Here is a 288,358-nt window from a genome sequence, read left to right as displayed (position 1 = left end):
GAGTGGAGATGACAGAGGATAGAATCAGTGAACTCTATATAATTGATCTAACCTGAACAAAAAAAGAAACTAGACTGAAAAAAAAGAAAATAAAGCTACAAAGACAATAATAACAAATAATCTGACCTTTGTGTCATCAGAGTAGATAGAGAGGGGCTGAAAGAGTTTTCAAAAACTAATGGCTGAAAACTTCCCAAGTTTGATGAAGGATATAAATTCACACGTGCAAAAAACTGACAGGTGGAAAATCACAAGAAATCTACATATTAAATAAATAAAACTATAATTAATGAGTGAGTTCAGCAAGGTCACATGATATAGATCAAGACATATAAATCAATAGCAATGAGCATGTAGAAAATCAAAATTAGAAATGTAATATCATTTATTGTTAACATCAAAAAAAAAAAAAAAGAAAGACTTAGGTAATCTTTAACAGGCCTTAGTTCTAAGCAGAATAATTTCTCCTACTTTATTCATAACCCTAACAAACATGTACAGGATCTATATGCTGAGTTACAAAATTCTGCTGAAAGAAATCAAAGATGTAAACAAATGGAAAGATTCACTGTTTTCATCATGTATTGGAAGATTAAACATAAAAAACAATTCTCTCCAAATTGGTTTATAGGTTTAATGTAATTTCTATTGAGTTAAAGAAAAAAGAAAAAGAAAAATTTGTGCAAATATAGATAAGCTTATTCTAAAGTTCATATTGCAAAAAAAATTAATAAACAGAAACTTTCAACTAAATAGGATTAGGAGATTAGAAGAAGAGGCTCTCATTCCCTGTGACAACAGCAAGTCTTACTGGAGGGAAATTCTCCTCCTTCTTTCTGGAGGAAGAAGGACTCATCCAATGAAAAGCCATAGACTCTTTATTTACTGAGGCTTCCCAGGTGGCGCAGTGGTAAAGAATCCGCCTGCCAATTCAGGAGACACAGGAGATGCTGGTTCAATCCCTGGGTCAGGAAGGTCCCCTGGAAAAGGAAATAGCAACCCTTTCTAGTATTCCTGCCTGGAAAATCCATTGGACAGAGGAGCCTGGCAGGCTACAGTCCACAGGGCTGCAAAGAGTCAGAAATGACTGAGTGACTGAACACATTGTGTTTACTACAGCCCTCCCAACTTCCCTTTCCCTCTGAAAAGCATTCTCCTTCCCTTGCCATGCAGACACTGGCCATAGACGCAGACCCAAACTACAATTCTCTGCTAATCTCAAATAAACTCATCTTTGCTGGAGAAATATCTGTTGAACTGTTTATTTCAGGTCTACAAAATATAAACATACAACTAGCCCTAGAACAGCTAAAATAATCATGAAAAAGAACAAAGAGGTAGGAATCCTCATACTGAACATTAAGGCCTAAAGAGAGCTACAATAATGAGGGCCACATGCTATTGGTGGAGGTCTAGTCCCGTAGATCAGTGGAATAGAATACAGAGTTCAAAAGTAGATTCACACAGATTTGTTGAACTGATATTTTACAAATGTGTAAAAATAATTCATTGGAGAAAGAACTTTCTCAATAAATGGTGCTGGAGCAGTTGGAAATCCACAGGCAAAAATATAAACCTCAACCTAAATCTCATACTTCACATAAAAAAATTTACGCAAAATGCATCAGATATTGAAATATAAAACTTAAAACTATTAAAATTGTATTAAAGAATAGGTGAAAAGTCTTCAGATCTAGGACTAGGCAAATAACTCTTACACTTGGCAATAATAATCCAATCCATGGAAGGAAAAATTGATAAAATGGACTTCATCAAAACTAAACATTTTTGCTCTGCAAAAGACCCTGTGAAAAGACAGACTGGGAGAAAAAATGTGCTGATTAGAAACCCCAAAATAGACAACTATCTAGAATATATAAAGAATTCCCAAAACTTAATAGTGAAAGAGAAACTGTTGTCCTACAGTTTTACATCAAGTTAAAATATGCTTAAAAATAAACATGGCAGTAGGCTATTTTAAGGTAAAAGAAAATGAAATTTTTCCCTTAATTCTCTTATACTTATGAATGATCAAGCAAAGATTATAGCCCTAATTGGATTTATAACACATAAAGATATACTACATGTGCCAAATAGAGCACAGAGATGGGAACAGACTAAATAGACCCAAATGTGTTCAATGTTTGTACATTAATATGAAATAGTATAATGCTAACTCTATTAGAATGAAAAGTTAAGGACATGAACCGTAAACCAGAAAAACCACTAAAAATTATGTAAATAATTAGAGCTAAACATCCATTAGATTAATTAAAAGCCAGACATTTGCAGTATGGATTAAGGGGAAAAAAATGCTACATACAGGCATTGCACTTTAAAATAAAGGTATAGAAATACTTGAATTAATGGATGGAAAAATATATGAAGGAAACACCATAACAAAGCTGAAATGGCAATATCAGTATTGGGTATGAGAGTCTTCAAGAAAAAATATGGTTGAACGCAAATAAGGACACCATAATAATATAATAACCACTTTATTTTGAATAAAGATAAATATAAATATACTTCATATCACACTCAAGCAAAGGTAATGCTCAAAATTCTCCAAGCCAGGCTTCAACAGTATGTGAACTGTGAACTTCCAGATGTTCAAGCTGGATTTAGAAAAGGCAGAGGAACCAGAGATCAAATTGCCAACACCTGTTGGATCATCAAAAAAGCAAGAGTTCAGAAAAACATCTGTTTCTGCTTCACTGACTACACTAAAGCCTTTGACTATGCAGATCACAACAAACTGGAAAATTCTTAAAGAGATGGGAATACCAGACCACCTGACATGCCTCCTGAGAAATCTGTATGCAGGTCAAGAAGCAACAGTTAGAACTGGACATGGAACAACAGACTGATTCCAAGTTGGGAAAGGAGTATAACAAGGCTGTATATTGTCACCTTGCTTATTTAACTTACATGCAGAGTACATCATGCAAAATGCTGGGCTGGATGAACACAAGCTGGAATCAAGATTGCAGGGAAAAATATCAATAAAATAACCTCAGATATGCAAATGACAGTACCCTTATGGCAGAAAGTGAAGAGGAACTAAAGAGCCTCTTGATGAGGATGAAAGAGGAGAGTGAAAAAGCTGGCTTAATACTCAACATTCAAAAAACTAAGATCATGGCATCAGTCCCATCACTTTATGGCAAATAGTTGGGATAACAGTGGAAACAGTGAGAAACTTTATTCTTTTGGTGATTTTGACCAAAATCACTGCAGATGGTGACTGCAACCATGAAATTAAAAGATGCTTGCTCCTTGGAAGAAAAACTATGACCAACTTGGATGGCATAATGAAAAGCAGAGACATTACTTTACTGACAAAGGTCCATCTAGTTAAAGTTATGGTTTTTCCAGTAGTCATGTATGGATGTAAGATTTGAATCATAAAAAAACGCTGAGTGCCAAAGAATTGAGGCTTTTGAACTGTGGTATTGGAGAAGACTCTTGAGAGTCCCTTGGACTGCAAGGAGATCCAACCACTCAATCCTAAAAGAAATCAGTCCTGAATATTCATTGGATGGACTGATTCTGAAGCTGAAACTCCAATATTTTGGCCACCTGATGTGAAGAACTGACTCATAGAAAAGACCCTGATGCTGGGAAAGATTGAAGGCAGGAGGAGAAGGGGACAACAGAGGATGAGATGGTTAGATGGCATCACCAACTCGATGGATATGAGTTTGAATAAGCTCTGGGAGTTGGTGATGGACATTGAGGCCTGGCTTGCTGCAGTCCATGGAGTCACAATGAGGTAGACACGACTGAGTGACTGAACTGAAATGATAAATATACAAAAGCTGTAACAATCTTCAATACTCCAAAACACATAGCTTCAAAATTTACGAAGTAAAAGAAGAGCTTGACAGAATTCCCTAGTGGCACAAGGAAGAATCCACCTGCCAATGCAAGGACATAGTTTTAATGTCTGGTCTGGGAAAATTTCACATGCTGTGGAGCAACTGGTCCTGTGTGCCACAACTACTGAGCCCACGCTCTCGAGCCCACAAGCCATAACTACTGAAGTCCGCACACTTAGAGCCTGTGCTCTGCAAAAAGAGAAATCACCACAACGTGAAGCCCTTGCACTGCAACAAGAGAAAGCCTGTGCAAAGCAATGAACCCAGTGCAGCCAAACAAACAAACAAAAATTTTTAAGAAATAAATAATTTTAAAAAGAAATGGGAAATTCCCCAATAATAACTGAAAGTTATAAAACCTCTCTCTCAGCAGTTGATAGAACAATGAGAATAATACATACATACAAAGGAGCTTCCCAGGTCGTGCAGTGGTAACGAATCCATCTGCCAATACAGGAGACACAAGAGAGGTGCGTTCAATCCCTAGGTTGGGAAGATCCTCTGGAATAGGAAATGGCAACCTACTCCAGTGTTCTTATCTGGAAAATTCTGTGGACAGAGGAGACTGGATTGCAGTCCGTGGGGTCACGAAGATTTGAACACAAAGAGTCAGACATGACTGAGCACACACGCATGCACAGACATACATAATGAAGACTTAAAAGATGAATAACACTATTAAACAACTTAGCCTAATTGTTATTCATATTTAACCACACAGGAGAGCTACAGAATACATGTTCTTTCCAATTTTACTTGGTACAAGATAAACAATATACCATAAAACAATCCTCAATAAATTTGGAAGAACTGATATCATATAGAGTTACCCTCTGAGCATCATATGATTAAATCATAATGAAATATTTTTAAACTGACATATATGTGAAAATTAAACAATACATTTTGAATAATGTATAGAAGAAATATTGGTCAAAAGGAAAATAGTGAATGACAATAAAAACACAATATATCAAAATTTGTGTGATGCATTAGTTCTTATAGGAAGTTTTATACCTTAAATTATTTATAGTAGAAAATTACTTAAAGTGAAGCATTTAAGATTTCATCTAAGGAAGTTCGGAGAAGGCAATGGCAACCCACTCCAGTACTCTTGCCTGGAAAATCCCATGGATGGAGGGGCCTGATAGGCTGCAGTCCATGAGGTCGCTAAGAGTCGGACACAACTAAGCAACTTCACTTTCACTTTTCACTTTCATGCATTGGAGAAGGAAATGGCAACCCACTGCAGTGTTCTTGCCTGGAGAATCCCAGGGACGGGGGAGCTGGTGGGCTGCCATCTATGCAGTCGCACAGAGTCGGACACGACTGAAGCGACTTAGCAGCAGCAGCAGCAGCAGCAAGGAAGTTAAAAAAATTACTCAAATCTACATAAAGAAAAATATCAATATAAGACCAGAACTTGGTGAAGTATAAATGTCAATGGAAAACATCATAAATTAATAAACCTAGTTAAACTTACCAAAAAGAAAAGGAAAGGAAAAATAAATTATGATGATCAGGAATGGCAATAAGTAAGAAAAGTTGACAAATATCTTGGAAATACTACTTATCAAAACTGATACAAGCTACAGCAGAAGATATATATAGTCCTGTATCTAATACAAAAATTGAATTTGTTATCAAAATCGTTTCCACAAACAAATTTCTGCGTTCCCTGATGAATTCTATAAAACATATGAGAAAGAAATAACACATATATTTCAGAAACTATGAGAGAATATAGGGGGAAGACAGTCTTTACAACTGGTTTTATGAAGCCAACATAACTCTTAAAATGAAATCTGACAAAAATATTACCAAAAAATAACACTCTATACCAGAATTTCTCATAAAACACAAAAGATTTTTAACAAGGTATTGGCAAAGTTGATCCAGCAATATGTATGATTTGAGTGACTGAGTGAAAGTCACTTAGTTGTGTCCAACCCTTTGTGACCCCATGGACTATAGAGTCCATGGAATTCTCCAGGTCAGAATACTGGAGTTGGTAGCTGTTCCCTTCTCCAGAGGATCTTCCCAATCCAGGGATCAAACCCAGGTCTCACTCATTGCAGATGGATTCTTTACCAGCTGAGCTACTAGAATAATAAATCTTGATAAAGTGAGTTTACCTTAAGTATGCAAGACTGGTTTAAAATGCATAAGTCATCAATGTAATTCACTGTATTGACAGAATAAAAGAAACCCAATATAATAATTTCAAATAGATTCAGTTCAGTCACTCAGTCACGTCTGACTCTTTGCGACTCCATGGACTGCAGTGCACCAGGCTTCCCTATCACCAAATCCCAGAGCCTACTCAAACTCATGTCCATCGAGTCAGTGATGCCATCCAAAATCTCATCCTCTGTCCTCCCCTTCTCTTCCTGACATCAATCTTTCCCAGCATCAGGGCTTTTCCAATGAGTCAGTCCTTCGCATCAGGTGGCCAAAATATTGGGGTTTCAGCTTCAGTATCAGTCCTTCCAATGAACATTCAGGACTGATTTCCTTTAGGATTCACTGGTTGGATCTCCTTGCAGTCCAAGGGACTCTAAAGAGTCTTCTCCAACACCACAGTTCAGAAGTATCAATGCTTTGGCACTCAGCTTTCTTTATAGTCCAACTCTCATATCCATGCATGACTACTGGTAAAACCATAGCTTTGAATAGATGAAGAAATCCTAGGGCTGATCTCCTTCAGAATGGACTGGTTAGATCTCCTTGCAGTCCAAGGGACTCTCAAGAGTCTTCTCCAATACCAAATTTCAAAAGCATCAATTCTTCGGCGCTCAGCTTTCTTCACAGTCCAACTCTCACATCCATACATGACCACAGGAAAAACCATAGCCTTGACTAGACAGACATTTGTTGGCAAAGTAATGTCTCTGCTTTTTAATATGGTGTCTAGGTTGGTCATAACTTTTCTTCCAAGGAGCAAGCATCTTTTAATTTCATGGCTGAAGTCACCATCTGCAGTGATTTTGGAGCCCAGAAAAATAAAGTCTGTCGCTGTTTCCATTGTTTCCCATCTATTTCCCATGAGGTGATGGGACCAGACGCCATGATCTTAGTTTTCTGAATGTTGAGTATTAAGCCAGCTTTTTCACTCTCCTCTATCACTTTTATCAAGAAGCTTTTTAGTTCCTTTTCACTTTCTGCCATAAGTATGGTGTCATCTGCATATCTGAGGTTATTGATATTTCTCCCAGCAATCTTGATTTAAGTATGTGCTTCATCCAGCCCGGTATTTTGCATGATGTACTCTGCATATAAGTTATATAAGCATGGTGACAATATACAGCCTTGACTTACTCCATGCCTGATTTAGAACTAGTCTGTTGTTCCATGTACTGTTCTAACTGTTGCTTATTGCATATAGATTTCTCAGGAGTCAGGTCAGGTGGTCTGGTATTCCCATCTCTTGAAGAATTTTCCACAGTTTGGTCTGATCCACACAGTCAAAGGCTTTGGCATAGTCAATAAAGCAGAAATAGATGTTTTTCTGGAACTCTTATGCTTTTCTGATGACCCAGTGGATGTTGGCAATTTGATATCCGGTTCCTCTGCCTTTTCTAAATCCAACTTGAACATCCGGAATTTAATGATTCACATACTGTTGAAGCCTGGCTTGGAGAATTTTGAGCATTACTTTGCTAGTGTGTGAGATGTGTGCAATTGTGCTGTAGTTTGAGCATTCTTTGGCATTGCCTTTCTTTGGGATTGGAATGAAAACTGACCTTTTCCAGTCCTGTGGCCACTGCTGAGTTTTCCAAATTTGCTGGCATACTGAGTGCAACACTTTCACAGCATAATCTTTTAGGATTTGATTTAGCTCAACTGGAGTTCCATCACCTCCACTAGCTTTGTTCGTAGTCATGCTTCCTAAGGCCCACTTGACTTCACATTCCAGAATGTCTGTCTCTAGGTGAGTTATCACACCATCATGATTGTCTGGGTCATGAAGATCTTTTTGTATAGTTCTTCTGTGTATTCCTGCCACCTCTTCTTAATATCTTCAGCTTCTGTTAGGTCCATAGTATTTCTGTCCTTTATGGTGCCCATCTTTGCATGAAATGTTTCCTTGGTATCTCTAATTTTCTTGAAGAGATCTCTAGTCTTTTCCATTGTGTCGTTTTCCTCTATTTCTTTGCGTTGATCACTGAGGAAGTCTTTCTTATCTCTACTTGTTATTCTTCAGAACTCTGCATTCAAATGGGTATATCTTTCCTTTTCTCCTTGCCTTTTGCTTGTCTTCTTTTCTCAGCTATGTAAGGCCTCCTCAGACAACCATTTTGCCTTTTTTGCATTTCTTTTTCTTGAGGATGGTCTTGATCCCTGCCTCCTGTACAATGTCACAAACCTCCGTCCATAGTTCTTCAGACACTTTGTCTATCAGATCTAATCCCTTGAATCTATTTGTCACTTCCACGGTATAATCGTAAATGATATGATTTAAGTCATACCTGAATGGTCTAGTGGTTTTCCCTACTTTCTTCAATTTAAGTCTGGAATTGGCAATAGGAGTTCATGGTCTGAGCCACAGTCAACTCCCGGTCTTGTTTTTGCTGACTGTATAGAGGTTCTCCATCTTTGTTGCAAAGAATATAATCAATCTGATTTTAGTATTGACCATCCGGTGATGTCCATGTGTAGAGTCTTCTCTTGTGTTGTTGGAAGAGGGTGTTTACAAACAAGCATTTGACAAAAGTCATCAATCATCTGTGATAACTCTCAATATACAAGGAATAGTAAGAACTTTCTTAGCCTGATAAAGGGCATATGAAAAAGCTATTTAATGCTAGAATATTGAGTGCTTTGCCCCTAGGAGCTAAAAAAACAAAGGCAAGATGTCCAATCATACCATTTCTATTGAATCTTGTATTGGAGCTATAAGCTCTTTGCTGTAAAGAAATGATAATACTTAAAAGGCCTAAAGTTCAAAAATAAACAAAACTTAACAAAATCGTTAAGGCATCAGTTCACTCCGCATTGATCTATAGATTTAGGGCAGTCCCAAACACAAACCCAGCAGACACTTCTATAGAAATTGATTCTAATATTTATATGGAAGCACAAATGACCTACAATATCCAAAGCAACCTTGGAAAAGAACAAGATTGGAGGATGTACATTAGCTAATCTCCCCAGGGACGGGGGAGCCTGGTGGCTGCTGTCTATGGGGTCACACAGAGTCGGACATGACTGAAGTGACTTAGCAGCAGCAGTAGCAGACTTACTAGGAAGCTACAGTGATAAATGTGGTACTAGTCTACAACTGATAAACAGATTAAAGAGGAGAAAGTCCAGAAATACAATCACATGTTGATGGTAAGTCAAGTTTTGACAAAGGTGCTCCTGAAGTCCAAAAGGGATCCAAAGAGATAGGAATATCTTCAATATCTGAAACAGATATCCAATATCCAAAAGTCATAGGAATGTTTTCAGTAAATGATCCAGAGAAAGTGGATAGCCATATGGAAATAATTAACTTCAAACACTATCTAGTACCATACACAAAACTTAACTCAAGCTATATCATGAACTAAAACATGTTAACTGAATCTATAAAACTCTAAAAATAATAAGCATGGTGTAATACCCTTGTAATGTGGATTTAGCAAAAGTTTTATGGACAAAACTAAGAAAGCAATAACCATAGAAGAAAAAAATATATCAGACTTTGTGTAAAGTAAAATTTCGGCCATCAAAAGATATTTTAAAAATTAATAGGTAATCCAGAGACAGGGAAGAAACTTTTACAAACATGTATCTGATGAAAGACTGCTATATACAATAGTTTTAAAAACTCTTATAACTCAGCAATTAACAGACAAAAGAAAATTATTAAATATGAGCAAAATATTTCAACAGCCATTTGACAAAAGGAGAGATACTAATGACCAACAAGCACATGAAAACTGCTCAGTATTGCTTGTTAGGAAAATGTCTATTAAAATTGCACAAAGATATCTACACACCTGATCAGAATAATTCAAATGAAAAAGAATGACCTAACTAAATTTGGGGGTGAATATTAAGCACTTGTAACTCTCGTGCATTTTTATTTGGTGTGTAATACTGTACAACCACATTGGAAAAATTCTGGCAATCTTTTATGAAACTAAGCACATATTTGTATTTTGACACAGTATTTCAATCCTGTGTTTATCCAAGAGAAGTGAAACACATATTCACAAAAACATTTGTATAAAAATATTTTTAGCAGCTTTATTTATAATAGCCAAAGCCTGGAAATAGCTCATGATTCCATCAGTGACAATGGCTGAGGAAGGTGGGATCCAGATGGTGGAATTGAATGACACTGAGCTCATCTTCCCTCACAAACACATCAAAGCTAGAACTACATAGAGAACAACTCTCAGAAATTGGCCTGAAGACTAGCAGAACATCTGTTCTACAACTAAGCTATAAAGAAAGATCCACACAGAGTCTGATAGGAAGAAAAGAGAAGTGATCTAGTCTGGAATCACATTGTTAGCTGGGAACCCAGGAGAGAGGGAGATATCACAGCCTTGGGGATGCTCTCATGGTAGTGAGGTGTTCAATTCCTATTCACATAATAGGAATGCTAGCCTTGCAGTCTGACAGCCTCCGTAAGCTAGTTTGAAAATCAGTGAGGTTTACCAGAGAAATTGAGACTCTGCTCTTCAAGAGTGCATACACAGACTTTGCTTAATCCCATTCACAACATGGAGACAGCCAAATGAAAACTGCCCAATGATCTGGCTTGCTTGCCAGTACCACCGACAGCATGTCACGCAGCTCTCACTGGGCTCCTGCTCCAGTCCCTCTTGCTCTGGTGCTGCTCCCAATTAAGACAGAGGCAGCCATTTCAAATGAGAGTGTGCAAACTAAAGAGGGAACAGAGCTGGGTTGGGCCCTGGCCCTGCCTTTGACCAGGGCAGAGGCAACCATTGCAGGTATGTGCATTTGTGCACACACTTAGGAGTGCATAAAACCAGCTCCAGGGAGAATAACATTTCTGGCACACACATCCATATTTACACTTGGGAGAGAATGAAACCAACTCAGTGGTGTAGCCCCAACCAAGTCTAAAACCAAGGCATACACACTGGTGGGAAATGTGAAACCAGCACAGAAGTGCAGTCCCCAAGTCCTTGGGCCTTGGCCACAATGCCAACCAAGATGGAGACTGCCATCAATCATCCCCACACCCCCATCAACTCCCTCACAGCTCCTGCTCCACCACTTCAGGTCCACTCCTACCCCTAACAACATGGTGACTGCTGTTGAGCATAGGTGAAGCCTGACTCACACCTGGCTCTAGCTCTAGATGCTCCCGCTTAAGCCCTACAACTCACCAATGCATTGACAGTCACTGTACCCCTTTAGAAGACACAGCCTCTGCTCATTTAAGATTCAGCTCTCCCACCAGAGCCAATGGGCTCACAGAAACTGCATAAGGATGCTCCCTCACATGCCTTTAATACTGTGATAAGTAACTGTTTCATCAAATCTACAAAGACAGAGAAAGTTAAAATGAAAACACAGATATGTTTAAAAAAAAAAAAAAAAACCAAGAAAAAAATCTCTAAAAATAAAAACCCTAATTAAACAGGGACAAATAATCTTTTTGATAAAGAGTTCAGAGCAATAGTAGTAAGAATGCTACATTAACTTAGGAAAAGAATAGATGACTACAGTGAGAATTTCACAAAGAATAATATGAAATATGAAAAACCAATCAGAGTTTAAAAAAACACTTATAATAACAGAAATGAAATGTCTATTGGAAAGAATTAGTGGATTAGGTGATACATAAGAACTCATAAGCAGGACTTCCTTGTAGGCCAGTGGTTAAGACTCCATGCTTCCACTATTAAGGTGCACAGGTCTGATCCCTGGTCAGGGAACTAAGATCCCACATGCTGCGGTATGGCCAAAAAATGTCTAAAATGAACTCATAAGCAATCTGAAAGACAGAATAAGGGAAACTACCCAATCAGAATGGCAAAAAGGAAAACAAAATTTAAAACATGAGGATAGTTTAGTGCACAAAAAATAGAAAGGATCAATGAAACTAAGAGCTGTTTTTTAAAAAGATAAATAAAATTGATAAGCCTTTAGCTACACTAATTTAAAAAATAAGACAACAGGCCCAAATAAACAAAATAAATGAAAAACAAGAAATCACAATTGATATAACAGAAATAAAAACAGTAATAAGAAAATAATATGCCAACAAATTGGACAACCTGAAAGAAATTGATATATTTCTAGATACATACAATCTTCCAAGACTGAATCAAGAAGAATTAGAATTAAACAAAGTATTAGAATTATAGGGTATTAGAATTATAATTGAATCAGCATTTATAAAATGCCCCAAAAGCAAAAACTTAGGATCAGACCACTTCAAAGGGAAATTCTACCAAACATACAGAAAAGTAAATACTTATCCTTCTCAAACTATTCCAAAAACTGAAGAGGAGGGAACACTCAAAAACTCATTATATGAGGTCACCATTACCCTGATAGCAAAGCCAGACAAAGACACTATGAAAAAAGAAAATTACTGGCCAATATCCCTAATAAATACAGTTTCAAAATCTTCAACAAAATACTAGCAAACAGAATTCAACTATGTTTAAAAAGTATCATATACCATAATCAAGTGGAATTTATTCCAGGGAAGTAAGAATGGTTCAGTATTCACAAATCAATCAATGTGATATACCACATTGACAAAAGCTGGATAAAAGACACACGATCATCTCAGTAGATCCAGAAAAACCATTTGACAAAATTCAACATCCATTCATAGTAGAAATTAATCAAAGTGGACAGAAAGGGAACGTATCTCGACATAACAAAGGCCATTTATGACAAACCCACTACTAACCCTATACTGGTGAAAACTGAAAGCTTTTCTTCTAAAATCAGGAGCAAACAAGGATGCCTACTCTTACCATTTCTATTTAAAATGTTATTGTAAGTCTACTCACAACAATAAGAAAAAGAAATAAAAGTCATCCAGGTTGGGAGTGGGAAGTAAACTTTCACTATTTTCAAATGCTGCTGCTGCTGCTGCTAAGTCGCTTCAGTTGTGTCCAACTCTGTGCGACCCCATAGATGGCAGCCCACCGGGCTCCTCCATCCACAGGATTCTCCAGGCAAGAATATTGGAGTGGGTTGCCATTGCCTTCTTCAATTTTCAGATGACATAACACTGTATATTAAAAACCCTAAAGCCTACACACACACACACACACACACACACACACAACTATTAGGACTAATAAGTGAATTCAGTAAAGTTGCAGGATATAAGACATATACAGAAGTCTGTCACTTTCCTTTACACTAATAATGAACTACCAAAAAGAGAAAGCAAAAAACAATCCCATTTAAAATCCCATCAAGGAACTTCCCTGGTGGTGCAGTGGATAAGAGTCCACCTGCCAGTGCAGGGGACAGGGATTCAATCCCTGGTCCAGGAAGATTTCACATTGTCTCAGAGCAACTAAGCCCATGTGCCACAACTACTGAGCCTGAGCTTTGGAGCCTGTGAGTCACAACTATCAAGCCCATGTGCTACTGGACTACTGTAGCCTGTGTGCATGTTCTAGGGCCTGTGAGCTGCAATTACTGAGCCTGTGTGCCATAACTACTAAAGCCCGAGCACCTAGAGCATGTGCTCTATAACAAGAGAAGCCACCACAATGAGAAGCCCGGGCACCAAAACAAAGAGTAGCCTTCACTTGTGGCAACTAGAGAAAGCCTGTGGAAAAAGCAACAAAGACCTAGTGCAGCCAAAATAAATAAATATTGCATCAGAGAGAATAAAATATCTAGGAATAAACTTAACTAAGAAGGTGAAAGACTTATCCTCTAAAAACTATTAAACACTGATGAAGCAAGCTGAAGATGTTAAAAAGAAATGGAAACATGTTCCATTTGGATTGGAAGGCTTAATATTATGAAAATGGCCATACTTCCCAAAGCAATCAACAGATTTAATGCAACCCCTATCAAAATACCCATGACATTATTCACAGAGCTAGAAAAAAAATAATCCTAACATTTTTATGTGATCACAACTCTGAATAGCCAAAGCAATCTCTAGAGGGGGAAAAAAAAAAAAGCCAGAGATATCAAGCTTCCTGACATCTAGCTCAGATCAGTTGCTCAGTCGTGTCCAACTCTTTGTGACCCCATGGACTGCAGCATGCCAGTCATACCTGTCCATCACCAACTACCAGATCTTGTGCAAACTCATGTCCATCAAGTCGGTGATGCCATCCAACCATCTTATCCTCTGTCATCCCCTTCTCCTCTTGCCTTCAATCTTTCCCAGCATCAGGGTCTTTTCCAATGCATCAGGTGGCCAAAGTATTGGAGTTTCAGCTTCAGTATCAGTCCCTCCAATGAACATTAAGGACTAACTTCCTTTAGGATTGACTGGTTTGATCTCCTTGCAGTCCAAGGGATGCTCAAGAGTCTTCTCCAACACCACAGTTCAAAAGCATCAATTCTGCGGTTCTCAGCTTCCTTTAGAGTCCAACTCTCACATCCATACATGACTACTGGAAAAACCATAGCTTTGACTAGACAGACCTTTGTTGGCAATGTAATGTCTCTGCTTTTTAATATGCTGTCTAGATTTGTCATAGTTTTCTTCCAAGGAGCAAGCATCTTTTAAATTCTAGCTGCAGTAACCATCTGCAGTGATTTTGGAGCCCCAGAAAATAGTCTCTCACTGTTTCCATTGTTTCCCATCTATTTGTCATGAAGTGAAGGGACCAGATGCCATGATCTTAGATTTCTGAATGTTGAATATTAAGCCAACTTTTTCATGCTCTTCTTCCACTTTCATCAAAAGGCTTTTTAGTTCTTATCTGAGGTTATTGATATTTCTCCTGGCATTCTTGATTCCAGCTTGTGCTTCACCGGCCTGGAATTTTGCGTGATACTCTGCATATAAGTTAAATAAGCAAGGTGACAATATACAGCCTTGACGTACTCCTTTCCCTATTTGGAATCAGTTTATTGTTCCATGTCCAGTTCTAACTGTTGCTTCCTGACCTGCATATAGGTTTCTCAAGAGGCAGGTCAGGTGGTCTGGTATTCCTACCTCTTTCAGAATTTTCCACAGTTTATTGTGATCCACACAGTCAAAAGCTTTGGCATAGTCAATAAAGCAGAAATAGATGTTTTTCTGGAACTCTCTTGCTTTTTCCATGATCCAGCGGATGTTGGCAATTTGATCTCTGGTTCCTCTGCCTTTTTAAAACCAGCTTGAACATCTGGAAGTTCACAGTTCATGTATTGCTGAAGCCTGGCTTGGAGAATTTTGAGCATTATTTTACTAGCGTGTGAGATCAGTGCAATTGTGCAGTAGTTTGAGAATTCTTTGGCATTGCCTTTCTTTGGGATTGGAATGAATCCCAAGTCCTGTGGCCACTGCTGAGTTTTCCAAATTTGCTGACATAGGGTTTTAAATAGCTCAACTGGAATTCCATCACCTCCACTAGCTTTGTTTTTAGTGATGCTTCCTAAGGCCCACTTGACTTCACATTCCAAAATGTCTGGCTCTAGGTGAGTGATCATCCCATCATGGTTATCTGGGTCATAAATATCTTTTTCATACAGTTCTTCTGTGTATTCTTGCCACCTCTTCTTAATATCTTCTGCTTCTGTAGGTCCATAACATTTCTGTCCTTTATTGTGCCCATCTTTGCACGAAATCTTCCCTTGGTATCTCTAATTTTCCTGAAGATAGCTCTAGTCTTTCCCATTCTATTGTTTTCCTCTACTTCTTTGCATTAATCACTGAGGAAGGCTTTCTTATCTCTCCTTGTTATTCTTCAGAACTCTGCATTCAAATGGGTATATTTTTCCTTTTCTCCTTTACCTTTAGATTCTCTTCTTTTCTCAGCTGTTTGTAAGGCCTTCTCAGACAACCATTTTGCCTTTTTGGATTTCTTTTTCTCGAGGATGGTCTTGAGAATGTTGTATCCCATCAAAAAACGATACCCCACATCCAAAGGCAAAGGAGAACCCCTGGCAAGACAGTAGGAGGGACAAAATCACGTTTAGAATCAAATCTCATACCCACCAGAGATACTTGGAGGGCTCAAACAAAACCTTGAGTACACCAGGAGTCCCCACAGAGACTGAGCCAGACCTGCCTTTGAGTGTTTGAGTGTCTCCTATGGAGGTACAGCAGTGGCCTGCCACAGGGGCAGGGGCTCTGGATGCAGCAGACCTGGGTGTGGTATAAGCCCTCTTGGAGGAGGTCACCATTATCCCCACCATAGAGCCACCAGAACTTACACAGGACTGGTGAAACAGACTCTTGGAGGGCACAAACAAAACCTTGTGTGCACCAGGACCCAGGAGGAAGGAGCAGTGACCCCACAAAAGACTGACCCAGACTTGCCTGTGAGTCCAGGAGTTTCCAGTGGAGGCATGTGTCAGCAGTGGCCTGCTGCAGGGTTGGGGGTACTGAGTGTGGCAGGCATCCATGGGACCTTTTGAAGGAGGTTGCCATTATCTTCATTACCTCCACCATAGTTTGGTCTCAGGTCAAACAACAGGAGGAAACACAGCCCTGCCCATCAACAGAAAATTGGATTAAAAATTTACTGAGCATGGCCCCACCCATCAGAACAAGATCCAGTTTCCAGCACAGTCAGTGTCTCCCATCAGGAAGCTTCCATAAGCCTCTTATCCTTATCCCTCAGAGGACAGACAGAATGAAAACCACAATCACAGAAAACTAATCAAACTGATCACATGAACCATAGCCTAACTCAATGAAACTATGAGCCATGCTATGTAGAGCCACCCAAGACAGATGGGTCATGGTGCAGAGTTCTCACAAAATGTGGTCCACTGGAGAAGGGAATGGCAAACCATGTCAGTATTCTTGCCTTGAGAACCCCATGCACAGTATGAACAGTATCCTGACTTCTAACTATGCTGAAAAGTGATAGTAATTAAAACAGCATGTTTCTGGCAGAAAAGCAGACATATGAATAAACAGAAAAGAACACAGAGCACAGAGATAAACCTAAGCTCATATGGCCAGTTAATATATGACAAAGGAGGCAAAAATATTCAATGATGAAAAGACAGTCTCTTCAATAAGCAGTGTTAGGACGACTGGACAATTACATGTAAAAAAATGAAATTAGAAAATTTTCTTACAATACATACAAACATAAACTCAAAATGGGTTAAAGACGTAAGTGTGAGATCAAAAATCATAAAACTCAAAGAAGAAAACATGGGCAGTACTCTATGACAGAAACTATAGCTGCGCTTTTTTTTTTTTTTTTTTTGATCTATATCCTCAGGCAAGGAAATAAAAAGCAAAAATTAACAAATGGGACCCAATCTAATTTAAAAGCTTTTGTACATCAAAAGAAACCATCAACAAAATGAAAAGACAACCTGCTGGATGGGAGGAAATATTTGCAAATGATATGTTTGATAGGGGGTTAATATTCAAAATCTATAAAAAGCTCATACCACACAATATCAAAAGCAAACAAACAATCTGATTGAAACTGAACAGAAGGACCTAACAGACATTTTTCCAAAAATACAGATAGCAAACAGGTACATTAAAAGCTTATCAGCATCATTAATCATCAGAAGAATGTAAGTCAAAACCACAGTGAGAAATCACCTCACACCTGTCAGTGGCTATCATCAAAATTCTACAAATACTATGTATTGGCAAGGATGTGGAGAAAAGGTAGCCTTGTGCCTTACTGGTGGGAATGTAAATTGGTAAAGTCATTATGAAAAACAGTATCGAGATTCCTGAAAAAATTAAAAATATAACTACCATATCATCCACCAATCTCATTCTTGGATGTTAGCATTATTTACAATGGCCAAGATATGGAAGCAATCTAAGTGTCCATCAATAGAGAAATGGATAAAGAAGATGTAGTGTGTGTGTGTGTATATATATATATATATATATATATATATATATATATATATATATAATATTACTCAGTCATGAAAGGAATGAAGTTTTGCTATTTGCAACAACATAGATACATCTGGAAGGTTTTATGCTTAGTGAAGTAAGTCAGACAGAGAAAGACAAATACTGTATTTAACTTGTACATTGAACCTAAAAAAATTAATGAAAATAACAAAACGGAAACTCACAGTTACAGAGAACAAACTGTTTAATCAAGGAAAGAATTCCTAGAAGATTTTATTTCTCTTATGATTTCTATTTTTTTATTTTTTACTGGAGTATTGTTGTGTTAGTTTTAGGTGCAAAGCAAAGTGATTCAGTTGTACATATATGTGTATTAATATCTATCCTTTTTTTCAAATTCTTTTCCCATTTGGTTATTACAGAGTATTGAGTAGGGTTCCCTGTGCTATACAGTAGGTCCTTGTTGGTTGTTTTAAATATAGCAGTGTACACATGTCAATCCCAAACTCCGAGTCTGTCCCTCCCAGTCACCCTTTCCTCCCAACCCCAGTACTCATAAGTTCCTTCTCTAAGTCTGTGAGTCTGTTTCTGTTTTGTAAACTGTTCATTTGTATCATTTATTTTTGTAGATTTCTCATGTAAGTGCTATGATAGTAATGAAGCACTTATGCGTTCATTTTGGGGATTCATTAAGTTTTGAGTTTAGGGAAGTTACACATAACTCACCTGAAAAGTGTATAATTGTGATTGACACATATAACAGTTCAAGTCACTGAATATAGACCAACTTTAGCAATTCATTTTATTTCATTTTACCAAATTTCATCAAAATTTTCCTAAATACTGATGCTCTAAAGATAAGGCAATATTCCACTACTTAAGTAGCCTAGTAGAGGAGAACCACATTTAAACCTTTACAACCAGGTGATAAGGGCAATTAAAGAGGTTTATATAGGGTACCATAGGAACACACTCGGAGAAGGCAATGGCACCCCACTCCAGTACTCTTGCCTGGAAAATCCCATGGACTGAGGAGCCTGGTAGGCTCCAGTCCATGGGGTCACTAAGAGTTGGGCACGACTGAGCGACTTCACTTTTACTTTTCACTTTCATGCATTGGAGAAGGAAATGGCAACCCACTCCAGTGTTCTTGCCTGGAGAATCCCAGGGACAGAGGAGCCTGGTGGGCTGCTATCTATGGGGTCACACAGAGTCGGACATGACTAAAGCGACTTAGCAGCAGCAGCAGCAGCAGCAGGAACACACTGAGAGATAAGTGTGTAGGAGACAAAGTCTTGTTGTTGTTCAGTCACTCAGTCATGTCCAACTATGCAATTCCATTGACTGAAACATGCCAGTCATCCCTGCCCTTAATTTCCTGGAGCTTGCTCAAACTCATGTCCATTGAGTTGGTGATGTCATCCAACATTCTCATCCTCTGTTGTCCCCTTCTTCTCCAGCCTTCTATCTTTCCCAGCATCAGGGTCTTTCCTAATGAATCAGCTCTATGCATCAGGTGGCCACAGTATTGAAGTTTCAGCTTCAGTTATCAGTCCTTCCAATGAATATTCAGGACTGATTTCCTTTAGGATTTAGTGGTTTGATCTCCTTGCAGTCCAAGGGACTCTCAAGAGTCTTCTCCAACACCACAGTTCAAAAGCATCAATTCTTCGGTGCTCAGCCTTCTTTATGGTCCAATTCTCACATCCGTACATGACTACTAAAAACCATAGCTTTGACTAGACAGACTTTTGTCAGCAAAGTAATGTCTCTGCTTTTTTAATGCACTGTCTAGGTTTGTCATAACTTTTCTTCTAAGGAGCAAGTGTCTTTTAATTTCACAGCTGCAGTCACCATCTGCAGTGATTTTCAAGTCTATAGACAGTTTTATAATTTCTTTCTCTCTCTCCCTTCCCCTCAGCTACTGTATTTTAAAAATAACTGCTGAGAAGAGTCAAATATTCCTTCAAGAAGCTAGAGGAAGCCACGTTTGTCCCAAGTCCTGTGGTTTGCCAAGAGGGTTGCTCAAGGCAAAAGAAGGGCATTGTAGGTAACTGTAGAGAGAATCATCAAGGTATCTTCCTCTGGAGGACTTCAGAAGCATCAGCACGGTTAGCCAGCACTTTATCAACAAGTGAGCACATTTAGAGTAAATGAGTACTGTTCTCATAAGAGAGGAAACTGATATCTGAAAGGTGAAGCTGTTTTCCCAGTAATGTAAAGAAATGGCTCAGTTTCAAAGATGTTCAGAAACAGTTTCGCTAAATAGTCCAGGCCTTTTCACACTCATTACAAACATGAAGACGGCGTAAACAGCTGTCCAGATTTTTTCTAGAAGCAGGACCAGCAACATAATGCTGAACCCTGGACAAACTAAAGATGCTGACCCCCTTGCTAAAAAATGAAAAATTTTAAGAGGGCATTGAACTACATGTGGGGTTCCATGCAACTGACTGAGGCCCTTGAGGCCAGCCCTGGCAGCGGGCAGTATCACTTTACATATTGAAGCAAGCAAGCTAAATAGTTTCCATTTCTGTCCAGTACTAGAAATCACTGGTTTACAAGGTAGCAAATGCAGATCTGAGTCCTACACTCTGTCACACATCACCTATTGGATTGGGGGCAAGTTATATTTGGTTTCCTTTCTGAAATGTAGTCATGCAAATTAAACTTCCATGGCAAGTTCCAGCATCGCATGTGAATTGCACACATAGATTTCAGTCCAGTGAATGTACAAATAACTGAGTGGATTATAAATACTATGAGAATCTGTGACTTTAAAATCTTGCTATTAGTGTTAGAACAAGAACTATATTAATTAAACAATCTTTTGTTTTTCTCCCCTGCAACTTTTGGGGTTCTTCATCCCAATTATGAGCTACCAATCATAAGTACAGATTATTTTAAAATCAGAAAAGCTTATTAAAAGCAAAGTTATATGTTTAGAATTAAGAACATAATACCAGGACTTTGGCACAATGGATAGGAATCCACCTGCCAATGCAGGAGACAGGGTTCTGATCCCTGGTCCAGAAAGATTCCATGTGCTGTGGAGCCACAAAGCACCACAACTACTGAACTTATACTCTAGGGCCTGCAAGTCACAACTACTGAGCCCACGTGCTGCAACTACTGAAGCCTGCATGCCTAGAGCCTGTGCTCTGCAACAAGAAGAGACACCACAATGAGAAGCCTACATACTGCAACAAAGAGTAGCCCCCATGCACTGCAATTAGAGAAAGCCCGGGCAAAACAATGATGATCCACCGCAGCCAAAGCTAAAAAAAATATATATATATATATATATGCTATAAAAAAGAGGACTAGACAGTTAAGATGTAAAAAAGAACATAATATCATGTGTACTATATATTCCATTCAATACATATAGTATTCTTCATTGTACTCTGTTCCCATTACTTTTTAGTATTTGTAAGTAGATTAATTTACATAGTGTTTAACAATTCTAAAAATCTGTTTACTTACATTTTACCTTTTACTCATGTACTGAAAAACAGGAGTGCCAGTTCTTGACTGTGGACCTCTCTCTGTGGGCAACCTGGCAACTTCCTTCATGGTCTGCGCGTGCTAAAGAGCTGGCTTTTTTTTTTTTTTTTTTAAATTGGAGGCTAATTACTTTACAATATTGTATTGGTTCTGCCACACATCAACATGAACCACCACGGGCGTACACGTCTTCCCCATCCTGAAGCCCCCTCCCACTTCCTTCCTCGTTCCATCCCTCCAGGTCATCCCAGTGCATCCGCCCCAAGGATCCTGTATCAAACCTGGACTGGTGATTCGTTTCTTATATGATATTATACATGTTTCCATGACATTCCCCCAAACCATCCCACCCTCTCCCTCTCCCACAGAGTCCAAGATTGTTCTATACATCTGTGTCTCTTTTGCTGTCTTGCATATAGGGTTATCGTTACCATCTTTCTAAATTCCATATATATGCGTTAGTATACTGTATTGGTGTTTTTATTTCTGGCTTACTTCACTACGTATAATGGGCTCCAGTTTCATCCACCTCATTAGAACTGATTCAAATGTATTCTTTTTAATGGCTGAGTAATACTCCATTGTGTACATGTACCACTGCTTTCTTATCCATTCATCTGGTGATGGACACCTAGGTTGCTTCTATGTCCTGGCTATTATAAACAGTGCTGCGATGAACATTGGGGTAGATGTGTCTCTTTCAATTCTGGTTTCCTTGGTGTGTATACCCAGCAGAGGGATTGCTGGATCATAAGGCAGTTCTATTTCCAGTTTTTTAAGGAATCTCCACACTGTTCTCCATAGTGGCTGTACTAGTTGCATTCCCATCAACAATGTAAGAGGGTTCCCTTTTCTCCACACCCTCTCCAGCATTTATTGTTTGTAGACTTTTGGATAGCAGACATTCTGACTGGCGTGAAATGGTACCTCATTGTGGTTTTGATTTGCATCTCTGATATGAGTGATGTTGAGCATCTTTCCATGTATTTATTAGCCATCTGTATGTCTTCTTTGGAGAAATGTCTGTTTAGTTCTTTGGCCCATTTTTTGATTGGATCATTTATTTTTCTGGAATTGAGCTGCAGGAGTGGACAACTTGGAAGAGATGGACAAATTCTTAGGAAAGTACAACTGTCCGAAACTGAACCAGGAAGAAACAGAAAATCTTAACAGACCCATCACAAGCACGAAAAATTGAAACTGTAATCAGAAATTTTCCAGCAAACAAAAGCTCAGGTCCAGATGGCTTCACAGCTGAAATCTACCAAAAATTTGGAGAAGAGCTAACACCTATCCTACTCAAGCTCTTCCAGAAAATTGCAGAGGAAGGTAAACTTCCAAACTCATTCTATGAGGCCACCATCACCCTAATACCAAAACCAGACAAAGATGCCACAAAAAAAGAAAACTACAGGCCAATATCACTGATGAACATAGATACAAAAATCCTTAACAAAATTCTAGCAAACAGAATCCAACAACACATTAAAATGATCATACACCATGACCAAGTGGGCTTTATCCCAGGGATGCAAGGATTATTCAATATCTGCAAATCAATCAATGTAATACACCACATTAACAAATTGAAAAACAAAAGTCATATGATTATCTCAATAGATGCAGAGAAAGCCTTTGATAAAATTCAACATCCATTTATGATAAAAACTCTCCAGAAAGCAGGAATAGAAGGAACATACCTCAACATAATAAAAGCTGTATATGACAAACCCACAGCAAACATTATCCTCAAGGGTGAAAAATTGAAAGCATTTCTTCTAAAGTCAGGAACAAGACAAGGGTGCCCACTTTCACCATTACTATTCAATATAGTTTTGGAAGTTTGGGCCACAGCAATCAGAGCAGAAAAAGGAATAAAAGGAATCCAGATTGGAAAAGAAGAAGTAAAACTCTCACTGTTTGCAGATGACATGATCCTCTACATAGAGAACCCTAAAGACTCCACCAGAAAATTACTAGAGCTAATCAATGAATATAGTAAAGTTGCAGGATATAAAATCAACACACAGAAATCCCTTGCATTCATATACACTAATAATGAGAAAACGGAAAGAGAAATTAAGGAAACAATTCCATTCACCATTGCAATGGAAAGAATAAAATACTTAGGAATATATCTACCTAAAGAAACTAAAGACCTATATATAGAAAACTATAAAACATTGGTGAAAGAAATCAAAGAGGACACTAATAGATGGAGAAATACACCATGTTTATGGATCAGAAGAATCAATATAGTGAAAATGAGTATACTACCCAAAGCAATCTATAGATTCAATGCAACCCCTATCAAGCTACCAATGGTATTTTTCACAGAGTTAGAACAAATAATTTCACAATTTGTATGGACATACAAAAAGCCTCGAATAGCCAAAGCAACCTTGAGAAAGAAGAATGGAACTGGAGGAATCAACCTGCCTGACTTCAGGCTCTACTACAAAGCCACAATCATCAAGACAGGATGGTACGGGAAAAAGACAGAAATATAGATCAATGGAACAAAATAGAAAGCCCAGAGATAAATCCACGCACCTATGGACATTTTATCTTTGACAAAGGAGGCAAGAATATACCATGGAGAAAAGACAATCTCTTTAACAAGTGGTGCTGGGAAAACTGGTCAACGACTTGTAAAAGAATGAAACTAGACCACTTCTAACACCATACACAAAAATAAACTCAAAATGGATTAAAGATCTAAACGTAAGACCAGAAACTATAAAACTCTTAGAGGAGAACATAGGCAAAACATTCTCTGACATAAATCACAGCAGGATCCTCTATGACCCACCTCCCAGAATATTGGAAATAAAAGCAAAAATAAACAAATGGGACCTAATTAAACTTAAAAGCTTTTGCTCAAGAAAGGAAAATATAAGCCAGGTGAAAAGACAGCCTTCAGAATGGGAGAAAATAATGGCAAATTAAGCAACTGACAAAGAATTAATCTCAAAAATATACAAGCAATTCCTGCAGCTCAATTCCAGACAGCTAGCTTTTTCCAGTACATCATTAAAAACCTGGCACCAAAGTTCAAAGTATCTATTTCCCAGAGGCAGATCACTGTTATGCACTCTCCATTAAAAAGAGAAAACAGCAGGAGGCAAAGCACCTCTGCCAGCACCCAGCCCTCTGTCCCAAAAACATCTCTCCAGGAAATTGTAAATGCAGGGACTCATGGTTCTGCTGGCACCCCACTCCAGTACTCTTGCCTGGAAAACCCAATGGACGGAGGAGCCTGGTAGGCTGTAGTCCATGGGGTCGCTAAGAGTCGGACACGACTGAGCACCTTCACTTTCATTTTTCACTTTCATGCATTGGAGGAGGAAATGGCAACACACTTCAGTGTTCTTGCCTGGAGAATCCCAGGGACGGTGGGGCCTGGTGGACTGCCATCTATGGGGTCGCACAGAGTTGGACACAACTGAAGCGACTTAGCAGCAGCAGCAGCATGGTCCTGCTGACACTGGCCTGTGAGTTCCTGCCTGCATTATGTGATGCTTGTTGCTGTGTGCCCTAAACCTTTGGAAGATAACTTTTAAGTCATCATGGTACAAATAGGGGCAGGACAAATATTCATCTATTTTACCAGTGAGAAACGAAAAGTCATATGGATAAAGTGAAATGTTCAAGGTCACATTTAAAATAATTTTATTTATTTATTTTATTTTTGGCTGTGCTGGGTCTACATTACTGTGCAGGCTTTTTCTGGTTGAGAGAGTGGGGGCTACACTCTCATTGTGGTGTGTGGGCTTCTAATTGTGGTGGCTTCTCTTGCTGTGGAGAAAGAGAAGTTCTAGGGAACAACAACTTCAGTAATTGTTGCACACGGGCTCAGTAGTTGTGGCTCCTGGGCCCTGGAGCACAGGCTCAGTAGTTGTGGTGCACAGGCTTAGTTGCTCTGCAGCATGTGGGGTCTTCCCAGATCCGGGATTAAATCTGTGTCTTCTGCTTTGGCAGGTGGAATCTTTTACCACTGAGTCATCAGGGAAGCCCAAAGTTATATATCTTAATTGATGGGGCACTTGACCTTCCTTTTCCAGGATAAATCATCAGTGATGTGGGCTTCTTAATATTTATAGCTAATGTATCACTTACTCTATGCTGGATCCTCTCACAAGCACTTTATATTTATTGACACATTTAATCCTACAACAAACCTCTAGGGCAGGGACCAATATTACCCCATTTGTACAGAGGGAGAAATGGAGGCAATGGTGTTTTCCTCAAGGTCTCACTAATAGTTAGTTGCAAAGCTGGAGTTCAAATCTAGACAGTCTGGCTCCAGACTCCACCCTTTGATCCTCCAGCTATACTTAAACATACCTGCTGGCTCTGTAGCTCTTTCCCAGTGTTGAAGCTGTCCAACAATAGCTCTTTCTGAGCCTCATAACCAGCTTATTCTGAGGAAAAGAAAAAGAAAGATCTCCCTGTCAAAGGTTAGCTCTGTGTTCAGGGTGGCCCCAGAAGGACAAGGCAGGATTTGTGGACCACATCCCTGGTTAGGGCAGAGTGTAAGGGCAAAGGCAGCAGACATGTAGAGGGCTGTTGGGATAAGTTGTTGTTGTTTAGTCACTGAGCCATGTCCAACTCCTTTGTGACCCCACAGACTTTAGCCTGCCAGGCTCCTCTGTCCATGAGATTTTCCAGGCAAGAATACTGAAGTGGGTTGCCATTTCCTTCTCCAGGGGATCTCCCCAACTCAGGGATTAAACCCAAGACTCCTGAATTGGCAGGCAGGTTCTTTACCACTGAGCCACCAGGGAAGCTGTGGGATGAGTCAGTAGTCCTCAATATATCAAACTCATTAAACACTTGATGACACCTATTTTGTCATGTCCCCCATTAGGCATTCAAAGTCATGTAGGACACCAACAAATACTCTTTGTGCAGAGCTGCCCTGTGCAATGTAGGAAGTCCAATCTCTCTGGTCCCTGTCCGTTCAGTGCCAGTAATGTTCTTATCAAAGTGACAGCCATAAGTGCCGCTTTACATGCTCCCCATTCCCAGTATGAGCGCTGAGATGGTTCATTCTGTGCTGAGCATCACCAGTACACAAAGCCTTCAGGTATGATCCAGACACAGGAGCCACAGGCAACTCATCTGCACTTCCCTGGAGTATACCTCATATCTTTATGCACCTGGCCTAGAAGCAATTCCCAATTCCTGGGGGCATGCCCTAAGTTTCTCCTAAACAAGATGTCTATGTTTCCTTCGCTGCTTGGTTTCACAAGACATCAATTCAATATATCAAGAGATTCTGGGCTCATCCATGTTGTTATAGCTTCATTGAAGGCTGAGTCCCAAGAAACATAAATTGGAAGCAAAATGTTTTCATGACCCTCTTACAGGAAATAGTTAACTGCCTGGAGTGTTGAGGTGGGCTATAACTGTGCATAGATTTTTAAAGAACAGCTAAGGCAGAAGCACCCCAAGAGGTAACCAAAATAAGAGAGCTGATGAGTAATTCTACACCAAAGTTCTTGAAGACTGTCAGAAATTAGAGACAAAATACAAATGCCAAATCTCCAGGATAGAAGCAAACACTAAATGAAAAAAAGGATCAAAAGTCAGGAAACAGATGGAGATGGAATTTAAGAGTTAGCAGGCCAGGAACATAAGAGTAGAGATGATCTGGGATGACAGCCAGACTGTTGTATGTTTTGGGTTCATTATTATTGCTTGGTGGTGATGTTGCACAACTCTCTGAATATACAAAACACTGATAAGTACATTTTGAAAGGGTAAATTGCTGGGGACCAGCCCCAGCTGATCCAGGGTATTCGAAGGAGAGACGGCCTAGGCGACTATTTATATGCTAATTAGAGAAATAAAGAATGATAGAATGAGGATAGCTCAGTAGGAAAATTCAGTGAAGAAAAGAGGCTGAATAGCTTGGTTTACGCGGGAGACCAATAAAACTTCAAGACAAGAAGTTTGCACCACTTACGTAGGCCACAGGCGCCCTCTCGAATAGCGGAAGGTGCCTCACCCTAGACACCTTCTCGAGTGGGTCTTAGAAGCCCAGGCATAATTAGTAAGCGTGGTGGGTTCCGCGCTCCAGATGGAGACTCAGCTGGAAGTTAAAGGGAAGAATGACATGGGGAGACCAAGCGTGGGTGAACAAGGCCCATAGCTTTATTTTTAACAGGGGCTTTTATACCCTAAGTTACACATAGAGGATAATAGGGGATGCAAAGTCAGCAGTCTTTGATTCTTATCAAAAACCAGGGTTTCTTTCCTGCAAATTTATCGTATACAAATGGTTTAGGTGATTTACATCATCTTCTGGCCAGAAGGCCTACTAACATTTTATGACTCTTGACAAGGACTTATCAACAAAGGCTTATTTTCTCTAAGAGTAATTATTTTAAGGTTTGGCGCCATCTTCCGAAGATAAAATTGCATTCCTATAGGGCGGATGTGTAATGGGTTTACAACAAAGGAAAGAATTTATTACCTTAAGGGTCTAAAGTTACTAACACCAAGGCCACTACTTATTTTTTCTATATACCAACTATTAATTAATACATATTCAAGGATACAATTTAGGGGATGTGAAAACTTGGCAACAAACATTGGTTCATCAATGAAATCCTTTACTAGTTTATTCTGACAGTTTCTAACTCTCTGAGAGGCTCTAAGCTATTTGAATATCTTAAGCTTCCCCTGCCTCTCGAGGCTGGGAGACTGTAAACAATCATATGCATAGCTGCAGGAGTCCGGGTAAACTTGTCAGGCGAGTTAGAGAGCCATCTGAGGGGTTTGGATTTAAACACTCCTAATTGCCCAGGAACTTTATTAATTGGAGCTGTAAGTTAACTCTTTGACAGAGAGAGCGAGATGGTGGTGGGGGACAGCCCCCAGTAAAGTCAGAGGTGAGAGAACAAAGCAATAAAGTAGGCAGACTCTGGTTTTTTGGGGGGAAAATGCTCGAGAATATCCGGGCGGACTCCTGAGGCTCGATCCCGCCTTTGCGTATGCCGAGCCTCCTTCCTCATGACCTTTGTCACGAGTGGAATGCCTCACCGGCTCCCGGCAGTAAATGTTATGGTATGTGAACTATATATAAATAAATGTTTTTTTAATATATGATTAAAATATATAAAAATTCAAGAAGAAGCTCCCCAGGGGCTCAGTGGTAAAGAATCCGCCTACCGATGAAGGAGACATGGGTTCGATCCCTGGGTTGGGAAGATCCCCTGGAGAAAGAAATGTCAACCCACTCCAGTACTATCTCCTGGGAAATCTCATGGACAGATGACACTGGTAGGCTATAGTCCATGGGGTCCCAAAAGAGTCGGACATGACTGGGCGACTCAGCACACACACAAGAACAAAGCATGTCGCAAAGAATGTGTACCTAGTAATCCTAAGGTCCTTAGATGTTAACACAAAATGTGTATACGTGGAACTGAAGGTGAAATGGCATCTCCAGCCAGGGCTTCTAGCAGTCACAGGTCATGACATCACAGATCTAACAGAGCAGCAGAGGATAATGTACACTAATTTTCTTTATCTGGAAAGTGTGTGTTACTCTCAGATCTTCCCAACACAGGGATCCGAACCAGGTGTCCTGCATTGCAGCCAGATTCTTTACAATCTGAACCACCGGGGAATCTCTTCATCTGAAAAGCAGAATGTTATCACCCTCTGGTGTGAAAGTAAGAGTTCATTTTCTCCTGTGTGGTATTCAGAGTTATTGAATAATTAAATTATTCAATTTAATTATTGAATTATTATTTTTAAATAATTATACACATATGTGTTGTAGTTGATGAGTGTCTCCATTGATTTTTATTTTTTGTTACCAATATGAAGCTGAGCCATGTCACAAGGTACTGAAGCCAATAATTTCAGATTTGGTTTAGGTCTAGCAGAGTACAAACAAATATTAAAATAAACATATAATGGGTTTTATTAGATCACAGTTAGCTTATGGCTAATTTTGTGGTAGATGTATCTATCATTATTTGTTCCTGTGTCCAAGAGCATTCAAAGTTTGTTGAAACATCTGCAGAGTAAAGGAATGAGAATGTGTAAACATGATTAAATAAAGCGGTGATTCTAACCTCTTCTTTGGATGTGTACCAAAGAACTGGAGAAAAAATTACAACACCAATTGACATTGAAACATTTAACAAACATGTTTGCAGTGTACTGTTAATTAGTTTTCAATGTGCATTTTCAAATGTTCTTGAAGTCTTAATGTAATTAAAATGAGGTGAGAATCAGAAAAGTAGAATAAACAATATGTCCTTGGCACAATGTTTGTGCTCTTTTCCATTTAGCTGGCACTCAGTAAGTGATTATTCAAGAATTCTAGTAAAAGATATAATGCATTTGTCCATTAAAAGTATGTATTGGGACCTCCCTGGTGGTCCGGTGGTTAAGTCTTTGCCTTCCAGTGCAGAGGATGCAGGTTCAATACCTGGCTGGGGAGCTAAGATCCCTCATGGCTTGCAGCCAAAAAACCAAAACATAAAACAAATGCAGTAGTGTAACAGATTCAATAGAGACTTTTTTTTTTTCAAGTATGTATTGAATCCAATCATATGCAACCACTGTGGTAAGAACTGGGGTTATACAGGTGCCAACTTGTACACACTCCTTGCCCCCACTGGGCTGTGAATCTGTTGGAAGACAGTATGTAAACCTACAAAGCTAATTGTAACATACTGTATGAGGATGATGACAGAAAGAGGCACTGAAAAATCTATAGAAAGAAAACTTAACACGATGGGTGAAGAAAGAATAGCAAGAAAACTTAGAAAGACTTTGGGAGTAAGACCTGAGCCAAGAACGACGTAGAAGCTGTGGGCTTCCCTGGTGGCTTATACAGTTCAGAATCTGCCTGCAATGGAGGAGACCCAGGTTCATCTCAGGTTGGGCAGATTTCCTAGAGAAGGGAATGGCTACCCACTCCAATATTCTTGCCTGGAGAATCCCATGGACAGAGGAGCTTGGCATGGGGTTGCAAAAGACTCAGACATGATTTACCAACTAAGCAACAACAAGCCAGGTAAAAGGCAGATATGGCAGCTGGAAGCAGGAAAAAATTCCAAAACAAAGGAATGAAATTAAACAAGGAGTAGAAAAAACAAATAGCAGAGTGAAAGGGAGTTTGCTAGCAACTGGATTACGATGAACATATTGTTAGAAAGTGACTGGAGCGAGGGTGACAGAGGCAGAGGAGCCATGTGTGCATTCGAAGAGGCTGGCCTTTAGTATTTTAACAGATTATACATCATTAAAAGCTGTTATAATGGTTATAATTTTCTGTGCCATACAACATATCTTTGTTGCTTATCTATTTTATACATAGTAGTGTATCTCTTAATCTCATTAGTTCAGTTCAGTCACTCAGCCACTCTTTGTGACCCCATGAACCCCAGCATGCCAGGCCACCCTGTCCATCACCAACTCCCGGAGTTCACTCAAACTCATGTCCATCGAGTCAGTGATGCCATCCAGCAACCTCATCCTCTGTTGCCCCCTTCTCCTCCTAACCCCCAATCCCTTCCAGCATCAGAGTCTGGAATTTCCAATGAGTCAACTCTTCACATGAGGTGGCCAAAGTATTGGAGTTTCAGCATCAGTCCTTCCAATGAACACTCAAGACTGATCTCCATTAGAATGGACTGGTAGTATCTCCTTGCAGTCCAAGGGACTCTGAAGAGTCTTCTCCAACACCACAGTTCAAAAGCATCAATTCTTCAGCACTCAGCCTTCTTCACAGTCCAACTCTCACAGCCATACATGATCACTGGAAAAACCATAGCCTTGACTAGATGGACCTTTGTTGGCAAAGTAATGTCTCTGCTTTGAATATGCTATCTAGGTTGCTCATAACTTTCCTTCCAAGGAGTAAGCGTCTTTTAATTTCATGGCGGCAGTCACCATCTGCAGTGATTTTGGAGCCCCAAAAAATAAAGTCTGACACTGCTTCTACTGATTCCCCATCTAACCCTAACCCATGAAGTGATGGGACCAGATGCCGTGATCTTCGTCTTCTGAATGTTGAGCTTTAAGCCAACTTTTTCACTCTCCACTTTCACTTTCATCAAGAGGCTTTTTAGTTCCTCTTCACTTTCTGCTATAAGGGTGGTGTCATCTGCATATCTGAGGTTATTGATATTTCTCCCGGCAATCTTGATTCCAGCTTGTGTTTCTTCCAGCCCAGCATTTCTCATGATGTACTCTGCATAGAAGTTAAATAAGCAGGGTGACAACATACAGCCTTGACGTACTCCTTTTCCTATTTGGAACCAGTCTGTTGTTCCATGTCCAGTTCTAACTGTTGCTTCCTGACCTGCATACAGATTTCTCAAGAGGCAGGTCAGGTGGTTTGGTATTCCCATCTCTTTCAGAATTTTCCACAGTTTATTGTGATCCACACAGTCCAAGGCTTTGGCATAGTCAATAAAGCAGAAATAGATGTTTTTCTGGAACTCTCTTGCTTTTTCGATGATCCAGCGGATGTTGGCAATTTGATCTCTGGTTCCTCTGCCTTTTCTAAAACCAGCTTGAACATCTGGAAGTTCACAGTTCACCTACTGTTGAAGACTGGCTTGAAGAATTTTGAGCATTATTTTACTAGCATGTGAGATGAGTGCAATTGTGCAGTAGTTTGAGCTTTCTTTGGCATTGCCTTTCTTTGGGATTGCAATGAAAACTGACCTTTTCCAGTCCTGTGACCACTGCTGAGTTTTCCAAATTTGCTGGCATACTGAGTGCAGTACTTTTACAGCATCATCTTTCAGGATTTGAAATAGCTCCACTGGAATTCCATCACCTCCACTAGCTTTGTTCATAGTGATGCTTTCTAAAGCCCAGTTGACTTCGTATTCCAGGATGTCTGGCTCTAGGTGAGTGATCATACCATCATGATTATCTTGGTCATGAAGCTCTTTTTTGTACAGTTCTTCGGCGTATTCTTGCCACCTCTTCTTAATATTTTCTGCTTCTGTTAGGTCCATACCATTTCTGTCCTTTATCAAGCCCATCTTTGCATGAAATGTTCCCTTGGTATCTCTAATTTTCTTGACGAGATCTCTAGTCTTTTCCATTCTGTTATTTTCCTCTATTTCTTTGCATTGATCGCTGAGGAAGGCTTTCTTATCTCTCCTTGTTATTCTTTGGAACTCTGCATTCAGATGCTTATATCTTTCCTTTTCTCCTTTGTATTTTGCTTCTCTTCTTTTCACAGCTATTTGTAAGGCCTCCCCAGACAGCCATTTTGCTTTTTTGCATTTCTTTTCCATGGGGATGGTCTTGATCCCTGTCTCCTGGACAATGTCACGAACCTCCGTCCATAGTTCATCAGGCACTATATCTATCAGATCTAGTCCCTTAAATCTATTTCTCACTTCCACTGTAATAATCATAAGGGATTTGATTTAGGTCATACCTGAATAGTCCAGTGGTTTCCCTACTTTCTTCAGTTTAAGCCTGAATTTGGCAATAAGGAGTTCATGATCTGAGCCACAGTCAGCTCCCGGTCTTGTTTTTTCTGACTGTATAGAGCTTCATCTTTGGCTGCAAAGAATATAATCAATCTGATTTCGGTGTTGACCATCTGGTGATGTCCATTATAGAGTCTTCTCTTGTGTTGTTGGAAGAGGGTGTTTGCTATGACCAGTGTGTTCTCTTAGCAAAACTCTATTAGCCTTTGCCCTGCTTCATTCCATATTCCAAGGCCAAATTTGCCTGTTACTCCAGGTGTTTCTTGACTTCCTACTTTTGCACTCCAGTCCCCTATAATGAAAAGGACATCTTTTTTGGGTGTTAGTTCTAAAAGGTCTTGTAGGTCTTCATAGAACCATTCAACTTCAGCTTCTTCAGCGTTACCGGTCAGGGCATAGGCTTTGATTACTGTGATATCGAATGGTTTGCCTTGGAGACGAACAGAGATCATTCTGTTGTTTTTGAGATTGCATCCAAGTACTGCATTTTGGACTCTTTTGTTGACCATGATGGTTACTCCATTTCTTGTAAGGGATTCCTGCCCACAATAGTAGATATTACGGTCATCTGAGTTACATTCACCCACTCCAGTCCATTTTAGTTTGCTGATTCCTAGAATGTTGATGTTCACTCTTGCCATCTCCTGTTTGACCACTTCCAATTTACCTTGATTCATGGACCTAACATTCCAGGTTCCTATGCAATATTGCTCTTTACAGCATCGGACCTTGCTTCTATCACCAGTCACATCCACAAGTGGGTATTATTTTTGCTTTGGCTCCATCCCTTCATTCTTTTCTGGAGTTATTTCTCCACTGATCTCCAGTAGCATTTTGGGCACCTACTGACCTGGGGAGTTCCTCTTTCAGTATACTATCATTTTGCCTTTTAATACTGTTCATGGGGTTCTCAAGGCAAGAATACTGAAGTGGTTTGCCATTCCCTTCCCCAGTGGACCACATTCTGTCAGACCTCTCCACCATGACCCGCCCATCTTGGGTGGCCCCACACAGCATGGCTTAGTTTCATTGAGTTAGACAAGGCTGTAGTCTGTGTGATCAGATTGACCAGTTTTCTTTGATTATGGTTTCAGTGTGTCTGCCCTCTTATGCCCTCTTGCAACACCTACCGTCTTACTTGGGTTTATGTTAACTTGGAAACTTGGGGTATATCTTCATGGCTGTTCCAGCAAAGTGCAGTCGCTGCTCCTTACCTTGGATGAGGGGTATCATACCTAAATCTCATTTCCCTTTCCCCATTCCCTCTCCCTACTGGTAACCACAAGTTTGTTTTCTATATTGATGACTCTGTTTGTGTTTTTCTATACGTATTCCTTGTATTATTTTTCAAGTTCCACATGTAAGTGTTATCATAGAGTATCTATCATTCTCTGTCTGACATTTCATTAAACATAATATTCTCTAGGTCTGTCCACATTGCTGCAAGTGGCAGAATTTCATTCTTTTTATGTCTGAGTAATATTCTATTTTATACACACACACACACACACACACACACGGGCTTCCCTGGTGGCTCAGTGGTAAAGAATCTGCCTGCCAATTCAGCAGATGCAGGAGATGCAGGTTCAATCCCTCCATTGGGAAGATCCCCTGAAGAAGGAAATGGCAACCCACTCCAGTATTCTTGCCTGGGAAATCCCATGGACAAAGGAGCCTGGCAGTCTACAGTCCATGGGGTTGCAAAAAGTCAGACACAAGTGAGTGCACACATCACAACAACCATGTACTTATACACCACATCTTAATTCATTTGTCTGTGGATGGACACTTGGGTTGCTTCCATATCTCAGTTATTATAAATAGTGCTATGATGAACAGTGGGATGCATGAATCCTTTGAATTAGTGTTTTTGCATTTTTTTTCTGGTTATATTGCAAGGAGTGGAATTGTTGGATCATATGGTAGTTCTATTTTTGTTTTTTTGAGAAACCTCCATACTGTTTTCCATATTGACTGTAGCAATTTACATTTCCACCAGCAGTATACAAGGGTTCCCTTTTCTCCACGATCGCGCCAACATTTGTTATTTGTAGACTTTTTGATGATAGCCATTCTGACAGGTGTGAGATGGTATCTCATTGTTTTGACTTCATTTCTCTAATAATTACTGATGTTGAGCATTTCTTCATGTGCCTGTTAATCATTTGTATGTCTTTTTTGGAAATATGTCTATTCAGACCTTTTGCCCATTTTATGATTGGGTTGTTTTTTCACACTGAGTTGTCTGTTCATGTATTTTCGATATTATTCCCTTGTTGGTCATATCATTTGCAAATAACTTTCCCATTCTGGAAGCTGTCATTTTGCCATTCATTTTGTCATTGCTTTCCTTTATGATACAAAATCATTTAAGTTTCATTAGGTCCCATTTATTTATTTTTGCTTTTATTTATTTTGCCTTAGGAGACAGATTCAAAAAATGTTGCTATAATTTATGTCAGTGAGTGTTTTGCTTGTGTCTCTTTTAGGATTTTTATGGTTTCAGGTTTTACATTTTAGTCTTTAATCCGTTTGAAGTTTATGTTTGTATATGGTGTGCGAAAATGTTCTAATCTTATTGTTTTATGTATAGCTGTCCAGTTTTGCCAATGCCACTTGTTAGACTGTCTTTTCTCCATTGTTTATTCTTGCCTCATTTGTTGTTGCTTTATTGTCCAGAGGGTGCATGGGTTTATTTCTGGACTGTCTGTCCTGTTCCATTGATCTATATATCTGTTTTTGTGCCAGCACCATGCCATTTGTTATTCAATCTGCAACCCTATGTCTTTTTATTGAAGCATTTAATCATTGACATTTAAAGTAACTATAGAAAGGTATGTTATTAATGCCATTTTATTACTTGCTTTCCAGTTGTTTTTGTAGTTCTTCATTTATTCTTTCTGTTTCTTCCCTTGTGGGGATGTTTTTTAGTAATATGATTGTACTCCTTCTTTTTTAGTTCTTGTAGATCTGTTGTAGGTTTTTGATTTGTGTGTATCTTGGGATTCATAAATGATGGCCTATATTTACTTATTTTAAGCTGGTAGTCATTTAAGTTCAAACAGTCCTGAATGATCTCCATTTCTTTCCTCTTCTCTCTGACATTCTGTGTTTTTGATGTCATATTTTGTATCTTTATGTTTATCCCTTAACTGTTTATTTTAGTTACAACTATTTTTACTTTTTTTGTTGTCTTTCAATCTTCATACTGGCATATTTAAGTGGTTGATCCTATCATGTCTATATATTTGCCTTTCCTAGTGGGATTTTCCCTTTCCTATAGATTCTTCCTTCTTTTCCATTTAGAAAAGACCTTTTAACATTTCCTATAGGGTACGTTTATTATTGATGAATCCTTGTTTTTCTTTGACTGAGAAGTTCTGTATGTCCCCTATTCTGAATGATAATCTTGCTGAGTAGAGTATCCTAGGTTGCATGTTTTTCTCTTTCAGCACTCTGAATATATCACGCTATTCCCTTCTTGTCTGCCAAGTTTCTGCAGAGAAATCAGCTAATAGCTTTTGGGGATTCCCTTGTATACAACTCTTTTTTTTTTTTTTTTGGTCTTACTGTGTCTAGAATTCTTTAACTTCTGCTATTTTTGTTATGATAAGTCTTAATTGCCGGGGTCCAGCCCCGGCTGATCCAGGGTATTCGAAGGAGAGACGGCTTAGGCGACCTATTCAAATGTTAATTAGAGATATAAAGAGTAATAGAATGAGGATAGCTCAGTAGGAAAATTCAGTGGAGAAAAGAGGCTGAGTAGCTTGGTTTATGCGGAAAATCAATATAACCTGTGACACCAGGTTAGCTCTGACCTTGGAGGCCGCAGGCACCCCCTCGAATAGCTGAAGGTGCCCCACCTTAGACACCTTCTCGAGTGGGTCTTAGAAGCCCAGGCAAATAAATGGTCACAGAGGATATCCGCGCTCCAGATGGAGACTCAGCTGGAAGTTAAGGAGTAAAATGACATGAGGAGACCAAGCGTTGGTGAGCAAGGCCAGTAGCTTTATTTTCAACAGGGGTTTATAGAGGATAATAGGGGGTGCAAAGTCAGCAGTCTTTGATTCTTATCAAAAACCAGGGTTTCTTTCCTGCAAATTTATCGTATACAAATGGTTTAGGTGATTTACATCATCTTCTGTCCAGAAAGCCTATTAACATTTTATGGCTCTTGACAAAGACTTATCAACAGTAAGACTTATTTTCTTTAAGAGTAATTATTTTAAGGTTTGGCGCCATCTTCCAAAGATAAAATTGCATTCCTTTAGGGTGGATGTGTAATGGGTTTACAACAAAGGAAAGAATTTATTACCTTAAGGGTCCAAAGTTACTAACACCAAGGCCACTACTTATTTTTTCTACATACCAACTATTAATTAATACATATTCAAGGATACAGTTCAGGGGATGTGAAAACTTGGCAACAAACATTGGTTCATCAATGAAATCCTTTACTAGTTTATTCTGACAGTTTCTAACTCTCTGAGAGGCTCTAAGCTATTTGAATATCTTAAGCTTCCCCTGCCTCTCGAGGCTGGGAGACTGTAAACAATAGTATGCATAGCTGCAGGAGTCCGGGTAAACTTGTCAGGCGAGTTAGAGAGCCATCTGAGGGGTTTGGATTTAAACACTCCTAATAGCCCAGGAACTTTATTAATTGGAACTGTAAGTTAACTCTTTGACAGAGAGAGCGAGATGGTGGTAGGGGACAGCCCCCAGTAAAGTCAGAGGTGAGAGCACAAAGCAATAAAGCAGGCAGACTCTGGTTTTTGGGGGGTAGATGCTCGAGAATATCTGGGGGGACTCCCGAGGCTCGATCCCGCCTTTGCGTATGCCGAGCCTCCTTCCTCATGACCTTTGTCACGAGTGGAATGTCTCTCGCCGGCTCCCGGCACTTAAAGTAGGTCTGTCTGGGTTCATCTTATTTGGGACCTTCTGTGCTGGCAGCTATCACCTTGCTGGGATGTGGAGCTGGAGATGAAGAGGCTAGAGCTGTTACGCAGTGTGAGGCACATCACACTGCTCAGAGGCCGTCACTACCTTATTAGGGGCGGGGTCTGATTCCAAGTTGCTACAGCAGAAGCCCTGTGGGTTGGGCCCAAGCTTGCTCTGTTCCCTTTAAAGGTGTATTTTTCCTTCTTCTCATACAAGAACCCTTGTCCTAGAGATGGGGAGTGCTGAAGCAAGTGGGGCCCATGTGCAGACAGAGTATGGAACCACAGCTCTGCTGTGGAGCTGTGCAGGAGTGTGCAGGAACCCATGCAGCTCTGGATGTAAGTTCCCTTTGTCCCTCACAGACTGTGATGCTCCAACCTCTGCCATCCCTGCCCTGTTGTGGAACTGCTCCACAGGGCAGGTGAGGCCTGTGTGGATTCCCTGCATGTATACGAGGTGAGTTATTGTGGAGCAGCCCCATCACAGATCTGGGCTGCTTCTGAGGCACTCCTTGAGTAAACACAAGCAATAGTCACCCCTACCCAAAACAGTCTGTCTTGGGACTTGGTCACCTCTGCATCCCATGGTTATGTCTTTTACTGGGTTGTCATCATCCTGGATCCAGTGCCATAACATGACATGAGTGAGTAGGGCCTCAGCATTCACCCGGCCTGGGCTGGAGGACGTGTAGCATAGTTGTGGAAAACGCGGTGGCCACTAAAACAGACCTCTCTCTGTCCAGCCTTGGGGGCCAGCCAGCATGTGCAGACTCCTCATGAATGGAATCCAAGCTTCCTACAGCCCTTTTCTTTGTCTCGGTGTCTTCCAACCAGCCAAGGAGGCTTGTCTCCCTTGTGGAAGTTCCTAGGACTAGAGGCCTCCCAGGGGCAAAAGTCCCAACTCAATCACTTTGCTCCCCTTTCTACTCAAATATATGTGTATATTTGTCGTACAGAAGTCCTACCAGTTTTCAATAACAATTATTCATTATGTACACGTATCTTTGAAGTGTTCATGGGGGAGTTGAGTTCCATGTCCTCTTACTCTACCATCTTGATCTGAACCTGAAAGATAGATAAATTTTGAGAAAAACTTCTGGTTTCTAACTAAGTGGATTATGGTGCTACCAGCTAAGACAGGGAACCTACAAGAAGGTGCCTAAGGTAAAATCAGTTTTGTTTTAAATTTGTTGAATTTGGGATACCACTGTCATACCCAAATGGAAACATCCAATAGCTAACCAAGTTTGTGAATCTGTAGCTGAGGTCAGAGAACTCTGTAGAAACTAGAGTTTGGGGAATTTTGTATATGTGGGTAATCATTGAAAATATTTTCAAAGATGAGATTATCCATCTCATTTTAACAAATAATTTGCTACTATGGAACATGGGCATTTAAGTGTTGTGTGAGAAATGTAAAAGAGACAGACAACTGCAAAAGTGTAAGAACCAGAATGATGTGATGTCAGGGAACAGAGAGCCAAAGAGGATCAGCAAAGAAAGACAATCATTTTCAGTGAATTTGGAAATACAGAGGTCATTGGTAAACTATGAATCATTTCCATAGAGAGTTGGCAAAGCAAGGTGAATTGCAAGTAATTGAGAAATAAATGGAAAATAAGATAGCAGAAGTGCTTTTTAGTTAAGACATGAGAAGACACTCTATGGTGGATACAGGGAAAAGTAGTGACAACATATTATTTTTGGATGGGAGGGATAAGCCTAAATTTTGGCTAAGGGAAAGAAAGGAAGGAAGGGAGGAAGAAATTGAAGACATAGGAGGCAGACATTTCAAAGGGATGGGCGTAGAAAATTTAGATGAATTGCCAGGACTGAAGAAAAGGAGACAGGAGGAAGACAGATGGTTCCTGATACATGTTATCAATCCAGAAAGGTACAGAGGTTGGCATAGTGTACTGACACAGGTTGGTCAGTTAAGATGGATTTGGCTAGACAGTCTGCAACACCTAAATTTCACATATTCCCAGTCTGGAATTGTTTGCTTTGCATTTAGTAAGTACAATCTTGAAATTAAGAATGAATTTAACTTTCTCTTCTATCCTGCACTTATGTGGGGGTGTGTGTGTATGTTTGAGTATATGTTTCTTCTCTTCTGTATTGGTTAAATCTTCATAATACATATGGATCATTTTCACAACCAGAAAAATATTAAGAATGTTGCTATTAATATTGTGAACATAACAAGAATCAATGGGTTAGAGAAGTTGAACAGAAATATCTGACTAAATTCAAAGGGAGGGCAATGGACAGAGTTTCTTTCTTGTTGCATTAACTCAGAAGGCACTAGACCCACAGGTAACATACTTAATCAGAAAAAATATATACAAACATTGAAAGCAAAGTAATTCTATATATTCACTAGAAATTACTAGACTTATTTTAAAAATATTTTTTTACTATTTGCTTTTAGAACCTATAAATAAATCCATTTCTGGTAGTCTGTGTCCCTAAGATTTAAAAGTCACCACAGTATAATTATGGTAGGAGTCAATATACTATGAGGATTAAACAAGAATAGAAATAGATTAGCAAAACTTCTAATAATTGTAATATGTTTGTATGTGTGTGCTTAGTCACTCAGTCGTGTCCGACTCTTTGCAACCCTTTGGACTGTAACCCACCAGACCCCTGTGTCCATGGGATTTTTCAGGCAAGAAATACTGGAATGGGTTGTCATTTTCTTCTACAAATATGTTTGTGAGTATTTATAGTTGAGTTGCTGACAAATCAGATTTGAAAGCTAATGGACATAGTTGGCAAAATCATTTTTCATATTGAGTATTGGAAAACATATTCAATGGCTCTATTACTGTGAATTATACACTGATTTACATTTCCAGTATTTTCCTTGTCTATTCATGAACATTTGTGTTTTCCTCTGTATATTAAAAGATCATTTTAGCCAGTTCTTTAAAAGTTGGAAATTGTTGTGCATTGTTAACATATCAATTTTAATGAGTTGATATTTTAAAAATATTGATTCTTCTCATCCAAAATCATTGCTTATATTTCCTATATTTAACATTAATTAAAATTTCAGTCTTTTTCATAAAGGTTCTATCAATATTTTTGTTAAATATATTCCTAAATTCCAAAATTGTCCCCATTGTGCATAGTACTTTTTGTAACTCTTGCCTTTTCAAGGACTGATGGAGATGACATTGCTTGAGAGAGGCAGAAAACAAATGTAATAAATGCATTCATAGATATAAAAATTTTAAATAAGTATATTACGTAGTACTTGAAAAAGACAGAGGTACAGCAGTTACAAAGAACCTAGGATAGGAGTGTGACTCTGATATTCAAGAATCAGATTGATGCCACTGACTGCTGTAAAGAGTGAGAGAGCAATGGGAGGTGACATTCAAGTTGCCAGATCATGTAGTTCACTGGCTTTGACTGTGCGAAGACTGATGAGGTACCTGGAGAAAAACTCTTGATGTCTCAGTGTACTACTAATCCTCTCTGCACAGAGCAGGAAAGATCTGTTCAGTTTCTTCTTGGCTTTTCTATGTGAACTCTGGCTTCCAGGAATTAATCCAGTCTGAGAGTTAATGGTTCTGCATCAGTTGTCCACACCATGGCCAACATGAAACACACTGACCTCACCTACACACAGACACCTGCAGGCATCAGCATCTATTTGACTCAGGGGAAACAGACACATGGGAGTTGATGGTGGAGGATAGCGAGCTATCTTCCTGTCATCACCTTCACAGAATTCTTGCTCCACAAGCTAAAACTAAAATTTTCTTGTCCAAATTCCACAGTATCTCTTCATTCTCACTTTCCTACATCACAAAGAAAATGATAAAATTAAGAAATTAAAATGAAGATAGATAGCATTTATTACAAGAATTAATATGATATTTTACAATTAATTTTGTGTAACTGATGATATTTTTCAAAGAACAATACTTTATTATAGACAACTGACAAACCAACAATCCGAAAAAGCTGTATAACACAAAGCTGTCATTGGATTCTTCACAGAGCTATCCAAGACTATGGAAACATACTTTCCTGAAACGAGTATGAATATAATCAAAACAACTAATATCTTTTCAGCACTTATTATTTACTGTATATTATGTTAAATACTTCAAACAACTTTGGATGGTAAGCTTTATTAATATTTCGTTACTCCAGAGGAAGATATAAATAGGAGCACACATACATCAAGTAGCAGAGCTGGTCTTGTCTGATGGCAAGTCCAGGGAACCTAACATCTACTCGCTGTTTATAAAACCACCCAAAAAGGTGGAAGTACCCACATCTAAATGATACAGAACACTTGCAAAGATATAAAGCTGTCTTACAAAACTCAATTCCATATGACCTGTTAAGACAGCAAAAGGAGAGTGGTTCAAAACTTGTTTGGACTTCTCTGGAGGTCCAGTGGCTAAGACTCCACACTCCCAATGCAGGGGGCCTAATATCTATCCCTGGTCAGGGAACTAGCTCCCATATGCCGCAACTAAAAGATTCTGCATGCCTCAGCGAAAACAGAAGATTCTGTGCGTTTCAACTAAGACCCAGTGCAGCTGAAAAAAAAAAAGTCTTGTTTCCAAGGACAGGAGCTTCTGTGAGGTAAGTACTCTAACACTTGAAGATATGAGGGGCACACTTTTATCTTTCATTCAGCCATCAATACAAAATGAAAGAAATTTTTCTGTTTGGAATATTTGTCACAAAACAAAGATCAAGATTATCAGATGGAACAATTAATACGCTGTGTTTTTAAAGTTCATTAAAAAATAATAATTTTCATATACCAAAAAATTGTGGCATTCTTTTTCAAATTTTAAGTGATTTCATTTGGCATTTATTTTGCTTTAATGTTCCCTTCTTCTAAATGTTTTCTATATCTGGTATCTACATCAAACAGAGATCATTTTTACCTGTTACTAAAATAAACCTGTCATGATATATTGGTTCATAATAAAAACAGACTATAAAAACACATTTTTTACTGAAAACAGCTGAAAATTTTAACATCATACTACCACAGAAAATTATTCACTATTATTATGGCCACATTATTTGAAAGCATGTAAATCAGTGTTATGAAAATGTGGAATAATTTTGATTTCAAGAATTTCTGAGAATTCCTGGAAATTCCAGTCTGTCAGTCCTGAATGATAAATGTTAATATCAGCTGGGGATTTGGAAACATTATTCTGGATCATCAGCTTTCACAGCTTTTAAAGCAGCAGATCCCTTTTATAAAACAAAATCTACCTTGGAAACTGAAGCAAAGATAAAAATGAGGCTCTGGCTATAGGAGACAGCAGAAAAAAGAGATGTGATTTTGATATGAACTTTGTGGCCAAATTGCTGAGTGACTTGAGGGTCATTGCTTTTATTCCTCTAAGTCTTGGTTTCCTCATTTACTAATGAAGAAATGTAGTTCACTAACTACAGTTGATATAGCTTTTCTAGACCCTAGGCATGTTGTGGGAGACAGTTGAGATATTGTGGCAGGAGAGCTTGGCAAACCTGGGATGCTGTTAGGTGCAAAGCAGATAGAGGACTTCTATACTTCTGATACAACTCTTATAACATGGAACTGATAGGAAAAGCAATGACTAGTGCCCCAGACTCCACACCATCCTGGCTGCTTTCCAAGGCTTCTCCCTCTCTCTGCTTGTGCCTTTTGCTTTTAAGGGCTGAGGGTGTGGAGAGAAGGGAACCCTTACATTGCTGGTGGGAATGTAAATTGGCACAATCACTAAGGAGAACAGTTCAGAGCTTCCTTAAAAACTAAATGAGAGCTACCATATGACCCTGCAATCCCACTCCTGAGCATATATCTGGAGAAAAACATAATATGAAAGAATACATGCACCCTAATGTTCATTGCAGCATTGTTTATGATAGGCAAGACCAGGAAGTAATATAATTTTCCATTAACAGAAGAATGGATAAGGAAGATGTGGTACATATATACAATGGAATATTACTCAACCATTAGCAAGAATGAAATAATGCCATTAGCAATAATGAAATAATGCAGCCACATAGATGGACCTAGAAATTGTCATACTGAGTGAAGTAAGTCTGACAGAGAAGGAGAAATGTCATATGAAATACTTATATGTGGAATCTAAAAAGAAATGATACAAATGAACTTAAAAAACAGAAAATGAACTTACGGTTGCTGGAGTGAAGAGATAGTTAGGGCATCTAGAATGGACATGTACACACTGCTATATTTAAAATGATAACTAACAAGTTCCTACTATATAGCAAAGGGAACTCAGTGTTATATGGCAGCCTGTATGGGAGGGGAGTTTGGGGTAGAATGGATACATGTATATGTATGGCTGACTCCCTTCCCTGTTCACCTGAAACTATCATAACTTGTTAATCAGCTCTACCCCAGTACAAAATGAGAAGCTTAAAAAAATAAAATGGAGTCATTCTATAATTAGTTCAGGTCAGGCAGTAAACCAGAAAATTATACCCCTCACCACCTAAAAGTTATAGATTATAAAATAAGGAGTGTTATTTATGAGGGATTCCACAGTTCACTGAAATGGGGGCCAGAAGGTTGTATTTCAGTCTGGAACTGCCATGAGATCCAGAGGAATGTGCCAGTTCCCCTCTTGACTTTGAAGGTCAGGAGGGCTTGGATGACTCCACTTTTCCACTCAGAGGATTCATGGCACTAGCTGAACTCACACAGAAAAAGGAATCAGTGGTGTTCATCTGTGTCTGCAGTGCTCTTGCTAAGTGGAGCTCTGACATTGCTCAGGTCAGGGAGCTCTTTTTGCAAATAATAACTGTTTACTAAAAAGTAATTGTCATGTTTACTTTCCATAACCTTGATACCAGCTTTTTAAAAAATATTACTATGTGTAAAAGCAAAAAATGCTTGTTAAAATAACTTTAACAAAAGTATATAAAGATGAAGTTTCTTACACCCTCCTATCCTATCCCCCAGTATTTAATCATATACTTCCAAACTTTTCTCTATGTATATTCAAATATACGTGTGTGTGTGTGTGTGTGTGATTTAGCAGGTTTTTTTGTTTGTTTTCTTAGGGAGAAGGGGTGCTTGTTTATTTGCTTCTTATTTTTTCATGAGGCCATTCTGTAATTTGTTTTTTCTTAAATATATATTTATAGTAGGCAGTTTCTAAGTCAGTACATTTTTATAATGACTGTCTTATTTTGTGGATATACCAAAATTTGTTTCTACATTTCTGTACTGATGAATACTTGGATCTTTATACTGCTTTGCTATTAAAAATGATACTGCAAGGACAAAACAACTCAATTTCAGTGAGCACCATACAGCTTTCAACAGACAGATTTGCTCAGGAAAGGCTGTCTGCTCTAACCTCTGCCAGGATACTGTAGGCCAAGAATTAAATTTTTAGCTCCAGGGTACTCTCTCTCTTAAAGATGTCGTTTCTAAGTTGAGGGCAGTAACTAAGCCTCAGCTTTCCTGTTTGTCTCCTGAATGCCAAAGGATATTACTTTGAAGAGTGATAAAGAACAAGAGGATGACTGTAGTGCACTCAACTTTTCAAATGTGAAAACACATGATTGGTATAATTTACTGTCATCACATAAACATTAACACTATCATCATCTTATCAGTATTTGTAGGCAAACTCTTTCCATGGTCAAAGTTTTGGATCTAATATAAAGTCTTGCACTAAGAGATGAGTCTGTCTATTCTCGTCTCAAGTTAAACTGCTTGGGGCTGGATGCAGGTCTGGAATCTTCTGTACAATGTATTTGACAGGTGCTCTTTGAAGCTTCTGGAATGTAGTAAGAATTAGAAGGTGACTGAAAATATGTCATCCTCCCCTGAAAATTCTAGTCCTTATTTTCAGCTCTAACACACTGAGATGCAAAATTACTTCTACATAGTTCAAATACTCTAAGATAACTGGGTATCTTTTCCTTATTCCCAAATCTAATCTTTTTTCTGGACTAAACGTCCTCTGCTTTTCAAACAAAGTCATATATGCAGACAAACTCTAAGATGACTCTTTAAAATACTTTAAGTTCCACAAACCTATTTGAGATGAGGTCCCAGGAACTAAGTGATACTTCAAACACATTCTGAGCACTGCAGATTATAGTAAAACTAGGTGCTCTTCCTTGATTGGACACTGGATATCTCCTAGTGGAGATTGAGTTTACATCAAGACACATGAGATGGCTAAATCATACTGAGGATGGAGTCTTCTCAACCATTTAGATTTTTATTTATTTTGCATAAATGCTAGAAGCTTACCAATTAGGGTTTTATTTTTAATAGATATCAATTGATATAATAAAAAGGGAAGTGGACTTAAAATCAAAATATCTGGATTAAATCCCTTCAAAAATATTCATAAAGTCATTCAACAACATAGAGCAAACTTATAAATGTATTATTTAAGTCTCTCAGTTTAAGTTTTCTCGTGTTTAATTTGGGCTTGATAAAGGATAAAGACAAAGTGTTTCAAAAGCAATTTATAAAGAACTGTGTGATCATTAAGTATTGTTTTTAAAAAAAACTTAAATGAGAACATTCATTAATTCTTTTTAATTCCATCATGTGAGTTTTGCCCAGCTATTTCTTTACTAAGAAACATTTGATAAGAGATAGAGTTAGCAATTATATTAAATATGCCTGTGTGTGTGTGGCTAAGTTGCTTCTGCTGTGTCCAACTCTTCACGACCCAATGGACTGTAGCTTGCCAGGCTCTTCTGTCATAGGATTCTCCAGCCATGAATACTGGAGTCAGTTGCCATGCCCTCCTCCAGGGGATCTTCCCAACCCAGGGATTGAAACCGCATCTCTGACATCTCCTGTATTGGCAGGCAGGCTCTTTACCACTAGCAACACCTGGGAAGCCATTTAAATATATGTAAACCAAAATTCCCCTTCACGGATCACAGCCTTGTGGCAAAGGGGCTTGCATAACCCAATGAAGCTATGAGCCATGACATGCAGAGCCATCCAAAATGTATAGGTCATAGTGAAGAGTTCTGACAAAATATAGTCCACTGGAGGAGGGAATGGCAAACCACTCCAGTATTCTCGCCATGAGAACCCCATGAACAGTCAAAAAGATATGTCTCCAGAATATGAGTCCTCCAGGTAGGAAGGTGTCCAAAATGCTACTGGGGAAGAGTGGAGGACAATTACTAATAGCTCCAGATGAAGCAGACAGGCCAAAGTGGAAATGCTTAGTTGTGGATGTGTCTGGTGGTGAAAGTAAAGTCTGATGCTGTAAAGAACAATATTGCATAGGAACCTGAAATGTTAGGTTCATGAATCAAGATAAATTGAAAGTGGTCAAGCAGGAGATGGCAAGAGTGAACATCAACATCTTAGGGATTAGTGAGTTAAAATGAGCAGGACTGGGCGAATTTAAGTCAGATGACCATTATATCTACTACTGTGGGCAGGAATCCCTTAGAAGAAATGGAGTAGGCCTCATAGTCAATAAGAGTCCAAAATTGAGTACTTGGGTATAATCTTAAAAACGACAGAATGATCATGGTTTGTTTCCAAGGCAAGCCATTCAATATCACAGTAATCCAAGTATATGTGCCAACCACAAATGCCAAAGAAGCTGAAGTCAAATGGTTCTGTGAAGACCTAAAAGACCTTCTAGAACTAATACCAAAAGAAGATGTCCTTTTCATATAGGGGATTGGAATGAAGAAGTAGGAAGTCAAGAGATAACTGGAGTAACAGGCAAGTTTGGCCATGGAGTACAAAATGAAGCAGGGCAAAGCCTAACAGAATTTTGTCAAAAGAACACACCGGTCATAACAAACACCCTTTTCTAACAACACAAGAGATGATTCTACACATGCACATGACCAGATGGACAACACCAAAATCAAATTGATTATATTCTTTGTAACCAAAGATGGAAAAGCTTTATACAGTCAGCAGAAACAAGACCAGGAGCTGACTGTAGCTCAGATCATGAGCTCCTTCTTACAAAATTCAAGCTTAAATTGAAGAAAGCAGGGAAAACCAGTAGGCCATTCAGCTATGACATAAATCAAATCCCTTATGATTATACAATGAAAGTGATGAATAGATTCAAGGGCTTAGATCTGGTAGACAGAGTGCCTAAAGAACTATGGAGGCAGGTTTGTAATATTGTATACAGACAGTAACCAAAACCATTCCAAAGAAAAAGAAATGCAAGTAGGCAACCTCAGTGGTTTTCTGAGGAGGTTTAACAAATAGCTGAGGAAAGAACAGAAGCAAAAGTCAGGGGGAAAAGGGAAAGATATACTGAATACAAGAATGTAAGGAATACTAAGGGAAATTCCCCAGCTTGAAGGGAAGTAAAAACAGACAAAACTTATCTATAAGAAAAAAATGAAGAGCACATTATTACATATTTGTGAATAAATGTGAAAACTATTTTTCACCTGTTAATAATTATAAATGACAACTGACTGCCTTAGGAAAACATAACATTAAATTCCATAGTTTATAATTTGTGTGCATGTAAAACACTATAGCAATGACATACAGGACTGAGGCACTGAAAAGTGCTTTGCAAATTGCTTAATTTTGTGTAAATTTTAAGTCTAAGCAGACTGTGGTAATGTAATAAAAAAAACAGTAAAAAGAATAATACAAAGAGATGTAGCTAAGGAGCACTGAAAGTAGGATTTAGGACTACACTAAAGCCTTTGACTGTGTGAATCACAATAAACTGTGAAAAAGTCTTAAAGAGATGGGAATACCAGACCACTTTACCTCCCTCCTGAGAAATCTGTATGCAGGTCAAGAAGCAACAGTTAGAACCAGACATGGAACAATGGACTGGTTCCAAATTGGGAAAGGAGTATGGCAAGGCTGTATATGGTCACCTTGCTTATTTAATTCATATGCAGTGTACATGATGTGAAATGCCAGGCTGGATGAAACACAAGCTGGAATCAAGATTGCCAGGAAAAATATCTATAACCTCAGATATGCAGATGACACCACCCTATGGTTGAAAGTGAAGAGGAACCAAAGAGCCTCTTGATGAGGGTTAAAGAGGAGAATGAAAAAGCTGGCTTAAAACTCAACATTCAAAAAACTAAGATCATGGCATCCAGTCCCATCACTTCATGGCAAACAGATGCAGAAATAATGGAAACAGTGAGAGACTTTATTTTCTTGGGCTCCAAAATCACTGCAGATGGTGATTGCAGCCATGAAATGAAAAGATTCTTGCTCCTTGGAAGAAAAACTATGATCAACCTGGACAGCATATTAAAAAGCGGATACCTTACTTTACTGACAAAGGTGCATCTAGTCAAAACTATGGATTTTCCAGTAGTCATGTATGGATGTGAGAGTTGGACCATAAAGAAAGCTGAGCATAGAATTATTGATGCTTTTGAACTGTGGTGTTAGAAAAGATTCTTGAGAGTCCTTTGGACTGCAGAGATCAAACCAGTCAATCCTGAAGGAAATCAGTCCTGTATATTCTTTGGAAGGACTGATGCTGAAGCTAAAGCTTCAATACTTTGGCCACCTGGTGTGAATAACTGACTTATTTGAAAAGACCCTGATACTGGGAAAGATCTGAAGGCAGGAGGAGAAGGGGACAACAAAAGATGAGATAGATGGTTGGATGGCATCACCGACTTGATGGACGTGAGGCTGAGCAAGCTCTGGGGGTTAGTAATGGACAGCAAAGCCTGGTGTGCTGCAGTTCATGGGGTTACAAGGAATAGAAAACGACCGAGCGACTGAACTGAAAGTACGATTACTACAAAAAAATAAGAGAATTTTTCATCCCCTGAAGGATTTGAGTTGGATCAGCACTAGATCAGGAATTTCAGAAAGACATAGGTTTCATCATTACTTTTCCTCTCAAAACTTGGGATTTGGGGCATATGCCTTACTTTCAATTGTTTCTTTATTCCTCCCCAAAGCAGTATGTTCCATGAGACACATTTCACTCTTTAATTACTGGGGCTCGTTCATGTGACCACCATGGATGTTTGCATTAATAAACTCCATTTCTGAATCACTCTCATGAATTCAAAACAAAACTAACAGGTAGTATTAAATTTAGCTGTAGTTTTTGGCACCACTCTGTTTCATGCTTTCAATCTAACATTATTTCAGTATGTGGCTAATGTCCCATGTAATTACTACTGAGAGATACAATATGAATTTAAAAAATCTATTTCACACGCATGATTGCAACTAGCATACATAAAAGAAAAATGGAAAATTCCAGTACTCCACTCCCATATGCTTTCCCCTAACTAAACTTCTCCCATAGTGGGGGCACTGCCAAGCTCTCTTTAGAATTTAATCTAACTTACTTTTGTCCAGTTCTGTTTCTTTACAGTGTTAGGGACCCCCAGTTCCTGTCAGTGGGTTGTTTTCCTCCCCGTGGACCACAGATCTGAACCACTGTAGTTTGAAAACAATATTTGTGCCTAACAACAGTTAGAACTGGACATGGAACAACAGACGGGTTCCAAATAGGAAAAGGAGTACGTCAAGGCTGTATATTGTCAGCCTGCTTATTATTATATACAGAGTACATCATGAGAAACGCTGAGCTGGAAGAAGCACAAGCTGGAATCAAGATTGCCGGGGGAAATATCAATACCCTCAGATATGCAGATGACACCACCCTTATGTCAGAAAGTGAAGAGGAACTAAAAGCCTCTTGATGAAAGTGAAAGAGGAGAGTGAAAAAGTTGGCTTAAAGCTCAACATTCAGAAAACGAAGATCATGGCATCTGGTCCCCTCACTTCATGGGAAATAGATGGGGAAACGGTGGAAACAGTGTCAGACTTTATTTTGGGGGGCTCCAAAATCACTGCAGATGGTGACTGCAGCCATGAAATTAAAGACGCTTACTCCTTGGAAGGAAAGTTATGACCAACCTAGACAGCATACTGAAAATCAGAGACATTACTTTGCAAACAAAGGTCCGTCTAGTCAAGGCTATGGTTTTTCCTGTGGTCATGTATGCATGTGAGAGTTGGACTGTGAAGAAAGCTGAGCGCCGAAGAATTGATGCTTTTGAACTGTGGTGTTGGAGAAGACTCTTGAGAGTCCCTTGGACTTCAGGAAGATCCAACCAGTCCATTCTGAAGGAGATCAGCCCTGGAATTTCTTTGGAGGGAATGATGCTGAAGCTGAAACTCTAGTACTTTGGCCACCTCATGCGAAGAGTTGACTCATTGGAAAAGACTCTGATGCTGGGAGGGATTGGGGGCAGGAGGAGAAGGGGACGAGAGAGGATGAGATGGCTGGATGGCGTCACTGACTCGATGAACGTGAGTCTGAGTGAACTCCGGGAGTTGGTGATGGACAGGGAGGCCTGGCGTGCTGCGATTCGTGGGGTCGCAAAGAGTCGGACACGACTGAGCCACTGAACTGAACTGAACTGAACAACAGTAATTAACAAATGCCATTTTTCTCTCAGAAAACATAGGCAACTCAGCTCCTCCATCTCTCTGTCCTGGCACCTCTTGCTTCCTCCCTCCAACATCAAACTGGCCTCCTCCAACCCTGTGGAAAGGAAAACAAATGCTTGGGCCCCGCGCCCCAGTGTTTCCAGCCAGCACTGCATCGCCAAAGCCAAGTCTCCAAGCCAAAGGGCTGGGGGGTGGGACAGATGCAAATTAACAGGGTTCTTACGAAAGACTGTTTTTTTTTTTTTTTTTCTTTCCTGGACTCCGAAATCTCTGTCTGGAAGCCCTGCCTCACAGGTTCAAGAAAGTGCCTCTCGGATTACAGGCCGCCGTCGACTTGCTCTTATCTCTATCCTCACCTCACAGGAGAACGGAGACAACTAATTCTTCCTCATTTTCTGCGCCTGGTCTTTTTACTTGCTAACAGGCTCCAAGCCGTGGCCGCGCCTCTAGGGACCGCTGGCCCCGGCTGCGGAGCTCCCGGCGCAGGGGCGGGGCGGGGCGGGCCCTGCGGGAGGGTCCCTTCCCGGCACCCCGCCCCCGGCCCGCGCCCCTCCCCGACGGGACTCTGGGTTTTCGTTTCAAAATCCTTCTCTTCCATTTCCCTTTTCCGACCCGCCCCTTTGTCTTCCTCCGCGGATAAAATCAGACCCTGGTCCCGGCGTCCCGGATGCAGAGCGAACGGCTGGCCGGGCGGTGAGTGGGGCCGGGCGGACGGAGAGCGGGGTCGCGGGCGCCCAGAGCAGAGGTTCGAGGCCAGCGGACTCGACGGCGCGTGGCGTCCTGGGCTCCATACGCCCCGCGGCGCATCCTCAGCCGGTTTCCGAAGTTTTGGGCCGTCGGGAGGGAGCCGTCTCCGGCGCTGGCTGGGGGTCGCTGTCCCTCCCCCCCGGGTCTGAAGTCGGCGGCCGTGGCCTTGGGACAGAGGCTTTGTTGGGGAGACCTTCCCTCCTGCGCAGAAGTTGCCCCGCCTCACTGCGCCCCTTTCCTGCGTCTCCTGCGCGGGACTGGGCTCCGCTGGGGTCTCGGCCTGCCTTCCCCCCTGCTCCTCACAGCGCTGGGAACCCAGGTCAGGTCGACTCGCAGGTAAAAGGGTTTGTAGTCACTTCTGGACGTGCTTTTCTGGCAGAGGGACGGGAGAACCCATCACTTTTACATTCAGGTAAACCGGGGGAGAAAGAAACGGCAACCCACTCCACTATTCTTGCCTGGAGGATCCCAGGGACAGAGGGGCCTGGTGGGTTGCCGTCTATGGGGTCGCACAGAGTCGGACACGACTGAACCGACTTAGCAGCAGCAAACTGGCAGGCTACAGTTCGCGGGGTCACAAAGAGTCAGACAGCTGAGCAACTTCACTTCAAACTGCTGGGGGAGGGGGCTTGCAGGGTCTCGGGGAGCAGTTGCTTTGTTTCTATAGAATAAAACGTTTGTATTTCAAGACTTAGAGTTTTCTTTCGTTTGTTTTTCTGATCTTATCTTCTTTTAGGATCTACAATTTAGTTTTTACTCTTTTGTTGCATGTTTAGTAGGTATCCACTCAAACTAGTACAAGGATGAAGATACTATGTAGTAAGGTTTTCCCACCTTCTTAAAAGGGTAAAGCTTTAGTATTTTTTCTTGGGTGTGACTACGTTAGGAGTAGAAGGATAACCTCCATCTGTCTATCTCGATAAACCTATCGTGGGAAAACTTGGAACACTAGCATCATTTCCAGGAAATTTGGAAAAGCAAAGAATGGTCATGATCATATCCTGTGACGTTGTTGTGTAGGCCAGTGAGGGTAGGCAGGAGGACACATTAACATTCTGATTAGAAAAGAAGACACAAAATTAGCCCTTTTTACACATAATGTGTACCTTGAAAGCAACCTAAAATGTCATAAAAAAATTTAATGAAGTGTCTAATTGCATCTAACTGCAATTTTAAATTTTCAATAGATATTATATATCTAAATTAGAATATAGATTAAAACAAAATAAGCCATTTAATTTGGCATGAAATAACTTGGAAAATGTATTTTTAAAGAGGCATAAAGCCCTAGAGACATAGATGAAAATATGCTATGTGAGAATGTATAGGTGAAAATATAGTAAAACACATTGTTCTAAAGATATAATTTCTCTGAAAGAACATATAAATTAAACAGCATCATAACCAAATTTGAGGGGGGGGGATTGATTTCAAAACAACTGTTCAGCTCAAGTGGAAAAACAACTACATGCCAGGAAGATTTCAATTCCAAGGAAAGTGTACATATGTAAATGCGGATTTTTACTATAAAATAAAGGGTATTATAAAGCTATAATGATTTAAAGGCCATAGAATAGGTAATAGATCTACCAAACAAGAAAACTGAAGAGACATATAAGAGTAAAAGGAAAGCTTACATTTGATAAGCATACTTCGTAAAGTCAGGGAATGGAGAAGAAACAACATTTAATTGATCATGTAGGACAATTAGGTATTTATTTGGGTAACCTAATAATAAAACTTGAACTTTCCCTCACTTTTAACATAGCAATGAAATGTAGATGATTTAAACAATTTAAGTCTTAAATATATGAAACCTAGAAAAGCTGAATGAGTATTTGTGAGTGTGGCATGTGGGAAAGCATTTTTGAGATTGATAGAAAAACCTAAAGTCCATGTAGGGACATGATACTTAACATTTGCAAGAAAAAAAAAAACATACAAATGGCAATTGTTAATAGAAAAAGAGCTAATTTTCTAATATGCCTTGAACTCTCATTAAGGACTGAGGATTCAACAATCCAATTTGAGAACCAAAAGTGTTAACTTGCTCAGTGGTGTCCGACTCTTTGCGACCCCATGGACTGTAGCCTGCCAGTCTCCTTTCTCCATGGAATTCTCCAGGCAAGAATACTGGAGTGGGTTGCTATGCCCTTCTCCAGAGGATCTTCTGGACCCAGGGATGGAACACAGGTTTCCCGCATTGCAGGCGGATTCTTTACCGTCTGGGAATAAAGAATGTCAATTCAAAGTAAGAGAAACACAAATGACAAGTGGTAGAAAGACCCTCAGCCACGTTCACTATCAGGAAAATGCAAAGTAAGATAGTGTTTGCCTGTTTTGCAGATTTTGAAAGTGTGATAATTCTCTGATAATGTGATGAGAGAAATATACTCTTAGTGGAAATGTATTGATAAAACTTTTTTATGGTGATAACAAAATTTTCAAATATTCATTCACTTACTGAAATTCATCATGCTCCTTCCTAAGTGTGCAAATAAATATATGTGTCAAAGGTGGTCACAGTAGGATTGTTGTTAGTAGAAAATTTGGGCATAGTTTTGTAACCATTGATTGGAATTTGGTTATATAATTTATTGTACATCTACAATGGGTAATAATAGTTTAAAACATCTGTTAGTTCTAAGTGTTCTAAAGTGAAAATATGTCCACAGTATATTATAAATTGAAATGCAAACAGAAACAAACAAGTTGAAACACAGTATGTGTAAATATTTGTATGTCTGTATGTTTATTATATACATGTATGCTTTATCATGGTCTGAAATTGAACCTGCGATAGCTCTGAGGATGAATATATTATATGTATATTCATGTTCTGTTACATAGTTCTGTAATATATACATGTTTATAAATGAAAAGTAATATTATAATAGGAAAAATAATAGTAAGGATCCTGAGGGTATAAATGGTAATTTATGTATATAATTCCTTTATGGATATGTTAGTTGTCATTCAGTGTAGAAGAAATATATTTTCTATCACAAAGCTTTTCATTTTCTTTGCTCTATTTGCTTTCTCTTTGAATGTTCTCTTTCAGGTTCTTTCTTTGAAAATCCCTTCCTTTATCTGGTTCCTTAGTATATTGATTTCTATGATTTCCTATAGGCACACAACGGAAAAATTGAAAAGTTTTGCCTGAGAGATTTCACAGCCTGTTAACATTTTTATAAACAGAAAACATAGTAATTTTCACACCCTTTTATATTAAAGTAGCATTGTCCTAAAATCACTTTTATAGTACTCGTTCTTCAGGAAGAGAGAGACACTGTCCTTTAAAAAGGAAAGTATTTAAAATTAGACTTCATTTTTGTAGTAGTCTAATTCTTTTTGACTTTTTAGTCAAAAAAAATCTATGGCAAAAATGTAGTAAAAATTAATAACAAAGTTGAGAAAATATTCTTAAAGTTTTAATATTATTCAGATAAATAACATGAAAATAATTTAAAAAAAACTAGCGAACAGTAAAATGGGCACATGACAAACAGGCAGTTCACAGAAATGTAACTGAAAGTGAGTTTTCAGCATATAATAAAAACTGCTCGAGATATGGAAAATAAACCTGAAATATTTCACCTTTCAGTTTGCAGTGACAAAACTTTTGATAAAACATAGTGTTAGGAATGTAACACACTTTTGTCTGGTTTGTGAGCTGATTCAGATTCATGGAGAAGAGTTTTACAGTAATATCAAAAATGCTCAAAACTTTAGACAGGCAATTCTGCTTCCAAGGATTTAACACACAAATACACAGAGAAGTATATATAAATTTATTTCAGCATTGTTTGTAATGGCATACAATTGGGAACAGTTTAAATTTTCATCAAATAGCCTGTTGAACTGTGGTGTAGTCATTTTAAAAAAAATAAGGTTATATGAACTGAAGTGTAATCAACATCAAGATATTTTAATAAATGAAAAAGCAAAATAAGAAACAGTATATAGGAAACTGCCATTTGTATTAGAAGGTATCGGATAGTAGAAAATCTGCCTGCAATGCAGGAGACTCAGGTTCTATCCTTGGGTCAGGAAGATCCCCTGGACAAGGGAATGGCAACCTACTCCAGTATTCATGCCTGAAGAATTCCATGGACAGAGGAGCCTGGTGGGTTGCAGGCCATGGAGTCCCAAAGAGCTGGACATAATTGAGCGACTAATGCACACACACACACACATATTTGTGTTTGCTTAGAAAACCTCTTGGAAGACACAAAATGAAATGAGAAATGGGGTATAGGTAGGAGGGATCCTTTTTGTGATATAAGTATATGTACTTTTGCTGATAATATTTTAAAATGGCTATTTTTGTACATGTAAGATTTCTTAGTATGATTTTATCGTAGGTCCTATGACATCCTGTCTTGTTACAGTTTTTGACACTAGAAGACTAACCAAAAAATGACACAATAATATATTTTCTGGTAATCTTTCAGATATCATGATTGGCATGGTCATGTTTCCTAAAACATCATGATTATGTTACTCTTCTGCTGTTTCTTATACTCCAAGTAACAGAAACATGCCTCCTCTGAAAATTAAAATAAAGAAGCTTGATATTCTCTTTTAGAAAGTTAAACTAATATGTTTGGTAAAAGTTATATATCAACTGTGACTATCAGTTTGCTCCTGTTTAATCAAATTCTTTTGTTTTAAAATAAAGCCACATAACCAACTTCTTCCTAAAATAAAGGAAATATCCTGTCATAGACTTTTTGTTTGGAAGGAACCATGATGAGACTAAAATAAGAAAAATATATAAAATATAAAAGCTTAATATACATTGATTAGATTTTGCCAACATTTTCATTTATTCATAATGAAAATAAATAACTTTACTATTGTATGACTGATTTCATGCACATATATAATTAAATATTTATTCCATGTTCTAGATTCCATGTATCTCTGGACACTTAAATTGTGTATTTTATTCTAAAATCACAGACCTAAGTTTATCTTGTTGGTGCAGGCGGGACACTTAAATTGTGTATTTTATTCCAAAATAACAGACCTAAGTTTATCTTGTTAGTGCAGGCCTCTATAATTGCTTTTTGAGTAAGATTGTTTCTTCATTCCAGTGCATGTAACAGCAACCTATTAAGTTGCCCAAGTATGGAATAGGAATGACCGAATTCTTCACAATTACCAGACTTTATTCATACTGTACCCACTCAACTATCCAGTCCCCTTGTAATCAAGAAACACATAAAACTAATCATCGCAGTACTCCACAGGAGCCAAGACTTTGGTTTCAAATCTATAGAGTATTGTGCTTGAAAGTGTGCTTAAGCTTTTCATCTTTGGTGAACCTGAGTTTTTAGTTAAAATCATTTTAAGAGAGTAGATTGTCAGTTCTGTTTTTCTTTATTTTTTTTCATTTCAGATTATAAATTCTGTTACACGTTTCTTATAGAAAAAAATTTTAAAGGAAATATGATTTGTATTTTTGCATGTCTGTAGATCTTAAATACTTTTTTAAGACAAAACTATCCATGTTATAATTATATGCAGATTATTATAAGCATTTTGATTATTTTGCAAATTATTTCTGACCATATTTTTTAAAGAAATGTGACTTTATAATGTTTCACTATAATGTGTCTTCTTAACTATTGTGCTGGATATTTATGTACTTTTCAGTTACTACTGTTTCACTCTGTACTACTTTTGTGAGAATGAGAATGTATCACTTAAAATCCTACAACAATATTTTGGATTTCTCTTTACCTTTAGAGGAAATTTACTTGGGTTTACAAATGAGGTTTGAGGGGAAAAAAACAGGTATTGTATTAGTAAACTGAAGGTTTAATTGAATTTATTAAGATGATTCTTTTAGAAGTGTGCTATTTTTGAGTGAGGGATAGACACATATAGATCCAAATTTGAGGGGGTGTGTGTCAGCGGGAGAGGGGGCAGTGAAGGATATGTCAAAACCACTTGGAAAATGGTTTCAAACCTCATAAACTTTTTGAAAAAGTCTTCTAAAATTAGTGATTCTCAGAGTGAACCAGCAGCATCAGCTCATCCTAAGTCATATTTGGAATAGTTCCAAATTTCTTTTATATAATTATCCACCTCCTCCTTGAAAATCATCATATTTGATTGCTGAGGTGCAGGACTTTGTGCAAGAAGAAACTTAGGAAATCAATTTGTTCAAACTTTTATACAGGTATACCTTCATTCTTGTCTGGGTATGTTCTGTATGTCACAAGTTCTATGAAATACTTGTATAGTTTTTCTTCAGTTTCAACATGATGAATATTTTGTAATTTTACACTGATGAATACAAACTTATATTATTTGGGTAATATATGTAGCAAATTTGACTTTCTTAAATATTCTTGATAAGAGTGGAGTGTTTAAGACAAAGATATATCTACATTCATTTTGAAAGTAGTAACATCAAATGAGTTAATATTTGGAAAATCCTTGTAGAAGCATTGCATATCCTCTTAATGCTTTTGAAAGTTTCTGCTAAGTACCCTTGAATAGTATTGTAACAAAAAAATTTAAAAAGACACTTGATTTAATGTCATAATCTAAAAATATTTATTTAAAAATATCTTTAACAACTTCATCCAATTTAAAAATCTACACAGAATATCCTCTTTAGGTTTGTCTACAGAAGGTGTTAATTTCCATTTCAAATGTAACGTCTCATTTGTTTTTGAGTTATTTTAATGTTGGAAGTTTATGTACTTATAAAGGTGTTGAAAGAAGTTTTCCCAGTGGAAAAGAAGTAAAACATCTGCACATTTGATCATGTCCCTGTTTCAGGGTATCATTTTCTTAGTTGTTTATAATAGGTACATAAATATATGTTTCTGTACTTGATTAATTAAATATGCACAGTAGAAATGATATTTAATTCCTTTACTTAAAAATTATATTTTCACCCCCAACATGAGGGAATAGAGAAAATGAGAAAATGTTGGGGAATTCTGTAACTCTTACTGAGCTGTAGGGATTCCTCTTTCCTTCTGCTTTAGCCAGGATGGCAGGACTTCCCTGGACTCTGTCCACTTGGCAACTGCTACTGTGTGTCAGGCTGCGTTGAAATAGTATTACGTCAGGAATACCAGAGAAAAATTAGGAAACTGATTCTGGTTGGAGAGTGTTTCCCGTTATGCTTGTCCTCTCCCAGGCTTGAATGTCCAATCATTCTGTCTAAATTAACTACATACACCAGTATGTTTACTGAATCTGACCCAGATCTGGAACATGTGACCTCTGAAGAATTTTTTTCCTCTGGGTTCATGAATCATTTCTCTCCTAATTATACACATATTTCAAAAACCTTACAAAAGGGAAGTTGAAAGGGAGCTCAGTAGAGGAGCCTGTTTTCATTTTAGAGGGAGGGTACAGTAATCAGTGAGTTGCAGAAAGTAATTTTCAGTCCATTTAGAATATTAACCTGGCCTCTGATGATGGTTTTGAACAACCCTTTACCCAGTTTATAGAACTGTGACCTTAATTGGATTATTTAAACTCAAGAACTTCTGTTTCCTTACCTATGTAATGAAAATTACAATCCATCTCAAGCAATGTATGCAAAGTTCCTAAAATCTAATAGATAATTAGTAGTTGTTATCTAAAATTGAAACCCAATGACACTATTTTATGTATATTGTATTAGTTCATTTGGGGGATTAATTAGCTCTTAATAGCGTACTACTGCTTTAAAAATGCTTTAAATACTCTCTAAAAAATATTAAGATTTTTCACTTAAAAATCGAATTTTCTATTTGGCCTCATTCAAGATATTCTTGCTTCCCTGCTGGCTCGGTCGGTAAAGACTCCATCTGCAATGCAGGAGACCTGGGTTCAATCCCTGGGTTGGGAAGATCCCCTGGAGAAGGGAGTGGCTACCCACCCCAATAATCTTGCCTGGAGAATCCCCCTGGACAACGGAGCCCGGCAGGTTACAGTCCATGGGGTCGCAAAGAGTCAGACATGACTGAGCGACTTAAGCACACATACAAGATATGTTTAAATTGAAGTGTAAAAACAGTTATTTGCTTGAGAATTTAGAAACATGACTTGTTTACCTAGGCTTCCCTGAGTACATATTTACATATATAAATATGTGTATAACAGGTAAACAGTTTATATGTCATGTGTTTGGTATATAAAATACATATTTAGTATATATAAATAATTTAACATAGTTATCACTACATATAAGGTTGTAGAAATAGTATGTGGTCAAGAGAATTACATTTGTAATTTATATGATGAGCACAAAAATATAATACTATAGACAATACAAAAGTGACAAAAATGTAAAAATTTAGGGGAGCTGAAAGTGAAAGTGGAGAGTGAAAAAGTTGGCTTAAAGCTCAACATTCAGAAAACGAAGATCATGGCATACGGTCCCACCACTTCATGGGAAATAGATGGGGAAACAGTGGAAACAGTGTCAGACTTTATTTTTCTGGGCTCCAAAATCACTACAGATGGTGACTGCAGCCATGAAATTAAAAGACGCTTACTCCTTGGAAGGAAAGTTATGACCAACCTAGACAGCATATTCAAAAGCAGAGACATTACTTTGCAAACAAAGGTTCATCTAGTCAAGGCTATGGTTTTTCCTGTGGTCATGTATGGATGTGAGAGTTTGACTGTGAAGAAGGCTGAGCGCCGAAGAATTGATGCTTTTGAACTTGGTGTTGGAGAAGGCTCTTGAGAGTCCCATGGACTGCAAGGAGATCAGCCCTGGGATTTCTTTGGAAGGAATGATGCTAAAGCTGAAACTCCAGTACTTTGGCCACCTCATGTGAAGAGTTGACTCATTGGAAAAGACTCTGATGCTGGGAGGGATTGGGGGCAGGAGGAGAAGGGGACGAGAGAGGATGAGATGGCTGGATGGCATCACTGACTCAATGGCCGTGAGTCTCAGTGAACTCTGGGAGTTGGTGATGGACAGGGAGGCCAGGCGTGCTGCGATTCATGGGGTCGCAAAGAGTCGGACACGACTGAGTGACTGATCTGATCTGATCTAATCTGATCTCCATGTGAGTCAACTAACAATCAGAAAGCTTTTAAAGAAAGGAAATTTTAGAATATGCAACCTCCTTTTTTTTTCCCCAGAGAAACCGATGTGTAAAATGCATATATCCTGTAATCCTTCATGATCCAGGATCTGTCTCTGCTCAGTCATGTCCGACTCCTTGCAACACCATGGACTGTAGCCCGCCAGGCTCCTCTATCCATGGGATTTCCCAGGCAGAATACTGGAGCAGGTAGCCATCCCTTTCTCCAGGGAATCTTCCCAACCCAGGAATGGAACCTGCATCTCCAGCTTGGCAAGTGGATTCTTTATCCGTGTACCACCTGGGAAGCTCATCTTCTTCCTGAGCTCTATTTACATCTCAAGAAATCTTGCTGCAGAATTCTTTTGTAAAATGAATTCTTCACCTTCTTCATTCCATTTACTAAAATACATAAACTGACTCAGTTTAAAATGTACAGCGAACATTTTTATTATCCATGGTAACATTACATATGAATTAGTCTCTATAATCCACAAAACTTTTGCTCAGCCAAAAGAGATTAATATAAATGTACCACCATTACTGTAAAAACATTTCAAAAGCCAGACCCACCCAATTAAAATGAATTTTATGTTCTGAAAAGTAGCATATCTGAATTAGTTGTTTCTGCTTTATGATTTTATTGTCTGTCACCAGAATGCTGTGCCTTACAGAAACAAAAAGCTCATTGAATAGTACATACAGTTGACCCTTAAACAACACAGGTTTGAACAGTGAGGATCCACTTACATGCAGAATTTTTTCACTAAATAAGAACTATAGTAGTGCATGATTGGAAGTTAATTGAATCCAAGGACAAACGTGAACCAGGGACAAAAGGACAAACTATAACGTTATAGGTGGATTTTGGACTGCTGAGGGTCAGCACCTTGAGTCCTCATTGTCAGAGTCAGCTGTATTGTTCTACTTTCAGCTCTGTCCCACCTCAAAAATAAATATTGAAGAGTTTTGGTGTGGAGGAAAAGCAGGTAGCTGCACTGGGTGAAAGAAAGGCTCGGGCAAAACAGTAACATGGTCTAGCCTCGGGAACTGGATTGCCAGTCTGATTCTGCCTGAACTTCTTATTAACTGTACAGTGTTGGAGAAAAGTGAAAGTGTTAGTCACGTAATTGTGTCCGACTCTTTATGACCCCATGGACTGTAGCCTACGAGACTCCTCTGTTCATGGAACTCTCCAGGCAAGAATACTGTCTTGGGTTGTCGTTTTCTTCTCCAGGGGATCATCCCAACCCAGAGATTGAACCCAGGTCGCCGAAGTTGCAGGTAGACTCTTTACAGACTGAGCCACCAGGGAAGATACAAAGAAAGAAAGTGAAAAGGCTTGGAGAATATCCCTTTAAAAGAAAAAAAAAAGAAGTTTATTAATTTTTGGCTCTGCTGGGTCTTCGTTGCTTCATGGCTCTTCTTTAGTTTCAGGGAGTGGGACTACTCTCGCTATGGTCCCTGGGCTTCTCACTGTAGTGACTTCAGTTGCGGAGCACGGGCCCATGGGCTCTAGGGCTGTCCAGCTTCAGTAGTTACAGCACGCGGGCTCTGTAGTTTTGCCTCCTGGGCTCTAGAGCACAGGCTCAGGAGTCGTGTGACACACGCTTAGTTGCTCTGTGGCATGTCAGATCTTCCTGGACCCAGGACTAAACTCGTGTCTCCTGGATCGGCAGGTGATTCTTTACCACCGAGCCCCCAGGGAAGCCTGGAGAAGAGCCTTTTTAATAACGTCTCTGTGCCACAGGTTTTCACCTCTATTTTAGTATCTCTTCTATAAAGCTTTCTATGAAAATACTATTTGTAAACTTCCTATGAAGATGTTTTTAAAGTATTTTTTTGAATACAAGTTAAAGATAGAAAGGGATCAACAATAGTGGGTGATCTGATTTGATATATTGGCTACACAAATAATAATCAGTTTTGGGGCCTCCGATGCCGGGAACCGGTGAGGCATTCCACTCGTGACAAAGGTCATGAGGAAGGAGGCTCGGCATATGCAAAGGCGGGATCGAGCCTCAGGAGTCCGCCCGGATATTCTCGAGCATCTACCCCCCCCCCCCAAAAAAAAAAAAAAAAACAGAGTCTGCCTGCTTTATTGCTTTGTGCTCTCACCTCTGACTTTACTGGGGGCTGTCCCCTACCACCATCTCGCTCTCTCTGTCAAAGAGTTAACTAACAGCTCCAATTAATAAAGTTCCTGGGCAATTAGGAGTGTTTAAATCCAAACCCCTCAGATGGCTCTCTAACTCGCCTGACAAGTTTACCCGGACTCCTGCAGCTATGCAAACGATTGTTTACAGTCTCCTAGCCTCCAGAGGCAGGGGAAGCTTAAGATATTCAAATAGCTTAGAGCCTCTCAGAGAGTTAAAAACTGTCAGAATAAACTAGTAAAGGATTTCATTGATGAGTCAATGCTTGTTGCCAAGTTTTCACATCCCCTGAACTGTATCCTTGAATATGTATTAATTAATAGTTGGTATATAGAAAAAAATAAGTAGTGGCCTTGGTGTTAGTAACTTTAGACCCTTAAGGTAATAAATTCTTTCCTTTGTTGTAAACCCATTACACATCCGCCCTATGGGAATGCAATTTTATCTTCGGAAAATGGCGCCAAACCTTAAAATAATTACTCTTAGAGAAAATAAGTCTTTGTTGATAAGTCCTTGTCAAGAGTCATAAAATGTTAGTAGGCCTTCTGGCCAGAAGATGATGTAAATCACCTAAACCATTTGTATACGATAAATTTGCAGGAAAGAAATCCTGGTTTTTGATAAGAATCAAAGACTGCTGACTTTGCATCCCCTATTATCCTCTATGTGTAACTTAGGGTATATAAGCCCCTGTTGAAAATAAAGCTACAGGCCTTGCTCACCAATGCTTGGTCTCCCCATGTCATTCTTTCCTTTAACTTCCGGCTGAAGTCTCCATCTGGAGCGTGGATATCCTCTGCGACCACTTATTTGCCTGGGCTTCTAAGACCCACTCGAGAAGGTGTCTAAGGTGGGGCACCTTCCGCTATTTGAGAGGGCGCCTGCGGCCTCCGTGGTCAGAGCTAACCTGGTGTCACGGGTTATATTGATTTTCCGCGTAAACCAAGCTACTCAGCCTCTTTTCTCCACTGAATTTTCCTACTGAGCTATCCTCATTCTATTATTCTTTATATCTCTAATTAGCATATAAATAGTCGCCTAGGCCGTCTCTCCTTCGAATACCCTGGATCAGCTGGGGCTGGTCCCCAGCACTCCAGTCCTTTTCATCCGTCAATATAAAGTTAAGAAATGTAAAAAAAGAAAGCAAAAGAACACATAATACATCTAGTGAATTTACTGCAAGAATCTAGTTAAACCCTAAATGTATATGATTTGGGGTGGATCAGAGGCCATGTTTCTGGATGCCTCTGTCAAGTATGATTTGAACTAATTTGTTTTCAGCAGTGATTTCAAGGAGGCTACCCCTAAACATGTGTGTTTAGATTTTCTTTCTTTCAAAACAGTAGTTACCCAGCTATTACAATATTCAATCCAGAATCCACAGGTAAGCTAAATCAGAGACAATGCAGCTGTTGCTTTTAAACCTCCAATATGGGGCTGTTTCTCTAGGCAGCCATCAAATTTACACTTGTCTTTATTTTGCTTTGTTTGAATAAATTAATAGTAGTTTAATATGACGTGGGGTCTTCCCCAGTGGCTCAGGAGCAGTAAGTATTTAAAGGGTCACTTACAAAAGGAAGCATTAACAATTCTTTTGAATATAAGTAAAAGTTCCTGAGTACTTACTATTTTGTAATACATTTGAATTCAGTTCAGTTTAGTTGCTCAGTCGTGTTCGACTCTTTGCGACCCCATGAATTGCAGCATGCCAGGCCTCCCTGTCCATCCCCAACTCCGGAGTTCACTCAAACTCATGTCCATCGAGTTGGTGATGCCTTCCAGCCATCTCATCCTCTGTCGTCCCCTTCTCTTCCTGCCCCCAATCCCTCCCAGCATCATAGTCTTTTCCAATGAGTCAGCTCTTCGCATGAGGTGGTCAAAGTATTGGAGTTTCAGCTTTAGCGTCATTCCTTCCAAAGAACACCCAGGGCTGATCTCCTTCAGAATGGACTGGTTGGGTCTCCTCGCAGTCCGAGGAGCTCTCAAGAGTCTTCTCTAACACTACAGTTCAAAAGCATTAATTCTTTGGCACTCAGCTTTCTTTACAGTCCAACTCTCACATCCATACATGACCACTGGAAAAACCATAGCCTTGCTAGACGGACCTTTGTTGGCAAAGTAATAGCTCTGCTTTTCAATATGCTATCTAAGTTGGTCATAACTTTCCTTCCAAGTAGTAAGCGTCTTTTAATTTCATGGCTGTAATCACCATCTGCCGTGATGGGAGATGGGAATTTTTGGTGTCAGCCTAAAACCCAGCATAAGGTCTTACACATGGATGCTGGGCAATACATGATAAATGACTGAATGACAGCATTTTTTAAACTACATTTTAATACAGACATGTATTCTTGGTCTCTTTACCAGTTAGTTAATTTTACCTAGTGAAGTGCATACTTGTCCACGATTTACTCTGTTCCAGGCACTGTGTTAAGTGCTATCCGAATGTAACCTTGGTTAGTCTTCACAACAGTTTGTAAGGTGGATCCAACTGTCCTCATGTCCATGACACACAGGAGGACTGAGGAAGAGAAAGGTCACAGAGCTATCTGTCTATCTGGGATTAATCTGTCTGAACCACTATCCATACTGTGTGAAATATGCTGGCATACACAGTTTACCAGCTACCCAGGCTTCTACCCTCCTCCACGTATCCCATCTTGTGTGCAAAGGATATCACCCCCTAAAGGTTATATATTAAACCTAATAGGGGACTGTGATGGCTTCCTAAGTGGCTTAGCAGTAAAGAACCCACCTGCCTATGCAGGAGATGCAGGTTCGATACCTGAGTAGGGAAGATCCCTTGGAGAAGGAAATGGCAACCCACTCCAGTATTCTTGCCTGGGCAATCCCATGGACAGAGGAGCCTAGCAGGTTACAGTCCATGAGATCACAAAGAGTCAATCACGACTTAGTGACTGAACGACAAGGGGACTGCGATAGACGGACTAGGACTTTGCAAGAGCTAGCTGTATTTCCTGCCGCTTCTCAGAAACTGAACAGACAGAAATTTCAGACAACTCAGAAATTGTACAGACAGGGACCTCTTGCTTTCTTTTCTCTCTTCTCACAGCAGAAGGCACTGGAGGCAAGCAGAGCCCAAGGTTTTAGATTTCATATGCAGGTTTCCAAGCCTTGTGCCTAAAGAACTGCAAGATTCCCATGTGCCTAGAGTCTCTCTTGCCAAGAGACTGACAGATTCTAGTAAATTGTTGTTTAGTTTCTCAGTCATGTCCTACTCTGCGACTCCATAAATAGTAGCCCACCAGGCTCCTCTCTCCCTGAGATTCTCCAGTCAAGAATACTGGAATGGGTTGCCATTTTCTCTTCCAGGGGATCCTCCCGCCCCAGGGATCAAACTGGTGTATCTTGCATTGGCAGGTAGATTCTTTATCCCTGTGCCACCTGGGAAGCCATTCTGGTAAATATTCAACTGTAAAGAGCTGCTGGTCTTTTTTCAGTTATGTGATTGAAGTTTCAAATATCCCTGGTATGGCTCTAGGGCTTGTGGTTTTATTGAACTTTGCTAGTATGTCACTGTTTACAAAGGTGAAATTGCAGAGTGAGCATATAAAACAGCTGCAGTGTTTGTTACACCAAGCAGTATTCAGGAAAGTGCTCTTTGCTGTGAGATGCCGTTTAAGATATCAGGGCTGCCTTACACAGCCGCAAACCAGCTTCCCCAACCTCATCCTACCGTGTCTCCTTTCCCTGTTAATTACATTTCACTTGGCTTCAAATTCCCTCTAAGTAACCTCAGCCTAGAAAATGCCAAGGCCTTTACAATTAAGAGATCTGTGGACCGTGTAATGTTAGCCTATTATGGAGACACAGCTCAGTTTTCTAATTTCCATTTGATAGAAAGCCAAAAGTCAGCCTTTCTTCAACTTATGGCACTTTTTCGCCTTGCTGAGTGAGACGTATGAAACAATTCAGTGCATTTTAAGAGAAGATTAAGTTTAGCAACATTCCTGATTGTACCAGTTGGACATTATCCTGCCTTATATAACATTCTTGATAAAAACCATATTGTAAAGTTTACATGAAAGGGGAGAGAATTTAGAGTGGTGAAAAAGAAACCATTGGCTCAAAGGAGGGAGGAGGTAAATTCCATGAGTACCTGCAGCTTGTGAGGCAGTGTGTAGGTATACTTTACTTTAAATGGATTGATATCCATTACTTTTAAAAAACATTTTTACAGATTTAAAATTTTTTTCAAAATTGGTATATTTTTTCAAGCTGTTTTTCAATCACTCAAATCACATTTGAATGCTAATTTCTGCCTAGTGTGGTTGAGAACTGTTATTTTTCTTTACACTGTAACAACTCGAACATGCTTGGTCAAAGGTTTCACCCGCCTTGTGTTAAAAGTACAGATTTCCAGCCCGGACTCCAGAGATTCTACCTCGCTTTTGGCATCCAGAAATGCATATTTTTTTCCTTTAAGTTTTTTTTTTTTTTAACAAAGATGTTTTTATTTTATTTATTTTGGCTGCAGCACTCAGCTTATGGGATCTTCCTTCACTGGCCACATGCTTGGCAGTGAAAGCATGGAGTCCTAACCACTGGACCATCAAGGAATGTCTGTCCTTTAAGTTCTTTTTGTAATAAAATTGTTCAAATTTGTATCTTCACTTAGCTTCAGCAGTTGTTAACATTTGTCATTTTGTGCTATGCTATGTACCATTTGCTACTATAGACGGATGGATGATAGATGGATGGATGGATGGATGGATGGATGAATAGGCAGCTGGATGGATAACTAGATAATTTAGCCCCTTTTCACTAAGGCACTCAATAATCTGTTCTAATTTCTTTCTGTCACATATCTTTGACAGCAATCCCCGGGCTTAATATAGAAAGGAACAACATATGTTTAGTTAGAAATTTACACTCAACATACACCTGTCACATGGTTCATCACAATAATAAAGAAGTACTTTTTATTGTGAACAATGTCATACATACAAATATGCAAATTTAAACATACATCAGTTCAGTTCAGTTCAGTTGCTCAGTCGTGTCCAACTGTTCGCGACCCTATGAATCGCAGCACGCCAAGCCTCCCTGTCCATCACCAACTCCCGGAGTTCACTCAGACTCACGTCCATCGAGTCAGTGATGCCATCCAGCCATCTCATCCTCTGTCATCCCCTTCTCCTCCTGCACCCAATCCCTCCCAGCATAGTGTCTTTTCCAGTGAGTCAACTCTTCACATGAGGTGGCCAAAGTACTGGAGTTTCAGCTTCAGCATCATTCCCTCCAAAGAAATCCCAGGGCTGATCCCCTTCAGAATGGACTGGTTGGATCTCCTTGCAGTCTATGGGACTCTCAAGAGTCTTCTCCAACACCACAGTTCAAAAGCATCAATTCTTCGGCACTCAGCCTTCTTCACAGTCCAACTCTCACATCCGTACATGACCACAGGAAAAACCATAGCCTTGACTAGACGAACCTTTGTTGGCAAAGTGATGTCTCTGCTTTTGAACATGCTATCTAGGTTGAACATAACTTTGCTTCCAAGGAGTAAGCGTCTTTTAATTTCATGGCTGCAATCACCATCTGCAGTGATTTTGGAGCCTCAAAAAATAAAGTCTGCCACTATTTCCACTGTTTCCCCATCTATTTCCCATGAAGTGATGGGACCGGATGCCATGATCTTCATTTTCTGAATGTTGAGCTTTAAACCAACTTTTTCACTATCCTCTTTCACTTTCATCAAGAGGCTTTTGAGTTCCTCTTCACTTTCTGCCATAAGGGTGGTGTCATCTGCATATCTGAGATTATTGATATTTCTCCCGGCAATCTTGATTCCAGCTTGTGCTTCTTCCAGTCCAGCATTTCTCATCATGTACTCTGCACATAAGTTAAATAAGCAGGGTGATAATATACAGCCTTGACGTACTCCTTTTCCTATTTGGAACCAGTCTGTTGTTCCATGTCCATTTCTAACTGTTGCTTCCTGACCTGCATACAGATTTCTCAAGAGACAGGTCAGGTGGTCTGGTATTCCCATCTCTTTCAGAATTTTCCGCAGTTTATTGTGATCCACACAGTCAAAGGCTTTGGCATAATCAATAAAGCAGAAATAGATGTTTTTCTGGAACTCTCTTCCTTTTTCCATGATCCAGCGGATGTTGGCAATCTGATCTCTGATTCCTCTGCCTTTTCTAAAACCAGCTTGAACATCAGGAAGTTCACAATTCACGTATTGCTGAAGCCTGGCTTGGAGAATTTTGAGCATTACTTTACTAGCGTGTGAGATGAGTGCAATTGTGTGGTAGTTTGAGCATTCTTTGGCATTGCCTTTACATATACTCTTTAAAAACTAGTTATAACCCATCACCTCTGTTCATACCACCCTGTTAGAACTAGAACATTAGCAGGAAGTTCAGACCCCTTGAGGATCAGAGCTGAACACTTGTCCCACATCACTTCTCCTCCATATGTAACCATTTTCCTGAATTTTGTGTTAATAATACCCTAACTTTTTAAAAGTTTTCTCCCATACATGTATCAGAAAAAAGTTTTTGTTTCATTTTTCTGCTTTTGAATATTCTTAAATGGATTCATATGTGTTCGCCTATGACTTATTTTGGGTTTTTTTTTTTTTGTGTGTTGTAATTTTAAGCTACATCTGGCTCAGTTGTAAAGAATCCACCTGTCAATGCAGGAGATACAGGTTAGATCCCTGGGTCAGGAAAATCCCCTGGAGGAGGAAATGGCAATCCACTCCAGTATTTTTGCCTGGAAAGTCTCACGGACAGAGGAGCCTGGTGGGCCACAGGTTAAAGGGGTTGAAACTAGTTGGACATGACTTAGTGGCTGAGTATGCACGCACACTTGATGAGTATAACTGTACTTTGTTTTCTCTACAGTATACTGTTGTACTTTATGAATATACCAGATTTTATTTATCCAGTGTACAATCAATAGAAATTGGAAATGGTTTCAGTTTCTTTTGATATGCAGTGTGTCAATAGCATTCTCATGTATACCTGTGTGTACGTGTGCAGTCACTTGAGGGTACAATCCTAGGAATGTCCAGAATTTAAGGTTCTAGAAAGGTATGGGCATTTTCCTAAACACCAGATATTACCATCATTAAAAGAATAGGACCAATTCCTGGAACTCTTGATTGGCCTGCAGTTGGGTCTGTATTTGCAGTGTGTACCAGGAAACAGTTTTTACTTTTGTTATTGTTCAGTCACTAATTCATGTCCAACTCTTTGTGACCCCATGGACTGCAGCATGCCAGGCTTCCCTGTCCTTCACTATATCCTGGAGTTTGCTCAGATTCACGTCCATTGAGTCAGTGATGCATCCAACCATCTCATCCTCTCTTGCCCCCTCTCCTGCCCGCAATCTTTCCCAGCATCAGGGTCTTTTCTAATGAGTTGGCTCTTCTCATCAGGTGTCCAAAGTATTGAAACTTCAGCTTCAGCCCTTCCAATGAATATTCAGGGTTGATTTACTTTAGGATTGACTGGTTTTATCTTTCCTTGCACTCCAAGGGACTCTCAAGACTCTTCTCCAGTGCCACATTTCAAAACCATCAATTCTTTGGCACTCAGCCTTCTTTATGGTTCAACTCTCACATGATTCAACTCTCATATGTGACTACTGGAAAAATAATAGCTTTTACTAGATGGACCTTTGTCGGCAAAGTGATGTCTCTGCTTTTTAGTACTGTGTCTAGGTTTGTTGTAGCTCTTCTTTCAAGGAGCAAGCATCTTTAATTTCATGGCTTCCCTAGTGGCTACAGTAAAGGATCCACATACGATGCAGGAGACACAGGTTCAGTCCCTGGGTTGGGAAAATCCTCTGGAGAAGGGAATGGCTGGCCACTCTAGTATCCTTGCCTAGAGAATTCCATGAACAGAAGAGCCTGGCCGACTACAGTCCATGAGCTCATCAAGAGACAGACACTACTGAGTGACACTAACACTTTCACTTTTACTTTTAAGACACAATAAGCTCCAGCTCCAGAGAAGGAGAGGAACTGGCCAAGACTGGTGGCCCAGACTTGGCAAGAACCTAGAATCTACATACTGGCTTATGCAGTGGTGACATTCACTGGGTTAACTCACTATCCATATTGACTACTCACTCATATAGTGTTCCAGTGCTTCTTTGACATATCTATTTATCGGTAACTCTCTACTCTACTTGAACAACACAAATGACCACATTCTGTACTCTGATAAGCAAGATGATTCATTGGAAAGAACATGGAAAGTACTTAGAAGTACTTAAGTTTAGCAACATTTCCATTTATGTATCAGATGGTTTTTGTTTGTTTCTTCCACTATTACACTTTTATTTGTTTTTCGTTTTCAATTTTTCTTTTATATTATAGTTGATTGACAATGTTGTGTTAGTTTCAGATGTAGAGCAGAGTGATTTAGTTACACGTGTACCTGTATCTACTCTTTTTCAAATTCTTTTCTTACTTATGATACTGCAGAAAAAACAGTTCTCTGTGCCTACCCAACAGTAGGTCTTTGTTGATTAGCTCTTTTAAATATAGCAGTGTGTACATGTCAATTCCAAATGCCCAGTCTATTCCTCCCCCAACCTTTCCCCTCTGGTTACCTTAAGTTTGTTGTCTAAGTCTCTGACTCTGTTTCTGTTTTGTACATGCTTGTTATATTTTTAGAGTCCACATAAAAGTGATATCATATGATATTTATCTTTCTCTGCCTGACTTACTTCATTGAGTATAATCTACAGATCCATCTGTGTTGCTGCAAAGGGCATTATTTCATTCTTTTTAATGACTGAATAATACTCCATTGTGTGTATGTATACACCACATCTTCTTTATCCATTCCTCTGCTGATGGACATTTAGGCTTCTTCCAGGTCTTGGCTATTGTAAACAGTGCTACAGTTAACTTTGGGGTGCATGTATCCTTTTGAAGCATGTTTTTCTCCAGCTATATACTTAGGAGTGGGATTGCTGGATCATATAGTAGCCCTATTTTTAGTTTTTTAAGTGTCTCCAGACTGTTCTCTACAGTGGCTGCACCAATTTACATTTCCACCAACAGCGTTGGAGGGCTTCCTTTTCTACACATCCTCTTCAGCATTTACTGTTTGTAGATTTTTTGATAATGGCCATTCTGACTGGTGTGAAGTGAGACCTCAGTGTAGTTTCGATTTGCATTTCTCTAATAATTAGTGATGTTGAGCATCTTTTCATGTGCCTGTTGGCCATTTGTATGTGTTCTTTGGAGAAATATCTGTTTACATCTTCTGCCCAAGTTTTTATTGGGCTGTTTGTTTTTTCGATACTGAGCTGCACAAGCTATTGTAAATTTTGAAGATTAACCTCTTATTGGTTGCATTGTTTGCACATATTTTCTCCTGTTCTGTCGGTTGTCCTTTCATTTTGTTTGTAGTTTCCTTTGCTGTGCAAATTTGAGATAATACATGAAAAGTCCTTTGCCTTTTCCTGACATTTGATAAGCATTCAGTATATTGTAGCTTTTGATGATCTCTCTTTGTCATCACACAGAACTAAGAAACCTGAAATATTGAAATTCCTTTCTCTAATAATAATCTTTTCCCCTTGACTGAATTAATGGAATCTCTCTCCTAACCCACCTCTTGTTTCAAATATCATCTCAACATTTTTACTTCTCTGAATTATTCTCATAATGTTCACCTACACATATTTTTGATTTAAATGTTTAACTTGTCTTCTTTTAGCCTTATCTTAAACATAACACACCTTGATTTAAACTTTTGATTCCTACCCTCCCCAGTCCCCAATATTTTCCCACCATCTTCCTCTCTAGTTCAGCTACTGGCATCACCATCAACTTAGATACCCTGGGTTAAAAAGTGAGACTCATCCTTGATTCCTCTGTGTACTGAGTCCATCAGCAACTCCTGTAGGTTCTGCTCCCAAATCTTTTAATGCGTCTGACCACATCTGACCCTGTCCGTGTCACCTCCAGTCTAAACCAGCATCAGTTCTCACATAAATTACTGCTGCCATCCCTCCCCCACTGCTTCTACTCCCACACCCTCAAGATAAAGTTTAAATAGATCTGATCACTCCACTGATTAAAGTCTCCTAAAGACTCTCCCACTGCAGTTACAACAGATTCCACACATTTTACCATGAGTTTTAAGTATGATCAGACTTCTGTCTCCACCTCTGACCTTGGTTCTCTTCTTTCCCTGTGTCCCTGTCACACCTGAACTCTTTCTCTCCCTTGAGTATCACAAAGCTTACTGTTATCTCAGGGCCTTCTCATTCAACTTTCTTGTCTTTCTGGAACTCTTCCCTATGGTTCAGCTAGCTGAAAGGTCACCTCCTGAGAGAGGCTTTCTCTGACCCTCAGGGACCATCCATGTTTTTGCTACTTTAACTTTGTTTTCTTCATAACTGTACTATCTGCATTTAATCTTAAATATTTGTTGATGTGTTCCACCCCACTGGAATATAATTTCTAGCAGAGTGCCCATCTGGTTTACTGCTATATTTTCAACACCACGTAGAAAATAGGTGCTAGGGAAATATTTGGAGAAGGCAATGGCACCCCACTCCAGTACTCTTGCCTGGAAAATCCCATGGACGGAGGAGCCTGGTGGACTGCAGCCCATGGGGTCGCTAAGAGTTGGACACGACTGAGCAGCTTCACTTTCACTTCTCACTTTCATGCATTGGAGAAGGAAATGGCAACCCACTCCAGTGTTCTTGCCTGGAGAATCCCAGGGACGGGGGAGCCTGGTGGGCTGCCGTCTATGGGGTCGCACAGAGTCGGACACGACTGAAGTGATTTAGCAGCAGTAGCAGCAGCAGGGAAATACTTGTTGAATTAATGAAGGAATGAATGAAAGATAACTAGAGACTAAAAGAATTATAGAACTTCTTACATGTATCACTGATTAATAATAGTAACTGTAAATATATAAGGTAAAATTTTGTTTGTTTGTTTTCAGGTTTAATTGGAATTCTTCAAAATGTCTGGTAAGTTTTTGTGAGTACATTTTAATATGCTGTATTTTCAATTGTGAATTGTGTGATTCCTTTCCTTAAAAAATTGGAGTCTATTTCCTTTTGAAATTACTTATTTGTGTTTAATATTTGAAGAATATATATATACATATATACATTTATTTATTCATTTATATATATGAACATTCTTATTTATCATTGACAGAAAAGGATTAAAAAGGATTTAGAGTGGCATATAGGTAATGAAAAAAATCTCTGATTGTACATGGGGGCAAATTAGGTAAAGGAAAAATGCAGGTGGGAAAGTAAGTCTGCAAAGAGGTAATAATTAAAAATATATTTATAGGTTGATATCTAATATACATACTGAGTTGCTTTTTATAAGAAGTGAGTATATTTAATATTGGTCGTGTTCATTGATGCATACCAACAGAAAAAATGAATATATTCTCTTATCATATTATCATTCCCATTGTAAACCATGTACCACCTTTCTCACCCCTAAGATATAGTCCCCACAGCCCCTAAGAAACCTGCAGATGAAACAGAGAATCAAATAACATCACCTGATCCAAGGCCTGGTGCCCCTCCTGAGTACAGTTCCAGTTTTGTACCAGGTAGGTTAAATATTTGGAAAGAATCTTTCCCCTCTCCAGAAAACCATCCTCATAGTTAAGATTGCTTTTAAAATTAACTAATTAATTAATTGAATCATTCAATAAATAAATATTTAATGCCTACAGGGGGCCAAGTAGTTTACTAGATGTTAATTAGAATCATATTCCTGTCTTCATAGGATTTATAGGCAACTAAGGAAGAAAATTGTACAAACATTGATGGCACTCTTTTTGCTTAAGAATGAAGAGGATGTTGTAAGTGTACAAAGGCAGTAACTACTTTTATGGGGGATTGGAGGGAATCACTGAGGAAATCAAGTTTTCCTGGCACAATGAGGAATTTCTCAATCAAAGGAAAGAACACTGTGTCCAAAAGCTCGTGGTCATGTTGGTCTGGTCTGAGGCATTCATGGGACAAACGCCAGGAGAAGTGCAGAGCGGTGGAGGCAAATGGCTTCAAGTTCTGATTAAGGAGCTTGTTGTTCTGCAAATATTTTTGTAAGTCTGAAAACTCATACTGTATTCAGGGACTCAGGAAAATGGATGCTCATAAGTATGTGGGCAGTATGTAGCTTTTTAAAAATTAAGTAGTCTTTTGACTGAGGAAATAACTTTTAATCAGGATTATATTCAAATACATTTTAATGATTTAGAAAATGATAAAGTGTAGTGCTACTTCTTTAAATATATATTTAAGCATATGTTTTGAGATAGAAACAAGTGAACTAGGCTGTGGAAGTGCAGAAGAAACCCTGGTATCCACAGGATACTGGCATGGGTGTTCTCTTGGCTGCAGACATACGATCCATGGAGCTCAGGTAGCCTTTGTCTCTGCAGTGCTTTCTGAAGTTTGGCTTCCTTTTCCTCTTTCCCTCATGTGTATGTGTGTTATGTGAATCTGAGCATACAGCCCCTGTATAACCCCTCATTACTGCTTAATGCCTGCTAAATCCAAATTTTTGACAACCCTGGGTCATAATTTCACTGTATCTGACCATTACTCTATATTTTACTTCAGTGACTATCAAATTATCTACATAATCTATCTTATATTCACCAGTCGCTCTATATCCAAGTACCTAGGTTATACTAGAACAGAAACTACCATTTCTAAGAAGTAAGTGTTGGCTATAAATCATGTTCTGTTCATCTGGGAAAGTGTCTGTCTGTTCCCTTCTGTATCAAAAAATTAGCAAGAAAGCAGGATACAGCCTTCAAGTTAAACGAGTAGGTAAGTTGAAAAATATTATGATGAAGAGCATACGACTAATGAATTTTCAGTTATGAGAATCGGCAACAAAAATTTACTGTGATCACCATCTAGTGGCTGAACAATATACTTTCTTATACTGATGCAAATTTTGTCCCCTTAATACGTTTTAGCCTCTGAGCCACTGGGGAAGCCCTAATTTGCATTAAGGAACTGGAAATACTATATTTGAAATACTTAGCTTTAATGGATTTCCTAAGGTTCAATTATATATTCCATTTGCATTATATTACTGGATATTTATTCCCACGGAAAATAATTTTGACCCAAACATATTTAAAAGAATAGTTAATAAAGAAACCTTTGTTATGTATAGTCTATTGAAAGAGAAAATGACATATATTTTTAAAGTAAAAAAGGATAATAGTCAAAATGACTAAGAAAATACAAATTCCATAAAGCAGTATTTCTCACACTAATAATGGTAGGACAGTGCTCCATAGCAAAGTTATACAAAGTTAAACATGTTTTATTGTGTTGTGTTTTCTTGCAGAACAATCAGAACTTTTAAAAGCAGTTTTAAATCTTAAAAGGGAGTATAAAACACCTACCATTTCCCACACATATTATGTTCTTGTCCTAACATCTCAGAATAATGCATTCTTACAAATCATTTGATTATATACATTTTTATATAATTTTTTAGAAATACAGTCTCTATACTGAATAGCACCATAATCTAAATTGTAATTTTCTTGCTAATTTATTGATCTTCAAATTTTGTTCCATGAGGTATTTTTATCCTAAGATTACATGGTTAATACCACAATAATTAATCAACTCATTAAAATGATATAACAATTAGTATTTTTGAGATAGTTTATATGACATTGTTGTTTTTTAATAATAGTTCTAAAGAGGAGAGAGATACCCAATATCTAGTTCAGTTTGGGTACTCATGAATACAATTCTTAAAGAAATTGAAAGTATTTCGTTGGCCAAAAACTGTGTTCAGTTTTAAGTACAAATAAAAAGCATATGTTTCATTTTCACCAAGAATTTTATTGAATAATATGTTCCCAAACTAAATGAACTTTTTGGCCAACCCAATATGTTCTTTACAACAAACTGAATTTTTTCCATTTATTCTAAAGACATTAGCTGTTTTTTCTCACTTGGCTCTAATTTGACATTGTTTCTAGTTGCCATTATTTTCCTTTGGTCTCTCCTGAGTCTCTCTCTCTCAAGAGCTCTGTGTAAACCACACTTAGAAACTGGTATTCCCAGAGATCCTTGGTCTGATTCCCTGTCCAGCCCCCGGCTGCACCAGCCTGTCCCCTCTCATCTCGTCCATTTATCTGTCTTTTTACACTCTCTTTAGTAATCTTGGGAATATCCCATGGTTTCACTTGCTTTTAACCACTTATGAATCTCTTTGTTGTTGTTTAGTTACTAAGTTGTGTCTGACTCTTGTGACTCTGTAGCCCACCAGGCTCCTCTGTCTATGGATTTTCCTATCCAAGAATACTGGAGTGAGTTGCCATATCCTTTTTCAGGGAATCTTCCCAGCCCAGGGATTGAACCCTTGTCTCCTGCATTGCTGGCGGATTCTTTACCACTGAGCCAACAGGAAGCCTTAGGAATCCTTCAGCTCGCACCCAAATCAGTCTCCCCTGCTCTAAACTTACATTTCCACCCGCCTGTAGACAACTTGCCCTTAGTGACCTGGGATCTCAAACTCAGTGATCCTCAATACATCTTTGGCATCTTGTTTTTATACCCTCTGTTCTTTCTCTACACTGGACTCCTGTAGTCAGAAACGTGAGACCCTTTCCTCATATCATCTGTTACCAAGACAGTATGTCTCTTTAATGTCGATCATTGTTTTTCCACTTTCTACTCCTTTCATCATAATTAAATTTCCTTACCTCCCATCTAGACTCCTTCAGGCACCTCCTGCGTCATCCAGCCTTCCTATTCATAAAGGCTCTAAATGTGAAACTGGTCACTCCAGTTTGCATGTTATCAGCATAAAGTCCTTTGCACAGAGTAGAGGTCTTTCATCATCATCCCTTCCTCCCCACCTTCCTTTCTGCTTTGTTTGCTAAATCTTCACACATGGCCTTTACCCATGTGGTACTGAGCTTTCCCTGTGCAGCTGCTCATTTTGTGCCTGTTCTGTCTAAAACCTTTCCCACTCATGAAGATGCTAACTGGGTCTCATGTGTCAGCACTTACATCATAGGGTATCTCCTCTGCCTCAGTTCCTTGCCCCTCCTCTTTAATCCCTTCATCTACTATGCGTCTACCTATGTGAGTGTTATAGACCTAGGTCCTCGGACTATTTAATAAATAGAAATTGGTAAGACGCCAGATGAGAAGTTCAAACAGGGCTTGCTGAGGCTCATGCTACAGCAGGAGGGAGTGAGAACAAGTAACAGGTGCCAAGTAGGTAAGCTGGTTCCTTAAATGGAGTGAGGGAAGGGGTGAATCTGTGGGTTGGACAGGAAGCATAGCTTAGGTTAGCCCACCCCCTTGGCTGTGCTGTGTGCAGAAATCATGGGCAGTATTCTGCTTTTGCATACATAAGGTCGTATTTTCTTATGATATATTTTAGTTTCTGTAAGATTTTAGTAATAGCCCCATTTTCATTCCTGATTTTAATAATTGAAGTCTGTTTTTTCCCTTGGTTAGTGTGGCTTAAGGTTTCTCAATTTGTTGATCTTTTAAAAGAACCTACTTTTGGTTTTGTTGATTTTGTCTATTTTTATTTTTTCATTTCACTCTCTTCTATTTCAATCTTTATCATTTCCTCCTGATGGCTTTGAGTTTGGTTTATTTCTAAGGTGGAAAGTTAGGTTACTGGTTTGAGATATTTCTTTCTTTCTTTCTCTTTGTCTGCAAGGGTCTTTGTTGCTCCCCTTGGGCTTTCTCTAGTTGCAGCAAGCAGGGGCTATTTTTTGTGGTGTGTGGGCATCTCATTGTGGTGGCTTCTTTCAACGCAGAGCACAGGCTTTAGGGCACGCAGGCTTTCAATAATTGTGACCCATAAGCTTAGTCGCTCCAGGGTGTGTGGAATCTTCCTAGAGCAGAAAACAAACCCATTTCTCCTGCATTGTTCTTAATCACTGGACCACCAGGGAAGTCTAAGATATTTCTTTTTTAATGTCGGTGTTTACAGCTATAAATTGCCCTCTAGGCACTGTTTCAGCTACATCCCATAAGCTTTGGTATATTATGTTTTTGTTTTATTCATCTCAAATTATTTTCTAATTTCCCTCATGATTTTTTTTTATCCCTTTGATAATTTAGAAGTAGATTATTTTATTTCCTCATATTTGTGATTTCCCAAATTTCCTTCTGTTATTATTGATATCTGGTTTTACTCCATTGTAATAGAATACATTTTGTTTGGATTTCAGATGTCTTAAATTTATTGAGACTTGTCTTATGGCCCAGCCAATAGGTCTGTCTTTGAGAAGGTTCTGTGTGCATTTGAGAAGAATGTTTTAAAGTTTATTGTTGGGTCAAGTGTTCTATACATTCTGTTATGTCTAGTTTCATTTGTAGTGTTTCATTTGTAGTGTTTCACACTTCTGTTTCCTTTTTGATCTCCTGCTCATGTATTCTACCCATTATTGTGAATGGGGTATTGCAATCTCTAACTATTGTTTGTTGAATTGCCTATTTCACTTTATATTTGTCAGTTTTTGCTTGATATATTTTGAAATTCTGTGTTTAGGTATATATAATTGTTACGTCTTCTTGACAGAGTGCCACTTCTGTTATTATAAAATATTGTACTCTTGCCTGGAAAATCCCATGGGTAGCGGAGCCTGGTAGGCTGTAGTCCATGGGGTCACTAAGAGTCAGACATGGCTGAGCGACTTCACTTTCACTTGTCACTTTCATGCATTGGAGAAGGAAATGGCAGCCCACTCCAGTACTCTTGCCTGGAGAATCCCAGGGACAGGGGAGCCTGGTTGGCTTCCATCTATGGGATCACACAGAGTCGGACACGACTGAAGCGACTTAGCAGCGGCAGCAGCAGCAGCAGCAGCAATAGTTTTCATCTTAAAAGAAATTTTATCTGACATGAGTATGATTATTTCACTAATTTTTATTAATGAAGTACTAATACATGCTACAACATTGATGAACCTTAAAAATATGCCACAAAGAGCAACCAGGTACGAAGGCTATGTGTTACATGATTTTATTTATATGAAATGTCCAGATTAGGCAAATTTGTGGAGGTAGGAGTTTCCAGGGCCTGGGAGAAAGGTGGGGAATGAATGGAAATTGATAAAGGATTTTTTAGGGGGTGATGAAACTATTCTGGAGTTAGATAGTAGTCTTTAAAAGAACCCCTTTGACGTTAAGTAGACCTTACTGTCTTTCTGACCTTAAACAATGTGTGTATGTGCTTAGTTGCTCAGTTGTGTGACTCTTTGCAACCCCATGGACTGCAACCTGCCAGGCTCCTCTGTCCATGGGGCTTCTCCAGGCAAGAATACTGTAGTGGATTGCCATGCCCTCCTCCAAGGGATCTTCCCAACCCAGGGATCAATCCCAGGTCTCCCCCATTGCAGACATATTCTTTACCATCTGAGCCACCAGAGAAGACCTTAAACAATAGTAGCAATAAACATAATAGGAAAAAAATTTACCATTCTAATTATATGCTAGGCCTGGCATTAATCTTCCTACAACCCAGTGAAGTAGAAATATTATCATCTCCAAAGAAGAAAACTAATGCATAAAGGCTAGCATGTTAACTTGATATTTCAACCTTACTTCTGTGCCTCTGAAATGGGAATAATTACTTCTTAAGATTTAAGAGGATTAAATGAGTTAAGGTATAAATCCCCTTAGTGCCTTTTGGTACATTCTATATACTCATAAAGTGGAACACCTTGTTATTTTTAAGTGGAGTTGTGTGATCCATATCATTTCCATGTAAACACCATATACTGTAGCATTCATAATGTAGAATTCTTCCATTTGTTTTTGAATGCAGGGCCCCCTGGACTGGCTATCCCTCCACCTGCAGGCTACCCAGGAGGCTTGCCTATGGGATACTATGGTCCACATCATCCCAGGACCTTCCCCCTGTACATGCAGACTGGAAGTATCCGCCCCATCCAGTACCAGCCTGGAAAATACCCTGCACCACAATCTTCTGCTCCAGTAGTATGGATGCCAATGCCAACTCCCATACCACACTGCCCTCCGGGTCTGGAATGCCTAGCCCAGGTACTCCACACAAATCCAAATTGTTTTCTTACAAAGTATGACTAGGGATCCAAGAAGAAGAGACTAGATAGAGTACATAAAGGTGATGGGTCAGAGATGACAGATGTTTAATTTGTGTGACTATAAGAATGATGATGACAATTTCAGGAATGGGAATGGGGAAAAAAGAAGATATGGATTTTTTTTGGTGGTACGAATATGACTTTGCTGAAGGGTCTATGCTGAATTTTAAGACATTCGCGATGTCCTGTTGAACACAGTTTAAAAAATAGGAATAGGGATAGCAGAAAGTCTATTAAGATATTAATTAGGTTGCCATTTGTTTAGAAGTAAAGGGTGAACAACAAGAAAAGCAGTGTTACGAAGAACAGAGGACAGTGAGTGAATCACTCAGTGCCTTAGACCTTTGCTTTTTCTCACTACCCATAGTTTTCATCAGCCAGTCCTGTCACCTCCCAAAACATACAATGTAAATAAAAATAAAAGCCAGCCAAGAATATTGTCTATATGCTGGGAAAGCTGAAGGCAAAAGGAGAAGGGGATGGCAGAGGATGAGATGGTTATATAGCATCATCAACTCAATGGATATGAATTTGAGCAAACTCTGGGAGACAATGGAGGACAGGGGAGCTTGGCATACTGCAGTCCATGGAGTCTCAAGGAGTCAGACACAACTTAGCAACTAAACAACAATAACAAGGATATTGTTTCAGGCCAAGTTCCAGAGAACCCTTTTTCACAACATAGAGACTCCCTAATTTTCATTTATATGGACATTTTAGGATCAGGACAACTATTTCAGAAGCTGGAGCAATATGCCAACATGTTTGTATACTGTATGGTGGTGTTTAAAAACCCATGTCAGAAACAAAAACATTGCTTAAAGAAAAGAAGATAAACCTAGTATTGTAAATACCTTAGAAACTACTAAATTATGTTCACCTTTAGAAAAAGCAAGTGTTCAAATACCTTAAAAGCAAGGGACTTGCCCATTCAATACATGTCTCCCCACATAGTCAACCAAATGTTCATTGACATTGACATGTTTCTCTTTTTGACTTTATATACTGACTGTTAAACCTGTGCATTAAAAACCATTGTTGCAAAGTTATAGTGTTGATCTTCAAAGTAAAACCGTTAGATCAGGAAAATTTGGATTTTACATAAACCAAAACTTTATTAAATTATTGTTTGACAAAATATTGACGAAATACAAAGCCTTCAAGTAAAGTGCTAGAATAACTGCTATATTATTTTGGAAGCTTATAAAATGCTTACAAGTTAATCAGGTTTAAAAAGTTTATTTCTTCATAAACTTTAATATTTTCTAAAAACAGAAAATTTCCTTAGAAATCTAATATCTGATGTCATTTCTTTTTTAAAATGTATAGCTTTAATATTCATTCAATATTAAAAATTTTTCTTAATTTCTTCTATTACTTTGAATGAAGTTAAATGAACATATTTTATGAATACCGTTTTCCCTTTTAGGAGTGTTTTTAGTTTAAAAAAATGTAAAAGAAACAAACAGGTTTACAGCCAGACAACCTGACTTTTTATTCTAGCTCTGCGCCCTCCTCATTCTACCTTGAGTAACTTTTCTAACCTCTTGGTGCTTGAATTTCATCATCTATAAAATAGTACTAACGATACCTACCCAACTGGGTTGTTAGGAGAATTTTTAATGGGATAAAGTTTATAATATGCCTGATATTTCTGGCACAAGGACCCACCCAGTGGATGATAACCTGTGCAGATGTTAATACTTGAAACACCTTATGTATATGCATGGAAGACAGAGCCAAGCATCCAGACATTTTCTTTTATCTAGTTTTCTTTCTCTCTCTCTCTCTCTTATTTTTTTTTTGCACCACTTGAAGGCATGTGGGATCTTAGTTTCCTGACTAGGGACTGAACCTTTGCCCTCTCTAGTGGAAGCTTGGAGCCTTAACCACTGGACCTCCAGGGAAGTCCCTATCCTAGTTTTTTGCTATCTCATGTGCTAATTACATGAATGATTATCAGGACTATCCTGACACTTTAACATCCAGGGTTTACATTATTTCTAGACACTGGATTGGCGAGTGACTCCACACTTGGTTAGTACTGCTTCTTAAAACTATAGCATCTTATTTGATAAACTCCATTCACATCAACAGGCATCATTTCTTTAGCATATTTTGCTCAGCAGTGGAAGCTCTTACCAAGCAGTGAATACTTTAACTTTTTAGTTATAGGTATTAGAAAGCCCCTAGAGTTTTTCAAAGGGATTGTAAAGCAACCCTGAGTGGCCACCTTTGATAATTTTATAAGACATGTTTAGATTCTAACCTGATTGAGTTTTTATAAAGAAATTTTTTTTAGTCAAATAAAGATCATATCCTCTCTATACCCTCCTGTAGTTGATCATGCCACAAGACTTTTGTGTCCGTTTACATCATTTTAAATTTTGCTTATTACCACATTAATGTGGTGTTCATTAATTAGAGTATTCAACAAGTAGTTGGTGAAATATGGCATTTCAGGCAGTTTTCTGGACTCACGGATTAGGAGTGATCTGATCATCTAAGTGGGGGCGACAGAGGAGGAGATGGTTGGATGGCATCACTGATTCAATGGACATGCGTTTGAGCAAACTCTGGGAGATAGGAAGGACAGGGAAGCCTAGCATGCTTCAGTCCATTGGGTCGCAGAGTCGAACACAACTTAGCGACTGAACAGCAACAGGAATTATCTAAGTTATCTAAAATTACAGCGATATGATTAGTCTGTCTTTAAGGAGGTTTCTTTTCTGCTAGAATGTTCTCGAGTATGATAGATGATGGGCCAGTCAAACTGTTTATCTTTACAGTGACCCCTAAGTTAAGGAAGAAGTTGATGTAACGGTATGCCCAACCTCCATTTTCAAGGGATCGAATCCCTAAATGTTTCCTCTCCTTTGCCCTATTCCTAATCACATACTTCCAGCTCTTTAGGTCCTCCCCTGTTAAAGCTTCACTAGGGAAGCAGCAGCTCAAGTGAATGGAAGTTGGTGTATTAACCTCTTTCAGAGGTACCTGTGAAGACTGGACAATCCTGTGGAAGATCCACCCTGCCTACTTCACACTCTCTAAGTCAGTGAGAAAACTGGCTTCTCTATGGCTGGTCTGTGTTAAACTGTCCTGAATTTTCTGACACCTCCAGTCTATAGGTGATATGATGGATGCTAGGAGCAATTGATGTCAACACAGCTTATTCTAGATGCTGTTACTGAAACAGGAAAATGATTTTATAATATTTTAAACAAATGTTTCAATATTTTTTGGTGGAACTGAAGGAGAGTGTTCTTTTTGGATAGCTCTGTTAATAACCACCTGATCAGGTGCTGTTAGGCTAATTTCACTTCATATGTTTTTGATTCCATTCAGTTTCAAAAAGATGTTTTTGCATCCATTGATATGTTTTAGCCTCTGTCTCATTCATTTTTTTCTAATACTGGTTTAATTTATTTCTGTTATTTCTCTCTCTCCTAATTAATTGCTTTGTTCTATCCCAACAGTTGGACAACATACACGTTCTTCAGCATTTTGAACCCCTGGAAAGTATGTATAATTTTGTAGTGTCCAGTAATATTTGAATCAGGTGAAAATTTTTATTATCCAACATCTAGTTCCTTATTTATATTGATCATTTTTAGTGTTTCAAAGAGAAAAGACTATTTTCTATTGCCCTATCTTCAAGAAAGTAACAAAGGGACTTGTGTAATTTTGTTTATTTACACATCATACCTAACACTTCAAAAGGACTTAGATTTGGTCGAACCTCCTATCCTTTATCCATCTCAACTCCTCTATATTCACTTTTCATGGACAAGGAAAGAAGAAGCCAAGAGATTAATTGAGTTAGCCAAGGGCACCCTAGTCAGCTAATCAGTGGAGGAGCTGGAATTAGTCTCAGTCTGCTGAGTTCTAAGTCCATGCTATGGAAGTAAGACGAAATCAAGGTAAACACAATGCCTATTCTCCCACATTTCCTGACCCTCACTGAACAAGAGATACACATTCATTTCATTCACTTGACCACTACATGGAGCCTTTAACTTTTCTTGGTTGGTTTTCTTATTTACAACTAGTGATGACCCTAATCATCTCAGCATATTTCATGAGCTGATTCATTCATTTATGGTCTAGTGGATAATTTCATTTAAATGGTTTTATAATTAAAGTTTTCTGAATTCAAATACTCCAGGGAATATCATTTCCAGTGTTTGCTTCTATGTGGAAAAGTTTACACTGAACTTCTTAAAAGAAATGTTTCAAATTTTCAAAATAACTTATATACTTTTAGGACAGATGAATATTATTGGGATTCTAATCATTGCATCGGAGAAGGCGATGGCACCCCACTCCAGTACTCTTGCCTGGAAAATCCCATGGACGGAGGAGCCCACTAGGCTGCAGTCCATGGGGTCGCTCAGAGTCAGACAGGACTGAGCGACTTCACTTTCACTTTTCACCTTCATGCATTGGAGAAGGAAATGGCAACCCAGTCCAGTATTCTTGCCTGGAGAATCCCAGGGACAGGGGAGCCTGGTGGGCTGCTGTCTATGGGGTCGCACAGAGTCGGACACGACTGAAGCGACTTAGCAGCAGCAGCAGCAATCATTGCATATTTTTCATTAGAAATTTTTTAAAAAGCTGTTTTGTTTTAGGCCCCTGTCAAATACTACAGAAGGACTTCATAAGGCCCATTTTAACTGCTTCTAAAATAAGAAATCTCTCTCATTTTATTTTTAGTGATAACAGGTTTTGAAACTAATAATAGATACGATATTAAAAACAACACGGGCCAGATGGTTTACTTTGTGACTGAAGACACAGATGACTACACTAGGAATGCCTACCGGACATTGAGGCCCTTCGTGCTCCGGGTCACTGACTGTATGGGCCGAGAAGTCATGACAATGCAAAGACCTTTCAGATGCACCTGCTGCTGCTTCTGTTGCCCCTCCGCCAGGCAAGAGGTAAGAGGACAGACGAGACAGAGGTCTCATCCATTGTTTTTTCCTGATCCAATTCTTCACTGCACAGTTGTGCTCCTTCCAAAGCCACAAAGGAGGGGACTTTCATGGCACAGTCAGAACGGAAGCCAGTGGGGAGGAAGGAAGCCAAATGCCAAATAATCCTAACCTATGGAGAATCACCAAGGCAGTTTCTAGTGGGTTCATGTCTTTGGGTGCTAATCAGGGGGATCAAGCACAAATTAAGGTTATTTATGACTGAAGCGACTTAGCACACATGCAGTCAATTGTTATCTATTGAATTAGAAATTAGCAATTCCACAGACTATAGCCTGGCAGGCTCTTCTATCCATGGGATTCTCCAGGCTATAATACTGGAGCGGGTTGCCATGCCCTCCTCCTGGGGAACTTCTTAACCCAGGGCTCAAACCCTCCTCTCTTAACATCTCCTTCCTGCATTGGCAGGCAGAAAGGCCATTACCTACAACACATTTATCTAAATGTTCCATTATATCCCCAAATAAGGTCACGCTAAATATAGACACACATTTAGAATTGGAAGGCACTTCAGACACTTTTACTCTACCCATTATATCTACACCTTGTTACAGATAAAGAAAGGGTGACTCAAAAAAAGAATAATTGTTTTGGTGGTGTTACAAAAAAAATTTTTTTTGGAGGATCGTGTTACATTTGGTAGATGGTGGAACTAGAAAGCAAATGTGTCAAGTTACACTTTGGTTGTTCTTCTATAATCCACGCTACCCTAGGAAAATTGTTTACTACAAAGAAAAGCAAAGCAGTTTTGAGAGTGATTCAGAGGAATTTGAATTTCAAATATGCCATGACTTAAAGGGACCAGTTTCATGGAAGAGAGTTTTTCCATGGCCTGGGGCAGGGGTGTGGTTTGGAGATAATTTTCATAAGGAGTTCACAACCTTAGATCCCTAGCATGTGCAGTTCACAGTAGGGCTCACGCTTCTGTGAGAATCTGAGGCCACCACTGATCTGACAGGAGGTGGAGCTCAGGCAGTAATGCAAGTGATGGGAGCGAGCAGCCGTAAATACAGATACACCTGCCACTCACTTCCTGCCACGTGGCCTGGTTCCTAACAGGCAACAGACAGGTACTGGTCCATGGCCTGGGGACTGGGGACCCCTGATTTAGCCTGTTTGAGCCTCAGTGTTCTTAATACATGAACTGGATGGAACAATATCCCTTAGATTTATTGAGATTTTAATTTTATGTTAAGTATCAGCCTTTGCAATAGAATTAACTTATAGCCCTTTCTGTGCCTTGATTTATTCACCTGTAAAATGGATATATTAATATTACTATCTCATAGGATGATTATTTTGAGGATCATGTAGTAAATAAATGTCACCTGTGTTACCATGAATGTGTGGGCTTAGTCACTTCAGTTGTGTCTGACTCTTTGCAACCCCATGGACTGTAGCCTGCCAGGCTCCTCTGTCCATGGGATTCTCCAAGCAAGAATACTGGAGTGGGTTACCATGCTCTCCTCCAGGGGATATTCTTGACCCAGGGATTGAACCTGTGTCTTCTGAAGCTCATGCATTGCAGGTGGAGTCTTTACTGCTGAGCCATGGGGAAGTCCTGTGTTAGCACAGTGCCTGGCAAATAGTGTAGCGCTCGGTGAATATTAGCAGTTGTCAGATAGCTTACTCCTTTGTCACTATTGTCTTTGTAACAACTGTCATATTTGAGATGAATCTCCACCTCATCCCATACTTGTATGCACATTCTGTTGTCTTCACAGCATTTAATTTTCAGAATGGCTCATTCCCTTTTCTATTATAATTGTCATGTCTGAGATGTCAATCTAAGAAGCTAGCATGTTACTTTTTTGTGGATTGTGCCACAAGACATGAGACCCCTAGGTCAGGGACAAAGAACTTTTTTACAGCCCAGTAAGCAGCATGAGGGGCTTCTCTAGTGCTTCAGATGGTAAAGAATCCACCTGCGAATGCAGGAAATGCGTGTTTGATCCCTGGGTTGGGAAGATCCCCAGGAGAAAGAAACAGCAACCAAATCCAGTATTTTTGTCTGGAAAATCCCACGGACAGAGGAGTCTGGCAGGCTACAGTGCATAGGGTTGCAAAGAGTCGTATAGGACTTAGCAACCAAACCACCATCACCAAGCAGCATGAGCTCCAGCACATGTGCATCGGTTCCCTCCTCCCCATATTCTACAGAGATGACTCAGAGGATCCCAAGTAGATGCTCCATATACAGCTGAGGAACACAGAGCCTAGAGAACTGACCATTTTATAACCAGCAGTAATTTTGTCCTGAAGGGAACATGGCCTCATCTCTCAAGGCTGTTCTCTGACATACTATCCTAAGAAATAGCCCAGGGAAAATGGAAGACTCTATACCAATGACAGTTTCCCTAGTTCTGGAAAGAATCAAGAACACATCTAGTGTGTGTGTGTGTGTGTGTGTGTGTGTGTGTGTGTTAATAGGGCATATTCACCCACCTCTGTCCCTGCTTCATTTGGCAGCTGGAGGTGCAGTGTCCTCCTGGCGTCACCATTGGCTTTGTAGCTGAACACTGGAACCTGTGCAGGGCAGTGTACAGCCTCCAAAATGAGAAGAAAGAAGATATGATGGGAGTACTCGGGCCATGTTCCACCTATGGCTGTGGTTCAGATTCTGTTTTTGAGGTAAACAAATCTAAACATGTTTCTACAATTTTTTTCTACATGTACTAACAGGCCCCAGAATGATCTGGCTTTAGATGATTTTTTTTTGTGTGTATAAATGAATAGTGTGAGGAAAGAGTTAACTAACAGGTTGACATCAAGAAGTTTTCAGATTATTTTTAAGGGATTGCTTAATGCTTTCCACAAATATTTTGTATGATTTCTGTGTTGGATGAAAATAAGAAACCATTTAAAATATTAAACTTGAGACTAAATAGCCTGACCTAATGCATTCATCTTATTCTTGGCTATTTTTCACTAACGATTTTACCAAGGATTTCCAATCAGAATATAGGTCCTGAGTAATGAAGAGGCCCCACATACCACAGAACAAATAGAACATCCCTGAGGTTGTGCAAGATAGAAGCCTGCTGCATCCTCAAAACACAATACAATGCTCATAACATGCATAAAACTTACAGTAGATTATAAAATTTTCTGGAAAAAGAAAAATCCTTCTGTTTTGGCTTTATCTCAGTGGCTGCAGAATGGTATCTCTAAGGTGAAAGTCACTCAGTCATGTCTGACTCTTTATGACCCCATGGACTGTACTGACCCCATGGACTGTACAGTCCATGGAATTCTCCAGGCCAGAATTCTGAAGTGGGTAGCCTTTCCCTTCTCCAGGGGATCTTCCCAAGCCAGGAATTGAACCCAAGTCTTCAGCATTGCAGGTGGATTCTTTATCAGCTGAGCCCTAAGGGAGTTGAATGATATCTTACTACCCTACAGTTTTGACAAAGGAGATTCCTGGGCTCCTTAAAGTGTTCTTCCTAATGCTTTGGAATTCAACAAGACTCATAATCTAAAATTGCTCATTCAAATATTTTTTATGACACCCAGTAAACTTCCCTTAGTTCTTGTTTTACATAACCGTATTGTCAACCATTACTTATTTATAAAAAGACCATTGTAGATAGGTAGAAAATTAAGTTAAGCCAGATTTTGAGGGCAGGGTGTTTGGATCATTCTAATCACCAAAAAGTGGTATTTGTGTGTTTTCCTTGTGGCAAGTACCAGAATCTCCCTTTTAGAAGCTGAAGCCCTTTGAGATTCTGAGACTGTTTAAGAAGACAGGACTGGGACTTTGCTGCTGGTCCAGTGGTTAAGAATCTGCCTTGCAATGCAGGGGATTAGAGTTTGATCCCTGGTCAGGGAACTAAGATCCCGCATACTACAGAGCAACTAAGCCCTTGCACCACAACTGCTGAGCCCATGGGCTACAACTAGAGTCTGTGCACCACAACCAAAGATCCCATGTGCCACAACTAAGACCCAATGCAGCTAAATAAGTAAATAAATATTTTAAAGAAGAACACAGCACCCACAGAAGCCTGAGTGATTACATGGATTCTATGAAGTGCAATGAAGTAGACCACCTTGGACTGTAGCCCACCAAGCTCTTCTGTTCAAGGAATTCTGTAGGCAGTGCTGGAGTGGATTTCCATTCCCTCCTCCAGAGGCTCTTTCTGACCCAGGGATCAAACCCGGGTCTCCTGCAAGGTGGGAAGATTCTTTACCATCTGAGCCACCAGGGAAGCCCCAAATAAATGAATAAATACTAGAAAAAAGAAAAAGAAGAAGAAAAGCACAGGACCCATAGAAGCTTGAGTGATTGCATGGATTTTGTGAAGTATAGTAAAGCAGACCATCTTTCCCTCCAGTGGAGAGACTCCCTCCCAATCCATAATTCCCACCCTTTACTTTAGGGAAAGAATTTCAAAATCAGTTTAAATCATACCTCCACTGAAAGGCTTTCCTAATAACTCAGTGGAGGATGAAGAAAGAACATGGGGCTTGAGAATTGTAAGATATTCCCTGGCTCGGTCATTAACCAGTTGCAGGGCACTTAACTCTTCCTGGCCATAATTCCCTATTTGAAATTTTATTATTACTATATTCATTTCCTGCCCTATGCTTGTACTGAAAAGTAGTGAAAGTGACCTCAGGGTGAACTGCTTATAAACAGGAGAATAAAGCATGTGTTTTAACACCTTTTAATCATCCTAAAGTCATATTCTTATCTTTCTAGATCCTGTCCCTGGATGGTGTTTCCATTATTGGCAGTATCACTCGAAAGTGGAATGGTGTGTTATCAGCAATGAGCGATGCTGACCACTTTGAAATTCACTTCCCATTAGACCTGGATGTGACCATGAAAGCCATGATTTTTGGAGCTTGCTTCCTCATTGTAAGCCTTTTGCTGTTGAGCTATTCTGAGAGAATTATTCTTTCTGATGAGAAGTAGCATATGTAGTAGAAAGGCAATAAGGTTTGAAACTGACTCTGCCACTTACTGATTATGTCTTGTTATTCAGTCCCTAAGTTGTGTCCGACTCTTTGTGAGTTATATGTCTTGCAAAGTGTTTAACACTTGCAAGCCTCAGTTTCCTCATTTGTAAAATGGAAATGAAATATGTATATATAAATATATATATATATATATATATTCCAGGGTTATAAATACTAGCTATTATATTAGTAAAGGAGCCAGGACCATGCTTGGAAGATACTAAGCATCCACTCAATGTAATTGTCATCATTGCATGTTACTTATTATTCTCACTACTTAAAGATGCCTATCCTTTGATTTCTTAATGAAATAAAATAAGTCTAAAGCTGATGTTTTTTCTCTTCACCTATTACCTCTTTGTCAATGTACTCCTTGGTGTTGTACCATCCTATATTTATTAGGTACAATTCCTTTGCTGTATTTCTGATTAATGGCTAATATTCTTAAGTAAAGCATAGAAATAAAATTGGTAGCATTTACCTTAAAATATCTATTTAACATATTGCAATTATATGTTTAACTTGTTTAATCCTTTTTAAAACATGTTTAATATAGATTATCAAGTTTTTCTCATTTCAACAATGAAAATTTAGTTAATTGGTACCCCAAGTGGAAAGTTTATTGACTGCCGACAGTTTCAAATTTGCAATTGCTGTTCTTCCTATTAGGTTCTCTTCATGAAGATTTCACTAAAGATTTCATGATTTATTCTTACCTGAAATGAGAAAATTACCTGTTAAGTTATAAAGAGTGACATTTTATGCATTGCACTTAATTACTTATGTACTGTTTTATTTGTATAATTATTTATCTATCTAATTTGATATTTATTATACATATAATTATTTTTCTAATTTCAGGACTTCATGTATTTTGAAAGCTCTCCACCACAGCATTCAAACATTCATCATCATTGATGGAACTACACATCAGCAATGATGATTAATTAAAGAAAAATTTAGAAAAGTTGCCTGGGCTCATAGTCAACCCTCAACTATTCACAAATATATTTATCTGCTTTTGCATATTAATGTTGTTGGATGTTAGCATTGACAGGTAGGCTGAGAGTGTAAGTGGAAGAACACATCAGTTGTGTGTCTGTGTCTACTTGGTAAATAGGGAGTTTATCATGAAAAAACTATGACTTATTAACTAACTGAATATATATATATATTATATATATATATATATATATATATATATATGGTGAACTTGGAAACACTTTAAACATGAGATAAGAGAAAATGAATCCCAAAGCTCTTACAGTAATTGATAGTAAAATTATGGTCTTTTAAGAGCAATCTTTGTTGAGATAGAGTCATGTAGGCTCTATCTCTAACCCTTTCCTCTCCTTCATGTCCAGTTGCTGAAGACAAATTTGATTCTAGGTGAAAAGAATGATACACTTCATTATTAAAAACAGAAAGGAAAGGCAGATAGAAATATTATATTTTATTGCACAAGGAAAATTTACTTGTGCAAATGTATCAGAAACTTGTTTTGCAAACTTATGAAAATTTCCATGGAAATTTTTATTTTAGTACAAAATAAAACATGTTTTTCATATCATAAGGTTATATTTCCCATGCTTCATTTACTAGCATGCACAATCAGGAGCTGTCTCCCTATGAAGATAGGGTCAGACTATCAGGAAAAGAGGTAACCAGGGCCATGACCAGTCTGGATCTCTGAGCAATTTAGAGACATCAGTGCCCTTATGAGAAGCTTTCATTTGATACATTTAACCTCTCTTGGCTATAGATGCCTTACATATAAAATAGGTTTGGTCAAATCTCTATGACTGCCTGTTAAACCTTTGTATCTCATTTGATATGAACCAGAAGAGATGATTTTTTTTTTCCTCTTAAAAGAAGATCCCTGATTCAAACCAGGCTGTTCAAACTGCAGAAGTTGGAGTTTCACTTTCAAATTTTGAAATGTGATATTCTGTGTAGCATTTTATAAATGCAAAAAAATGCAAAAGCAGAAACTGTGTAATATTACTTTGCTGTTTTTAATTTAAATGATAGATAAGTCTGTATCTAGGAAAAGAAGGTGATAAAAGAGCCAACATGGTACTTCTCTGGGATCTATAGCTAATCAGTAAAGGTTATTTGGACTAACATAGTAAACTTAAAAATTGTACTTGTTTGTATTTGCTAAAAGCAGTGTATTACTGAACACACTCTGATACATCAGCTTGCCTCTACTGCACTTTAGTTTCCTATTTGGACATGAACTGTGTTCTTTCAACACAACCAGTATATAGAATGGAATGTATCCTGCTGCTGCTTATTAAAAGAAGCAAGACTGAGTGTGCTTAAGTATGAGATGAAAGCCTTTGCCCATTGAATTTCCTATTGAAGTTTGTATTGAAGTGAAAGAAAGGTGCCTCATTTTTAAATTATCTTCATGTTTTCATGATGTGTTGTTTTACCCAGTTTCTTGTAATGTTCACTTTTATATGTTACTGCTAGCTTTCTAAAAAAAAAAATGTAAAATCTGCTGCTTTCTAAGATAATAATTTTATTTGGAAAGGTATTTGTCGTCTTAGATAGACAGATATATTATTTCTTGTAATGATGTATGACATTTGATATAACAAGTGAGACAATAGTATTCAGAAAGTTTACCGCATAAGCATTTCATTTTTATTTGCTACATTCCTACATTCTAAGACCTGATGCATAATACTAGGAAAAAGTTAGTTTTAGCATGACATTTAAAATTTCTATTAAAAATTTTTGCAGTAGTAACACGTCTCTTACAATTTCCTTCTTTAAAATAATATTGTTTCTTATGTTTTAATACTACAGTTTATATTATAACTTTTGTATTTCTTATATAAAAATATACAATATTTCATTGTGTAAAACTGATCAGACTGATTAACAAAACAAGCTCTTTTCTGAAATGTGTGTGTTTTCATGTTTCATCATATTGTTTTTGGCTTCTAAATAAACATAATATGGTTTATAGTAAAATACTGTTTCATTTTTGCCTTGTGATTGAGTCTTTGCAATAGACTGTATCCTCCCTCAAAAAAAGTTATGGGTTACCCGAATGTGATGGTGTTTGGAGTGGAGCCTTTAGGAGATGAAAGGTCATGCAGGTGAAGCCCTCATGAATGGGATTCAGTTCAGTTCAGTTGCTCAGTCATGTCCAACTCTTTGTGACCCCATGAATCGCAGCACACCAGGCCTCCCTGTCCATCACCAACTCCCAGAGTTCACTCAGACTCACATCCATCGAGTTGGTGATGCCATTGAGCCATCTCATCCTCTGTCGTCCCCTTCTCCTCCTGCCCCCAATCCCTCCCAGCATCAGAGTCTTTTCCAATGAGTCAACTCTTCGCATGGGGTGGCCAAAGTATTGGAATTTTAGCTTTAGAATCAGTCCTTCCAATGAACACCTAGGACAGATCTCCTTTAGAATGGACTGGTTGGATCTCCTTGCAGTCCAAGGAACTTTCAAGAGTCTTCTCCAACACCACAGTTCAAAATCATCAATTCTTCGGCACTCAGCTTTCTTCACAATTCAACTCTCACATCCATACATGACCACTGGAAAAACCATAGCCTTGACTAGATGGATCTTTGCTGGCAAAGTAATGTCTCTGCTTTTTAATATGCTGTCTAGGTTGGTCATAACTTTCCTTCCAAGGAGCAAGAATATTTTAATTTCATGGCTGCAATCACCATCTGCAGTGATTTTGGAGCACAAAAAAATAAAGTCTGACACTGTTTCCACTGTTTCCCTATCTATTTCCCATGAAGTGATGGGACTGGGTGCCATGATGATCTTAGTTTTCTGAATGTTGAGCTTTAAGCCAACTTTTTCACTTATCTCTTTTACTTGCATTAAGAGGCTTTTTAGTTCCTCTTCACTTTCTGCTATAAGGGTGGTGTCATCTGCATATCTGAGGTTATTGATATTTCTCCTGGCAATCTTGATTCCAGCTTGTGCTTCTTCCAGCTCAGCGTTTCTCATGATGTACTCTGCATAGAAGTTAAATAAGCAGGGTGACAATATACAGCCTTGACGTACTCCTTTTCCTATTTGGAACCAGTCTATAGTTCCATGTCCAGTTCTAACTGTTGCTTCCTGACCTGCATATAGGTTTCTCAAGAGGCAGGTCAGGTTGTCTGGTTTTCCCATCTCTTGAAGAATTTTTCACAGTTTATTGTGATCCACACAGTCAAAGGCTTTGGCGTAGTCAATAAAGCAGAAGTAATGTTTTTCTGGAACTCTCTTGCTTTTTCCATGATCCAGCGGATGTTGGCAATTTGATATCCGGTTCCTCTGCCTTTTCTAAAACCAGCTGGAACATCTGGAAGTTCACAGTTCACATATTGCTGAAGCCTGGCTTGGAGAATTTTGAGCATTACTAGTGTGTAAGATGAGTGCAATTGTGAGGTAGTTTGAGCATTCTTTGGCATTGCCTTTCTTTGGGATTGGAATGAAAACTGACCTTTTCCAGTCCTGTGGCCACTGCTGAGTTTTCCAAATTTGCTGGCATATTGAGTGCAGCACTTTCACAGCATCATGTTTCAGGATTTGAAATAGTTCAACTAAAATTCCGTCACCTCCACTAGCTTTGTTCGTAGTGATGCTTTCTAAGGCCCACTTGACTTCACATTCCAGGATGTCTGGCTCTAGGTGAGTGATCACACCATCGTGATTATCTTGGTCATGAAGATCTTTTTTGTACAGTTCTTCTGTGTATTCTTGCCACCTCTTCTTGATATCTTCTGCTTCTGTTAGGTCCATACCATTTCTGTCCTTTATCAAGCCCAGTTCCCTTATAATCTGCCAACCTTGATCTTGAACTTCCCACACTTCAGAGCCATCAGAAATCAATACATTGTTTAAGCCACTCAGTCTACAGTATTTATGTAATAGCAGCCCAAACAGACTAAGAAAGAAATTGGTACTGAGAAGAGACAATGGTGCATAGCAAATATGTAAAAATGTGATACTGGGTGAGGAATAGAGGCTAGAATTTTGAAGTGCATACTGAAAATAACATAGATTGCCATGAACAGAATTTTAAAGATGATTCTGATGAAAGCTCAGGAAGAGGAACATTGTAGAAAAACACCTTACTCTTCTTAAAGAATACCTGTCTAACCATAGGATGTTGGTAAAAATATGGACAATAAAGACCAGGATGGAAATGAGGAACTGATTATTGAAAACTGTAAGAGATGCAATCCTTATTGTAAAGTAGCAAAAAAAAAAAAAAAAGAAAGAAACACTGAATTGTGTTTCTGTTTAGTCTTTGGTGAAAGGTAGAACTTGCAAGTGGTGAAACAGAATACCTAGCTGAAACAATTTCTAATCAAAATGTTGAACTGCAGCTTGGCTCTTCCTGACTGCTGACAGTAAAATTCAAACTGAGAGACTGGACTTAAAGATGGGGATTGTTAAACAACACAGAAGCAGAATTTAAGATTAGGAAAATCCTCAGCCTATCCATCTTGCAAAAAAATGAGACCACTGAGGATGTGGCCAAGTGACTGAGAAAGAGGTTAGTATGGATCTGATCAGAAGCCAGTTACTACTCTCCAAGACAATGAAGAATGATCCCCAAAGGGGATTCAGAGAAAACCAAGCTGCCACTCCCAGAACCAAGCTGCCACTCTCATCACGGGCCCTGAGTGCAAGGGCCTGGGGAGCAGAGTGGCCCACCAGCACCTGTGGGACCTTGGTGCCAGCTGTTTGGTGCCACCTCACAGGTAGGGCTCTGGTCTCTGTAGTCTGGTGCCACACCCCAACACTGAAGACACGCTCTGGGATTGGGTTGGCCAAAAAGTTCGTTTGAGTTTTCTTATACCATGGAAAATCAATGAACTTTTTGGCCAGCTCACTAGCCTGCAGTGCAGCACAAGTCTCAGGGGTTGCCCTTCCAGAGAGCACAGACAGAAAACTTTGGTGATGACCATTCGACCTGTCTCCACTGGCACAAGCCTGGCAGAGGGGGAGGGAAAGGCATGGTTGCCTCCACCTAGATTTCAGAGGATGGGGCCATCTGAGAGAGTCATGGGCCAAGGACCCCAGACTCAGAGAGTCATGGAGTCCAGGCAGGGAATGGCTACAGGCCTTCCTGTGGAGCCCAGGGGTTATACTGCCATCCCAATGGGTCTAAAAGACAAAGCATTGAGTCAAAGGAGATTATTCTTGAGCCTTAAGGTTTAATGTTGTTTGTGCTCTTCTATTTTGAATGTACTTGGGACCTGTCCTCCTTTATTCTTCTCTGTTCTTCCCTTTGGGATTGGAAATGTCTATCCTATGCCTGCTCCACCATTGTATTTTGGAAGCATATGTTGTTTGATTTCATGGGTTAACAGCTGGAGAGCAATTTGCCTCAGGTTGAATCATACCTTGCATCTCATCCACATTTGAATTGAATAATACTCAGATAAGACTTCGAACTTCACAGGAGTAACTAGCTTTCTGATATAACCAAATTATTTATGAGTACTTATTTCAAACCCACTTATTTAAAACACATTTAAATTTTAAGTATGATTTCAATGCCAGTATATCCTGTAGAAAAGCTGCTAGAAATTGTAACTGTCATTTAAGGCATTTTTTCCTTAATGACAGATTTCCAAGAAATGTTACAAAAAATATGGCTACTGGACTAATTTACTAGCTGAATTTTCCAACCAACTAGATGCTAAATTAAGCTCAAGTATAGAATAAGCAGTGATTCCAGGGAATGGCATCCTGCCTCTGATGGGATTGTTGGCTACTTTTCAGTCCTTTCTCCTCCCAGTATTCAAGGTTTAATGTACTTTATATTTAAAGATGAAAGTTTGGGAAAACTATAGGCCTGGATTTAATAAATGAACACCAAATTCAGATTTTTGGCTAGAAACAGCTAATATTTAAAATGGATCTATTACCATAAGTTGGTTGACCATCACAGCACATTTCTCATTAGCCTCTAGGTCTCCTAAATGGTAAAATAAACTCAGAAGAGAGAAAAACAAAATAACACATTCCAAATGTAGTCAGAGTGAGGCAACATAGTGTGCTCAGATCAGATCAGATCAGTCACTCAGTTGTGTCCAACTCTTTGCGACCCCCTGAATCACAGCACGCCAGGCCTCCCTGTCCCTCACCAACTCCCAGAGTTCACTCAGACTCATGTCCATTGAGTCAGTGATGCCATCCAGCCATCTCATCCTCTGTCGTCCCCTTCTCCTCCTGCCCCCAATCCCTCCCAGCATCAGAGTCTTTTCCAATGAGGCCAACTCATTCGCATGAGGTGGCCAAAGTACTAGAGTTTCAGCTTTAGCATCAGTCCTTTCAAAGAAATCCCAGGACTGTTCTCCTTTAGGATGGACTGGTTGGATCTCCCTGCAGTCCAAGGGATTCTCAAGAGTATTCTCCAACACCACAGTTCAAAAGCATCAATTCTTCAGCACTCAGCTTTCTTTATAGTCCAACTCTCACATCCATACATGACCACTGGAAAAACCGTAGCTTTGACTAGACGGACCTTTGTTGACAATGTCTCTGCTTTTGAATATACTGTCTAGGTTGGTCATAACTTTCCTTCCAAGGAGTAAGCATCTTTTAATTTCATGGCTGCAATCACCATCTGCAGTGATTTTGGAGCCAAGAAAAATAAAGTCAGCCACTGTTTCCACTGTTTCACCATCTATCTGCCATGAAGTGATGGGACTGGATGCCGTGATCTTAGTTTTCTGAATGTAGAGCTTTAAACCAACTTTTGCACCTCCTCTTTCACCTTCAAGAGTAGCCAGTAAAAAGTTTTAACATGCTCTCTACTATTTCACTCTATCAATCATTACTTTATTAAACATCTACTCCATTCAGACACTGGGATACTTGTGAGTCAGAAGGAAGCACAAATGTGAAAAGGACATAATTATTAGCTCACAACCTAGAGTGTGAGACATTTTTAAGCAGGACCATTGTGGACATGTGTTCAATGGGATGTTGGCACATTCAGTAGAGACCATGTCTCTAGCATGATGTCAAGTGTTGGGTAATATATTTCTGTCCCATTGACTCAGATAGTTCAAGCTGGCTGGTTGTGTCATATGCTCAGGTAAACTTCTTGTCACTCCTGGAGATGAATAAGATGAGTTTTATAGCGTGTTGGCAAACTGAATACATGGTAAATATAATGGAAATGGTAAATTTGACAAATTTTTATCAAAGTAGGAATTGATGGTTTATTACATAAAAATAAAGCCTAGGACAGTGATGCATTTAAGATGCTCAACAAACGTTTTGTTATCTTAAAAGCATTTATTTATGTATAATTGACACGTAATGTTATATTGGTGTCAGGTATGTAACATAATAATTTGATAATTGTAAATACTGCAATATGATCACCACACTAAGTCTACAGGCATACCTGGAAGATACTGCAGGTTCAGTTCCAAACCAACACAAGAAAGCAAATATTACAATTAAGTAATTCACACAAATTTTTTTTTATTTCTCAGTGCACATAAAAGTTATGTGAATACTGTACTGTAGTTTATTAAGAATGAAATAATACTTATGTCTAAAAAATAAATAATTTTAAAATAGTTTACTGCTAAAAGATGCTGTCATTTGAGTTTTTAGCAAGTTGTAGTAACATTAGACATCACTGATCACATATTACTGTACAAAATATAACAGTAATGAAAAAGTTTGATGTATTGCAAAATCACCCTAAAATATGACACAGAGACATGAAGTGAGCAAATGCTATTGGGGGAAATAGCAAATGCTATTGGGGGAAAAATGGCACTGATAGACTTGCTCTACACAGTTCAGTTCAGTTGCTCAGTTGTGTCCGACTCTTTGCGACCCTATGGACCATAGCACACCAGGCCTCCCTGTCCATCACCAACTCCCAGAGTTTACCCAAACTCATGTCCATTGAATCAGTGATGCCATCTAGCCATCTCATCCTCTGTTGTCCCCTTTTCCTCCTTCCCCCAATCCTTCCCAGCATCAGGGTCTTTTCCAATGAGTCAGCTCTTCACATCAGGTGGCCAAAGTATTGGAGTTTCAGCTTCAGCATCAGTCCTTCCAATGAACACCCAGGACCCATCTCCTTTAAGATGGACTGGTTGGATCTCCTTGCAGTCCAAAGGATTCTCAAGAGTCTTCTCCAACACCACAGTTCAAAAGCATCAATTCTTAGGCACTCAGCTTTCTTTATAGTCCAACTCTCACATCCATACATGATTACTGAAAAAACCATAGCCTAGACTAGACAGAACTTTGTTGGCAAAGTAATGTCTCTGCTCTTTAATATGCTATCTAGGTTGGTCATAACTTTCCTTCCAAGGAGTAAGTATCTTTTAATTTTATGGCTGTAGTCACCATCTGCAGTGATTTGGAGCCCCCCAAAATAAAGTCTGTCACTGTTTCCACTGTTTCCCCATCTATACAAGGTTGCCATCAACCTACAATTTGTAAAAAACGTAGTATCTGCAAAGCATAATAAAGTGAAGTAAAATGAGGTATGCTTGTAGTTTCTGTCATCATAAAAATTAACTTTTAAGATTTATTCTCTTGGCAACTTTCAAGGATGTCCTGCAGTACAGTGTTACAGACTATAGATACCATGCTGCACATTATATGCCAGTGAGTTATTTATTTCATAAGTTTGTGCATCTTGACACCCCTCACCTATTTTGCCCACTACTTCCCTCTCCCCTCTGGAAACCACCATTCTATTCTCTGTACCTATGATATTTGTTTTGTTTTTTGTTGTTCAGTCGTAAGTTGTGTCTGACTCTGCAACTCCATGGACTGCAGCACACCAGTCTCCCCTGTTATTCACTATCTCCCAGAGTTTGCTCAAACTCATGTCCATTGAGTTGGTGATGCCATCTAAGCAGCGCATCCTCTGCCACTCCCTTCTCCTTTTGCCTTCAATATTTACCAGCATCAGGGTCTTTTCCAATTAGTCAGTTCTTTGCATCAGGTGGCTGAAGTACTTGAGCTTCAGCGTCAGCATCAGTCCTTCCAATGAATATTCAGGATTGATTTCCTTTAGGATTGACTGGTTTAATCTCCTTGCAGTCCAAGGGACTTCCAAGAGTCTTTTCCAGTACCACAATTCAAAAACATCAGTTCTTCTGCTCTCAGCCTTCTTTATGGTCCAACTCTCACATCCATACGTGACTACTGAAAAAACCTTAGCTTTGACTAGACAGACCTTTGTCAGCAATGTGATTTGTTTTTTAGGTCCCACATATAAAGGAAATCATTCAGTAGTTATCTTTCTCTGTCTGACTAATTTCTGTAACATAATTACCTAAGGTCCATCCATATTTTCCATAAATGGCGAGATTTCATTCTGTTCGTGGCTGGTAGTATTCCATTGTGTACATGTGGATAGGTAGATAGAGATATATACCTATATGAAGATATACTACAATTTCTTTAGCCCTTCATCTTTCAGTAGACGCTTAGGTTATTTCCATAGGTCTTACCTATTTATGGAAAACAATGCTGCAATGAACATGGGGGTGCATGTGCCTTTTTTGAATTATTGTTTTTGTTTTTGTTGGGAAAATACCAAGAAGTAGAATTGCTGGGTTGTATGTTAGTTCTGTTTTCACTTTTCTGAGGCACCTGCACCATATTTTCCATAGGGACTGCACCAGTTTACATTCCCACCAACTGTGCACAAGGGATCACTTTCCTGCACGTCCTCTCCTACACTGTTATCTTTTGTCTTTTTATTGATCCCCATTCTGACAGGTGTGAGGTGATGTCTCATTGTGGTTTTGATTCACATTTCCTGATGATTAGTGATGCTGAATATTTTTTAATGTGCCTATTGACCATCTGCATATCTTCTTTAGAAAAATATCTATTCATATTCTCTGCCCATAGTTTGGCTTTTTGCTATTGAGTTTTATGAATTCTTTTTGTATCTTAGATATATGCTTTGCAAAGATTTTCTCACATTCAGTATGCTGTCCCTTCATTTTGTTGATGGTTTCCTTTGCTATGCAGAAGCTCTTTTGTAGTACCACTTATCTATTTTTGTTCAGTTGCTTTACTTTCAGAGTCACATCACACTGCCAGCAAGGCAGTGGGAAAAACGCCTTGACTGTGCCTGCCTGCCAGCTTCAGTCATGCAGCAAGAGAGAGGCTTTTGTGTGGGTGACTGCAGGCGTTAGCAAAAGAGTGGGAGAATGATGTGATGACTCACGCTCATGGGTCCACTGGTCCAAGCCAGCTTTAGTGAGGCAGCAAGAGTGTGTCACATCCACATATGCCCTGCTGTGCTATCAGGGTAGAAAGGGAGTATGAAATCCACTATTGCCTATTTCTCTGGAGAGAGTCCCAACACCCCACTGCCTCTCTAACAGCACTAAATTTTTTTAGTGTTCCTGATACTTTGGTTAGGTAATGAGTGATTCATTTAAAATGGTGCCGGCTCTAATAGAAAAAAATACTAAAAAGTATTTATATGGATAGATATATTATATATACACATATCTTTATATAAATATATGTAACTGAATCACTTTGCTGTACACCTGAAACTAACACAGAATTGTGAGTCAACTATTTCAATGAAAATGTTTTAAAAACCGGGTACAATACAACTATGATATTTAAAAGCAAAAATAATAAAATGGTGCCAGTTCTTCTGTAATTCAGGCTTACATAAATTTATTTGGGGAAATTTCAAGAACATTTGGAGAAGGCAATGGCAACCCACTCCAGTACTCTTGCCTGGAAAATCCCATGGACAGAGGAGCCTGGTAGGCTGCAGTCCATGGGGTCTCGAAGAGTTGGACACGACTGAGCAACTTCACTTTCACTTTTCACTTTAATGCATTGAAGGAAATGGCAACCCACTCCACTGTTCTTGCCTGGGGAATCCTGGGGACAGGGGAGCCTGGTGGGCTACCATCTATGGGGTTGCACGGAGTCGGACACGACTGAAGCGGCTTAGCAGTAGCAGCAGCAAAAACATTCTTTTTTCCTTGAACAGTTTTAAGAAACATGTGGCTCAAATTGTCTTAGCTAACAGGCATTAAATATGATTTAATTTTTAATTTTTCCTATAACATAAAAACAGAGTTAGAAATTAGTTTACAAAAAACACACACACACAAAAAAAAACAAACCCTTGGTTTTGCAGCAATCAACACATAGAGGGTGCCAGAGAAATGCAGTTAGAATGATAAAACATATTTATCTAGTTTTACAGCACACCCTTTTCAGTCCACTATAGGGGGCAGCACCAGCTCATGGATTTCTTTAGTAAATTCTGCTCATTTTTTCATCTGATAATATATCGATACTAATCTGTAACTTTTAGAATCTGAGGACTTTAGCATTAGAAGAGCATTAAGATATCTACCTTATATTCTAACATATAAGCAAAGAAATTGAGAAAAGCCTTGGTCATGTAGTCAAAGTTACACCAGCAATTTGCATTAATACTAAAACCAGAAGTAAAAACTATCTCCATTCTCTCTCTCTCTCTCTCTCTCTCACTTTTTTGATGTACCACGAGGCTTGTGAGATCTTAGTTTCCCAACTAGGGATTGATCCCAGGGCCACAGCAATGAAAGCACTGAATCCTAATCACTGGACCCCTAAGGAGTTCGCGGATCTCCATTCTTTATTACAATTTCCTTCTACCACACCAGAAATTTAGCACCGATTGAAAACATTTTAATGCAACATTTTTCATAGCACTGTACTTTTAAGCAATAAAAAATTAAAACCCAGTTGAAAGATTTTCTAATGTTCTAAATCATTTTTAAGCACAGGCTTACTGAGTCTACAGTACTTCATTACACCATACTAGTTTCATACCGGAAAAGGCAATGGCACCCCAGTCCAGTACTCTTGCCTGGAAATCCCATGGATGGAGGAGCCTGGTAGGCTGTAGCCCATGGGGTCACAAAAAGTCGGACACGACTGAGCGACTTCACTTTCACTTTTCACTTTCACGCATTGGAGAAGGAAATGGCAACCCGCTCCACTGTTCTTGCCTGGAGAATCCCAGGGAACGGGGGAGCCTGGTGGGCTGCCATCTATGGGGTCGCACAGAGTCGGACACGACTGAGGTGACTTAGCAGCAGCAGCAGCAGCAGTTTCATACAGGTCATATAATTACAAAGGAGAAACTAAATTACAATGTTACAAAACCAACAACTTTCAAAAACATTTAAAATGTTTATGTCATGAGTAACATAGAGGTTTACTTATTTATCCGTTTATCCACTGATACTATGGTATCTTCTACAGTCACCACTCAGATCTGAGTTCAATTTCCTTATTAAAATATGTGGGGGTTTTTTTGGTAAAAGTCTATTCATTATTTGAAAAGTTTTCTTGCTTTGATGAAATATAATTTTGGGTTCAAAGTGGAACATCAGTTATGCAAAGACAATCTCACCCTTATCCTGGGAAAAAGGAAATACAGATATATGGGCAATTGAATACAACTCTTGCCCAGATGTGTCCTGATCTGCCTACTGGCCCAACAGATTACATGGAACAGATGACATGGCTGGGGATGTCAGAATATTTTATTCAGGGATCTGGTGGATGGAGTGACAGCAAAGAGGATTATTCCTGGCAATGCTCAGCATCTATCTTACCCTCTTAAGTTGTCATCATTATTTTTTCTACTAGCTAGACCATTTTTTATTTTTCTCTGTGTTTTCTGTGTTTGTATATCTCTCTCCATATGGTTTTGTATATTCCTGTTTACAACATGTTCATGGCACTTGTTTGAGACACTGCCACAGGACTTGCATGGACATGGAAATCAGAGAGCTTATACCATTGTCTTCACTGATAGCTCTATACATTTCAAAGAGAAACTATATTTATATTGCTGATGTTTTGAAAGATTTATCTTATGAATGAAATTCACTGTGAGGTAGACAAGGGAGGGAAGCAGAAGTTCTTTTTATCTTGATAAGGCTGTTTCAAGAATCTGTGGAGTTCTCTGGCAACAATAGATTTAGAATCAGTTGGGGCTTCCCAGGTGGTTTAGTGATAAAGAATCCGCCTGCCAATGGAGGAGACGCAGGTTCGATCTCTTGGTCAGGAAGATCCCCTGGGGAAGTAAATGGCAACCCACTCCAATATTCTTGCCTGAAAAATCCCGTGGACAGAGGAGCCTGCCCGGCTACAGACCATGGGATCACAAACAGTCGGACATGACTGAGCATGAACGCACTACAGTCAGTTCGGCTCCCTGACTCAGGCAGAGCTGTTAAACAGGAGTGGTCCCTGGTGGAAACTTGACCTACAAAACTTACCTTGTAGAAGAGGTGAAAATGTGTGCTCCCTACAGACAGGCTGCCTCCCCAAAGAGAGGCAAAAACAAGCAACTGCTTCTGTCCGGTTCCTTCTTTCAGACTCACTAGCTGGTAAATCATTCCGCTCCATGAAGCGAGTGAATGAGGGGACAGAGAATGGCCAGGAACATTCTTCAGTGCCAGCACCATCACATGCGACATCAGGAGTGGAGCGTGATTGGAGTAGAGGGTGTTCTGTCCTTCAAATCTCTTCTCACTTTCTTCCCTTCTTATTTCACTGATTCACAGGGAAGCCTTGAATAACCTTAATATTTTCTTAGTGTGGTGATGTGACAAAGTTCTGGTCCATTACATGTGAAGCCTGGCCACTTCTTTAAAAGATAAAAGACACCTATAACTTGCCTCTAGTTGCTTCCTCCTTCCTTGAGGCTGGAAAAACAGGTCAAGGTTTTAATAGTTGATACCTCTGGGAATTAGAATTGGGAAAGCTCATCTTTATTTTTACTATTACTATTGCTTTTAATTTATTTGTTTGTGCTGGGTCTTAACTGTGGCATGTGGGATCTAGTTCCCTGACCAGGGATTGAACCTGGGCCCCTGAATTGGGACCACCAGAGAAGTCTCTCATATTTATTTTATATGCTCTTTTATTGCTTGGATTTATTATAATAAATCATTATTATACTTCTACATAATTTTAAAAATGAAAGATAAACTTAAAAAGTTTCCTATAGCTGGACTGAGTGACTGAACTGAACTGAACTGAACTGAATTCTGATGGAGCATTGAAATGTACTGGGAGCTTTTCCTTAACTGCAATGGGCTAAAGGGCTGTTCCCTTGGACAGTGATTTAATGGCTCTGGGATAGGATCTGGGCATGAATGTTTTCCACAAATCTCTTAGATTTCTGTGTTGTACAGTACAGGGTGAGACTCACTGGACATCAGTCATCAGCTCCTTGTTGTTCCAGTGTCACCTGGAATGCTTTGAAAAAAAATCCCGTGGCCGCTGAATCTCAGAGCAACTGCACCAGAATCTGGAGTTCCTTGGGTGATTCTAATGTGTGCAGCCAAGCTTGGCAACAGCTGTTACTGCTTCCAAGCCTCCAGGAAACTCCCCTCCAATTTGCATACAAGCGGATAAAATAAACTGTACTTGTTTCCATGTCCTAGCTAAACGAATAGGGTTGCTAGATAAAATACAAGATACTCCTTAGTTAAATTCAAATTGCAAATATCAATTTTTAGTAAAAGATTATCCCATGCAATATTTGAGACTCACACACACAATATTATTCAGTGTTTATAGGACACTTGCATTTAACTGGGATTTTTGTATTTTCACTTGTGAAATCTGGCAATCTTACAAACAAAGCAAATGCTATTCCAAAGCTCACAGAACAGTAATGTAAACCTTTGTATATAAAGGAGCTTTAAGAAGGTAGAATCCTTGAGGAGAAAGCACAGAGAGATCACATTACTAATGTCCAGTAAAACAACCAGAGAGTCTTCTTCATTCATCCCTCTAACCCAATAGTCCTAGGTTTTATAACAATTGGCTCAGTTTCTTTGCTGGATTCTCCACCCAATTCAATAAATAAGCCTGTTATTCCCCAAACTCTGCTCCTGTCACTCCCACCCCACCCTCAATCTATCCTCCTTCCAGGCAACTAAATCAACCTACTTTCAGATGTTGCTCATTTTTTTCTGAACCACACAGAATAGGTACTAAACCAAGAAAAATCACTGATGGGTTGGCCTGTGTGTGTGTGTGTGTGTGTGTGTGTGCAGAACCATTAGAAGTCTTTCTGTAGGTATTATCCCGCTTTTGAAATTCATGTGGAAATGTCAGCTTCAGGAAACATAGCCTGTCAGTGTTCAACTAGGAATTTGGGTAAATTTATCTCCTAACTGCTTCTTCCAGCATCAGTTTCAAATGAAGGTAACAGACTCACCTTCAGTTAATGGTCTATTGAAGAGAAAGAAGTGCTATTGTCTTTACCAGCTTGTCAATTTCATTGTCTAAAATTTTTCATTAACCACACAAATCATCTCTATAGGTAACAAATACACAATAAGAAAACAGGAATGCTTAAATTGCATACAGCGTCTAATATTCAGTTTGGAGTGGGGAAGCTTGTATAAGGTACGTATTGGGTGTTTTCTGTAGAGACATGTGCTGTATCAGAAGAATGTACTAGACTTTGTGGGATCCAGATTTCACTCTGAGTACCTTCCTAACCTATTAATAAGTGACCCTCAACTAGAAATAAATGTCCTGTACTCCTCCATTTCCACATCTGTAAAATTAATTCCTGACTTGTTTTGATAGCATTGTTAATATGAGAATTTCAATGAGATGATTTACGTGCAGAAGACTGGACTATTTCAAGCATTAGCGTTTTTACTAAATACAAGATAAGGGGGAACAGGAATAGGGCTTGCTTTGCTGTATGTATACAAGGAAAATTAGCCACTCTCTTTTGTAGTCTGTTTTGAGATAGCAAAGCAAACAGGTCCAGAAATACCCTCAAGGGATGAAAGAAATGCTAGTTAGTAGGCCAGCTGTAAGCACTGATTTTTTTTTTTTTTTAAGAAAAAAGAAAAGATGACAAATGCCAAGCCAGTAGGCCAGCTGTAAGCACTGATTTTTTTTTTTTTTTAAGAAAAAAGAAAAGATGACAAATGCCAAGCCACAGGATTCATTTCTTTAGAGGTTCCTGGCATCCTAACTGGGGATCGCGGATTTGTTAAATGATCATGTTCCCTTCCCTTGGTTAGATGGAAGCATTAAGTCATCTGAACCAAGGATGAGTCACAAACTTACGGGAAGATCCCCAAAGTCTGAGTGGTAAAGTCTATGAAATGGAAAAAAAAATGCATATGGATACCATGTCTCTCTATATTTATGGATTGGCTAGTTTAAGTCTCCTTAATGAACCAGAATCACTTCTGCTTTTAGAGTTCAAGGAAACTGCATTACATTTGGCTCCTTTAAATTGGAATATGTGATCATCTGGATAAGCTCTGGAGGCAAGTATACTATAACAGTTGTCATGAAGACTAAAAAAATAAAATTGAAGGGTATATTTGTTGTTGTTGTCATTGTTGTTTAGTCTCTAAGTTGTGTCTGACTTTGTGACCCAGTGGACCACAGCCAGCTAGCCTCCTCTGTTCTTGGGGATTTCCGGGCAAGAATACTGGAATGAGTTGCCATTTTCTTCTCCAGGATATATTCCCCACCCAGGGATTGAACCTGTGTCTCCTGCTTTGGTAAGTTGGCAAGTGGATTCTTTACCACTGAGCCACCAGGGAAGCCTAGGGCGTTTTCAAACCCTTCCCCAAAGAAAGGAAAAGCAATGAAAGTAACCATATTATCTAGTTACATACAATTTATATATTCAATTCCTTACACTAAATTCTTTACAAGCATGTCTGCCCTCATTAAATATTATATATTTATATATCTCTTTAACAGTAGTGTACATCTGCTTCCACTGTATTTATACAATGTATCTCACAGAGGGTGAGGCTGGTGTGGAGAAACTTCTGTGGACTTGGTCGCTAACACGGTTTTGAAAATGATCTTTTAAAAATGACTTCCCAAACCACAAAGCTCAGTTTATACCATAAACTCTATGATTCCACTGAATCACTCATGACATTTACTCACTTATCTCAAATCTGCTCTTGACATTCACTCACTTATCTCAAATCTGCTCTTAAAGATTATCCAAATTAAGAAACTGCCTTCTGAAAATCCTGCAGTAGCTTCCATTTATCCATAAGTCAAAGCAAACTGTGCTTCCTCTCTGGGCCATTCTTCCAAGATCTTAAGTTTATTTTCCCCTTCTCTTCACAGTTTACTTCCTCAGAAAGGCACACCTAACCCCCCTATCTAAAATATTCCCAAATCACCCTCTCATTGTCAGTACCTAGTACCACCAAAAATATTTGTTTGTTTATAATAATTACTGAGCAGGCAGGGGTTTTGTATGTCATGCTTATCACTACAACCTTATTGCCTACAGCAGTGACCAACAAGAAGCAGAGACTAATGAATGCTGAATAAATGCCAATGAATATAGACAAAATAATACATTAGCCTCTGTGAAGATCATTTCAAAAGAGGAATTTAAAAAGATATGAATTAGCACAGCTTCATTAGAATAATTGTATAGCCATGCTGGATACTTTGAATGAGACACACTACTCATTTGGAAATATTCATTAGCCATATAAAATTTTTTTTTGTTAAAAAATACATTATACAGTTGATCGTTGATCAATGCAGAAGGTTGAGACACCAACCCTGCACAGAGTGGAAAATCCAACTATAACTTTACAGTGGACCCTCCTTAGCCTGAGTTCCACATCTTTTAGATTCAACCAACCAGACAGTGTAGTACCGTAGCACATTATTTAGTGGAAAAAAAAAAAAAAAAAAAAACTCATGTAGAGTGGCTTCCCTGGTGCTCAGACAATACAGAATCTGCCTAAAATGCAGGAGACCTGGGTTCAGTCCCTGGGTTGGGAAGATCCCCTGGAGGAGGGCACAGCAACCCAGTCCAGTGCTCTTGCCTGGAGAATCCCCATGGACAAAGGAGCTTGGCGGGCTACAGTCCTTGGGGTTTGCAAAGAGTCAGAAATGACTGAGAGAGTAAGCACAACACCTAATACATACAGCACAGAGTGGATCCATGCAGTTCACATCTGTGTTGCTCAAGAGTCAGCTATACATATTCAGCTAGACTCTCTGCTCTTATGTTCTTCTAAACATTTTGGCAAGAGACACAGTAAGTCCTCTACATATGAATCTTCAAGTTGTGAACTCTCAAGGATGTGAACATGCATCTCTTTCCAGCAAGGAACCAGAACCTGTGTTATCAACATCAGGCATGAGTGAAATTGGAGCTTGCCCTCCACTCCCACTGCTGACAATGCTTCAGCTCTACCATTTCGCATCTCCTCTCCCTCCTCCAATCAATAACTCTTCTTGCCTGTTCACTTGATGTCAGTCCCTGTATGCCAACTATTACAAGGTATTACTGTACTTTTCATGGCACTAAACTATAGGATTAAAAATGTTTTATTTTTCATGTTTGTTTTTTGTTTATTATAAAACTATTACAGTATACTACTACTATATAGCCAATTGTGTTAGTTGGGTATCTAGGCTAACTTCATTGAACTTAAAAACAAATTGGACTTACAAACATACTCTCGGAACAAAACTCATTCATACAGAGGGCTCTTACTGTATTTAACTTCTGGCTATAGCTTTTCTCCTGTGATACAAGTCTCAGGATAATTTTCTCCTTACCAATTTTCTCTGCAGAAATCCTTTCTGCCTAGGCTCTTGCTGATGACGGGGATCAGGAATAGAACAGATGTCTCAGAAGTAGGCACAGAAGCTTAGGAGATGTTAGTTGGACTCTTTTTCATCTCAGAACAATGGGTTGCTGGTAGATGAAGCTACTGGTTGAGGAGATAGGAGTTTACTATATTGTTTTGGACATTTGTTACAAGGGGAAAATAAGGAGACATTTTGGGGGGTGAAATAGTGAACCTGGGGCAATGTCAATAGTTTCTGAAAGGGAGAAGTGATGTTTGCAACTTTTTCTTGTCTTCTTTGTTGTTGTATCAGGAATGGCACGTCAATTATAGATGGCAGGATCTGGCAAAATGTTTGTATTTGAGCCTGAAATTCATGGACAGGAATAATTAGTGACTTTGTTCATGTTGGGAAGATTTATTCAAACTGGTAAATACTTAACAACTAATGGGCTTCCCTTGTAGCTCAGTTGGTAAAGAATCCGCCTATAATGCAGGAGACCTGGGTTTGATTCCTGGGTTGGGAAGATCCATGGCAACCTGCTCCAGTATTCTTGCCTGGAGAATCCCATGGCCTGTAGCCTGCCAGGCTCCTTTGTCCATGGGGTCTCAAGAGTTGGTCACGACTTAGCGACTAAACCACCTAGCAACAATAATAACTTAGCAGGCTATTGACTCTGGGCACAGAACCAGAAACTTAGGCACAAGAGAACTCTATCAAGATTAACTTAGCTAATTTAGCAGAAGCAAACAAAGCTAAAAATATAAATCTGTTCAGAGCGAGATGCCAGTGAGAAGCAAATCAACTCTTGGGTTAAAGACAAGACATGAAACTGATTATATGATATGATCACAAGGTTGGTTGACATGCATGCTCCCACACACATAGGTATGAGCACACATACAAACTCACACAGCTCATAAACATTCTCACTCACACACATGCAGAGACAGTGCTGAAACAAACACATCAGAATGTAAATTCTGGTCACTTCCTCTGAGTGATTGGATTACGAGGGATTTTATTTTGTTTTTACTTTATTTTTCCATTTTCCTTGCCAAACTTTCTCATTCGATCTCTTCAAACCCAGCTCGGCTACCAGAGAACCCTAATCCTTCTACAGCCCGGTTCAGTCAGGTCCCTAGCTGTCCAGCTCTCCATCTTACTCCCTGGGCCCTGAAGCCTTTAGTTGCGTCTCTTGTTTATTCTTCATCCCCGGGTCCAAGTTCACAGGGTTAGACTATTCTTTACCTTACATTCCAGAGAATAATTTCCATTGTCTGGAACTCAGGCAGTTTTAAAACATTGTCACAAAGCTCTTTAACACTAATCCTGCTGAGTGGTGGGGTCTATGTCCTCTCCACTTGAATCCAGGCAGTCTTGTGAGGGACTGATTCAACCAATCCAATGTGGTGGGAGTGATACTCCGTGATTTGTGAAACTGTGCCATGAAAGGCATTGCAGCTTCTAGTTTGTCTTCTGGAATCCTAGCCCTGAGTCCCTCTGCCAAGCCTGACCACCTGCCATGTTGTGAGAGCCTCAGAGCCATGGAAACACCATGCATAGGTGCTAAGCTCAGCAATGAGAGTAAATGAGCCCTTAGCTGATTCCAGCTCTGTAGGGTTCCTCCCAGTCTTCAAATCTTTCCAGCTGGGGTCCAGACATGGAGAAGCAGAGTCAAGCTGTTTATACTGTGCTCTGTCTGAATTCTTGACAGGAGAATCTTTGAGCTTAATGAAATGGCTGTTTTAAAGTGCCCTGCCAAATTTGAGGGTGATCTGTTACATAGCAATAGCAGCTAAAACAGGAAACTTGAACCCAATTTGAGTCAGATTTCTGACAAAGAGCTGAAATCAGATTTTTTTGTTTGTTTTTTATGGCTCAGGAGCCAAACACAAGCATTTTATTCAGGTTGATATAATGCTTTTCCCAAGTGATTCATCAAACCAAGGAGCCTGAATGAGAAACTCTGCCTCCTATTACACAGATGCCCAAGGACACCCTAGGAAAAGCTAGAGATGCCTCAGAATATGTTACATACTTTCCTTAATAAGAAAATACCCTTAATAAGTCATTCCTTTATTGGTGAAACTTTTGCATCCTTGGAAGTTTAAGACTCATTTTCTTTGCTTTCCACGTTCTATATATCTCATTTCCTAAAAAGCATGCATTCTCTTGCCTCTTGGCCTTCCATTTTGGATTTAGCTGAAGATTTTCACCTTTGAAAATTTTCTCCAGGTTTGACCTAAGGTCACATACACCTCTAATGTCAGAGATCAGAAGAGGAAATGAGGTAAAAGTAAAGACCAAGAATAGAAATTGAAAATGCAGAAGGCTTTCCCTGGTGACACAGTGGATAAGAATCCACCTGCCAGTGCAGGGGACGCAGGTTTGATCCCTGGTCCAGGAGGATTCCACACACTGCGGAGCAACTAAACCCGTGTGCCCCAGCTACTGAAGTCTGCATGCCTAGAGCCCACGCTTGGCAACTAGAGAAGCCACCACTATGAGAAGCCTGTGCACTTCAACGAAGAGTAACCCCTGCTCATCTCAACTAGAGGGAAGCCTCTGCAGCAGTGAAGACCCATCACAGCCAAAAATAAAATAAATAATACATAAAATGTAAAGAAAATACAGAAGAAATTTAGAAACTAAAGGAATGTCAAAAGAATGATAATTCTTCGTTATTTACAGTGTGTCAGTGTGCTCCATGTATTATTTCATTTCAACATAACAGCAGTCTTAGTGATGAAGTTATTTTTATTATTCCCATAGTAAATGTATGTACAGATTTTCCCCAGGGTGGCAGGGGCGATAGTCATATCCAAGAATCTGATATGAGATCCTGCCATTTTAACCACAAGACCATACAGACGACAATAGCCAAAACTATTTTCATAATAATACTAAAATTTTCACTCATTATCTAAAGAGTATGCTGGGGGGGGTTCCACTATATAATAGAAACAGCTGCATAACTCAAACGACCAATGTATTTCAAATTTCCAATGCACAATATTATAATATCATATATGGATCAAAGACTCACTCAAAGTGAAAACAGACAAGTGGATTTTAATACAATGGGTGCCAAAAGTCCACTGACATGGTTTCAAATTTCACTTTGCAGCTACTTTTCAAATTTTGATGTGGCATCAAAGAGGAATATGAAAAGCCAATTACAATAATCCTGTTTTTTTAGACTATGCATTTGTGTGAGACTAGATATACTCCATATAATTCGACCAAAATGCAAAAACATTACTACAAGTTGAATGCAGAAAAAGTTATGAGAACCTACCTGTTTTCTATTAAGTCACATATTAAAAACACTTACCATTCTTGGTACTAAACTTTTTGCTATGGAAAATATACGTTTTTTTTCATAAAATATGATATTGATGTTACATATAATGAGCTTTTCATTGTTACTTTAAAATGAACAAATTATTTAAAAAGTCTTTTTTAATTTTGCATGTGGTAAACATCAATGAATAAATAACCAAAAGGTCTTTGGGAGCTGCCTTAGGCAATTTGAGCTTCTACAACAGACTATATTGGACCGAGAGGCTTACATAGTAAATATTTATTCTCTTAGTTTTGAAGGCTTAATCCAAGATTAAGGTGTCAAGAAAATCCATGTTTGGTAAGCACCTCAGCCTCATTTGCAAATAGCTACCTTTTTCCTCTATCCTCACATGGTAGAGGATCAGAGAAGTCTTTTAAAATGGGCACTAATCAAACTTTCCTGGGCTTCCAGGTGGAAGAATCACCTGCCAACGCAGGAGACACAGGAGACAGGGGTTCAATCCCTGGACTGTGGAAGATCCCCTGGAGGAAGGCACGGCAACCCACTCCAGTATTCTTTTTATTTTGTAAATGAAATATTTTAATATTTAAAATATTTAAATATTATTGAAATATTTTAAAATCTTCCTTTCACTCTAGTATTCTTGTCTGGAGAATCCCATGGACAGAGGAGCCTGGAGGGCTACAGTCTATAGGGTCACAAAGAGTCAGGCATAACTGAGCAGGCAAACACACAATCAGACTTTCCTGGTGGTCCAATGGTTGGGAATCCACCTGCTAATGCAGGGAACATGGGTTCAATCCCTAGTCCAGGAATATCCCACATGCCTCCAGGCAACTAACCTGCATGCCACAACTAATGAATCCCCAAGCTCTAGAGCCTGTGCTCCATGTCAAGAGAAAACACTGCCATGAGAAGCCCATGCACTACAACTAGAGAAAGCCCGGGTACAGCAATGAAAGCCCAGTGCAGCCAACAAATAAATTAAAATAAATAAAAAGTGCTGCTGCTAAGTCTCTTCAGTCGTGTCTGACTCTGTGCAACCCCATAGATGGCAGCCCACCAGGCTCCCGCGTCCCTGGGATTCTCCAGGCAAGAACACTGGAGTAGGTTGCCATTTCCTTCTCCAATGCATGAAAGTGAAAAGTGAAAGTGAAGTCGCTCAGTCGTGTTGGACTCTTAGTGACCCCATGGACTGCAGCCTTCCAGGCTCCTCCGTCCATGGGATTTTCCAGGCAAGAGTACTGGAGTGGGTTGCCATCGCCTTCTCCACGAGGATAGAGACTGTACCTTTTTTCCTGTTTCCCTGGTTTGCAATAACAACATCATTCTGGTGGGGAAAGCAGACCAGTTTTGGCAGCCCTGGTGGGAAAGGTGGATCTTGCATTTACCTGGGTTGGGGGCAGGAGGACCCTCTCTGGAGGGAATGCTAAACGGGTATACATGAGTGAGACAGGAGGCTCTGGGTTCACACACCCCTGTGACAACAGGGCAGGCTGGGCTGGGGGCTCTGCCCTTGAGTTTTTGAATCCCCAGGGCTCTTGCTGCCTGAAGTGTGGGCTGTGATTTTTCAGGAACACAGTCTTCCTTCCCAGGCTGGGGTGACCAGAAGACCGGCTGTAAAATCCTGATGGGGAAGGGTGAGGGGGCCTGGCTGGGGAGCTTATGCTCTGCAGTGAATTGTCCAGAAGCCAGGCAGTGTGGCTTTTCCAAGCAGGTAGATGTCCTCGTCTGTGCCAAGGTTGAGGTGCTTCACCATGTTCTTCTCAAACAGGAGTGGGTGGTAGGAGCCCATTGTGCAGGCACTGTCAAAATACCTCTGATAGTAGTAGCACACATCAGTCTTGCACTTGGATGGGAGGAACTCGTAAATATCCATCTGGTAAAAGGACACTAATATCATCACAGAGGTTCCATCCTCATGACTTCATCTAAACCTAATTACCTACCAAAGGCACCACCTCCAAATGCTATGACATTAGTGGCATATCGATAAATTAACTTTGGGGAGACAAACACTCAGTCTTCCAGATATTTAATAATTTTAAGGGTGAAAGTTGTTTCTAAAATTTAAAAAAATGATAATCTCTGGTCCAGACATTGCTGTTTATATGGTGTCAAAGAAGTAAGCCTTTTGATTTTATTATAATGGAATCTGCAGTGTATAAAAGTGCTTTAGGAATGTGCAAAGAGAGGTTGCAGGTATGGGAGAGAAGACCTTTGATGGGGTGCAGTACGTGAGTTGAAGTGACTCATCCCAGAACACAGGTGGAGGGTCCTTCCTGGGAGGATCAATGATGGCAATGAATGAAGGTACATCTTTGGGGCAATGGGAATAGGGAGAGAAGGTAGTTCAAAACTCTTTAAATTGGTGACTTCCACTTTTCTGTTAAGCAGAAGACAAAGGATTCTTTTGAGATTCCAATTGTGAGTTGAATCTTGAGGGAAAAATTCAAGAACACTACAAACCTTTATGGGAATGAACGAGAAAATTCCCTGGGAGCATGTAGTCTTATGTTGGCAAATGATTAAAGATAAAGTTTTGAATTCCTGAAACTTTCTATGGAAAACCTTCGTTAGTGTTTCTTTTTCCTTTTAGGAAAATCACTATTCATAGTCTTCTTGCATGTCCTACTATAGATTAAAAGCATTGTGGTTGTTTCAAATTTAGTTGGTAGTTTAAAAGGGTAGCGCAAGAGTTATACTATTCATAAGGTTGAAAATTCACACGATCAGAAATCTCTTCCTGGAACTAGCATCTAAAGTTCCTTAAAACAGAATTCCATTGATATAATTTTAAAACTATGTGGTGGGTTCTACCCTGTTTCTGTCACAACCCAAGATGACATGCCTGTTTCCCAAGCAATTCTCTGAAAGTATTTAAAAATGCTATATCAGCTTATTCATATTTCAGAATGATGAAAAATGTTTTCATGGAAGAAGTTGGTTTGGAGTTAGAGGTTGCAAGGTAGATGGAAGGCTTTGATGTAACTCTGGGCCTGCCATGCATCAATGGGCTGGGCAGTGAGAGAAGGTAATTTCTGGGGACAAGTTAGTGGAGAAGCAGAAGATCTCAAGGCACAAAAAGTGACCTTGTACATTATTATGGAATCATCTTACATGTTACAATCAGCTACTTTCCTTTAAGAGGGGCTACATGTTTTCTTGCTGAACTGCACAAGAGATTAGTGACACTATCAGTCATGTCAAATTGTATCTGCTGAGCCTTGTGATGATCCAGGGAAATGTAAAATCTGTGTCTCATGTTCAATCTCAATGCTTTCACTCTGTCATGGGACAAAAAACTTTCTTCAAGTAATGCATCAAAAAGCCACACGATTTTTTTTTTTAATCTCATATAGAGCTTTCAGTTATTTATTGGTTTGTTTACCTCACCATGCAGCATGCAGGATCTTAGTTGCCAGAACAGGGATAGAACCTGTGTCTCCTGCAGTGGAAGAGCAGCTGGATCACCAGGGAAGTCCCTGGGTTTCTCTTATAACAGACACATGATGGTCCCAGCAACAATTGATGAGAAAAGCACAGTATTAACTTGGATTGTCTTGCTGGTGCTACGGGTCAAAGTCTAAGTCTGCACCTTACCCTTTGAAGCTTTGTGTTGTGTCCTCTGACAGTAAGATCTCCTCTCCCCAACTCCATTCTCCTTCTCTAGTCCATTTCCTCTCACACACTCTTTACTCATTACTGGTCAGCAATTTGTGTTGGCTCCCCTGCTTGTGATCCTCAAATCCTCAGAGAAGACTTTCCTCAGCTCCTTTTTCATCTAGTGAAATTCCACTCCCTATTTAGGTCTTTGTTTAAATATTTTCTGATAGAAATCTTGCCTGGCTAAATTAGCTTCCCATGGTAACTCAATTCCAAGCACTTGGTGCTTTCCTAAAATTTTCATGACCCTCAGCATGGGCTTCCCTGGTGGCTCAGATGGTCAAGAATCTGCCTGCAGTGCAGGAGACCTAGGTTTGATCCCTGGGTTGGGAGGATAAGCAGGAGAAGGGGATGGCTATCCACTCCAACATTCTTGCCTGAGGATTCCATGGACAGAGGAGCCTGGCAAACTACAATCCATGGTGTTGGAGACTACTGAGCAATTAACACTTTCACTTTCATCATGCCTGTAATTTCTTTTTCCACCTCTGTCCTCTCTGATAGATTGGAAGTTCCAGGAGGACTCTGGGAATACTTCTGTTGAGTTCAACACACTCTAGCCCCATCACTCAGGATGTCCACCAAGTTCAAAACTTCACAAATGAATTAAAACATTTGCCAACTAATAAAGCGTCAAAATAATTTTCATTAAAGGGGTTCTTATCTAGACCCTTTGAACCTCATCTATTGATTTCAAATACCATTAGTACACTTTATTTCTTCAAGGGGAAGTATTAATAAAACCAGGGTAGTTGAATTGGAACAGATATGTTTCTATTGACAGAGAAAACAAGCACACTTTATCTTTGAAAACTTCTTTAAAACATTTCTCTCAAGATCACCTCATTCCTTTAGATCAAGTTCAAGTTGTATTGAAATATTACTATAATTGCATGCACGCTCAGTCATTTCAGTCATGTCTGACTCTATGCAACCCTAGGGACTGTAGCCTGCCAGGCTTCTCTTTCCACGGGTTTCTCCAGGCAAGAATACTGGAGTGGGCTGCCATGCCCTCCATCAAGGAATTGCTCCAATCAAACCTATGTCTCTTATGTCTCCTGCACTGGTTGGCAGGTCTTTACCACTAGCACCAACTGAGAAGCACATTAATATAATTACACATTGTCAAATGCACAAATATTACATGGAATCAAATAAACAATTTATGTAAACAGTTTAAGAAACAGAACATTTCCATCATATGGAAAAGTCTTTTATCTTGCTTTTCAGTTGATTCTCTTCCTATCCCTCACTTAGCCAACAAAGTTCCATAAAGTCAAAGCTATGGTTTTTCCAGTAGTCATGTATGGATGTGAGAGTTGAGTGCCAAAGGACTGATGCTTTCAAACTGTGGTGCTGGAGAAAACTTTTGAGAGTCCCTTGGACAGCAAGGATATCGAACCAGTGAATCCTAAAGGAAATCAACCCTGACTATTCATTGGAAAAACTGATGCTGAAACTGAAGCTCTAAGTTTGGGCCACCTGATGTGAGGAGCAGACACATTAAGGAAAGACCTTGATGCTGGGAAAGATAGTAGGCAGGAGGAGAAGGGGATGACAGAGGATGGGATGGTTCGATGGCATCATTGACTCAATGGACCTGAGTTTGAGCAAACTCTAGGAGATGGTGAAGGACAGGGAAGCCTGGTGTCCATGGGGTTGCAGAGTCAGACACGACTGAGCTACTGAACAGAGACAACCCTCCTACCCTAGCAACAGCTACTATTCTGATTTCTACAGCCAGAAACACAAAAAAAGTAGCAACTAATACAGGTGACCACATGAATGAATCTCAAAAATATTATGTAGAGTGAAAGAAGCCAGACACAAAGAACACACACTATGATTCCTTTTCTGTGGATAACCAGATTTTAAAATGCTTTCTCCACCATAACTCTGACTGCCATCATGTACTGATAAGGATCAGCTCTGCACTAAGACACAGAGCGGGTCCTGACCCTCAGGCTTTGAAGGCAGGCACACAGGAAACATTTTACAATACGAGAAAGAAAGTTAATTCAAAAATTCCTCCTTCAAACACTTTCTATTCTTTCAAATTTCATCCAACACGTTGTACTTATTTCTTGAAGTTTCTAGCCCCATGAATGTGGCAAATTATATTGTATGTATAATGATTGTTAAAGGCACACCAAGACCTACTTACCTATACAATAGAAAAGCAAGCACATGATTAAATAAATTCCCATGTTAGTTATTCAGTCATGTCTGACCCTTTGTGATCCCATGGGCCATAGCTAGCCAGGCTCCTCTATCCATGAAATTCTCCAGGAAAGAATATTAGAGTGGGTTGCCATTCCCCTCTCCAGGGGATCTTCCTGACCCTGGGATTGAACCTGTGTCTCCTGCATCGCAGGTGGATTCTTTACCATCTGAGCCACCAGGGAAGCCAAAATTTCCATGGCCCCAAATTAAACTTTACACACCTTTTTAAAAACTGGGGTATAATTGCTTTACAACATTTTGTTACTTTCTGCTGTAGTGTCAGCTATATGTATACATATACTCCCCTCCCTCCTGAAACCTGCCCCCGCCAGTCCCATCACTCTAGGTTGTCACAGAGCAGCAGGTTTACCTCCTTGTACTATAACGCAGCTTCCCACTAGCTATCTATTTCACACATGGTCATGTATATATGTCAATGCTATGCACCCAATTCATCCCACTCATTCTTTCCCCCTCTGTGTCCACCAGTCCTGAACTTTACATATTTAGTCCCTCAAAACATATACAACTTTTGTCTTTAAAAAATTCCACAATTCTATACCGTGGAGAAACAGCAATATTATATGGTAAACAGTTGATATGAAAATGAAGGTCTTCTAAGGAAATCATCATGACATCAGGAAAGTTATTAAGAAAACACAGTCAAGATGAACAGATTTTACAAAGTACTGGCATACGTTTTACTGAAATCAGAAAGAAGTTTCATGAACCAGGTATAGTTTTGTAAAATTGCCCGTAATTTGTCTCTTGTTTTTCCATTGACTTGGATTACCAAATGGGAGACATACTCCTATATAAAATATTTTTGGAATTTCCCTGTTGGTTTGGTAGTTAAGAATCCACCTCCCAATGCAAGAAACATGGGTTCAACTCCTGGTTGGGGAACTAATATCCCTCATGCCACAAGCAACTAAGCCTGTTTCTCCACAGCCAGAGAGAAGCCACATGCCAGGGCCACAACTAAGACCCGACATAGCCAAACACAAATACAACATTTTCCACTCTCAGTAACATATTCTTTCAATCCTGATAAAATGTCACATTTATTTTGTATTTTTAATTTTTAAGTGCCAGTTTTGTGATAAATTCCAAGTTTCACAATAAGTCACAGTAAGTCAAACTATAATGCTGTAAATTAACATTTTTTGTATATAATAAAAGTTTAGAAGGTCAGTTTTCATTCCAATCCCAAAGAAGGGTAATGCCAAAGAATGTTCAAATTACTGCACAATTACACTCATTTCACATGCTGCTGCTGCTGCTGCTAAGTCGCTTCAGTCGTGTCTGACTCTGTGCGACCCCATAGACGGAAGCCCACCAGGCTCCCCCATCCCTGGGATTCTCCAGGCAAGAACGCTGGAGTGGGTTGCCATTTCCTTCTCCAATGCATGAAACTGAAAAGTGAAAGTGAAGTCACTCAGTCGTGACCAACTCTTAGCGACTCCATGGTCTGCAGCCTACCAGGCTCCTCTGTCCATGGGATTTTCCAGACAAGAGTACTAAGTAATGCTAAAAATTCTCCAAGCTTGATGTCAACAGTATGTGAACCAAGAACTTCCACATGTTAAATCTGGATTTAGAACAGGCAGAGGAACCAGAGAACAAATTGACAACATAAGTTGGATCATAGAAAAAGCAAGAGAATTCCAGAAAAAGCATCTACTTTTGCTTCATTGATTACACTAAAGCATTTGTCTGTGTGGATCACAACAAACTGTGTAAAATTCTTAAAGAGATGAGAATACCAGACCACCTTACCTGCCTCCTGAAAGACCTGTATGCAGGTCAAGAAGCAATGGGAAATGGAACAGCAGACTGGTTCCAAACTGGGAAAGTAGTACTTCAAGGCTGTATATTGTCACCCTGCTTATTTAACTTATGGAGAGTACATCATGTGAAATGCCAAGCTGGATAAAGCACAAGCTGGAATCAAGATTGCCTAGAGAAATATCAATAGCCTCAGATATGTAGATGACACCACCCTAATGGCAGAAAATGAAGAGGAACTAAAGAGCTTCTTGATGAAGGTGAAAGAGAGAATGAAAACGCTGGCTTAAAACTCAACATTCAAAATCTAAGATCATGGCATTCAGTCCCATCACTTCATGGGAAATAGATGGGGAAACAATGAAATTAGTGACAGACTTTACTTTCTTGCGCTCCAAAATCACTGCAGATGGTGACTGCAGCCATGAAATTAAAAAACACTTGCTCCTTGGACAAAAAGCCATGACCAACCTAGACAGCATATTAAAATGCAGAGATGTTACTTTCCCAACAGAAGTCCATCTAGTCAAAGCTATAGTTTTTCCAATAGTCATGTATGGATGTGGGAGTTGGACCATAAAGAAGGCTGAGTGCTGAAGAAATAACACTTTTGAACTCTGTCGTTGGAGAAGACTCGAGAGTCCCTTGGACAGCAAGGAGATCAAATCAGCAAATCCCAAAGGAAATCAACCTTTGAATATTCACTGGAAGTACTGATGCTGAAGCTGAAGCTCCAATGCTTTGGCCAGTTGATGTGAAGAGCCAACTCATTAGAAAAGACCCTGATGTTGGGGCAGATTGAAGGCAGGAGGAGAAGGGGACAACAGAGGATGAGATGGTTGGATGGCATCACCGACTCAATGGACTTGAGTTTGAGCAAACTCTGGGAGATAGAGAAGGACAGAGAAGCCTGGCAAGCTGCAGTCCATGAGGTCACAAAGAGTTGGACACCACTGAGCTACTGAACAACAATGAAAATTTAGAAGTTGGATGGAAAAGAAAGTATGGCTCAACCAAATACCCCTCACAGGACTGAAAAAGTACAAAGACCAATAGTCACTCTTCCCAAAATGATAGATGGTGACAGGCTTGACACCAGTTTCTTAGGGTCTGCACCAAAAATAACTGGAGAAATGGAGATTCATATATGAAGATGCAAAAGAGGAGAGCAATTAAAAACACAGAAGTTCAATTAAACTATTCAGTACATCTGGGGTGGGGAAAGGGTGGGCTTCACAGGTGGCTCAGATGATACAGCCTGCAATGCAGGAGACCTGGGTTCCACCCCTGGATCAGGAACATCCCCTGGAGAAGGGAATGGCAACCCACTCCAGGACGGGGTGGTTAAAATCATGTATGAAAAGTCAATATCCTGTTTTACTAAAGTAAAAATGTATCAATTAGTGAAACCTTGGTTTAAAAATCAATTGGGTTTTTACATGTGACAGAAATTGGGGGGGAAGTAAAAATGCTTATTCATTCATCAGATATTTATGGCACGCGAGCAGTTTACAGGGCTTTATGCCAGGGTTGTGGGAAATACAAACATGAATCAGGCCTGGCTCTGCGTCAAAGGAGAATATAACCCGTGTGTGAGGAAGTATGTGAACTCTGAGACAGCAAAGGCGATGAAGAGATGCAGATGAAATACCACGCAAGGCAGAAAGGGAGGGAGCAGCTGCAGCTGCCAGGATCAGGGAAACCCTTTAGAGATAAGATGATGAACTGCTTTCCTTTTTCAGTGGAATGTCCAGACACCACTAAATTAATCCTTTAGTGACTACATTCATCTTGATCATACACTTTAATAAGAACATACCTTTAATGATATGTTGATCATTTGGACTTTGTACATCCTTTATTTTTTTTTTTTAATTTTTTTTTCTAATTTTATTTTATTTTTAAACTTTACATAATTGTATTAGTTTTGCCAAATATCAAAATGAATCCGCCACAGGTATACATGTGTTCCCCATCCCGAACCCTCCTCCCTCCTCCCTCCCCATACCATCCCTCTGGGCCGTCCCAGTGCACCAGCCCCAAGCATCCAGCATCGTGCATCGAACCTGGACTGGCAACTCGTTTCCTACATGACATTTTACATGTTTCAATGCCACTCTCCCAAATCTTCCCACCCTCTCCCTCTCCCACAGAGTCCATAAGACTGTTCTATACATCAGTGTCTCTTTTGCTGTCTCATACACCGGGTTATTGTTACCATCTTTCTAAATTCCATATATATGCGTTAGTATACTGTATTTATGTTTTTCCTTCTGGCTTACTTCACTCTGTATAATAGGCTCCAGTTTCATCCACCTCATTAGAACTGATTCAAATGTATTCTTTTTAATGGCTGAGTAATACTCCATTGTGTATATGTACCACCTCTTTCTTATCCATTCATCTGCTGATGGATATCTAGGTTGCTTCCATGTCCTGGCTATTATAAACAGTGCTGCGATGAACATTGGGGTACACGTGTCTCTTTCCCTTCTGGTACATCCTTTAGAGATGATTTTTTCTATCAGGCAAGACTAGGGTAGTCCCTCAGTTTTTGATAAATCAAAGTCTCAGAATCAGAATTATTAGATACACTTACAAATTCACTTTCAAGTCTGCTCTCTTCCCCCTCTCACAAATTAATTTATTAAAATCAATAGTTTTTCCTTAGGAAATGATAATATAAATACAATTATTTATATAATTATAATTATATCTGTATAATTATAATTAAATAACTATACAGATAATTATTTGCTGAGTAAGGCTGAGGGAAATACATTTTCCTATGTGTGATTTATTATATGCAAGTGTTATATGCATATTTCTTGTATAACCTTATAATAATAAATATTAAGTTGCTGTTTTCTATGTGTTAAGAAATGTACTAAAACTTCTCATGCTTTTCCCTTTAATCCATCAACCACACCATGAGCTAGGTACTACAGTATTAATATTTTCATTTTATTGATGGGGAAGTTGAGTCTCACTGTAGTTAAGAAACAGAAATCTGGTTAAATGTAGCAGATTAAACATGTGTGTTTGTCTCTGCTTTCTCCAGAAATCCCACTAAAATGTAAGTGAAGGAATAAAATCCAAATGGGTAAACCCAAAAGGTGATATAAATAGATAATAAGGATAATACCTGTTCACTGTATTAGCAGGGAGGAAGAGGCTGAAGCCTGATTGCCTGCAGAACAGGGATTTCAACAAGAAACAAACAGTTCTTACTAGCCAAAGGCTCAAAATTTGGAACTATCAAACACCTTGGACCATGAGTTTGAGTTGTAGAGCTATAAGCGAAAAGATTTAAAGTCTGTAGAGGAAGGTCTATGTACATCCCCTATCCTACCCGGCATGGCCCAAAACCTATCCCTCCCCTGAATTCCCCCTTCCCTACCCTCCTGGAGGATGGAGATTTAGTCTCTGCAGAATATAAAACAGAGAGACACAGACTCAGGGACCCAGATCTAATGAAAATGATAGAAAATACAGCACTGAAAACAAGATAGTTAAATTTTTAAAAAATGTAAATAATCATTAATTCCAGGAAAAGCAGAAAGCATATTAAAAAAATGAAACCAAAGTAAATTATCTAGCTTAACAGTAAATAATATTTACATGGCCATAATCTTGCAAATCTTAGATATTATTCAAACTAAAACTGACATAGTTTGGACGGTTTGAAGAAGTGTGTGCATGTGTGTGTGTGTGTGTGTGTGTGTGTGTGTGTGTGATGAGTACTGAATCCTCAACTTCCTTCGTAGCCAGTCAACAAATAGATAATGAGATGTGTTGGCTGTCAACATTTACACAGAACCTCAACTTTATTTAAGTTTCCAAAACAAACTCTCTTCAAGTGACTCAGGAAACCAATCTTTCTTCAGAAAGATCCCCACTTGCTAAGCAATCTCTTTCTACCAACATGGTTGGTTTAAGGGTGACCTTGTGGCCTGCTTCTCACCAAAGACACCAGGGGAAGTCTTTTGATATATTTTTTTGTTGTTGTCAGGTGAGGGGAACAGCTTTTGGACAAAGACATGAAAAAAAGCTGCTTCCTTTCTTTTTCTGAATATCTTCCTGTCAGTGTAGTCCCCAGAACTCCTGCACATGTGTTACTACTAGCCCAAGATTCAAACTGGGCATGTCAAGAACATCAGAAAAAAAAAAAAAAGAAGGGTCAGAAGCCTAACAGGCTGTGCCCAGGGATCTTCTTACTTCTGGATACCTTTTTGATATTTGATAGTAAATATTCTTTAATTTAGCCAACCTGAGATTAAAAAACCCAAAGTTTTCACAGGTGCTAAGTGGTAGAAGTAGGATTAGAAACCAGGTTGGCCGGAGTCAAAGAGCTGAGATAAACATAATGCCATATCATCAGTATCTTCAAGGTATACTTTAAAAATGAAAATTTTGTGACAGAGAAAGCAATTAGGGCATACAAAAGTTAGGTGACATGCCCTCCTAGTCAAGAATGAAGACTACATTAAAACCTTAACAATTTTCATTGCTTTATTTTTGCAATAAAAATGGCATTTTTGGTAACTTTTTCTCTTTTGGTAACTGAAGTATCAAAAACCAATGATTTCCTTGGTCTACAGTATACTTTCCAATAAGGCTGATATTGTGAATTGATGTGGTCAAAAGAAACATGAAAACACATAATATTTCATACTTCTGTTATTCAGCTATCTACCAAAGTCAACACACTTTATTCTTAAAAATGACAAAAATATATTATCTCTAGAGAATTTAAAATATCGCTTGATTTGGGAAATTAAGATATACAAAATAATGTAATATCCAAAAAATCAGACTGTTAATTTTTCTTTTATTAAATTTTAATTTAGATATATTTTAGACTACAGAAACATATAATATGATTTACTTTACTGTTTAGCACAGTGATTTACACAGGCATGCTGCTGCTGCTGCTAAGTCGCTTCAGTCGTGTCAGACTCTGTGCGACCCCATAGACGGCAGCCCACCAGGCTCCCCCGTCCCTGCGATTCTCCAGGCAAGAACACTGGAGTGGGTTGCCATTTCCTTCTCCAATGCATGAAAGTGAAAAGTGAAAGTGAAGTCGCTCAGTTGTGTCCAACCCTCAGCGACCCCACGGACCGCAGCCTTCTAGGCTCCTCCATCCATGGGATTTTCCAGGCAAGAGTACTGGAGTGGGGTGCCATTGTTTACACAGGCACGGAGGTATTCAGAGTGAGAGAAGTGTCTGATTCGTCTTGGAATCCTGAAGACCTTGTGCCTGCACAGTAACTATTTGTTGAATGAATAGCTGAACCACTGTGAACCGACTTTAAAGAACTCATGGACGGAATAAAGAGAAAATGAGATTTTCTCCTTTGTGATGGATTTGGGGCAATTTTTCTGTGTGGATACTAGTAACATTTACTTCTTTTGATTTAGGCAATTATTGAATAACTGAAGAATTAAAGTGGAAACAGAGTAATTGATATATTTCTCAATTTCAGAGCTTTTTAAATTTTTAAAGAAAAAATTCAATTCTTGTTTAAAAATGTGTTCTTTAAATGATTATTTGCCTTTTATAGTCTATACCTACAATGTAGAAATTACCCACAATCCTTTGCATCTAAATAGTGTTTTCATTTGGGGCTAAAATTGGTGTTAGTTATTTCTAAATTGTGATTTTTAAGAGTCATATTAACCGCTGAGAAAAAAAAGTAACACTAGAGCAGCAATTAAGAAAAACACTGTGATTGAAGTAAAAGATAAATTAGAGGGCAGTCACCAAATGGCTACCTGCAGGGATTTCACTGAACATTTCACATAAGATTCAAAGAGGCTCAGAAGAAGTCAGCAAATGGGCTACATGATCATTATGGCTAACTTCAAAAAGTATGAAGAGGCTCTGTGAATTGTGATCTGTGTCTATAGCACAGAAAATTATATCTGATGCAAACCATCCCTTTTGGAAACCTGTAATGGAAAATGCTCAAAGAAGACAATACTTATAATTCTTGGTGCTGCATTCAGACTGGGCATGGTGTGCTCTTCCCTATTGCTACAACCTTTACAGTAAATTTTCCTTCCTCTTAGTTTTGTTGCAAAAATATTTCCTTGTGTATGTAAAAAAATTCATTTTTCAGATTTCAGAAATGATAGATTAAAAATAGTACTCGCACTTTCATGACCTGTTTCTAAATAATATCCATTTATCTAAGACAAAAGCTTTATAACTTTCTATTTGCTCCCTGTTCTTTTTATGACATCTAATATTAGAGTTACATCTATTTTATTGTGTGATGGATCTGTTTATTTTCTTAGTTAGGCTCTGCTTCATTTCAAATTAGCATTCTTGGAGATTGCAGCAAATGACATTATTATTCAGTTATTTAACTCAGTATTCTGTTGAATTAAAACCTTGTAAGCGATGCATGCTAATTCCATTCTATCAAAACAGCTCTGCCAGAACAGAGATGATCACAGCAGACTAGCTGTGGTAGGTCAGGCATATAAAGAAGAAAACAATAGTGGGTGCTAAGATAATGCCAGCTAGAGGCCTTGAGAAGGTTCAGAGGTTGGGGAAGAAGCTACAGAACTCTCTTCTCTGGAGATATATGAGACTACAAGGAAAAATCTCTTTCTGAGATGAAGTAGGCTATCAGACAGGGAACCAAGATAATGACTAAGATGTTTGAGCTAAGGTGTAACATTAACAATGGACTGTAGAATACCAGGCTCCTCTGTCCATGGAATTTTTCAGGCAGGAACATTGGAGCAGGTTGCCATTTCCTTCTCCAGGGGATCTTCCTGACCCAGGGATCAAAACTACATGTCTTGTGCCTCCTGAATTGGCAGGTGGATTCTTTACTACTGCGCCATCTGTTGTTGTTTTTCAGTCACTGAGTTGTGGCTGACTTTGCAAACCCATGAATGGCAGCATGCCAGGCTTCCCTGTTCTTCACTATCTCCCAGAGTTTGCTCAAACTCATGTCCATTGAGTCAGTGATGCTACCCAAGCATCTCATCTTTTGTCACCTCCTTCTCCTCTTGCCTTCAATCTTTAAACAGCAGCAGGGTCTTTTCCAATGAGTCAGTTCTTTGTATCAGGTAGCCAAAGTATTGGAGCTTCAGCTTCAGCAGCAGTCTTTCCAAGGTTGATTTTCTTTGGGATTGACAGGGTTGATTTCCTTTAGGATTGACTGGTTTGATCTCCTTGCTGTCCAGTGGAATCTCAAGAGTCTTCTCCAACACCATAATTCAAAACATCAATTCTTCAGCACTGAGCCTTCTTTATGATCCAACTCTCTTATCTGTACATGACTATTGGAAAAAACCCATAGTTTTGACTATATGGACCTTTGTCAGCAAAGTGATTTCTCTGCTTTTTAATATGCTGTCTAGGTTTGTCATAGATTTTCTTCCAAGAAGCAAGCATTTTTAAATTTATTTGCTGCCCACAGTGATTTTGGAGTCCAAGAAAATGAAGTCTGTCACTGTTTCCATTGTTTCCCCATCTATTTGCCATGAAATGATGGGACCAGATCCCATAATCTTAGTTTTTGAATGTTGAGTTTCACTCTCCTCTGTCACTCTCATGAAGAGGCTCTTCAGTTCTTCGCTTTCTGCCATCAGGTTGGTGTCATCTGCATATCCAAGGTTATTGATATTTCTCCTGGAAATCTTGATTCTAGCTTTTGCTTCATTCAGTCTGGCATTTCACATGATGTACTCTGAATGTAAGTTAAATAAGCAAGGGGACAGTATACAGCCTTGATGTACTCCTTTTCCAATTTGGAACCAGTCTGTTGTTCCATGTCTGCTTCTAACTATTGTTTCTTGACCAGCGTACAGGTTTCTCTGGAGACAGGTACGGTGGTCTGATATTCCCATTTCTTTAAGAATTTTCCACAGTTTGTGATCCACATAGGCAAAGGCTTTCATGTAGTCGATGAAGCAGAGGTAGAATTCCCTTGCTTTCTCTATGATCCAGTGAATGCTGGCAATTTGATCTCTGGTTCCTCTGCCTTTTCTAAATCCATCTTGTACATCTGGAAGTTCTCAGTTCACACATTGTTGAAGCCTAGCTTGAAGGATTTTGAGCATTATGTTGCTAGCATGTGAAATGAGCACAATTGTCTGGTAGTTTAAACTTTCTTTGCATTGCCTTTCTTTGGGATTGGAATGAAAACTGACCTTTTCCAGTCCTGTGGCCACTGCTGAGTTTTCCAAATTTGCTGGCATATTGAGTACAGCACTTTAACAGCATCATCTTTTGGATCTGAAATAGCTCAGCTGGAATTCCATCACCTCAACTAGCTTTGTGCTGCCTGGGAAGCCTCTAAAGTAACAATACCATTATAAGAAACTGAGCAGAGTGTAGGTTCAGAGTTGACTAAGGAAGATCCATTTTGGTGCTGAGCCCAGGAATTGTTGATTTTTGACTAGACTCCTTACAGTGTCAATACTTATGGAAAGGATTGGAGCTACATTCAAAGGATAGGAAAAGGAGTGAGTTAAGGTTTAATGATGCCTAAGGTTTATATCCCCCACTCCAGTACTCTTGCCTGGAAAATCCCATGGGCAGAGGAGCCTAGTAGGGTGCAGTCCATGGGGTCACGAAGAGTCGGACAAGACTAAGCGACTTCACTTTCACTTTTCACTTTCATGCATTGGAGAGGGAAATGGCAACCCACTCCAGTGTTCTTGCCTGGAGAATCCCAGGGACGGGGAGCCTGGTAGGCTGCCATCTATGGGGTCGCACAGAGTCGGACACGACTGAAGCGACTTAGCAGCAGCAGCAAGGTTTATATCATTTTAAGAATCATTTAAAAAAGACATTAGAGTTACAAGTATAAAATAAAATAAACAAGTAAATACTTATTTAGAATAAGAAAAGAAAACCTAACAACCTAACAATTTACTGGATTCTTAGGGCTTGATCCTCCTAAGATCTCCTTGGATAGTTTCTGAGAAATGCTTTCTTAGTAATTGTTCCTGATAAACTGGCTTTCTTCCCAGCCTCAGATACTGTATAATCCCCAGCCACTCCTAACACTCACAGAGGCCTTTGCAACTGAGGAACATTGACACCTAAACTTTATTGGCTTTAAAGCAAATCTGCCTCTGGACAGAGATGATTCCAGACAAAAGGGTGAAATTGTCCTGAGAAGCAGGAGAGTGAGGGACCATGAGATATCATGAGACATTGTTGAAGGAGAAATTTTTGACACTATGCTGTGGTTAATCATAATTAATGTCATTCTGGAGTTCCCTATGTCATAGCTTAAAACTGGTAAAATGTGTTTGGAAGGCTGAATGCAGAAGCCACAGACTTCTGCTGCTGACCTTGGAGGGTGACTCACGGCCTAGATAGCTCTGTCCCAATCAGTGCGACTAGTCACAAAACATCTGCTAGGATCATCTTTGGAATACTTGCATGCTTTCTGGCTCACTTTACTATCCTGGCCAGCACTCCCAGCTTTGAATCTGGCTGCATTTACTTTTACATCTGACATCATTCTGCTAGGTACAAGGATTTCACAAGTCATATCTGCCAAGAGAAGATTCTATATAATCATGCTCAGATGTCTAAAACATATAATGAAGGCTTTTTTTTTTTTTAAATGGTACTTTGTCTAGAAGTGCTGAATGAGAACCAGGATTCATAATAAAGGGTTTTTGAAGTCAGAGGAGTAAAAACCTTCAGAAGATAACCCAGGCACATTTCCCCTGTGATACATAATTGTTTTTGTTGGATGAAGAAATCTGTTTTGCTTACCATGTGTTAAGCAACTCACTTTCTTTTCTCATACGGGTTTTGTTTGGATTTCCAGCTCTTGAAAAAGTCACTTTGGAAATTGTTCCCCACAAGTTGCAGCTTGAAGATTTTAAAAAGAAAATGGCTTGAGTCACAAACTGGACCCACCATATATAGACAGTACCTTCACACTGTTGGCAACTTACTCCTGCTACAATTAGAAAGGCAGACCCCTGACATAGGCAGGAAAGCTCTGATTTAGCTGAAGAGTCACAGAATGAAAGCTCCATTTCAGAGGGTCCTCCAAACACTCATTTCCAATTTGTATCTTACAGTCTTTCTTGCCCCCGTCTAAAGTGTGATATTAAGCTGAGATCGCCAGTGCTAAAAATCAATGACCTTTTCCAAGTCTTTTTTATGTACATGTTTTCCTGTTTGTCTGACTTTATCAGTTTCCTTTTGCAGACTCCTCTTCTCCTCCACCCCTTAAGGAGTCTGTCTTCTCAGAGTTTCTTGGCTGTCTGGTTGTTTTTCATCCTCCCCTATTTCATTTAACCCCTCCCTGCCTTTCAACTCCCAAGGCTATTATATGTGTTTCCAAGACTTTACTTTTCATTCATTCAACAAATATTCATCGAATAAATATCTTTGACTTACTTTTTTCCCCTCTTAAACCCACGTTCAAACCACTAAATTTTGTTGACTCTACAATCAAAAATTGATTTTGAAACTAACTTTCTTTTACTGTTACCAACCCAGCTGAAATCCATCACCTGCTGGACTGTTGCATTAGAGTCCAAATTGACCTTCACACTTGGTGATTTATTTTCCCACCTACCTCCCTTAGTTTAGTCTCACTCAGTACCTGCAATCCGTTTCAAAACCTACATCCAGTCTTTTCACTGCTCTGCTTGCAGCTATCCAAGTGGCGCATGCTCTCTCTCTCTTCCAATTGTGGTAAGAACATGAAACATGAAATCTACCCTCTTAACAGATTTTTGAGTATACAACAGTGTAATATTATCTACAGAAACAATGCTGTACAGCAGATCTTTAGGAACATGCTCATCTTGCAAAATAGAAATTTCTCCCCTGTTGTCAGTAGTTCTGCCTTCCTGTCTTGACCCATCCCCTGGAAACCACCATTCTCTTCTTTGCTTCTATGATTTTGACTATTTGAGATATATGTGGAATCATACAGTATTTGTCCTTCTGTGACTGGCTCATTTCACTTATCACAGCATTCTCAAGGCCAAAGTTGATACTAGGGTCTACAGTGTCGCACTGTCTGATTATCTGTTTGTCTGTCTTATTCATTGCTTGTTACCCCTTGCAGGCTTCATCTCTTACTATTCTTACAGTTACTGAACTCCTGCTCAATTCCTCTTGCCCCTGTTCCAACATTTTTGATATGTTCTAGCCCCAGGGTCTTTGCAGTTCCTGTTTTTCTTCCCAGACATAGCTCCCTCACACAGCATGACTACCTCTCACTCACCATTTTCAAATCTTTGCTCAAGCATAATCTCAGCGAGGCCTCCCCAAGACTCATCTCCTCAAAGTTTCAGTCTATCTTCTTTTCCTTGGTTCCTTTTAGTTACCTTTCCTTATTTATTTTCTTTTCACACTCTTCACTATTATGTGTTTATTATCTCTTTCTTTACATGAGGGTAAAAGCTACATCATGGAGGGACATTTATTTGTTTTTTCACTGAAATATCTGTCTTACCAGCATGTCGAACAGTGCCTAAACATAGTAAGCACACAGTGTGTGTGTTTTGAATGAACAGATGAATGAATGAATATATGCTGCTATGTGCCAGTTCTAAGCAGAGAAATGAAGAAAAATTAGATCCTATTCTCAATGAACAAATTGTCTTACAAAAGACTGTCAAAATTGAGAGGGACTCAGTTAAAGAGTTAGAAAGCAGACATCATCAAAAAGTCTACAGTCATCAAGATACTATAAAGCTATAGTCATCAAGACAGTATGGTACTGGCACAAAGACAGAAATATAGATCAATGGAACAAAATAAAAACCCCAGAGATAAGTCCATGCACCTATGAACAACTTATCTTTGACAAAGAAGGCAAGAATTTCAGGTCAGTTCAGTTCAGTCACTCAGTCGTGTCCGACTCTTTGCGACCCCAAGAATGGCAGCACGCCAGGCCTCCCTGTCCATCACCAACTCCCAGAGTTCACTCAGACTCACATCCATCAAGTTAGTAATGCCATCCAGCCATCTCATCCTCTGCCGTCCCCTTCTCTTCCTGCTCCCAACCCCTCCCAGCATCAGAGTCTTTTCCAATGAGTCAACTCTTCGCATGAGGAGGCCAAAGTACAGGAGTTTCAGCTTTAGCATCATTCTTTCCAAAGAAATCCCAGGGTTGATTTTCTTCAGAATGGACTGCTTGGATCTTATTGCAGTTCAAGAGACTCTCAAGAGTCTTCTCCAACACCACAGTTCAAAAGCATCAATTTTTGGCACTCAGCTTTCTTCACAGTCCAACTCTCACATCCATACATGACCACTGGAAAAACCATAGCCTTGACTAGATGGATCTTTGTTGGCAAAGTAATGTCTCTGCTTTTCAATATGCTATCTAGGTTGGTCATAATTTTTCTTCCAAGGAGTAAGCGTCTTTTAATTTCATGGCTGCAGTCACTATCTGCAGTGATTTTGGAGCACAAAAAAATAAAGTCTGACATTATTTCCACTGTTTCCCCATCTATTTCCCATGAAGTGATGGGACCGGATGCCATGATATTAGTTTTCTGAATGTTGAGCTTTAAGCCAACTTTTTCACTCTCCACTTTCACTTTCATCAAGGGGCTTTGTAGTTCCTCTTTCCTTTCTGCCATAAGGGTGGTGTCATCTGCATATCTGAGGTTATTGATATTTCTCCTGGCAATCTTGATTCCAGCTTGTGTTTCTTCCACCCCAGCATTTCTCATGGTGGACTCTGCATATAAGTTAAATAAGCAGGGTGACAATATACAGCCTTGACATACTACTTTTCCTATTTGGAACCAGTCTGTTGTTCCATGTCCAGTTCTAACTGTTGCTTCCTGACCTGCATATAGGTTTCTCAAGAGGAAGGTCAGGTGGTCTGATATTCCCATCTCTCAGAATTTTCCACAGTTGATTGTGAACCACACAGTCAAAGGCTTTGGCATAGTCAATAAAGCAGAAATAGATGTTTTTCTGGAACTCTCTTGCTTTTTCCATGATCCAGCACATGTTGGCAATTTGATATCCAGTTCCTCTGCCTTTTCTAAAACCAGCTTGAACATCTGGAAGTTTATGGTTCACATATTGCTGAAGCCTGACTGGGAGAATTTTGAGCATTACTTTACTAGCGTGTGAGATGAGTGCAACTGTGGGTATTTTGAGCATTCTTTGGCATTGCCTTTCTTTGGATTGGAATGAAAACTGACCTTTTCCAGTCCTGTGGCCACTCCTGAGTTTTCCAGATGTGCTGGCATATTGAATGCAGCACTTTTACAGCATCATCTTTCAGGATTTGGAATAGCTCAACTGGAATTCCATCACCTCCACTAGCTTTGTTCATAGTGATGCTTTCCAAGGGCCACTTGCCTTCACATTCCAGGATGTCTGGCTCTAGGTGAGTGATCACACCATCATGATTATCTTGGTCGTGAAGATCTTTTTGCACGTTTTTTTTGGGTATTCTTGCCATCTCTTCTTAATATCCTCTGCTTCTGTTAGGTCCATACCATTTCTGTCCTTTATCGAGCCCATCTTTGCATGGAATGTTCCCTTGGTAGCTCTAATTTTCTTGAAGAGATCTCTTGTCTTTCCCATTCTGTTTTTTTCCTCTATTTCTTTGCATTGATTGCTGAGGAAGGCTGTCTTATCTCTTCTTGCTATTCTTTGGAACTCTGCATTCATATGCTTATATCTTTCCTTTTCTCCTTTGCTTTTCACTTCTCTTCTTTTCACAGCTATTTGTAAGGCCTCCCCAGACAGCCATTTTGCTTTTTTGCATTTCTTTTCTATGGGGATGGTCTTGATCCCTGTCTCCTGTACAATGTCAGAAACCTCATTCCATAGTTCATCAGGCACTCTATCTATCAGATCTAGTCCCTTAAATCTATTTCTCACTTCCACTAATCATAAGGGATTGATTTAGGTCATACCTGAATGGTCTAGTGGTTTCCCTACTTTCTCCAATTTAAGTCTGAATTTGGCAATAAGGAGTTCATGATCTGAGCCACAGTCAGCTCCTGGTCTTGTTTTTGCTGACTGTATGGAGCTTCTCCATTTTTGGCTGCAAAGAATATAATCAGTCTGATTTCGGTGTTGACCATCTGGTGATGTCCATGTGTAGAGTCTTCTCTTGTGTTGTTGGAAGAGGGTGTTTGCTATGACTAGTGCATTTTCTTGGCAAAACTCTATTAGTCTTTGCCCTGCTTCATTCCGTATTCCAAGGCCAAATTTGCCTGTTACTCCAGGTGTTTCTTGACTTCCTACTTTTGCATTCCGGTCCCCTATAATGAAAAGGACATATTTTTTGGGTGTTAGTTCTAAAAGGTCTTGTAGGTCTTCATAGAACCGTTCAACTTCAGCTTCTTCAGCGTTACTGGTTGGGGCCTAGACTTGGATTACTGTGGTATTGAATGGTTTGTCTTGGAAACGAACAGAGATCATTCTGTCATTTTTGAGATTGCATCCAAGTACTGCATTTCGGACTCTTCTGTTGACCATGATGGCTACTCCATTTCTTCTAAGGGATTCCTGCCCTCAGTAGTAGATATAATGGTCATCTGAGTTAAATTCACCCATTCCAGTCCATTTTAGTTCGCTGATTCCTAGAATGTCAGCGTTCACTCTTGCCATCTCTTGCAAGAATATACAATGGAGAAAAGACAATCTCTTTAACAAGTGGTGCTGGAAAAACTGGTAACCACCTGTAAAAGAATGAAACTAGAACACTTTGTAACACCATACACAAAAAGAAACTCAAAATGGATTAAAGATATAAATGTAAGACCAGAAACTATAAAACTCCTAGAGGAAAACATAGGCAAAACACTCTCTGACATAAATCACAGAGGCATCCTCTATGACCCATTTCCTGGAGTAATGAAAATACAAGCAAAAACAAACAAATGGGACAAAACTTAAAAGCTTTTGTACAGTGAAGGAAACTATAAGCAAGGTGAAAAGACAGCTTTCATAATGGGAGAAAATAATAGCAAATGAAACAACTGACAAAGAATTAATCTCAAAAATATTTAAGAAGCTCTTGCAGCTCAATACCAGACAAATAAATTACCCAATCAAAAAATGGGCCAAAGAACTAAACACACATTTCTCCAAAGAAGACATACAGATGGCTAACAAACACATGAAAAGATGCTCAACATCACTCATTATCAGAGAAATGCAAATCAAAACCATAATGAGGTACCATCTCACACCAGTCAGAATGGTTGCTATCCAAAACTCTACAAACAATAAATGCTAGAGAGGGTGTGGAGAAAAGGGAACTCTCTTACACTGTTGTTGGTAATGCAAACTAGTACAGCCATTATGGAGAACAGTGTGGAGATTCCTTAAAAAACTGGAAATAGAATTTCCATATGACCCAGCAGTCCCACTGCTGGGCATACACACCGAGGAGTCCAGAATTGAAAGAGATATGTGTACCCCAGTATTCATTGCAGCACTGTTTACAATAGCTAGGACATGGAAGCAACCTAGATGTCCCATTGGCAGACGAATGGATAAGAAAGCTGTGGTACATATACACAATGGGATATTACACAGTTATTAAAAAGAATGAATTTGAATCAGTTCTAATGAGGTGGATGAAACTGGAGCTAATTATACAGAGTGAAATAAGTCAGAAAGAAAAACAACAATATAGCATATTAACACATATATATGGAATTTAGAATGATTGTAATGATAACCCTATATGTGAGACAGCAAAAGAGGTACAGATATAAAGAATAGACTTTTGGACTCTGTGGGAGATGGTGAGGGTGCGATGATTTGAGAGAATAGCATTGAAACATGTATATTACCATATGTGAAACAAATCACCAGTCCAAGTTTGATGCATGAAACAGGGCACTGAAAGCCAGTGTACTGGGACAGCCCTGAGGGATGGGATGGGGAGGGAGGTGGGAGAGGGGTTCAGGATGGAGGAGACCTGCACACCCATGGCTGATTCATGTCAATGTATGGCCAAAACCACCACAATACTATAAAGTGATTAGCCTCCAATTAAAATAAATAAATTTTAAAAAAGTCTACAAACAATGAATGCTGGAGAGGGTGTGGAGAAAAGGGAACCCTCTTGCACTGTTGGTGGGAATGTAAATTGATACAGCTATTTTGGAAAACAGTATGGAAATTTTTTAAAAAACTAGGAATAAAACCACCATATGAGCCAGCAATCCCACTACTAGGCATATACCCTGAAGAAATCAAAATTAAAAAAGACACACTTACCCCAATATTCATTGCAGCACTATTTACAATATCTAGAACATTGAAGCAACCTAGATGTCCATTGATAGATGAATGGATAAAGAAGTTGTGGTCAATATATATGATGGTATATTACTCATTCATAAAAAATCATAACATTTGAATCAATTCTAATGAGGTGGATGAACCTAGGGTCTAATATAAAGAGTGAAGTAAGTCAGAAAGATAAAGATAAATATCATACACTAACACATATAAATGGAATCTAGAAAGATGGTAGTGATGAAATTATTTGCAGGGCAGCAATGGAGATACAGACATAGAGAGCAGACTTTTGGACACAGGGTGAGGGGGAGGAAAGAGAGAGTGAGATGTATGGAGAAAGTAACATGGAAACTTAAAATACCATGTGTTAAATAGATAGCCAATGAGAATTTGCTGTATAACTCAGGGAACTCAAACAGGGGCTCTGTAACAACCTAGAGGGGTGGAATGTGGAAGGAGATGGGAGGGAGTTTCAAGAGGAAGGGAACATATGCATACCGTGGCTGATTTATGCTGATGTTTAGCAGAAATCAACAAAATTCTGTAAAGCAATTACCCTTCAATTAAAAAAAAAAAAAAAAAAAAGAGTGGAGCAGGGATACCTAACCCAGCCTGAGATAGGACAAGGCATTCAAGTTGGGCTTTCCATAGGAGATGTCACCTGAGCCTGACAGAAGTTAGCCCGAAGAAAGAAGATAGGAGAGGTGTGGAGAAGAACATTTTTTTCCTCCTGAGAGCATTCTTTTTTTTTTTTTTTTCTTGTTAATTTTTATTGGCATATGGGCTTCTCTGCTAGCCCAGACTGTAAAGAATCTGCCTGCAATGCAGGAAATCTGGGTTTGACCCCTGAGTCAGGAAGATCTCCTGGAGAAGAGAATGGCTACTCACACCAGTATTGTAGCCTGGAGAAGTCCATGGACAGAGGAGCCTAACGGGCTGCAGTCCATAGGGTCATAAAGAGTTGGATACGGCTGAGTGACAAACACTTTTTCGCTTTCATAGTTGATTTACATTGTTGCATCCGTTTCTGTGCACTGAGTCGTATAACCACTCTTTTTTAGATTTTTTTCCCATATAGGTCATTATAATTCCCTATGCTATACAGTAGGCTTTCCTTGTGGCTCAGATGATAGAGAGTCCACCTGCAATGCAGGAGATCTGAGTTCGATCCCTGGCTTGGGAAGATCCCCTGGAAGAGGGCACAGCAATCCACTCCAGTATTCTTGCCTGGAGAATCCCGTATACCTGTACCCAGGAGCCTGGTGGGCTATAGTCCATGGGGTTGCAAAGAGTCGGACACAACTGAAGTGACTAACATATACACGTGTTATACAGAAGATCCTTATTAGCCATCTATTTTAGAAGAGTTTTTTAACAGAGGGATAATATGAACAAAGGCATGGTGGCTGAGCAGATGCTGTTGCTATTACCGCTTCTCCATTTCTCCTCAATTCTCCTTATGATTTCTGAACACGCCAACCTCAGTTCTCATGGCCAAGACCTGCACATTCTTGGGGAGTGGCTGTGCCTGTAAGCATAGCAGGCTGGGGATGTCTGAGAATGAATGAGTGTTTCCAGCCCTTAATCAACTACTGATGAGTATTAGCATATGCTAATATATATATAGTATATTTCCATTATATATAATTTCCATATATTTACAATATATATATTTCTATTCTCTGCCCTTTGACTAGGATATTTCTGTGGGGTGTACTTTATACAGTTCTGTGGGATTGTGGTGACCTACTGCGGTAGATTTAAAAATGTACCTATTATTGGCTAATTCTCTTTCCTGTGTCATTTCACTTTCAACTATCCCTTTTCCTTGAAACTTCCAACAAACTGCTGGTCCTTGAAACTTGGCTCAGGGTTTGCCTCTGGAAGAACCAAGTGACTACTTCCCAAACTCTAGAGAACAGAAATGATAGTCTTTGATTTGCCTTGGGAGATAATAAAGCAAACCAGATTGGTTATAGGGAGAGGTGATCAGGTTTGATAGTGAAGGAATTTGAATTCTAGGTTAAGAGATGTGGCTCACGTCCAAATTTCTTCTGAAATCTTTGAGTTTGGGGGTAAAATAAGCAAAAGGATGTCGGAGTATGATGAAACTAACTGTGATATCTGGGGCAGGAAGGATCTAGAGGGAGAGCAATCAGTTAGGAAACAGTTTAGCACAGTTAGGAGTGCCTTAGTGAAGTGGCAGTGACAATGGAAAGGAACAGAGGAGAGGAAATATGAGGGGGAAAAAATGACAGGATTAGGAGTCTAGCTCTGTGTGTTGTGGGGAGGGAGGTAGGGGGAGGAGAGAAGTAGAAAATGTCTGAGGTTTTGTGAGTTAAAGAGCAGCAGTATCATTAACAGAGATGAGGAAGCTATTGAGTAGGATTTGGATTTCATGAGTTAAAGACATTTGGAGTTTGTGCCAGTGGAATATCCAAGAAGAAATGTTCAGCAGACGGCTGGAAATATAAGAAGGCAGGAAGGATTTGGTTTCAGAATTGAGGCTCTCTCAGACAGCGATAAATGTGTCTGGCTATTTTGAAAAGCCCAAAGAAACACTTACTTTATACAAGTCGTATAGTCCTGAACTTGTGAGTCTCAGTAGAGAAGGAGGAATGTCATAGTAACCTGCAATTATTGGTGGACTTCACAGTTGAAACAGACAACCCCTTGTGATGTGGACAGGCTGAAAGTATGCAAGGGGGCAAGAAGGGGATTGAGAACACAGAAAGCTAGGTTCTAACCATTGCGTGTTCTTGAAGATAGTAGACAACCAGGGAAGTGAGGAATCAAGCTCAAGGAGTTTGGCAGAATTCAGGCGCAGTAGACAGGTTTGCAATTCTGGAGAGTGAGATCTGGTCAAAAGAACAGTCGTTTTCAGCAGAGTCCTCAGATTCAGAGGACTGATGCTGTTTGTTTTCTGCCTAGTTTTATGGAGTGGCGTTGGCCAGACACAGAAAGATGTTATTAAGGAATCCCTTCTTTAGTCTTTTCTTCTTCAGGCTAAACAAACCTTATTTCATTCTTTCAGGTCATACTTTCCATTTCTTTAATTATTTGTTACTCTTCTCTGAAACTTTCTCCAATTTCCCCCTTAAAATACTGAGACCAAATGTTACAAACACAATAACAGCTCTTAGATCTGGACACAGGAAATGCTTCTTTTTCTAAGGTGTCATACCCAGGCATCATTTCTTTGCTGGTTTTCCACCTGTTTTTAATGTGAATATCAAGTACTCATCTAGATATCATGCTAATTTCAGACACAAAGTGATCATAGTGAAACATTCCCCCCGCCCCCCCCCAGTAATTTTCTATTTTAACTTCAAAAGCTCGGAGTTGGAAAGGGTATTGGCTCAAGTCAGTCCCCCGAGGCCCCTCCCATCCCTCGCCCTTATTTTTGGAAGATGGAATATTGCCATACTGCCGGTCTGATTCTTTTCTCCCATAAAGTCGGTCATGTCATGACATATATGAGGTAAATTGTCAGGCTTTTACCTTATTTGTGCTTTTGCCCCTGCTCATCCCAACAGACGAAACACTGGGCTAGCTGAAATGTGATGAGAAGTAATACATTAAACGGAATTCGCTCAGACATGAGTCAAAACTGGAAGCAAAGGAGGACGCGCCAGGGAGCCGCGAGATGGCTCTGACAACATCTCTGGGAGTAATTTTCCATGTGGACCGCAGGAGGATCTTGTAAGGCACAGCCCCAGGTTACACATGCTGGACTCTGATTCCGCAGGATTTACAAGCCATTACTGGAGAGAGTCTACGGCTCTCCTGGCGCGGGCAGAGGAAGAAGAAATGTTCAATGGACAATAAAAACTTTCGGTTTACAGAGTAAAGTTAAAACAGGGCCTTTCTTTCACAGGGTTTAGAAACTCGCCTGAGTTAACGGGGGTGTGGGGTGAGAGTGTGGGTGTGTACATCTCCAGCGCTCAAGGCCTGGCGAGGTCCCACTCAGCCAAGATTACCGAGATTTGTAGTTGCTTCTAACCCGAGGGTAGGATCTCAATCCAGAGGAGAACAGATTCGCACCCTCTGAGGCTACCGGGAAACTCGGGTCACTGGGGGAACGCAGAGTAGGGAGCGGGGAGCGCCGCCCGCCGGCCAGACTGCGGGCGTCTCCTCCCCGCCGCCTCAGGCCCACTCCCAAACCGAACTACAAGCTTCCTGGTTCCATCCAGAAGCCCTGCGTGAGCCTCCACACGTAGCCGCAGACGGCTCCTTAAATAGGTCGGAGTGGAGCAAACAATCCCAGACGTGGGGCTGGGGCAGGCGAGCCAAGGCGACCGCACGGTGCACGCAGCGGCGCGGCGGGTCAGCCGGCGGCCAATAGCCGGGGCGCAGCCCGCCCCGTCGCCTCCCCCTCGGGGAGGCTATAAGTCGCCCGCGGCGCCTTGGGCGCCTGCCGTCCTGTGCTACCCAGATCGCCGGGTTTCCCGCGTCGCTCTCCGCCCTGCTCGCGTTGCCCCTCGCCGGTCCCCAGCTCATACTCCGCCCGCCCGCTCCCGCCTGCTGTCTTCCACCCGGGGCGGACCAGGGGTCCCCGCTCTCGCGAGAAGTGCGCCGCTGCCGGGCGGCTGGGGTGCCGGAGCCCGCGCGGGCCCTCGAGGGGCCGAAGATGGGGTGGTGCGCTGTGAAGACGCAGCAGCTGCTGCTGCTGCTGCTGGCGGCGCTGGTTCTCCAGCCCTGGAATCCCTGCCTAGGTGCAGACTCCGAGAAGCCCTCCAGTATCCCCACAGGTGAGCGCTCCCGCGGGCCACCCTGTCCCGCGAGGCTCGGCCGGATTTGCGGTTCATTCATCCGCTGGCCCTTCGCATGGGGCCAGCCAGATGAGTAGGTGGAGGGGGACCGGTCCCTCCCAGGTCCGCGGAGGTTGATTTGGAACGAGTCTGTCCTACCACCAGGACCACCGAGGTGGGTGGGGCGGACTGTCCTTTCTTCCCAGCACCGCCCAGGTCTTCCCCAGAACTGACCTCGGGCGGTGCTGGTGTCGGGAGGAATGTACGAGCATCCGCCCTCAGGGGCTCTTGGAATCCTCCGGAACCCGAGAGCGCACGAAGTTTTCTTCAACACAAGTTGGGGGTTTCCTTTTGGGTTTGGAGGTCCCTGGGCGCCAACACCTTTCCTGCAACTTTCCTTTCTCCTTTTTTTGCTGGAGTTGGCAGGACTTATCCTTACTGGACGAGGCGGTACTCCCTCTGTGACCTAAACACGGGGCTCAGTGTACTTTCTGATTGATGGTGACACATTCCTTCCAGCGCCCCAGGAAGCTGCCGGTAACACCTACCTCCTGCCAAAAACAACGCTCAAAAACCTTGGTTGTTTTCAGTAAGATGGCTTGGCTACCCAATACCTCCCTCCGGGCGGCAGCTTTCTTCCTTGGGGATTTGGAGGGGACGCTTCTCTTGCCTTTAGGCACACTCTCCCTAAGCCTGATGCCGTTCCTTGTTTTCAGAAGCTGGAACTGCAGTCTATAGTCCAGTCAAGGTCATCTAAAACACAACTTTTTACATTTAGCAAGATTAAAGAAAATCTCACCACACGTTCGTGGAAACATACTTTGCATCCATTTACTGCACATCGATATCCTTGGGCTTTTCCACTTTTGTACTCTAACTCAATGCTCTCTGAAATTAGATCTTGCATTTAAATGTCCTTCTGCTGTACTGCTTTTTTTTTTTTTAAATTAAGATCATTTTGTCTTTTTAGGGTAGGTGAGTAAATAGGACTCTTTCTGTTTGAATTTTACTTAAGCACAAGGACAGAAATTTCTGTTTTAGGTCTATATTCCAAAGTTGACATTTGGTGTAAAACCCAATCAGTCCATGTAAGCAATACGTTTGTCTTCATCTGTGTTTCAGAAAACTGCAGTGGAGTAAGTTGCCCATCTTTCTACATTCCTGCCAAACAACAAACAGTACGTGCTTTGTTAGCTTGAGAAACTTCAGCATTCGGATAGATTTTTGTCGGTTACAGGATACTTTTCTTTTTCTCAGGTATATGCGATGGCTTCAAAATGAGTTTCTCAACCCTTTGTGGTTCCTTTATGTTTTAACTAAATTTTTTTCATTACTTTAAAATTATCTTTTAGTGTAACATCTAGACAAGAAAATGCCTTCAGCAAACTTGGAAAAGGAGATAAAAAATAATTCCCAGGAAAATGACTTTCTTTGTTGAAACACCCAACGAAACTTACTGGAAAATAAAATAACCTCTAAGGGTTTTGCTACTTTTAGAGGGACCTCTTCAGCCTTTGCATATTTTATTTCACTTCATTTTCAGCACTCCTTACTTTTTATAGAAGGCATCTCTTTGTGGTTGCATTTAGGTTTACATTCAAAATCATCTTCCTTTCCTAATTTGACTTTTAAGTTTCATGGAGGTGGACTGTAAAGTTTTAATGGATTGTAACATCAGAGAAGGTAATTTCAGATATGAATGCTTTTTTTTCAGAAAGTGACCACATAAAACCCACTGCTGAAATTTAAGACTGGTTTTGGAGAGTGGGCATGGGAAATTGAGAATCATATAAATTCAGAAATGTATTGACTTGGCTTCCCCGGTGGCTCAAAGTGTCTGCTCGCATTGCGGGAGACCTGGGTTCAATCCCTGGGTCGGGAAGATCCCCTAGAGAAGGAAACGGCAACCCCCTCCAGTATTCTTGCCTGGAAAATCCCATGGACGGAGAAGCCTGGTAGGCTACAGTCCATGAGAGTAGCAAAGAGTCGGACACGACTGAGCGACTTCAATTTGACTTTGACTTTGACTTAGACTTAAGGTGGAGCCAGCAGTTGCCAGTTTGATTATGAACTGTTGTATAAGTAGATGTGATAAGTTAATATATATAGATGGTATAGTGCTTGATAGCATAGGGAGAATCATGGATTGTGTTCCATTTTCTCTCTAAAATATTACAGTTGAAAATTGCTTAATTGAAAACTTTATGTCAGTATCAAGCAAACTTCAGAACTCTGTGTTGTCTAGCTTACTCAATAGGAGGTGTTTAAGGAATACTTATCATCTCTAACCCCCTATTTTTGCCAATATATCCCAGCTAGCCATGAAGAAATAGATTAGACCAGGCCTTATTTACATTTTGAACCAGATAACTATTTATTGTGGGAGACTACTCAGTGCATTTTCGGAGAAGGCGATGGCACCCCATTCCAGTACTCTTGCGTGGAAAATCCCATGGACGGAGGAGCCTGGTAGGCTGCAGTCCATGAGGTCGCTAGGAGTCGGACACGACTGAGCGACTTCACTTTCACTTTTCACTTTCATGTGTTGGAGAAGGAAATGGCAACCCACTCCAGTATTCTTGCCTGGAGAATCCCAGGGATTGGGGAGCCTGGTGGGCTGCCGTCTATGGGGTCGCACAGAGTTGGACATGACTGAAGCAACTTAGCAGCAGCAGCAGCGGCACTCAGTGCATTTTACAATGTTTAGCAGCATCCTTCGTCTCCACCTATTGGATACCAGAGCACCCTTCTTCAGGTGTGAATATGATATATGTCTCAAAATGAAAAATAATCATATGTCTTCCAAGGGACACAATTGCCCAGGATTGGGAACCACTGGATTAGACAAATCCATTTGTATTCGAGACCATGTGGTATTATAGTATTACTGGGATGATGTTAGCCACTCTAAACTTCCCTGGTGGCTCAGACAGTAAAGAATCTGCCTGCATTTCAGGAGGTCCGGGTTCAATCCCTGGGTCAGGAAGATCACCTGGTGAAGGGCGTGGCAACCCATAATAACTCCATTATTCTTGCCTGGAGAATCCCAGGGACAGAGGAGCCATGACTGAACAACTAATGCTTTCTTTTGGAAACAAATACTTGTAGTGATTTTCAATTTTTCCACTGTAAGAGAGAATGTACTGTTCGAATCACATTAATCAGTTTTTGGACTATAGTTTTTCCTAGTTTTGATGCTGTGTGTTAACCAAAGTTGAAAATACTGCTTTTTGTTCTCTTGACTGAGAGTTCTGCTGTGTACTGCATTCATTCCTGTTTGATTGCCACTTTGTTCTCAACATGGAGAGACTCTGAACAAGGATTTGTTTAAAAATAATCATTTTCTCCTAGAATCACTTATAGGAATTTTGCCTTAAAATTTTATTTCCATGGGAGCTTTCGAGGCAAAACCCTCCTAATGAGTGTCAGCAAATCAAATTCATTCCCTAATTTATGTTTCCTGCACTTTTTGTGCCTTCTCAGTGAGATAAGAAAGCAGTGGATATATTCCTGCCAAGGATTTGTAATCAGGCCTCCAGAGCTGGATCAACATTTTGTGTGTTTTCTAAGGTACCTTGACCATCCATGGTCTAAATTGGGCAGAAACCAAGTTTTAGGGAAAAATGGAGGAAGTGGTTTCAGATGTTTCTGTCAAGACTAGTATTTTTCAAGCATGTTCATTTATAAACTCTTTAATTTACCCTGGCACATTCATGAAGGAAAGGGAAGGTTGTCCCTATCTGCTGATGTAAACTGGCAATTTACGGGGTGGAGAGGAAAAGACCAAGGTCCTGGAGAAACCTCCAGAAGAAGAGAGGGATGCTTGTCCTCTGTGTACTTTCTGTGTCCTGAGTTCCAGCCACATAGAATGACCAGCCTCTGCCTTACGTTCATATAAAAATAGACATATGAAACAATTCGGGAGAATGAGAGGACCAGAGATGAAAATGAAATTAAGATATCCTTTTCTACCCATCACATTGACTAAAGCATTTAAAAAATAAACTGTGATCATATCAACTGTTGTGAGGATGAAGTTTCAAACTGTTAATGGAAGCACAACATCTTTGGAGAAAAGAGAAAATTTAGTAACATCTGGTGGAATTGAGAATCCACAGATCCTATAACTCTACATGTACGTGTACCTGTCTCTCAAATTTGTGTCTGTTCTCCTTGAAATTCTGTTCTTTATTTAAATCTAGCTCCTAAGAAATTCTTCCTCCTACTATTTTTTTTTTTTTGGTTCTCTTTCTAACTTAATGCTGTTGATTTATACAAATCATATCTGCTTTGTAAGATAGATGTTTATGTTTATAGATTTGAGTAAATGTAAATGATGCATTCTTTGGCCTAAGGGTTGAGTCTTATTTTTTTTTATGATCCTCATACTACCTTTCCTGTTCTTTTAACACAGAAGATTCTCAGTTAATGTTTGTTATGTTTCAGACCACCTTGGAGAATTATGAAAAGTGGCATGCAGTCAATGGGATTGTTAGTTGTTTCTTTCCCTGGGGTTTTAACTAAATTCACTTTCTCTTCCCGGGACCCACACACCATCATGATCAAGGAACTTACCCATGAAACATCAAGCTAGGCCTTGTTTCTGAACAAGTTTTTGGCAACTCTCCTCCACATGTGGCGTTTTCTGCTCTACCTACCTTTCTCAATGTAAAATCACACCTTCCAAAATACTTTCAGGTGGTTGGATATCATGATCCTCTTATAGACAGTGAAATGAACATTTGGATGGTGTGTCGTTTATAGAAGATCAGATGGCTGAAAGCAAAAGAAGAGGGCTTCTACCCTTTCTTCAGGCCACACTCCATGTCTTTCCTGACCATTGTTCTGTTGGACTTTTGGGACCTCTGGGACAAGCATAGAAACTGGGCATCAGAGGTCTGAAAGAAGCAAAAGGGCCACTCTGCTAAAGAGCACTAATTTGTAGATTTGTGTAAATGGAGGGGAAAGGGACAGACAGAGCCGAAAGCAAAGGTTTCCTTTGCTGATACTTGTAGCAAACTACAGCCCATGGGCCAAATCCAGTGAACTATGAACAGCTACTTGCTTTTGTATGGCTAGTGAGCTAATGGTGGCTTTCATATTTTTAAAAAGCTGAAAAATATCAAAAGAAAAATAACATATCATGACATGTAAAAGTTATATGAAATCCAATATTCAGGGTCCATAAAGATTTACTGGCTCATAGCCACATTCATTTATTAATGTATCATCAGTGCCTGCCCTGGTGCCACAAGGCAGAGTGGAGTGGTGATTGTCACAGAGGCTGTATGGCCTGCAAATTTGAAATTATTTCCTCAGGCCCTGTACAGAAACCCTTTGCCCACTCCTAGGAAACGATGTTCCCACTTAAGCCATGTCTTCTGCAGATCTGCTGTTCTCCTTGGAAAGAGTCGGATTGTGGACAGTAGCAGCTGGCTCTGGCATTTGAGAGGGCTGTTTTTCATTTTAGACTTCACCAGTGATTTCTGTGGCATTCTGAACTCAAACAGAGAGCTTCTCTGTTACATCTTTTTAAACCTGGTGCTCGATGCTAACTAGACATGTACTTTGGTGTAAATAGTGTGCTTACGATACAAAATGAATAAAACACTGATGTCCGGTTGGAAAGGAGATGCATATTTCTTCTTTAGAGCTTGTGTGTGTTCTAGAAATTTGGTCTAGAAACTTGGTTATGAATTTGTGGCCTCATTCCTGGAAGGAAATATTTAGCACATTTATCAATAAGTATTGTTCTTCAACCATTGCTATAAAACTTAGGCTAAACTGAGAAATTGCTGCTTTTAAAATGACAGATATTTCCTTTTACATTTTACTTCTTTGCATTTGCTGCAGTGTTTGCCTCACTAAACTAAACTTAAATAACAGAAATAATTTTCACAATTGAGATTTTAATTCGCCAAGAAATAGTTATGCAGAGGAGTAGAATTATAGTATATTATGATTTGTTGTCTTTATGCTACTTACTGTCTTTTTAAAAACTGAAACATAGTTGATTTGCTACTTACTATCTTACAGTCTATTATGTTGCAACCTGTGTTTGGTTATGGTGCTGCTGAGTTTATTACTACTCTCTTAACTGTGTCACAAGAGTGCTCCTTTAAAAAATACTGATTATAATAAAATAAAATTACACAAAGCTTAAATAAGTTTTAATGTTTCCCATTCAGGATAACTTTATTTAAAACAAAATTCCAAGACTGGAGGTATGTTATTTTATACTTGGGGGAAAAATTTCCATTTCATGTTTGCTTCTGTGTGTTAAAAGAGGCAAATCAACATCTGTTAATGATTTTGATTTAGTTTTTAAATATAAATCTTTTAAAAAAACTAATTCAGGTGAGTGCATTTACATATTTAGTTACTAGATGGATTGATAAGTATTTTTCAGGCCTTGGTCATGTTAGTAGTATATTGTAGCAGTTTTGGGAAAATAACAATCATTTTTTATTCTGATTGAAATATGAATATATCTCCTGCCTTAAATTTATTTCTTAAAAAAAGATGTGATTATTTGCCAAGATGCTTAATTTGTTAGTGTGGACATATACTTTGTTTACTGTTTATATTCTGCTACAAAACAATTTGGTCTAAAATTTAGTTTGTATAAGGTTGAAATTACATTTTATTTAGTTAGGGAGAAAATTTTGAATGAATGATGAATAGACAATCCTTACTTTATAATCAAAATCTTCACTAGAAATAGAAGAAAACACATTGTAATTTCATGCTTATTATTGTTAATACATTCTATAAAACTTTTAATGCAAAAAAGAATTTTCAAGGACATACAGCTAAAATGAGGGGGCTAAATGGTCAGGAAAAGTGCTTCTTCTAGCAAACATGATTGAATTTATAAAATGGGATAGAGTTATAATTAAAACTCATTTGTTATATTGATTTTAATATTACTTTTATTATTTTGAATGCATAAGACATCCTGAATGCATTAAACGATCATCTGCTCATTTACTTTAGGGTTACATACTCAAATTTTTAAAAGGAATTCCATTTATTTTTCTAGTTACTGCTAATCTATTTCAACATTTCTTCCACAGAGAGAGAGAGTGACAGGATTTTCCTCTGGTTAAAGTGCTGTGGTTCTACTTTTCTAATGATGTGAACATTATACGGTAAAGATTCTTATGGCAGGAAGGAACTTGCAAGCATACACAATTTTCATTGCTCATCACCAGCCCCAGTCAGACCAGACATTCAGGGGCACTAAGGAGACATTGAATATGTATCATACCATGCAGCGTCACTCTGCAGGCACAGCAGCAAGTGGAAGAAATACGTGGAATCCTGGCAGCCTTGAATTCTTGATTCTGGGACATTGTTCAGAAAAAGCCCCAGAAACTGCATCTTAGTTCCAGTGACCACAGAGCCCCAACATGGAGCCAGTGTCCCATCAGTGAGGCTTTGTCATAGACTAGTCTGTTTTACTGGTTTGAGGCTACAACTTTTATAGAGCCTAGGTTGCTAATTACTTATAGGTGCTACATATGTGGCTAGCATATTATTAACCAGAGACTTATTAATGCATCTTTTGTTACCCAAATGTTATTGACTGGAAACATTTCAATATTCGCTTACATAACAAATTGCTGGCCCCAGGCATTGATTCCTGCTTCAATCCCCTGGTCAATAATGTGCCAGGAAAGAAGCTATTTACTTTTAGATTTTTAAAATGTATTCTCAAACTGATTCTTTAAACATTTAATCCTTTCTTCCTGGGTCTAGGAGTATATTAAACACCAGTGGCTGTTTTAGCATGCCAAAGAAAAAAGCAAATATATTAATAGAATTAATTTCTTTCCTTTTTTTTTTTTTTTTAAGTTACCTGGCTAACAGTTTGCAGGCAGAAAGATTCAAATGACCTCCCTAGTTCAGTTCCCTGGGGAAGTCCTACAGTGCTTCTCTGCAGATCGCAAACCAGCCCTCTGATGGGATTTTCCAGTCCTGCCTAAGCCAGCTCTGAGGCGCCTTGTCTTCCAAGGCTCCCTGCTTCCCTGCTCTCCTGCGCTAACCTTGCTGGGTCTTTTGGGGCCTCCAGCTGGCACCACAACTGTGACCAGAGTGCCTTGCTCATCCAGAGCCTCTGAAATTCCTGTCAGCCACGTCTAGAGAGGGACAATTCTCCTTTTCTTCTTAGTTTAAACAGGGTTGGAATTTTTTACACAGTGACTTTACTAGGTAACCAAGAGCAAAACAAAACAAAACCCCAAACTGGAAAACCATCAAAAGCAAAGCAATGAACACACAAAGTAGAGACTCACAGTTCTTGCCCTATTCTGACTTTAGTTAAAGACCTGCATACCTGGCACATCCTTAGGGATTTATAGATTATGTGTCCTTGCTCAGCTTTTCTTTCTCCACTCTTCCATCCCAATTCTCAGTTCTTCTCACCATTTTATTTTATCCAGACAGATCTTTCTTTTCCAGGGTTGGAATCCACAAAGTCCATACTTAGATAAATGTTATTGTTCACTTGCTAAGTTGTATCCAACTCTTTGCAACCCCATGGACTGCAGTGCCCCAGGCTTCCCTGTCCTTCATTATCTCCTGGAGTTTGCTCAGACTCATGTTCATTGAGTCGGTGATGCCATCCAACCATCTCATCCTCTGTCGCCCTCTTCTCCTGCCTTCAATTTTCCCCAGCATCAGGGTCTTTTCCATTGAGTCGGTTCTTTGCATCAGATAGCCAAAATATTAGTTAGTTGTGAGATAATAAAAAATATACATTTAGTTTGGCCTCTACTCCCCTGTTCCTGCTAATATTTGGTCTTTGAGCCTGGTTTCTGACACAAAGCTCTTAAAAACCCTTGTAATTTCCTGAGTGATAAGAGTGTCTGACACAGAGTTCCTCTATCTCTTGGAATTTCCTGGGTGATAGGAGCATCTTTTGTTCTAATGAGATAACTCCTGGTGGGCTCATGAATGGGGCTGGTCACTAGAAAGACCAAACCATGATTAGAAGCTTGGAACTTTCAGCCCTACCCCTCCATATTTTGGTGAGAGACAGGGTTTTGAAAACCAGTTAATAATTGACCTTGCATATATGCAGATGACACCACCCTTATGGCAGAAAGTGAAGAGGAACTAAAAAGCCTCTTGATGAAAGTGAAAGAGGAGAGTGAAAAAGTTGGCTTAAAGCTCAACATTCAGAAAATGAAGATCATGGCATCCGGTCCCATCACTTCATGGGAAATAGATGGGGAAACAGTGGAAACAGTGTCAGACTTTACTTTTTTGGGGCTCCAAAATCACTGCAGATAGTGATTGCAGCCATGAAATTAAAAGACGCTTACTCATTGGAAGGAAAATTATGACCAACCTAGATGGCATATTAAAAAGCAGAAACATTACTTTGCCAACAAAGATCGGTCTAGTCAAGGCTATGGTTTTTCCAGTAGTCATGTATGGATGTGAGAGAGTTGGACTGTGAAGAAAGCTGAGCGCTGAAGAATTGATGCTTTTGAACTGTGGTGTTGGAGAACTCTTGAGAGTCCCTTGGACTACAAGGAGATCCAACCAGTCCATTCTAAAGGAGATCAGCTCTGGGTGTTCTTTGGAAGGAATGATGCTAAAGCTGAAATTCCAGTACTTTGGCCACCTCATTCAAAGAGTTGACTCATTGGAAAAGACTCTGATGTTGGGAGGGATTGGGGGCAGGAGGAAAAGGGGACGACAGAGGATGAGATGGCTGGATGGCATCACTGACTCCATGGATGTGAGTTTCAGTGAATTCCAGGAGTTGGTGATGGACAGGGAGGCCCGGCATGCTGCAATTCATGGGGTTGCAAGAGTTGGACATGACTCTGACTGAACTGAACTGAACTGATGGGATGGAGCCTCTATAGAGATACCCAAAGTATAGCATTTGGAGAGCTTCTGAATCTTCAAATGTATCTACAAGCCAGGAAGGTGATGTATACCTGATTACATAGGGACAGAAGCTCCCGCCCCTGGGACCCTATAGACCTCTCCCTGTGTATCTCTTCATCTTGCTATTCCTTTGTATCCTTTAACACATATCTTTTGTAATAAATTGGCAGTAGTAAGTCAACTATTTTCCTTGGTCCTGTGAGCCATGCTAGCAAATTACTGAGCCCAAGGAGAGGAGTCTTGGGAACCTCTGATTTGTAGCAAAGTCAGGCAGAAGTTGTGGGTAACCTGGGATCCTTCTGCTTGTGATGGGTATCGGAAATGGGAACACTTATGGGATTGAGTCCTTAACCTGTTGGGTTGAGCAAATTCTGGTTAAGTCGAATTGAATTCCAGGACACCCGGATGACCTGGGAGAAAGGGTCTGTGTGGGTGACAATTAATATTTGAAAATTTAATTCAATGAGTATTAATTGAATGTCTAGTCTGTGTTCTGAGTTGCTTTATGTGGAGGAAAAGTAGAAAACCATGAAAAACAAAAAGCGCATCAGGCTCAGTCTAGTTCTGCATTGAAATTCTAAGCTGCTTACATGGAAAATAATGCGTATTAAAACTGAACAAATCAAAGGGGCACTTATGATGAAGTCTGGCCTATTGGGAAGACCATAGACATCTGGGCATCAGGAAACCTACATCTAAGTTCCAACCCTTTAACTCACTAACAGCCAGTTACCATTCCTCTCCAGACTTCTTTGTAATGTATGCTCTCTCTAGCTCTTTTATTTGATGTTTCTGAAATTCTAAATGTCAGGATGTGTAGTGGAGACAAAGTGCCTCAGGAATCAGAAAGAGGCCTCAAGGAAACTCAATATTTTTGTTAGGCCAAGGAAAGCATAGATCCAAAATTGGATTTTAATTATTTTTTTAAGATTTTAATTCTTCTGTCAGAAGCTGGATTTAGGCTTTGATATTGTTTTTTTTCTAATTAACTTTTGAGTTAGAGGTAAGTAAGTAAGGCCAAGAATAACTAAATTTACATTTAAAAATATTCCAAGTGTTTCACTGTGAGAGGAGAAAACAATCTGGTGTTTATATGAAGCTGTTTTCCATCTTCTGAGGAGAATCATATATTCCACAGTATATTTAAATACTGAAAACTGTTTTTGAGGGCTTCACAGGTGGCTCAGTGATAAAGAATCCGCCTGCCAATGCAGGAGACGCAGGAGATATGAGTTTCATCCCTGGGTTGGGAAGATCCCCTGCAGGAGGAAATGGCAACCCACCCCACTATACTTGCCTGGGAAATTCCATGGTCCATGGAGTGGCAAAGAGTTGGACATGAGTGAGCACACAAAACTGTTTTAAAAAATAACCATATTTCTCTGTTTCAGTCCTAAATCCTGTTGATTTACAAAAATGATGCTGGTAACTCCTTTGAAGTTGAATTTTTTTTTTCAATGAAATGTGCTGTTTAAGAATTGGAAGTGCTTCTCCAAATTGTTCTGAAACACTTAATCAAATCACCTAGATCTACTTTTTTGAGGCATTAAATATCTTTAAAATATGATTGCATTTAGTAAACTAGAAGCAAGGTAAATAAAAAGAAAATCAGCTCATGGGAGAAAAGCTTTTGTATGCACTGTGTGTGTGAATGCATTTGTGTTTTCTACTCACAGAAATCACTTTATTTTAATGTATATAATTTTATTTATTGGCTGTGCTGGGTCTTTGTTGCTGTGTGGGGTTTTCTCTAGTTGCAGTGAGCGAGTCCTACTCTCTGTTGCAGTATGTGGACTTCTCAAGGTGGTGGCTTCTCTTGTTGCAGAGCATGGGTTCTGGGCCATGAGTTTTAGCAGTTGTGGCGTATGGGCTCAGTAGTTGTGGCTCCCAGGCTCCAGAGCATAGGCTCAGTAGTTGTGGCACACGGGCTTAGTTGCTCTGTGGCATGTGGGATCTTCCTGGATCAGGGACTGAACCCTTGCCCCCTGCATTGGTTCATGGATTCTTCACCACTGAGCCACCAGGGAAATCCTAAGGTAACTATTAAGCCTTGAGAATGGAGTAGAAATTTGGAATGCCATTTGATCTGGACTTTTCTTTGATGTATTGTTCAATCAATGTCACAGTGATGTGTTTGCACTCCTGGAATGGAACATGTCTAGTAAGTGATGCAGTCTTAGACCCAGAACTTGGAGGAGGTGGTGGTGCCCTTTGCTTTTTCTCTTTTTCTGGCTTTTTTTCCTACAGCTGTAGATGGATTTCATGTAAATTGAAGGAAGCAGTTCAAAGAAAAACAATTGGATGGGAAAGAGGGTGGCTTAGTTTTGAAAACATACAGTTGTTACCTTTTCAAATGTAAGATTGTAAAAAAAAAATCACAGAAACATTTAATCTGGATGTTGTTTTTGGAGACTAACTAATTTATCAAATAAACAGGTATGTTTACCTGTTTAGCAGATGTTTTTCCTGTAGAGTAGGTAAGACTGAAGAAGAGTCTGTTTCATTAAAATAATTAACCTTCATATTATTATAAAATAGTTGATGTATTCATGTCTCTCAAATATAAGCGTGAGATTTTTCCACAGGGTATATAATCCTGAAAAGCCCAGTCTTTCTTCTCCATAGCAAGTCCCTGAATGCCTCTGTCACCCCAGTGGCGACAGCACTATGGCGGGTTACAGTTTATGGCTGAGTGGGCAGGTGAGGTTTTTTAGGTTGAGATAAAAGATAAACTAAGAAGCTTATTTTTGCCATGCCCTCCTCCAGGGGATGCTCCCGACCCAGAGATCGACCCCTCATCTCTTACATCTCCTACATTGGCAGGCAGGTTCTTTACCACTGGGAAGCCCCCAAAAGATAAACTAAGAAGCTTATTTTAAGCCATATATGTAAACCTAAGAAATGTTCACAATGGACAGTTATATCTCCTTTTCTAAAATTGAATTTAAGTTCTTCATTGATATAAGGTATGACTTTTTCTTAAGTGTAAGAATGGTGCATGTTTGGATGAGTTTAGAGGATATCTTAATTGTAGAAAATCCTTGTGAAAAATGAGTCTTACTGTGTGAAAAGGAGTCTTATTGTGTGATAGGAGGTGGAGGTGAAGTGGAGAAGAGAATGGGAAATTGCTTGCGGGTCAGTTAGAAAATTATCCGATATGTGATTCTAATGGGTTCAGGAACTTAATTCAGAAATACCTGAAAGTGCCGCTGCTTCAAATGCTGTCAGAGGGGAAATTTGCTTATGTAAAACTGGACATGCCCTAAATGGAAATATAGGTTTGGATAGTTTCCTATGAGGAATTTGTTTACCTGGATTATGCTAAGTGATGGCATAACATGTCATATTAACCTTATCCCAGCCATTGTTGCTCTATGTGACTCCGAGGCTGCAGTCCTGTGTGCATGGATCCTGGTGGGTTGTGCACACTGACAGTGTGCAGTACTGGATTTTCTTTACATTGGATCACAAGGAATTAGCTGGTTGCTGTGGTGATTGGCAGAGGTTCAGAAACCTAGACACTGTGACTCTGTGTTGCCATCCTTGGGTGTGTTCCATGGTGGAAGAAATTGCTTCACGTTTCTTGGAGTTTCTGATAAATTGAGCTGAAAGTCCGTTGTGCCTTGAATTATCTGGAAAGCTGTATTGGTCTCACTTTCAATCTGAATATATTATTAAGAATTTGAGAAAGATACTAGTTTGCTCTCCACACATTGTGGGTCAGTTGCAAAGGCATTATAGAAGGGAGGTTTGCTTTCTGAATACAGCCAGAGAGGGTTCACCATTCAGGAAGGGGCTAGACATCTCCAAATGGGAGTTAAAGGTATGTGTGAGCTTGCCTGACTTACTGGGACAAATGATTTATTTTAAGGCCAGATATTCATAACTGATTGTATGCTAATTATGAAAGATGCCCTTGGGAAGACAGTTTAGGTTAATGCTAAGGAGGTTGGTTTTGGTATCAATCCATATTTAAAGTCCGTGTCTGCCACTTATTTGCTGATTGTCCTGGGAAGAAGTTACTTAACCTCTCTAAATCATAGTTTAAAATGGTAATTGCCTTCTGCATTGACTTGAGGATTAAATATGCTAATACCAGTGAAAGGCTTAGCACAGAGTCTGCAAACAGAAATTGCTCAACAAGTGCTACTAGCTAAATGTATTATTTTAAAGAGTGCAATTCCCATTAACATTATTTAAAGTGGAGCATATGATGCATGAAATGAATTCTTGTGTTCTGATTGATAGTGGAGAGGAAAGTGTAGGCTGTCAGTGAATACTAGAAAATAAGTTTAACAAGTTAAGCTATAAAGACAACTTTTTCCAGGGGAACCCGAGGGAAATAAATAAGTTTAGCAGTATAGTTTCTTGGGTGATGTTTTTTGATTATTTACTCGAATTCAGAATTTTGAAGTCACTTTTCTTCATTTCTCTTTTTTACCCTTGATATTCAGATATGTTGAATTTTAACTACTATTTTTTCCACTCTCTGTTTTTTTTTTGTTGTTGTTTGTTTGTTTCATCTGTAGTGGAAAGCATATATGTATGTATTTAAATATCTCAAACAGATAAGGCTTTTCTTTTTTTAAACATAGTTTTAAGGCTATTATCGGAGAAGGGAATGGCACCCCACTCCAGTACTCTTGCTTGGAAAATCCCATGGACGGAGGAGCCTGGTGGACTGCAGCCCATGGGGTCGCTAAGAGTCGGACACGACTGAGCGACTTCACTTTCACTTTTCACTTTCATGCATTGGAGAAGGAAATGGCAGCCCACTCCAGTGTTCTTGCCTGGAGAATCCCAGGGACGGGGGAGCCTGGTGGGCTGCCGTCTGTGGGGTTGCACAGAGTCGGAAACTACTGAAGTGACTTAGCATAATGCTATTATCACGCTCAACAGTCATTCCATCATATTGTCTAATACTTATTCAAGTTCACTTTTGCTCCCTGTTCTCCTAACTGGCTTTTAACAGTTGATTTATTTGGTCAGGATCAATCAATTTCTCCTAAACACCCCTTCAAGCTATCGTCATCTTAGTCTGAAGTCCAGACTATAGATCTAGATCTGGCAGCTTGAAGGCCAAATTCAGCCTGCCTACGGTTTTTCAGAAAACTTGAACTAAGGCCTGTGTTTTTAAAATTAGGAAAATTTACTTAAAAGTCTGAAACTTATTTCTCTTGGGATGGGTGGGACGGGGAGGAAACTTGCAGATCTTGGATTTGCCCTCCCACAGGGCAGATGATGATAGCTGGCTGTGCTGAGGGGCTCCCTCTGAAGATGGTACTTGTGTACTCCTGTTCACCATAGCTTCCCCACTGCCCCCTGTCCCTGCCCCCCCCACCCTCAGCCTCTTCACTATTTATTGTTACAACTCCAGGTCTGGGTAACACCACAGAATGAGATAGTTATACTTGCTTCTTAAATTGTTAAATTGCTGTTTAGTTGCTAAGTCATGTCTGACTCTTTACAACCCCATGGACTGTAGCCCACCAGGCTTCTCTGTGCATAGGATTCTCCAGGCAAGAATTAGTTCAGTTCAGTCGCTCAGTTGTGTCCGACTCTTTGTGAACCCATGAATCACAGCATGCCAGGCCTCTCTGTCCATCACCAACTCTTGGAGTCTACTCAAACTCATGTCCATCGAGTTGGTGATGCCATCCAGCCATCTCATCCTCTGTCATCCCCTTCTCCCCCTACCCCTAATCCCTCCCAGCATCAGGGTCTTTTCCAATGAGTCAACTCTTCCATGAGGTGGCCAAAGTACTGGAGTTTCAGCTTCAACATCAGTCCTTCCAATGAACACCCAGGACTGATTTCCTTTAGGATGGACTGGTTGGATCTCCTTGCAGTCCAAGGGACTCTCAAGAGTCTTCTCCAACACCACAGTTCAAAAGCATCAATTCTTCGGTGCTCAGCCTTCTTCACAGTCCAACTCTCACATCCATACATGACTACTGGAAAAACCATAGCCTTGACTAGACAGACCTTTGTTGGCAAAATAATGTCTCTGCTTTTTAATATGCTATCTAGGTTGGTCATAACTTTCCTTCCAAGGAGTAAGCGTCTTTTAATTTCATGGATGCAATCACCATCTGCAGTGATTTTGGAGCCCAAAAATATAAAGTCTGACACTGTTTATACTGTTTCTCCATCTATTTGCCATGAAGTGATGGGACCAGATGCCATGATCTTCGTTTTCTGAATGTTGAGCTTTAAGCCAACTTTTTCACTCTCCTCTTTCACTTTCATCAAGAGGCTTTTTAGTTCTTCTTCACTTTTTGCCTTAAGGGTGGTGTCATCTGCATATCTGAGGTTATTGATATCTCTCCCGGCAATCTTGATTCCAGCTTGTGCTTCTTCCAGCCCAGCATTTCTCATAATGTACTCTGCATATAAGTGAAATAAGCAGAGTGACAATATACAGCCTTGACGGACTCCTTTTCCTATTTGGAACCAGTCTGTTTTTCCATGTCTAGGTCTAACTGTTGCTTCCTGACCTGCATACAGATTTCTCAAGAGGCAGATCAGGTGGTCTGGTATTCCCATCTCTTGAAGAATTTTCCACCATTTATTGTGATCCACACAGTCAAAGGCTTCCAGGCAAGAATACTGGAGTGGATTGCCATTTCCTTCTCCAGGGGAATCTTCCTGACTCAGGGATTGATCCTGGGTCTCCTATATTGGCAGATTCTTTACTGTTTGAGTCACCAGTGAAGCTCTTATCTTGCCTCATCTTTCCATACTAATCTTTCTCAAGGCTTGTAGCTTTCAACTGGGGATTTTTTCCCCCTTCTCCATGGGATGTTTGGTAATGTCTGGAGACATTTTTGATTGTCTTGAGTGATGGGTGCTACTGACATCCTGTGGGTAGATACCAGGGATGCTGCTAAAACAGCTGACAATGCACAGCACAAGATAATTGTGTGTGCTTAGTCGCTCATTCGTGTTTGAGTCTTTGCAACCCCAGGGACTGTAGCCTTCCAGGCTCCTGTTTGTGGGATTCTTCAGGCAGGAATACTGGAGTGGGTAGCAATTCCCATTTTCAGGGAATTCAAGAGAATTACTTGGCCCCAAATGTCAGTAGAGCCAAGGCTGAGAAACTCTGCTCTAGTCTAATGGCACATTTCCAATTTTACTGCCTTTTTTAGAAACTTCCTGTGCTGTCCCTGTTTCAAAATGTGCTTATCATTGTTTCCCAATTTTCACTTGATAATGCATACTTAGACTCCTTAATCTAGCCAAGATACCATAATTTTATCTTTTTAAAAAGTCATTTCCAGTTTCTTCCAAATGTCAAAATCTAACTTAACATTTTTTTTTTTCAATTTTAAATGTTGTAATTTTTGGCCATACCACAGACATGTGGAATCTTAGTTTCCCAACTGGGAATCAAACCTGTGTCTCTGCAGTGGAAGCCTGGATTCTTAGCCATTAGACCATAGGTGAAGTCTCCTCTACTTAACATTTTCAAGGTTTTGGTTTTGTCCGTTCATGTTTTTGATGACAGTTTTCCATATTATTCTCCAAAAATTATCTTATTAGAACTAGGAATTAAAAAAATAATAATTTATTTTAATTGGAGGATAATTGCTTTGCAGTATTGTAGTGGTTTTTCCCATACATCGACATGAATCAGCCATAGGTACACATGTGTCCCACCATCCTGAACCCCCCCTCTCACTTCCCTCCTTACTCCATCCCTCTAAGTTGTCCCAGAGCATTGGTTTTGAGTGCCCTGCTTCATGCATCAAACTTGCATTGGTTGTCTCTTTTATATATGGTATAAAATGCTATTCTCTCAAATCATCCCACCCTTACCTTCTCCCATATAGTTCAAAAAGTCTGTTTCTTACATCTGTGTCTCTTTTGCTGCCTTGCATATAGGGTTGTTATTAGCCTCTTTCTAAATTCCATATATATGCATTAATATACTGTATTGGTGTTTCTTTTTTGGATTTACTTCACTCTGTATAATAGGCTCCAGTTTCATCCACCTCATTAGAACTGACTCAAATGCGGTCTTTTTTTTAAATAACTGAGTAATAAAATGGCAACCCAGTCCAATATTCTTGCCTGGAGAATCCCATGGACAGGGGAGACTGCAGTCCATAGGGTCTCAAAGAGTCGGACACAACTGAAGCGACTTAGCATGCAATATTCCATTGTGTGTATGTACCACAACTTCCTTATCCATTCATCTGCTGATGGACATCTAGGTTGCTTCCATGTCCTAGGTATTGTAAACAGTGCTACAATGAACACTGGGGTACTTGTGTCTTCAATTCTGATTTCCTTGGTGTGTATGCCCAGCGTGGGATTGCTGGGTCGTATGGCGGTTCTATTTCCAGTTCTTTAAGGAATCTCTACACTGTTCTTCATAGTGGCTGTACCAGTTTGCATTTAGAACTGGGAACTTAAAAACAATTTTTATGTATTTATTTATGGCTGCACTGAGTCTCCGTTGCTGCATCCGGGCTTTCTCTAGTTGTGGTGTGAGGTCTTCTCATTGTGGTGGCTTCTGTTGTTGCAAAGCACAGGCTCTGAGTGCATAGGCTCAGCAGTTGTGGTGCATGGGCTTAGTTGCCCCAGGGCATGTGGAATCTTCCTGGACCAGTAATCGAACCAATGTCCATTGCATTGGCAGGCGAATTCTTAACCACTGGGGTACCAGGGAAGTCCAGAACTGGAGACTTCCTTAAAAATGATCTATTTTAACACTTTCTCTCACTACTGTTTCTGTTTCTCCAATCCGAGAAACTGCATCTGGGGAAATTAGATGCTATATACAAGGTGTATCCTAGTTTCTTGTTCCCCTCTCTTTGCTGGGCTCCTGCAATATTAGTTGCTAGCTTACAATCTGTTACTTATTTGGAGATTTAGTATGTTATTCTCAGCCTCTTCATGTGAACTGACTTCATATACTCAGCTGGATTTTAAACTGCAGGAGTACAGAGACAGTATCTCTTACTGTTGGTACCACATCTGTGAATTGCTGTGCCTCAGACCTTGAAGCCTCTGGAAGTTTCTTTGCCTTTAGGACTGACAGAAGGGTCGTCGGACAACACATGTTACATCAGTCACAACTGACGAGGCAGGTGGGCACCTGTGTTTGTCAATGCTCTGTTCAGGAGAGAGGCCAGTCTAGATGTATTGAGCAGGAGGTGATTTGACAAAAGCAATTATGGGTTACACAGCTGTTGAAAAGGCTGAGCCTCCAGCCTTGACTCCTGGAACAGCAGAGAGCTGACCGAGCTAAGAGGTTACTATCTCATTTCCAACTGGGGGGAACCAGAAGGCCTCCATTAGAACTATTGAGGCATGAATATGTGGCTATCAATGCATCCCGGGATCAGGAGGCTGCCTCCGCTGACTTGTGAGCTGGAAGCTGGTGACTAGACTCTAGAAAGCAGAATTCAACCATTGCCTCTGCTGCATACCTATCTGTGTCTCTCCCTCCTGCTCTTGCTCCATGAAGTAGAAGATTGGAACACTGAGGTAGGGTGACCCCATGTCTTCCTGACTGTGTTTATTGATAGAAATGGCCAGAAATGGTGGGAAGCCCATCTCTCTTCCAAATTTCATAGTAACATGTCTGAAAAGAGGGGTATGATTTTCATCTAGAAGCTTAGCTCCAAAGGAGTTGGGGAAATGTAGCTTTAATAGTTATTTTTTCCATAACTTACCTCAGTAATTGTTCTCCTTGAAGCTTGAGAAATCATTCAAAAGTTTTAGAAATTTATGTCTTTTTGATAGTAGGGTGCAAGTGTGGGCTCAGCATTATGTGAAACACAGGCTCAGCTTCTTAAGAAGGGCTCTCTTATAAAGTTTGAAGATTATTGCTTTCCTAAATTTCAACAATTACTGAAGACACTCATGGAAAAATGAAATAAAGCCATAAAATAAAGGTAAGTAAGTAATGGGAATTTACCTCCCCTTGCCCTCCATTTTTAGGCCAGCCCAGTGGTTCCTAGCTTATGGGGGAACAATGTAGTGTAGTTATCTCTAATTACCATTTTACAGTGTTGTTTCAGTTTCAGCTATTCTTTTGAATTCTCTAGTCCTTTCATCTTATACAACATCCTGTTAATTTCAGTCAGTATTTAGCTGGCTAAAGCGTCTTTTCTGAGATGAAACAACTGGGACTTACTCAAGGCTTCTGGAATTTGCAAAGGTCAAGAGATAATGGAAAAATTCTAGCTCATTTAGGAAGGAAGGAGTTTATTTGACACTACTTGTTAAGTATTCATGAAAGCAAAAGTACAAAAAAAAAGGCCCTAAAAACCTTTGTGAATCACCATAACTACACTTCATAATTATACATTTATTTTTAGTGATTTTTATTGAAAGCTTTGTTTTCATTTAACACTTTTTTACATTTGTAGTTTCTCTGCTCAGAGCAGAAGCTATAAATAGGCTTGTGGCTGAAAGTTCTGCTGAACAAATCTACAGAAGATTATCTTACATTAAAATTATAAGTTGGTTTTCCTCAAAATTTCTTAGAGTTGGGAAATGCAAATGTGTTTCATTTTACTTGACTTTTCTAGGTTCTTTCCAACTGCCTATGGCATTTATTTATTTTTAAATTATATTTGTTTTGCTTATCACTTGTGACAATTTCCTCGTCATTTGTGGCAATAAATGGCATCTATTTTGAAATTACATTTGTTTTGTATCACTGTGACAGTCATGTGTACATACTCTTAAGGGTTAAAATGAACAAACAGACAGGACTAGATTGGAAATGGATGGGTTTGGTTAATAATTACATATGTAGGTTTAATATGCTACCATGAGAATTTTAGCTTTTTGGTTGTGTGTATGTTTAAATGAAACACTTCAAAACTTTCGCTTGAATTTTGAGGAAGATAAAAATAAACCTTTGGTGAAACTGAGTTTATTTTGATGACATGTGCCCAATACTATAACGTATGCACAGTATGCAGTCAGTTTAGCCTTCTCTAATATCCCAGCAAATTTGGAAAACTCAGCGGTGGCCACAGGACTGGAAAAGGTCAGTTTTCATTCCAATCCCAAAGAAAGGCAATGCCAAAGAATGCTCACACTACCGCACAATTGCAATCATCTCACACGCTAGTAAAGTAATGCTCAAAATTCTCCAAGCCAGGCTTCAGCAATACATGAACCATGAACTTCCAGATGTTCAAGCTGGTTTTAGAAAAGGCAGAGGAACCAGAGATCAAATTGCCAACATCCACTGGATCATGGAAAAAGCAAGAGAGTTCCAGAAGAACATCTATTTCTGCTTTATTGACTATGCCAAAGCCTTTGACTGTGTGGATCACAATAAACTGTGGAAAATTCTTCAAGAGATGGGAATACCAGACCACCTGACCTGTCTCTTGAGAAACATGTGTACAGGTCAGGAAGCAACAGTTAGAACTAGACATGGAAAAACAGACTGGTTCCAAATAGGAAAAGGAGTATGTCAAGGCTGTATATTGTCACCGTGCTTATTTAACTTCTATGCAGAGTACATCATGAGAAACACTGGACTGGAAGAAGCACAAGCTGGAATCAAGATTGCCAGGAGAAATATCAATAGCCTCAGATATGCAGATGACACCACCCTTATGGCAGAAAGTGAAGAGGAACTAAAGAGCCTCTTGATGAAAGTGAAAGTGGAGAGTGAAAAAGTTGGCTTAAAGCTCAACATTCAGAAAACGAAGATCATGGCATCTGGTCCCATCACTTCATGGCAAATAGATGGGGAAACAGTGTCAGACTTTACTTTTTTGGGCTCCAAAATCACTGCAGCTGGTGACTGCAGCCGTGAAATTAAAAGACACTTACTCCTTGGAAGGAAAGTTATGACCAACCTAGACACCATATTAAAAAGCAGAGACATTACTTTGCCAACAAATGTCTGTCTAGTCAAGGCTATGGTTTTTCCTGTGGTCATGTATGGATGTGAGAGTTGGACTGTGAAGAAGGCTGAGCACCAAAGAATTGATGCTTTTGAACTGTGGTGTTGGAGAAGACTCTTGAGAGTCCCTTGGACTGCAAGGAGATCCAACCAGTCCATCCTAAAGGAGATCAGCCCTGGGTGTTCATTGGAAGGAATGATGCTAAAGCTGAAACTCCAGTACTTTGGCCACCTGATGAGAAGAGTTGACTCATTGGAAAAGACTCTGATGCTGGGAGGAATTGGGGGCAGGAGGAGAAGGGGACGACAGAGGAGCAGATGGCTGGATCGTATCACCTACTCGATGGACATGAGTTTGAGTGAACTCTGGGAGTTGGTGATGGACAGGGAGGCCTGGCATGCTGCGATTCATGGGGTGGCAAAGAGTCGGACATGACTGAGTGACTGAACTGCACTGAATAATTTTTTTATCTATAAATCATTCTGAAAGCTTTAATAAGATATGACAGAGCTCTTGTAAGAAATGGTGAAGTACCAGGAGGAATCAGTAAGAACTTGGATATAACAAACTTCATGAAAATGATATAACTTCATTTAAAAATTGCATTTTTGGTTCCAGTGAAAATGAAGACATTTAAAAATATTCAAGTTGTTCATAATCCTACTATCATTAATAAAGGATATAAAATATTGTGCTAGTACTTTTTTCCTGTTTATATATCCTCATATGATTTCTTTATAAAATGCTTTCAAATTGTGATGTTGGAGAAGACTCTTCAAGAGTCTCTTGGATTGCAAACCAATCAATCCTAAAGGAAATCAACCCTAGATATTCATTGGAAGGACTGATGCTGAAGCTTCAATACTTTGGCCACCTGATGGGAAAAGCAACTCACTGGAAAAGACCCTGATGCTGGGAAAGATTAAAGGCAGGAGAAGGGAGAGGACAGAAAACAAGATGGTTGGTTGGCATCACTGACTCAATGGACATGAGTTTGAGCAAACTCCAGGAGATGGTGAATAGCAGGGAAACCTGACGTGCTGCAGTCCATGGGATAGCAGGTCAGACATGCCTAAGTGACTGAACAACAACAACAAGAATATCCGATATGTAACAATACTGGATATATAGTTTTGTACTAACAGAAAAAATATCATAGGGATGTTCTCAAAAATGAGTTTTGGTGTCTATTTTTACAGGATAGGCCCAAGAAACAAAGTATTGAAATCAAAGGATATGGGTTCTTATATCTCTTGTTCTGCATCCTTGAGTCACTTTCCAGAAGGTTGTATGGATTTTCATCTTCCCTAACTGGGTCCCAGATGATCTACAGTATGAAATTCTTTACTTTTTAAAGAATCTATTCTAGTTTATAGGGGAAAATAAAATGTGCTTCTCTTTATCTTCCATTTTAAAATTCTTAAATTTATGGTCAGTTATTTCTTTCCTTGCCAAAATAAAATCTTTCATTTTTTTAGGCACTGCTATTTCTTCTGTGAGCAGCATATTCATATCAATGGAGTGTACCTCTTAGTGGAGGAGAAAGGACAATAAATAGATATATTCAGTGGATATAGGTACTAAGAAGAAAGTAAAATGAGATTAGAGGCAAGAGTGCTGAGATTGGAAATGCCATTAGGTGCTACTTCCAGAGAAGGTTTTTCTTAGTGGTTACATTTGATCCCAGACCTGAAGGAAGGGGTTTTGTTGGGAGAAGAGTGAGCATTATCAGCTTCCCAGGTGGCTCAGTGGTGAAGAACCTGTCTGCCAGTGCAGGAGATGCCAGTTCAATCCCTGGGTTGGGAAGATCCCCTGAGGAGGAAATGGCAACTCACTCCAGTGTTCTTGCCTGGAGAATCCCATGGACAGAGGAGCCTGGTGGGCTACAGTCTGTAGGGTTGCAAATTGTCAGACACGACTTATTGAGTAAATAGCAGTGGCAGCAGTGAGCATTACAGGCAGCAGGAATGACAAGAGCAAGTGTCTTAAGTGTAGAAATTGCTTGGTGTGTCCCTGGAACAGCACATTTCCCTGTACCTACCTGCACTGGGGCAGGGAGGGCCGGGTGCTCCTTGAGGAGATCGGAATGACAGGACCAAACTACTTGGGGACTATGGTATGAAGCTTGGGTTTGATGGAGAACAAGAAGGAAACTACTGAACTGTTTTGAGACAAAAAAGACAAGCTCTACATGGATTAGAATAAATTACCACCTGTGAATGGAGAGGGCTGGGTTTCAGCCCTATTCTCCCACTGGCTTCTCTGCTAGGTGGCTGGGTGTGGTCCAACTGCTCAGGGGCTGAGGGGACATGTAGACATGTCACCCTGGTGGCCCTGTAGAGAAGAACAAAGTGGGTACAGGTAAATGTGGGGAGATCCCTTATGAGGCCGAGTGTCCAGGGAGGAGATGATGGTGTCCAGGCAGAAAAGGTGGATTTGTCAGGCTGGATTCTGTCTTGCTGCTAGAACTTGCAGATTGATTGGGGGCAGAATGTGAGAGGAACAGAGGAGTTAACACGTTGCATGTTAAACATTTAAGTTTGGGAATTCTCTGGTAGTCCAGGGGTTAGGACTCTGTGATTCCATTGCAGGGGGCACGGGTTCCATTCCTGGTCTGAGAACTAAGATCCCTGCAAGCTGTGCCCAAGACCAAAAAGAAAAAAAAAAAAAGGTTTAAAGTTGCCAAGTTCAGTTCAGTCACTCAGTCATGTCAGACTCTTTGCGAATCCATGGACTGCAGCACGCCAGGCCTCCCTGTCCATCACCAGCTCCCAGAGTTTACTCAAATTCATGTCCATTGAGTCAGTAATGCCATCCAACCATCTCATCCTCTGTTGTCTGCTTCTCCTCCCACCTTCAATCTTGCCCAGCATCAGTGTCTTTTCCAATGAGTCAACTTGGCAAAGCCTACATTAATTAGGAATAACTGCTTGCCATTCTTTATAATCTCCCTTTTGTTTATATGGATTGAAACTTCCTTGTGAAGGATTTTGGTGACTATTTTACAGTTATTTGAATAATCACCGTTATTAAAAGTCATAGTCTTTTTGTGTGTGTGTGTGTGTGTGCCTCCCATGGTTGGTACTGAGGTGTTTATTCAATAGAGTGTGAGTGCTGAGAAACAGGCCCCCACGACAGAAGTTTTGCAAGGGAAATCAGAGTGTGAAACTATAGGAAGAGGGCCAGAACAGCTGCTGTGATTCATTAAGCTGTGAGATTGGAAGCCAGCAATCTGCAAAATGGTAGTTAAAGTGCTGAAAAATTACAGAGCAGCTTGAAGCAGTTTTTTAAGTTTACAGGACTTGTCTTGTAAGCAGAGCAAGTAAGATAGGAGGAGACAGGATGGGGGAACATAGGTTCATGACTGTGGGCTCAGTGCTGGTGAACTGCTCCGAGTTGACTGGGGTTTGCACTAGGCATCAGTGCGCTTGACTTGAGGGGAGATCAGAATGTGCTGATCATGCCAGTCTCTCATAATTTGATGCAGTCTATTGATCAGAAAGCTTTATTGTGAATTTTGCATTCTTTGTTATTTTTTATGCTTAAATTGTGTTTAAAGACAAGCACTGGGAGATATACGTGACCGGAAACTTCTCCCCTTTCCTCTTGCTTTCCATTTAGTTCAGTGGGAAAGTTATTCTGTGAAATGAGAGGTTTGGGTTTTGTAGGATTTTCACTGATAATCCTTTACATAAAAACGTAGCTACCATGTAGCTGGAGAAAGTTCCCTCCTGATTCTGATATGTGCCACTCTTGGCTTTCAGAAGCAGATGGAGGAAGAAACACTGGGAAAAGAGACTGAAAATGAATATGCAAAGAGAGGGAAAAAAATAGAAGAGGGAAGCATGAGAAGGATGGTTTGGTACAGCTGGACAAGGGACAGTGAATTTGGCACCAAACCTTTTTGCTGATTGACTTAAACTCAGAAAATTGTTGGATTACCTAATTGTCTGTTTACTGGGGCGGGGGGTGGCGGGGGGGAGGAAACAACACTGTACACATACTGGTGTAAGTAACAAAAATCTGTTTAAAAGTTTCTTTTAATGAAGAACACTAAATAACTATAGATGGTAACTTAATTTGTAGTTTATTTAGAATTAGTTTCAAAGGGCTAAATATGTCCTTCCTCTTTTGAAAAGTAAGAAGGGAATGGTGTTAAATTGTAACTCGGTAACTGCTTTTCTGACAGGAACTGAGTCAGTGACCAGTAAGGGACATTGTTACTAACCCTCTAATTCTCTGGGCAGAAGTGAGAACACCCAGAACAAATGACAGAGAGATGGTGCCTGAGATTTTAGTACTGCTGGATTATATTGAATTCCACCCCTTTATACAAACAGCACATTTCTTCACCTGAAATCATCTTTCCCTTCAGGTCTCGGTTTTAATGTAGTTCCTCAGAATTCTTCCCTAACCTTCCAGGTTAAAACAACTCCCGTTAAAATCTCTCACCTCCTTGTTTGAATTCATTCTTAACGTTTACCACAATTTCCACTTAAACTTATTTATGCAATTAGTTGCTTGCTATCTGCCACTCCACCCCACCTGCCATTATATTGTAAGGTCCCCAAAGACAGTGATTTTTTAAAATTAATTTTATTGGAGTATAGTTGCTGTACACTGTTGTGTTAGTTTCCACTTGTAGAGTGAAGTGACTCAGCTATATGTATATGTATATATATATCCTCTCTTTTTTGAATTTCCTTCCTTCCTTCCTTTCCTTTCCTTTGTGGTGAAAGTCACCACAGAGCACTGAGTTCAGTTCTCTGGGCTATACAGTAGATTCTCATTAGTTATCTATTTAATATGTACAAATAGGTCATACATATACATATGTCAATCCTAGTCTCCCAGTTCATCCTTCCCCATCCCCTCCTTGGTTTCTTTCTATACATCTGTTTTCTATATCTGTGTCTATATTTCTGCTTTGCAAATAAGGTCATCTATATCATGTTTCTGAAGACAGTGATTGGTACTTCCAAAACTATTTATTGAAGAGCCTCTTGATAAAAGTGAAAGAAGAGAGTGAAAAAGTTGGCTTAAAATTCAACATTCAGAAAACTAAGATCATGGCAACTGGTCCCATCAGTTCATGGCAAATAGATGGGGAAACGATGAAAACAATGACAGAATTTATTTTATGGGGCTTCAAAATCACTGCAGATGGTGACTGCAGCCATGAAGTTAAAAGATGCTTGCTGCTTGGAAGAAAAGTTATGACCAAACTAGACAGCATATTAGAAAGCAGAGACATTACTTTGCCAACAAAGGTCCATCTAGTCAAAGCTATGGTTTTTCCAGCGGTTATATATGGATGTGAGAGTTGGACTATAAAGAAAGTTGAGTGCCAAAGAATTGATGCTTTTGAACAGTGGTGTTGGAGAAGACTCTTGAGAGTCCCTTGGACTGCAAGGAGATCCAACCAGTCCATCCTAAAGGAAATCAATCAGTCCTGAATAGTCTTTGGTAAGACTGATGCTGAATCTGAAATTCCAATACTTTGGCCACCTGATGCTAAGAACTGACTCATTTGAAAAACCCTGATGTTGGGAAAGATTGAAGGCAGGAGGAGAAGGGGATGACAGAGGATGAGATGGTTGGATGGCATCACCGACTCAATGGACATGAGTTTGCGTAAACTCTGGGAGTTAGTGATGGACAGGGAAGCCTGGCGTGCTGCAGTCCATGGGGTCACAAATAGTCGGATATGACTGAGGAACTGAACTGAACTGAACTGCTATGTAACAACTAGGAGTTGGGTCTACATATGCTCCTGCAATTTACATTATACTCATGTTTTTTTTTTTTTTTTTAGCTATCGTATCTCCAACATTTAGCACAGTGCCTATTTCACAGAGAATATTCAGTGACTAGTTGGTGAGAGAATGATGATAAAAGTCAGGGAGGATTATTTGCAGAGCTCAAAGGTAGAGTGAAGTCAAGCCTTAAATCTGAAGTTGAGGAATATAAACCCCCAAGACTAGGGGCTCCTTTTTCCTATCTCAGGCTGAAATTTCCTGATTCCCTGCCTCTGTGGTGCTCCTTTGATGCACAAGATTTTCTCTCTGACCACAGTGATCTCCCACTCTGAAAGCAGAAAAAAGAAGAACCCAGAAATTCTGCCTGATGAATTAATTTGAAAAGAGTTCTGGGCTCTTTAAGTGGCTGTATTTTACAGATAGGTCCAAGATTACATCTTACAAAGGATGAAGAGTATGGAGGTTTTATCTATAGGGTTCGCTTCTTGTCAATACTACTCTTCTTATTTTGGCAGAGGAGTTAGTAGGTAGGTTGTGTGAGTGCAGGTATGTGTATTTTCTTGTCCAGAGGGGATTTGAATTTTTTCCCACACCACTTGAATAATTATCAAAGCAATGCAAGTTTTCAGCAAATAACCAAGGAAGCCTGAGATATTTTTCACTGCTTCAGCCTGAGAATGTTTTAGGTCAACCTAATTTTCAATATGAAGTAGGACCTCCTTAGCGTTGGATTTTATTTTGTAACCTGCATCTGGGTAGCATTTATAGTTCAAGTAGGCTACAGATACATCTCTAAAGACTTCGTGTGGTAGTGATCATTTTATTATTGGTGAACACTTAAAAGTATAGCAATTTTACTTTTAACACAGGTAATTAACTTCATACTTTTATTTTTTGGCCATGATTAATCTAAACCTCCAGCTGTTTCTTTATGTTACTTATGATAGGAAAACTATTTACTGACTTTATTTAATACACATTATGAACAAATGAAGGCAATGGCACCCGACTCCAGTACTCTTGCCTGGCAAATCCCATGGACAGAGGAGCCTGGTAGGCTGCAGTTCATGGGGTCAGAAAGAGTCGGGCATGACTGAGCAACTTCCCTTTCACTTTTCACTTTCATGCATTGGAGAAGGAAATGGAAAACCACTCCAGTGTTCTTGCCTGGAGAATCCCAGGGATGAGGGAGTCTGGTGGGCTGCCGTCTATGCAGTAACACAGAGTCGGACACGACTGAAGTGACTTAGCAGCAGCATCATCATGAACAAATGAGTTTTCTACCTCAGCATAAATAATACAGTATAAAAATCCCAAGGAAGCAGTAACTAGAGAAATGTGCCATGCTACTGAAGGAAGCAGACATTCTGATACTCAGACATCAAAATAGAGACTGTGAAATTAAAGGTCAGCAGCAAGATGTGAAAAATACTGTCTGGGCCCACTAGGAATGGGTATATATGGCTGTGTAGAATGAGATGTGTTTTGGGGAATTACTGTATCACTGGAATGTACAGTAAGAAATGATCACAAAGCATCAGGAAGAGGCTATATTTGTTTAGTATTTTTTGCTTAATTATAGTATTTTATACAATGATTACTTTTAAAAAGTATTTAGAGAAATATCAAAGACTCTGCAACTTAAATAATTGGAATTCTCAATGACCAAAAATGTGGATAAAGAGTAATTTGTGAATTTAATAAGTCTTTTCTATTCTTGTTTTAAACCATAGTGTTTATTTCTGAAAAAATACACATAATGTTATTTGATGTATATGTGTATATTTAGCAATATACTGTTTAGGACATTATTGTGAGTTTTCTTGTACTTTGAGAATTTGAAATTAATAGGAAGTGAGGAGTGTTGGAGAGGCCCCCCGATGCTAAGAAATACTGAATGCTTTATCCCTGCTTCCACGTGCCAGTGAAATAAGACTTCGCTGGGGACCGGCTCTCTGATGAGTCATGCCAGGACCACTCCAGCAGTGGGAATGTCTTCTTTGATTCTGGTGTATAGAGGCTTCTTGAGAGCTTGGATTTTTGAGTCCTTGCAGCAGCTGGCCCCATTTGACACTGGCCAGGTTTTCCAACTAGGGCATCTGCACAGGGTCGCTGAATGAGCTGCTGACTCTGTAAGATACACTCTGACCCAGTATATAGAAGCAAACCCACCCCCACTCCCTGGGGATTTATACTGGTGAGATTAGGTTACATTCAAAAGGGAGCTATTTTATAAACATCTGTTTTAAATATGTATGTTTTTTAATGACTACTTCATGCCTTCCTGTGTTGTGTTCCTTTTGAGGAACCAGTGGGTGAGGTATTAATTGAATGTGATTGTTCAGGAGATGGGGAAAGAGAGGGGAGGGAGGGTCAGAGTTTTCACAGAGACCTTCCTCTAACAGGGCTGTTTGCCAACAGCTGATATTTCTTCTACCCAGTTGCTTTGCTGCATACATGTTCTAATCCTTGTAACACATTTCTTACTAATGACTTAAAGTGATGGCATTTATACAGGAATGTGCAAGTATGGCTTGCATATTCTACAAAAATAGATTTAAAAAAGAAAAAACCTCTGCATGTTGATTTCTAAAACCAGTGAATATCTAAGTAACTATCATGGATACAGAAAAGTTTTACATTTTAGAATGAGCTCAGCCATCCTCTTGTTTTATGTGTTAAAATAAAACACTTCATTTACATTTAGGTTGTCTGTTGGTTGGAGTCCGTAACTCCTTCAGGGACAAACAAGTATCACCAAAAGACAAGTTATAGGGACTTGTCTCCCCTTTAGGACAGGAATTGTGGCATTTAGACTTTTTACCATCTTGAAGGTCACAGTAATTGCTTTTGATTTAAGCACTTACCATTTTACCCAAGCAGCAGACTAATCCTTTAAGGTTAATCTTCTTAAATAATCTTGAGTCCTTCACTACTGTCTTTCAAACCCCACATTTAATGGCAGTCAATCTTGTTTAATCTGCTCTCAAAACATATCCGGATAGATCACTATTTATCTTCTTTAAAGCTACTCCTTGGTGCATGTCACCATGGCCTAGATTATTGTAAATTCTGTCCCAGTCAGGCTTCCTAACTTTACTCTTGACTTCTTTCAGTCACAGCAACCAGAATGAGCCTGTTAAACTTTAGTCTGATTATGGGCACAGTATGGTATAGGAGTTATGGGCACAGACTCTGGAGCCAGGCTGTCTGGGTTCAGGTAGAGGTCCTGCCATGTATCCTGTGTTTAATTTGGGGCAATATATTTAAATATAAAATTGAAATAACTTAGTATATAGATTAAAAATGTTAGTAGTATCTACATGATAGACACTGCCAAAGAAAGGCAATGCCAAAGAACGCACAAACTACCACACAATTGCAGTCACCTCACATGCTAGTAAAGTAAAGCTCAAAATTATCCAAGCTAGGCTTCAACAGTACGTGAACCATGAACTTCCAGATGTTCAAGCTGGTCTTAGAAAAGGCAGAGGAACCAGAGATCAAATTGCCAATATTTACTGGATCATCATAAAAGCAAGAGAGTTCCAGAAAAATATCTATTTCTGCTTTATTGACTATGCCAAAGCCTTTGACTGTGTAGATCACAATAAACTGTGGAAAATTCTTCAAGAGATGGGAATACCAGACCACCTGACCTGCCTCTTGAGAAATCTGTATGCAGGTCAGGAAGCAACAGTTAGAACTAGACATGGAAAAATAGACTGGCTCCAAATAGGGAAAGGAGTAAGTCAAGGCTGTATATTGTCACTGTGCTTATTTAACTTATATGCAGAGTACATCATGAGAAATCCTGGGCTGGATGAAGCACAAGCTGGAATCAAGATTGCCAGGAGAAGTATCAATAACTTCAGATATGCAGAAAGTGAAGAGGAACTAAAGAGCCTCTTGATGAAAGTGAAAGTGGAGAGTGAAAAAGTTGGCTTAAAGCTCAGCATTCAGAAAACTAAGATCATGGCATCTGGTCCCATCACTTCAAGGCAAATAGATGGGGAAACAGTGTCAGACTTTATTTTTGGGGGCTCCAAAATCACTGCAGATGGTGATTGCAGCCATGAAATTAAAAGACGCTTACTCCTTGGAAGGAGAGTTATGACCAACCTAGACAGCATATTAAAAAGCAGAGACATTACTTTCCCAACAAAGGTCTGTCTAGTCAAGGCTATGGTTTTTCCAATGGTCATGTATGGATGTGAGAGTTGGACTATAAGGATAGCTGAGAACCGAAGAGTTGATGCTTTTGAACTGTGGTGTTGGAGAAGACTCTTGAGAGTCCCATGGACTGCAAGGAGATCCAACCAGTCCATCCTAAAGGAGATCAGTCATGAGTGTTCATTGGAAGGACTGATGTTGAAGCTGAAACTCCAGTACTTTGGCCATCTGATATGAAGAGCTGACTCATTTGAAAAGACCTTGATGTTGGAAAAGATTGAAAGCGGAAGGAGAAGGGGATGACAGAGGGTGAGATGGTTGGATGGCATCACTGACTCAATGAACATGAGTTTGAATAAACTCCCTGTGATGAACAGGGAGGCCTGGCTTGCTGCAGTCTATGGGTTCACAAAGGGTCAGACACGACTGAGTGACTGACCTGAACAGGACTGAACTGAACATGATAGACACTATTTTTAGTAGCAACAGTTCAGTTCAGTTCAGTTGCTCAGTCGTTTCCGACTCTTTGACACCCCATGAATCGCAGCACGCCAGGCCTCCCTGTCCATCATCAACTCCCGGAGTTCACTCAGACTCACGTCCATCGAGTCAGTGATGCCATCTAGCCATCTCATCCTCTGTCGTCCCCTTCTCCTCCTGCCCCCAATCCCTCCCAGCATCAGAGTCTTTTCCAGTGAGTCAACTCTTCGAATGAGGTGGCCAAAGTACTGCAGTTTCAGCTTTAGCATCATTCCTTCCAAGAAATCCCAGGGCTGATCTCCTTCAGAATGGACTGGTTGGATCTCCTTGTAGTCCAAGAGACTCTCAAGAGTCTTTTCCAACACCACAGTTCAAAAGCATCAATTCTTTGGTGCTCAGCTTTCTTCACAGTCCAACTTTCACATCCATACATGACCACAGGAAAAACCATAGCCTTGACTGCTGCTGCTGCTGCTGCTAAGTCGCTTCAGTCGTGTTTGACTCTATGTGACCCCATGGACTGCAGCCTATCAGGCTTCTCCGTCCATGGGATTCTCCAGGCAAGAACACTGGAGTGGGTTGCCATTTCCTTCTCCAATGCATAAAAGTGGAAAGTGAAAGGGAAGTCGCTCAGTCTTGTCTGACTCTTAGCGACCCCATGGACAGCAGCCTACCAGGGTCCTCCATCCATGGGATTTTCCAGGCAACAGTACTGGAGTGGGGTGCCATTGCCTTCTCCATAGCCTTGACTAGATGGACCTTTGTTGGCAATATGCTATCTAGGTTGGTCATAACTTTTCTTCCAAGGAGTAAGCATCTTTTAATTTCATGGCTGCAGTAGCAACAGTAGCAGCAGTCATAGCTGTAATAGTAATAGTATTGATATTTTAGCAACTTTTAGCAATGTTGTCCTTGTACTCAAAATCCTCTAGTAGCTTCCCATTGCATTTGGAGTAGAAGTCAGAATCTCTGAAATGCCCTTCTGGGCCCTGCACAACCTAGCCACTCTGATTTCTATATGCATCTCATTTTATCCCTTGCTTAGTCTCCTCTGTGTTCTGTGGTATACTCTCCGCCCCCTTCCCTCCAAGGGCATATGAGACCTGAAACTGGCTCATTCAGATTCTTCGTATTTGTTCTTTCCTCTTATTGGAAAGCACACACCCAGATATCTGCAGGGCTAACTACTCCTTCTACTTCACACCACTTTCTTGCTGACACTTGACTATGCTATTCCAAATGCCAGCAATTTAAGCTGTTTGTCTTTAGCCCTGTAAGTTAGAAGAAATTATTTTCTGTTTTGGTTTTTGCTCCTCTGCATTAGAATTTCTCTTGTATCCACTCTGGAATCTTCAAACTCTGAAGAGTGTCTGGCATATAGCAGGCATACAATAATATTTATTGAAGGAGTGGTGAAATTATGGCACTTTAACAATGTTAATTCTCTGTTCAGACCCTTCAGGGACATTCCTGTCTCTTACAGCTCAGTGTCCCTGGCCATGGCCTTTGTGGTTTTCCACATCCTGGCTGATGGTTGGTCTCTCTCACTGCTAAGTTGTGATTTGCAATTTAGCCATTTCTTGTCATTCTGGATACTGAAAACACTATTATTTCCTCCTCATTTCTGACTATCTTCATCTTATCCCATCTTTGAGGCCCGCCTGAAATTTTTTTTCTTCGGTGGCACTACCCGCAGCTACTCTTGACTTCTTTCTTCATTGTTTTATATCATTGGGCTGTTGTCTCGAATTAGAGATACATAGATATGTATGTTTACTGGAATACCTAGAATATAGTTCTTATAACGTGATCCATATTCAGCATTATCAGAATCTCCTGGTGCTGATGCTTGGTGCACAGAATTTATTTCCAAATCTCTCCTAGAATATGACAAATGAAAAATTCTGGGGATATGATCCAGAAATTTATATTTTAATAAGGCTTTGTGTATTTCTGATACAAGCTGATGCTTGAGAACCACTGGACAAGAGCATTAGCATGATGGACTGGACTGGAAGTGTCTGGATTAAGAATCCAGTTAAATTTTCAGAGTTTAGCAATCCCCAGAGAGGGAAGGAAACTAAAGTAGGTGTAGGAAGGCCAGAGGCAGAATGTTCTAAGAATGAGTAAACAAAATCTTTTCTTTGAAACATAGAAACTGGGAAATATGTCTACAGGATAAAGGACAGCCAGGGGAATGGAAATCTGTTAGCGAATGCAGAAGTCCATGATTCAGATTTTCTTCTTGTGGAGTTAATTTTGAACAGTAGAAGGTTAGCAGAGAACTTGGAAGTTGTAGCATTAGCTTTGGGCAAATCTTGAGACTGGTAAGCCATGCTAAGACCAAGGTAGCACATGGCCTTTCCTGGATAGTAAACACTTGGGGTACCAGCTCTGAGCCTGGGATATTTTGACAGGAGCTAAGTTGAGGAAGAAGATACAAAACCAGACTCAAGTCATCTTTTGAAATAATATATTATGATGGGTTTCTGAGCACTGGTGGGAAAAGTGAGCAGAAAACTCAATTACTAAGGAAAGAAACATGTCTCTGCAGAAGAGCTTGGCATGCAGGAACCTGAGGACTGAGAATAGCTTGGTGTGAACTCTCGGCACAAGGTTAAATGGCCTCAGGGGCAATGTGTAGAGGCCTGCGGAGGGGGCCTGATTATCGCAGAAACCATGAAAGCCAACACATTGTGTCAACATATAAAATTAAACATTTTGCTTGAAGACGGGTGATATACATTATACACTTTCTGTCTCTTTATTGCCCGAATAATAATAGACTGAAATCAAACACTGAAAAATAATTGCTCTTTGTGTATTCTTGTGTGTTAAGTTGCTTTGGTCACGTCTAACTCTTTGCAACCCGGTGGACTGAAGCCCACCAGGCTCCTCTATCTGTGGGGATTCTCAAGGCAAGAATACTGGAGTGGGTTGCCATGTCTTTCTCTAGGGCATGATCCTGACCCAGGGAGTGAACCCAAGCCTCTTACATCTCCTGCATTGGCTGGTGGTTTCTTACCACTATTGCTACCTGGGAATCCCAACTTACTCTTTATGAGGACTTATTTTAATCACATATGTGTGTTCACTATATGATACCAATCTTTTAAAATTTTTTTCCTTAATTTCCAACTGGAATTAAACTACTTCAAGCACCAGGAGAATATAAACACATGTTCAGAAAGACCTTTGGCTTCCTGTTAAAATGGACCTACATACGCATTATAATGGGCACTAAACTCAGAATAGTTAACATGGTCAAGGTTTTATAAATATATTGTTTTGAATGATGTAAAATGGTGAAGGGTCATTTAGGTAGATTTCCTCTGTTGTTGTCCTTCAGACATTCTAAGTCCCATGTTGAGGTGCACACTTATCCACAAAACACCATCCCCACCCCATGGAATTAACCTGGATCTGAATGTGGTGCAGAGGTTTGGATTTGATTTGAGGCTGTTCTGGGAGGTTGGCCATCTCAAGGTCCTGAGGTTAATCATCCACAGACTTGTTCTTTTACCATATGACCTAGTTTAGAATTCAAGGAAGTTACTCTTCAAAACTGAAAGAAGAAATATGGAGGAGGGAATATCAAACACATAGACAACAGGCAGCTGATTAGGTCAGAGATAATTCCATCTTAGGTGAGATTTTGTCAGTGTGGCAGATGGGAACACATAGAGAACCTTTTATGCGGGGATTTATAGCCAATTGTTATAAAGCCAGTTTTACTTAGAAAAACAAATTATGGGACAGAATTATGTTCCTGTTACTTTTGGTGTTTCCAGTATTTGTATACTTTGCGACATTCTTTTTTTTTTTTTTTTTTACTCTCTTTAAATAATCACAAATCACCTTGCAATCATAGTTGACATAAAAAGTATTTCTCTTTAAAACATTAATGTATTGATTTGATGTAGGTTTTAATAATTCAGAATGGAGCCCACAGAATTCCTTGTTTGGAATAATGCTAGAGAAAACCTCAACAGATTCATCTTGTGGTCAGGTTTAACTTCAACCATATGATGAAAGAAAAAATATGAAAAAGTGAAACTATAAAAAATGGAAGAAAATATGGAAAATTATTTTGTAATTAAAATATGTGGAAAGACTTTCTAAAATATAATACAAACCTAGAAATGTAAGTGTTAATGGCTGATAAAAACAATGTAGTAGGAGGAGAGATTTTGCCTGGCAGAAATCAGAGTCAAAACAAAGGTCAAATGATAAATAGTAAATGGGAGGAGTCCTGGGTGTTCATTGGAAGGACTGATGTTGAAGCTGAAACGCTAATACTTTGGCCACCTGATGCAAAGAGCTGACTCACTGGAAAAGACCCTGATGCTGGGAAAGATTGAAGGCAGAAGGAGAAGGGGAAGACAGAGGATGAGATGGTTGGATGGCATCATTAACTCAATGGACATGGGTTTAGGTGGATTCAGGAGTTAGTGATGGACAGGGAGGCCTGGTGTGCTGTGGTTCATGGGGTCGCAAAGAGTCGTACATGACTGAGCGACTGAACTGAACTGAAATGGGAGAACATTTTTAAAATTTATTCTACAGATACAATCTTACATGTATGAAATTACTTATGTACATCATTATCAATTGCAGCTTTTTTAGTACAGTATTAGATTGGAAATAATATCTGCCATTAGTATGGTTGTAATCACATTATGGTTCATTCATATGATGGAATACTCTGCTGCTAGATTCCATTTGAAAATACCTCAAAGATATGTAAAGGTTTTTAAAATGATGAAAAAAATTAATTGCAAAAATAGCAAGAAAACGACAAAATGGCAGTAAGAACATGTCTATCAATAATTATTTGAATGTAAGTGGATTAAATTCTCCAATCTAAATATGTAAAGTGGCTGAATAGTTTAACCAAAAAAGACTAAGAATTAACTACATGTTGCCTACAAGAGACTCATGTAGATATAAAGAAACACACAAACCAAAAATAAAGGGATAGAAAAATATATTCCATGTAAATGGAAACCAAAAGAAAACTGGAGTAGCTGTACTCATATTAGACAATGTAGGCTTTAACACGCGGACTATAATAAGAGACAGAAAAGATTCTACATGATGATAAATGGGGGAGTCAACAAAAAGATACATCATTTGTACTCAATATAGGAGCACCTAAATATGTGAAGCAAATATTAATGGACATAAAGGGAGAAATAAACAGTAATACAATAAGAGTAGGAGACTTTAATACCCTGTTTAATCAATGGTTAGATTATCTAGACTGAAAAATCAATAAGGAAACATCAACCTTAAATTCCATGTTAGATCAGATATTTACAGAAAATTCCATCTAAAAGCAACAGAATGCACATTCTTATGAAGTGCATATGGGACATTTTCCAAGACAGGTCATGTGTTAGGTCACAAGACAAATCTTAATTCATTTGTTGTTGTTCAGTTGCCCAGTTGTGCCTAACTGTTTGTGACCCCGTGGACTGCAGCACGCCAGGCTGTCCTTCCCTCCCATCTCCCGGAGTTTGCCCAGGTTCATGTTTATTGTATCATTGCAGAAGGAGAAGAGGGTGTCAGAGGATGAGATGGCTGAACGGCATCACCAATGCAATAATACATTTAAGAGTATTCAAATCATATCAAACATCTTTTCCAACCACAATGGTATTAAGGTAGAAATTAATTGCATGAAGAAAAATGGAAAATTCACAAGTATGTAGAGATTAAACAACATGTTATTGAACAAGCAATGAGTCTAAGAAGAAATCAAAAGAGAAAATATACCTTGAGACGCAAATAGAAATGTACTATTTAAGAGTCTTTCTACTAACTTGGAGCTTCATTTGTTCTCTGCTTCTGGTTCTTTGAGTTGTAAAGTTAGGTTGTTATTTGAGACTTTGCTTGATTCTTGAGGTTGGCATTTAGCACTACGAGCTTCCTTCTTAGAACTGCTTCTTCTGTCTAATGGGCTAATTCAGTTTCCTAGTAATCTTTTAAAGTTAGTTTATTTTTTAAACTATGATTTTATTATTTATTTATTTTTGGTTGCGCTGGGTCTTCATTGCTTTGTGCCACCTTTCTCTAGTTGCAGTGAGCAGGAGTTACTCTTGCAGTGTGGGAGCACCTCACTGTGGTGGCTTTTCTTGTGGAGCCTGGGCTCTAGGCCTGCCGGCTTCAGTTGCAGCTGGTGGGCTCAGTAATTGTGGCACAGGGCTTAGTTACTCCCTGGCATATGGAATCTTCCTGGACCAGGAATTGAGCCTGTGTCCCCTGCTTTGGCTGGCGGATTCTTATCCACTGTGCCCCAGGGATGTCCTCCTGGTAATCTCTTACATGACAGCTTCAACTGGTTAGCCAGCGTGAGGAACTAGCAAGTTGTGGGCTAGTATTCTGAACTGCCAAAATATAGTAGATGCCATAAAACTCTCAAGGCAGGTGAGGAGGAGCTGCTGTACAGATTAATTGTGTTCATTTTATGCTATATGGGTACAGTGGGAAATGCCCTTCTTTAAAATTATGTAATTCTAATGTGTTCATGGCAACGTGGAATGAGAGAAGCAAATGTTTCAGTGCACTTGAAGATGATGAATGAAAATTGGGTCTTTTGTTTCCTTTTCAGCCCTGCCACACTTTATCAGGTCTGCTTTTAATTTTGCATCCCAGATTGATTTATTCTCATTCCTTTAGCTTAGGCAAGATTCTTTAAAAAGATTTTTTGTTTGTTTTCCATTATAGGGAAGTGGGGTTCATCTTGGCTTAGGCACCTCACCCTTACAACTTCGTCTCAGATGGACCACAAGTGCATCTCAGGGTGGCCTCTGACCTTGGACAACTGTTTTGTTTTTGTTTTTTTCAATTGTAGGTGAATTAGCAGGAATGTATTATCTCAGTCCCTGCTGTTTCGTTCTGGTAATTAACTTTATTATTGATACCCTTTGATTATGAGTCTAGGAGACATTTTTAGTGCCTACGCAAAACATGGAATAAAGAGCAGTAGATCAGATTGTATCAAATGCAATAATCTGTTTGAACAAACTACACAACCTTGGAGAAGGCAATGGCATCCCACTCCAGTACTCTTGCCTGGAAAATCCCATGGATGGAGGAGCCTGGTAGGCTGCAGTCCATGGGGTCACTAAGAGTCAGACAAGACTGAGCAACTTCACTTTCACTATTCACTTTCATGCATTGGAGAAGGAAATGGCAACCCACTCCAGTGTTCTTGCCTGGAAAATCCCAGGGATGGGGAGCCTGGTGGGCTGCCATCTATGGGGCCACACAGAGTTGGACATGACTGAAGCGACTTAGCAGCAGCACACAACCTTGAGACCAGATTTCTGGCAGGCAGTTCATAGTCTCTGCTGAAGCATTTGGCCAGCAGATGGGTTACACCATCGCACTCAAAGGAGGTTCTCATTACCAGTGTCTTTCTTTTTTGGAGTTTGCTGTAACCTTTAAACCATTGGAATTCAACAGATTGGAGCTGCTGTGTCTGTGAAGAGGGCCGATCCTTTTTCCTTTGACATTAAAATTACATTCAAGGTATACATTTCCTAACTTTTGAAGAGATCAATTGTGTTCTCCAAGTCATAAATTCTGGAATATGATTTTGTGTTAATTTTATAAATACTTGTAAAGATAGGAAACATTGCCTTTTCCAAGACAGTCCGTTCATTCTGGGTGCTTTTTTAGAAACAAACTTTTAAATTTCTATTGGAGTGTAGCCTATTAACAGTGTTGTGATAGTTTCAGCTGAAACAGCAAAGGAACTCAGCCATACATATACATATAACCATTCTTCCACAAACTCCTCTCCCATCCAGGCTACTACAAACATCTGGGTACTTTTAACTGTACTTCATATTTAATATGACCTGAATATTTGTGTCCACTCAAAATTTGCATGTTGAAATTCTAATCTACAAACGTGGGACCTTTGGAAGATGCTTAAGTCATGAGGGTAGAGTCACAATGACTTCGATTAGGGTTTTTACAAAATAGGTTCTGAAGATACCCCAGCCCCTTTCATCATGTTAAAATTATGAAGACACTTATAGTATGAGATATTTGATCCTATTTGTGAGAAAGATATTCATTTGGCTTATATAATACAGTTCTCATGGATGAAAGTGTTTCATCAAATAGGCATGTTTACTAGTCAACTGGTATGTAACTACAATGGCCTGAACATTTGTGTCGCCCTCAAATTCATATGTTGAAATTCTCACCTCCACTATCCAAGGACGATAGTATTAGCAGGTGAGGACTTCGGGAAAGACTTGGGTCATGAGGGTAGAGCCGTCATGAATGGGATTCGTTTTCTTATAAAAGAGACTCCATAGGGACTTCCCTGATGGTCCAGTGTCTGAGACTCCATGCTCCCAATGCAGAGGGCTCAGGTTCAATCTTTGGTGAGGGAACTCGATCCCACATGCTGCCACTAAGAGTTTGCATGCCGTAACTAAGACCTGGGTGAAGCCAAATAAGTAAATATTTAATAAGAGAGAGAGAGACCCCAGAGGGTCCCTAGGCCCCTCCTCATGTGAGGACATGGAGAAAAGGCTCTGGCTATGAACGGAGACGAGAGGTACCTCTGAGGAGTGGAGATTGTCTTAGTGCACTTTGACCTTCTGGTGACCAGGGCCTCTGGAAGTCTTAGTCTGATCCTGTTTCACTCGATATATGGTGTTGATCTTCTGATTCCAGAAGAGTTTATCCTAACTTAATGTTCTCGTGGACCATTTGTCACCCAGTCTGTTGCACATAACTAGCAGTACTTACCCTCTGTAGTCCCACTACCCATACTGCTAGGGTGACCAACTCAGCCTGGACTTTTCAAGTGTTAAAACAGAAAGCCCTGTGTTCTGGGAACCTTTTTAGCCCTGAACAGACTGGGATGGTTGGTTATCCTACATGCTACCCTTCCCCCACTACCCCCCAGCTCATCTCATTTGCCTTATGTCTGTGTGTTGTCCAGAGTAGGGCTTCATATGTGGCTCAATGGTAAAGAATCTGCCTGCCAAGGCATGAGATGTAGGAGATGCGGGTTCAATCCCTGGGTCGGGGAGATCCCCTAGAGTAGGAAGTGACAACCTGCTCTAGTATTCTTGCCTGGAATATTCCATGGAGAGAGGAGCCTGGCAGTCTGCAGTCCATGGGGCTGAAAAGAGTTGGGCATGACTTAGTGACTGAGAACATTGTCCAGAGTGGGCTGTAGAACTTAGGCATCCATCTAAATACTAACGTGTGAAGATGTTCCCTATGTAGCATTAATGCTTGAAAGTTATTTGTTTCTTCAAGCCTTTCCTCTCTCCCCTTTTTCCTACAGAAATACTAAGGACTCCTCTGATGTCTCTTTGACATATCCTTTTTAGGTTTTTTTCCTCATTGAAATTGTGGTGTGAATTGCTTTTGAGGAATTTTGGTCTCTTGAGTTTCTTTCAACAATTCCACAAAGTAAAATGTGTTTCCTTGCCACCTGGACTCCATGACTTCAGTTTGTCATAGTGTTTAAGTGACTCAGTGCTTAAAAAAAAGCAACAAAATTGTGTAACGAGACCTAGAAAAGCCACTTTTTTTAGTAATTAAGAATCATCAATTCCAGTCCTAGGCTGATTACCACCAGTTGCAGGTTCTTGGACAAGTCTGATTTTCTCTTCAGGTCTTGGTTTCCTTCCCTATAAAAAAAGTGGATTTTGCTAGAGTAAACTCTGGGATCACAGTTTATGTTAAAATGAAATGATTCTCATATGTATACCTATGTTGATGTTTGACAGAAAACAACAAAATTCTGTAAAACAATTATCCTTCACTTAAAAAAAAATGAAATGATTCTCAACCAGTAGAGAAGCAGGGTGTGATTGTCTTATCTATTAAATATTTCCTTTATGGAGTCTATTTGGAGTCTTTTCTGTATCTCTCTAGCCTGGCCTCTGAACCCAGAATCTAATAGGTATCAGATATATAATCAGTTAGGCCCATAGTGCCTCTTTCAGATGAAGACTTGCTGCCTGTAACTAGAAGCATAATGGGTAAGCTCTCCCCAAGACAATTCCCAGGCTCCCCAGTTCAGTAGGAGGACTCAGATGATTCAGCATATCGTCATATTGATAGCTATGACTGTTTACATTGAAAGAATACCAAGCAAAGTCAGCAAAGGGAAAAGGCACGTAGGCAAAGTCCAGGGAAACCAGACACAGCTTCCAAGAGTCTTTTCTCAGGGGAGTCACCAGCAACTAGTGACCACACATGTGATAAGTTATTTATCGGAATCGCTTGTTAGAGACTTAGTTAGAGACTTGTTAGAGACTTAGGTTTTTATTCAGGGCTGGTCACAGAGGCAACTTCTGTATCACAATTCCCAACTCCTAGAAGGAAAGCTGGTGTTCAGCATAGATACCTTGTTTGTACAATTCAGATACAATGAGCTGTTCTTATCTGGGAATGATGAAAATCATCTACAAAGTCAGCTTTCCAGATGCCAGTTGGGGATCAACACAGCAAAGTAAGATTGAAGTCTTAGGCTTGCTGTGTTATCTCTTCTGTACATGTAATAAAACAAATTTTGCTTCCAGTCTCTTGACCTCTCACCACCAAGTGAGGCACATGAAACCCTGGAAAGAAATGGACTGTGAGAAATAACTGAAATTCTACTTTCTGCTATGCTGGTAACTTGGGTGACTTTGGCTAAGTTAAACTATTTAACCTTAGTTTTTTCATCTGTGAATTGGATATGATAATACAAACTACACAGGGATTCTGCCAGGAACAAATTATTTTGTACATCCAAACAATCTGCTTGCAATGTGGTAGACCCAGGTTCAATCCCTGGGTCAGGAAGATCCCCCTGGAGAAGGAAATGGCAAACCACTCCAGTATTCTTGCCTAAAGAGTTCCATGGACAGAGGAGCCTGGCAGGCTACACTCCATAGGGTTGAAAACAGTCAGACATGACTGAAGGGACTTAACATGCACACATGCACAGATAAAATATAACATCCATTGTTCCTGAATCTGTTCATTCAACAAAATATTTATTAAGAATCGACTGCATGCTAAACAGTATGATAGGCCCTGGAGGTATCGGGCTGAGCAAAAAACATCCTGCCTTTTTGGAATTTACAGTCTAGTTGGGGAAAGAGACTCTAATCTCAAATAATAACTGTACAAATTAATATAAAATTATAGTTTGTCATAAAGTGCTCCAAAAGAGAGGTAGAGAATGCAGTGGGAATATATAATGGGCATTGACCTGCTTGAGTAGGTCAGAGAAGATTCCCCTGAGAAAATGGCATATATATATATATGTATATCTATCTATCTATCTATCTATATATATATAAGAATCTCAATGAGTTGAATAGGCAGTGGCTACTTCAAGAGATCAGAGGAGACATTAGGTAAAGGCTTTGCATCCACAATTATCTTCAGTGTGGGAGGGAGCAGGCCATTGTTGGAGAACAGAAAAAAGGCCTGCAGTTGGAGGAGAGAGAGCAAAATGGAGAATAAGATCAGAGAGGATAGAGATAGTCAAGAACTTTGAGGTAATGGAGCTTGGTCACCCTTCTAAGAGCAATGGAAAGTAATTTAAGGATGTTTAGCAATGGGGTGACGTGGTTAGATATCTAAAGGTTTTGAAAAGGTAAGTCTGCCTTGTAGAGATATGATTGGAGTGGGTGTAGTGGGGTTTAGGAGGGTGTTGTAGAAAAGGACTAGTCATAACTTGAGTAAACTTGCTTGGAGACGGAGAGAAATGAAAAGACTTGAGAAGATGTATATACAGTTTCTATATTACTTTAATAAACAGCTTCCACTTGAACTGTTTTTACATAGATTTTTTTCCCCATTACCGTTGCTATCCACCCCCAGCCCTTATCAGTAAGGGGTACATTCTAAGAACCCTAGTGGATGCCTGAAACTGGATAGTCCCAAACCCTATATGTACTGTTTTTTCCTATACATATTACATATCTATGATGAAGTTTAATTTATAGATTAGGCACAGTAAGAGATTAACAACAATAATAATAGAATAGTTATAACAATATAATAAAGGTTATGTGAATGTGATCTTCCAAAATATTTATAAACTTAATGCCTTTTCCATATTAATAAGGACTTATCATGCATTATGGCTGTGTCTTTTACAGTTTGAAGTGAGAAAGTTAATCTAGCATGCATTTCTTTTTCTTTCTTCAAAATTTCACAGATAGAGGATTTGTTCTTAGTGTAGACCTTAGAAACCTCAACTTTTTTTTTTCCTTATTAAGTCAGAACTTTCACCTTTTCATTTAAAGTAAGCACTTTATGGCTGTCTTTGGTGTATTTGAATTGCCAGCATTACTAGTCTTGTGCTTTGGAGCCATAAGGGTGACTTATGGCCAAGTCACCCTTATGGCCCCAAAGTACAAGTCAAGTAAGGGTGACTTGAAGACAAGCACTGTGATGCTGTGACAGTGCATCTGATAGCTGAGACAATTACTAAGTGACTAACTGATGAGTACACTGGACAGGGGAATGATTCAGGTCATGGTGGGAGAGAACAGGATGGCAGGAGATTTTACCACGGTACTGTGAAGTGAAATATTTTCTGCCATATTGATGAGCAAGAAATGTCACAGCTATCAGCAATTCCAGCCCTCCAAATGTGAATGAGAGCTCCCAAAAGGGAACACAATGCCTGTGATCCTGCAGATGCTGTCACCCCCCATGGTAATTGATGAGAAGCTGGAGGGAGGTGATGCAAGAAGCTGCCATCCATCATATCTGCCACCCCTTAAGGTGAACAAGGAATCAAGGACATAAACAATCAAGAAACAAGATTTGGCCCTAGATCGCTGAGGTGCATAGGAAAGGAATGAATTCAGTGAGCCGAGAGGATTGCCTCTTTCATACACAGAGAAATGCTAGATACCTTAGCTCGATATCTGGTTTTCCTTATCTAACAATAATATTTGATGTTCAGACTGTCTATCTCTTTTGCTGAAAACTTGTATATAGCCTGATTCCCCACCCTGCCTCCTTGGAGCATACTCTCAGGGCTACAGTCTCCCAGGCCTGGAGTCCTTAACATTCCCACCAAATTCTCTGCTTTCAGGTTGTAACTGATTTTTTAGTCAATTCTACTCAGAATGGTGTACAGTTTAACAACTTATAAATTATTTATTTTGAGAATTTTCCATTTAATATTTTCAAACCGTGATTGACCCATGGGTGACAGAAACCATGGATAAAGGGACAGTGCTATACCAGTATGATGAAATCTTGAAAGTTGAAAGACATTTGTAGGGATGTGGATGGACCTAGAGACTGTCATACATAGTGAAATAAGTCAGAAAGAGGAAAACAAATATTGTATATGTGGAATCTAGAAAAATGGTATAGATGAACTTATTTGCTAAATAGAAGTAGAGACCCAGACATGGAAAACAAACCTATGGACAAGCAGGGGGAAGGAGAGGGGTGGGATGAATTGAGAGATTGGGATTGACATATATACACGATTATATATAAAAATAGGTAACTGATGATAATCTAGTGGAGGTGAAGGAATTCTAGCTGAGCTATTTCAAATCCTAAAAGATGATGCTGTGAAAGTGCTACACTCAATATGCCAACAAATTTGAAAAACTCAGCAGTGTCCACAGGACTGGAAAAGGTCAGTTTCATTCCAGTCACAATGAAGGGCAATGCCAAAGAAGGCTCAAACTGCTGCACAATTGCACTCGTTTCATGTGCTAACAAGGTAATGCTCAAAATCCTTCAAGCTAGGCTTCAATAGCACGTGAACTGAGAACTTCCAGATGTACAATCTGGATTTAGAAAAGGCAGACGAACCAGCGACCAAATTGCCAACATCTGTTGAATCATAGAAAATGCAAAAGAATTCCAGAAAACATCTACTTCTGCTTCACTGACTATGCTAAAGCCTTTGAATATGTGGATCACAACAAACTGTGGAAAATTCTTAAAGAAATGAGAACACCAGACCACCTTACCTGAGGTCAAGAAGCAATAGAACCAGACATTGAACAATGGACTGGTTCAAAATTGGAAAAGAAGTATGTCAAGGCCGTATATTGTCAAGCTGTTTGTTTAACTTATATGCAGAATACATCATGCAAAATGCTAGGCTGGATAAAGCACAACCTGGAATCAAGATTGCAGGGAGAAATATCAATAACCTCAGATATACAGATGATATCACCCTTATGGCAGAAACTAAGAGGAACTAAATTGCTTCTTGATGAAGGTGCAAAAATAGAGTGAAAAAGCTGGCTTAAAACTCAACATTCCAAAAGCTAAGATCATGGCATCCAGTCCCATCACTTCATGGCAAATAGATGGGGAAACAATGGAAGTAGTGACAATTTTCTCGAGCTCCAAAATCCCTGCAGACAGTAACTGCAGCCTTGAAAGTAAAAGACACTTGCTGCCTGAAAGAAAAGTTATAACCAACCTAGACAGCATATTAAAAAGCAGAAACATAACTTTGCTGACCTATGTCCATATAGTCAAAGCAATGGTTTTTCCACTAGTCATATATGGATGTGAGAGTTGGACCATAAAGAAGGCTGTGTGCTGAAAAATTGAAGCTTTTGAACTGTGGTATTGGAGAAGACTTTTGAGAGTTCCTTGGACAGCAAGGAGCTCAAACCAGTTAATCCTAAAGGGAATGAACACTGAATATTCATTTGAAGGACTGCTGCTGAAGCTGAAGCTCCAATATTTTAGCCAGCTGTTACGAAGAGCTGACTCATTAGAAAAGACCCTGACGCAGGAAAAGATTGAAGGCAGGAGGAGAAGGGGACAACAGAGGACAAGATGGTTGAATGGCATCATTGACTGAATGATGATGGACAAGAGTTTGAGCAAACTCCGGGAGATGATGAAGAAAAGGGAAGCCTGGTGTTCTACAGTCCATGGGGCTCAAAGAATCTGACAGGCCTGAGCCACTGAACAACAACAACAAATGAGAATCTACTCTATAGTTCAGGGAACTCTACTCAGTGCTCTGTGGTGACTTAAAAAAGAGAGGGTATATCTATGCATATATCTGATTCACTTTGCTGTACTTTAGAAAGTAACACAACATTGTAAGTAACTGTACTTCAATAAAAATTAATTAATAATAAAAAAGACAGTTCTTGAATAAATAACTGATAGAGATGGAGATTGAGTTATATAACTTGCTGAGATTTGCATTTCAACTACAACCTCCCTTACATATTTATCTTTTGAGGAGAAAAAGTAAGATACTGTCTAACACATATGTAGTATCATCCACTTTGTATATATTAACTCATTAACCATCTCAGCAAGCCTATCAGGTACTATTATTACATATATATTATAAGTGAGAGACATGAGACACAGAGTTTAAGTAATTGACCAATTTCAAACAAGTAATAAGTAGTAGGTCTGAGACTGGAATCCATATAGTTTGTTGTCAGATCCATATGGCCAGCCACAGTGGCAAACTATAATGTTTAGGCCAAATCTGGCCCATAACTGTTTCTATGCAGCCAGCCAGAAAACCTAGAAAAAAAAATTTTTTAATTTTAGAAATGTTTTAAAGAAGAAAGAAAAAAAAAAAAAGAGAATCGTGACAGATTGAATATAGACTACAAAGCCTAAAATATTTACTATTTGCACTTTTACAGTGAAAGTTTGCTGGCTCTTATGGTAACCATTCCTAGAAAATGTGTTCCTTGAATAGAAAGTTGAGCACCACTGAGTTTTATAGATGAAAGATACTTCTTTCATAAAATGAGTTATAGCAGAGTAAGGGCAATGTACTCACAGCTCCTTCTTGGGTAGAATTTTTTTTTTTTAATTTTTGCAAATTTAAAATTAAGACTGAGTGTAGAGAAAGTTTCTTGGAAGGATAGGAAATTTATCCCTCTGAGTAAGATCAAAGGTAGCTGGGCTGGTGCTGAGTTACTGAATGTGCTGCCTGTCATTAAGACAATGAATTTCAGCTGGATTTATGGGCTGATCGAAGAATCATTTGGAGACAGGACATATTAGCCAAAAACTTCCTATTTTAAAGCTATGATTTGTTTTTGGAAAGAAAATTTAGATCAGCACTAAAAATTGATAAATTCTGTTATTAAGTCAACATCTAGAGAAAAAACATGACTCTAACAATGCGTTTTTCTCTGAGAGTTGTAAATTCAATAAGAGAGAACATAGTGTGGTTTTTGTTTGTTTGTTTTTGCCTTTCTAAATAAATTGCCTTGATTTTTGGAGAGGTTGTGTTATTCATCTAAATTTTTCTAGAGAGCTAACTGTTAAGCCACTAAAATATTTATTAAACCTTACTGTAGTGCTAGGCATTTTGGTGGACTTTGTACATATGATTATAGAAGGATTTTTTTTTTTTTTTTGGCTCTGATGTGATTTTCATTTGATAAATGGTTCTCATCAACCACACTCTATTGATGCATTACATGTTTCTTGCTCATGGTAACTGCATTACTCCACTTTCTGACAGAGTCAGACCGTGGCTCTAGAGGTTATATTTGGCCAGAGTTGGGCTTATCTTTATCACATTCTTAGACTGGTTTTGTTAGTGGCTGATGGGTGCCCATTTTTCAAGCTCATTTTCTCAACATCTCACTTGATTCTTTTGGTTGTTGTGGGTAGATTGGGTAAGGTACTAATTATAAGTTGTTTAAATTATAATATTCTTTGTTTAGAAAATTTCTTCTGTCTATTCCATTTTTCCTTTTCAGACTGTTAAAACAAGTTTTATATTGAATATTTTTCAGATTGGAATATTATGGATTATGCTTTTTAATTGTAGGAATTTCCAAACATATGTAAATGAAATTCAGTTTTAACCATTATCATATGTGGGCAATCTTGTTTAATTTTTTATCTTCCTCCTCCATTGCCTCCTATCTACCCCGAAGAATTTTAAAACAGATCACAAACACTATATCCTTTCATTGGGTAATACTTGAGTATTTGTCTCTAAATTATAAAGTGAAAAGTGAAGTCGCTCAGTCATGTCCGACTCTGTGCGAACCCATAGACGGCCTCCCACCAGGCTCCCCCGTCCCTGGGATTCTCCAGGCAAGAACACTGGAGTGGGTTGCCATTTCCTTTTCCAATGCATGAAAGTGAAAAGTGAAAGTGAAGTTGCTTAGGTGTGTCCGACTCTTAGCAACTTCATGGACTGCAGCCTACCAGGCTCCTCCGTCCATGGGATTTTCCAGGCAAGAGTACTAAATTATAAGGACCCTTTAAAAAATATCAGCACCATTATTAGCATGCTAAAAATGAGTAATATTTTCTTAATATTAACAAATATAAGTTAGTGTTCAAATTGCCCTAATTTTCTCACAGATACCTTATTGGCAGTCGACTTTTCACATCAGGACCCTAATAAAGGCAGTGATGTATGTTTGGTTGCATTGTCTCTTAATTCTGGTGGGATATAGTATGCTAGTTTCCCTCTCCTCTTTTTCTCTTTTGACATTGATTTTGGAGATCAGTTGATCTTCTGTCCTAATACTTCTGGTAAACTTGTGGTATGAATTTTACTGGAATCTGAATTATGTGTTAAATGTATGTTAAAGTTTTTAACAAGAATATATCATAAGACAGTGGGCAAGTTGAACTGTTGAACTACTGGCTGGCAAGAACTTGTGAGTGGTACATGTCAGCCCTTTCTTCTTTTACTTCCTAGTTGAGTAAGATTTATTTTCCTCACAGTTATGATACTAATAGCAGGTAAGAAGAAACAAACATTTGTATGTAATGTTATTGAATAGACCTTTCTTTGATGAAATTACTTATTACTTGGTTTTACTTTTTTATAATTAGCAGTAATAGTGAAACAACAGGAGTCCTTATTTGGCATAGGATTGCCAGACACAGTCAGGCTGCATATTTTTAGTTTTGCCTTCTGAGTCATTAGATTAGGTAATATTTCTGTCTGTCTGAGGGTCTGGCCAACATTACTTTCCTATTGAGGATGGTGAAATCCTTGCTGTTAATTTTGTGCTGAAAATTTAAGTATAAAAATCCATCTAGGCAAAATCTGTAAACCTATAGCTAATACTCTGATTTATGTAGAAAAAGCTAGTAAAGAAAGCTGTCTTTAAATATAGTCATTTTATGACAGTGAAAAGTACTTAAAAAGTATTTCCTTTACTCTTATGAAATAGAATCTAGTATTCTTTTATTCAGAATTTATTGTGAATGATAATATGTCAAGTTTTCTTAATTGATTAAGCCCTGTTTGAAACTTTACAAATGAAATTTTGTTTTTTAAAAAAGAATAATTTATTGAAAAAGTGCTTTTAATTTATTAGAAAAGTGCTGACAGCTTTATTGAAAATGACTTTTATTTTTGCTTGAATATCTGTTTCTCATAATGGTGGAAGTTATGTGAGAAATACACATTTCTAGAAAAATATATAAAAATGTTAATATTTATCTTCATGGTAATGTTTTCCTTTTTGTTGATTGACTTACTTGAATTGATTTCTTTATGTGTGTTACACTTACTTATATTTTGTTTATTTTCAAAATTTGATGATTACCTTGGATCTTATGAAATAGTTTTTAATAGATTGTTAGCTGGAATCAAGATTGCCGGGAGAAATATCAATAACCTCAGAGATGCAGATGACACCACCCTTATGGCAGAAAGTGAAGAAGAACTAAAAAGCCTCTTGATGAAAGTGGAGAGTGAAAAAGTTGGCTTAAACTCAACATTCAGAAAACGAAGATCATGGCATCCGGTCCCATCACTTCATGGGAAATAGATAGGGAAACAGTGGAAACAGTGTCAGACTTTATTTATTGGGGCTCGAAAATCACTGCAGATGGTGACTGCAGCCATGAAATTAAAAGATGCTTACTCCTTCGAAGAAAAGTTATGACCAACCTAGATAGCATAGCATATTGAAAAGCAGAGACATTACTTTGCAAACAAAGGTCCGTCTAGTCAAGGCTATGGTTTTTCCAGTGGTCATGTATGGATGTGAGAGTTGGACTGTGAAGAAAGCTGAGTGCCGAAGAACTGATGCTTTTGAACTGTGGTGTTGGAGAAGACTCTTGAGAGTCCCTTGGACTGCAAGGAGATCCAACCAGTCCATTCTAAATGAGATCAGCCCTGGGATTTCTTTGGAAGGAATGATGCTAAAGCTGAAACTCCAGTACTTTGGCCACCTCATGTGAAGAGTTGACTCATTGGAAAAGACTCTGATGCTGGGAGGGATTGGGGGCAGGAGGAGAAGGGGACGACAGAGGATGAGATGGCTGGATAGCATCACTGACTCGATGGACGTGAGTCTGAGTGAACTCCGGGAGTTGGTGATGGACAGGGAGGCCTGGCGTGCTGCGATCCATGGGGTCGCAAACAGTCGGACACGACTGAGCTACTGAACTGTACTGAACTAAACTGATAATACATTAATGCTATGTATTTCATTTTCAATCGTTGTTTATTGTTTAGGAGATACTTAACACTGTACATTTTTTCTTATTGATAACAGTAATTGAGAGTCAAATGACATAACTCAGTGCTTGCTGCTGCTGCTAAGTTGTTTCAGTCCTGTCTGACTCTGTGTGACCCCATAGATGGCAGCCTACCAGGCTCCCCCATCCCTGGGATTCTCCAGGCAAGAACACTGGAGTGGGTTGCCATTTCCTTTTCCAATTCATGAAAGTGAAAAGTGAAAGTGAAGTCTCTCAGTCATTTCAGACTCTTAGTGACCCCATGGTCTGCAGCCTACCAGGCTTCTCCGTCCATGGGATTTTCCAGGCAAGAGTACTAGAGTAGGGTGCCATTGCCTTCTCCGAACTCAGTGCTTAGAATGTCAAAAAGACATTTTGCTTTCTTAGTCCACTGGTCCTCTCATACCCTAAGGTTTAAAAAAGAAAATGCTCTAGCACCTTTGGCGTTTTCTGATGTGTTTGTTTCTTTTTTGCGTTTGCCCAACATGTCTTTTTCTGATAAGCATTTTTCCTTAATAGCTTCTATAGGTAATTTGAGATGACTCCTTAAATCTGTTTTCTTCTATTAAGAAGAGGTGTTTTGTTAGATTGAAAATAATAATCCATTATAAAATGATGACTCAAAGCTGTGTATTTACTAGGGCAGTGTTGATTTTGGTTCTTTTTATTCTTTAATGAAAAAATAAAACATTGAAGGTGATATAAATATGGATTTTATAGACTTCACATTTACAAACATTCTTTGATAGGAAAAATATTAAGATTCTGTTTCTAAGTATTTTTTCCCAATTTGTCATAATTTATTTGAAAAAGTTAGGATTAATCTCATGATTGGATCTTTTTGTTTTGTGTGTGTGCTTTGAGGAATGTAATGTCCTTCTGAACCTAACTGATGTTTGTAATTCATCAGCAATGATTTATAGGTGACAATGAAGCTGGTTGATTAGATAATATGTAGGAGAGTTGGTCTTTACAGATAAAACCTTGTGCAATTTTGGAAGTGTTTCTCTTAGTGCTGAAATCGTCCATTGAGGGCATGCTTTATCTTAAATATTAAGGTACTTTCTTACCATTAAAATAATTCATTATTTGACAGTCTGTCATTTGGTAGTAATATAGCCAATTTTAATTGCCTAGTTTTTCAACAGCTCTTTGTTTACTCTCATGTAGACTGACAAACCAAAACATTCCCATGGGTTTAATGAGGTCTCTAATCACTACAGTGATCTCTGTAAAGTGTGAGTAGTTAGCCTCTTGGTAAACTGTCTTATGTTATTCCCTCTGTCTTTGCAGATAAATTATTAGTCATAACTGTAGCAACAAAAGAAAGTGATGGATTCCATCGATTTATGCAATCAGCCAAATACTTCAATTATACTGTGAAGGTATGGTATATCTTTTAATTCATGGAGATTTTAGACTGTGTGCCTGAAGTACGTTTTTCATAGTGAAAACAATAACAATAGCAACATGATCTATAATCTACAGAAGGGAGATGAAATTTGATTACATAATTGCTGTTAGTTTACACTTACTAGATTGTTTTAAAGATAGGTTTCGGCCTTGTTAATACTCTGCCACTCAGACGATAATTTCCTAGTATTCGCTAATGTTTTGTAAAAACATGTTTTATATAACAACAGAAGGATATTTAGAAGGATATATATACATATATATTGGAGAAGGCAATGGCAACCCACTCCAGTACTCTTGCCTGGAAAATCCCATGGATGGAGGAGCCTGGTAGGCTGCAGTCTATGGGTCGCTAAGAGTCAGATATGACTGAACGACTTCACTTTCACTTTTCACTTTCATGCATTGGAGAAGGAAATGGCAACCCACTCCAGTGTTCTTGCCTGGAGAATCCCAGGGACGGGGGAGCCTGGTGGGCTGCCATCTACGGGGTTGCACAGAGTCGGACACGACTGAAGTGACTTAGCGTATATATATATTTGTTTTAAGGAGTCTTGTATGGGTATAACATAATTAAGATTTGATAGTAATTTTTTTCAATATGAAGATTTTTTTTTTTGTAGTGGGTTTATCTACCTTGGTATATTTCTTCATTTAGGAGAACTGGAAACATTATTGTGAAGCAGATACTTTTTCTGTTCCATTATTGGGAGGTACTTTTCTTGTTTTTTGTTTGTTTTAGAGGAATTTAGTAACATTATAAAAGGGCTTTATAACATCTCTAGGAGAATATCTTATTGATAAACGGTCAGAAGAAATGGGAAATTTGGTAGGACTAGTAAACTGAGCTAGGAAAGACCTGCTTTGTTTTTTTAAAGTTATTTATTTTTTAATAGAAATGAGGCTTTATCAGCTAAGTCTTTTCCACATATAGAGGAGAAGAGAGAGATATCCCAAGGTAGGAAAACAAACAAATGAATTTAATACATTTACACAACAAAACAGTAAAACTTAAAAAAGCAAGGAGAGAGAGATTGCTTTTTGCTTAGGAAAAAAGTGAGCTGTTCTAGTATATATTATAATGCACAAAAAAGATAATATTTGCTACATAACTGCTAGAAGACTAGGTACACATGTTAATGTAAAACAACTGTTAAAAGAAGCTGACTTTGCTAAAGAAACAGATCTAGGTGTTTAATATAGGATAAAGGAGAAATACGTTAGAGAAGTTTGTTAGGATACAGAGGAAATACTGTAGTATTTCCTACATGGAAATGGAGAAAAATTATGGTAAAATAATTCTGAAATCCAATGAAGGACATCGTAAGGGTTCAGAATGGGGAGAGTCTGGAATATTTCTTATGTGTGAGACACTGTTAGGACCTTTATACATGGCATGCTGTTGATTCATTATATAAACCATGTAAGGTAGATATTACTTCACTTATGAGTGAGGAAACTTGCCCCAGGGCATGTAACTTTAAGGGGTCAAATCTTGGACCCCAGCACCCTTTGTCTCTCTAACTCTGGAGGTTTTGATCCTCCTGTTGCCTTTCCATTATATGATTCTGAAGATGGACCCTAGACCACCAACATCAGCATCAGCTGGGAAATAGGAATGAGGTTTCTTAGGCTTCTCCTCACCTTCTGAATCAGACTGGGAGTTGGGCCCAGCAATCTGTTTTAAGAAACCCTCTATGTGATTCTGATGCATACTAAAGTCTGTCACACTGATGGAGTGGAAAGAAAATAAGACTAGAGCTTAATCAACACAGCACTACACAGAGTAGGTGCTCAGATATTTAGGCCCAGTATTACTGTAGTATTGGAGAAGTCTAAAGGGGTTGTAGAACAGAAGTATAACAAATGTTAGGGCCAGAGGAAGCCACTTTTTAGGTCAAGAACTAATGTTCTAATAGACTAGCCCCAATATGAATCCAAATTCCCATACCAGTGTTTCTTTCTCCCTTCAATATAAGTAGTGAGGAAGTGCTAACTAGGGATCTGAGGCTGGGAGTCCCACAAGCTCTACCAGCCAGGCTTGTATTTGGCTCAATGGTAAGTAAATTTAGAATTAATATTTATTTTCTAAACTACTTTTATATTTTTCTTTTGTATTCTTAATTTAATTCCCTCTGAATTCACAGATCTTTTAGAACAATGGCCCCCAACCCCCAGGCCACAGACTGGTACCAGTCTATGGCCTTTTAGGAACCTGGCTGCATAGCAGGAGGTGAGCGCGGGAAGCTTCATCTATATTTTCAGCCCCTCATCGCTCACGTTACTACCTGAGCACCACCTCCTGTCATCATCAGCAGCATTAGATTCTTGTAGGAGAGCATGAACTGTGAACATGTGAGATACCTTGGTTGCATGCTCTTATGAGAATTTAAAACCTGATGATCTGAGGTGGAGCTATGACAGTGATGCTAGTGAGGGGAGCAGCTGTAAATACAGATTATATATCTTATTCTATATCACAGTATAAAAACCATCCCCAACCCTGGTCCATGGGAAAATTGTTTTCGATGAAACTGGTCTTAGGTGCCAAAATGGTTGGGGACCACTGTGTTAGCAGATCCTTGTTTCAGGAGCTTCAGACTTTGTTTTGATGAAACTAAGGTCCAAGGTGTGTCTGTGGCAGAGGGGCTCATAGATTTGTTTCCTGCTTCTTCACAGCCTGGTGCATCAGCAGGCACATAATTCAGGAGGCAACTGCTGAGGCTGGGCAAACAGAACCCAGGATGACTGTAGGCTTAGCTCTAAGTAATTGTGCTTAGGTGATTTCTTGCACTGATAAATAATTAAACTTTTGAGGGAAACATAAGCTTAAGATTCTTAAGGTAGGGAAGATGGCATTTGACCTGATGCCCTCTGTGTTTCTTGGGATGACCGATTTGGTTTCAGCAGGGAAACAGATCAAGGGCCCCATCCAGGATTCACTGAGCTTCCAGGGCTCCCCCTTGTTCATCAGACAGATTTCCTGCCAGATTGAAAAGTAATCTGGAAAGTTTCTTCATTTTCTTTCCTTTTCATTTCAGTCTGAATAAAGAGAAATAAGATGTGAGAAATACTTTCTGTGGCTTCCCTCACCAATCGCCAACTTCCTTGGATTAGTGTCTTCTTTTGAAATGTTAAAATTGAGAATGACATTTTATGGGGTGGATAACATTAAAGAATTATGACCTGATCTAGGCATCAAGTTTTTTTCTGTCTAGCATCATGAGTGTAGCATTTAAAGAGTGATGCTATGTTATATTGTACAAGCTGTTGGTGACTTCCAGTGTTTATGACACTTCATAACCTGAGTTTTGCCCGGGGATAAAATGTTGATTTGATTTATAGGTCCTTGGTCAAGGAGAAGAATGGAGAGGTGGTGATGGAATTAATACAATCGGAGGGGGCCAAAAAGTGAGATTGATGAAAGAAGTCATGGAACATTATGCCAATCAGGAGGATCTGGTTGTCTTGTTTACTGAATGGTAAGAGAAACAACCCGTGGCTTTTTTTTTTTTTTTTGTCAATTGTTGCCATCCTTTTGGAAGACACTTTTTTTGTTGTTTTTAATTTAAAATTAAAAAAAAAAAATGTTTGGCTGTGTTAGGTCTTAGTTGCAGCGCACAGATTCTTCATTGCAATGCATGGGCTTCTCTTTATTTGCAGTGCATGGGCTTACTTGCCCCGGGGCATGTGGGATCTTAGTCCTCTGATGAAGGATCTAATCCATGTCCCCTGTATTGGACGGTGGATGCTTAACCATCAGACTCTCAGTGAAGTCCCGAACATGTGGCTTTCTAAGTCTGTACTAAATTATTTTAAAAGAGTTGAAATTCACACTTGCAGAATATATATTGAATTATTTTATTCACAATGAATCATTGTTTTAAAAAGTAGATATTATTCATAATTATAAAACCATGGTCTGACATATTTAATTAACATGATCAAATTTGATGAGTTATCATAAATACCAATGGGAAGACAGGGTATAGGCTAAAATTTTTGTGAAATTCATGTCTTAACCCTGATTTGAGATAGAATAAAGATCATATTGAACCTTTATATTGAGAGAGTAACTCAGTGGGTTCTGGTTGTCCAGGAAGAAATATATCACATAAGGTATAAGTGAAAAATTAAAAAAAGAAACATGTTTAATAAGAAAGAAAAATCTTTCTAATATGTAAATATCTTTTCTTGTACTAAATGTGAAGTGTCTGCTGTGTTTCCTTATCTTCTTCTTAGGTATTTAATAATGTCAGGTTGTCATGAAGCAGTATTGGTAGACACCTTTTTTTCTACCATTTTCCCTACATTCTTTTTTATTTTTTGGTTATCATTTTAAATCTCCTTGCATTTTCCTCTTTAAGTTAGGGAAGTTTCTATATCTTTCCCTCAATTTGAAAGTCCAAAACCACAAATTATTACAGATGAAAGTAAGAACAGTGCTTTTTATATAAATTTTAAATAAAGGCAGAAATTTTGAATTGAAAATAGACATACTGGAGTTCTGGTGCCATCAACACTTACAAATTTTGAAAGGTTCATATATGTGCATCTTTAGAATTTCCCTATTGTCTCCCAGGAAAAAATAAAGTTCTGCTTATAGTTACTTATTCTTGCAACATGAGATTGATGGTTAGCTTGTGTACCAAGAAGTTTTCTACAAAATCTATTATATATATAATCTATTTTATATATAATCGATTATATATATAATCATATATATATATATATATATATATATATATATAACCCTTAGGAAAATGGAGCAGGATGTTCATACTAACCGTATTAAACATTGAGTATGTTTGGTTTAAAATTACCAGCCATTTTGGTCAGCTTGAATTTGCCACATGTACGTTTTGATTTGGACTTGAAGGCAAATTCTGCTTGTAAAAGTTACCACATATGAGCCAGTAGTGGTTTTGGGTTCCCAAACCTCTTTCTGCATTTTAGGAAGAACTCCTTTTCCTCACCCTTTGCTCCTTTATCAGACTACCCCTCCCATTTAAGGGAGCCCCCTATTTAAGATTTAAGCTTGGAAGAAACTGGTTTAGTAAGGGGCCAATTGGTTTCTGATAAGACAAGGGACACTGTGAGATATCTGAAGACTGCTTGAGGTTGCTTTTATTTATTTAGTTGATACTTTAAGACCCAGTATGACCAAAAGATAACAATAGCCTTTTAATGAAAGATCCAGTGTGTGTCAGGCACTATGTTTGGGATATATCAGTGAACTGAGGATAAAATTTCTTGACAACTGCCTCTGTGAAAAGAGCCAGCTAACTGAAATCACGCATGCCCATCTCCCCAAGTTCTAGTCAAAGAAGCAGCAGTAACATTTTCTCTTTCATGACTCACCATATCTGTCTTCCTGGAGAAACCTAGGGATGATGAGACAGTAACCAAGATAAGAAGGATGGACAATTGATACCACTTTAGAGCTCTTTTCATTTATTTTTTCCTTAAAAGACAGTACCCTTTAAAAAATATTGTGGGCAAGTGATCAGTACAGTTGAAATTGTGGGTAATCCAAGATCAGGGAGAAATGAATTTGACTCTAAATTATTTGAAAAAGGAAAACCATTTTACAATAGAATTGTTAATCTCCTAATTAACCTTACCTCCAGTTAAGGCTATAGTTCAGAATATACTCATTTTAGTAAATCAAACCAATTGCTACTTGTTATGTGAGTTTTTAAGGACAATTTAACTGTACTAATTAGTTTTATGGAAGTATAGGTCACTACTATATAAAAAAATACCAAGATTTATGTAGTTAATAGTTTAAATAGTCTTTAAGAAAATAGCTTTGTTGAGATATGATTTATATACCTTGACATATGCTCACTTTAAGTGAAAATTTCAATAATTTTTTTTAAATTTACAGAGTTGTGGAATTATTGTCACTGCTTGATTCTGGAACATTTGCCATATCTCAAAATGGTCCTTAGTGTTCATTGTGACAGGCTTCTGTGAATTAATTTGAAAGCAATCTTATAACATCACTTCCATGTGAATATGTATTCTAAACTGACTTTTGGATGAACATTTAAAATTAGAGACAGTGTTCATAAATATACTAAGTTAAGATTTACCATATTTAATTTAGATGTAAATAAATATTTAACAAGGGTTTGGGTTATTCTTAAAACAAAATGAACACTGAAGCTCTTTATATGAGAAAGTACCACAAACTTTTTTTTCAAGTTACTTCACCCTGCAGTGTGTGTGTGTGTGTGTTTTATTGCAATTAAGACGCTTTGTGAAATTGGCAATCTCCCCTTGATTTGAACAACTATCAGTATATATAATGGATTTGATGACTTTAACAGACTGGACAAAGTATGATGAGCTCTTTTGAAGTAGGCTCATAGAGATTTTAGGGAAAAATATTGTAACATGCAACTACCATTCTAGTTTTTAAAAAATTCAGTCTACCTTACTCCTACCATTATTTAGCAAGAGCTTATAAATTGCAAAGTCAATTCTTTTATCTTACCTCAAAGTCATAAAGTTAACTATCTTTAAGCAAATACTTCAATGAACCAAGGAGTTGCTATATACCAAAATCGTGGGGTAGATATTTTCAGAGAGGAAATAATCATTTTGGTGAGTCCAATAACCGCCACCAAATATGCCTTTTAAATATTTCATATATTGGGATTCTTTCTGTAAAAAGCACATCTGATTAATGACATTTACATTCAGTGCCACCACAAAATATAAATTTCAGCCCACATCACAATCTGATTAAGAAATGGTTTGTTGATGTTTGTTGGAATAAGAGAAAACAACACTTCAAAACATTGATTTTTTTTACTTTTAGTCAGCTTATGAGGCACTCACTTAATTGCTTATTGAGCTTTTCACCTTTCCAGTTTGCTTCAAATGCGGAACGACTATAGAATGGTCTATGTTGAGTTCTTCAGCAACTTCCTGTGTAGTTTAAGAGGATCAGCTTCAGTGATTCTCTCAATTGGTCGTTGTCATCTTCCAACGGCCTGACACTGAACTCCTTGTCTTCGAAGCTCTCATCTCCTTTGCAAAACTTCTTGAACCACCACTGCACTATACATTCAGTAGTGGTTCCTGGGCCAAATGCATTGTTTATGTTGTGAGTTGTCTTCATGCTTTTTGACCCATTTTAAACTCAAATAAGAAAATTACTTGAATTTGCTTTTCATCTCACATCATTTCCCTAGTCTAAAGTAAATATAAAATAAAAAGCAAGTAATAAGTCTTTTGCAAAAAAACTAAAGCTAGAAATGTGCATTCAAATGATGTATAATATAACCACATTTATTTAGAATGACCAACCTAGATAGCATATTAAAAAGCAGAGACATTACTTTGAGAACAAAGGTCCGTCTATTCAAGGCTATGGTTTTTCCTGTGGTCATGTATGGATGTGAGAGAGTTGGACTGTGAAGAAAGCTGAGTGCTGAAGAATTGATGCTTTTGAACTGTGGTGTTGGAGAAGACTCTTGAGAGTCCCTTGGACTGCAAGGAGATCCAACCAGTCCATTCTGAAGGAGATCAGCCCTGGGATTTCTTTGGAAGGAATGATGCTAAAGCTGAAACTCCAGTCCTTTGGCCACCTCATGTGAAGAGTTGACTCATTGGAAAAGACTCTGATGCTGGGAGGGATTGGGGTCAGGAGGAGAAGGGGACGACAGAGGATGAGATGGCTGGATGGCATCACTGACTCAATGGACGTGAGTCTGAGTGAACTCCGGGAGTTGGTGATGGACAGGGAGGCCTGGCGTGCTGCGATTTATGGGGTCACAAAGAGTCAGATATGACTGAGCGACTGAAATGAACTGAACTGAAGAGTGAATTGCATTAAAAGATGGAGAAGCATTTTTCAAGAGGCAGAAGTATTATGGATGCTTTAAAATTATTTGTGAAGATTTTTTTTTCTTCATTTGAAGAAATTAAATGACTTATAAGGGCAGGAAAGCATCCAAACTTTCTAAATTTCAAAGATAGAAATTATTTTAAAAATTGATTGTTGGTTAGAAACTGTGAAAATGCTGCTGCTGCTTTTGATCTTTCATGTATTGACCAATGTTTGTTTCTTTTAGCTTCTAATTAAATATTAGAAAAAGTGACATCAGTGAGCAGATTTTTCACTTGGCATTCAGAACACATCTTGAGCAAAAACTTTGACCCAGGTACTGAACTTAACACTATAGAAAAAGAGATACACAAAGATGCCACCCTCAAGGATCTCATATTGTACTAGTTCTTCAGACAAAACTGAACCGACCTAATTTAGAAGAAAAATTTATCTTCGTGGTCAAACATTGGCATAATCTCTTTAGAATCATTTACTTTTAGAAAATTGGGAAAGATTATGTTTTTATTGTATCAGTTTGCTAACTGTTTGTGAACATAGTTTTTATGATTTTGTCATTGTTATAAGAAATATAATTTGTATTTATTAAAATTCTATAGGTGACCAGATCCTATCTTATTTTAGTCTATGAAATAACCATGTTGTACCTTTCATAATTTAAGCTACATCACCAATATGCCTACATTTTATATTGCCTTACATAGTTTATTGGAGAGGGAAATTGCAACCCACTCCAGTATTCTTGCCTGGAGAATCCTGTGGACAGAGGAGCCTGGTGGGCTGCAGTCCATGGGGTCACAAAGAGTTGGACACGCACACACTAGTAAAGTAATGCTCAAAATTCTCCAAGCCAGGCTTCAGCAATACATGAACTGTGAACTTGCAGATGTTCAAGCTGGTTTTAGAAAAGGCAGAGGAACCAGAGATCAAATTGCCAACATCTGCTGGATCATGGAAAAAGCAAGAGAGTTCCAGAAAAACATCTATTTCTGCTTTATTGACTATGCCAAAACCTTTGACTGTGTGGATCACAATAAACTGTGGAAAATTCTTCAAGAGATGGGAATATCAGACCCTGACCTGCCTTTTGAGAAACCTATATGCAGGTCAGGAAGCAACAGTTAGAACTGGACATGGAACAACAGACTGGTTCCAAATATAAAAAGGAGTCCATCGAGGCTGTATATTGTCACCCTGCTTATTTAACTTATATGCAGAGTACATCATGAGAAACGCTGGGCTGGAAGAACCACAAGCTGGAATCAAGATTGCCGGGAGAAATATCAATAACCTCAGATATGCAGATGACACCATCCTTATGGCAGAAAGTGAGGAGGAACTCAAAAGCCTCTTGATGAAAGTGAAACAGGAGAGTGAAAAAGTTGGTTTAAAGCTCAACATTCAGAAAAACTAAGATCATGGCATCTGGTGGGAAATAGATGGGGAAACAGTGGAAACAGTGTCAGACTTTATTTTTGGGGGTTCCAAAATCACTGCAGATGGTGATTACAGCCATGAATTTAAAAGACACTCCTTGGAAGGAAAGTTATGACCAACCTAGAGAGCATATTCAAAAGCAGAGATATTACTTTGCCAACAAAGGTCCGTTTAGCTAAGGCTATGGTTTTTCCAGTGGTCATGTATGGATGTGAGAGTTGGACTGTGAAGAAAGCTGAGTGCCGAAGAACTGATGCTTTTGAACTGTGGTGTTGGAGAAGACTCTTGAGAGTCCCTTGGACTGCAAGGAGATCCAACCAGTCCATTCTAAAGATCAGTCCTGGGAGTTCTTTGGAAGGAATGATGCTGAAGCTGAAACTCCAATACTTTGGCCACCTCATGCGAAGAGTTGACTCATTGGAAAAGACTCTGATGCTGGGAGGGATTGGGGGCAGGAGGAGAAGGGGACGACAGAGGATGAGATGGCTGGATGGCATAACCGACTCGATGGACGTGAGTCTGAGTGAACTCCGGGAGTTGGTGATGGACAGGGAGGCCTGACGTGCTGCAATTCATAGGATCACAAAGAGTCGGACCCAACTGAGTGACTGAACTGAACTGAACTGAGCAGCTAACTAATACACATAGTTTATACAGAAGACAGAGTAAAATTTTTCTGAAGGCAAAGCTTTTTAAGATTGATGGCTGTAATTTTAACTAATTATGGCAGATTTATTTGATAGACTTCTTCTTGGCAATGAGGACAGTTTAGGTTTGCAGACATAAAGAACCTAGTCATTAGCAATGGACAATATTTCATTAAATTAGTATGAAGGAAAGCCAAATACATCAGAGTTTTCAGTTTCTACATGGCTTTTTAATTTTTTTGCTTGTTTTTGAAGGAAAGGTTAAAATCTTTAGCTGTCACTTAAACATATTGCATTGCCTTCAGCCTCATCCATGATGTGAAATATGATTAGGAATTACATGGGAAATCAATGACTTTTAAAAAAAATTGTCCAAATATTCTTATTAGTGTTTACTGAGTGTATTAGTGGGTATGTTGGAGTAAGGAAGAACCAGACTGTGTACAAAAAAAGGATTGGTTGTTTGTATATAGCTTGATAAATGGTACTAATTTGTCTACTTTTTGTGTGTAGACATAAACCAGATTTTCCCCAAACCAGATTATCTACAAACCAGATTACCTACTCCTTGAATCTTTTTATTTTGAGTAAATATGTATTATTAAGCATCTGTTATTATGTAAAATATGGTGCTAGTTGCCATGGCTGGATTGGTGGTGGGGCAGGGGTTGACTGGGACAGAAATCTTGCCCTCTGGAAAGGCTTTTCTATCCATAGATTTGTATGCGTTTTCTGGCACAGCTACATAATAATACTAATATTACATAATAATAATGTAATATTACATAATAATAATGTAATATTACATAATAATATGTATATATTATTGTAAATAGTATATTGTATATAATATGTAGTAATATTATATAATAATGCTACATAATAATAATAATATTATAGGTACATAATAATAAATGCTGGGGATTGAAAAAGCTTCTTGCTTTCTTCACGGATTCAGTGAATACTTAGTTGTGTGTGCACGTGTGTGTGTGCTGTCATTTCAGTTGTGTCTGATTGTGTAACCCTATGGACTGTAGCCTGCCAGGCTACTCTGTTCATGGGATTCACCAGGCAAAAATGCTGGAGTAGGTTGCCATCCTTCCTTCAGGGGATCTTCCTGACCCAAGGATAAAACCCGAGTCTCATGTCTCCTGTGTTGGTAGGCAGGTTCTTTGCCATACTTACTGTGCACTAAATATGTATTAGATTTGAAAGTTCTAATGTTGCAGAGATGAATTTAACTGTCATTTACAATTAGAGGAAGATTTTCATTTAAGCATTTGTTTTACAAGTAAAGAGACTGATGCAGAGGCACCAAGTGATGATGACTCATGGTCCCACAGATAGCTAGCAGCTTGAGCAGCTTGAGGTCTTGCCACAGTGTCTCCTTGGCTGCCCTGTCTGCTAGGAGCTACCTCAGGACTTGGCTACTCTCAGGAAAGTGTCTGGAGAAAATGACTCTCCACCTGGGCAGTGTCCTCATTTGACTGCTACCTCATCCCAGCCTCAGTAGGAGTATTATATTCAGAAAATGAAATTATATACCATTAAAAAAATCCTTCCAGTAATTGTTTTTAAAATAGTCCCTACTTTGTCCAAGTTTATTCCTTCCCCTTCCTTCAAAATTCCTATGATAAATTTAATCATTTCTCTTGTGATTATTTTGTAATTTATTCTGCAAGTTCAACCGAGTAGACATTTTCAACTGCTTTATGAAAATGAGGGGGGAGTGGTTCTATAGTATTGTTTTTAGCATCAATTATCTGTGAAAAATATAGATATGTTTTTAAGATGAAGACATGATTAAAGAGAGAATTATCAGGTGTATTGCTTCTTGCATGCTTCATTAGACTTTAAGCTTTTAAAAACCAGCTGCTAATAGTTTGGGTAATCATAACTTTTGGCTTAAATTTATATCAGTGATGATGAATAAAGTGTGGGTTGGGGAGAAACAAATAAATAAGATTAGGAAACACTTCTGTTGTTTTCCTCTCTGACTTAGGGGAATAATACACAGATGAATAAACTGGTGTATTTGGCATGTGAAGGAAGACAATGCAGTTTAGTATAAATAGTCACTGCTGGCATGAAGTTCAGTTCAGTTCAGTTGCTCTGTCGTGTCCGACTCTTTGCGACCCCCATGGACTGCAGCATGCCAGTCTTCCCTGTCCATGACAAGTAGAAAATGAAACATTCTGTGGAAAAAGAGAGGAAAAGAGTTGTGGGGATTAAGAGGATGGAAATGATCTTTTCCATTTATGCTGCTCACGTAGAGGTTTGTAGAGGAAGTGAGATTTGGATGAGGGTGAGTGGTTTGGATCCGATTGGGAAAAGATGTGCTAAGCTGCTGAAACATCATGATTAAAGACATGAAAGACAGATCAAATAATTCAGTGTGACTTCAGAACAGGCTATTTAGTAGAAAATTAATGTGAGTCTGATTCATTTAGACTTTATTTTACAGGCCAGGGTTTGGTAAGCTGTAGTCTGGCCCAGGCTCTTTTCTGTAAATACTTTTGTTGTAGCACAAGTGTGCTCAATTATTTACAAATTGCCTATGGCTGCGTTGTACCACAATGGTAGAGTTGAGTCATCCAGCAGAGACCATATTGCCCTCAAAGCCTGAGGAATTTTCGCTAAAAGGCTAGATAGTAAATATTTGCTGAGTCCCACTTTAGACCATAGTTCTGATCCAATCAAGGGACTGATCCAGTCAAGGGAATGGCACAGAAAGGTTTTCAGGAGAGTTTATCAGATGGTCCTTATTAGAGGGGATGGGTGATAGGGAGGCTTATAAGATTTTTGAATTAATCTAGTCCAGTGTCTTCTAGTGGGAGTGGAGAGGCTTTAAATTCTAAATAGATTAAGTAGATGGAATCAATGGGTTCTGGAGAAAGATTTGATGAGAGAGGCCATGGAAAGGGAAGAGGCAGGGCTGAATAAAGGATTTTCAGCTTGAGTGACTGTATGGTTGATGGTGCCACAGAAACAGGGAACGCTTGTAAAAGTTTCAATGACCTGTCTGAGATAGAACACTGACGTGTCTGGTAGAGGACTCAGTATGACCACATAAGGTGAAAACCTTATGGTTTTTGCAGGACCCAGGAATATTTACCACAGTGAACTGTGGAAAGTTTTATCTTATTCTTCACATTTAAATGTATCAAATTCCTATGAGCATTATTTTTATGACTGTTGTGGGCATTTTTTAAAAAGTTTGACCTTTTGGGTTGATATGACTAAAGTCATTTTAAGTAGAAAAACTTTCTTGCCCTTTGAAAAGTTTTAAATCGGTTCAAAAAAACTTTTCTAAAGTACTTCAACACAGAAATAGCAATGCTACTAGAATGGAATGAGAAAGTTCCAGCAACCTTAAATTTTTATTCAAAGTCAAATCCGTACTTGAATTACGTGAAGAGAATTTTTGCCTTTTACATTTTGATCTACAGTAATTGCTTTTAGTTTTGAAGGTAATGCCTACTTACAAAATTTTTAAATTATCAGAGTACAAGTAGCCCACAACTCCTCCATTTCAAGCTGTTGACTTCTGCTAATAGTTTGAGATGTACTGTGGAGATATTAAGCTCTTCACTGGTGTTACAAAGACAAAACAATCATTTGCCAACTGTACCTTTATTACTTCAAATACATGATTTTTGTTGTTGTTTCATTTCTAAGTTGTGTCTAACTCTTGAAACTCCATGGACTGTAGCCCTCCAGGCTCCTCCATCCATGGAATTTCCCAGGCAAGAATATTGAAGTGTGTTGCCATGGCCTCCTCTAGGGGATCTTGCCAACCCAGGGATAAAACCCCTGTTTCCTGCATTGGCAGGCAGAGTCTGTACCTTTGAGCTACCAGGAAAGTTTGAATACATGATGCTACCTGCAAAATATCTGAATCAGTTTGGTCCAAGTCTCCAATCTATGATTCTCTGACATAATGAGCTCTTTTTATCCATCTCTCCAGACAATTTATGGGGTCCTGTGCCTCAGAGGGTTTGGTTTATTTGCCTTACTCTCAGGGTTTAGTTACCCTGGTAACTGGTCTTATAAAGCTAGTATTATTTCCTAAATCTTCAGTATTTAAAAAAGAAAATTATATCGGCAACTAGTAGTCTTGAAGAAAATACCCCTGATAGAAAAGATAGGGTTATCCTACAAGGCAGAAATCTAAAGTGGTCATACTTATGAAATCAGCTATACTTATTTATAAGAAAAAGAGAAACTTGATATATTCATATAAATACTTTGTGAAGTCAGATTAATTCAGTTTTTTAAATAAACATTGAGGGGAGTTGGCTTGAGGTTTTAGTCAAAACAAATTTATTCTGATTTAAAATTTATCTTAAAATGTGTATTTGGCTAAAAAATAAAATTATTTAAAACTACAGACTTGTGTAAATTTAAAAGTAAGTTTTTGTCCTACCTCTCATTTTTCAGGTCCCTTTCCTATAGTAACAAAAATGTTAATTTTTTAAACTTTTTTGAAAGATTATTATGGTGTTAATTTTTAATTTTTTGTAGCAATATCTTGATGAGAAATAAGCACTACTTTCCCCATCATTTTATGCTTAAAGGAACAGAAGCATAAAGAGTTTGTTACTAACTTTCCTATGGTTACTCAGATGGCAAGTGATAGAGCTGGAATTGGAATTAGAAACCCATCTGTTAGACTTCAGATTGTGTGAACTGAATCACTTTATGATTATATTATTAACAGTATTAAAATTTTTCTACCCTTTGAGCTAAAAGAAAGAAAAAATTAAATGCCAAATATGTATATATATATATATATATGTATATGTATATATGTATATATATGTAGCTAGATAGATATGTTTTAATTTTAAAGTTATTTTTTTGTAACAAAAAGCAATGATAAAATTTAATTCTCTAGGACAAGCCCAGGGGCGGAGGAGCCTGATAGGCTGCTGTCCATGGGGTCACGAAGAGTAGGACGTGACTGAGCAACTTCTCTCACTCTTCACTTCCATACATTGGAGAAGGAAATGGCAACCCACTCCAGTGTTCTTGCCTGGAGAATCCCAGGGACGGGGGAGCTTGGTGGGCTGCCGTCTATGGGGTCACACAGAGTCGTACACGACTGAAGCGACTTAGCAGCCGGACAATTTAGAATGAAAAAAAAAATGGTGTAGCTCTCTGAATTCAACTTTACTTTTACTAATTTTTAAAAATTGCCTAATTTTTATTTACTAATTTTACTACTTTAGTTTCACATTAGCAACATTTTAATCTTTTTTTAAAAAAAAATAGATTCAGAAGTGGACTGTCTGGTGGGGGAGACTATGTCAAGGAATTTTTGCTTGTAAAGTCTGGTTCACCATGAAAGGGAAAGAGGAAACAGAGGGTAGGCAGCTTCCTTTTTAAAGCCCAGGACTTGGAGGTTGCATGAACATACCAATTCTACTCACATTTCACTGGAGTGGATTGCCATACCCTTCTCCAGGGAATCTCCCTGACCCAGAGATTAAACCCATGTCTCCTGTATCGCCTGCATTGGCAGACAGATTCTTTACCAGCTGATCCACAGGGAAAGCCCAAATTCATGTACAGAAAGTTATTGAATGTTGCCTGATACATACTACTATGTTAGCATATTAACAAACTCCTCAAGAGCAAGTCTGGCAAAGTGTGTGGAACAGCCTCCTTACTTCCCAGTTCAAATATCATAGCAGGGGCTTCTTTGGTGGTCCAGGGGTTACGACTCTGCACTTCCACTGCAGTGGGCGTGGGTTTGCTTCCTGGTGGGGGAACTAAGATCCTGCATGTAGCATGGTGTGGCCAAAAATAAAACCAGCAACGTCCCCAATCCTTCCTTGCTGGCACCCCCTTCCTGCCTCTGCACCACTCCAGGTATCACAGAAGTGCATTGGGACTATAGGCTATTAGAAAGACCTGGTGCTGAATTAAAGAGCATTTGTGTACTCTTCTTGTTTGCCACCTGCGATGGCAAGTCATGAAATTATCATCTTTGGAAATCGTTGGTTTTGTTAAAGAAAGATGCAGAAGAATTTGTGGTTGTAGCAAGAATAGAGAACTTATTGCAGAGAGAAAACAGGTAGTGTGTGTCACATTTCATATTATAAGTCATTGTGATTCTATGGATGAACTGTGGGTAATACAATCTTCAGAAAAATCAATGAAACTATAGATTTAATTTTTAACATTTTTAAATATATTGAGCTTTAAAAAGATACACATGTGTGTATGCATTTAGTTTAGGATTTCAGGCTAAATAGTGATTCAAATTTAAATTTATTTATATTGATGACATTTAGTAGGTGGAAACATTTTGTCACAGGTAATGACATCTGCGGAAATTATTATAGATGAGTACAAATTAGAAAGAAACATTAGGCAGTTACAATGGCAGCCTCTGTCAGTAATAGCACTTCTACTATGTTATACAACAAGTTACTGATTTTTAACTTTTCAACACTTTTGGAATTTTGATTTTGGAGAGTACATGATTATTGAAAAAATTAAGACTAATACTAAAAAAGCTGCTTTTATTTGGACTTTATTACCAGTGTAACATAAATACTAATAACTTAATACAATCCGTATAATTTAAGTTGAGGGAGAGTTGTTTGGTTTACTCTGCAAATAGTTGGAATTAATCTGATTTTGGATTCTAAATTTTGATTTTTATTAGAGAAAAATCATCTCTTGGTTTATATCTCTAAATTTTGACAACTGTATTTAAAACTTCTCCCCCCCCCTCCTCATCAAACAGCTTTAATGTTATATTTGCTGGTGGTCCAGAAGAAGTTCTAAAAAAGTTTCAAAAGTCAAACCACAAAGTGGTCTTTGCAGCTGATGGAATTCTGTGGCCAGATAAAAGACTAGCAGACAAGTATCCCATTGTGCACATTGGGAAACGCTACCTGAATTCAGGAGGTGAGTAAGATACTGGAAGAAAAATATAATGCGAGTCATGGATTAAAATATTGATGAAACCACCTTTTAAAAAAATATGTAACTATAGACATGTTTTAAATAACCATTATCTTCTTATTACTATGGAAAAATTATATCTGTTTAAATTCACAGTGTGTTTTATAGTTGACAAAACATTTTCTCATCTGTTATATCATATGATGCTCCTAAAAACATTAGTAATGTGTTATTACTAGTGTAAATGTTATTTATGTATAAATGTTATTATTTCTACATTATAAGTGAGAAAACTGTGTTTCCCTAATTTAAGTGACTTCTCCAATAGGCATTCAGTTATTAAAGGAAAAACTACAGGGATTCTGGTCTTCTGACTATAATTTCATTAAGAATTTGCTGGCTCTAGGTTAATGGGTTTAGTAAATTCCCTTACTTAGGAAAAAGTGCAAGCTACACTTGAGTAGCTTTAACAAATAGGCATTAACTTTATCTATATTTTAAACAAATGGCCTGGTGGCTCAGATGGTAGAGAATCTGCCTGCCAATGCAGGAGATCCAGGTTTGATCCCTGGGTCAGGAAGATCCTCTGGAGAAGGGCATGGCAACCCACTCCAGTATTCTTGCCTGGAGAATTCCATGGACAGAAGAGCCTGGTGGGCTATAGTCCACAGGGTTGCAAAGAGTCAGACACGACTGAGTGACTAATAGTTTGGCTTTCTTTCACTTTTATTTTCTTATTTTAAATATACCGGAGTAAATGATTTGTCTTGAAATCATCCCTAGTCAAAAAGATTCAACATTGATTGCCTGGGTGAACTTAAAGTATTGCCTTAGCTATACCACTATGAATTAAGAAATAAATGATCAAATTTCCCCCTTCCATCAAAAAATAAAATGAAGTTTGACTTTAGATATTATTTTATTTCTTTAGACTGAGATTAATATAAAAATATGGCCAGAAAACGTGGATATAGGACAGGTAACTTGTCAGAGAAACAATGCTGGGTGGAAATTGCAAGCCACACTGGAAAGACAGATTTTATTGTGAATTACATAAAATAACCGATTATATTCAGGCCAGTTCAAATAAGTGCTGTTTGAGATAGCAGATCTGGGTTCTAGACTTCACTCAGTTACTTTTGTATATGAAACTTTGGACAAGTAACTTAGTTACAGCTCTATTCACCTGCATTTTCTTTTAGAAACCCATTTCCATGGTGATTCTTTGGAACTCCATCAGCCCATATAAATTTGCTCTTCTGAAACCTTAAATCTTAGTGTGTACTGCCAAGTTTCAGCTCCCTTTTTTTCTCTTCAATACATTTTTCGTTCACGGTTTTGGGGATCTCCTGACCATTTTCTTTTTCTCCTAATTTATCTACCATCTTTGGGTTTTACTTCAAGTCCGAACCTAGGAGGGTTTCTCATATTGGTCACATTGTCCTCTTAGATTTACAGTAAAGATGGCTGCCTGCTCTTGACTTCTCTGTCTGGGCAATTTTAAATGAGAATGAGAGCTCCATCTGCTCCCAACTGTCAGACCCTCAGTGACACATGGCTTATCTTTTACCCTAAGTCCTAGATAGATTAAAAGCCACTTAGCTATGGAATTCTGGGATGAGTTTTACTTTGTATTTATTAGTTTTTCTAAACATGACAGGATTAGTGAAACATAACATATGTAAAATCTAGATAGTGAAATATTTACTCAAAAATCTAAATTTCAAACAGAGGCATAGTACTTTGGAAGCAGCAAAACTAGTGAGTGCCTTTGTGAGCAAGTTTAATTAAGGAGAATGTGTTTGTAAGTGAGAAAGTGATCGTGAAAAATGAAAGTGTTAAGTCTCTCAGTCATGTTCTGCTGCTGCTGCTGCTAAGTCACTTCAGTTGTGCCAGACTCTGTACGACCTCAGAGATGGCAGCCCACAGGCCCCTCTGTCCATGGGATTCTCCAGGCAAGAATACTGGAGTGGGTTTCCATTACCGGCTCCAGGAGATCTTCCTGACTCAGGGATCGAACCCAGGTATCCTGCGTTGCAGGCAAATTCTTTATGATCTGAGCCACCAGGGAAGCCCAAAAGTGATCAGACAGGGTATCAGAACATCAGCCTTATTCTTTCTGTAGTCAGAATAATTAAAGAAATGCTGGAAAATCTAAGTATGTTCAATAAAAGTTTATGTAAATTTATGAATGATATAGAGAGTTATTTAAGAGACATGAGTTTTGTTTGTGTGTACTTCATTTAGTTAAGAAAATCATGGAGAATAAACATGTTTCCTTAAGAGGAAAATGGTGGAATATTAGAAACTTTAGTCTTCTGAAATAATATGGCAGTTTAATAGAAAAATGTAAACCATAAACTACGTATCACATGCTATGAAAATAAATGTAATTCCTTCTCATTTTAAAGGACATTTGTAATTTATAAAAGGATAAGGAAACATAATTTTTGAAAAACAGTAATATAAACCATTGCAAAATGTCATATGTTGCTGCTTAGACATGTCTTTTTTATCACAGAAGATTGGTTTTAAGAGTTAAAAAATATATATTTTTCAGTGTTTTAGGATTTTTCTAATTTGGAAAAAATGAGGAAAAAATGAGCCACCAGTGATTGATTTAGTCATGTTTTCATTTTGTCTTGTTTTCTCTAGTTAACAATAATAGTCCTGCCTATTTCTTTTAATTCTTTTATTACTATGAGGACATTTTAATTTTGAGGATAATAAGTTAGGTTTCTTTTCAATTCTCAGGAGTAAAATTGCTCCTTGTTAAAAAGTATTGCATATCAATGAAACATAGCATTTGGCTGCATTTCTGAAATTCAGAGGAAGACTCAAACACAGGGAAAAATGATCCGGTTGTCTTTGTCTTTTATAGACAACTGTTGTTGGCATATTGAATGCTTGTGCTCTAAGGCCAAGGTAAAAAAATCCAATTTTAGACTTCCTTTTTCCAGACCATGACAAAACCTAGCCAGAAAATGGTTTAGCAGACATAGTAATGACTAGCTCAGTGAAGGAAAAATTCCCAAAATGTCCTAGATATAAAATTTCTTTGGGATGTTTGCAGTCAGTGACAAATCCAACATTCTTTTGATTGTGTTAGCATCTCTGGCACTGACATTAAAACCACTGTAGTATTTTTTTTTTTTCCCCAGAAACAGTGAATCTTTTACACAGGATCTAAGAACAGCATTTCAGAAGAAAGAAAATTCTTCTGATTCTGATTTTTTCCTAGTAACTCTTTTTTTCCCTAACATGTGTTTGAAAACATTAGTTCCCTCTCTTGTATCAATTAATATGGGGAGATGAGTTGAATGGATGGGTTGTAGTAGCATGGAAACATATACACTACCATATGTAAAATAGATAGCTGGTGAGAATTTGCTGTATGACTCAGGGAACTCAAACCATGGCTCTGTGACAACCTAGAGGGGTTGAATGGAGTGGGAGGTGGGAGGGAAGTTCAAGAGGGAGGGGACCTATGTATACCTATGGCTGATTCATGTTGATGTATGGAAGAAACCAATACAATATTGTAAAACAGTTGTCCTTTAATTAAAAATAAATGAATTAAAAAATTAATTTGGGGAATGTGTTTATTCAAAGAGAGTCTTTTATTTGTACTTGATAGTAAAAACTTTTTTCTGTTTGAATTTATATATGAAACAAAGGACACTCAATAACTCATACTTCTCTCATGGTGAGCTGTGAAATTCTAAACTATGGATTAGGACTAATAGCTTCACAAATCTATGCAACTGGTCTATGAAATTAACACAGACATGAATATTGCTCTTTGAATTCTAAATCCTCTATTCATTCTCTTTTCTATTGCAGGATTTATTGGTTATGCTCCTTATATCAACCGTATAGTTCAGCAGTGGAATCTCCAGGATAATGATGATGATCAGTTATTTTACACTAAAATTTACATTGATCCACTGAAGAGGGTAGGTAATAGCTCTTACTTTCAATGTAATGTCTGGGTTCAAGTGGCTACTGGCACTCCAGTCATTGCATCCATATTCTGGGCAATTTTACAGGCAGAGTAATAAATATGGGGCCATCTCAGTTGTGTCAACTCTAAGGAGAGCCTATCTGGAAGTCTAACAAAATGCTTTCTTATACTTTTCTTTGATCAGAACATATTTATTTGGCTACATATAATATGGAAAGGGTTCCCTGGTGGCTCAGTCAGTAAAGAATCTGCCTGCAATGCAGGAAACCGAGGTTAGATCCCTGAGTCAGGAAGATCCCTGGAGAAGGAAATGGCAACCCACTCAAATATTCTTGCCTGGGAAATCCCATGGACAGAGGAGCCTAGTGGGCTACAGGCCATGGGGTCGCCAGTGTCAGACATGACTTAGCAACTAAACCACATACACACCATATCACAAAATACAGAGGAGTTTTGTTCTTTATTTCAAGCACATGTGTTCTACTAAAATCTGAATTCTCTTATTAAGAGGAAGAATGTTGGGAACAAGAGCACCTTGCCTTAAACCCTAAGGACAATATTCCTGAGATTGATTTAAATGGAACTTTGGAGAAAACTAAAAACAAAGTTCTTTAATTTGATAGATACTATTTTCAGTATAATTACCTAATATAAGTTAATATTCCATAAGTTTATTTTGTATAATCAATACAGTTCTAAAATTTATTCAGTTGTGTGTTTCAGGGTACTGTCACTAGGAAACAAGTGTTTTTTTTTTTTTTTTAAGTATATTTTAGAGTGAGTTTGCACTGTGTCTGCTTTTGTATTTTTGATAAATACTATCTAAATATTTTCATTAGATACTTCTTAAGAAACTTTATTCTTAATTTTTTTTTTTTTTTTACTGTCTCTTATGTGACTGACACAACCAGCCTGAGGACTTGATCTCTCATTTGAGAGGCGAAACCTACTCTTGGCATGAATGTTAGCCCTTGCAGCTTGATGCCTGTCTTTCTGAGTGTAATTCCACAGTGAAAGTGCTCTGAGTGTTATTTAATTGTTTTTGCTTTAGGATGCTTCCTCTGAAATCTCACTGCTGGGTCTGTAGTATTTTTAGTTGTGTAAATACTATTTATGTTTTCTATAGGCATAAGATTTAATGCGGTTAACATGTGTCTTAGTCTGCTTGGTTTGCCATAACAAAATATCATAGACTGGGTGGCTTAAATAACAGAAATTGTTTTCGCAGAGTTCTGGAGGCTAGAAGTCTGATATCAGGGTGCCAGAATAGTTGGATTCTGGGGAGAACTCTCTTCCTGCCTTGTAGATGTCAGCCACCTTCTTGCTGCATTCCACATGGTGGAGAGAGAGATAAGAGATAGAGAGTGAAGTTTGGGGCTTGAACATATGAATTTTCAGAGAAAACAAACATTCCATCTGTAATAGCGTGCAAAGACAATTCTAGGAATATTATATCAGAGCAATGTAGCTGAAAAATTGGTCCATTGAGAATAAGGTTGTAAAGTAGATTAATGTTTATGATTACGTTGTCTTCCAGGGAGCAAGTGTCTTAATTTCATGGCTGCAATCACCATCTGTAGTGATTTTGGAGCCAAAGAAAATAAAATCTGCCACTGTTTCCAATTTTTCCCCATCTATTTGCCATGAATTGATGGGACTGGATGCCAAGATCTTAGTTTTTAAATGTTAAGATTTAAGCCAGCCTTTTCTCATTCTTCTTTCACCATCAAGAAGCTCTTTAGTTCCTCTTCACTTTCTGCCATTAGATTGGTATCATCTGCATAGCTGAGGTTGTTGATATTTCTCTCAGCAATCTTGATTCCAGCTTGTGATTCATCCAACCAGGCATTTTACATGATGTGCTCTGCATATAAGTTAAAAAGCAGGGTGATAATATACAGCCTTGATGACCTCCTTTCCCAATTTGGAACCAGTCTGTTGTTCCATGTCTGGTTCTAACTGTTGCTTTTTAACCTGCATACAGGTTTCTTGGGAGACAGGTAAGGTGGTCTTGTATTCCATCTCTTTTAAGAATATTCCACAGTTTGTTGTGATCCAAATAGTCAAAGGCTTTAGTGTAGTCAATGAAGCAGAAGTAAATGTTTTTCAGGAATCCCTTTGCTTTATATTTGATCCAATAGATGTTGGCAGTTTGATTTCTGGTTCCTCTGCCTTTTCTAAATCCAGCTTGTACATCTGGAAGTTCTCGGTTCACATAACGAATACTAGCTTGAAGGATTTTGATCATGTGAAATGAGCTAGCATGTGAAATAAGCACAATTGTCCAATAGTTTGAACATTCTTTGGCATTGGCTGTCTTTAGAATTGGAATGAAAACTGACCTTTTCTAGTCCTGCAGTCACTGCTGAGTTTTCTAGATTTGCAGACATATCGAGTGCAGCACATTAACAGAATCATCCTTTAGGATTTTAAATAGCTCAACTGGGATTCCACCACCTCCGCTAGCTTTGTTCATAGTAATGCTTCCTAAGGCCTACTTGACTTCACTTTCCAGGATGTCTGGCTCTAGGTGAGTGACCACACTATCATTTTTATCCACATCATTAAGACCTTTTTTGTGTGGTTCTTCTGTGTATTCTTGCTACTTCTTAATATCTTCTGCTTCGATTAGGTCCTCACCATTTCTATCCTTTATTGTGCCCGTCTTTGCATAAACTGTTGCCTTAGCATCTCCAGTTTTCTTGAAGAGATCTCTAGTCTTTCCTATTCTATTGTTTTCTTATTTCTTTGCATTGTTTACTTAAGAAGGCTTTCTTATCTCTCCTCGCTATTCTCTGTAACTCTGCATTCAGTTGGGTATATCTTTCCCTTTCTCCTTTGCCTTTTGCTTCTCTTCTTATAAACCTGTTTTAGAGTCAGGCAGATGATACTGCATAATAATAATACCCAATCTTAATAGCTTAATATAACACATAACATGGATCTTTCTGAAGAAGTTTATTGGACTAATTTGTGTTTTGGATCTTCATATTCCCCCAAAGAGCAAACTATATCAACATGAGTGTTGTTTGCTGTTTCTTTTGTCATTTTAAATATTTTTTTTCCATTCTTATTTTTAGGAAGCTATTAACATCACATTGGATCACAAATGTAAAATTTTCCAGACCTTAAATGGAGCTGTAGGTATGCTTCTTAAATAGCGGGTTACTCATGTGTGCAAATGAACACCAGTGTTGTAAACTGTTTATCCTTTTTTATATTCATTTTGGAGCTATGACTAAGGTTGACATGTAGGTATTGCAACTATTAAGCAAAATATTGGAGTTAAGCTAAGCCTGATATAAATACATTCAGTTAAAATCTTTTCCTACGAATAGTACAGAAAGATAAACTTCTGCCCTTAGGTAACTTAAACTTTAGTGATTTACCACTGGGGACTCTAGATATAGTTTTAAATTAATTATATTTTGTTATATCAGTTTTCAGTATCAGCTTTTAATATTATGAATTACTCAGCAGTATTACATTATTTTAATCTAGGTTAAAGGTAACTGGTAATAAGACATGTACTGTGGAGTGTGGTGTATGTGTGTATGCATGCCTGTATATGTTTTCCTTGTAGACATGTATTTAGATAAAAATACATGAATACATTAAATTTAATTAATTGATACATTAAATTTAATTAATTGATACATTAAAAAATACATTGGTACATTAATGCATTAATACCTCACAAATTAAAAATATATTGCAATTCAATATACTTCTTTAAGGCAGTTCATAAATTAAAAGATTCTTAGAGTAGAAGTGCTCTGGATTTAGTTCAGAGTGCTCTGGAAATATGAGGAAAGGAGCTTGAATACAAAAAAAATGTTTCTGCTCCTTGTTTCAGCTCCTTGTGCTGACTTGTGTATTCCTGGAATTAGCATTAGGCCTGATATTCAAGAACTGGAAGTACTATCAATGATGCCAGTTGTAGAAACCTAGCTTATGCCTGGCAGTTTTCTACTTGCTAGACATATATTGTTATCTTCATAATAGCCTAGAAAAGCAGGCAAGAATCCCATTTTACAGATGAATAAATTGAGACAATAATTTAATTCATTTGGGATTACATCACTTTCAAAAGACAGAGACAGTATTGTGAAGATGCTTTCTTTCAACCAAGACCTCTCCGTGTCTTAGCAGCTCAGTTTGCCAGCACCAGGTTGGAGAAGGTTAGGTGCTTAGAACCTGCATCTGTGTCAGTGTTGTCCTTCATTTTGGATATCTGCTGACTTGAAGCAGGCAAAGTTTCTAAAAGTGTGGCACATGGAATAGCATGCCTGAGAAATTTTATAACAAACTAAAATGTATAGATAGATGTGTACGTGTATATGTGTATATGAACACATACATACACATTTTAAATGACTAAAATCTGTCTTTTTTAAAATCCAGATGAAGTTGTTTTGAAATTTGAAAATGGCAAAGCCAGAGCTAAAAATGTATTTTATGAAACATTACCAGTGATGATTAATGGAAATGGACCTACCAAGGTGAGTCACAGTGGAGACCTTTCTCTGTTTCTTTATTTCTTGAGGATAGATTACAGAGAAGTATATATTGATAGAATGACTTCCCCTCCTTCCCCTTTTCCCCCTTCTTCCCCTCTCCCTCCTTCTCTTCCTTCCTCCCCTCTCCCTCCTTCCCTTCCTTCCTCCCCTCCCCCTATTTCCTTCTCTCCCACCTTTTCCTCCCCCTCTTCCTCCTTTAATATCTTTAAGAGGCTTGATAAATAACAAGGTTCTACTGTATAGACAGGGATATTCAATACCCTATGATAAATCATAATGGAAAGAATATTAAAAAAAATAATGTCTATTCATGTTTAACTGAGTTACCTTGCTGTACAGCAGAGGTTGCCACAACGTATTTTGGTGCCAACAATCTACTAGTTTCATTCCTTTATGTACTGTATGATCTGATTTCATTCAGATTAATCAAACTGATGATTTTTTCCTCAGAAGATTGATAGCTTTCTATTCTATTTGTAACACATTTCAGTTTAGTGTTTAATGGAACAGCTTACTTGAGAGTGAACCACATTCCCTCAATACAGAGTATCCTTTCTGAATAAATGTTGAAGTTTATAAGGGTTCATTTTTTTCACTTGAGTCACTACTGTCAAAGTTAACAGCTCTATTAACACTGGGATGTAACTGTGTATCCAGAAAGATTCCTCTTGAATTTATGATGGGCCTGGAAAATCCTATGGATGGAGGAGCCTGGTAGGCTGCAGTTATGGGATCTCTAAGAGTTAGACACAACTAAGCGACTTCACTTTCACTTTTCACTTTCATGCATTGGAGAAGGAAATGGCAGCCCACTCCAATGTTCTTGCCTGGAGAATCCCAGGGACGGGGGAGCCTGGTGGGCTGCCGTCTATGGGGTCGCACAGAGTCGGACACAACTTAAGTGACTTAGCAATAGTTGAAAGACATAATTTTTCTAATGAAATTTTATATGTTTTTCAAATATATATAATTGATTGTGCTGAAAGTGTTCCTGACTGAAAAATCTGTAATGAGTATTACAGAAATTTGTATTTCTGGTATCCAGTTAAAATGGAAATATGAATTGTTTTGTATATACCTACATATATGTATTATATATATACACATACACATATATACATACACATACATCTATATACACACACATATACACACATATGGTTAGTGATATCGTGCTTAAAACAATGTTCTGGGATACCAAGATGATGCCTGGATTACCCATAAGTACATAGAAAAGAGATTATTAGATAAATTTGCATTGTGGGAAGAGAGATGGGAGATGAGGTCTGCTATTTCAGAGGAGTGAGAAGCTTGAATTCCAATAAAAGCTATATGCATGGGAAGACAGTCAAGGAAAAGCCCACATTGGCAGCTTTTCCACCATAAAAATGGAGAAAGTAGATTACCCTTCTCTAGTTACTTTCCACCTTGCTTTTCAGCACATTCCAGCCCTCCTACAGAACCTTGGCTGTGCACTCCTTTTTCTGTCTGATAACAGTTTTCCCAGCTCTAGCCTCTCCTTCTCATCAACATTTTAAAGACGTCAAGTCGTTCTCATCCCATGAACCCAGCCAACACAAACTGTAACATCCTTCTCAGTCTACGTTGCTTCCCAGCAACATAGGACATTTTCCTTCCCCTCCCAGCCACACTCTTTAGAGACTGTTGCTCTTCCCACCACCCAGGAACGGCTCCTGCCAAAGTGTTGTGATATCCTTGTTAAGGAGTAGACACGAAGGAGCTCTCATTTATCTTTCATCCAAAGATAACATTTGCTGATGTTCATCCCATTTAGTTCAATTTGAAATACTTGCCTATGCTTCCATCATGCTCTGTTGGTTTGTCTAATAACTTTCTGGCCAATCCTCATTCTTCTTTAGTTTCTCTCTTTCTCTTTCTTATATTATTTATTTTCTTATTTATGGCTGTGCTGGGTTTTCATTGCTGTGCACGCACTTTCTCTACTTGTGGCGAGTGAGGGCTGCTCTCTAGCTGTGGTGCTAGAGCTTCTCATTGCAGTGGCTTTTCTTGTTGCAGAGCACAGACTCTAGGCACGTGGGCTTTAATAATTGCAGTGCAGAGGCTCAGTATTTGTGGCTCTCAGGCTCTAGAGCCCAGGCTCAGTATTTGTGGCACACAGGTTTAGTTGCTCAGTGGCATGTGAGATCTTCCCAGACCAGGGATTGAACCTGTGTCCCCTGCATTGGCGGGCAGATTCTTAACCACTGGACCACCAGGGAAAGTCCCTTAATATAAATTTTTAATATTTAACACTTTGTGTAGTGAAATTCAGGGGTCCGATGGTCCTCTTCCTGTATTGTTTTAGTTAAGTATTCTGTAGGTATCTGTCAGAGACATTCTTTTCTCTGTATTCTTAGGTAGTCTGCTTCATTCCCAAGTGAGCAAATCTCTTAGTGCTGATTATTTTCAAATCCTTGCTGTAGCTTCTATCTTTCCTGAGCTCTGGGTTTGAATGCCCAATTGTTAGATTTATCTGTGTGTCAAGGCCTAGAGCTCAAGACCTTCAGTTCTTTCCCTCTTCCACCCAGTTGATTAGCCACAACCTGGTGTTTGTTTTGGCTGTAGTTGCCTCTCTCTTCCAGTCCCCCTGGAGAAGTAAATGGCAACCCACTCCAGTATTCTTGCCTGGAAAATCCCACGGACAGAGGAGCCTGGCAGGCTACAGTCCATGGGGTCGCAAGAGTTGGACATGACTAAGCAACTAAACCAACCATCCAATCCAAGAGCTATACCTTCTAACTCTGTGCATGGTGGTTTGACTAATTTTCTTAGAGTCAAGAGCAACTTTTTAGTTCAGGCCACCTGCAACCTCTCACCAGTAACAGTCATCTGCCAGCAGCTTGGACCTAGAGTATTCTGCAGAAGCAAAAACCCAGTCACATTACTCAACCTGTATGCTGCCCTCTGTAGTCTTAGCTATGAAGTTCCACATTCTCAACTTGTTTTGTAAAGTTTTTTCTTTTTCCTTTGAAGTTTGCTTCTGGTTTAGGGGTCCCCGGTCTACCATCCCATCTTCTCCCCCACTCCTGGTACTATAATATCTATACATCATTTCTCCTTCTCATTCTCTCCCTCAACTCCTGCCATATAGAGTTAATTTAAACTTTGGAAACGTTTCATGTTTCCTCTGTCTACAAGTCTTCTGTACGTGCACATCACTCATTGTGGAATCCTCTGACCCTAATTCCTATCTGCTGTACCCATCTATTAAGTGCTATTCATCTTTTGTGTGTGGTTAGTCAGTCGTGTCTGACTCTTTTGTGACCCTTTGGACAGAAGCCTGCCAGGCTTCTCTGTCCATGGGACTCTCCAGGCAAGAATACTAGAGTGGGTTCCCATGCCTTCTTCCAGGGGATCATCCTGACCCAGGAATTGAACCCATGTCTCCTGTGTCTCCTGCATTGCAGGTGGATTCTTTACTTGCTGAGCCATTCATCTTTTAGGTGTCAGCTTAGTCTTTACTCCTCAAGTTTCCTACATGCCTTTATAATATCTGGAACTTTGTCTGTCACAACATAATACCACACACTGTACAGGGACAGGATTGACCTGTTTTACATTTTTGTCTCTTATTGGGTCTGCAGCCTAGGAATTATAGAAATCGTATCTATCCTGTTCACTTTTTGTTTTGCCAGGCTTCGGCACATGTGCAGCATATATTTGTCTTTCAACAAATTGTGACTGAATGTCAAGGTCTATAAATAGTCCAGTGACTTAGCATTATTTTTGGGAATAGCGAGATGGACTTTTTTCTGGCAAGGCAAAATATTCATGCAATATGTGTGGGTCCCTGTAACTGTTCCTAGACAGATAAATGGACTTCTATAGGCAGACATCTATAACTAAATAGTGTGCTATTTCTCCTTGGTAATGTAATACTTGAATCAAACTTAAATGTCTTTAAGAGGGCGGTTGGTCCCAAAAATTTGGCTATTTTGAGTGAGGCCTGATATTCAGTGATTTCATTGTATTCACCAGTTTTTTCCAGATTTCCAGGGTAATGCTGATAGTTTTACAAAGTGACTAAAAGACTTCTCATAAGAAAACTAGCCCTTAGTCCTTAGTCATTTAGAAAGTTCTGTATGTACTACGAAATTTTAAGTCTTCTGAGCAACATTTTTAGTTTGGGCTCTCTGTTTCTGGCATTTCAAGCAGTATGATGATCCCATTATATTTTCTGTGACATGACCTTATAATTCTACTTGGCAGCAAAAATGAAGGAATTTTTTATTATAAAATTATATTTGGTATAATATAAAATTTGAGAAAGGACTATATAAATGAGCATTCAAAGCAGTGCCTTCAAACTAATGCCAATACTTTATTTAGTAATATGTTAAAAAATATCATATTTTACCCAGGATAATGAAGAAAAAAAAAGCAGATTACTCTTTTTAGATATACCATTTTTATTTAACCATCATAAAAGATGAAAGGATTTTTATATATTTTGTAAGTTAGCTTTATTTATTATTTTATTTAGTAAGGAATGATTATAATGTCAGTGGTTTTGAGCCATAACCTCATGAATGTTAATATTTAAACCATTTTTATTTAAAAATGTGCATAATGTATAAATGGTAAATTGTTGATAATGTGTTTATAGACCAAAGTATGTAAAGATGAGTTTATTTCTTACTTTCTTGAAATCTCATGCTGTTTAACTTTTAAATTATAAATAATTTTAAAAATCACTTAAAATCCCACTACATCTCATTTTGTTTTCATTCATAGTTACTTTCAGTCTTTATGTCCTTGCAATATTGTACCTTTAAGCATTCATATTTTTCATTTGTTTTCATAATGATGTATAAACAACTTTGTTGCTTTTAAATTAACATTTTATTTGAAATATGTTTTTTATTTATTCTACATAATTGTCCTCATACTTGTCTAGGTATACTTTAACATAAATCAGTTTTTAGATAGAAACCATGACTTCTGGTTTGAAGTTTTGCTTTTTATTCTTGAAACTTATTTACTGTTAGTAACACATCATAAGATGCTTATCTTAATTCCTAACTTATTTCTTTTAAATATCAGATAATGTACTTCTTAAGGTAAATCATTATGAAATTGGTAGTATTTTTTATACAAACAGAAGTTAAACATAAGAAAAGCAGATCATCTAATTTGCATGAAAACAAATCATTTCAGAAATGAATTTGATCTGCAATAAAAATAGGGACTCTCTTTTTGTGCATATAAACCTCAATGCTTGGGTCACTATGACCTTGAATACTTGGGTGACTTGAAAAAAAATGAAAGAAAAAAGAAAAGATTCAGTTGGAAAAGTTTCTCTGCCAGTGACATGACATCACCCTTGGAAATGTTTCGATATTGTGAAAACAGGATTAAGAAAGCACTACCACCTAGTAGCCGGGGACTTCCTGGAACAGCCTAACTACATAAACAGTTCTCTGCACTTTCCAAAGCTGCCAGCACAAATGTCTGCGATTTTTGATGAAGAAAACAGATGTAAACAGAGGGTAAGGGTGATGGGTAACCTCTGCCTGTGTGATGAGAGATCCAAAAAGAGAGAGATTTCCAGTCTTACTGATCTCTGAAAATCAAATAGACGTAAAAAGTAAAAAAGTTATAAAGTTTTGATTCTGAAAACTAAATATAATGTCTTTTATGCTCTAACCTTTTAAAAAATATATTGATCATTTTCAAATTCACCTAGGGGTCCTAACAAACTAATCAATAATTCATGAAATAAATATTTAATTTCTTATGAGATTTCTGAGATGAGGAAGGTGCCAGTCTTTATATATAGGTGGGAATTTTAGATATGTCCAACCATGGGGGGGACTTTTTTTTTCTTCTAAAAAAATTATTTCCCAGGATATTTAAAACTGTGTATTTCTCACCAGCTTTTTAAAAAATTCCTTTTAGAAATAATGCTTAATAGAGAACCCATTTAAACATGAATCTCTATTTTTAATTCAAAATCATAATGTTATATAGGACATGAATAATTAACATTTGCACTTATAGTGTGACAATAGTCAAATTTTTGTTTTTGTTATAGAAAGATATTCAAATCATCATATTGATTCTTGAAATGTCATTAATGAATATCATAACTGCATATTTTCTGCCTTGTAATTTGTTTCCTGACTTTTCATGTAGTACAAGAGGGATGTGAATGAGTTACTTTTCCATGTCTTATGATTGTGCTATATGGAATAATGTGACTGTCTATAATATCTACAAAACACAAAGGTTTTCTCTTTGTAATTATACTGTACTTGTTTCAATAGCCTTTGCTTCAGTTTTAGTACAATAGAAATATTTGAATGTAATACCAAATATTTGAGAGGAATCAGCTAAAATAGTACTGAACTAATTTCTTTTTTAATTTTATTTTATTTTAAAACTTTACAATATTGTATTGGTTTTGCCAAATATCGAAATGAATCCGCCACAGGTATACCTGTGTTCCCCATCCTGAACCCTCCTCCCCTCTCCCTCCCCATACCCTCCCTCTGGGTCATCCCAGTGCATCAGCCCCAAGCATCCAGTATCGTGCATCAATCCTGGACTGGCGACTCATTTCATACATGATGTTATACATGTTTCAATGCTATTCTCCCAAATCTCCTCACCCTCTCCCTCTCCCACAGAGTCCATAAGACTGATCTATACATCAGTGTCTCTTTTGCTGTCTCGTACACAGGGTTATTGTTACCATCTTTCTAAATTCCATATATATGTGTTAGTATACTGTATTGGTATTTTACTTTCTGGCTTACTTCACTCTGTATAATAGGTTCCAGTTTCATCCATCTCATTAGAACTGATTCAAATGTATTCGTTTTAATGGCTGAGTAATACTCCATTGTGTATATGTACCACTGCTTTCTTATCCATTCATCGGCTGATGGGCAGCTAGGTTGCTTCCATGTCCTGGCTATTATAAACAGTGCTGCAATGAACATTGGGGTACACGTGTCTCTTTCCCTTCTGGTTTCCTCAGTGTGTATGCCCAGCAGTGGGATTGCTGGATCATAAGGCAGTTCTATTTCCAGTTTTTTAAGGAATCTCCACACTGTTCTCCATAGTGGCTGTACTAGTTTGCATTCCCACCAACAGTGTAAGAGGGTTCCCTTTTCTCCACACCCTCTCCAGCATTTATTGCTTGTAGACTTATGGATCGCAGCCATTCTGACTGGCGTGAAATGGTACCTCATAGTGGTTTTGATTTGCATTTCTCTGATAATGAGTGATGTTGAGCATCTTTTCATGTGTTTGTTAGCCATCTGTATGTCTTCTTTGGAGAAATGTCTATTTAGATCTTTGGCCCATTTTTTGATTGGGTCATTTATTTTTCTGGAGTTGAGCTGTAGGAGTTGCTTGTATAATTTTGAGATTAGTTGTTTGTCAGTTGCTTCATTTGCTATTATTTTCTCCCATTCTGAAGGCTGCCTTTTCACCTTTTTAATAGTTTCCTTTGTTGTGCAGAAGCTTTTAAGTTTAATTAGGTCCCATTTGTTTATTTTTGCTTTTATTTCCAATATTCTTGGAGGTGGGTCATAGAGGATCCTGCTGTGATGTATGTCAGAGAGTGTTTTGCCTATGTTCTCCTCTAGGAGTTTTATAGTTTCTGGTCTTACGTTGAGATCTTTAATCCATTTTGAGTTTATTTTTGTGTTTGGTGTTAGAAAGTGTTGTAGTTTCATTCTTTTACAAGTGGTTGACCAGTTTTCCCAGCACCACTTGTTAAAGAGATTGTCTTTAATCCATTGTGTATTCTTGCCTCCTTTGTCAAAGATAAGGTGTCCATATGTGCGTGGATTTATCTCTGGGCTTTCTATTTTGTTCCATTGATCAATATTTCTGTCTTTGTGCCAGTACCATACTGTCTTGATAACTGTGGCTTTGTAATAGAGCCTGAAGTCAGGTAGGTTGATTCCTCCAGTTCCATTCTTCTTTCTCAAGATAGCTTTGGCTATTCGAAGTTTTTTGTATTTCCATACAAATTGTGAAATTATTTGTTCTAGCTCTGTGAAGAATACCATTGGTAGCTTGATAGGGATTGCATTGAATCTATAAATTGCTTTGGGTAGTATACTCATTTTCACTGTACTGATTCTTCCAATCCATGAACATGGTATATTTCTCCATCTATTAGTGTCCTCTTTGATTTCTTTCACCAGTGTTTTATAGTTTTCTATATATAGGTCTTTACTTTCTTTAGGTAGATATATTCCTAAGTATTTTATTCTTTCCGTTGCAATGGTGAATGGAATTGTTTCCTTAATTTCTCTTTCAGTTTTCTCATTGTTAGTGTATAGGAATGCAAGGGATTTCTGTGTGTTGATTTTATATCCTGCAACTTTACTATAATCATGGATTAGTTCTAGTAATTTTCTGGTGGAATCTTTAGGGTTTTCTATGTAGAGGATCATGTCATCTGCAAACAGTGAGAGTTTTACTTCTTCTTTTCCAATTTGGATTCCTTTTATTTCTTTTTCTGCTCTGATTGCTGTGGCCAAAACTTCCAAAACTATGTTGAATAGTAATGGTGAAAGTGGGCACCCTTGTCTTGTTCCTGACTTTAGAGGAAATGCTTTCAATTTTTCACCATTGAGGATAATGTTTGCTGTGGGTTTGTCATATATAGCTTTTATTATGTTGAGGTATGTTCCTTCTATTCTTGCTTTCTGGAGAGTTCTTATCATAAATGGATGCGGATTTTTGTCAAAGGCTTTCTCTGCATCTATTGAGATAATCATATGGTTTTTATTTTTCAATTTGTTAATGTGGTGTATAACATTGATTGATTTGCAGATATTGAAGAATCCTTTCATCCTTGGGATAAAGCCCACTTGGTCATGGTGTATGATCTTTTTAATGTGTTGTTGGATTCTGATTGACAGAATTTTGTTAAGGATTTTTGCATATATGTTCATCAGTGATATTGGCCTGTAGTTTTCTTTTTTTGTGGGATCTTTGTCAGGTTTTGGTATTAGGGTGATGGTGGCCTCATAGAATGAGTTTGGAAGTTTACCTTCCTCTGCAATTTTATGGAAGAGTTTGAGCAGGATAGGTGTTAGCTCTTCTCTAAATTTTTGGTAGAATTCAGCTGTGAAGCTGTCTGGACCTGGGCTTTTGTTTGCTGGAAGAAATCTATTCTGTACCATAAGATCTCTTTTAAGGTCTTCTGTTCAGTTCAGTCGCTTAGCTGTGTCCTACTCTTTGCAACCCCATGAACTTCAGCACGCCAGGCCTCCATGTCCATCACTGACTCCTGGAATCCACCCAAACCCATGTCCATCAAGTCGGTGATGCCATACAGCCATCTCATCCTCTATTGTCCCCTTCTCCTCCTGCCCTCAATCTTTCCCAGCATCAGGGTCTTTTCCAATGAGTCAGCCCTTTGCATCAAGTGGCCAAAATATTGGAGTTTCAGCTTCAACATCAGTCCTTCCAATGAACACCCAGGACTGATCTCCTTTGGGATGGACTGGTTGGATCTCCTTGCAGTCCAAGGGACTCTCAAGAGTCTTCTCCAACACCACAGTTCAAAAGCATCAATTCTTTGGTGCTCAGCCTTCTTTATAGTCCAACTCTCACATCCATACATGACCACTGGAAAAACCATAGCCTTGACTAGATGGACCTTTGTTGGCAAAGTAATGTCTCTGCTTTTTAATATGCTTTCTAGGTTGGTCATAACTTTCCTTCCAAGGAGCAAGCGTCTTTTACTTTCCTGGCTGCAGTCACCATCTGCAGTGATTTTTGAGCCCAGAAAAATAAAGTCAGCCACTGTTTCCACTGTTTCCCCATCTATTTGCCATGAAGTGATGGGACTAGATACCATGATCTTAGGAAGCTAGAAAAATTCAGTTGGTACTTCTGTGCATTTTTGACTATCATATTTAACATATGAACATTTTTTTCTTTTAGTTCATCTCATCTTCTCAATGAAAAATTAATGATTATATAAACATAATGAGGATTTTAGGTGCTTCCTTTTATCAGTAATATAAAATTATAGCCAAAGCTAATTAGTTTTAGCTTCACTGTGTTGAGATGAGATAATTATAGTTTATTCCAAGAAATAATAAAAAAATTAAAAACTTCAGCTGTTCCTACCATTCTAGGGGTTAAAATTGAAGGTTAGCATGTATAGTAATTTTTTTAAAGTAAGGAGAGCAGAATTTTTCTTAAAATGTTTACATGCTGGGGACGTCCAAGATATTTTTTTGAGGGCTCAGAGCCATCTTTCAATGTGTTTACCTCTCTCTTCCATCCATCTTCTTTCACTTTCTCCTAAATCCAAAACATAAACAAAGATTGAGATTTTATAGATAAGATGAATGCCAACAGATGATTAAGGAGAAAGGGGGATAAGTAACAAAGGAGATGCTCTGAGATATATGAAAGGGGTAGGTGGGGAAACAGTGTCATACTTTATTTTTTTTTCCTTCCAGTTTTACAATTGACATATAGCACTGTATAAGTTTAGTAAATATCTATCATCTAAGTACAAAATAAAAGAAAAAGAAAAACAAATTTTCTTGTAATGAGAACTCAGGATTTGTTTCTTAACAACTTTCATGTATAACTTAGAGCAGTGTTAATTGTATTTATCATGTTTATTACATCTGTAGTACTTATACCTGAAATTTGTACCTTTTGATCACCATCCAAGTTCAGCTCGTCCACCTCTTGCCTGTGGTAACCATATATCTGATTTCTTTTTCTATGAGATTGCTTGCTTGTTTCTTTTTGAAGTATTATAATTTCCTAAAATACTATGTTAGTTCCTGGTGTACAACATAGTGATTCGATATTTCTGTACTTTACAAAATGATCACTATAATAAATCTAATCATCATTATATCACCATAAAAGGTACTACATTATTATTTGCTATATTCTTCACACTGTTCATCATGCACATCTCATTTATTTTGTAACTGGAAATTTGTACTTATTTATCTCCCTCATCTAATTTTCTCATCCCACCACTCTCATCCCCTCTGGCAACCACCTGTTTGTTTTTGTATCTATGATTGTTTCTGATTAGTTATGTTTATTCATTTGTTTTTAGATTCTATATATATATGAAATCATATGGCATTTACCTTTCATTGTCTGACTTATTTCACTTGGAATCAAATCCTCTTGGTTTATCTATGTTGTTGCAAATGGCAAGATTTCATTCCTTTTATGGCTGAGTAATATTACATTATATATATATATATATATGTGTGTGTGTGTGTATATATATATATATAATATATATATCACAGTTTCTTTATACATTCATATAATGATGGACACTTGGGTTGCTTCCATATCCTAGCTATTGTAAATAATGCTTCATTGAGCATAGGTGTGCATATATCTTTTTGAATTAGTGTTTTTGTTTTCTTGGGAAAAATATCTAGACATGGAGTATATGCATCATATGTTAGTTCTGTATTTCATTATTTGAGGGACCTCCATCCTGTTTTCCATAGTGGCTGCATCAATTTGCATTCTCATCAGCATTGTATAAGGGTTCTGCTTTTCTACATCCTTGCCAACACTTGTTACTTAATTTTTTTTTTTTTTTTGATCGTAGCTATTTTAACAGATATCTCATTGTGGTTTTGGTTGCATTTACCTGATGATTAATTTTGTTGAACATTTTTACATTTTTTCCTGTGTCTGATGGCCACTTGTACGTCTTCTTTGGTAAAATATGTATTCAGATCCCCTGCCTGTATTTTCATGGAGTTGTTGTTTCTTTTTTTCCTTTTTTGATATTGAATTGTATGAGTTCTTTGTATATTTTGAATATTAACCTCTGTTTTGAACGTATCATTTGCAAATATCTTCTCCCATTCAGTGGGTAGCCTTTTTGTTTTGTTGATAGTATTTTCATGTGCAGAAGTTGTTATATGTGCAAAAACTTTAAGTTTGATTTAGTCCCATTTGTTTATTTTGCTTTTGTTTTCCTTGCCTGAGGAGGCATAACCAAAAAACCACTGCTAACATCAGTGTCAAAAAGCATACTACCTATGTTTTCTTCTTCAAGTTTATGGTTTCAGGTCTTAGATTTAATTCCTTCATCTGTTTTGAGTTTCTTGTATAATATATGGTATGAGAAAATAGTCCATTTTGGTTCTTTTGAATGTAGCTGTCCAGTTTTCCCAGCACCGTTTATTAAAGGGGCTGTCTATTCTCATTGTATATCTGTGCCTTCTATGTCATAGATCATTAACCATATAAGTGTGGGTTTATTTCTGTCTATTCTATTCTTTTTATTTTTTATTTATTCTATTTTTTATTTATTCTATTTATTTCTTTCTATTCTGTCTATTCTATTCCTTTTATCTATGTGTCTGTTTTCATGTCAATACTATATTGTTTTGATTACTGTTCTTTGGGGTAAAGTGTGAAACCGGGGAGTACAATACTTCCAGTTTTGTTCTTCTTTCTCAAGATTTCTTTGGCTATTTGACCTCTTTAGTTGTTTCATATAAATTTTAGGATTATTCTAGTTGTGTGAAAAATGCTATGGGTATTTTGATAGGAATTACATTGAATCTGGAGATGGCTCTGAGTAGTGTGGACATTTTCACAGTATTAATTCTTCTAGTCTGTGAGCACAGTTTGTCTCTTCATTTAATTGTGTCTTCCTCAGTTTATTTCCCCAATGTTTTATAGTTTCCAGAGTACAAATCTTTTACTTCCTTGATTAAATTTATTCCTAGGAAATTTATTCTTCTCTATGCAATTGTAAATGAAATTGTTTTTTTTTGTTAATTTCTGGTCAATTATTATTAATGTATAGAAATGCAGTAGATTTCTGTGTTTTGTTTGTATCTTGTAACTTTACTCAATTCGTTTGGTAGACCTAATACTTTTTTGTGTGGAGTATTTAAAGTTTTCTATATCAGATCAGATCAGATCCGTCGCTCAATCGTGTCCGACTCTTTGCAACCCCATGAATCACTATGTTGAATAAAATCGGGAAGAGTGAGATCCTTGTTTTCTTCCTAGTTTAGAGGAAATGCTTTCAGCTTTTCACCACTGAATATGACATGAACTGTGGGTTTGTCATATATGGCCTTTAGGTTGAGGTATGTTTCCTTTGTAACCACTTTGTTGAGAGTTTTTGTTGTAAAATGGATATTGAATTTTGCCCAAAGTTTTTATGCATCTAATTATATGATCTTTATCCTTTATTTTGTTAATGTGGTATTTCATATTGAGTGATTTGAATATATTGAACTATTCTTGTGTCCCTAGAGTAAATCCTACTGGATCATGATTTATAATCCTTTTAATGTGTTACTGAATTTAGTTTGCTAATATTCTGTTGAAGATTTCTGTATCCAGGTTTATCAGGGATAATTATTATTTTCTCTGTTTTCATAGTGTCTTTGATTTTGATATCAGGGTAATGCTGGCCATTAGAACGAGTTTGAAAGGGTTCCATCCTTCCCCTTCAGTAAAATTTGAAATAGTTTGAGAAGAATAGGTATTAAGTCTTCTTTATATGTTTGAGAATACCCTTTTTTATCCCCTCACTTTTTGTGTGATTTTAGATGTTGAGTGAGTCCTTTGATGGAAGCATGTATATGGAGCTTGTTTTCCTTTTAATCCATTCAGTCACCCTATTTTCTGGATTTGAACATTTAGTCCATTTACATTTAAAGTAATTATTAACAGGCATGTACTTATTAAAATGTTGTTAGTTGTTTTCTGGTTATTTTTGGTATTCTTCTCTGTTCCTTTTTTCTCTTAGTCCCTTATGATTTGGTTACTGAGTTATGTTTGTGTTACTTCCTCTTTATCTTTTGTGTATCTATTATATGTTTTTGATTCATGGTTACCATGAAGTTCTTATATAGTAAATATCAGTATATTTTAAGTTGACCATTGCTCTAGTTTGGCTGTTTTCTAAAAACACTACATTTTTACTCCCCTCTGCCACATTTTATGTTTTTGGTGTTTTATTTTACTTTTTTTATTTTGTACATTGTTAAATAATTATTGTAGATAATATTAGATTTTACTGGTTTTGTATTTTAACCTTCATACTAGCTGTATAGTTGGCTGATCCATTACCTTTACTAAATATTTGGCTTTACTGGTGGTATTTTTCTCTTTTATAATTTTCATAGTTCTGGTTATGTTCTTATCTTTTCTGTTTAAGGAAGACCCTTTAACTTTCTTATAAGGTTGGCTTAGTGGTGATGGACTCCTTTACCTTTTGCTAGTCTGGTAAATTCTTTATCTCTTCTTCAATACTGAATGTTAACTTCACCAGATAGAGGTTCTTGGTTGTGTTTTTCCTTTCAGTACTTTGAATATGTCATGCCATTCCCTGGCCTACAAGTTTTCTGCTGAAATATCAGCTGATAATCTCACAGGGTTTATTTTGTATGTGACAAGCTTTTTTTGTTGTTGTTGGTTTGTTTTGTTTTTTGCTGCCCTTCAGTTCAGTTCAGTTCAGTCACTCAGTCGTGTCTGACTCTTTGCAACCCCATGAATTGCAGCATGCCAGGCTTCCCTGTCCATCACCAACTCCTGGAGTTCACTCAAACTCATGTCCATTGAGTTGGTGATGCCATCCAGCCATCTCATCCTCTGTTGTCCCCTTCTCCTCCTGCCCCCAATCCCTCCCAGCATCAGGGTCTTTTCCAATGAGTCAACTCTTCGCATGAGGTGGCCAAAGTATTAGAGTTTCAGCTTTAGCATCATTCCTTCCAATGAACATCAAGGACTGATCTCCTTTAGAATGGACTGGTTGGATCTCCTTGCAGTCCAAAGGACTCTCAAGAGTCTTCTCCAACACCACAGTTCAAAAGCATCAATTCTTCAGTGCTCAGCTTTCTTCACAGTCCAACACTCAACATCCATACATGACTACTAGAAAAACCATAGCCTTGACTAGACAGACTTTTGTTGGCAAAGTAATGTCTCTGCTTTTCAATATGCTATCTAGGTTGGTCATAACTTTCCTTGCTGCCCTTAATACTCTCTTTATCTTTAACTTCTGACTTTTTGATGGTAGTGTATTTGTGTAGGGTCCCTTTGGATTGACTTTATTTGGAATTCTCTGGGATTCCTAGACTCGAGTGTGTTTCCTTCACCAGTTTAGGGGAATTTACATCCATTATCTCTTGAAATATCTCTGTCCCTTTCTTTTCCTTCTGGGAAACTCTATAATGCTAATGTTAGAATGCCTGTTGTGCCCCAGAGGCTCCTTAAACTATCCTCATTTTTAAAAATTCTTTTTTTGTTTTGCTGTTTTGATTGGGTGATTTCCTATTAGCCTGTCTTCCATATTGCTGATCCTTTCCTCTGCATCATCTAATCTGCCTGTGATTCCCTCTAGTTTCTAACTTAGCTCCATTCCATTTAATTCCTTTTCTGAGGTTTTGTCTTGTTCTTTTATTTGTAACATTATTTCTTTGTCTCCTCATATAAAGTAATTTTCTGTTTCTATGTATTAGGTAGATCAGCTATTATCTCCTGGTCTTTAAAGAGTGACTTTGTATAGAAGGTTTCCTGTGGGGTTCAGTAGTGTGGCCCCTCCTGGTCACCAGAGCCAGGTACTCCAGAAGTGTCCTCTGCTTGGGCTGTGTGCTACTCCTGTTATCGCTGAGTTGCAATTGCTTTGGGTGCACTAGTGTATGGGGCTTGTTCCCAGTACAGCCAGCTGTAAGGCCTGGTCACAATCTGCCAGCTCATTTGTACTCAGAGAAAGTTTCAACAGATTGTGCCCCTCAGGTACATGCCCTAAAATTAATAAATAAATTTCCTTCTTGTATGACCCAGGCACTTTTCTAACTGCTGCCTCTGCACTGGGATTTGGAAAGAGTGAATCTGTGCCTTCACCCTTTAAGAGTAGTCTCAGTTTCCTACAGGCTTCTGGCTCTCCCACATGTAAGCCCCTCTGGTTTTAAAGCCAGATATTATAGTGGCTCATCCTCCTGGTGCAGGTCTTCTAAGAAGGGGAGCCCAAGGTTGGACTCGGGCCCTTGGCCCTTTGGAGAAGACCCCTAGGGCTGTGATACCCCTCCTGCTTGTGGATTGCTCCACTGTGGGCATGGGTTCTGACTAAACTGTGTCTCTGTTCCTCCTACCTGTCTCATTGTTGCTTTTTCTTTTTATCTTCAGTTATAGAAGATATTTTCTGTTAGTCTTATGGTCATTCTCAGAGATGGTTCTCTCTATGTAGTTGTAATTTTGGTGTATGTGTGGGGAGATGTGAGTCCAAGATCTCCCTACTCTGCCATCTTGTTCTACCTCCCCTCCCCACTCTAGTCTATTATGATAGGGTTTGTGGGGTGGCTCTAATTAGAACTTATTCTAGATCTATTTTAATCTACAGGATTTCTTTTCCTCAAGTCAGTATTCCAGAATCACTGCCCATAAGCCTGGGTTATAGTGATTATAGTTTCTCAGAAGAGTTTAGTGCCTTTTGGTGATAAAGTATATACAATATTTGTTTTGTGTGGTGATGGTGGTAAGAGGTCACACTGGCACTTACCCATTCACTGTACATGTCTAGACTGAGCCTTTAAGCATATTTATATTATTACTAAATTACTGTTCACATAACTGCTTTTATTTGTTTTGTTTTGGTTAATAAACTTCATTAGTTCAATTAAAACTGTGGTAAATCGTTTGACATATTGCTTTAATGGTGTCTCTTCTTATTTTTGATATATTGAAATGTTAGCTTTATGATGTATAATGCATTTTTTGGCATTTCTAGACAAAGCTTGCCTTCATTTATGATTCACAGTCTGGAGAGAACTTTGTTCATTGTGTATCTCTAGGTGACAAATATTTGTAGAATTATTAAGGGGATGTACCTAATGCAGAAAACATGCTTTGAAGTTAGAGGTTTATAGAATGAAAGTACATTGATGGGAAAGTCTTACTTTTGTTAATAGTGCAGTTTTCCTTCTTTTCCAGATCCTCCTGAATTATTTTGGAAACTATATACCTAATGCATGGACACAAGATAATGGCTGCACTTTTTGTGAAGTGGATACAATTGACTTGTCTGCAGTAGATGTGAGTGGAATTGACTCTGGGTGAAATGTAGTAATAAAAGTATATTTTCATGAAATGCAATGGTTTGTAAAATAAAAACAACACATTATTTTATAGTATTGATAATTTGGTAGATAATATATTTATAAATCTAAAGCATGATGACAGAAAATTGCTAGATATGTGTATTTCTAGAAAAACCAGACAATAATTGACCCGAATTGACCCTAGTAAAAGGGGCTTGGTTGTTAATATATACTAGCTTGCTATGAGTGGGAATTCTTGTTTTTAGTCTTTAACTTGGTCAAAGGATTGAGGAAAATAATGGTTATAATGCTTCAGTATTTGTATTGACTAATCTTATCTGTCAAAATTAGTTGATTAGCTTGATTTTCAAATTTGATGATTTAAAAATAATAGTAAATAACTAAGGACTGTTTTAGTATTTTATATATAGTAACTCATATTAATTTTACAAATCCCATAGGTTTGACTGAGGTTTACAGATGAGAAAACTGAGGTACCTCCACATTGAGTAACTTACTTAAGGCATGGAATTTTTTTTTTTTTTATATTGGAAGTGCGATTTGAATTTAGGCAATCTGGTTCCAGACCCTATAATTTTGACCACTGTGCAATTTTGCCTAGATGCCACATATATATTATATGCCAAGAATAGTGCTACTTTTACATATATTTCATATAGAATTATAGCTATAGTTTACCATTTATACTTTGAAGATAAACATGCAATTGGAAGTAATTATTATTTATGTATAAAATGTTTTATGCATCCTTCTTCTTACATCAACCAGAGCAGTTTTAGGATATCCTGTGGTAATATTTTTCTTTCAAAAATTGGCTCTTATGTTTTGGAAGACTATTATGTGTATGAACATTGGGTTCTAAGGATAATTTTGTCATTAAGACTGATTATTTCCTTTACTTACCATAGTTTTGTTGAATATCTACAGCATGCCAGATAAGTGTAGACACAAATAAAATTCCCCTTAATATAGTTCTGGTGACTTCTGGACTCATACAAATTCAAAATAATCTCACTGTAAAGTACTAAATGTCCTGAATTAAGTAGTTTCTGTTTTTATCACGGTCTGAAAGGGAGGATAAAGAGTAATTTGTTCATATTTAGGAGCTTCTGAATAGAGCCCTCTTTTACTTGAAACTAAGATTTTTTTGGCCAGTCTCTGAAATAACAAGCTGAATGTTTCCTATCTGGAAAGAAAGCCAGAAAATTTCTGAATGAAGCTGCATCATGAAGATGTTTAAAAATTCATTCTGATCCTTTTTTCAAAAGAGTGCTGTCTTCTGGAGGAAGAGTTAAAATTTTTTATCTGTTTGGTTTCCTGTTAACATAAACTTTCTGGTGCCAAGACAGAAAAATATTTATATTATAATTTTTTATCTTTATTTTTTTGCACATAGGAGTAACTTGATTCTCAAGCCATTTTTGTCTTACAGACTGCTAGAAAGGAAAGCCATTTTATTATAAAAATAAATTTCTTATGTATTTTATATATATAGTAATCATGCATATAAAATTAAAATTATATGGGTAGTTACAGTCTAGGGCTAGCATATTCTAAGATGTCGGCCATGGGCAAGTTTCTTTATATGAAAAAATGATAATGTTGTCTCAGAGGATTGGTAGGAGGCTTAAAGAAATCACACATATATGTTTATGTATATAGTGATATTTTATATGATAAATTACATATATGAAATGCTAAGCCTTGAATAATACTTAACTGTTATCATCTGTACTGTTGTTATCATTAGTGTATAAAATGAACTTAGACTGATAGTGGAGATGTAGCATGGTGAAGCCTAACTCTTTACCTACTAATTAATGTGTTCTGAGTTGCTCTAAATCTCCCTTTCCTCATATTATAAATTTGGAATAATAAATGACTTCTAAGGTTATTATATAATTTAAATGACATGCGTCACTTCATTTGATAAGGGAGAGTTGTCATCCAGTTTTTACTCATTTCCCCTATTAAATTGAGAACTCCTAGATGTAGAATTATTTTTCTTTAGTTGTTTGTCTTTGTTTATGGACTTAGTAATAAATATTTGAGTAACTGAATGAATATATACAATGAATTGATATATACAACCGTGTTTGAGTTGTACTTCAATCCACACAAATATTAGGTTACCAGATGACAGAGGAATACATGAGGTATTATGTGTGAAAAGATGGGGGAGAGGTGCCTAATTCGGCACTTAACATATATGGCACTTTAAAAAATCTGTAATCTTTATTTTTAGAAGTTTTTTGTTATTTAAAAATTTTTCGTGTTCAATAGTGTGATGTACTTATTTGTCTTTCCTTTTTACCTTTTGATCTCCTTCACCCATTTGTATATAATTTGTAATTTAAAATTCTAAAGTCAGGCTTCAAACCATGGGTTTAAAAAGGCATTATAAAGAAATCTTTCATATAGTTCTAATAAAAATACTATTGCATGGTTGTTTACTTATGTTTTTGTCTTCCTCAACCATTTTAAGTTTCCAAGCCAGGAACTTTCCCTCTATTTTCTAAATGTTTCTGATCACGAGGATTGACTAATAATAGATATTTCAGAATTGTTCATGCAATGAGTGAAAAACAAGCCGTCCTCTAACACTTACCCAAGTAGAAATTAAGAAAATATATTAAGATCAATACAAGATAAGATATATTAGTGATGCAAAATAGCTTTCCTTATATATAACATAATAAAAGATTCAAACATAGAAATAAAGTCTCATGATTTTAGTAATGAGGCTAAATGAGGTTTCTCATAATAATCTCTATGATTACTTTATTTGAGCCACAGATTAACCATTCAGTTTCTAAGCCACAGAAACAAACAAGGAAGCACAGTTAGCATTTTGGCTTCTGAGATGAAGCTGTCAAAATAGATTCATATCTAAAGAAAGTTTCTTTTAGGACTACTTTAAAGGGAACAGTCAACACTAGAGCAGGCAATAACCTTAATTATAGTGTCCCTGTAATAAGTACAGTAGTGAGCTTCCTCTTCAACCTGAATCATAATGTCAAGATGTTATTTGGTAAAAATCATTGATGGGGTCCTCAAAAATGTATTAGAGAATTGCCACTGGGCAATCAAAGTTATGTTGTACTGATATTATAGTATGTTTTGTGCTGTATTGATTAATATTTGCATAGAATTTAAAGTAAAACCATGCTAATGATAATTTGTTTTTATGTTTGCCATAAAACAAAGGTCTATCCAAATGTAACAATAGGTGTTTTTATTGAGCAACCAACCCCTTTCCTACCTCGATTTCTGAACACATTGTTGACACTGGATTACCCAAAAGAAGCACTTAAATTCTTTATTCATAACAAAGTAAGTATTTGAAAAATAAATTATTTTATGTGAAAACTCTGATATTAGTTGAAACTATTTGTTATTATTTGTTTATGTATAAAAAATTTTTAAATTTGGGTTAAATTCAGTGGGGGTTTTGAAATCATTACTGCTTTGCTTCTTTAGGGGGCTTCCCTTGTAGCTCAGTCAGTAAAGAATCTGCCTGCAGTGCAGGAGACCCGGGTTCAGTCCCTGAGTTGGGCAGATCCTCTGGAGAAGGAAATGGTGACGTACTCTAGTAACCTTGCCTGTAAAATCTCATGGACAGAGAGCCTGGTGGGCTGCAGTCCATGGGTTCACAGAGTTGGGCACAACTGAGTGACTAACACTTACTTACTTACTTGCCTCTTTAGCACCTAAGTATTTTCAAATCCAGTAACTAGTATCATAGTATTGGGATGAGCCACATGAAGCTGTCAGTTTTTTTATGGATCAAAAATTGTTGACTATCAGCCATTTTAATGAATTTAACCTAGTATATAATGAAGAGATGTCAAAGAGTCTATAGTCCTTTGGCTTTGGGTTCGTACTGGTACTTACTTTTATAGAACTGGTCATAAAATAATAGTTAATGATAATACCTGGGTTTCCCTGGTGGCTCAGACAGTGAAGAATCTGCCTGTATTGCAAGAAATGCGGGTGCAGTTCTTGGGTCAGGAAGATCTCCTGGAGAAGGGCATGGCAACCCACTCCAGTATTTTTGTCTAGAGAATCCCATGGACAGAGGAGCCTGGCAGGCTACAGACCAGGGGATCGCAGAGTTGGATGACCAAAGCAGCTCAGCATGCACTTGGTGATAGTACCTAACATCAGAACTTGAAATGTCTTCCAGATACAGTATTGTTTTGATTAATCACATACTCTTTCCCAAAGGCTTTCATTTCCTTCAAAAAATATTCAGATCCTCCCCAAAACCTCCCACATATAGTCTAAACTTAAAGACATTTTTCCTCAATGTTTTTCCATTTACTTATCTCTTTCACATTGAAACTGTTGACATTTATTATCATTTGGAGAAATTCAATAGCCATGAAGTATAGTTTTTTCTCTCTTTTGTCTTAATACTTTTAGTTTAACATTGTTCTTTCTTCCTGATGTACATATCAGCTAGTCATTTGCCTTTTCCAGAGACTATTTTATTTAATATATTTGCAAAAAACTAGCTCAAATAAGTTTTAAAGGGTGAATGCACTGAGCATTTGCTTTTTATAAAATGCATTGTAATATATTACTTATATTAAAGTATTTTCTTTTTATGGAATGTGTTTTACACTTTTCCTCCTTTCATAGGACCTAAAACCCCTTGATAACAGAAGTTTTTATCTTCTTTTATTTAAAATTTTACCTCTCTGCAGCTTTTGCATGATGTCATTTTAATGAGCTGTGAAAAGCTTTCAAAAATACTTAGTGAGATTTGAGAAATAAAAAACTCTGAAGTTCTCTAATGATGGAGATAATCTTATCTAAATTTTAGCACAGTCAAATCACACTAGTTTGATGACTTTTGATGTTGATTATTTTCTCATCATATTTCTTTATCAATAAAATCTTATTAATTTTCCCTACTTTTTGTTAAAAAATGACTATATGACCATAAATTTTTCTCTCTGCTTAAAATAACATTGTAATATTTATTTTATTAAAAAGATGATAACAGATAAATTGGTTAGGTTTAATAGATATTTATATGGATATTTTACAACACATATCTAAGATTCTCTACCACAAGCCTTTTTTCCCTCTCAAGTTAGAAATGTTTTATAGCACTCAGGGTTTAAGTATTAATGCAAGGATCTGTCTAGAAGTAGATATTAAAAGAATTTTAAAGTATCTTAAAAAAATTCCTATGTATCTTATTTTAGGTTCTTCCTGTGATATTTAGATGACATTTATATATATAAACCATTTAATACAGTTATCATTTTGTCTGTAATTGAGTGAATATGTGAATTGTGGAGTTCACAATTTTGAATGTGAAGTCATCCTTCAATATGAAAACTTCAGTCGTCTTATTTTCTCTCACTACTTTTATTTTTTTTGAAACTAATTTCAATTTTTAAAATATGTTACAGGAAGTTTATCATGAAAAGGACATCAAAGTATTTTTTGATAAAGCTAAACATGAAATCACTACTATAAAAATAGTAGGACCAGAAGAAAATCTAAGTCAAGCTGAAGCCAGAAACATGGGAATGTATGTTTTAACAAATATAAATTCTACCAGTATCTACTAAAGAAACTTTTCTTCAAAATTAATATTCTAAACTTGGGTGTCTCAACTGTGTGTGCACATGTGTGTGTATGTGTGCATGTATGTGTGTATGTGTGTGTATTCACAATGAGCAAACCTCTGCTTTAGAACTATATCTATGTTTGAATGTATTTATGTCTAAAGGGGCATGAAAATTATTTACAATTTTCTATTAATGGCTGAGAGTCAATATATTTAATGAAACTATTAATTGAACTTCAGTTCAATATTTAAATCCTCAGACAAATGAGTCATGTGACTGATGTAACAGTGGTTTAAATATGTATTAGCTGAAGGTTTTGTGGGACAGAAATGTATGTTTCAGATATTTTAGTTACCTCCTGGGCTTTCCCAGTGGCTCAGTGGTAAAGAATCTGCCTGTAATGCAGGAGCCACAGGGAGATGAGGGTTTATTCCCTGGTTTGGGAAGATCTTCTGGTGGAAGATATGGCAACTCATTCCAGTATTCTTGCCTGGAGAATCCCATGGACAGAGAAGCCTGGTGGGCTGTAGTTCATGTGGTTACAGAGAGTTGGACATGACTGAAGTGACTTAGCATGTATGCATGCATGATCTAAATAGTACTATAACCATAAAGGAAATACTTTAGGTCCTTTGTCTAGCCCCTTTAATAACTTCAGACGGATTATTTATAAAATTTTGGTTGCAGTAAAGACAATCATTTATTCAGTGATTGTTGAATATGCCCATCAGTAGTGAGAGAGCTACTGATTAAAAGGTAAGAGATGGTCACTTCTTAGCAGGGTATATTCTTGTATTATGCTATGGAAGCTCTGCCCAGAGTGATAGACAGTGCCTACTATGGGTGTATAAGGACTGGCAGGAAAACAGACCTTGGAAAAATCAAACGATGTTAATACTAAGGGTTCTGTAACTTAATCATTGGAGAGTACCTTGGGTCCACATTTAGAACCTGTTTTCTCTAATTTAAAAAATTCTGTATGTGCTCTGTTGTGTCTGACTTTGCCTCAGCACAGTGTTCTCTAATTTACTTATGTCATTACAATTATCAGCAGTTCATTCTTTTTCATTGCTGACTAGTGTTTTTCCATATGAATATATTACAAGTGCCTTATATTCTCTACAGTTGATAGGCATTGGGTTATGTAGAGTTTCTGGCCATTATGAATAAGACTGCTAATGAAGATTCTTGATTAGAAGTGTGAATAAAATGTATTTTGTGTGTGCATGTGTGTGTGTGTGTGTGCATGTGTATACATATATCCTTTAGAATATATTTGGAAAATACCAAGGAATGGACTAACTAGGGCCCAGGGTTAGGATAGATTATGTTTAACTTTTTAAGAAACTGCTGAATAGTCCAAAATGAATGGACATTTTACACTTATAACAGCAAGGTGGTAGAGCTCCAGCTGCTCCACATGTTTCTCAACATTTATTGCACATCTTTTTATTTTAGCCACTCTACTGGGTATGGAAAGATATTTTATTCTGGCTTTTTAAGAATTGCCTTATAATGAGAAGAAATTTTAATCTAATAAAATTCTGTTTCATTTTTTTATGCTTTGGTATTTATTTTTCTATTTAAGAAATCTTATTCTGATGTCATGAATCCATTCTTTGAAATTTTTCTTTCATAAGCTTTATCATTCTATCATTTATGTCTAAGATGTTTCAATCTGCAATTCATCTTGAATACATTTTTGTATTTTGAGTGAAATAGGGGTCAAATTTTATTCTTTGCAAATGAAATTCCAGTTGTTTCAATGCTACTTTTATTTCTTATTTTAAAATTATTTATTTTTTAATTGAAGGATAGTTGCTTTACAAAATTTTATTGTTTTCTGCCAAATATCAACATGAATCAGCCATAGATTTACATAAGTGCCCTCCCTGTGAACCTTCCTCCCATCTCTCTCCCCATCCCACCCCACTAGGTTGTTAAAGAGACCCACTCCTTTTCAATTTAAGGTTTTTCTTTTCCTACTTAATTGACTTGGCCTTGGTCCTAAATTAGGTGACTGAGTATTTATGCATGATTGGGAACTCTCTGTTCTGTCTTGTTGCTCTAAGATGAATGCCACACTTTATTACCAAGAATTTATATTCATCTTGAAATCATATAGTATAAATGTTTTGATTTTTATCCAAGATAATCTGGAATGCTTTTAAAAAAATTATTTTAGTTTATTATTTTATATTGAGTATAATTCACATATAATATTTGTCTCAGGTGTGCAACATAATGCTTTAATATTTGTATATGTTGTGAAATAATCACCACAATGTCTAGTTACCATCTGTCACCATACATAGAGTATTTTAAAATCATTTCCTCTAATGTTTTTTTTGAACAATTTTAACAATCTTTCTATCTGGTATCCTGTTTGACAGTTGCTTAGAAACAAATGTGTTATGGAGATAAATACTGTCAATAGCAGAAAATGATAACTTGGATAAGCAGTGACAGAGGAGAGCTCAGAAAGAACCCCAGATGCAGAAACCACAGTACTTGGAAGCATGTCATGTATCACAAGTAGTTCATTCCTTTGTGTTCCTGATGATAGTGCTCCAGACTGTACCAGGAACAGCATACATCATAATCCATGTCCCATATAAGAAGCAGGGCAGTGATTATTTTGGAAAGAATTCCATGTAAATCAAGTTTAAAAAGTATTAATACCTTAAGAGTTATACTCCTGTACCTCCAAGATTTCACTTAAACTAAATTGTAGATATACAGAATTTTGCTCTGTGAGTATGTGTGTGTGTGTGTAGAAAATATTTTGATTTGTGAAAAAATTCTGTTGACAAAAACATTAATATAAAGTATGTTTCCCTTTTAGAGAGGACTAAATGCTGAACTATAAATTGCCCATTTGACCTGATGCTTTATGGTTTAAAGTATTTCATGGCTTGAAAATATATTTCACTTGCCCTAAAAGTTTTAGTGTTGCTCTATCCATGAACATCTGTGTTGATCAACTGACCATTTTGAAATTTAAAGTAATATTTACCCTTTTGGATCCTGTCTTACTATTTTGATTAGAAAAGTATTTTAGAAAAACCGTATTTTACATGAGATTTATGTTAACAGTTTCAACCAATATTTTCAAATATTTGGTTTATTTAATGCCTATTTTATTTCTTTTTCAACAACAGGGATTTTTGCCGTCAGGATAAAAACTGTGAATATTACTTTAGTGTGGATGCAGATGTTGTTTTGACAAATCCAAGGACTTTGAAAATTTTGATTGAACAAAACAGGTACTATATATGATTCAATGTCAATTTATTTTTAAAATTATAATTATTTTCTGCATTTATGTGGACATGCTGTAATTACTTAGCTGTGTTTAGCAAATTGAGGAAACTCACAAGAGATTATTTTCTACAACTTTCAATTCTAAGAATTTGTATTTTTTAGAGAAGTCAAATAGAAAATAACCCAATGAAAATTTAGATGTATTCAGTATATTACAATCACAAATGTAATGTTTATTAATTATATTTGTCCTATTTTTTTAAAACTAGATGAAATTGTGATCTATCTGTAACACTTGGAATTGCTTTATTTTCTAAAGATATTTTTAAAGTAGAATTTCATAAAACTTCTGACCTAAAAAGTTATTACAAGCAGAGTTGGAAGTTCTTAGAATTTGAAAGAAATTTCAGAGGTGCACATTACTCCACAGACTGATCTGTGATTTTATTTAGTGCTGAGCTAATTATCATTAGGCAGTACCTGTTTTTATTTAGCCAAACTGAAGTGAGAAAATGGCACCATCTATACCAGCTTATCAGAGAAGGCAATGACACCCCACTCCAGTACTCTTGCCTGGAAAATCCCATGGACAAAGGAGCCTGATGGGCTGCAGTGCAGGGGGGTCGCTAAGAGTCGGACATGACTGAAAGACTTCACTCTCACTTTTCACTTTTATGCATTGGAGGAGGAAGTGGCAACCCACTCCATTGTTCTTGCCTGGAGAATCCCAGGGATGGGGGAGCCTGGTAGGCTGCCATCTATGGGGTTGCACAGAGTCAGACACGACTGAAGCGACTTAGCAGCAGCAGCAGCAGCAACATACCAGCTCATAGTGATTTAATCTTTATTTTATTTATTACTGCTAACACTAGTATTGAAAGTGAAAAAAGTGAAGGTGTTAGTCGCTCAGTCATGTCTGATTCTTCACAGCCCCATGGACTATATATAGCCTGCCAAGCTCCTCTGTCTATGGGATTCTCCAACTAAGAATACTGGAGTGGGTAGCTATTCTCTTCTCCAAAGAATCTTCCTTACCAGAATCGAACTGGGTCTCCTGCATTGCAGATGGATTCTTTACCATCTGAATCACCAGGAAAGCCCAGTAATAGTATTACTAGTATTAATATTTCTACTAATAACCCACCTTTCTGCCAAGTCTGCCAAGTCGCTTCAGTCGTGTCCGACTCTGTGCGACCCCATAGATGGCAGCCTACCAAGCCCCGCTGTCCCTGGGATTGTCCAGGCAAGAACACTGCAGTGGGTTGCCATTTCCTCCTCCAATGCATGAAAGTGAAAAGTGAAAGTGAAGTTGCTCAGTCATGTCTGACTCTTCGCGACCCCATGGACTGCAGCCTACCAGGCTCCTCCGTCCATGGGATTTTCCAGGCAAGAGTCCTGGAGTGGGGTGCCATTGCCTTCCCCCACCTTTAATGAGTGCTTATTAAGTGCCAGGTATTAATCTATGTATGTTCACAAATATTAACATAATTATTTCTCTTAACAAATAGAATGGTTAGCAATGAAATATTAAAATTGCTGTTTTGAATTTGATGATTAAAACATGTAAGATGTCTACTGTCCTCTATTAACCCATCCTGTGTATAATTTGTCAATTTGAGAATTCGGTTATTCAAAATCTAAGGCTGCTCAATATTAATCTTAGAATTCCATACTCAAAAACATTGAGGCACACAGCAGAAGGATTTTCACTTTCATTGTCTCTTTGCCCAGCTCTTTCAGGCAGCTAAGATTATAATTAAGATTTCTTTCTATTAAGTGTTTGGTCTTGTTAGTTATCTTGAACTATCATTCCTTAAATTAACGTAATATGTAGATTCTAATTTACGTTTTTGTTTCCAATGTTGTGGGTATTCTAACAAAGCAGATTATAGATGTATCTGGTTAGCATTTTATTCTAATAGGAACCAGGAAAAATAAACTACAAACTTTTAATGAAGTGTATTTGTAGGCTATGTGTTACTTTTCCATAGATAAAGAAATGGCACACCTGGTCTTCACAAGACTGGAGTGTCGTGAAATGGTTTTTTTGTGGAGATAGTTGGTCTATTACCTTCCTCTTGGAGGAGTTGTGTGAGATTTTCTTCAAAATTGTGTCACCCTACTACAATTTAGTTCATTTTAAAGTTAATTCTAGTGGAATTTCAAAATGTGTTACTTCATTTGAAAAATGTTGATGCATTATAAATTAGATTTCCTTAAGAAGAAATCTGACATGTTTTGAATTTGTAACACATACTTGTCTCAAAGGGACTCCTTTCCTGGTAAATAGTGAGACAGTGCTATTCTATTTTATTTTCTAAAATAGTAAAAAACCAGAAAAATGTTCAGTGTTGCCAGGGCTAGCACGACCCATTATAAAAGTTTAAAAAAAAAATTGCAACATACTTTAAAGTAATTCAGGACTTAACTTTAGGAAAACTGGCCTATTTACAAATATCTCAGCCCATCTTCATAAATTTTTTTATTCAGAAATATTTATGAGCTACCTTAATGCACTCGGGACTGTTATGTCTGCCTAATAACAATGGAAATATTTGATTTCATTGAATATAATTTTGGAAATATTTAAAATAAACGATTAAGGTAGTTACACTTTTATTGGATGTAAGTATTGTCCTTTTAAAATTTTTTATACTTTCATTCCGTTTTCAATTACTTTTTCTTTTTTATTGGTCTTTTTACCAAGCATGATTGAAAATCAGCAATATACTTGTTTAAGGAAAAGTGAAGGGAGGAAATTCCTCTCTATTTTATTTTAGTTTTTTGGACTGTGTATGTGTTAAATAAAGTTTATTGTTTTCTGTGTCATGTTAAGCCCCAAACACATAATTTTGTGGAAGTTAAAAAATGGATAATTATCTGAATTTGTTTCTCTCTCCTCAGGAAGATCATTGCTCCTCTTGTAACTCGTCATGGAAAACTGTGGTCCAACTTCTGGGGGGCCTTGAGTCCTGATGGATACTATGCTCGATCTGAAGATTATGTGGATATTGTTCAAGGGAATAGAGTGTAAGTTACTTAATTTGATCTTTTCATGTGAAATATCTCTATGTAAAGATATGGTCTTATTATATTGAGTTTTCAAACATTTTTTAATCTCTTTCCTTTATGTTAAATGGAAATTTAAAGACCCTGGATACCACTTGTGATCCTGCAAATACCAGTATAAAACTATATTTTAAAAATTGTTCTTAATGTCGTAAATCTTCAAAGGCACACACTCTCAGTTGTGGTTAATACTAAAAGATAGTGTATGATTACCATGGGTAGTCATCTTTTGGTTGTTAGAAGAGGAATATTCTTTAAAGTTTGTAAAGGGAATTTCATTTGGCTAATTTATTTAGTGGCCAGGATTAACGTTGTTTGATAGCTTATAAAATTTATAAATGAGTCAACAAAAACACCAACAACTAAACCTTCCATCGTTTCATTTTGAAGAATTTTCTGTGTGATATAGCTGGTATTCTGCTTTAAAGAGAAGTTTCTTCTCCGTATGATTTCTATTTTCTAGAGTTTGAAAAGAGTATACTTGCTAACAAGTGTGTGCATTATTTATACTTATTTCAGACACAGAAGTTGATATTTTTTAAACTTAAGGATGATCACATTTGAATTAGCTTTTTGCTAAGGTTAAAATAAAGAAGAATGTCATCCTTTTTTTCAAACAGCTGACTTGAACCAGACTGACTGAGATATTAAGTTCTTTGCCTAATTTCTCAGATACATCAGCTCAATTAAAGAGGGTTAACGTTTAGAATGGAGAAGGCCACAGCACCCTACTCCAGTACTCTTGCCTGGAAAATCCCATGGATGGAGGAGCCTGGTAGGCTGCAGTCCATGGGGTCGCGAAGAGTCGGACACGACTGAGCGACTTCACTTTCACTTTTCACTTTCATGCATTGGAGAAGGAAATGGCAACCCACTCCAGTGTTCTTGCCTGGAGAATCCCAGGGACAGGGGAGCCTGGTGGGCCGACATCCATGGGGTCGCACAGAGTCGGACACGACAGAAGCGACTTAGCAGTAGCAGCAGTAACATTTAGAAATGGAGAAGGCAATGGCACCCCACTCCAGTACTCTTGCCTGGAAAATCCATGGATGGAGGAGCCTGGTAGGCTGCAGTCCATGGGGTCGCGAAGAGTCGGACATGACTGAGCGACTTCACTTTCACTTTTCACTTTCATGCATTGGAGAAGGAAATGGCAACCCACTCCAGTGTTCTTGCCTGGAGAATCCCAGGGACAGGGAAGCCTGGTGGGCTGCCGTCTATGGGGTCGCACAGAGTCGGACACGACAGAAGCGACTTAGCATCAGCAGCAGCGTTTGGAAAAACACCATACAGTTTTTGCTGAACAGTTGAGTTGTGAAGAGATGTTTTGCTTGTGAAAATTATAATAGGCATGAGAACAGTAATAGTTAATTTGAATGATATAAATGTGATAAAGTCTTTTGTTAGCTGCAGTTAAGAAGCATGATAGCTGAGAAAATACTATTACAATCATATTCTGTTGTTTCAAAGTACTTTAATAGTTTCTGTGATGATTTGTATAGACCATATGCCTGATGTTGTCTGTGGGTGTGGCAGAAATAAGGCTTCACAGAAGTGGAAATAGAGAACACATATTTCATTTAAGCTGTTTTAGTTCAACTTCCTGTCATTGTTGTCTAAAGAGACAGAATAAAGTAGAGGCTTTTGATTTAGTTAATAGAAAAATGTACCTTATGTATAAGAGATGCATAAAAGAATGACATCTTACAACGTGTGTGTGTGTGTGTGTGTATGAAAGTGTACTCTTTACCATACCAGTGATTAATTTCTGAATTCAGTGGGCACACTATGTATTTTTGATTGAGCATTTCCTTTGAAGCTCGTCTAGTAAGACAAAATGATAGTATATATATTGCTTTCAATCTCTGACTACGTTTCCTTGGTCAGGATCTTCCCTTTCTGTTCTGTGAAAGCAAAACATAACCGTTAGGTGAAACCTCTGTTTTGTTGTTTTTAGGAAATGAGTCATGTGCAGAGTAAGCAGACAAGTGTGGGAAAGAAAGAAGGATGAAATAAACAGTGTCTTCCATCACTTGTATACTTCAAGCTATGTTTATATCTTCCTTTTTCTACAGACAATTGAGGTAGCTTAATGACAGGTTAAAGCGTCTGCCTGCAATGCGGGAGACCCGGGTTCGATCCCTGGGTTGAGAAGATCCCCTGGAGAAGGAAATGGCAACCCACTCCAGTTTTCCTGCCTGGAGAATCCCATGGAGAGAGCCTGGTAGGCTACAGTCCACGGGGTCGCAAAGAGTTGGACACTACTGAGTGACTTCACTTTCTTCTTTCTTTTCTTTCTAATGACTTTCAAAAGACTGAATTTTAAGAGAATTTTAGGCTGTGTTCAGTGGTGCACTGGTAAATATCTAATAACTGATTCTTGGGTTTGGAAGATGCCCTGGTTTGTAGTTTTGCCCATCTTTGTCTTCTGAATACATCTACTGTGGCTGATTTCAAGCGTCCAATGTGGTCACTGAGTGTAGACTTGGGAAGGGAAACTCAGTGCTCTGGGAAGCCAGTGTGAGCTGGATGTGATGTTTTTGCTATTGAAGTGCTTAATCATAAATGCCCATCAGGATATTGTACTCTAACTGATCAACAAAGTGAGAATGACAGCTAAAATGCCAAACATGTCAACTTTAAAATGAAGTTTATAGGGAGATACTGATGCAGCTTATAATCTGGGTGGGGAAAAATCCTCTGGAGAAGGGATAGGTTATCCACTCCAGTATTCTTGGACTTTCCTTGTGGCTCAGCTGGTAAAGAATCTGCCTGCAATGCAGGAGGCCTGGGCTTGATCCCTGAGTTGGAAGGATCCCCTGGAGAAGGGAAAGGCTACCCACTACAGTATTCTGGCCTGGAGAATTTCATGGACCATACTGTCCATGGGGTCACAAAGAGTTGGACACGACTGAGCAACTTTCACTCACTCACGCATGTAGTGTTTACCAAATAATCTCATGTATATGTGTGTGTACATATGTTAGATATCATGAGATGTGTTTGTGTATAACTTGACTCCATAGTTTATATATGCAAAATTTTAAACATATAAGACATTTATTTTAAAACCATAAAAGTAAAACTTTAAATATTTTGTATTTGTTGTATTTTGGAATGTCTTATCTTTACTTTCAGAGGGATATGGAATGTCCCATACATGGCTAACGTGTACTTAATTAAAGGAAAGACCCTCCGATCAGAGATGATTGAAAGGAACTATTTTGTTCGTGATAAACTGGATCCTGATATGGCTCTTTGCCGAAATGCTAGAGAAATGGTAGGGAATATGATGATGGCTTGCTTGAATGTCTCTATAAGATGGCTTGCTTTACCAGTTGATGTGTCATTTGTTTTGATGCCCTTTTCTTTCTAATTTGTAAGTACTAGCCAATTTTTTTGGTTCTGTATTGAAATATTGGGAGCGATTATGGAGAATAATTTGCCTGTGCAACACCTGCAGAAACAACTGGAAAAAAGTTAGGCTTAGGCTAACTCACAGGCAACAATAAGATATTCAATTATAAGCATAGATTGGTTACAAATCAACTTTGCATTTTTAAGAATTTGTCTTTAACTTGAAATTCTATACTTAAAAATCTGACCTAATTAAATTTAATAGATGAAGCCTGGGTGAAATGATGATTTACATATTTAAGAAAAACACATTCTTGTCCTAAAGTCAGTATCCAATATTTCTCTGTCATTATTAATCCCATACTTTGAAAAAATAGGTTCCTTACCACTACACTGGGAGAAGGATTAAAATATGTAGTCTGTTTATGTGAAAAATTAATGATAATTGCTAATCTATAATATATTTTCATTATAAAACTTGAAGTGATTGTAGAAAATTGTTTTTCAAAATATATAAGTGTGTCTTAAAACATACTTAAATGGTTTTATGTTTTAGAAATAATTGGGTTATTCAAATTTGTATAAGCAAATGTGTTTATGGTAAAATCAGGAAAGTTGGCAAGTACTTTTTTCTAGTTTAATAAGGCATGTATTACTTGAATATGTTTGTTTTTCCTACAAACTTTTGTCCATTGTTACATTGAATGTACTCAGTACTTGTGATTGTAATGTGTGCTCATGTTTGGCTAATTTGACTCAACAGCGCACCCTGGAATGGCCTCTCTTACACATTTTTTTTTTTTCCTTTGTCTAATGAAAACTCTGTTACTAAGGAATGAGCTTGGATTTATGTTTGACCAACAGAAAAACAAAAAAAGGGCTGGAGTTGTTTCTTTATGTGCACTGTAAGCTTTGCTTGTTCTGCATGTTGTCTGTGAAGGACATTTCAGAATGTCAGCTTTTTCTCAAGGGCTGCTATTTTTATTTACCTAAGAATATCTGAGAGAGTGGATGTGCAGGTCAACTTACCCAATCCTTCTCTTCATTTTAGACTTTACAAAGGGAAAAAGACTCCCCTACTCCGGAAACATTCCAAATGCTCAGCCCCCCAAAGGTGTTATTTTTATTTACTTTTATTTTTTATTTACTTAAAATACTAGATACTGTATATTGCCTAAAAGTAAAGTTTCTTTAAGAGTCTTCTTTTCATTTAGCTTGGTGTAACTGTTGGTATTCACTGGTTCTGAATTTGTATATGTGAGTGTGTGTTTTGTGTGTTGGGGGTAGGCATGTGTGATATTCAACTCTTTGTTCTTCGGACTGATTTGCATTTTATGGGTGACAGATGGAAAAGTTAAATACAAATCACTTTCACTAGTTTCTCCAGTGTTTTTTTTAAGGAGAGAAGAGGTAGGAGTATGTATAAAGTACATCCTGATTAAAATGAGATTTGATTACTCTTCATTAATTTTCTTTTTATTAATAACTAACTCTTTTACCATTAAAACAGGTACAAAAAGAAACAACCCTACCTTAATGGTGTTTGCCATATTTATTAGGTTTGGGACAAGGACGAGAAACTGATTTTCTTTAGTTGCCTCTTAATGCAGGAGTAATTTCTGTGTTCAGTCTTTAAACATCAGAACATAAAAGTATGAAATAGACTGATAAAATATTGACATTTGAATTTTTGTTTAAAAATGTGATATCTTCTTTGAAAGGAAAAGAAACCAAAAGAGGTACAATTAATTGCACTTTGATGTCTCAAAAATATTTCTGCTTTCAAACAGGAATTCTTTTTCCCTGATGTCTACATCTAGGACCAATAAGAAAGGGACAAAAACAGTCCTTCTTCCTCTTCTTTTTTTCAGTTGAGTGTCAGTGCTATCAATTAGTTTTGTGTGGTGTCTGAATTCATAATTAATCAAATTTTACTTTTATTTTAAATTATGCATGTTTTATATGAAAAATAAAAATGCATGTTCCTGAATAAGAGATAAAATTTAAAATTAATATCTCTTGTAAAATTTTTCCTGTGGTTAAACTTATTTTCTTATATTTTCCTCCAATATTATTAATACTATTATTTTTTGGCATATAGGGTGTGTTTATGTACATTTCTAATAGACACGAATTTGGAAGACTATTATCAACTGCTAATTACAATATTTCCCATTTTAACAATGACCTCTGGCAGATTTTTGAAAATCCTGTGGTATGTATTTCATGCTCAACTTCATTTATTACTTATTTTTTGTAACTCTAAATGGATATAAATCAATTAGGTTAATAATACAGAAATACAGCAAGAGACTTTAAAGAAGTATTTTTAATTATGTAATCACAGGCCTAATTTATTGTATTTCTTGGCTAAGGACTTTCTTTTTAAAGACATATTAAGTTTGGATAAGGGAATTATCAGTTTCTTTGATTTCTCCTAATATTTCTGTTATATGTATTTCAAAACACTAATAAATTTTCAGTCTCAATTTCAGAAGAAAATGTTTATGAGTAGCTCATGTATGACAATATTACATTTTGACTTTCAGAAAGAAAATGTAAGAACTTAGTTTGAGAAAATGCATTTTAAAATAAATAAAAATTCTGTGAATGTACTCTAAAGATAGCTAGAGAAAACTGCGAAGTGGAATCAGCATATAGAGAAAGTCTTAAGTTGAGGAAACTGTGTCCCAAATTATTTCTTTTCTATAATTTTTGAATCATGTAGAAATTAATTCCTTTTTGTCTTAATTGGTTTTCTTTAGGCAAGATGACACATTTATTCAAGGGAAAATACTCTCTAAAATCTATGGTTTTTTTTCCTTGCTAGTAGTCAAGTTTTAAATTACGAAGACTCAATCCACCTGTTGAGAATTGTCTTTTACTTTGTAGAAGTACTGACTTTGGGGAATAGTAAATTTAATGGTCTCTAAAACTCTATTGCTGGAAAAAGAATATCTTTTGACTTTTTTGTGTGTCTTAAAAGTACTTCTGTTTCACTTTAGCAGCGTATCTCCATCTTTCACAGGAGTAGAATTGAAAAGGGGCTCTTTTTTAAAATGTTGAGGATGGAATTACCTATTTTACTTTGGCACTAAAACTCGGTATTTTGAGAGATACAATTATTTGATTTCTTGGCTAATACTAGCTTCCTGAAAAAAAAGTCCCAAGTTATATCCTGAAGTGTAGATATTTGTGTGAGATTTAAAATCTTTGGAGAGTATGCAATGAATATATCAGAAATCGGAACTGGTTTTCTTTCCATGGCTTTGTTCTAGTTTTGGTAAATTAGCTTGACTGGTATGTCTCATGAAGGATATCCCATAGCAAAGTATTTAATATTACCCCATTATCAGAACTACTAAAAAATTAATAAAGTCAGTTTGTTCAATGATATTTGAAAACAGTCTAAAATAAAAAGTTAATATCAATGCTTTAATGTAAAATCTTAGGGTCTTGTTTCTTTAACTTCGAAAAATCTATAATGATGTCAAGAAAGAATACTTAAAAATCTTTAAAGATTCTGACATGTTATGTATGATTATTTACTTTTAATTTCCCCCCATATTTTGGAATCAGAGAACCAAAAAATATTAAAGGGGATAATGAGTAATTCGATCCTTATAGTGACATACTATGTATAAATTAATTTTGTTAAAGAATTTGAGGATAATTTTGGTTTTTCCATATCTAAAAATATCTGAGTTACATATAAGCAGAGAAATGTAAAACTAAGAATGGCAAATTAATTATCAGGACCCTTTTTAAATGTGGCCTCAAAAGATATATTTCAGACAAATATTTTTTGAAACATATTTTGATTGAAATTATTTTGAGTCCTTACCTCAGTTTTTCCCTACTTGCTTACTATTTGTACGTTGCAAAGAGAACACTAAGAATTTTGTTAAACAGTCTAAATATATTTAAGAAACAATCATTATGGATATTGAATCTTAAGATATACCCTTTAAATATTGGGTTTTTAAGTAAAACACTTAACCCAGGAAAAAGATTCCTTAGTTGATATTGATAAAAATTGTTGTATCTTAGTGTGTGGTTGGTGTGTCAGTGATTGGGTTAAGAGAAGATTCAGGTTCATGAGTTAGTATAAAGAGGATCGATTTTTCAATACATGGTCTTAAACCTTAATTTCAGTTAACTGAAAGTTATGATAATGTTAGTAACCCCATTGAGCATTCTTTGATACTAATCTAAAGTGAAAATACACATTTTGAATATATTTAAAAAATCAAAATTATTTTAGAGTAATTCACTATAAAAGTATATAAGCAAGGCCAAGTGATTAATTTGCTAATTTTTAATAATGTTTGTTGCTAGAGTTATTTTCCCTATCTTTCACTTTTAAAAACATGTATTTGCCTACACCTATGTATAAATGTCCTAGAGGAGGACATGGCAGCCCACTCCATTATCCTTACCTGGAGAATCCCCACGGACAGAGGAGCCTGGTGGGCTACTGTCGGACATGACTAAGCACACATAACTCGTGTATATCCATAGAATATAGCATACAAATATAGACACTATAAGATTACTCAGAATTTAACATAGAGTTATAAATCTGCATAAATAAAAATTTGCATTTCACAGAATGTTTTAAACATACAAAAAAATCAGGCAAAGTTTAGAAAACATAAACTCTGGTTTCTCAAAGTTTCTATTTTGTCTATTACATGTAGATAGATCAGTCGCTCAGTCGCGTCCGACTCTTTGTGACCCCATGAATCGCAGCACGCCAGGCCTCCCTGTCCATCACCAACTCCCGGAGTTCACTCAGACTCATGTCCATCGAGTCAGTGATGCCATCCAGCCATCTCATCCTCTGTCATCCCCTTCTCCTCTTGCCCCCAATCCCTCCCAGCATCAGAGTCTTTTCCAATGAGTCAACTCTTCACATGAGGTGGCTAAAGTACTGGAGTTTCAGCTTTAGCATCATTCTTTCCAAAGAAAGCCCAGGGCTGATCTCCTTCAGATTAGACTGGTTGGATCTCCTTGCAGTCCAAGGGACTCTCAAGAGTCTTCTCCAACACCACACTTCAAAAGCATCAATTCTTCAGCGCTCAGCCTTCTTCACAGTCCAACTCTCACATCCATACATGACCACAGGAAAAACCATAGCCTTGACTAGATGGACCTTTGTTGGCAAGGTAATGTCTCTGCTTTTGAATATGCTATCTAGGTTGGTCATAACTTTCCTTCCAAGGAGTAAGGGTCTTTTAATTTCATGGCTGCAGTCACCATCTGCAGTGATTTTGGAGCCCAGAAAAAATAAAGTCTGACACTGTTTCCACTGTTTCCCCATCTATTTGCCATGAAGTGATGGGACCGGATGCCATGATCTTCGTTTTCTGAATGTTGAGCTTTAAGCCAACTTTTCACTCTCCACTTTCACCTTTGTCAAGAGGCTTTTGAGTTCCTCTTCACTTTCTGCCATAAGGGTGGTTTCATCTGCATATCTGAGGTTATTGATAGTTCTCCAGGTACACATAGTCATTTATAAATTGCTTGAGCAGTTTCTAAGGTGCATATACTTTATATTTTCCTTTAAAGTATTCGTGGAAAGGTTTTTGCTTTAATCTGAGCAATGATTTTTTTTTCACCCCCGTAGGACTGGAAGGAAAAGTATATAAACAGAGATTACTCAAAGATTTTCACTGAAAATATAGTTGAACAGGTTTGTATTGGAAATTACTATGATATATAGAGCATTTTTGTTATATTAGTAGTGAATATTATTAACATAATACTCTCTAGCAGAGGGTGTTGTGAAAGTAGAGAAACTGTCTTTTAGGTAAAGTTCATGTGACTTAATTACCAATTTTACAGCCTTGAAGGTCATATAGTTTAACATGTAGAAAAATGAAAATTAGCACTAATATTAAGGTCATGCTATTTTTTTTAGCATACTCCCAATGTCATAAGCATTTCAGAAATAAATTTTTAACATGTCTCTGGTGTAAGCCTCTTTCAATGAAAGTTAATCTTTGAATAAATTGGAGTCCAAACATCACTTCTCAAAGAGGTTTCTTTCAAAAATGAACTCTGGTTTAGATTAATGTTCCAAATTATTGCTAATACCTTATTTCCGAGAATGTAAAGGGCCTTTAATTCTGAGATGCTGTTATCTTGTTCACTGTGACAAAGGAAAAAAATACTGCCAATTAAACTATGACGCACATTGAAAGAGCTTTGCTAGACTTACTGAGGCACAGGTGTTGTATGTCATAGGGCCCTGTATACAATAATAACATTTCATTTCAATGACAAATCGAAATGTATCATTTAAACAGATGTCTCGAAGAGCAGATTAACAAATGTAACACCGACTAAATGTGTGTATGCATTTGCACACATACAGATGCATACATGACACATGTTGAGAACAGACTCAATATCTGACCAGGTGTACATTCCCTGTGTCATTAGCAACTATATCACAGTGGCTGCCTAGCCAACTGTGAGTCTAAGAACACGTCTTGATTTCATAGGGGTTAAAATGCAAAAAAAAGTCTTAGAAATTGTTTTTTAAAAATGTATTGTTCGTAACAGTAGTGTCAGTATTATTGGGCAAACTTCTTAAAAAGACATCTAAGTGAGATAAATACCGAACATTACTTTTGAGATGCCATTTGTTTGTAAAAAGTCACAAAATGTTACTCTCTTAATGGTGGTGTCATGTTTTATACGTAGCCTTGTCCAGATGTTTTTTGGTTTCCTATATTTTCTGAAAAAGCCTGTGATGAATTGGTGGAAGAAATGGAGCATTATGGCCAGTGGTCTGGTGGGAAACATCATGTAAGTTGTCATTTTACATTAAGAACTAAAATGTATATGTGGGGCAAGGAGGAGTATAGGTATTTAGAGAAAGTGGAGGAAGTTTGTCCTTTTTGTCTTACATCTCTTGGTCCTAGATCTCAATGAAGGGGCTACCCAGGGCTGTCAAGAGAACTATATTTTTTCATCTAATTCTGCCAATTGTTTTTTAACATTTAATCTATCTGGGCCTCAATTTCATCTCCAATTACATGGGGCAATCCTTCAGGGTATAAGCCTATTGTGTGATATTGCTCTTCTCTAAGGCCTTTTTTTTTTTTTTTTTTTAATTCTCTGTGTTTTCACAGTGAGCTATAGTGAAAATACCAAAACAAAGTTTATCTGGTTGACTGCCAAAGCTATTTTTTTGTGTGTAAGCGTAGGAAGAAAGAATCTGTTTGAATGCCTTTGGTGTAATTCAGTACTGCATTTACATTCAAAGACTTGGCAGGAGGCATTACTGTTGGTGGTTCAATGTATTTCTTTTCCTCCGAGAACCCACAGATGCCAGCTCCTTTATAGTACCAAGGAATTTTAGTGGAATACTCTGGAATATTAATGCCTCTGCTCAAATATATACCCACCTAGTCAGCTGATCAGCAAGGCAGAAGTTTGAAGTATGAGGAAGAACTTGAAGTTGGCAGGTTGTAGGAAAATGAAAAGCCATCATGGAAGGAATTTGGGGGCCACAAGATAGAAGTGAGGAGATTAACAGGTAAAGTTTATTTTCAGTGACAGGTAGTAGTCCAAGGTGCAGACAAACAAGATCTATGCCCATCAAGCAGCTAAGACTTCCTGAAGGGTCCCTGTAAAACAAAAACCAAAAAATTAATTTTTAAGGGGACATGGAAAGGCTTTGGTGATCAATTGTATTTATTTCCTCATTAGACCTCACATATCTGTTAAATATGAAAGCAGTCTACTTACTCTGTAATACTTTGTTTCATCATTGATACTTTTGCAAAGCTGTGTTATCTAAGTTATTTTGATAGTTTTGCAATTAAAGCAGATGGTACACCATAATTGAACTGTTATTTTTATTGTCTATTATGATCTTGTGGTTGAAAAAATTTCCAAGACAAAGTGAGTGTGAATTGCCCATGGACCACACTTTATGATGTCATGCATGCTCTTTCCAGGATAGCCGTATATCTGGTGGCTATGAAAATGTCCCAACCGATGATATCCACATGAAGCAAATTGGTCTGGAGAATGTATGGCTTCATTTTATCCGGGAGTTTATTGCGCCAGTCACACTGAAAGTCTTTGCAGGCTATTATACTAAGGTAGTTATCCTCCCACCACTGCTACGTACTCCTACCAGTTTTTACCCAAATGTGCTATTTTATGTTTTTATTGATAAGCAAATCCATTAGCTTACTTTGCTTTTTTTAGGGATTTGCACTCTTGAATTTTGTAGTAAAATACTCCCCTGAAAGACAGCGCTCCCTTCGCCCTCATCATGATGCTTCTACATTTACCATCAACATTGCACTCAATAATGTGGGAGAAGATTTTCAGGTAATTATGGTTTTTCTATATTACATTTTTTCAAAACAAATATGTCATTATGAAATGGCCTTTGCCTTATCTTTTTTTCTTTTTTAGATTCTGCTTAGATAGCATCATTTGAATTTTATCACTCATTAAAAATGAAATATAATAAGTTGATACATTTATTTCTCTATCCTTTTAGGGAGGTGGATGCAAATTTCTAAGGTACAATTGCTCTATTGAGTCACCAAGGAAAGGCTGGAGTTTCATGCATCCAGGGAGACTCACCCATCTGCATGAAGGACTTCCTGTAAAAAATGGAACAAGATACATTGCTGTGTCATTTATAGATCCCTAAGTTATTTTCTTCTCATTGAATGAATTTTCTTTTGGAATGGATGACTGGCATGAACATGCCTTTGAAGTTGTCCTTGAGAAGATGAGAGGAGTATTTAAATAACTTCCACAGAACAACTTCACTTTAGGCTAAACATTTGAAAAACTTTTCCTAAAAAAATTGTTTGATATTTCTAAATGTCTGCTCTGAGCCTTAAAATACAGATTGAAGAAGAGAAAGGAAAAAAATGTAAAAGCAATTATTTATTTCTATGACTTATTGTCTCTGAAAATAATGACAATTTTCCGAATTTGTATTTTAGTTGATTCAGGTACAGATGTACAAGTGACAAATGAGACTAATAATATTTTCTTATTAAAAGAGTGGGAAGAATTTTATCAACATGTAGACAAAATGGATATAAATGAAAATTTCAAGTTTTGAAATGCAGGAAAACTGGAGTTCTAACTGAATTTGTATGCAACCAATTGCATAAGTACTTTTTTTGACCACCTATATTGGGACCTTTTTTGGTGGTTATTGAAGGAATATGAGGAACAATATATAAAACAATGTTTTTCCTCAAGAAACGTAGCACAAAATACAACTGAAGTGCATATCCAGTGGGAAACATTTTTGTTTAGATTATTAGATTATTTTTAACATTTGCCTTAGAAATCAAGCCTTATGTTCCTTCAGATAAATTTTCCAAGGTGGATTAGATTTAGTAGATGTTAGATTTAGGAAAGCTTTCAAGTCTTTTGATTTCTTAAAAGTACATCAGACATCAACTTAAGATCAGCAAGTGTCCTTAAGTCAAGACAGGGTCATTTTTAATTCTAGAAAATGAGGAAAAGGAAATTTCATTGAGATTTAATAGTAACACATGATTTTTTTTTAATAAAACTCTAAGTACTTGAATTTTATATCAGGAAAATAAAGTTGGTGAGCCTTTGTTCTTCCCTTTTACCCTCTGTCTTCCTCCTAATTCTTTTTTTCAGGAGGGTGATTCACTTTTTTGTCTTCACAGCATAGTCTCCATTTTACCCTTCTTACTGTTTTTATTACTTTTCTTTTATCCCACTTTCAAAAAATTCCCCGACACAATTTTGTGACTTGATTTTTTTCACCATTATTCTGAGTGAGGTTTAAATAGTCTCATTGTAGCTACTGTTTTTAATTTAAAGGTTAAACTTGAAAAAAAGTTTTAAGTCATGGTGCCAAATTTCATTTTTCTAACACTGTGTGTTAGAAAATTATGAAAAATAAAATAATTTAAAATGTTTCTGTTCTCTATTATTTGTCATTTATGTTTAGAAGAGAATGATGGTGGAGTGGACTGAAAGAATATCTAGATAGAATAAGCTATGATTTTATTTTGCTTGATATGTTTACTGATATCCAAACTAAATGAACACTATTTATTGAATTTCCAATTGAATTGTAGTATCTTCAATTTCAGACTGACTAGGGATTTCATCTGATTTATTTCACAAGTGAGAAAATAGACAAAACATGTGTTTATTATGTATTTATTTATTCAACGGTGCTTTTCAAGTCCCTACTATGGTCCAGGCACGGGCCCAGTCACTAAAAATGTGGTGAACAAGATGTTATAATTACTGAGAGATGGATTTAGGAGATAAAGAGCTGTAATTCTACCTTGTTTCTGCTCTTTAGTAGCACTTCATATCCAATAATTTCTACTATCCATCAGTTTGGTAGAAGACATATTTTATTATTTGTGAATTATGCTATTGTACTTCAAGGGTGCTCTTCTAAATACGTACTGCTATGCATGGATACCAACTGTTCAGAACAGACTTTGGTTATAAAACCAGTTCTACTAGTGCATGCCAGCTTAATGTCCTTGTGGTACACTTCACATGAAAGACATAAGTAGGTCCTAATTCTTTACAGTTGTGGGTGGTGATTTATAGTAACGATTTTAATCTCACTCCATGTTTCCAGAATTTGGATGAAGGCAACCAACTGAGCATAGTTTCTACGTCCCCCCTCATCCCAGACTTCCTGAAATGATATGAAGTATACTTTTAAAAAGAACAATTCATGATTAGTGAAAGTGTGACAAATGCCCATAAGTAGATCAAAAATTTGGAAGATGGAAAACAGGCAGGATTAGATGGATAGAGGAAGCTGTAACTGGACACATGTTCAGCTTTGGCAACCAATAATCTGTTCTCTGTTTCTGTGAGTTCAGTTGTTTTCATTCCATATATAAGTGAGAACACACTTATTTGTCTTTGTCTGATTTACTTCACTTACTACAATGCTCTTGAGCCTCATCCAGGTTGTCACAAATGGCAATATTTCTTTTTCATGGTTGAATTATATTCCTCCCCTTGCAAATGTGTGCATATGTGTGCGTGTGTATACACATCATATTTTCCATTTTCTTTAACCATTCATCGATTAATAGACACTTTAGGTTGTTTCTATATCTTTGCTGTTGTAAGTAATACTTCAGTGAACATGGGAGTGCAAACAACTTTTGGGGGTAATGATTTTGTTTCCTTTGGATATATTCTCAGAAGTGGAATCTCGTATCATTGCAATTCTTAATTTTTTGAGGAACTAAAATCTTTTAGTATGAAAATATATTTGTGTACTAATATTTAATTTAAAGAAAGATAAAAACAGTAGAAAGAAAGAAGCAATCCTATTTGTAATTTAATTTGAATAAAGGAAGTGTATTAATGTCAATAGTAAGTATTGGTGACTGTGAGTACATGTATATGAGTGTGTGTGTGTGTGTATGTGTGTGTGTGTACATATATTACTAAAGGGCTTTAAATGCTAATCTTGGCATTTCTTCTAATTCTTAACGTGCATAGGAATCAATGTGAATATTTTCCCTTAGTATGGATACTTTAGTAATAGTCCAATATGTTAATTTTCTTCCCTCTGCTTTATTTTTGAAAAATACTAGCACTTTACCTTTATTGGTAACTTACCTAACAGATCAAGCACCTTTCTAGAGAATAAACATGGAGAACAATTAACATACAAAGTGAGTGATCCATGCTAATGGCAGAATCTCTTTGCATATTCCTTCATTCCTGTCTTCCTGTCTGTGAAATAGCTTTCTTAATTTCATTGCTTGCTAAGCCCTAAAGCCTATCTTGTATGACGTTTTGGGGGCCTGTCATTCATTGGAATACAGAATGGTTCATACAACAAATCCCTTCAAGTTGTAAGAAAGTCAAACAGAATTATCAGTTAAGAGTCAGTTTCAGTAAACACCTAGATACTGGGTGTTTTGGAAAATTGAAGTCTTCAAGACTTCATGAAAGCAGCCTGTGTTAAGCAACATTGTTTATCTGTGATGTTTCAGAATAGCAAGTTCCATACTTCTTTTAGTATGAGTCTTTGTATAAAAAGCCATTGGAGAGAAACAGGGGCAAATACATAAAGCTCTTCAATGAAAGCAATGAATTTTGGATTACGTTTAAAGAGAAATACACTAAAAAGTAATGAAAGAGTAGAAAACTGTACACACAAACATGCTTTAAAAATCCAAAATACTATATTGCTAAGTTATTCTAGTACAAAGAAACAGAAAATTGGAAAGGTGGATATATACACTAGGGATATGTGGACTTTATAAATTTTGAATCATCCTGCAGTTTTCTTTTTAATTTTAAAGATTGTTTTTAATATTTTAGTTTTATTCTTAATAGATTGAAATAAATTAGAAAATATTCATTTGGAAAAGTAAGTTATTTGCTGATTTTTGACGTGGTATTTATTTTTTTTGGTAAATCAAGTAACAATGATTATTTTTACCATGCTATTCTATCTTGACTGAAAATGATTTAAAAATCTGATTACTTAAACTATTTTGAAAAATTAGAAAAGAATTTCTACCTATTTAACAATACAAAGCAAGTTAACAACTTAAAGAACAGTTTTAACAAAATAAAAGGAAAATATCATGCATGCTATCAGTAATTTAAGGAAAAGGTTGTTCCTTTCAAATTATTTTCATCCTAAAGTAAATATTAGATTGCAAAAGAGAATTAAGGGATGTAGAAGGAGAAAAAAAATCATGTAGATTTTAATAAGAAATGAACTTCTCTGTGCTTAATTATAAAGTAATTTTATTTATTTATTGAAAGGAGCTCAGCTGGGTGCTCTGTGATGACCTATAGGTGGTGAGTGGGGTGGGAGGGAGGCTAAAGAGGGAGGGGATATATGTATGCATATAGCTGATTGACATTGTTGTACAGCAGAAACTAATACAATATTGTAAAATAAGTTTTAAAATAGCTTTAGAAGACATTTTTCTTAGCACTGGTTTAAGTTCAGTAATTTTTCCTTTAGGAATGTAGTCTGCAATGATAGAAAGAGTCCTTAAGGAAATCACATCATGATATAAAATCCTGCATCTACTCAGGAGAATTTTATATTTGACAGAGCTTCCCTAGTGGCTCAGACAGTAAAGAATCCACCTGCAATGCGGAAGATCTGGGTTTGATCCCTGGGTTGGGGAGATCCCCTGGAGGAGGATATGGGAACCCACACCAGTATTCTTGCCTGGAGAATCACTAAGGACAGAGAAGCCTGGCAAGCTACAGTGCATGGGGTTGCAGAGACCTACATGACTAGGTGGCTAAGCACACAGCACAACTTCCAGGTGAGAAATGGACAAATTAAAGCATAACTTTCTTCTACTGAGCATAAATGATTAGATAATTGAAAATGCATATTTGAAAATGAGATTATTAAATTATGTTTTATTATTTTCACTTGTCTTTATATAAATATACATGTTACAAATCATGCTAACTTATGACATCAGAGCACCACCTTGTGGCCAATGTGGAAAACTAAATAGAGTCTGACCTTTAAGCAAAAACCAAAAGCCTTTACATTTTTTTTCAAGTTCATGCTTTCATGATGCACTCTGCATATAAGTTAAATAAGCAGGGTGACAATATACAGCCTTGATGTACTCCTTTTCCTATTTTGAACCAGTATGTTTTTCCATGTCCAGTTCTAACTATTGCTTCCTGACCTGCATACAGGTTTCTCAAGAGGCAGGTCAGGTGTCTGGTATTCGCAACTCTTTCAGAATTATTAACTTATATGCAGAGTACATCATGAGAAACATTGGGCTGGAGGAAGCACAAGCTGGAATCAAGATTGCCGGGAGAAATATCAATAACCTCAGATATGCAGATGACACCACCCTTGTGGCAGAAAGTGAAGAACTAAAGAACCTCTTGATGAAAGTGAAAGAGGAGAGTGAAAAAGTTGGCTTAAAGCTCAACATTCAGAAAACGAAGATCATGGCATCCGGTCCCATCACTTCATGGCAAAAAGATGGGGAAACAGTGGAAACAGTGTCAGACTTTATTTTTCTGGGCTCCAAAATCACTGCAGATGGTGATTGCAGCCATGAAATTAAAAGACACTTACTCCTTGGAAGGAAAGTTATGACCAACCTAGACAGCATATTAAAAAGCAGAGACATTACTTTGTCAGCAAAGGTCCATCTAATCAAGGCTATGGTTCTTCCTGTGGTTATGTATGGATGTGAGAGTTGGACTATAAAGAAAGCTGAGCACCGAATAATTGATGCTTTTGAACTGTGGTGTTGGAGAAGACTCTTGAGAGTCCTTGGACTGCAAGGAGATCCAACTGGTCCATCCTAAAAGAGATCAGCCTTGGGTGTTCATTGGAAGGATTGATGTTGAAACTGAAATTCGAACACTTTGACCATCTGATGCAAACAGCTGACTCATTGGAAAAGACCCTGATGCTGGGAAAGATTGAGGGCAGGAAGAAGAGAGGACAACAGAGGATGAGACGGCTGGATGGCATCACTGACTCGATGCACATGAGTTTGGGTGAACTCTGGGAGTTGTTGATGGACAGGGAGGCCTGGTGTGCTGCAATTCATGGGGTCGCAAAGAGGCAGACATGACTGAGCGACTGAACTGAACTGAACTGAATATGCTTTCAAATTTTTTCAGGAGAGATCTGACAGAATGTGATCCACTGGAGAAGGGAATGGCAAACCACTTCAGTATTCTTGCCTTGAGAACCCCATGAACAGTATGAAAAGGCAAAATGATAAGATACTGAAAGAGAAACTCCCCAGGTCAGTAGGTGCCCAATATGCTACTGGAGATCAGTGGAGAAATAACTCCAGAAAGAATGAAGGGATGGAGCCAAAGCAAAAAGAATACCCAGCTGTGGATGTGACTGGTGATAGAAGCAAGGTCCGATGCTGTAAAGAGCAATATTGCATAGGAACCTGGAATGTCAGGTCCATGAATCAAGGCAAATTGGAAGTGGTCAAACAAGAGATGGCAAGAGTGAATGTCGACATTCTAGGAATCAGCGAACTGAAATGGACTGGAATGGGTGAATTTAACTCAGACGACCATTATATCTACTACTGCAGGAAGGAATCCCTCAGAAGAAATGGAGTACCCATCATGGTCAACAAAAGAGTCCAAAATGCAGTACTTGGATGCAGTCTCAAAAATGACAGAATGATCTCTGTTCATTTCCGAGGCAAACCATTCAATATCACAGTAATCCAAGTCTATGCCCCAACCAGTAATGCTGAAGAAGCTGAAGTTGAATGGTTCTATGAAGACCACTAAGACCTTTTAGAACTAACACCCAAAAAAGACGTCCTTTTCATTATAGGGGACTGGAATGCAAAAGTAGGAAGTCAAGAAACACCTGGAGTAACAGGCAAATTTGGCCTTGGAATACGGAATGAAGCAGGGCAAAGACTAAGAGTTTTGCCAAGAAAATGCACTGGTCATAATAAACACCCTCTTCCAACAACACAAGAGAAGACTCTACACATGGACATCACCAGATGGTCAACACTGAAATCAGATTGATTATATTCTTTGCAGCCAAAGATGGAGAAGCTCTATACAGTCAGCAAAAACAAGACCAGGAGTTGACTGTGGCTCAGATCATGAACTCCTTATTGCCAAATTCAGACTGAAATTGAAGAAAGTAGGGAAAACCACTAGATCATTCAGGTATGACCTAAATCAAATCCCTTATGATTATACAGTGAAAGTGAGAAGTAGATTTAAGGGCCTAGATCTGATAGAGTGCCTGATGAACTATGGAATGAGGTTCGTGACATTGTATAGGAGACAGGGATCAAGACCATCCCCATGGAAAAGAAATGCAGAAAAGCAAAATGGCTTTCTGTGGAGGCCTTACAACTAGCTGTGAAAAGAAGAGAAGCGAAAAGCAAAGGAGAAAAGGAAAGATATAAGCATCCTAATGCAAAGTTCCAAAGAATAGCAAGAAGAGATAAATCCTTCTTCAGTGATCAATGCAAAGAAATAGAGGAAAACAACAGAATGGGAAAGACTAGAGATCTCTACAAGAAAATTAGAGATACCAAGGGAACATTTCAGGCAAAGATGGGCTCGATAAAGGACAGAAATTGTATGGACCTAACAGAAGCAGAAGATATTAAGAAGAGATGGCAAGAATAGACAGAAGAACTGTACAAAAAAGATCTTCATGACCCAGATAATCACGATGGTGTGATCACTGACCTAGAGCCAGACATCCTGGAATGTTAAGTCAAGTGGGCCTCTTAGAAAGCATCACTCCGAACAAAGCTAGTGGAGGTGATGGAATTCCAGTTGAGCTATTTCAGATCCTGAAAGATGATGCTGTGAAAGTGCTGCACTCAATATGCCAGCAAATTTAGAAAACTGAGCAGTGGCCACAGGACTGGAAAAGGTCAGTTTTCATTCCAATCCCAAAGAAAGGCAATGCCAAAGAATGCTCAAACTACCGCACAATTGCACTCATCTCACATGCTAGTAAAGTAATGCTCAGAATTCTCCAAGCCAGGCTTCAGCAATACGTGAACTGTGAACTTCCTGATGTTCAAGCTGGTTTTAGAAAAGGCAGAGGAACCAGAGATCAGCTTGCCAACATCCACTGGATCATGTAAAAGCAAGAGAGTTCCAGAAAAACATCTATTTCTGCTTTATTGACTAGGCCAAAGCCTTTGACTGTGTGGATCACAATAAATGGTGGAAAATTCTTCAAGAGATGGGAATACCAGACCACCTGATCTGCCTCTTGAGAAATTTGTATGCAGGACAGGAAGCAACAATTAGAACTGGACATGGAACAACAGACCGGTTCCAAATACGAAAAGGAGTACATCAAGACTGTATATTGTTACCCTGCTTATTTAACTTATATGCAGAGTACATGATGAGAAACGCTGGACTGGAAGAAACACAAGCTGGAATCAAGATTGCCAGGAGAAATATCAATAACCTCAGATATGCAGATGAAACCACCCTTATGGCAGAAAGTGAAGAGGAACTAAAAAGCCTCTTGATGAAAGTGAAAGAGGAGAGTGAACAAGTTGGCTTAAAGCTCAACATTCAGAAAACGAAGATCATGGCATCCAGTCCCATCACTTCATGGGTAATAGATGGGGAAACAGTGGAAATAGTGTCAGACTTTATTTTTTTGGCTCAAAATCACTGCAGATGGTGACTGCATCATGAAATTAAAAGACACTTACTCCTTGGAAGGAAAGTTATGACCAACCTAGATAGCATATTCAAAAGCAGAGACATTACTTTGCCAACAAAGGTTTGTCTAGTCAACGCTATGGTTTTTCCTGTGGTCGTGTATGGATGTGAGAGTTGGACTGTGAAGAAGGCTGAGCACTGAAGAATTGATGCCTTTGAAGTGTGGTGTTGGAGAAGACTCATGAGAGTCCCTTGGACTGCAAGGAGTTCCAACCAGTCCATTCTGAAGGAGATCAGCCCTGGGATTTCTTTGGAAGAAATGATGCTAAAGCTGAAACTCCAGTACTTTGCCACCTCATGCGAAGGGTTGACTCATTGAAAAAGACTCTGACGCTGGGAGGGATTGGGGACAAGAGGAGAAGGGAACGACAGAGGATGAGATGGCTGGATGGCATCACTGACTCGATGACGTGAGTCTGGGTGAACTCCGGGAGTTAGTGATGGACAGGGAGGCCTGGCGTGCTGAGATTCATGGGGTCGCAAAGAGTCGGACAGGACTGAGCGACTGAACTGAGCTGAATATAAGTAAAAATGATATTAATTGTATGATTTCTTTCAGGAATTGCTTTTTTAATTTGAAGATACAGCACAGTATTTTAAAAGGAGGAATTGGGACACCTTATTCTGGAATAAGGGATAGCTAGCATATTCCCAGTTAGCACTGATGAAGTACATTGTTTTCTATATTTTATCTACCTTAGAAACTGCTAATCTGTGTTCACTGGGTAACATGGACCATTGACAACTTCGGTATAGATATGATCAGACTCAATTACAACTGAAATAATAATTGGTTTTGAGTAGACAAAATAACTTCCATGACATTAGAAAATTTAAGAGTTTGATTATAAAAACCAAATGTATTTTTATAAGTTCCTTTGTGGCAGGGAAGGATAAATCACATTTTTTTCCTCTCATAACCAGCACAGGGCTAGTAAAGTGCAGCACTGAAGACAGGTTTCCTGTGGGAAAATGATTGGGTGATTCAGACAAACTGAAAATCATCTCTTTTTTGGGTTTTGGGGGATTAAGGAAGTTTGTTCCTGCTGAAGTTGTTGAAGGGAAGTGTACTAGAGTAGTTCTAATTTGCTTAAACTCTCACTTATTCAGATGTTGCCTTCACACCTTTCTTGATAATCCCTCCCTCCTTTGATATGCCTTGAACCCTGGATCAGAGAAGACGATGGCACCCACCCCAGTACTCTTGCCTGGAAAATCCCATGGACGGAGGAGCCTGGTAGGCTGTAGTCCATGAGGTCGCGAAGAGTCGGACACGGCTGAGCGACTTCACTTTCATTTTTCACTTTCATGCATTGGAGAAGGAAATGGCAACCCACTCCAGTGTTCTTGCCTGGAAAACCCCAGGGACAGGGGAGCCTGGTGGGCTGCCGTCTATGGGGTCGCACAGAGTCAGGCGCGACTGAAGCAACTTAGCAGCAGCAGCACCCTGGATGCTTGGCTAAAGTCAGGTGCTGCTCATATAACTCTATAGTGACTTTGTTGACTTTCATATTGTCCTGAGTGCTTTCCTTTTGATCTTCTGTGAACCAAGAGGAGAGGAAATTTAAAAGTATGTGTATTTTTGAAACCTAAGTGATTTAGGTTTCTGTGCCAAGTTCCAAAGACAGTCCTCAATGACCCATCCCAAGATTCATCCCTCTGCATGGTTCCTTCTCACCTTGAACCTGGGTGGGCCGTCTGCAACCAATGGAGTGCAGTAGAACTTACTCTGTATAACTTCCAAGCTGAGTGATGCAGGACCTCATGGCTTTGATTTCTTGGAACATTCATTCCTAGACTCTCCTTTTGGAATCCAGGTGCCATTCTGTGGAAAGTCCATGCCACATACAAGCACTCCAATAGTGAAAACTCAATTCCATCATCATTTGGCACTGAGTGAATTATTTGGACATTGAGCTCAATTGAACCTTCAGATAACTTGTCCTCATAGTTGACTTTTGCAACCACATGTGAGTCCCCAAGCAAGGACCACCCAGCTGACCCCAGTTAACCTACAGAGCCACAAGAGACAAAGGTAACATTGTTTTGAGTCACTAGGTTCCGCATAGTTTACTACACACCAATTGATACTGAACAGGGATAATTGCTTATACTTCCTCTCTAAATGGAACTGTTTTCCTGAGTACTTAACATACTGAATTACTTATTTCATTTTCCTCAATAAGGCCATAAGCTTCTTTTGTTTTTTTTTTTTAGAATTTTATTTATTTATTTTTGGCTATGCTAGGTCTTTGCTGCATGGGCTTTTCTCTAATTGCAGCAAGCAGGGGCTACTTTCTAGTTGCAGTGTGTGGGCTTCTCAATTTGGTGGCTTTTCTTGTTGCTGAGCACTGACGGTAGGGCATGCAGGCTTCAGTAGTTTCAGCTTCTGGGCTCTAGAGTGCAGGCTCAACAATTGTGGTGCATGGGCTTAGCTGTTCCATGGCATGTGGGATCTACCTCGACCAGGGATCAAACCTGTGTCTCCTACCTTGGCAGGCAGATTCTTTACTACTGAGCCACCAGGAAAGCCCAGTCATAAGCTTCGGACAGAAGGGACTGGTCCTTATCCAGTCTTTTCAGTTTTAGAACTTAGCTTGTAGCCTGGCATACAGTAGGTACTTGTATGTGTGAATGAGTAATTGGGAGTTGGTTTTATGTCTGAGATTTTGTATTTGAATCAAAATGATCCCTGAAGGAAATAGGAGTTTTCAATTTAACAGACCCAAAATAAAAAATAAATCTGTGTTCTTTAGCTATGATATATGAGGTAAAGATGAGAAAGACTGTACACTCTGTTCCTGAATAAAAGAATATGTAGGTGGCCCCAAGTTGGATAGAGTAATGTACAAAGTACTAAGATGTTATAAAAAGAAACCCATACCTCTGTTATCCTCAACATCCTGGCAAAAGGACGGAGACAGGGAGTGGTCAGTTTATGAGTAACCTGCTTGGTGGCCATATGTTGTATTAGCCTTTCAGTAAGTATTTTGAATTGAATGAACTTGGTTTTATACATCTTAAAACAGCTTTTTAAAAAATTCAAAAGCATTATATCTATATACTGACTCATGCTTGTGTTCAATTGCTCAGTTGTTTCCAACTCTTTTGCAACCTCCTGGACTATAGCCCACCAGTCTCCTCTGTCCTTGGAATTTTCCAGGCAAAAATACTGGAGTGGGTTGCCATTCCCTACTCCAGGATATACTGACTAAAAACTCTCTATTTTATCATCACACTTTAAGAAATTGTTCTAAAGTAGAAATATGTGAAAACAGTGGATTTCCAAATGCCAAGGAGAGTGTGTCCTTGAGGTGCATTTTCACTGAAACTAATGTTGTTACCATAGTTACAGATTGCACTGCTCCCTGGGTATGGCTTGTTGGTTTTAACACCATTTTAACATCTATTCAGTATTGTGCTAGAAATGTGATCAATAATGTAATTAATTAAAACTTCATAATTTCAAAAGTATGGACCTGTATGAATTTATTCAAAAACTGAATTGTTTGGAAGAGCTGTTATGTGGATAATGTCAGAAAGAAAAAACAGAGTTTGGAAACTTCTTGACTGCATGTCAGTAATAGTTTGAGTAAAACAGACTTGGGGAAAAGTATTTTTATACAAATAAGGAGTATGTATTTTGAACTGTTTAAAATTGGTAAAGGATCTGGCAGATCTGAGATGTTTAAAGGGCAACAAACAGTGAATCAAGTGTGTAAAGTGATAAAGACGTGAGAGAGAACAATGAGATCGAAGAGTTATAATGACTAATTATAGTTCAAAAGGAGGATATGAAAAATGGACATTAAGCCCCATCTAACATTCAGAAAACAAAGATCATGGCATCCGGTCCCATCACTTCACGGCAAATAGATGGGGAAACAGTGTCAGACTTTTTTTGGGGGGCTCTAAAATCACTGCAGATGGTGACTGCAGCCATGAAATTAAAAGACGCTTACTCCTTGGAAGCAAAGTTATGACCAACTTAGATAGCATATTCAAAAGCAGAGACATTACTTTGCCAACAAAGGTCCATCTAGTCAAGGCTATGGTTTTTCCTGTGGTCATGTATGGATGTGAGAGTTGGACTGTGAAGAAGGCTGAGCGCCAAAGAATTGATGCCTTTGAACCGTGGTGTTGGAGAAGACTCTTGAGAGTCCCTTGAACTGCAAGGAGATCCAACCAGTCCATTCTGAAGATCAGCCCTGGGCTTTCTTTGGAAGGAATGATGCTAAATCGAAACTCCAGTACTTTGGCCACCTCATGCAAAGAGTTGACTCATTGGAAAAGACTCTGATGCTGGGAGGGATTGGGGGCAGGAGGAGAAGGGGACGACAGAGGATGAGATGGCTGGATAACATCACTGACTCGATGGACGTGAGTCTGGGTGAACTCCAGGAGTTGGTGATGGATAGGTAGGCCTGGCGTGCTGCGATTCATGGGGTCACAAAGAGTTGGACACGACTGAGCAACTGAACTGAACTGAACTGAACTTTGTTGATTACAAAGGTTATAACTTCGAATTTGGGACATTTGTTTTGATCTTAAAATTTCAGGTTATATTTTGGGGGGAAGCATATTGTATGTACTGTTTTTCAAACAGTTTCAACACTTAGCAGACTTGCTTGCAAATATTTATTCCAGTGCTTTTGGGTTTTTTTTTTTTTTTTTTTTTTTTGAGGTCTAAAATGAGGACAGAACAAGATGTGCAAAATGAGAGCTTGTCTATGTGACATGATTAATTGGGAGAGCTCAGATGCTTGTAGCCCAGAATATAAATCCTCAGTGATGGTTTACATTTGTGGTGGTTACTCTTCCTGCATATCCATGTGCTTCCCATATTTTCCACCCACTCATGGTTAGGTGGGGTCTTATGACTGATTTTGGATACTGGCCTATGAGCAGAAGTGATGTGGATCACTTCCAAGGCCCAAATCTTTAAGGGCCCATCATAGCGACCCTTGAAGCATATATACAAAGGTGTCTGGATCCCAAGTCACTATTTGGAAGGGAGTCTCCGCTAAGAAGTGTCAGGTCCACAACAGAGAGGTATGGAAAGAAATAAGGTTTAAATGTCAAACCACACTGTAAAGCAATTAAAAAAAAATCCTATGATAAATAATAATAGAAAAGTATATTTAAAAAAGAATGTAAGTACATTTCAGTTCAGTTCAGTCGCTCAGTTGTGTCCGACTCTTTTCGACCCCATGAATCCCAGCACACCAGGCCTCCCTGTCCATCACCAACTCCTGGAGTTCACTCAGACTCACGTCCATTGAGTCAGTGATGCCATCCAACCATCTCATTCTCTGTCGTCCCCTTTCCTTTCTCCTCCTGCCCCCAATCCCTCCCAGCATCAGAGTCTTTTCCAATGAGTCAACTCTTCTCATCAGGTGGCCAAAGTATTGGAGTTTCGATTTAGCATCATTCCTTCCAAAGAAGTTCCAGGGCTGATCTCCTTCAGAATGGACTGGTTGGATCTCCTTGCAGTCCAAGGGACTCTCAAGAGTCTTCTCCAACACCACACTTCAAAAGCATCAATTCTTCGGTGCTCAGCCTTCTTCACAGTCCAACTCTCACATCCATACATGACCACAGGAAAAACCATAGCCTTGACTAAACAGACCTTTGTTGGCAAAGTAATGTCTCTGCTTTTGAATATGCTATCTAGGTTGGTCATAACTTTGCTTCCAAGGAGTAAGCGTCTTTTAATTTCATGATGCAGTCACCATATGCAGTGATTTTGGAGCCCCCAAAAATAAAGTCTGACACTGTTTCCACTGTTTCCCCATCTATTTGCCATGAAGTGATGGGACCGGATGCCATGATCTTTCTTTTCTGAATGTTGAACTTTAAGCCAACTTTTTCACTCTCCACTTTCACTTTCACCAAGAGGCTTTTGAGTTCCTCTTCACTTTCTGCCATAAGGGTGATGTCATCTGCATATCTGAGGTTATTGATATTTCTCCCGGCAATCTTGATTCCAGCTTGTGTTTCTTCCAGTTCAGCGTTTCTCATGATGTACTCTGCATATAAGTTAAATAAGCAGGGTGACAATATACAGCCTTGACGTACTCCTTTTCCTATTTGGAACCAGGCTGTTGTTCCATGTCCAGTTCTAACTGTTGCTTCCTGACCTGCATGCAGATATCTCAAGAGCAGGTCAGGTGTTCTGGTATTCCCATCTCTTTCAGAATTTTCCACAGTTTATTGTGATCCACACAGTCAAAGGCTTTGGCATAGTCAATAAAGCAGAAATAGATGTTTTTCTGGAACTCTCTTGCTTTTACATGATCCAGTGGATGTTGGCAAGCTGATCTCTGGTTCCTCTGCCTTTTCTAAAACCAGCTTGAACATCAGGAAGTTCACAGTTCACATCTTGCTGAATCCTGGCTTGGAGAATTTTGAGCATTACTTCACTAGCATGTGAGATGAGTGCAATTGTGTGATAGTTTGAGCATTCTTTGGCATTGCCTTTCTTTGGGATTGGAATGAAAACTACTTTTTCCAGTCCTATGGCCACTGCTGAGTTTTCCAAATTTGCTGGCATATTGAGTGCAGCACTTTCACAGCATCATCTTTCAGAATTTGAAATAGCTCAACTGGAATTCCATCACCTCCACTAGCTTTGTTTGTAGTGATGCTTTCTAAGGCCCCCTTGACTTCACATTCCAGGATGTCTGGCTCTAGGTCAGTGATCACACCATCGTGAATATCTGGGTCATGAAGATCTTTTTTTACAGTTCTTCTGTGTATTCTTGCCATCTCTTCTTAATGTCTTCTGCTTCTGTTAGGTCCATACCATTTCTGTCCTTTATTGAGCCCATGTTTGCATGAAATGTTCCCTTGGTATCTCTAATTTTCTTGTAGAGATCTCTAGTCTTTCCCATTCTGTTGTTTTCCTCTATTTCTTTGCATTGATCTCTGAGGAAGGCTTTCTTATTTCTTCTTGCTATTGTTTGGAACTCTGCATTCAGATCACTTTGTTGTATAACAGGGATTAACAACATTGCAAATCAATTAATCAATTAATCAACTATACTTCAATTAAAAAAAAAACAAACCCACTTAGTTTTCTAGGCTTGCAAGATGGCTTATTTTTACCTAATATACTAATCATATGTTTAAGGAAAAGATATATATTTGAAGAAGATAGATTTAGTTATGTATTGATTTTAAAATAATTAAAACCTAGCATTATTTTAGGGTTTGGGGATTTAATTTGTATCATCTAACAATAGAATATGATCATGGCCACTCTGAGAGATAGTGACCGACAGGGAAGCCTGGTATGCTGCAGTCCCTGGCGTTGTAGAGTTGGACATGACTTGGTGTCTATGATGGGCTCTTAACAACAAACAATAGAAACTCCAGATTGGAGTGGTCTTAAAAGCTACGTAGTCCAGTCTCTTTCCTGTTATCACCCTAGGCAAAAAAATCCCTTTCAAGTTTCCCTGGTTGATGATCATCCAGAATGTACTTGAAAACTTCATTTAGGGATTGTTTATTAGGTGTCTTTTATATGCCTGTGCCTGATACAATATAATATCATTGAATCTGATATTATAGATTTGATTTAGATTTATAGATACAGTTTACCACCCTTGCATTGGAATCCGCTGATGGCCAAGTTATTGAATCTTGACACAGACACAGCAAAGCATTTTCTTAATGGTGCTGAACTGTCTCTTGTAACTTCTCCTTAAAGTGTATTTTTGTACATTTGAAAATTATGTGGAAAAAAATGAATGCCTTTTAATTTGGGCTTCTCTTTCACATATTTAATAGCAGTAATCACAACTGTTTTCTCTTATCTTTCCACCCTCTATTATCTTTTCCACACTTAACCTGTTGCATTTTTACCTAATCCTTTGTATTGGAAGACGAAAATAACCAATTTCTCCTGAGGGCATACTAGGTTCGGAGAGTCGACCAATGCTAAGTTGGTTAAGTTAGATTTGGTGCAACCACATAAAGAGACATCTCACGAGTATAGACAACTTTGATTCCAAACAGTAGTCTGAGTTCCCTCAGTCTTTTGCTTCTTCACTTCCAAAAGCACAGTCTCAGTTTGAGAAATTTCAAGAAGCTTCAAGATGTTATCTCAGGTTATTCGTACAATGGGAAGTAAAAGGTCACATAGTCTAGCCTCCTTCCCATGTCCAGCATAGATCACTTGACCTCTGCTTGAGGGTTCGCAGATTGCTCATCCGTGGCTGAAAAGATCTTGTTGTTTAGTCACTAAGTCGTGTCCGACGCTTTGAGATCTCGTGGACTGTACCCTGCTAGGCCCCTCTGTCCATGGGATTTCCCAGGTGGGAATACTGGAGTGGGTTGCTGTTTCCTCCTCCAGGGGATCTTCCCAACTGAGGGATAGAACCTGCATCTCCTGCACTGGCAGGCGGATTCTTTACCATTGAGCCATCTGGGAAGCCTAAAGATCTTGTTGGCAAAATGCTTTTCCTTCTATTGTGCTGTCAACTGTCCTCATAACTTCTTCCTATTTGCTCTTGGTCTGCTTGCTAAAGGAACACAGACTAAGTGGAATGCTCTTTCTATGTGTTCGCAGTGCAAATGGATTGTAGTTTTCCTAAATGCTTTCCAAGATAAGCATTTCAGGTTTTTCACAATCATCTCAGCATCTGTCATCTCTGATTCCCTTCTCTCTCCTTTGTCAACATTACACTTCACAGTGTATCAGTGGAAACCTGAATCTGATTGCCCCTTTGGTCTGGTCCCTGTATTTCTAGATAGAAAGCCTAAGATTTTATCATCTTTGATGGGGGTCATACCACAATGATTTAAAAGAAAACACCAGATTACTGTTTTTCAACTTAGCCTGCACATTAAAATTACCTGGGGCAGCATCTAAAAAATGCTGATACTAATATCTTAACTCAGACCAAAAAAACTAGAATTTTTAGGGGTAAGGTCCAAGTAGAGGTTTTTTTTTTTTTTTTTTTTAAGTGCTTCAGTGATTTTGAATGTATACTAATGACTTTTGATCTTAAATGAAGAGTTATACAGTTTTTTATTTGAATGCAAATTTTCTCTGTATCAGTCTAATCATCTTTAATAATAGGAGTCCTAGAATTTCCAAGTGCAATTTTGTGAGGCCAATCTTCAACAATCTTCCACAAAGATAGAACATTAAAATTATTAAACTGTTCATAAAATGTTTAGAAAAGTTTAAAAAGGAATTTTAAATAGTATAAAGATTAATTTCAGTTTAATATTTCTTATATTGTTGGTTTATACATAAGGTCCTCATGCATGTGCTGTACAATTACGGTATGTAGAAGCATCCTACCACCATATTATGAATAAACTTGTATGATCATTCTTGGCAAATGACACAGGCCAGTAATCAAGGGATGCAAGAATGTTTTTCCAAATTTAAGATCCTTCCAAATAAAACAAGCATTAATCCTATGCTAGTTAGCTTGGTTTTAAGGCATGTCCAAATTAAACTACTTTTTATTCCTTTAACTTTTGATATCTTTCAGCTGTTAAAAGGAATATTTAGAAAGTTTGGCAGTGGAAACCTTTGAGTCTGACACATCTGAAATTAATCAGTGTTGAGTAAGCATTAAGAGGAACAACTGCAGTTATTTAAATTTGCATCTCTGGGTCATTTGGCAAAGATATTTTTTTTATCAAAATTGTTAAGATTGCCCGAGTATTGCAAGGTAGTGAATTACAGTTTTGTAAAATCCATGTTATTGGCCCTTTATTTAAAAGGTCAGGAGCAACCCCCATTATTCTTGGAATACTGAGTATATTGTTGATAGTAATCATGATATACAGCTTTGAAGTCACTAGTTCTTAAGCTAAGGTATCATGCATTGATGTTCATAATCTCACACCCATTTAAAATGAATTGGGGATAGTCCAGAGGAATACTGTTAATACCAATAAAATGAAGGTACAAGAGATGAGGAAACATTTAGAGGAAGTGCTGAGAAGTTTATTGCAATTGCTCATAAAACTATGAGCAGTTTTTATAGCCAATACAAAAGAAGAAAGAATACATTATTGATACAAAGTTCTCTTTATGTTGCCACAAAGGCATTTTTCACTCCCCAGGTACTTAAATGCTTTTCCATTTCTGTATGAATTAGATCTTCACCTAGAGATTCAGTCTTTTTCTTTTAATTAATGTATTTGTTATAATTGGAGGCTAATTACCTTACAATACTGTGGTAGTTTTTGCCATACTCTGAAATGAATCAGCCACGGGTTTGCTTTCCATGCCATGCCTTCTCTTCAGTCATGTCTGACTCTTTGTGACCCCATGGACTATAACCCTCCAGGCTCCTCTGTCCATGGGATTTTCCCAGGCAAAAATACTGGAATGGGTTGATATTTCCTTCTCAAGTGTATCTTCCCAACCTAGGGATCAAATCTTCCTCTCCTGCCTGGCATACAGGTTAGGATTCAGGTTGGCTGGCTATAAAGTCTTACTAGAATTTTTGACCTCATGAGGTTGGTGGCCCTAATTCCTGCTTTGTTCAAGGGGTCAACTATACATTAATTTTTTAAATTGTGATAATAATTTTTAGTGTTTTAAATAACATTTTGTTCCTTTCAATTATCCTTCCTGCTTCTACACTCTCTGCCATATTTCTCTTCCTAAAGGTTCCAAGCATATTTCTTTATCCTTCAGTTGAGGTAAAGCAGTATGACTTTCTTTAGCAAAAGAATAATATGGAAGCGGTGATGTGGCAGTTCCAAGAGTCCTTTTATGTTTCCACTTGCCCTTCCATCTTTGCCATTGGGGAAACATGCTGGGGTGAGACTACTGGGCCTCATTGTTTATCATCTATTCTACATCCACGATTCAACCAACCACAGATTGAGTTCTACGCTAGTACCTATTGAAAAAATATCCATGAATAAGTGAACCCATGGAGTTCACACCAGTGTTGTTCAAGGGTCAACTGTATTACCAAATAACTATTATGACCTATGCAACTAGTTGCTGTTTCATTTATCAAATCATTTCTTTCAATAAGTATTTGAAGGCCCAGAGCAAAAGTATCTAATCTGCCTTTTCTTCTGATCCATCACATAATTGCCACATAATCTCCAGCAAGTCACTTAAGGTTTTTAAACTTTCCTTTTTCTTGATGTACAGTTCTGTAAGAGTTAACATTGATATAAATTCTTGTAACAATCACCATAATCAGGATATGGAATAGAACATTACCTCAAACAATGCTTTTCTTTTACTCCTTTGTATTAGTTAAACTCTTTTGTAATAGTTAAAACCTTTGTAATTGTTCAGTTCAGATCAGTTCAGTCGCTCAGCTGTGTCCGACTTTTTGCAACCCCATGAACTGCAGAACGCCAGGCTTCCCTGTCCATCACCAACTTCTGGAGCTTGCTCAAACTCATATCCATTGAGTTGGTGATGCCATCCAACCAGCTCATTCTATTCATCCCCTATTCCTCCTGCCTTCAGTCTTTCCCAGCATCAGGGTCTTTTCCAGTGAGTCAGCTCTTCACATCAGGTGGCCAAAGTTTTGGAGCTTCAGCTTCAACATCAGTCCTTCCAATGAATATTCAGGGCTGATTTCCTGTAGGATTGACTGGTGGGATCTCCTTGCAGTCCAAGGGCCTCTCAAGAGTCTTCTCCAACACCACAGTTCAAAAGCATCAATTATTTGATACTCTGCTTTCTTTAGGGTCCAACTCTCACATCCATACGTGACCACTGGAAAAACCATAGCTTTGACTAGACAGACCTTTGTCAGCAAAGTAATGTCTCTGCTTTTTAATATGCTGTCTAGATTGGTTATAGCTTTTCTTCCAAGGAGCAAGCGTCTTTTAATTTCATGGCTGTACTCATTATCTGCCATGATTTAGGAACCCAAGAACATAAAGTCTGTCACTGTTTCCATTGTCTCCCTATCTATTCGCCATGAAGTGATAGGACCGGATGCCATGATCTTAGTTTTTTGAATGTTGAGTTTTAAGCCAGCTTTTTCATTCCTCTTTCACTTGCATCAAGTGGTGCTTTAGTTTCTCTTTGCTTTCTGCCATAAGGGTGGTGTCATCTCCGAGGTCATTGATATTTCTCCTGGCAATCTTGATTTCAGCTTGTGCTTCACCCAGGATGGCATTTCTCATGCACATAAGCTAAATAAGCAGGGTGACAATATACAGCCTTAATGTATGCCTTTCCCAGTTTGGAACCAGCCCATTGTTCCATGTCCAGTTTTAACTGTTGCTTCTTGACCTGCATACAGGTTTCTCAGGAGGCAGGTAAGGTGGTCTGATATTCCCATCTCTCTAAGATCATTTTTTCACTGACCCTGTGAGGTGGGGGGTGAGCCCTAAGGATCTTGCTTCTGGAGCAACCCATTGTGGGGACAGTGGCAGGTGGGGAGTTTGGGGTGGTATACCTGTCAAAGGTAACGCAGGTGTCCTAAGGTGAGCTCTGGGAGGACAGAAAGCTCCCATGGAGCAGAAGGACAAAAGCTCACTTGATCTTGATTTTCAGTATGTAATAGTTAAAACCTCTCCCTTTTCCAGACCGCTGGCATCAGCTAATCTGTTCTTCTTCCAAATACATTGTTTTTTTTTTTTTTTTTTTTCAGGTTTTCATATTTCTGGACTCATACAGCACGTAACCTTTGGCCATTGACTTCTTTCACTCAGCATAATGTCTCTGGGATTCATCAGTAGTGTTGCATGTTCCTTTTTATTGTATACAGTAGTATACTGATAGTACTTAGTAGTATTTGCAATAGTAACCCATTAATAGAAGAGTGATTACTTTTAAATCCATTGACTTATTGAAGGGCATTTAAGTTATTTTTAGTGTTAAGTGATTATGAATAAAATGTCTATAAGCATTCATGTACATATTTTGTATAACCATAAGTTTGTATCTCTTTAGAATAAATAGCTGAGTGTGATTGCTGAATCATATGAGAAATTTATGATCAGAGAACATGATTGTATAATGACCATCCTTTTAAACATGTTAATGTTTGTACTATGATTCATGATGTAGTCTATCAAGGCGAATGTTCTATGTGCACATGAAAAGAATGAGTATTCTGCTGTTGTTGAGTGACCTGTTCCATAAATGTCAATTTGTCTGATGGGTTGTTCAATTCTTCTGTATCCTTAGGATTCCTGAGAAAGGAGTGATGGGGAACACATGTACACCCATGGTGGATTCATGTCACTGTATGGCAAAACCAATACAATATTGAAAAGTAATTAGCCTCCAATTAAAATATATAAATTAAACAAAATAAACACACACACACAAAACAACGAAAAAATAAATATCCTCAAATTTTGAACTCAAAAAAAAAAAAAAAAGAAAGGAGTGCTGACATCCAGTAAGGAATGGAATGTTTTTATTGGCATGTCTATCCATTTTTGCTTTAAGGATTTTGAAACTCTGTTGTTAGTTATATATTTAGCATTGTTATATCTTATTAACGTATTGACTCTTTTATCATTAGCAATATCCCACTATATTTCTGGTAAGTTTCTTGGCTCTGAGGTTTATTTTGTCTGATAATACTATATTCTAGTTTTCCTCTGACTAGTGATTATATTACTACCATCCTTTTCCTTTCTCATCTACCAATGTCATTATATTTATTTATTTATTTTTTTAATTTTTCAGCACTTTATTTATTTTTTTTGATAAATTTAACGCCTTTTATTGCCATACCTCATTTTACTGTGCTTTGCTTTAGTGAGCTTTATAGATACATGTTTTGTTTTGTTTTTTTTCCTTGTTAATTTTCTGTTTAGTTGATCTATCCATAAGTGTGAGTGGGGTATTAAAGTCTCCCACTATTATTGTGTTATTGTTAATTTCTCCTTTCATACTTGTTAGGATTTGTCTTACATACTGCGGTGCTCCCATGTTGGGTGGATATATATTTATAATTGTTATATCTTCTTCTTGGATTGATCCTTTGATCATTATGTAGTGACCTTCTTTGTCTCTTTTCACAGCCTTTGTTTTAAAGTCTAATTTATCTGATACGAGTATTGTGACTCCTGCTTTCTTTTGGTCCCTATTTGCATGGAAAATCTTTTTCCAGCCCTTCACTTTCAGTCTGTATGTGTCCCCTGTTTTGAGGTGGGTCTCTTGTAGACAACATATGTAGGGGTCTTGTTTTTGTATCCATTCAGCCAGTCTTTGTCTTTTGGTTGGGGCATTCAACCCATTTACGTTTAAGGTAATTACTAATAAGTATGATCCCGTTGCCATTTACTTTATTGTTTTGGGTTCGAGTTTATACACCATTTTTGTGTTTCCTGTCTAGAGAATATCCTTTAGTATTTGTTGGAGAGCTGGTTTGGTGGTGCAGAATTCTCTCAGCTTTTGCTTGTCTGAAAAGCTTTTGATTTCTCCTTCATACTTGAATGAGATCCTTGCTGGGTACAATAATCTGGGCTGTAGGTTATTTTCTTTCATCATTTTAAGTATGTCTTGCCATTCCCTCCTGGCTTGAAGAGTTTCTATTGAAAGATCAGCTGTTATCCTTATGGGAATTCCCTTGTGTGTTATTTGTTGTTTTTCCCTTGCTGCTTTTAATATTTGTTCTTTGTGTTTGATCTTTGTTAATTTGATTAATATGTGTCTTGGGGTGTTTCTCCTTGGGTTTACCCTGTTTGGGACTCTCTGGGTTTCTTGGACTTGGGTGATTATTTCCTTCCCCATTTTAGGGAAGTTTTCAACTATTATCTCCTCAAGTATTTTCTCATGGTCTTTCTTTTTGTCTTCTTCTTCTGGAACCCCTATGATTCGAATGTTGTAGCGTTTAATATTGTCCTGGAGGTCTCTGAGATTGTCCTCATTTCTTTTAATTCGTTTTTCTTTTATCCTCTCTGATTCATTTATTTCTACCATTCTATCTTCTAATTCACTAATCCTATCTTCTGCCTCTGTTATTCTACTATTTGTTGGCTCCAGAGTGTTTTTAATTTCATTTATTGCATTATTCATTATATATTGACTCTTTTTTATTTCTTCTAGGTCCTTGTTAAACCTTTCTTGCATCTTCTCAATCCTTGTCTCCAGGCTATTTATCTGTGATTCCATTTTAATTTCAAGATTTTGGATCAATTTCACTATCATTATTTGGAATTCTTTATCAGGTAGATTCCCTATCTCTTCCTCTTTTGTTTGGTTTGGTGGGCATTTATCCTGTTCCTTTATCTGCTGGGTATTCCTCTGTCTCTTCATCTTGTTTAAATTGCTGAGTTTGGGAGTCCTTTCTGTATTCTGGCAGTTTGTGGAGTTCTCTTTATTGTGGCGTTTCCTCGCTGTGTGTGGGTATGTAGAGGTGGCTTGTCAAGGTTTCCTGGTTAGGGAAGCTTGTGTCGGTGTTCTGGTGGGTGGAGCTGTATTTCTTCTCTTTGTTCAGTCGCGCTGTGGGGAGGGAGGGAGGGATGCTGCAAACAAATAACACTGGCGTGGGCTCGCAGTGCCTCAGCCACACTGGGTCTGCCCCCGCTCATGGCGCGTGTAGCCTCCCTGCCCACACTGCTCAGGCTCTAGGTTGTTCCGCCAGGAACAATCCGAGGCTGGCCCTGGGTTGCATGCACCTCCCAGGTCCAAGCCGCTCAGGTTCAGGCACTCAGGTAGTCCTCAGAGGCGCAGACTCAGTTGGGGCTGCGTTTTGTGCTCTTCCCAGGTCCGAGCAGCTCAGGTGATGAGGTGTTTGGCGAGCGCCAATGCTGCGACTTATCGCCTCCCCGCCACTTGGTTATCTGGGTGTAAAACCGGCGCACCTTCTCAGGCAGATGTTGACCGTCCAGACCCCCAATAAGTTTTAGTTAGCAAAGAAGCCAGTTTTATAGATAATGTCTCTCTGGGGCTGCGATTGCCCCCTTCCGGCTCTGGCTGCCTGTCACCGGAGGGGGAAGGTTTGCAGCCGGCTACCTCTGTTTAGTCCTTTGTTCCGTGCGCGGGCTGGCGGTGTCTTAGGTTAGGGCTGGCTTTTCGCATGGTAGATATCCCGCAGTCTGGTTTGCTAGCCCAAATTATTTTGCTCAGATAGTGCTCAGGGTATTCAGGCCAGATTCTTACTCTCAGCGATGCAGCCCGCGCTGCGCCTCCCTGCCCAGCCCCCGCTTGCTAATGGCGGATGCAGGCGTCTGCGCTGCTTCTCCGCTGGAGGAGTTACCGTAGGGCTCGCAATCTGCGAGTTTTAATTGTTTATTTATTTTTTCTCCCTGTTATGTTGTCCTCTGTGCTTCCAAAGCTCGGCACGGATTCGGCAGTGAGAAGGTTTCCTGGTGTTTGGAAACTTCTCTGTTTTTAAGACTCCCTTCCCGGGACGGAACTCCGTCCCTCCCTCTTTTGTCTCTTTTATTGTCTTTAATATTTTTTCCTACCTCCTTTCGAGGAGTTGGGTTGCTTTTCTGGGTGCCTGATGTCCTCTGCCGGCATTCAGAAGTTGTTTTGTGGAATTTACTTGACGTTTAAATGCTCTTTTGATGAATTTGTGGGGGAGAAAGTGTTTTCCCCGTCCTACTCCTCCGCCATCTTGGCGCCTTCCCCCTGTCATTATATTTAAAGTGGAATTCTTATAGACTGTATATATTTGTTACCCTCTTCCCAATCTAACAGCTCTGTCTTTTAACTAGCGTGTGTAAATCATTTTTCTTTAAATTAAATATTGATATGTTTAGAGAGGTCTGCCATTTTATTTTTTGTTTTATTTTGCCCCCTCTATTTTTCATTCCACTGCCTGTGCCTTCTTTGGAGTTATTTGAATATTGTATTACCTTTAGTTTTATAAATTGATTTTAATATGTCTTTTTGTATATTTTTCTAATGGTTACTCTAAGTCGTAAATATGCATACTTAAGTTTTCATAGTCTACTTAGAATGAATATTTTACCATTTCTAGTCAACTATAGAAACCTTACCACCGTATCTTCCTTTATAATTTAGTTGTGATATTTATTAAGTCTATGTTCACTGAATAATCCACCAAACAATGTTATAATTTTTACTTTCAACCATTTAAAAACTTAAAGAACCATTTTAAATAACTTCAAGGAAAAATACTGTTTATTTATTCAATGTTTACAATTTGTGTTGCTCTTCTTTTATTCTCAAAAGTCCATATTTCTCTCTAGTATCTTTTCCCTTTCACCTGAAAACTTTTGCAATACTTGTAATACTCTTTTACAACACTTGTATAGCAGGTTTTCTGGTGATAAATTCTCTTAGTTTTTATTCATTTGAGAATATTTTTATTTCCTTTTAAATTTAAGTTATTTTTATTTAAATTTAAGTTATTTAAATTGTGAATTTAAGTTGTTTTTACTGAGAGAATTAGAAGTTTAAAGTTCTTTTGTTATAGTGCAATAGCACTATAAGCACTATAATTTTTGTTCCCCTGCCTTCTTTTTGATGATAAATCTACAGTCATTTGAATAGTTATTCTCCTATATGTGAAGCTTTATTTTCCTGTAAA

General features: G+C 38.4%; 2 protein-coding genes across 10 annotated transcripts; both read left to right on the top strand.

Annotated features, from left to right (window-relative positions):
• Nucleotides 1-51,758: 51,758 nt before the first annotated feature.
• On the top strand, nt 51,759-94,222 carry PLSCR4 (phospholipid scramblase 4). Of its 7 annotated transcripts, none has more exons than XM_086316798.1 (10): nt 51,767-51,902; nt 74,121-74,148; nt 74,643-74,753; nt 74,933-75,008; nt 80,984-81,219; nt 84,758-84,800; nt 85,995-86,221; nt 88,745-88,906; nt 90,978-91,136; nt 92,099-94,222. In XM_086316798.1, the coding sequence occupies exons 5-10, from the start codon at nt 81,037-81,039 to the stop codon at nt 92,153-92,155; spliced, it is 831 nt and encodes a 276-aa protein (XP_086172924.1). In that variant the 5' UTR covers nt 51,767-51,902; nt 74,121-74,148; nt 74,643-74,753; nt 74,933-75,008; nt 80,984-81,036; the 3' UTR covers nt 92,156-94,222. The 7 variants fall into 7 exon arrangements, with proteins under 7 accessions (XP_086172875.1, XP_086172885.1, XP_086172924.1 ...); XM_086316792.1 differs by having other exon boundaries at nt 51,880-52,275; XM_086316749.1 differs by lacking the exon at nt 74,933-75,008 and having other exon boundaries at nt 51,759-52,275.
• Nucleotides 94,223-142,281: 48,059 nt separating this feature from the next.
• Nucleotides 142,282-263,596, top strand: PLOD2 (procollagen-lysine,2-oxoglutarate 5-dioxygenase 2). 3 transcript variants are annotated; one of them, XR_015132561.1, is made up of 20 exons: nt 142,292-142,851; nt 195,815-195,906; nt 199,280-199,416; nt 212,637-212,800; nt 216,641-216,753; nt 219,842-219,905; nt 221,166-221,263; nt 238,241-238,342; nt 241,576-241,701; nt 243,795-243,916; nt 247,118-247,222; nt 250,125-250,250; nt 252,365-253,569; nt 254,698-254,760; nt 255,748-255,861; nt 259,276-259,341; nt 260,358-260,462; nt 261,620-261,766; nt 261,876-262,001; nt 262,177-263,596. XR_015132561.1 is itself a non-coding variant. In XM_086316737.1 (20 exons), the coding sequence occupies exons 1-20, from the start codon at nt 142,731-142,733 to the stop codon at nt 262,330-262,332; spliced, it is 2,289 nt and encodes a 762-aa protein (XP_086172863.1). In that variant the 5' UTR covers nt 142,292-142,730; the 3' UTR covers nt 262,333-263,596. The 3 variants fall into 3 exon arrangements, 2 of the variants coding, with proteins under 2 accessions (XP_086172865.1, XP_086172863.1); XM_086316737.1 differs by having other exon boundaries at nt 253,428-253,569; XM_086316739.1 differs by lacking the exon at nt 254,698-254,760 and having other exon boundaries at nt 142,282-142,851; nt 253,428-253,569.
• The last annotated feature ends 24,762 nt before the right edge of the window (nt 263,597-288,358 follow it).

The sequence above is a fragment of the Bos grunniens genome, chromosome 1, assembly GCF_055505025.1.
Source record: "Bos grunniens cultivar Pamir isolate PY7600 chromosome 1, Bosgru_T2T1.0, whole genome shotgun sequence".
NCBI classification, from domain to species: domain Eukaryota; kingdom Metazoa; phylum Chordata; class Mammalia; order Artiodactyla; family Bovidae; genus Bos; species Bos grunniens.
Note: the sequence above shows the minus strand (reverse complement) of the source record. Positions and strands in the feature narration are given on the sequence as shown.

What these genes read in the sequence shown, in the direction of transcription:
- PLSCR4 (XM_086316749.1), top strand. An exon ending in GCATTTTGAACCCCTGGAAA is followed by an intron (nt 84,801 to 85,994) that starts GTATGTATAATT and finishes TTTTATTTTTAG; the next exon opens with TGATAACAGGTTTTGAAACT. An exon ending in TTGGAGCTTGCTTCCTCATT is followed by an intron (nt 91,137 to 92,098) that starts GTAAGCCTTTTG and finishes TTCTAATTTCAG; the next exon opens with GACTTCATGTATTTTGAAAG.
- PLOD2 (XM_086316737.1), top strand. Translation starts at nt 142,731, where the DNA reads ATGGGGTGGTGCGCTGTGAAGACGCAGCAGCTGCTGCTGCTGCTGCTG. An exon ending in ATGGAAATGGACCTACCAAG is followed by an intron (nt 221,264 to 238,240) that starts GTGAGTCACAGT and finishes CTTCTTTTCCAG; the next exon opens with ATCCTCCTGAATTATTTTGG. An exon ending in CTGAAAATATAGTTGAACAG is followed by an intron (nt 259,342 to 260,357) that starts GTTTGTATTGGA and finishes TTTTATACGTAG; the next exon opens with CCTTGTCCAGATGTTTTTTG.